Here is a 226,125-nt window from a genome sequence, read left to right as displayed (position 1 = left end):
CCATCAGGATGAGCCCCAGTATTGGATCCCGTGTCGGTGCAGGGCTTTGGCACTAGGAAATGGCACCCATGCTAACAGGCTTTCTGCCTCTACGTCACGGGTAGGTGTTTACGTTGTCCCCTATTCCCAACGGCAGTGTCAGCAGCAAGTGCCTTCCTTCGGAGCTGCTGAGGTCTCTCTGGCCTGAGTTGCCTCTGGTGCTGTGGCAGGACAGTGGCCTTGCTTGGACATGGACATAGACTCATAGACTCATAGAATCTTCATAGTTGGAAAGGACCTTTGAGATCATCGAGTCCAACCATACACACACAAAAACCCCTACAATCTCTGCCACTAGAGCATGCCCTCAAGTGCCACATCTAGATGTTTCTTAAACACCTCCAGGGATGGTGACTCAACCCCCTCCCTGGGCAGGCTGTTCCAGTGCCTGACCACTCTTTCAGTAAAGTCATTCTTCCTCATATCTAATCTCAACCTCCCCTGCCACAACTTCAGCCCATTTCCTCTGGTCCTGTCATTATTCCCCTGGGAGAAGAGCCCAACCCCCACCTCTCTCCACCCTCCTTCCAGGTAGCTGTAGAGGGCAATGGGGTCTCCCCTCAGCCTCCTCTTCTCCAAGCTAAACGTGCCCAGCTCCCTCAGCCTCTCCTCACATGCCCTGGTCTCCAGACCCCTCACCAGCCTGGTCGCTCTCCTCTGGACACGTTCCAGCACCTCAATGTCCCTCTTGTACAGCGGGGCCCAGAACTGGACACAGCACTCGAGGTGGGGCCTCACCAGTGCCCAGTCCAGAGGCACCATCCCTTCCCTGCTCCTGCTGGCCACGCTGTTCCTGATACAAGCCAGGATGCTGTTGGCCTTCTTGGCCACCTGGGCACACCGCTGGCTCATGTTAAGCTGGCTCCACCAGCACCCCCAGGTCCTTTTCTGCCGGGCAGCTTTCCAGCCCCTCTGCCCCGAGCCTGTGGCGTTGCTGGGGGTTGTTGTGACCGAAATGCAGGACCCGGCACTTGGCCTTATTAAACCTCACGCAGTTGGCCTTGGCCCATGGATCCAGCCTGTCCAGGGCCCTCTGGAGAGCCTTCCTACCCTCCAGCAGATCAACTCTCCCACCCGGTTTGGTGTCATCTGCGAACTTACTGAGGGTGCACTCAATCCCCTCATCCAGATCATTGATAAAGATATTAAACAAAACCGGCCCCAAAACTGAGCCCTGAGGGACACCACTGGTGACATGCTTGGACGGAGATGCTTCCAGTGCACTGGCTGCAGTCTCAGCTGTACGGACCGCGGCGTATGTTTCCTTATCCATCAGTGCCACCAGCACTGCAGCTCTCCATCCCTCCATCCTTGCCCATCCCTGCGCAGGGACAGGAAGGCTGCCTGAGGCTGCCAGGACACTTTTCTGCTTTTAGCCCTTCCTGGAGCCCTCAAGTGCCCGAGCTGGATGGCAGGAGATGTGCGGAAAGGGGCACATGGGATCCCTGCTGAGGGACCCTCGGCACCCCCCTGGGGCATTGGCTGCCCCATGGCTGCAGGGTGCTGAACCCGGACCCTTGAGGACATCGGGGGGCCCCATCCCTGGAGGGGTTCAAGGCCAGGCTGGACGGGGCTTGGAGCAACCTGGGCTGGTGGGAGGTGTCCCTGCCCAGGGCAGGGGGGTGGAACGAGATGATCTTAAAGGTCCCCTCCAACCCAAACCATTCCATGATTCCATGATTCTATGATCCTGCCTTGGGCTGGTGCTCTGGGTCTGGGCGTTTTCCCGTTGTGTGTCCGGGTGACCTGTTCAATGCCTGGAACCGGCATGTCCTTATGTTCACGCACCTCTGGTGCCAGCAGCTTCGACGCTCTGCAAAACAGTCATGGGATTCTCCAGCATGAGCTGCCTCTTCCGTGACACTCCTGGCTTGTGCCTTGCCAGGTCCTTGTGGGCAACCAGCCCCCAGCTCCCCTGGGGCAGCACCTGGGGACCCTAACGAGTGTTCTTGGAGCAGACAGAGGACGAGGCTCATGCTTTGCCAGCAGCCCTCTACGCCAGCCGCTGGTAGAGGATACTGCTGGAGCCACCCCAGCCGGTGAGCGTGGGACTGTCAGCGCTGGAGGTCGAGCAGTCCGAGCCCCCCGGGCTCCACACAGACTCATCCGTGTGTCAGCATCCTGCCACTTTGGGGTTTGCTCCGGGAGGCCAGAAGCTGGGGATGAAGCAAAGCAGGAATGCTGCCAGCCCCCCTTGGTGAGCCATGCTTCATCGCGCGACGAGACCAACCTCTCCAGACCCTGTTTGGGGGAAGCTTCTGAGTCACACCAACGTCTGAGTCATCCCGGCCCCAGCCGGGAGCGGGGAGGCTGGAGCTGCAGCCCCGAGCCTCCCAAACAACACTTCCAGCCAGCCCGTGGGCAGTTCTGGGCTTTGCTCACTGGGATTTTCGGAGCTGTGGTTTCACCTCAGTCTGCCACCGCTGTCACTGCGGAGGGGAGCTGGTGGGGGGGACAGCGGGGCACGCTGACCCTGTCACTTGCCCTGGGGACGGCTCCTGGCCACGCAGCTGCCTGGACTGGGGCCTTCCCTCTCATCCCTGGGGACAGCAGGGTCACCTCCTGGCCACCTCTCGGGCTTTGTCTCCCTGCCACCTCCCTCAGTTTGAGGGGGGGGCTCCTGCGCTTCCAGCCTGGGCTGTGCTGGGCAGGGTCACCACGGGGGGACTTGTTTTAGGAGAAGAGCAGCCCAGGGCAGACACCGGCAGGTCGCGTGTACGCCTGGGCATGGCACGAAGCAGCTCCCAGGGGGGTCTCACCCAGCTCCCGGGGACATGGCTGAGACCCAGCACGGCACCTCTCCCTTTCTGCTGCCCGCAGGAGGTGACGCTGAGGTGGGATCCGTGTGGCGAGGTCACCTCCAGTCACAGACACACAGTCAACATCAAACTCCGCGTCGGACCGGCCTTGAGCAGCATCCAGGAAGTAATAAATTGTCCAGTTTTGAATGGTGGATACAGATCAAAGGGAATTAAACCAGCTTTTTAATCAGTCTACAATATTGTTTCCCTATATGGCTACTTTAAAAAAAAAAAAAATTAAAAAAATCCCATTGTCTGTGCCATACTAATGTTTAACATTTATTAGGGCAGTAATGAGCCCTCCGTGGTTTTATGGAGCTGTTTGATCGTGTGTTGGAAGGGCAGCTCCCGCAGCGCTCCGGCAGGGATTGCAGGCTCCGGGTGGGCTGCCCGCGCCGAGAGCCCCTCCACCCCCCGGCCGCTCCGCCTGCGCTCAGCTCCTGCCCCTGCCTTGCAGGATGCGATCACGGGGGGACCCTGTGATAAAACAGCACCGGGGAAGAGATTTATCTCTGCTTTATCACGCCAGCCTGAATGAGATCTGAATGAGCAGCATCTCTCAGCCTTGGGAAATCACACGCTGCATCGGATATCAGGCCGGTTCCTCTCCTCGCCTTGTGTACTCCTCGCATATCCTTCGGAGTTTGATGGGGACAAGGTGTTTGGCGCTCAGGCCAGCTTTAGTTTACAAATGAATATATCAACATTGTTCCTCATCAGGCAGGAATGTGCTTCCCTCCCTTCTCCTCCACCTTATCCCCATCCCCTTCCGAGCAAACTTCCTTCCTCCTGTAATCTGGAGCGGAAACCTCGCCGCATATTTGACCGGCTCAGAGAAATCAGCTCGGTTTTCCCTGGCGTGACTTTGTGCCTTGAACTAGGGCTGGTCGGTCCCTGAGGCAGCCGGCAAGGCAGGGGAGGAGGAGGAGGGCGAGGGCTGTACCACTGCCTGTCCTCGATGCGAGCCGCTCCTCCAGCCGGATGCTCCGATCGAGCTCCCAGTTGCTCGGCTGCCGTTTTCAAACAAACTGGCGTGTTTCTGGGCACGGACCCAGGGCTGACAAGCCTGAGGCTGGCGGCAAGCTCCGGCCCTTTTGCTGCCCCACACCGTGGAAACGCTGCTCCCACGGGCCGGGGGTCACCGCTGCTGGCCCCTCGCCGGGGGAAGGCGAGGAGAGAGGTGTCGGTGCCACGTGAGGAGGGCGATTTGCATCGGGAGGATGTTTGCTCCCTGGGAAATAGCCTGGGACCAGACCCTTCTCATGAGCCTGCCAATATGTGGGCATGACTTTCAGGCAAATGAGCTTCCAGCCGCTTGCCAGGCGTGCCTCGCCGTGTGTCCCACGGGGGTTATGGCTGCGTCACCCCCCCCAGCCTGCCTTGATCCCACGGACATCCCCATGGAGCGGTCGTCGGGTCCCCAGGCCAGTCCCAATGGGCTGTATCGTGTCTCCCGGGGGAACCATGCGGTGGGAGCAGTGGGGTGACGCACCCCCGTCCCCGCAGCCGCCGCAAAGAAGTGACCACGCGGCGCAGTCAACCAGCAGCCCCAGGGACCGCGTGTCTCGGGAGACATGGGCTCGAGCCAAGGCAAGTTGGTACGCGTGTGCTCGGCTGTGGCAGGGACACCAGCCAAGGTGATGCCACGGGGTGGCCCGGGCACCGGCACAGCTGGGGAGCCCTGCCTGTGGCCCTGGGCAGGACAGGAGCAGCTCTCCACCTCCAAGGCTGTCCCAGTTGGTGGCCTTTTGCCTGAACAGCGTTTTCCCGCTGTCAGATATGGAGGCTGCAGGCTACAGGCAGGGTTTGAACATCGGAAGAGCAGCAGAAATTCCAGCAGGGTAAAGTTTGATAAGGGCCACTGGAATGATTAAAAGGCCAAGCCACGGCGTGACCACCCAACCCACACGGCCCAGCACCACGTCACCATGGTGCCTACGGGGAGTCGGGGTCCTCCAGCCCTGGGGCCAGGGATGCCCCCACCTGCGTCTCCCCAAAGACACCGACCACGCATAGGGTTGTGACCACGCTTGAGTCTCGCCCAGGGTTTAAATCCTGTTTGTCCCAGGCTGGGAGGGAGGGAACATGCAGAGCAGCATCCATGGTGGCATCCGCGGGAAGTGGCAGTCCCACCCCGCGTTCCCGCGGTGGCCCCCACGGTGCAGGTGTCCCAGGAGGATGGAGCCTCCCCTTGTCCCCACAGCTTCCCCGAACCACCCAAGAGATCTTTGCTCGTGGTGCCTTGCTCCCTGCAGGGGACACGGGGCACTCACACACGTGTCCCCGCTGCACGACCACGAGGTTTCTCTTGCAAACCTCAGGAGCTTTCTGCCTGGCAGGGACCCGGCCCCCCCCAGGGCACTGCCTGGGTGTTGCTGAAGGTTCACGGTTGGGATGCTCCCACGTTACCTGCATGGGGAGAGTATGAAGCCTGTCGCACGGCCGTGCCCCTGCTTGCCCCCGCTGCAAGCTCTCAGGCAGCGCAGAGGAAGGTTTTGCTGCGTTTTCCCCGAGACGCCCCCCCGCCACAGCCCCTTCCCTGCTGCTCCCTTGCCAAAAGCAGCCCCGTGGGTCAGGGGTCCATTCTCCTCCCTCCCGAAGGTGGATCTCCCCAAGGGAGACCATTTCCACCCAGCAGCCGCAGCCCCTCAGCCCCGCATCCCCGCGGCCAGGCAGGCAGCGTTGGCCAAGCCTGGCATTTCCCCACCGGGGCTCCGGCAAACCGCTTTGCCAAAAAGCCGGGAGGCAAAGCACCGGTGGGGCCGGCGGCGGAGGAAACCTTCGCGCTTCCTCCCGGCTCGCGGGGAGCCGAGCAGGCGGGTGGCTCTCCCTTGCGCGCCTTTCGCTGGGGCTCTGCGCTGGGAAGAAAAGCTCTCGTCTTTCCCACGCTCTCCGACACATTTTAATGAATTAAGTGGGGGCACGCCCCCTCGCCGCCTGCCCCGGATCCGTCCCCCCGGCTCTCCGGCTCCCTTCAAGGAGGCCTCCGGGGGTGGCTGGACTCTCGCTGGCTCGTCCGCCTGGTCCAGAGGACGGGCACTGCCCGCTTGGCTTTTTTAGAAGAGGGCTGCGACGTGCCCAGCCCAATGTGCCGGGGCGGCTCTGAGCCCCTCCGGCAGCGCCGGCGGCAGCCGTCCCTTCTCCTCTCGCCTCTCACGAGCCGGGGGGAAATTTGGTCATCGTGTCTCTTGAGGAGGGGAAATTTGGTCCGCGCCTCTCAGCGTGACCGTTTGCTAAAGCCATCGCAGCGCCGGGTCCCTCTCCCCGCCTCCCGCCGGGTCTGCACCGCCGGCACTCGCCGCGGCTTCCCCTCTTCTCAGAAGAGAGCAGATAAATCACTGGGTGGGACTACTGGTTTTGCGGGGCCCCACCAAGCGAGCGCCGGGTGGGAGGACAGGGGCCTTGCAGCGCCCACCGCCGGCCCCCTCCCGGCCCCTCGCCGGCCAGCGGGCAGCCCCAGCCGTGCGGGGAGGCCGAACCACCGCACCCGGCTCCTCTCCGGTTACAGAGCTGGGGCGCAAAATCGAAGCTGAAATGCAGGCTTGCAAAATTGCCTTTTTATTTTCCTTCTTTTTTTGTTGTTGTTGTTGGGGTTTTTTTGCTGTTTTCCCTCCCTCTCTGGCGCCGTTCCCAGGCCGAGTCCTGCCCCCACCTGCCAGCCCCGAACATTTGCATGGCTGGGTCCCTGCCCGGGCGCTTTATTTTTCTCACCAGTGTCACTGGCAAACGCAGATTTGCTTGCGAGGATGTAACCCTGGCCAAGCCCCAGACCGGGGAGGTGTGAGCAATTCCCACTCTCCCACGGCTCGCTAAGAGGGCTCCACACCTCGCAGGATACGGCCCGTAAATGCACAAAATCCGCTGGGCTGGGACATTTAGGAGGGGAAAGGAGAGGGTGAGCCGGCAGGAGCGGACCCTGACCCCCAGCCCACTGCAACCACCGTGCCGCCCAGCTCCGGCAGAACCGCCGCACGACCCGCTGCTTTCCCTTTGCCAGCGTTGCCGTGATGGGCTTGCCGGGTTTGGTGACGGGGAACGGTGACCGGCTGCCGTGGCCTCAGCGCGGCGTGGCTGCCTGCAGTGCCGGGCTGTGCCGGGCTGAGCCGTAACTCCCGTCAGTCACCGTGAGTCCCTGCACGGCCCACCACTCACCTCGGCGAGGCGACACAGGGAAGAGGAAGGCAGGGATTGCCACTGGAGCCCCCCATTGCCACCAAGGCTGGGGTGATGGGGGCCAGAGCCACCACCTCCTGCCCCGGACAGGGCCCTCAGGGGGATGGGAAAGGCAGAGGATGGCTCCTTGGGAAAACCTGGCTCCCGTGGCCGCACATGGATCCCAAGCCCACCTCCGTGCCCTGTGCCAGCGCTGTGGGGGCTCCACGCCTCCGTGGCACCGGGATGTCCTGGGAGAAGCTGCACAGACACGGGACACCAGAAAGGGAGCGCCTGCAGCCCGGCCGCAGCTGCAGCCATGGTGCTGTGCCGGCCACCAGCCCCCGACTGCGACCATGTCCCAATCCTCCCTTTTCCATGAGAACAACGCGCTTCGATGCGCTGGTGTTACAGCTGCGACTGGGAGAGCCCTGGCTCGGGAAAACCAAAGGGGGTGAGACATGGAGACCAGACAGGGATAGATGGGGATGGGATGGAGATAGGGATGGGATGGAGATGGAGATGGAGATGGGACAGGGGTTGGGACGGGATGGGCATGGGGCATGGGGAAGAGATGAGCATTGGGATGGAGATGGGTGGGGATGGGGATTGGATGGACGGGGATTGGATGGGGACAGAGATGGGGTGGCCGTGGGCTGAGGGTGGAGGTGGGGATGAGATTGAGATGGGGAGATGGGCATGGACATGGGGATGAGTGTAGAGACGGGAACGGGACAGGAACGGAAATGGGGACAAGGATGGGGATGAGGAAAACTAACTGCAGAAATGGCCTTAGAAAAGGAGAAGCAGGAGCTGCTTCGCCAGCTCCGTCCAGCCCTACCCAGGTTGGTTTCACCCCCTCCAACAAGGGACTGGTGAGGGCAGGAGCAGAGTCCCAGCGCTCCCCAGCTCCAGGGAAAAGCCCCGGGAAAACGCCACGGGGCGAGTCATGCCCTGAGCTCAGGGCCACTGTCCTCCAGCCATGTGATGGACGGCTCCGAGATGGTGGTGTTTCGTCCACTGGGGGAGAATTTTAGCAATTGGATCATTTTTCCCTTTCCATCCCCAAATGGACATGCCGGCATGGCCAGGTGACAGCAGCTTGCTGGCCAGCTGCCCTCGGCGCGGCTGCTGTCACCTCGTTTTACGACATGTTCTTCCTTTCTTCCTGCACCTCCCGCCCTGCTCCAGCCGACCAAATGCCCGGCAGATGCGGCGAGTGCCGGACGGGGGACGCCACTTCCCACCCAGCCTCCGCCGTTTGCTCCCCGCGGGCCAAACGGGCGCAGGGAGGGTCGCTCTGGCATGTTTTGGGGTTGATGCAGTATTTTTGGTGCCTTTTTGCCCATTTTCCTGCCTTCCCGCTGTGTCACACACACCTCCCAGCGCTCCCGCACCCGGAGTTGGTCATCGGCTGGGCAGCGGATCCAACCGCGGAGAAAGCCCCGTGACCGAACTGAGTCACTCCGGGGCTGGTGGTGCCTGGTGGGGGCTGTGTCTTCTTGCCCCCCCAAACTGAATCCCACCCGTGGATCCCTGAAACTTCGTGCGACTCCCACGGAGGGGCCGGTTCCAGTGGGGCTGAATCCCCCCCGTCCCTCTCCTCACGGGGAGACAAACCCGCGGCAAAACGGCGTCACCCCCAAATTTGCGGGTATTTGCAATACACACACCGCCCCCCCCCCCCCCGCAGCACCTCGGTGACCCCTCGGGGTTCAGGTCCAGCGGCTCCCAGCTGGGGGGGAAGCGGGCGGCGGGGGCGGCGGCGGCCGCCTGGCACGGCCCGGCTCAGCTCGGCCCGGCGCGGTACGGTACGGCCCGGCACGACCCGCTGCGGCACGGCGCGGCTCGGCACGGGCTGGGCGGTGGTGCCCCCTGCCTGCGGCCACGGCGCGTCGGGCCTGGGGAGAGCGGGGCGGGCCGCAGCGGGCTATGCCCGACCACACCAAGCCGAGCCGGGCCGTGCCGAGCCGAGCCGAACCGAGCCGGGCCATGCCAGACTTTACCGAGCCGGGCCGGGCCGGGCCCAGCGGAGCCGGGTCGGGCCATGCCGGGCCATACCGAGCCGGGCCATACCGAGCCGGGCCGGACTTCACCGAGCGGAGCCGAGCGGAGCCCCGGGCCGGGCCGGGCCGGGCGCGCCCCCCCGCCCCGCTCCCCCGCCTCCCTCCTTAGGGGGCGTGGCTTCCCGCAGCGTCCCCGCCCCTTTCCCCGCCCGCGCCTTCCAACGGGCGCGCGGCGGCGGTGCCCCGCCCCCTCCGCCGCGGCGTCACGGCCGTGCCATTGTTATGCAAATAAAAGGGCGGGTAAAAGGCGCGCGCGGGGCCGGCTGCGCTCCAGAGGGGCCCGGGCGCGGCGGCGGAGCGGCGGCGGCGGCGGGAGCGCGGGGGTCGCGGCGGCAGCAGCACCCGCCAGCAGCGCCGCATGCCCGGGCGGGCGGAGGCGGCGCCGTCCATGCGGGGCGGCGGGGCCTGAGGGGCGGCATGAGCCAGAGCGAGGTGTCGGCGGTGGCCGCGCCGCCGCCCAGCCAGCGCGTCTTCCAGGAGGCGGTGCGGCGCGGCAACACCAAGGAGCTGCAGTCGCTGCTGCAGAACATGACGAACTGCGAGTTCAACGTCAACTCCTTCGGGCCCGAGGGGCAGACGGCGCTGCACCAGTCCGTCATCGACGGCAACCTGGAGCTGGTCAAGCTCCTGGTCAAGTTCGGCGCCGACATCCGCCTGGCCAACCGGGACGGCTGGAGCGCCCTGCACATCGCCGCCTTCGGGGGCCACCAGGACATCGTCCTCTACCTGATCACCAAGGCCAAATACTCCGCCGGCGCCCGGTGATGCCGGCGCCGCGTCCCCCCCCTCCGCCATCCCTCCCCAGCTCCCCCGGCCGCCGAAGCTGCTCCCACCCCCGCGCCGGGGTCGTTTGGCGAAGATTTGGGGCCCCACGCAAAACACGCCACCGTTCGCCTGCTTTTAAATTTTATTTTTTAAATATTTTTTTTTCTCCTTCCAAGGGTTGTTTTCCTACTGTAATGTGGTTTGGTTTTGTTTTTTTTTGTTTTGTTTTTTTTTTTCCTCCATCTACCTCGGCTGCACTCACAGTATTCACGGTTTCAGTTTGACATCTGGTCAGATGCTTTAAGGGCTTCCCCGTCCCCCCCCCCCGCTAATATTTAATCCTCCCTCCCTGCTCCCCTCGCTCCCTCCGACTTAAAGTATTCTGGCTCAGAACCGAGTTCATTTCAACGTTCCCCCCGGTGCCCCCGGAGCGGGGCCGGCCCCGGGAGCGCTGCCCGGGCCGGGCCGGGGCTCCCGCCGCCCTTCCCCGGCGAGGAAGAGCAGGGAAGGCTTCCTCCCCTCCCCACCTTCTCCCAGTGTTTGCCCACCGCTGATTTATTTTTTTTCTTTCCGAGGCGACTCCATTGGAATATGACAGACCCGGTTTTCTCACCCCACCCCCCCCTTTTTTTTTTTTTTCGTGTGTGTTCTTTTGCGTTGGGTTTTCTGCTTTGGTGTTTTTTGGTTTGTTTTTTTTTTTTTTTGGGTGTCCGAAGAAAGTCTGCGTCCTCACCCGCTCCTCCGATCCGTTTAGCACACGTGAGATCCCAGGAAAAGACATTGAATCCTTCTGGTTTTGTGTGTAAAGGGGGATTAGCAAATCCTGGACTCTTTTTTTTTTTTTCTTTTTTTTTTTTTTTTTTTTGAAAAGTGAAATAAACTCTAGTGGCAGAGGATTTGCTTTTGCACAGAAAAGGAGCGCGAGCGCTCTCTGCTGCCTAGAGAGATGCCGGAAAACTACTGAAAATAGTTTGGGAACTTTTTTTTTTTTCTTTTGGTGAAACTTGGATAACACTTCTCAATGCAGAACGATTCATTTGACGTATGTAGATTCACCCGCCTTTTATATTATATATATATGCCTAAATATATATATTTATAAAAGAAAGGGAGGAAGAAGAGAAAGCCACCCGAAGTCGCATTTTGAAGTGACTGCACGTATAATCGCAAATGCTGCTTTTTATTGCTATGGCACAAGAACATCCATTTGGAAAATGCAGAAAATTTCAGAAGTCTCCTTTCTCCCGCTGATCTTTCAGCCCTCTTCTCTTCGTCTGCACTAAAACCATCCGTATCACTGCCGTCTCCCCGCTCTTTCCTCTCTTGCTCCCTGCATCCAAACCATTACGATTAAAAAAAAAAAAAGAAAATAGTTACCTGCTGGTTTATTTGGGTTGTGTCTTAACTATTTATCATGTATGTATATATTTGTGGGTGAAGACTGTGAGCTTGGTATTGTTTGAAGATGGTGGTGAGTGTTTCAAAAATATGGTTTGGGAAATATGCTTTTTTTGTTTGTTTGTTTTCCTAGTCTTAAAACTAAAAAAAAAAAAACTTGAGTCTGCCATGATTATTTCCCATTGCACTGAATATTCTGCTTTGTCTCTGATGGTTTCACCTGCAGTTTGGTTTTGGTTTTCTCTACTTCAACAATTCGAGGTGATTTTTTTTTTTTTTAAAAGCTCCAGATGTAAAGAAGAAAAAGAAGAAAAAAGAAAAAAAGCCCTGTCGAAAGCGTCTACTGTTCATGCTGTAATTTGCAAGGAACTGCTTGGCCGAAGTCTTTCTGTGAGCATGGAAGGGGGTGTCCAGCACTTCCACTGGTGCTTCTGTGCGATAGTTACGGGGTGGGAACAAGATCTTTTCTAGCGAGGTTTTATCGTCGTTACCAGATGGTTGCACATTTATTATTTTTTTTTGACTAAATGGATTTGCCACAATGAAATGTCATAACATTTATGACATGATATTAAAAAGTGTATTGTAAAGCCAAGTTCTAGATGGATTTTTAAAAAGAAATCTTGGTTATAAACCCAGTCTAAAGGGAGCTCTGTCCAGTGTTGTAAAGACAACATGATGTAACCCATATTTATATTTTTATAAAATACCTATTAAGACTGTGAATCTCCTGTGTGATTTGCTGGGTGAGTTGTTTAAGAAAAGTATTGTTCCTTTCCAGCCTCCTGGAGCTTTAGACACGCTGAGATTTTGGGAAACTGTACGTTGGGGAAGGGGGTTTGCTCTGAAATTGTGAGTTGATGTATTTTTACATCCCTTTGTATTTTACTGAAAAGCTGCTGCCCTTCCTAGTCCCTAGAGTTTCAATTTTCTATGCAACCCCCACACCCCGCGTCTCTCTTGATCCTGAGAAGTAAAAGGGATGCAGATTGATTCAAATTGAAATGAGGGTCCCCCCCACCCCCCTTGTTGGCTCATCGTGCTGCTGACCCTTCACGCCAAAACGGGGAGTACAAAAAAAAAAAAAAAAAGTAAAAAATAAAGAGGCAGGTGGGGGAGGCTCTTTCGTGCATGACTGGTCGCCTTCCGGCAGTCATCTTTTTAATTATTATTATTATTTTTGTAAGAAGAATATATTGATAATGTCAGTGAAATAAGCAGACATTGAAGCTGATGCACAGATTGCTCCAGAAAGGAGTTTTTCTGTAGATTTTTCTTTAGATGCAAATACCTTTTTTAATTATGTTAATTAATGTTAAGAATTTTTAGGCTTATATTGAAGCTGTATGTGGGTCACTATATGATCATTTCTAACTGGATAAAGTCTGTACAGTACAGCATATTCCTGAGTGTATGATATAGACGTGTAGTCCCAGAGTGCGAAATTTATAAATAAATTTTTCATTGATCTTTTTATAAAAAAAAAAAAAAAATTAAAATGGCTTTTTCGTTTGTTCTTTCTCACGTGGTTATGGGCGATGCTGGGTGGCTCCCGCGGTTGGGGGGTGGCTGGCCACATCCCCCCGGGTCCTTGTTTCAGTGTCTGAACCTGCAGCTCTTCTGGGGTTAAAGACACCCCCGCAGGGTGGTGGGTGGGGGGGATTTTGCGGGGGGGGGCTGCTGGAGTGTGCAGCCCCTGCCAGCCCCTTCCCTGGGGCTGGGGGAAGCTCCCTGGGGCGTTGGGGGTCCTGGTTTGCCCCATCCCAGCGTGTGGAGGCCGGTGGAGGGGGCATGGCTCAGACCAAGGCCTGGTGCTGGACCGGGCACGTGGGCTTTGGGCTATTCCTGCAGAAGCTACTTGCCCCAAGGGAGGGAGGTGGGATCTCTGTGGCCGGTCCTGGGATGGCTCCCATGAACCATGGCCATGGGGTGTGTGGTTTGGGTCTGCAGCCCCAGCTGAGCCACCCCATGGCTGCCTGCAACCCTTCCCAGGCTTCCTCAGCCTACGCCAGGCCCCAGCGAGGGTTTGAGGTGGCTTGGTCCCCGTCAAGCCCTTGGGCTGTGAGGATGGGGTCACCTCCAGCCAGGGGCTGCTGGCAGTCTGGGGGTGGCTTCAGCCGCCCCCTGGAAGGGGCATGGGGTGAGAGTCGGTGTGGGGTCCTCCATCCCCAAAGGCATCTCCATCCTCTTGCGTGACTCAGGGCAGGCCGCTGCCCAAAAGCAGGCTGAGCCCTGCACCTTAGAGGTTTTCCAGGCGGGATCCGTCCGCTTTGGGAAGTGGGAAGAGCAGAGGCATCCCCGTGTCTGCACCGGGGTCCTGCCCGCAGCTGGGGCTTTGAGGGAAGGGTGCAGGCAAGCCTCCCTCACTGGCAGCAGTGCGGGCTTTTGGCTGAGGCTTTTTCCACGTCGATAATTTTGCCAGCTCTGGAAGCACCCAAATCCTTGGGAAATCTGTGCCGTGCCCAGTTTGGCTCCGGGCCGTGGGTTCCCAGGGATGCCAGGGGGGGCTATCCCGCAAATGGCAGTGGGGAGGAGACCCGGAGCTGTGACCTTTCCAGGTTGGCCAACCTCAACCCCAACGTGCCAAGCCCGGTGCCACCCAGCGCTGGGGCGGGAGGGTGCCTGGGGCGGACACAGCCGGTGGCCCCCGGGTGCCCTGGGCATACGCTGCCTGCCCAGGCGGGTGAGATGGGCACCGACCATCCCGGCTGGTTTTTAGCAGGAAAAAAAAAGGCTGATGCCAAAACCATCAGTCGCAAATGCTGGCGGTCCTGTGGGTTCATCACCTGGGGGCTCGTGGCAGCCGCTGACTGCGGCCAAATCTGTGGGACGTGTATGTGGGGCGAGCACCGCTCCCCTCTCCTGGCGCGGTACGATTTTGCCCGACGTGGGAGCTGCGTGACACCGACCACCCCCCCGGCGAGTGCCACCAAACCGGTGCTCCCCGGGGCCGGGGCGCTGCGGGGTTACCCTGCGGGTGCAGCTCCCCCCTCCCCGGGCTCGGGCTGCTGCAAAACCCCGGCCAGGCGCCCGCTTTGGGTCAGCCCCGCTCACCTCAGCCCCACGGCTTCTCCCTCTTCACCTTGTCCCAGGGCTTCCCCAGCTGGGCCGGGCCGGCCACAACCTCAAGGAGGGTTTTTTTTCTGAGGAAACGCATCATTTCGGCACACAGCTCCTCTCTCCCTGGGGCAGACGGGGTGGGCTGGGGCCTGCGACAGCCCCATTGCAGGGGATTTGGGCTGGGTGGTGAATGCCCCCCCGCGCCCCCCCCAGCGCCGAGCCCAGTGCCCGCGGTGCCACCCTGCGTCCCTGGGCTCCCACGCGCGATGGCCCCCGCAGCGGGGACGCGCCGAGGGTGCAGCTGAACCCCGACCCCCCCAGGGCTGAGCCCTGCACGGCCCCCGGCCACCCTGCGCCGCAGCTCTCCGCTCTACAGAAACCCCGTCCAAGAAATCTAGGAACTCCAAAGACTTGCTTTTTTTTTTTTCCTTTTTTTTTTTTTCCTCCCCCTTTTCTATTTCTGTTCCAATAAAACAAAAATATTGGATCGTTTGGTGGCGTAAGCACATTCTTCTGGCATTTTTGCGTGTCCCTGGCTGCGCATTATTGTCCGCCGGCCGCATTACGTAGGTGCTGTTGTTCCAAGAGAAACCAAAGCAAGAATTTGAACTTTCAAGTGCTTCCTGCCATTGTCTTTTGCTTTTGTTTGTGCTACTGACTCCAAACCAGATGGATCGGGCTCCCCTCCGGCCGCGGGGGCGATGGGAAGTCAACACAGCCCGGCGAGGTTTGACAGCTTTGTCTTCTCTTCTATTGCCCTTCATCCGTCAAGCCCAGCCATCGGAGCTGAATCGACCAACGCATATGGATGGGGCAGGGGGGAGGAGGTGGGATTTTATTTGAATTTCAGGGAGCTTAACACAGTAAGTAATGAATGAGAAAGAAAGACGGCGAGCGGGCGAGCGAGAGGGGACGGGCTGTAATCAAAATTCAGTACATTTTAAATAGATGCTTTGTTGGGCGCTTGTATGACTATGATAATGCCGCAGCCTGCAGATCCGAATAGGAGTTACCTTTTTTTTTAAAAAAAAAAAAAAAAAAAGATCACAATCGACTACTGTTCAGTGCCGGGGAGGAGCCGGCGGCTCGGTCTGGCTGGCCAGGCTGCCCTCTTTTCCAGCCTTCCCTATTTTGCCCCTTCTCGATGCTTTCTGGGCTCCATCCCCGCCTTCAGGGTGAGCCCCTGGGCGCGGGGGAGGGGGTGGGAGGGGGTGGCCGGGCAGGCTGGGGGTGGCAGCACCGGAGGTCCGCAGTGCACGGTGCGGGACGGGACAGCTCAGGGTTTCGACCCGTTTCACCGCTGCCCCAGTGCTGCTGCCGTGTTTGGTGCTGGGACTTGGTGCAAAGGTCCCGGTCCCTCCCCGTGCTGGAGCCGGAGCCGGTTTGGGCTCTTCCTGCAGCGTGCACGACCCCCACGCCCTGCCGCAAGGTGGGTGCAGAGGATTCAGGGCCAAGCCCCCGTGGCCTAAAGTCACTGTCACTCTGCAGACCTCCATGCTCAGGGGGCTGTGTCCCCCCAGGGGTGCTCCCAGGCCTGGGATGCGCCAGCACAGGGACCACAGGTGGCTCCCGCTTCTCCTTGGTGGCAGCACACGTCCCAGTGCTCCATCGTGCGTGCAGAAGTGTCTTCTCAGAAGCTCTTCAGCTGCCATGTCCCAGTGTGACCACAGGCACCCGTCTCTCGGGGTGCCCAGCACGGGGCGCCCGGGGAGAGGTGACCCCTGGGTCTCACACCGGGTGGGACACAGACCTGTAGGTTTTGGCTTCCTCACGTTAGCAGGTTCCTCTTCCTGGCCCTAAGGAAACGGCCAACCAGGGCAACATCCTGGTTTGGCTTGTTTGGGGCAGGAAGGTGGAGGGGGCTTGGGTCTGGCGGGGTGGAAGGCTGCTCGGATGGGGAACGACTGGGGAGGGTTGGGGGGGGTCGCTGGGAACATGGAGGGACAGAGGAATGGAGGGATGGTGGGGGTGGCTGGGAAGGGATGGGGGAACAGAGGCATGGCTGGGGATGGACAGAGGGATGGGTAGAAGAACGGACAGAGGCAAAGCTGGACAGTTGACAGGCTGGAGGGTGTTTGGGGCAACTGTTTTAATTGGAAACTCCTTGTTCAGCCTGAATCCAACACCGTCCTGTGGCTGGGAGCGATCTCTGAGGAGAGCAGCACCTCCAGCCGCACCCTCGCGAGGTGGCAGACCGCGGTCCGGCTGAGCTGGAGATGTCCTCCTGCTGCTTCTTAGGAAGAGGCTCCCCAGAAGGCGCCTTTCCTTTTCCCTCATGGTCCGTCCAGTGGCCCTGGCAGCCCAGAGTAGCCAGAAGGGCCACAGAAACCCAGCCGTGAGCATCAGCTCTTGGCTTCAGCCCCTCCGGCAGGGCAGTGCACGTCGGGCTGTCCTTGGCCGCGGCCAGCACTCGCTCACTGACAAATCCATCCTACTCACGGCCAACCCAGCTCAGCATCAACCCGCTTCACATTTAGCCCGGGCAGGATGGCCATGCTGGCAGCGTGGCTGGCTCTGCTGACCGCCCCCCCCCGCCGTGGTGCCAACCCTGCCCAAACATGGAGGAACCCCGGGGAGCCCGGCGCAGGGGCGCCGGCAGATGCTGCTGTGTGGCATGGAGCAGAGGCAGGGCTGGCCCACGCGCAGCCACGGCCGGAGGGGACATCAGCCGAGCAGCCGTGCCCACCCCGCTCAGCCTCTGCGATGTGTCGGTGGGGCAGCGCGAGGCTGAGCAGCACCCGGGGCTGGTGGTTTGTGCCCTGAAAGGCGAGGGCACGACGAGCACGCTCCTGGCTCCCAACGGATTATAAAAACCAGGAGAATTCTGCCTGGAAACGGTACATCTGCAGCCTCCTCTCACCCCTGGCAATGCACTGACACCTCTTTCCTTGTTTTCTCCAGCTGAAAAAACACTTCTCACATATGCCCAGTCAACGGCAACGTTATTACGCACGACGCCGTTGCACACGTGGACTCCGAATGTGCCCAGCTCTCTCTCAGGTTTTCTGCCCAGGACCAGCCCTCTGCCCGCACACCCCTGCTTGCTCGGGAGCTCTCGCTGGCGTGTCTCAGCACGGTTGTCCCTCCGCCAGCAGTGTGGCAGCTCCCTGGACACCTGATTTCCTTTAGCTCTGTGTAAAAGAGTCATCCTGTGGCTGGAGGGCTCTGCCGGGGAGTGGGTGGAGGAGCCGGAGGCACTGGCTGCGTGCATTTGGTTGCTGCCCCATCCCTGCCTCACGGAGAGGGGTCGGGTCCTGCAGCTGCCCAACACCTTTGAGAACTACCAGTTGCTGCGACACTTACTGGAATCTCTCCCTGGATGTTTCAGTTTGGAGGTCACGGCTGGGGGACCCCCCCATCCCGGCCACAGGGGCCGGGGCAGCCCGAGTCCCTGCAGGAAGAGGGGCGCAGGGCGGCCCTGGGCAGCAGGGCTGGGGGGACAGGAGGGTGCCGGCCCAGCACCCGCTGCCCTGCGTGTCCCTGCGACCCGGGGGGCACGAGGCAGCGCTGGCCTCGCTCCGCACTGCCAGGATCAGGCCCCTGTCCCCTGGCGCAGTGCCCGGCCAGGGCAACCATCCCCGGCGGGTCCTCGAATTTCACCCCACTCACATTCACAGCTACGGTGACAACTCCGAGCCGCCCCCCGTCCCCTTTTCCACTCACGACTCCCCCTCATTCAAAGCCTGTGTCCTTTTAAGCTATTTTTTTCCCCTCCTATTCATTTCCCGGACGCCTCTATCCTTTTCTCTTGCCTAGCCCCTCTCCCGGAGCAGCTGCTATGCTAATAAGCATGAGGCAAAAAAGGGAGCGAGCCTTTGCAGTGGCTGGGGAGGAGAGAAAGACCCCAGAGCCCTCCAAATGCTAAATAAATCCAAGGCTGGAGCAGCACCCCTGAACAAAGAGGCCTGGCCTCCCCCCCTCTCTTCCCCTCTTCCCAATTCCACCACCTTTTCACATTCAAATCCATTAAACAGTGAGCAGAAAGACCCCGAGTATTCATAGCATTGCATTAAAGAGAAAGTCCCGTGGTCCCTCTCCATCCCGGGCTCTCCATCCCCGTCAGGCTTCCCCGGGGGCTGTGTCTGCCGCGGGCTGGGAAACGCCAGGCTTCATCCCCTCGGCACGGCGGAAGAAGGACAAAAGCTCCCCCCGGCCACTGCACAGGGAGCTGAGTTGCCTTTCACCTGTGCTTCAGCTTTTTTCCCCACCTGGGACCCTTGGGCTCCTCCGTCGGGATGGAGCTCCTGGTTTCTACAGGCAACGTGGGCTGGTTGGGAAGCACACGGGATGGGAGAGTCTGGGGGAGCAACAAGGTGGGGACACCCCCGCCATGTCTCCTGCCCGTTGACGGCGCTGGGGAGTGTTACAGCAGTGATGGGGCGATGAGAACACCCAAATCTTAGGGTGGTGAAAATCTCCCACAGAGATCTTCCCAAAGGCAGAGCTCCTGGTCTTGGTGAAGGGTGAGAAGGGAGAGGGCTCCCGCGGGGCCAGGCACAGCCGAGGGCCACTGGGAGGTGCCCACCAGCCCCTGAGCGAGGACCAGCCACCTCTGCCTCACCACGGCTGGTGCTCACCCAGTGGGGCAGCTACCTCATGCTGAAAAAGGAGGTCCCTTAATGCCAAAATTGATGATTTCCTACCCATTTCGCTTATTTTGCCCTAGAGTCAGGGCAGCTTTCTGGTGCAAAACCCTCAGACCTTTTCCCTGAGTGAGAGGATGCAGTGGTGGAGGTGGCCATGGAGGTGGGCTCCGTGTCAGCTGTTGAGGCTGGTGGCAGGTGGTGGGATGCTTGAAGGGATGTGACTCTTCTCTGGAGGAGGAATAGGTGGGCATTTTCCTCTGCCTTCTGGGATGGAAATGGAGACACACCCCCAGGAAGGGTTTCATGCTCTTTTCTGGTACCAAGTTTCTGCTGGAGTCACAGCACTCCAGGAGATGGGACTTTCAGTACCAAATACTGAAAAACGTTTTAAAATCCTGGATTCTAACATGTGAGGGTTGAAGCTGACTGAGCCATGACAGCTGGAGCATGGAGACTGTGACGGTCACATGCGGTGCTCAGAAGGCAGCGAGAACTGGGACCCTGCCTGCACAGCTTGGTCAGCGGGGTGGGACTCAGCTCTGACCCCGGGATGTCCATCCAAGGTGGTGTCTGAGCTCCTTCTTTGGCTGTGAAAGGCAGGGAGGGATGGCAGCACTTACACCTAAGCTCCTTCTGCTGCTTGAGGTGTCCTTGCCTGGCCTCTGCCCTAGGGTCTGGAGGCCATCCCATCTTCTGGACTTGCACACATGTCCTGGGTACCCTGGGGCATCTCAGCTGGCACAAGGTGGCTGGCTTTTGGTGCCTGAGTCCTGTTCTGTATCAATACAATCAAGAGTCTGGAAGGTGATCGAGGCTACCCTGGCAAGCCACCTCCATGCACTCGGCCCTATCCCACCCTGGGCTCCTGCAGGTCACCAGGGCTCCGTCCTGACCACTGCAGGTGCTGCATCTCTTTGGGATGTGTGAGGGACCAGGCCAGCAAGAGATCTAGATCAGAAGATGGGGAGAGGTGGGACAACCCTCAGGAAACCCAAAATGACATTAACCACTACATGGGACATGGGAGCTCCGACCGCAGCGCAGGGCCCCAAAAGTTGTGTGTGTAGTGCCCTGAGGAGTGTCTTTGCGTGGGAACCTGGGCTCCCTGGGATGCTCCTGGCAGCATGGGATCCCAGGGGTGCCTTCACAGCTGATTCTTTGGGGCTGAAGGACTGCAGACCTTCCCCACTGCAGACCTTCCCCACTGCAGACCACCAGCTTCTCAGCCTGGAAACCTCTTGCTCACTGCGGGGCCTTGTTGGGCTCCACCAGAAAACAGAGCTCTCTGGGGTGAGTGTCAGCAGGGACCTGGAGAAGTTTCCGAGAACAACCTCCCTCTGTCCTGTGAAGGAAACCAGCTCAAGCCAGCAGTCTCAGCCTCGTATTCCCAGTTCACACAGAAGGGGGGTGTTTCCATCCCAACCACGGGGAACTCGTGTGTGCGAGCAGTAAGGATTGACCCAGCACGCTAATAGCACAGAGGGGGCTATGCTGTCCCAGCTTTGGTGGACTGGCCTTGCCTTGGCAAGGGGGTGTCCTTGGGCAGAGAGAGCGGGCACCGATCCTGGACTGCCCTGAGCAGGGGACTTACTCCTACCTGCTCCTCACCTGAGACAAGACCTCACCTGAGACCCTTCATGGTCGACCTGGCACGGAGGGTGCAAGAGGCATGGAAAGACCCAGATGCTGCTGGTACCACAGTCCTGCTCCCAGGCGACTCCCCATGGTTTGGTCAGTCATAGGTGGCCATTGCCCACCATTGCCTTTGGAGGCCCTCATTCCTAGTGCAACCCCAAGACCGTGCTCCCACCACCCTGCTCTGCTCCAGCCTCTCCCAAGGAGCAGCTCCAGCAGCAAAGTCCACCCTATCTCCGACCTGCCTTTGGAGAAGCCCAAAGCCCAGAGTGTGGCAAGTCCTTTGTCACGCGCACGCTGTGGAATGGGGTAAATGCGCTCAGTGGGAGGGATGAATGCAAGCCACCGTGCCCCATCTGCACCCCAAACTGCATGGCTACAGGAGGGGCTGAGAAGGGCAACGAACACCCATGGATTTTTTGAGGGGTCTTCTATGGCTGAGAGAACATGGTTGACAAGCAGTGGGGCACCACCATCTCTGACACCAAGGCTGTGGCTGGAAGTGCCCCAGCCCTTCTCCAGGAGGACAAGCACAGGCCCAGCCCTGCTGCAGGCTCCAGCCTTCCTCTGAGCACCAAAGCGGGGGTGACTGCCTTAAACTCCAATCCTGCAGGATGGAGCCCATAGGTCTGCCGTGGCAAGGGCTGCGGAGACCTGAATTGCCCCACTTGGCTCCCAGGCTGGTCCAAGGGACGCCCCAGCTGCCTCTTCATCCTCACGGGGCTGACCCAAGGGACCTGCAAGCACCCTAGTGCTGCTGTCTCCCAGTGTGGCTGCATCCCAAGGGAATGCAGCGCGGTGGGACCGTCCCGGGAAGGTCTACCTGCAGTGGCAGGTGGGACAGGGGTCCGGGGCGTCCCTCTGATGGGCTGGCCAGGGAGAAAGGTCCCTGCTTAGCAATGCAGGAATGCAGGTCGGGCTGAATGCAGCGGAGGCGGGTCTGATCTGGTGCCCCACTAAGCCCCCATTCTTTCCCAGCCGGTGCATCTTGTATTCAGGCTGCCTGCTCCTAAGCAGAGCGTCTTTAATCCTTCCCTTGTCTCCTCCATTCCCTTTCAGGCCTTTGGCCAATGGGAAGGGGATGAGCAGCTCTCTCCAGGAAGGAAATTAAAAGCGGGGAGGAGGGTAGGGAGGAGGAGAGCGCGGGGAGGGGGACTTGGAAGGGGAGACAATCCTGGAGTGGAGATGCCAGTCATCGGGGTCTCAATAGCCCCATTCACCCTGCCCAGCCACACAGAAAATCAGGGTCACCAGGATCCATGCCCTGCCTGGAGACAACTGTTGCTTTATTCTTTTTAATTGCTGGAAAACGCAGAAAAGTTCACTTGTGTGTGTGGCTGGCTCTGGTGGGGGCTGCGCTGGGGGGCGCGGGCGGCGGAGGGGCGGGAGGGACGGGGTGAGGCCGACGCGCAGCGAGAAGGGACACAAAAAGCAGCCGCACGTGAGGGTGGAGGCTGCGACCCGGCGCGGCGGAGAAGCCATCTGTACGGCTGGGCAGCCGGAGCAGCAGGCGGCTCGGGGATGGGGAGCTGGGAGGTGATGGGGACACAGGGGCTTCGTCCCCCGGGCACCCATGGAAAGGGTCTCCTGGGGTTTTGGGGTGGACAGGCCAGCCCCAGGGCCAGCGGCCAGGCGGAGGAAGGACCTGTGCGGACAGACACGGTGTGGGTGGATGGGCAAGTGTCCCCACATCTCTGGGGATGGAGGTGCCTGGGCTGATGCTGCTGGCTGGAGACACAGTGACCGGGCAGCTCGAGGCACAGACACCACATAGAGACACCCTGTGGCACAGCCCACCCCCACCTGAGGATGCTGCCACACCTCCCAGACAGACACACGGCCGTGCCACCTCCACCCTGAGACCCTGCTCCAAGTGCCACCCCATCAGGTGAATGGTTCCACCCCAGGTGGTGCTTCTGTCCTTCTGCACCCATGCAGCCAGCTCCAGGGATGTCCCAAAGGGCAGACGTACAGCCTCGGGGCTCTAGAGGCGCAGCTATCCCAGCAGCCTTCTTGCTCTGCCATCCCTCCCTCTTGCTGTCCCATGTACCCAGATGTAGCTGAGCATAAACCTTGGGACACAGGCCACCATGGGTCACGTGCCACCGATCAGCAGCCCAGCAGGTCTGCACCGGCAGGTCCACAGCTGCCATCCAGCTTTGATGGGTGGCGAGTGCCCAGGGACACTCCAGGAGCAGGACACGAGTGCCTGGGCCACAGATGAAGCCAGTCCCAGCCCACCTCCATCAGGGACAACGCTGCCCTCTGTGAGCCTGGGTGATTTGTGCCTGTCACTGTCCCCAGATCTGGGTTGCACTTCCCTCCCCAGCCCAGCCTTTGCCCCCCTTTGCTCTGCCCTTTGCTGAACACTCAACTGTTCTTTCTGAAGAGCATCAGAGATGTGCTGGCCATGCTGGAGGTCCTGCCTGCTCTCGTCCTACAGCTCGTCCTCATCCCACAACATGCTCCCAGGCACTCCGTGACCTATAGGACACAAGGGAGCATTACCTGAGGTCTCCATGATACCCGTGCCCCCTTGCAAGTCCTCACCTCACCCACCCTGTACCACCATCCCTGCCTACCGTCTTGGCTGGCATGGGTCTGGCAAGCCCAGCGCAAGGAGAGGCAGGCAGCACCTGGCACACCAGCCAGCCTCTGAAGCAGGGGAGATGCCTGTTGAGCAGGGCCCAAGCCTCCAGCAGGTCTCCTGACGAGCCCCACAAGTGCTGTGGGGTGTTCACCCTCACTACAAGGCCCAGAGGCTCCCCTCTGCCACAGCTGGGATGAGGGATCACAAAAACCTCAGGGCAGGAGCAGAGCCCTCAAGGTAAAGAGCGCCCAGCAGACAGGGAGGAGAAGGAGGAGGAGGTGAAGAAGGAGGAGAGGCAGGTTTGTGGAGCACAGAAAGGAAACCCACTGCAGAGCACAAGCATCCCATGCTGTTCCCGGGCAGAGGGGCTGTGGGACACACCACCCCCTGAAACCCAGCCCGTGTGCCTGCAGCCTCAGCTCCCTTCCTGGCAGCTCTTTGTTTAAAGCCATAACTGCTGCTATTTTAAAACCATAACTTGACCAGCCCCGATCAAATGCAAACAGAGACCTTCCCCAGGCCACAGCCTGGGCAGACAGACGGGAGCGTAACCACAGCTGGGGGACGAAAAGGCATTTGGGACACAAACCAGGCTCTGGATGTTCAGAGCATTTGAAGGACACGAAGCGAAAGCGGAGGGTGCTGAGCCCTGAGGCTGCCAGACGGCTGGCCCAGGAGCAAGGGCAGAACTGGAAAAGCTTTCACACAGGTGCCAGGAGCACAAGGGGAAATGGGAAGCATGGCAGCATGCGATGGCACCGTACACCAGGACAAAGAGACCTGGGGGAAGGAGGGTAACCACCAAGGTGTGGTGATGCCCCAGCTACCAGCTTCATAGGCCTGACAGAGGAGGGGTATGGTTACGAAGGGGTTATATACAGTGAAACAGTACAGGAAAAAGTGCCTGAAGAAATCTTTGCAGGTGAAAATCCCAGGCTCTAATAATAAAAATGTAAAATTCAGATTGCGCACAAGGAGAATAGTAAGTCATCTGGAAATATTAAGTGGGACCAGGGAACGTGTAAGCTCAGGCAGCGGAGGTGGGAGGTCACTTCCCCCACGTACAGACCGGCTTCGTCAAGACGAGATGCGGAGATAGGATTTGTGGGTGCAGTAAACGAAGCCTCTTGGAGCAACGAGGCTCCAAGACCCTCATCGCAAAGATCTTGTTCTGGGTGGATCTTGAGTGCTTGGGAGCGGGTGGAAGAGGCACCGGGGGAACTGCTCCATACTAAAAAGCACAGCACTGCCAGGTGTAACAGTGCAGCGGGACAGAGAGGGCCAGGTATAGCCCATAATAAGTTCGGGAAAAGGAAGTATGTAGAAATGGGGCATACTATCAACAAATACCCCAACCCCGAGATCCTAAACATAACCTGGAGGTGATGTTAAATAGGCCCTGAGAAGCTTGGGTAAAGTGTGCACCACAATTCAAAAAGAAGATGAGGTGGTTGAACAGCCCGGCTCCCGGTTTGACGGGAGAGTTAACTGGAGGTACCGTGGAAAACACTGGTGTTTCGGAAATGGAAAGCTTGTCTAGGAGAGAACAGGGAAGCCCACAAAACATGGCAGTTCTGGAAACAGGAAGGTAAAAAGCTAAAAACGGGTATGCGGAGCCCCCTGAAAAAGATGCTACAGCTGTTCGAAGAACATGCCCTTAAACCACCAAAAGGCAGAAAGCCAACTAAGGGCTGAGGGGATGCTCAGGGTCTAATGGGACCTCCAGGATGGTGAGGCCCCACGCCGCAGCTCAGCGTTTTCCCATGTTGGCCAGCAGCAGTGGGGAGAGCCCAGGCCTGGCGCACGTGCTCAGCAGGTCGCTCAGAGGAGCCAGATCAATTTGAAGTAAATCTAGAGGAAGTCCCAGACTGATGGGACAAGCTGGCTATGAGCACGTCCCCAGGACAGATGGTGTTTACTCGTGTCTGGGGACAACTTATATGATAAACCACAGAGGCTGCCGTGTGGGACCTCTCCTTCCAGCTGGGCAGCAGGCTGGTGGACAGTGGAACTTTCACCTCTGCAAAAGGGAGCTAAAACATGGAGATTCTCTTTGCCGTAGCACCAGTGAGAGCGCAGAGCCTGCGCAGAAGGATGGGATTGTGGAGCATGTGGCTGAACGTGGAGCTGGGCAGAAGCTGGCAGACCTCCTGCAAGGGGGGACCCTGTCTCAAACGCAGAGGATCCAGAGGGTCTGTCTGGATTGTCAGAAAGCTTCTGACAAGGCGCCACGTCACAGGTTATTAAAGAAACAAACCTGCTGTGGGAACAGAAGAAAGGCTCTTCCGTGAACTGAAAGGTGGCTGAAGGATCAGAAACAACATACAGGGCTGAACAGTCACTCATCAGGATGGAGGACAGTCAGCAGTGGGGTGCCCCGGGGACCAGCCCTGGGACCAGTCTTATATTCGACACCTTCATACATCCCCGGGAGAAGGGAGTGAAGAGGGAAATCTTCAGGTTCACAGATGACACTGAGCTCTTCTGGATGGCCAAAGGCTGTGTTGATGGCAAGTTTCAGAAGGATCTCACAAAACTGAGGGACGCAGAGGCAGGAGGAGAGCTTTGGTGGGGAGGAATGAAGGTGATGTTCCAAGGGAGAAGCAACCAGAGCGGGGCACTGGCATGGAGCTCAGGACAAGTGGTTAAACTCGGGAGGAGAGCTGGGAGCCATCACTGACCTGGGGATTTCAGAGAACTGTTAATTGGCAGCAGCAGCAGCCAAAAAAAGTCATCAAAATGTGTGATGAAGAAGAGTGTTGGCAACAAGATGGAAAAGTGGTTTGTAGAAACTGTAGAAAACCTTGATGCGCCCTCGCCTTGGGTGCCGTGCGCTTGAGCTCTGGTTTTCACCGCTCAAGAAGGAGATAGAGGAGTTGACTTTCTTTGAACCTGCTCTGTGATAACCAACGAGATGAAGCGCCTGTCGTGCGAGAGGGGACTGGAAAGGCTGAGAGTCCCCTGTTTGGAAAGGGGAAGACCAAGGGAGGATATGAGCGAGGCTTGCAAAATCTTGGTGGACAAGATGAGCATGAATCTGCAGTTCTCCAGCAATCCTTGGAGGAAGGAGTGCCAGCAAGTGAGGGGTTTAAAACAGAGAAGCTAAAACTTCTTTACATAGTGGGGTTTGAACATCTAGAGCTTGCTACCAGGGGGGAAAAGGAGCCAGGCAACACTGGTTCAGAAAGGGAGTGGACAAGCTTGTGGACAGCAGGTCCATAAAGGGACACTGAAGGGACTAGGCAGGAATGTCTCCTCTAGCCTGTAACACAGCCAGCGGGGAGTGGGAGAGGAGGGGGGCCAGGCCCCTGGGAATAAATCACATCTTCTTTTCCGCTGTCGGACACTCAATCCCGGTGGCCCTCACTTCTGCAGGGCCCTGCCCCGTGTGTCCCCAGCCACCCGCTCAGGGCACGGGGCCCTGGGGCTCCGCTCATGGTGCCTGGTGCTCCCTCGGGTTCTGCTGTGCCTCCTGCCCCCGTGCCCGCCCCACTGTGCCCCCGCACTGGGGGGGTTCTGGGGGCTGGGGCCTCTCTGTGCCAGTGGGGATGGGGGAATTTGGTCTGCGGGAATTTTCTGCTGGTTTCTCCCTACGTTTGGTTTCTGCCCAAACTGGTTTGAAACCAAAGTGTTTTCTAAACTTCCTGCGAATTGGCAGCTGCTCGCGCCCCACAGCTCCCGCAGGACCGCTGCTGCCCTGTCTCCCGGCCAGAGCAATCCGCAGGAACGTCCCTCCCTGGGCAGCCGCAGCCGCCTGTTCTGGCGGATGCTCCCTGGGGCTGCCTTGCCCGGGACCCCAGCAGCCCCCTCCCTGGAGAGCCGTGCCCCGCAGAGGCTCCATCGCAGCCCTGTGCTCTGGCAGTCTGGGGGGGTTTCTCCATCCCCGTCCCAGCCAAAGCAGCCATTAAGTGATCCCGGCACAAATGCTGCCACAGCCTCGGGGATGGGGATGGGGACAGTGAGTGCGTTTTCAGAAGTGAAGAAGGGGATGGGGGCCCGCACCACCTCCCCGGCCTTTCTCAACACAGGACACGTGCACGAGCTGAGGTTTGCAGCCAGTACAGCTGCTCCCCAGCTTTCCCAGCAAGGATGGTGCCCGTGGGCCTGTGTTTGCAGCCTCGTGCTATGCTCACGTGCACAGAAGAGGAGACGATGGGGCTGGATGTGCCCCAGGCCTGCAGCTTCTCCAGCTTCCTCCTTTGGAAGGGAGCAGCTCCCTCCGCTCCCCCCCAGCACCAGCAGTGGGAGGAGAGGAGTCGAGCAGCAGCCGCAGGAAGGACAACTGATGCCAGGGTCACACATCCTCCTCCCTCCCCAGCCAGGTCCCAGCATGGGGCACGTGTGCTTCCAGTAAAGCAGACTGGTCCCCAAAGAGGATATTTAGGAGCGTATCCTGCGTTGTTCACACTTGGGACTGCCGCTGTTTGAGCGCATTTGCCCCCACAGGGCATTTCTGTGCACCAGTGATATGGGAAGGCCCATTCCCGCATGGGCAGTGCACGGGCAGCCGGTCCTGCCTCCCTGGACGTTGCCTATTGCCTGCCCCGCGACAGCACAGGGCTCCGTCCCCGCTGCCAGCACTCAACAGCCCGTCCTGCTTTGCAAAGCTCCCAGGGCCAGTCCCCACTGCCCATCACCAGTCCCCACTGCCCATCACCAGTCCCCACTGCCCATTGCTGCCAGTCCCCTCTACCATCAGTACCAGTCCCCACTGCCCATCATTGCCAGCCCCCACTGCCTGTTGCTGCCGGCCCCCATTGCCCATCAGTGCCAGTCCCCTCTACCATCGCTGATGGTCGCCACCGCCCATTGCTGCGAGTCCCCACTGCCCATCGTCACCAGCCCCCACTGCCCGTCACCACCGGCCCCCACTGCCCATCGTCGCCAGCCCCCACTGCCCGTCACCACCGGCCCCCACTGCCCATCGTCGCCAGCCCCCACTGCCCGTCGCTGCCGGTCCCCGCCGTCCCCGCTGCCCGGGGCCCTGTCCCGGCCCCGGCGCCGGAGGAAGGGCCGCCCCGGGGGGGCACAGCGATGTCCCCCCACCCGCCGAGGCTGCAGCGCGGCGGGGACCGGAGCGGAGTCGGGGACCGGAGCGGGGCCGGGCTGTCATTCCTTACCGCCGGCTGCCACCTAGCGCCGGCGGGGCCGGGGGCAGCGGGACCCCTGCGCGGGGAGGGACCCCCGGGACAGCCCCGGCGTCCCGCAGCCCCCGCTCGGGGGGCTGGAGCCCAGCGCTGCTTCTGGGCCGGGGCGGGGGGGGGATGCTCCTCCAGACAGAGAGAAGCACAGGGCGGGTTAATGAGGCGGGTTCATTAAAGGGGTCTCTGCCCCATGTCCAGAGGTTCCCCCTTGCTCCTGAGGATGCCCCAGATGTGACGCGAAGACGTGTGCCATGAGAAGCCCGGACCACGGCCTCCCCCGCAGCTCGTGCTGGCCGGGCAGCGCATCCATGGGTCCTGCGCAAAGGGTCCCTTGGTGGCCTGCGCTGGAGAGGAAGGGTGAAAGTCCAGCCGCCTCCTGCAAGCGTGCCTCCGGCTCCGGCCCTTCTCTGCAAATATTGGGCTGGGGGCTGACCCGCAGAGGGGCTCCTGCCCTTTGCTCTGTTTGCCATTTCTCCCGGGGCTGTTTGGTTTCAGTTAATCATCCTGCAAAGGCAAACAGTGGAGGGACGGCATGCCCAGCACCACCCACGCCTGCCGGGCCTGGGGATCCTCGGCTATAGGATGGGTGACACCCAGGCATTGGCCGCCGGCTTGGGACCCCCGGGGAAGGGGGTCCAAAAGGGGAGCAGGCAGCGTGGACTCTGCTCCCTGCGGACACTGGTCAGGGTCAGGCGGCCTGGGGTGAGCGCTGGGGACCCCTCAGTCCTCTCCTCTCCGCAGGGCTGGGCTGGGCTGTCAGGGCTGGGGCTCGGCAGGCTCTTTGCAGGATGCCAGAGTAGGAATATGGATCCCAAGGTAGAATAAAGGAGACGGGCAGGTCCTGGCCCCACGTCTGGGCCAAGCAGTTCTGTAGGAACCGGGGAGGGTGAGGAGCTCAGTCTGGCGCAGCAGGAGGGTGCTCGTCTCCCCTCCTGCACCCCATGTCAGCTCTCTGCAAATGCCCACTGCTGCCGAGGCCCACGTGGCCAGGGCCGTGCAGGGCCACCAGCTGCCCCACTCCCCCCTGGCAGCCCCCCCGAGCCCAGCTGGCCGGCCCCGCTGGCCGCAGTCTGAAGGTCACGCTGCTGCGCACTGGGGACAGCACAGAGTCCGGGATCCCGCGGGCGCGCTGGGGCTCAGGAGCACTCTGAAGCCACCGGTCACAATGTTTTGGGGTCTCCTTTCCCTCCTCCTCTTTGCCGTGGTCAGCGGGACCCCCGTCGGGGACCAGGATGAGGATATCCAAGTGCAGGAGAATTTTGAGGCTGAGCGGGTAATGGCGGCTTGCGGTCCCTTAATTCTGGGGCAGAAGGGATAGGGGAAAGCTTTATTTCCTTCTCCTCCAGAAAGGAGGGAGATATTTATCCATGCCCGTGTCAGGCTGTGTGGGGCAGGCATTGGCAGCGTGTCCTTCCCGGGGTGCCACCCCACCAGCTCTGGCCGTTGGGATGGCCTCAGCTCGGCAAACACCTCAGCCAGGCGGCCAGAGCCCGAGCGGCTGGGGCTGGTGAATCCCATGAGATGCCTGTTGATCCGCCCAGCCTAAGAGGTGCTGGCAGGGCCCGTGGGCAGCCCCAGCGCGCAGGATTCGTGCAGGATGCAGCGTGCCGGGGAGATGTCCCGCAGGCAGCCCTGTCCCCTGCCGGGCTCTGAGCAGCCCCACATGTGTGCCTGGGTCTGGGGTCCCCCGGGACACACAGGGAGATGCCAGCCTGATGCCTCCAGCTCTGCCTGGTGGTCAGGGAACCCAGGAAAATCCTGCTTCGTGCTGATCCGCTTCCTAAATCCTGCAGCAGCTCTGGCCTTGGCACCCTGCACCATCATCCCCCCAGTTGCTCTCTGGGCCAGGAATATTTCAGCTCTGCAGGAAACCAGGAGGTGCCCTACCTCGGTGGAAAGGGCTGGCGGTGATGTCCCTTTTTTCTCCCCGCAGATGTACGGGAAGTGGTACGACATCGCCATCGGCACGACCTGCACGTGGATGAAGAACTACAAGGAGAAGTTCAGCATGGGCACGCTGGTGCTGGGCCCTGGCCCCAGCAACGACCAGATCAGCACCGCCAGCACCCGGCTGCGGTAGGGGCACTGCCGTGGGTGCTCGAGCCTCCCCCAGAGCCACCCCACGATCTCCCAGGGGCTGGGACAGGACACGGGAGTTGCTTGCCCTGGCTGGCATTAGAGCCCTGAGGAGGGTCTGGGTTGAGCTCAAACACCCAGGGGGATTTCAGGGGTCCTGCGCCATGGCCTTGGTGCCCAAGACATGATTTTTGTGCAATAACCAGAAAAACGATCACTCCAAGCAGCTGCTTGTTTTCCTCCTCCCTCCAGGCAAGGTGACTGCACGCGTATCTCAGGAGAGTACCTGAAAACCAGCACTCCCGGCAAATACACCTACTATAACCCCAGTAAGTTGGGCTCGCTGCTGACCCGCTCATCCGCAAGAGCTGTGCCATGGCTGGGTGATGGGAACCAGTGCCAGGGTTTGGGAGAGTGGGGCTCCGAAACCACTCCACAGTTTGGGTCATTTCCAGCCAAAGTATGGAGTGAAGTTTGAGGAAAGGGGCTCAGGGGCAGGGGCTCTCACCACTGTCCCTGCATAGGCACAGGATTATGAGACGTTCCAGCAGATCCCTCCTGTCCCCAAGGGCCCAAGCTGCTGCAGGATCCCACCAGCCACATCTCAGGAGCGTTGGTGGTGCCTCAGTTGTCCACAACCCTCGGTTTCCAATCCCCTCGACTAAGAAGAGGCTGGTGAGCCTAAAGGGACTCAGGGTTGTATCAGAGTCCGCTTCCCAAAAATCAGCTGTTTTCTTGAATTAGCTGCCTGATTTCAGCCCCCAGCTCTGGGATTGTCCTACACTGCCCCGTTTCTCCCCAAGGGACAGGAATGATGTTCCCTGTGTCTCTGTCTCACCAGAATGGGATGTGTCTATCCGGTCCTATGTGCTCCGCACCAATTATGAAGAATATGCTGTCATTCTGATGAAGAAGAAAAGTAGTTTTGGCCCAACCACCACCCTGAAGCTGTACGGTATGTCTGGCTATGGTACTTGAGGACCAATACAGCTCAGGAACACCACCCAATGGTCCCTTGAGGCACCTGACCATGGCTTTGGAAGTGGTGCTTTGGACCAGTTCATCTTCAGCACTGCAGAGGCTGAGTCTTGTGGCTCAGCTTAAAGCCACATCACACAGTGACCATCCAAACCAGCCCATTGTTTGGGATGAAGGTGGCAACATCTGCTTGGAAGAAACCCTGCAGTGGCAGGAGATGCTGTCTTTTGTGATTGAAAAACATTAGAATCACTTTGTCCGAGCCCTTGCTCAAGGCTGGTCAAGAGCAACAGAGGAGGGGTTGGGTAGGATCAGGAGGCTGGTACTGGGCTTGCCTGTAGCTGCCTGAGCTCTGCAGGTCGGTGGGTGGTTGGGGGACTGCATGCAGACCCCCTCCCACCCCAACCCTGTTCACAGCCTGTTCCCTTGCCCAGGGAGGAACCCGGAGCTGCGGGAGGACCTCATCGAGTCTTTCCAGCAGCTGGCTTTAGAGATGGGCATCCCCGCGGACTCCATCTTCATCCTGGCCAACAGAGGTAACCCACCACGAGGCACTTCTTCCGTTGCCTGTCCCCCCAGAATGCCAGAGCACTGGGGCTGCTCCTTCTTGGTGCGCAAGGCTGGGGAGAAAGGGGGACAGTCAGGATGGAGGGAGGAGAGACAAGGGCTTTAGTAGGGTGGGATGGGAATAAGAGAAGCCATGTATCAGTTAGGCTTCCACCAGCTTCCAGTTAGTGGGGTCCTTGCTGGGCTGTCAGGTCAACGCACCCCACAACGTTGTACTGGAACGAGGGCGCAGGACACCCAGGGTCACTCAAGACCCCATGACTGGGTGCTCCCAGGACCCGAGGAGCTTCTTGCTCAGCCTGGGGTTCAGAAGGTGCTAGCATGACGGAGGTGGGTGTGGGGATTTCAGGGTGATGCTGCTGTAAGTGGGAGGTGGAAAGCAGCAAGAAGGGAAGAATGTTGGGCTGAAACTGGGGGGCATCCCCTTCCCCGGGGTCCTGTGTGTGCACAGTGCAGGACCACAGTGAGATGAGTGCGTCAGGGTGCCTCCCCTCTCATGCTGCTGATCTTCTCTCCTGTCATCTGGGCCAGGTGAATGCGTTCCTCAGGAGACTGCAGCTGCCTCCCAGGTGAGTGGTGCAGCCCGGGACCTCCTGAGATGGCTGGGGACATCCCCTCCAAGCCAAACCTACTGGAGACCCGGTGTCCAGGGACCAGGGTCTGTGGGCAGGACACATTGTTTGGGCAGCAGCTCTGCTGACTGCCCTGGGAGATGCTCTTTCATCTCTGCTGATGGGCTTTGCCTGCGAGGACGGGGGCACAGGCAGGCACGGGCCGCAGGGTGAGGGTCCTGGGGCCAGGTGGGCACTAGGGCTCAATTCCAAGTGGAAGGCAACGGTCCTTTCCTACTCTGATTTTTGTTCACGGGGTGAAAGTTGCTGCATGTGGAGCCTGGTGTCTCCTTGCCTGGCTGGGTGCCCCAGCCATGATGTGGACCCCCCCTCCAGGGATGGGGAGGCAGCTCAGTGCCCCACTGATCCTTCAGCTACAGTCACGCAACGGGGTTGAGTTTAGAAGGATTTTCAAGAGCCCCCCCGCTCTTGGACTTTCATAGGAGAAACAACGCAGTTGATTCGAGAGCAGGCAACACACCACCTTACACCAGCGAGAGCGGAGACATGTCCCCAGCACAGGGCATGACTGGGGCACTTTGGGTGTCTTTATTCAAAATATATGATTCTGGTGCCCACCCATGATGAGCACAGGGCTGGGAAGACCATGATGTGGGGAGGGATCACAGCCTGTTGACCCGAGATCAATGACTGGAGATGTGCTGGCAGCACCGAGGAGGGTTGGAGCCTGGACGGGCTGCAGCACCCAGCAGAGCTGCCCCCACCATTCCCCATCCCGGGGGCAGCAGGGGTCCAGGGGTGACGGGGTGGGCAGCAGGTCCCACGGGCAGGGGCTGACAGCAGCTCTGTGCTTCCTTCCCCATGCAGAGGGCGCGGAGAGCAGTCCTGCCCCCCGAGGAGGGCTCGGCCGCGGGACCCCTGCCCCCTTACATCGGCAATAAGGAAGGTATGTCCCAGGGGAGGGGGGCTGCAAGGGGTGTCCCCCTGCCCTGCATCCCTGTTTGCCTGTGACAGCCCATGCTGCGCTCATCCCCAGACTCGTGCCGCCTGAGCCGGGACCCCGGGCCCTGCAGCGGGATGCTCTCCCGCTTCTTCTACAACTCCTCCTCCATGGCCTGTGAATCCTTCCTCTACGGTGGCTGTCTGGGCAACGGCAACAACTTCTACTCGGAGAAGGAGTGCCTGCAGGCGTGCCGGACCGAGGGTGAGCGGGACCACCAGGAGACATCCCGGTGGGGTGTGGGCATGGGAGGTGCCTTTGCTGAGGCATCAGAGGAGATCTGAGAGAGACCCCATGTGTCCAGCATCCATGTGGGAGGTGTGGGGGCCCTGAACCCCGGCCCTCAGAGCAGCCCCTTGTCCCCACAGCTGCCTGCAGACTGCCCATCGTCCAGGGTCCCTGCCAGAAGCCGGTGACACGCTGGGCCTTCGACGCCACTCAGGGCAAGTGCATCACGTTCAGCTACGGAGGCTGCAAGGGTAACGGGAACCAGTTCTACTCGGAGAAGGAGTGCAAGGAGTACTGCGGGGCTCCTTCTCTGGCAGGTACCCCCACCCGGCCCGCACCCTGCCTGCACCCTGCCTGCACCACACCGCGCTGTGCTGGGGGACCCAGGGCAGCAGCCTGCACCATCTCCTGTCCTGCTCCGGGCTGCATCTGGGTGTGCTGGGTCTGCCTGGGCTTGGGATGGGGCTGTCCTGGATCTGGGTGGGTCCAGGATGGAGCTGTCCTGGATCTGGGTGGGCCCAGGATGGGGCTGTCCTGGGTCAGGGACTCTGACGAACTGAGGAACATGGTCATTAATCCACAGACAGTATCACACAGGGGGACTGTGTAGACTGCAGATATACTGAGGCCACGACTAAACTTCAAAATGGTCTTGGTAAAAGGGGAAATGGCCCAAGCAGGCTGGGGTGCCGTGGGGAGCAGCAGAGGCAACAGCCCCCAGGAGAGGATGCCACTGAGGGAAGAGTGGCTGAAAGATTTGGGGGGGCTGTAGGGACCCTGACACCGAATAAGGACCAAAACAGGGTCCCCGCCGGGGGTGTACCCTCCATGCAATGCCTGACAGACCCTCCAGCTCTAGTCATCACGGGGGTTTCCATATTGAACCTCCTAGGGAGACACAATGGGCACTGCTCAGCCCGTGGGATGGATGGACCAGCAGGTTTTTGGGAGTGTGACGGGGAAAATCTTCCCACAAAGAAGGGCAAGCTCAAGGGTCTTCAACCACAGCCAGCCCTGGGCGAGTCCTGTGGGGCAGGAGCTGGACACTCACCATGCCCCATGGATGGGAAATGGGGCCAGAGTAGCGTGTCTTAGCGCAGAGCCCATCTTTTATTATCCCTGTCACCAATATAAAGTTCATTAATGCCACCATTGCGGGTGACAGGACGTGAAGTGACATCCCAGGACAGCATGGGGGTGCATGGAGGGTCTGGACCACTTCTCCCCATCACTGACAGCAGGGACAAAGTGGGAAGCATCAGCCATCGCCATCTGTCTGTGGGGCTAGGAGGGGCTCTGTGGGTCCGTCCATCACTCCATGTGTCTCTCCACTTGCAGAGGACGAGGAATTTCTGCATCTGTCAAACTGACGCGGGTGGAGGACGAGCTGCCGGCACCCAGCACTGGGGCCCAGCAGGAGGGTGCCAGGAGCTGCTGGCAGCGGCACAGGAGATGTCTCCAACAGTAAATGTCGCTGATGTGACCAATGAGCCCAGTGTCCATCCTCAAGCTGGTGGGGAGCAGGGTGGGGTGTCCAGGAGGGGCAGAGGACACCGTGGGGTCCTCGCTGGCCTCCCCAGTGGCGTGTCCCCCCGCTTTGTGGGGCTGCTGGGGGGTCCCCACTGAGTCTCTCTCCCTGCCTCAGCTGCTCTCTGCCCACGCTGTGCTGTGCTGGCCAACGGGGCATTGGGGGGCTCAGGGCGTCCCGCTGGCTGGGGTTCAGCCCCCCATCTCCTGGGGGCCGGTGGTGGGCAGCTGGGAAGGGGGCAGCAGGACCAATAATTGCTGCTGCATGGAGGTCATAGCAGGAAGGGCATCGTGGGACCAGGGGGACAGTCACGGGCTGGGGTAGGGCTCATGGAGAGGGATGGGGATCACGGCGGGGGGGGAGGTCACAGCAAGGGCATCAGAGGGGAACCTGAGGGGTCACAGAAGGGGTTTAGGGTCCCCAGGGCTCTGTGGTGGGTCACAGCAGGGAATTACAGATGTTACAGTGGGTCACAGGGGGATTATTGGGGATCACAGGAGGGAATTACGGGGTTGTGAGTGTCACAGGGAGAAAATGGGGGTGTCACAGGAGGGGATTACAGCGGTTGTGGGGATCGCAGGGGGCCATAGAGGTCCCAGAAGAGGACTACAGGGAATTTGGGGCCTACAGGGGTCCCAGGAGGGGATTACAAGGGTCGTGGGGTTCACAGGTGGGGGTCCCGGCAGGGAATTAGAAGTGTTTCGGGGGGGCTCCGGGGTGCTGGGGGCAGGGGTGGGTGGCAGGAGAGGATTATGTGGGTTATGGGGGTCGCGGGGCAGCTATGGCGGTCCCAGGAGGGGGTTACTGGGTTCCCCGGGGTCCCAGGCAGAGGAGCCATGAAGCTCACAGGAGGGGTCTGCAAAGGTCTCGGGGAGCCATGAGGGGCCCAGGAGGGGGTGACGGGGGTTATGGGGGTACACATGGGGGCCCGGGAAGGGTTACGAGGGGCCGTGGGGGATCACAGGGGTCCTGGGGGCGCGCCCAGGGCGGGCCGAAGGCAGGCGCGGGCCCCGCCGCCGGCCGCGCTCCGCGCCCTGCTGGCCCCTGGCGGCCGCCGTACCCGGCGCCGCGCGCGCCCCGTCCCCCGGCGGCGAGGCGGAAGAGGCAAGATGGCGACGGCGGCGGGAGCCCCGTGCCGCCTCCGCTCCCCGCGCCCGGCCTCCAGCGGCGGCGCCCGGCGGGGCTGAGCCGCCGCCTCGGCCCCACCGCCGCCGGCAGGAGCCCCCCTGTCTCCCCGCACCGCCCCGGTCCCGGGCCATGCCCGGTTAGCGCCCCGCACCCCGGCACACGGCGGGGCCCCGGCTGAGCCCTCTCCCCGCCGCTGCGGGCCGGGCCGGGCCGAGCCCGCACACCTCCGCCCTGCCGAGCCCGGGAGGCCCCTCATGGCCGGCCCAGCCCTGCCCCAGCCCTGATTTTCCCGCGCCGCTGTGAGTCCCCCCGATGCCCCCTGCCCCGGGGCCGCCCTGCCCCTGAGCCCCGGCGCAGCGGCCCTTTTCCCGCAAGTGGTGGCGCAGGTGTGGGACCAGAAAGATGTTCTCGGCCCTGAAGAAGCTGGTGGGCTCGGACCAGACTCCGGTCAGAGACAAGAATATCCCTGCGGGGCTGCAGTCCATGAACCAGGCTCTGCAGAGGAGGTTTGCCAAGGGAGTCCAGTATAACAGTGAGTCGGAGCCCAGGTTCGGGGGGTCTGGCGGGGGCCACGGCTGGCCCCGGGTGGGAGGCGAGACGCGTCGGTGTGGCCCATCTGATGCCCCATAGCGTGGTGGGACTGTGACATGCATATGCTTTCGTTGTGTGTGGTGGTGCTTTTGCCGGTATTTGCCCAAAGCCAAGTTTGCAATGAAATATTAGAGCTTGCGGAAGCGTGGGAGGCAGGAGGGATGGGAAACTTTTCTCTTTCTGTGCGGGACTCGGGAACCTGTAGTGCAGCAGTGTCCTCAGTCAGCAGATGTCCTGAACGGCTGCCTGCTTTCCGCTGATTGTGGCACAAGAGAGAATTCCTTGTAAATCAATTTTTGTCAGTTAAACCATCAAGAGAGTAACTCCCCTGAGTGTGTGGGTGACCTTCCCTGCAGCCCAGGATAATGGTATTTATAATTAAGCTCTAGTGGTTATATGATAAGGGTCTATTGAAAAGCTCTGCCCTGCCAGGCTTTAATACAAGGGGAGTGATGTATGCCTTTATGTGCCCTTGGTACATAATTTCATTCTGATTATCTGTTTCTGCAACTGATACGTTTGCTCTTTTCTCAGGGAACGTCTTCAGAATTTTTTTTCCTTTCAGTGTTGAGGCTCAGGGTTGCGTTTTCCCCCTGATGCTCAGTAAAGGTTATTTCTAATGTTTCAGGAGAGCACTGCAAGTATGTGAAATACATCCCAAAATAACAATTGTGAGACAGGGACGGTAGTTATGTCATCCTTGCTGAAAATAGAGATGGTACGAGAGAGCGCTGCGAGTATCAGCTCGTCTGTGTGGATCCAGGCGGGCAGGGAAGTCAGACTGCAGAAGGCCGAGAGACTGGCGGTTTAGAAGGAAACTGATTTGTAAACGTGGCACTGAGTACATTCTGCAAAGGCACACGTGTTGGAGGAATGGAGCTTAGGTTGGATCTTAATCTGAAAGAGAACATGAAGGGAGGGGTTTGCACTTTGGGGTTTGGGGATAGGTTTTTTTGCCTTTTTTTAGTATTATCACTGTTGACTGGGCTTTTGAATGGATATATTTTGAAGCTCTGTCCTATACTAGGGAGAGCATTTGGTGCCTTTGTCCATCGCGCATCTGTTAGATATGCCAGTAGTGCTTAATTTAGAAAATTAGTGTCTTAGCAAGCAGTCAGGAATGTGAACAGAAGCACAGTGTTGTTAAGAGACTTTATTTCCAGTGAAAGACAGGAGGTGAGGATGAAACTATTATGCCTCGGAATACAGCACTGCGTGGTTAAACACGTACCTGGAGATCTGTTGGTTAAAGACCATTGATCTGTGCAGAGCCTTCGTGCATCCCACAGACCAGAACACATCCACGTGCGTCACCGGTACACATTGAGATCAGGTAGCTCATACCAGCTTGTGAATTATGTAGGAGAACGGAGTTGACTTTTCAGGGAGTGAGCGTTTGTGCTGCGGGTAGTATGGATCAGCTGCATCCTGCTGGCACAGCCGTCGACGAGGACGTGTTGACTAACTGTGCTGTCAGTGAACCTGCATGGGTATGTACCTACTTGTCGTTAATGCAGCAAGGCCAAAAATGCCAGCAGTTGAGCTACCAGCTGTAGCTTGGTTGCTTTTTGTCTCCTTACTGAAAGCCTTGGGAAAGCTTTTTGGTTCGTGCCCTGTTTTATCAGGATTTGTGTTCCAGTTACTGCTTTCATATCTGGACTAAAACTGCAGCTTTCAGTCACTGCCATAAGGGAAGCTTTCCAATCTCCATAGTAACTCTTCCTGGATCGCTGTTACATAATATTTATAGGAGATACAGGCAGGATTACAAAAGGGCTTCGGAGTACCCTACACAGGCATGGCACTGGAGAGAGGGGCAGGTTCCAGCACGGTGAGGTTATGGTCTGAGGTGAAGGTGGGCTGTGCAGGAATGTCATTACAAGGGCTGTTGCCCAGGAAGGGCAGAGCTGCAAATCCTATGCGCTGCCAGGGCTCCTTTCTTCCCAAATGTGTGACATTCAGCAGAGGAGTGCAAAAGGTGTTTTGTAGCCACCATTAACACCTATGGATCTTTGAAACTCCTCTGTTCTCCTGCAGTTGGCTGAACCTAAACCAAAGGGTGCTGTGGTTACCTGTTTTAAAGAAATGTTTCCTTGCTTTCGTAGACCATTACTGGCTGTGAACTGAAGCCCATTTCCTTCCCAGAAGTGTATTTAGTGTGCTGAGAATGCCTTGAGTTGCTCGCTGATAAAGCGGGCAGTAAATGGCCTTATCACCTGGCTCTCGGTGCCTCGCTGCAGGGCTCAGAACAGGCCATGCTGTGCCAGCCTTCACGGCTGGCAAGTACATTTTGTAACCAGACAGCCCCCTGGTTTGAGGTGACACTGAAGATGGTGTGGTGTTCTAAAGATTACAAGCTGAGGATTAAAAGCACTGGGTGGTATGCACCTCTGAGTTGAACCAAAATGATTGATTTTGACAGTCTCTCTCCCACTCAGCTAAGTTTTCAAAAGGAAGAGTGTTGCAGGGTGAGCAGCTTTAGATTTCTAATGAAACGATGAGAGCAAAGGCCAGTGTTAGCCCTCGGCAGCAGTCACGTCCTCTGCATGGGACATCCTATTTCAAAACAAAAACACTTTCATATTGCATTCCCAGCACACACACTCCTTGTTTGCTCTCTTTATCATCTGCACGGAGCTCCTGTGTTTTACTTACCGTGGCCCAAATAACACCAGAGTTCCCCGAGCGCTATGGAAGGTACAGAGATGAAAATGATGTGGGTCTCCACCATGTATGTAATGGCTTGGATGTTTATGGGAGATCATGGTTCCAAGTATGGGAACCAATCTTTGTGAAAACTTGGGTCAGTTCCGCTGATCTGATCACCATTCGGGTAGCTGTGCTAGCCCAGAGAGGGTAGCACAGGCCAGAGCAAGCGGGCTTGGTGCAGAGCAAGGGAGGTGGATCTCATTCCTTTGTCAGCGGTGCTTGTTTAAACAAATTACAACACAAATTACAGAAGGAAGTACCAGCACGAGGTTACTCAAACGTGGAAGTTCATGTAAGGCAATGATGGGCAAACAAGGGTGAAAGGAAGGGTTCTGGCTGGGTTGCACTGGCAAGAGGATTCCCTGGGAGTTATCCATTGGTGATCAGTGACAGGAGCAAACGATGTGGAAGTGCTAAAGGTTCGGATCCATCCGTCCTGTTGCCCAGAACACGGCACGCCGCCTGCTTTGGACTTTATTCTTGACGCTGCACCCAGTGCGCCCACCACGCAACAAACCCCACCGCTGCGTGTGCCTGGAGCACGGGCTGCTCTCCTGCCTGCTCTCTGCGGCCTGCCCGTGACAGTCGCCAGTGCAGAAATACCCAAGTCAGTAGCTCCAAGATTTCCCTCAGTCCCTCCCCTTATTACTTTTCTGCCTAAAACGTGCTTTAAAAGACAAAATGAATACCGTGTATCCTTTTGGTAATCATTATAGTCCTTACTTCTTTTGTGGTGTTTGAGGGTAGTAGTTCCCAGACTCTGTAGTTTTAAGTGTTTTCATTCAGCGCTACTCCGAAAAGAAAGGCTTCCCCTCGTCCTGCTGCTTCCCACCTTCTTGCGTTTTCTGCTACTGCTGATGCAGGTGTTTGTGCACCTCGTGGCAAACCTGCTTCGACTGTTGTCTGGCCTCTTCCCCCTGGGGAAGCGTGGTTGGGGGTGTCTGCAGATCAGGTGTGCTGCTTTTGGCAGCAGAACCAGTTTAAAGGATTTGAATTGCAGCCTTGTAGTCACAGTCCCAAAGACCTTAATGAGGGCAAGGTTATGACCCTCCGTATGGGGATTATTAGCAGAGAAGTTTGGGGATCTTTGCTGCGGGGTCTGAGATCCTTAGTTGCTGCGGTGTCCTGGAGCAATATGGGCAGAGCTGGGAGTTGCTCATTTCTAGTTCTGAGTTGGTCTGAGACCTGCCCTCTGGGCCCGTATCGTCACTGCTCTGCTTCCATTTCTTCATCTGGAGAGTGGAAATCCCTCTATTTGTCCTGATGCAGTGACAATATGAATAAAGCGATATGTGATTCTATGATTCTGTGATTCCTCTCATCTTGATCTATTCCCCATCCCTACCCTTCTTCCCACAGATAATTTTCCTGTCTTTGCCACAAACCTATGGCTGTTGCAGTAAGTGCTGATTTAACTTAAAATCAAAATAAGGCAGCGATTGTTACTGTCCCGTAGGTAATGGTACTAACCTCACCCATAATTACTGGTTCTTTTTCTGCATTCAGACACAGCCCAGGCCTGTCACGTACCTGCCTGGCTGCACCCTGAAGCTCACTCAGCTCTTCCTGTCTTGAAGGTGCCTGTCATTGAGTACACCTGCCCCAGCCACGTCCCAAATACAGATTTTGTTTTGCTAGAAATTATTTACATCACCTGCCTTCCTCCTGTTCTGTTTTTAAAGACTTTTTCTTTCTTCAGGAAAAAAGTCAGTGAAAACTCATGCACTGTGTAGGAGGTAAGAGATCCTGATATGGGGAGTGCTGAAGCTGCGAAGGGCCATTGGACCTGTTCAAACCGAGCGTGTGGTGCCACGAGCACCTTGCGTTGATCTGAACGTGAGCTGCTCAGGGGTGGGGTGCTCTCCTTGCCATTCCAGCCGTGCCTCCTGTGTGCTGCTCCTACCGCTCCTGCAGCTGGGCACTTGAGCTAGAGAAGAAAACTGAAAAGGAATAATTTTGGGGTTAGCTTTCAGCCGGCTCAGTTCCTTGATCCGACTCAATGTGTAGCTGCGTAAATAATGCTCTTGGCACTAGGAAGGTCCCGGGGGAGGCAGGATCACCCCTTCTGGGGAGAGCTCACAGTGAAGTCGTCTGGCAGTGATCCTGAGAGTGCACCTTGAGAGCGGCCTAAGTATTTAAGGGAGGGTCCATTTGTCCCTTAAAACGCACTGTTTCAGTATCTCATGCTGCACTTCGTGGGGGAATATGAATTTTAAAATGGTGCTCTAAGGTAGGCAGCGAGAGCATTTAGAAAGCCCTGGGTTTTAACGGGGGCAAATGGAATCTCATTCTGCCTATGCCATGGACTTGCATTAATTCAGAAAAATCAAAGGAACCCAACATTGATTGTTTCACTGTAAGTAGGAAACAGAATCACACACAGAGTGACAGGAAATGCAGGAAATGGTTTGTTGTCTCTGCAGAGATGTGCTGAGACCTGTAAATGAAGTCAGCCTATAAATACTATGTTCATTTTTGCCTTTGTTATCCTTTTGCTATTTTAATAAGTAACTTTGTAAAAGAATAAACAACAGCACGTCTCAGCGTACAGCAGCAAAAGCACAGGGAAACTGCAGCACAAAATTTCACCAGACTAAACTATTCCACGGGCTTTGTGGTGCTGTCTGTTTTACCTTGCCGTGGCTTAACACCAGCTGGCAACCAAACACCACGCAGCCGCTCGCTCGCTCACCCCCTGCGGGATGGGGGAGAGAATCAGAAGGGTAAAACTGAAGAAACTGATGGGTTGAGATAAAGACAGTTTAGTTTAATAGGTAAAGCAAAGGCTGTGCACGAGGAAAGCAAAACAAGACATTCACTCACTGCTCCCCATCGCAGGCAGGTGTTCAGCCATCTCCAGGAAAGCCGGGCTCCATCACGCCTAACGGTGACTTGGGTAGACAAATGCCATCCCTCCGAACGACCCCCCCTTCCTTCTCCTTCCCCCAGCTTTCCATGCCGAGCACGATGCTCCACGGCGTGGGACAGCCTTTGGGCAGCTGGGGGCAGCTGTCCCGGCCGTGTCCCCTCCCAGCTTTCTGTGCACCCCCAGCCCTCGCCGGTGAGAGGCAGAAAAGGCCTTGGTGCTGTGCCAGCACTGCTCAGCAATAACTAAAACGTCCCTGTGTTATCAACGCTGTTTCCAGCACAAATCCAAACCAGCCCCATACTGGCTACTATGAAGAAAATGACCTCTGTCCCAGCCAAAACCAGCACATACCTTAAAGTTTACCTCTTAAACTTTTCTCTGAAATGCCTGCAATAGCTCCTGAGTTACAACAGAAGGCAGCCTTCAGTCTGAGATTTCCTTGCCCAAATGATGATGCACAACCTAATGCTAATCACCTGAATCTGCCATTAGATGCCTCTGAGTGGCCCATTTTCTAGGGGATAATAGCTCCTATTCAAAACGCAAGCATAAAAATTCTGTTCAAGTCAGCTTGTGTTTCCTAATAGCCTTGTGGTTGCCACTTAAAACAAGGAGGGTATTTAAAAAAACCCCATCCTTTAATGTAACAGAAAATTTAGAAAACAACGCGTACTGTTTTCAGAAAGAAAATGGTAGCATTGGGTAGGCTCTGGAAAGTTCATGTTGTTAATTGCTGCAGAAGTTACTTTGCCAGGTTGTGTACAGTTGATGCATTGGACACTTCTTCGGGAGGGTCTGAACGGGTTTCTCCATTGACAGACTTTCCTCGCAGCGGGTACAAGCACGTGCAGAAGCAGAGGCGCGTGGTGGTAGATGAGCTGGTGCGAGGCCGGTCGGTGGAAATGGGGCTGTTGTGCCTTTACCTGAGGCTGCAGATTCTGAGAATGCCGAGTGCCGTCAGTACACCTGCACCTAAAACCAGCTGAGGGCTGGCTCCTGTGGTAGAGACTGTCCCTCTGACACACAGAGGACCTTCAGAGATGCAGTTTCTCTTGGTTTTATTTCACTGTTATTTAAGCGAGTGTATGTCCCCAAAGGGGCATGCTTGTTTTGGTTCAGTTTAGCTTGTTTCTAAGGACGTAACATAGACTGCTTTTGATTTAATTGGAATCGAACTGTGGCTATCAACAGAGGCAGTTTGGCGAATTTATCGGGGGCAGTTTAAGATAGACTCCTGTGAACATTCACTGCTTTGCCCCTCGTCCCTGCCAAGGATTGTCTCCTCACCGCAGACTGTCTGGGCTGTGAGCTGGAGCACCAATACACAGTCCTGTTCTGCTTCCCCTGGGAAAGGGGCCGCTGCCCCAGTGCGAGAAAGCTGGGGACAGCTGAGAGCAACGGCAGCTTAAGTCTGCGGTGATGTTCACCAGAAGCTGCCTCTCAGCTCTCCAAACCCATCCCAGAATGGTTTCACCGCTGCTGGGGTTCAGAGTCGCACCCCCGGGGGATGTAGGGAGCAGCACCTCTGAACGCAGGACTCGGCCTCATTGGCTCTGCCGAGAACCGGTCCTTGAGTTTTCAGGGACATGGGGCAAGTGGATCTAGGAAGTGAGTATTTTCTCAAGGAATGAAAGTGTTTAAGGAGAAATGGGAACGATAGAGGAGGTAACTGAAGGAGAAGCCTGGCACAGAAGGCTGGCAAAGGAGCAGGGTATGACAGAATGGGAGTACGGGCTAGGCAGAGGTAGAGAAGGCAGGAGGAGGGAAGGAATGGACGCTCAGCTGGCTGAAGTTGTGCAGAGTCTGGAGATTCAGTCTTGATGTTGGTTCTTTCTGCTGAGCTAGTGTGAGCAGCTGAATAAACGCTAATTTTAATGACTGAGGCTCATGTTTTTTAACAAACCCCATCTATGCCTGTGTAATATAGGAGAACTAATTACGTCTGAATAATGCTTGCAAAAAGTTAACATGCTTTTCACAGCATTCTTTGATTTGTTTTTAATCAACTTTATTTGTCTGCTTGCTTTTTTCCCCAGTGAAAATTGTCATCCGAGGGGACAGGAACACTGGGAAAACCACACTCTGGCACCGACTGCAGGGAAAGAAATTCATTGAGGAATATATTCCAACTCAGGAGATCCAAGTCACCAGCATCCACTGGAATTATAAAAGTAAGATGGAAGGGCATGGAGGAAATGACAGTCATGGGACAGTGCCTTGGGGGTGGAAATTCTGCTGCAGCCTTGTTTGCTTCTTTCTTCTATGTCTGCTTGGGAGATAAAATGATCTCTCATCACTCTTGTTATTTTAATTTATTATTCACAGTTTCTCAGTTGTGTTTTTAAAAGCTTTACTCAGAAACTATATGTTATAAGTGCTAAAGGATAGGTCTTTGGAAGCCGCAATTCAAGGAAAGCGTTTAATAGGTGATCCAAAAGATTTGAAATATTTGTGATACGCTTGACTTGTTAATGCAAACAGGCTTATTACGGAAATATGTCTCTGAGGCTAACCCTGCTTTTGGTGTTACTGTTGCGTAGAAGTGAATAGGGTGGTGCAAACTAGTTTTTTACTGATTAAAATATAAAGAGCATCCTGTAACTGGTGAAGGTGATGTTTAAAAAATGACTGTAGTACTAATAACTCCAGGGTGACTTACTGAACCACAGATGGATCTTATCGGTAGCTTTTTTTGAGTGCTTGTTTGGGTCTGAGAGGTGAGATGTAAGGGTTTTTTGTTTTCCCCATCTGCTCTGACGGTATAAAGGGGCTATGACAGCCCTGGGTCTCGCCTGGAGAAGACACGGCAGGCATTGAAATTGCATTAGGCTATGATTCAACGGTGCTTTAAGTCCAGCTTTCAGGTTCCGGATCAAAAATGCTGCAGCCTTGTGGGGTGAACTACTGATTCAAGATGAACTTGCTCTATAAGACTGATTTGGCTTTAAAAAAAGAGGTCAGCAGTTGGTTTGTCATTATCAGACGTTGTCCGTCTGCACCGCCCTGACCTTTTGTTGAATCAGGTACTCTCTGTCTCCTCACAGCTGGGAAAAAAACCCGTGCAGTTTGGGTAGACACCAAATTGGGTGCTTCGTCTAATTCACCAATTAAAATTTGCTTTGCTGGATGATACCATGATGCCCAAGTCTTGTGATAATGATCACAGAGCCACAGGGTGTGTTCACCAGCAGCCAGCCTTGGGACAGTGCTCTCTCAGTCTCTGTTGGCTTCATAGGCTTCCTCGCAAGGAGGGCGAGCAGATACTGCTGTTGTATGTTCACAGGGAGCTGGTAACCAAAGTTCTGGAGACTCTCGTGCCCTTATGGAGACAGGCTTCCACGTGAGTCAGCTCTCTCTTGACAAAGGTTGAAAAGGTTTATAAGGATGGATGGTTGTAATTTGCCTCGGATGTGGGAGAGAAACAGGTCATACTTGCTCAGGTTTTCTCTCGTTCAGGATCTGATGTTGAGCTAAGCCTGATCACAGCTTTTCAGATTCTTTCACAGGGACTCTCCATGTGACGGTAGTGCAAAGGTGTGCCTGTTGGCTTCTACGTTTCTTCTTAAAGGATCTGTATTTTGGGTACCATCTTCCTGATGTTCTGCTTATCAATTGGCCCAGGGCGTTGACAGATGTGTGGTGCTCATGCAGCGGTGTTCGCCATCTGCAGCGAAACCTCTGGCATGATGTATTTCAGCTGTGGCATCCTTACCCCACACTCCTCTTTCTCAGGATATCAGCACGTTGGTTACTGATGGGTGAACGTAGAGCTTACAAGTCATTTGGATGATGGAAACTATCTCCAAAATCAAACTTGAGTGCTTCAGCCTAAACAGACTTAGATCAGAGTAAGAAATCACAGAATGGTGGGGGTTGGAAGGGACCTCTGGAGATCACCCAGTCCAACCCCCGGCCAGAGCAGGGTCACCCAGAGCAGGTGGCACAGGAACGCGTCCAGGCGGGGTTGGAATGTCTCCAGAGACGGAGACTCCCCCACCTCTCTGGGCAGCCTGTGCCAGGGCTCTGCCACCCTCACAGCAAAGAAGTTCCTCCTCATGTTGAGGTGGAACTTCCCATGGTCAAGTTTGTGCCCATTGCCCCTTGTCCTGTCCCCGGGCACCACTGAAAAGAGCCTGGCCCCATCCTCCTGACACCCCCCCTTTCAGTATTTATCAGCGTTGATAAGATCCCCCCTCAGCCGTCTTTTTTCCAGACTGAAGAGACCCAAATCCCTCAGCCTTTCTTCATCAGAGAGGTGTTCCAGTCCCCTCAGCATCTTGGTAGCCCTTTGCTGTCCCCTCTCCAGCCGTTCCCTGTCCCTCTTGGCCCGGGGAGCCCAGAACTGGACCCAGTGCTCCAGGTGCGGCCTCCCCAGGGCAGAGCAGAGGGGGAGGATGACCTCCCTCCGCCTGCTGGCCACACTCTTCTTGATGCCCCCCAGGATGCCGTTGGCCTTCTTGGCCACAAGGGCCCATTGCTGGCTCATGGTCATCCCGTTGTCCCCCAGGACTCCCAGGTCTCTTTCTACAGAGCTGCTCTCCAGCAGGTCACCCCCAACCTGTCCTGGTGCAGGGGGTTATTCCTCTTCAGGTGCAGCACCCTGCACTTGCCCTTGTTGAATTTCATAAGGTTTCTCTTCCCCCCAGCTCTCTCTGTATGGTGGCACAGCCTTCTGGTGTGTCAGCCACCCCTCCCAGCTTTGTATCATCAACAAACTTGCTGAGGGTGCTCTCTGTCCCTCCGTCCAGGTCATTGATGAATATATTGAACAAGACTGGGCCCAGTACTGACCCTTGGGGAACACCACTCCTCACTGACCTCCAACTAGACTCTGTGCCCCTAATCACGACCCTCTGAGCTCTGTCTTTCAACCAGTTTTCAATCCACCCCACTGTCCATTCATCTGACCCACATTTCCCTATGAGGATGCTGTGGGAGACTGTGTCGAAAGCCTTGCTGAAGTCAAGGTAGACAACACCCAACACCCACTGCCCTCCCCTCATCTGTCCATCCAGTCATGCCATCGTAGAAGGCTATCGGATTAGTCAGACATCATTTTCCCTTGGTGAATCATGTTGGCTACTTCCAATAGCTTTCTTTTTCTCCACATGCCTTGGGATGATGCTCAGAACGAGCTGTTCCATCATCTTTCCAGGGATGGAGGTGAGGCTGACCGGCCCATAGTTTCCTCGGTCTTCATTCTTGTCCTTTTTGAAGACTGGAGTGACATTGGCTTTCCTCCAGTCCTCAAGCACCTTGCCTGTTCTCCAGGACCTTTCAAAGATGATGGAGAGCAGCCCAGCAATGACTTCCGCCAGCTCCCTCAGACTCTCGGGTGCATCCCATCAGGACCCATGGACTTGTGGATATCCAGTTTACTTAATTGATCTCTCACGTGATCCTCCTCAACCAAAGGGAAGTCTTCCTTCATCCAGGCTTTTCCCTGTTAACCTCCAAAGCCTGGAACTCCTGAGGGCTGGCCTGAGCAGTAAAGACCGAAGGAAAGGCGGCATTCAGTACCTCTGCCTTCTCTGCATCCTCCATCACCATGGCTCCTGTCTCACTCAACAGCGAGCCCACATTTTCTCTAGTTTTCCTTTTGTCTCCAATATACTTGAAGAAATTTAATTCCAAGGAGGCCTTGGCTATCCTAGTTTTATCCCTGCACGCTCTGGCGGCATTCTTGTAATCTTCCCAAGTGGTCAATCCCTTCTTCCACGTGCTGTAAACTTCCTTCTTCCACTTGAGCTTTTTCAGAAGCTCCCAGCTCAGCCATGCAGGTCTCCTGCTTCCCTTGGCCGATTTCTTGCTCTTAGGGGTGCACCGATCGTGAGCTTGGAGAAAGTGGTATTTGAATATCAACCAGCTCTCTTAAGCCCCCCTGCCTTCCAGAGCCCTAGCCCATGGGATCTCTCCAAGCAGTTTCTTGAAGAGGTCAAAGTTAGCCCTCCTGAGGTCCAAGGTTGCAATCCTACTTGTTGTTTTGTGCATACTACCCATGATCCTGAACTCTGTCTTCCCGTGATGATGAAATGAAATACCTCTTAGATAGCCAAGTCTAAAGAGTGCACTGAATATTAACTGTGGTTTTCTGCAATATCATCAGTAAAAGCTTCCGAGTTCAGTTTCCTCGCTAATCAGCGTAGGTAACAGAAGTACTGTTTGTAAATACAGCCAGGGAGTCTGGCGTTTGATTTCTAAGGGGCTTATTCATACCTAATTGTTTTTGTATACACAAGCAGGCACACCAAATGCATGCGTACAGGTTTCTGTATACACGCAGAAAGGTGTTTGGAGACTGTTCATGTGTAGAGACATCTAGTCGTCTTGCACGTCTCTGCGTATTTTAGGGACCGTGTGTTCTTTTACTGAGCTGAGACTCGGGCACTGGCTTTTTCAACGTGGATGCAGTCCTGGGGCAGAAGACGGCTGCGCATGAGGCTGGCTTTTCTGTGTGTTGATAACTGCAGGTGTATTTGTTATTTCTAGTGCTTATGTGGTACGTTTCTGCAGAGCTTGCTGGTTAGTGTACATAGTTTTCAAGGTGAAGTGTTGCTGAGTTAGTCGAAGTATCTGTAAGGCTGTACATGAAATTGTGCCTTTCATTTCTGTTTCTTTTACATTGTAAAACACTGTATTGTTTTCTCAGTAATAATTTCCAGCAGTATAGGAAATTTTCCGTTAACGTTTTTAAAACTTGTTTTAAAAAATAGCCCTCTTTTTAAAAAACCTGGTAAGGTATGTTTCCTGCTGTGAAAACTTTCCACCCGAGAAGGGTGATGTGGGCACTCTGAGAAATTGGCTCAGATCTAATTACCGCCCTGTTGGCTGAGTTAATCTGTACAGGAAAAATAAAGTTTGTTTTTCCTGTGGTCATGCTCTCGAGCTACCCTGAATAAACACTGTGAGGTAGCTGGCAGCAAATATTTATGGATGTTAATTACATGGCTGTCAAATATTGAAGGATTCTTAGGTTGTCTGGTATTAGAAGATTTAAATTTTACATGTGGAGTGTAACACCTTGTCATATCTCCAGAAATTTTATACTGGAGGAATTAATAAAGGTAGAGGGATTTGAGTTGTTTCTTCCTACTTAGAATGAACAAAATTACTTTTCTGTTCCAATTGTCTCTACAATGGATATTTGTCATTTTTGTGTCCGAGTAAGGAGTTACCATTCCTGACCCTAATGAATGTTTGTTTAGATTCTGCTAGTCACTAATCTTATTCTCCGTTTGGCAGTCTCAGAAGGGGAGCCTGGAATAAAAATTGGCAAATACTTCTGTTCAGATGCTCTGAATGGTTTATAGATGGGTGTGAGGAATGGCAGAGCTGCTCTGCCCTGTAGAATTTGTGGTCTAAAGCGTATTAATTGAATCGTATAATTGCAGGAGAGTAGATATGTCCGAGGGCCTGTGAATTCCTGGTGAGGAACCCACCCATGAAGCAACGATTATTATTTTTAAATGAGCTTTCTTGCAAGTGGAGTCTTCTCACATCTCTCCACTGTTTTTTGAGACAGCAAAGTCCCTGGCTACAGAGTACTGAGCCAAATCGCAACGGAGTACAGATCTTTTGAGTGGTTTGATCCATGGTTTCTGCTAATCCAAGTTAAAGGCTTAAAAGGATGAATTGGCACTTTCTTTTTGCTGCAACGTGCCTTCCAAAGCCATTAAGGTGAAATGCTGCTGTGTGTGAGTCATACCAAAGCCAACACAGCAGCACTAAAGTAATTATCCTCTTGTGTGTTCAGGATAATCAGGAATGGAGCTGGTGATGAAAAGGAAGAACTTAATGGCTACGAGGAAGAAAAAAATCCATGTGGAAAATGGTTTCCTTGGATCTCGTGCAGTCAGGTTCTTCTTGAAATTCTGTGCTCCCCCTCAGATAAAAGGGTGTAGAACAGATTTTTCTGGGTCCAAGGGTTCAGCCCCTCAGTCGTCTGAGGGTTCTACTGTCGGTTACTGCAGAAATCGTTCGGCAGCAAGAACAGATCTTAACCGAGGGTGCATTTGGTGTTAGGGTAAGGAGGTGGAGATTTCGGGAGTTCAGGAGCAAAGTCCCAGTGCTAGGTACCAGGTCACCCCTTGCACGTCATCCCAAGGGTTGGGATGGGGTTCCAGCTTCTCTGTGGAAGCCTCTTGATAGCGTTTAGGTTCTGCTTCACGTGGCGCTGCTGGAAAGAACAAGCAGCCCTCTGGGCTCTGCCTGTGCCCCTGCGAAGTTTGCCATCTGAGAAAGGAAAACATCTCCTGCCCTTGGCTGTTGCCGAGATGGATTGCTGGTCTGACCATCCCCTTGTCCTTCAGGGCCAGCAGCAGCACTGCCAGTCCCGGCTGCAGGGTATGAATTTGGGGGCAGAACTCCACCAGCCGATCTGTGTCCCAGCACCTGCGGGGTCACGGCGCACCCCAAGTGGACCGTGGACTCCAGCAGCGCCCGTCGCAGGGGTGCCGGTGCCTGGGCGTGAGTAGCCAGCCCAGTACAGCTGGGTGCCAGGAGAGTGAGTGGCAGGTGGGGAGTGGCTGGACTTCAGCCGTAGCTGGCCTGATGGCCTGTAGAAATACTCAGGGGCAGAAGTAATTTGGGGAGTGTAATGGTTGGAGCGGAGGTTTTAGGACTGCAGGCTGCTGTTGTGTTTGCAGGCCCCTCTGAGCCTGAGGCACTGGCCGGGCTGAGCCTGGGCAAGTCTCCGGTTCCGCCCGTGCCCCGCTGGCGAAGCGGAAGATACGCGGGAGTCGCTGTGAGGAAAAACAGAGGCTGATTTTGCTTCATGCATAAATGTAACATAGGATCTTTCTCCAGAAGCAGAGGATCAAAGTTTTCCTTTATTCATAATCTGTCTTTACAATATTTTGAAACATTTAAGTTTAGCCAACAGTGAATTCTCTAGAGGAAACGTTTCCTGGCTTGACAATGAGGTTTAGCTGAATTCTCATGCCATCCTAGGAGATTATTTTCTACTCTGAGACATGATCCGCCTATTCCATTGCTTTATGTTCAGAGCCGCTCCAAGTGCAAGCTTTTGCCTTGTAGCCTACACCTTTTCCAAAAAGCAATTGTTTCTTGGAATAACTTCTTGAAGACCAGACTGCTTATTTGGATTCGGCAGAAACATCTAAGCAAAGCTGCCCGTCCCTCCTGCCATCTGAATGTTTCGCTGCCCGCTGTCAGTACCGGCAGGAGTCTCTCTGTAGTTAGAGTTTTGGTTGTCTTGCTTCAGATTTTGGAAACTCAAATATATGTTGCTGTTTATAATTTACTGATACTGCAGCTTGTTAAGAGGCAAAATTGCTAGTAATGTCTTATTTTTCACAAAAGGCAACATGAAATTTGCAGAGAGGGTGGATTTCTGTAGCCGCGGGACTGTCTGCGCTGTTTGTCACATTCCCATGACGATGTGACAGTAGTAGTAAGGCTGATCTGCCTTAAATGCGTATTTTCCTTTCTTTCAGTTGTACGCCTTGCTTGCAGACCAGGCTTTATTCTTCAAATTAAATTTATATCTTTTTTAAAAGAATATGAAAAGAATCCACACAAAATATTTATAACATGCTTCAAATCTGACATAAAACATCAAGGAAATCTAGCTATCGCTTATGTGACTAAGGGTCTTTGAGAAGTTTTTTAGATAGCACGGTTTTGGTGTACAACGGCGGGCCTTCTTGTGATGTTTGGGTTTTCTTTTAACTGACTCGAGAATTGCTTTTCCTTTGACGCTGATCTCCTCCTTTGACAGCGTTGGCTTTGGGTGAGGCTTTGGGGGGGCGTTGGCTGTTGGTCATTTTACTGAAACCCCCTTCTAACACTTTGTGTTCTTGTGCTTTTAGCCACCGACGACATTGTTAAAGTTGAAGTCTGGGATGTAGTTGACAAAGGTAAGAATTGTAACTTCCTTTCTAATGGAGATTCATTGTTCTTTCTCAAATTTCGTTAGACACTTACCTGGAATTCAGAAATACTTACTTCTACTTTAGAAAAACATCTGTAGTTACTTTTTTTCAAGTGCATGGATGCTACTTCCTGAAAAAATATGGAAAGGAGAGAGGAGTCTCCTGTGCTAGAGCCCATTATTCGCAATCTGAACTTCAGATCAAACCCGCTGTTGGGAAGCAGTTGTTTCACGTGCTCCGGGACAGATGAAACAGCCTGCTGCTCGTGTATTCAGATTCTCTCAACTTTACTATAAACTTCATCTTCTCTCCTTTATAGTTTTATATATGTTTAGACAGCTACTGAGTTCTTTGTTCTGTTTATAAAAGTTGTTGCCGAGCTGTTTTTATAAAGGAATGCTATTGTTAAATTGATAAAATGTTATCTGCAATGAATAACGTACGTAGGAGGGAAGGATAAAAGAGAAGCCAATTACTTAAATTCACTTAGGACAGAAAATGCAATATATTTAATCCAAAATAATTTCTAAATGCTTAGCCAAGCAAAGTGTTACGTTGTATAAATACGTTTTTCATTAATTTTCAATTTTAGTCAGAGTATAAAATTCTATTTTATAAAAAAAAAATAAAAACAAATCCCCAAAACATATGTGACGAGGCAGTCTGGGTGCAGTGGAATCTGTTGCTCGAAGGGGGTGGGGATTAGATGTAAATGTTAACAGCCCATTCCGTAGCCCCGAATGCAAATATTGTTTGGCTCTTATGAGGCGTTTTGTACCGGCCAGGCTCCCGCTTTAGAGCGAGTATGCTCAGGAACGCAGCTCTACGAGCGAGCGGCTCTTGCTCTGTGGGTTGCGTTCCATGTTTGCGTGTGTCTGTCAGTCAGATCCGTTGACCGCAGTCATTGAAACTTAAACTTTTATGGTTTGGCTGCTGATCCCTTTCCCGCAGCCTTCGCTAGAACCGGTGCTGACACACGTCCCTCAGCAGACCTGCATCCCAGGGGCATTACCCCCCCTGTACCATCTCTGCAACTTACACACGCGGTAACGCCGAAAAATAAGAAGTTAAGTATAAGAGGGAGTGGGAAAGAGAGAAAATTAATTTTTCGTGTTGGCTAAATTGTATTTAAAATAGTACAAAAGCACAGATAATTAAAGATAGCAGCTCTAGTTCACATGCATAATGGAGCCTTTAGGTTAAACTTGAGCCAGTCACTTGAAATGAAAATCCCGGGCGCTTTATCTTTTTATTCTCTTAAACGCCAGCTTTCACAGTGTAGACAAAACCTTTCTTGGGCCAGAGTTACTGCTGAAGTCAGTCTGATTGCAGTTTGGCTTTCAGATCCTGGGATAAGATGTGCCGGGCTGGAATCTGAGCAAAACATCTGTTTTCTCGCCGCCTTGCAACTTTGGTATGAATAGATAGACAGTTAATTTGGGACTCATGTGGTTCCAGCATTTATTTCTGTGAATAGCTTCTCTGAGCAGAGTCATCTTCTCAACTGGAGACTTGCCATTTTTTTTGGCAAAACGGATCAGATTTGATACGTGCAGATGTTGATAACAGCTCTTCTGATACCGCTTTCATTTCTGACAGCGGAGCATGTGTCAGAAATCTCAAGGGACTCTCTTCTCTCTGCTTTATATTCTTCTGAAATAAAGCTCATTGTGTTAAGATCGGTACTTATGGACCACAGATATGTATTTGTATGTAATCAAATGTACTTAACCAATGCAGAGTCAAAATTCAGATCATTGCCATAGCGGTGCGGGTTCTTGAGAAGGACAACTTTAGGAAAATGTGCAAATTAACTGTTAAGAGCTTGCTCATATCTAACTTTCATCTTAATGTTATTTCATGACATTTTTGTTCTTCCTTCTGTGCGCTCAGGACAAAAAATCCTCCTGCGTGATGCTTTTGGTGAGAGCGACACTGATCTAGACTGTAGACTTCTAGTAGTGGAGTATCCAGTGCTGCTGCAGCAAGCGCTGACAAGACCTGATCCTCCTTTTTTTCCCTTGCCTACCAGATCCTGGCTAATGTGCATATTTAGAGTCGTGCAGAATGCTGCCTTTATCAGGCTGGATTTGAAACTGCCAAAAAATGCATTTCGACAGACGTTGTTTTCCAGGCTAAATTTTTTTGCCAGTGTTTTCCCGTTTTTGGAAGAATTGTTCCTTGTTAGAGAAAATTAAGAGACCTCTGTTTAAATTAAGACGTTTGAAAGTGTATTGAAAGCCTGATGTGGGGATGTAACTAGACTGTCTAAAAAGATATATCCGTAAACTGCAGTTTCCAACTTCAGTCTTGTAAAGCAGCTTCAGCCTCTTCTCTGCTATGCATTGCTGCCCTTCGTCGTGTCTCGGGGTGAACGTGCACTGGAGGTTTTGGGGAAACTTAGTAAGTTGCACCCTGAAAAACTTCACGTACTGAAGCTAAATGTGGTTTTACTGAGTGGCCTTTCTCCTCGTGCTCGCCAGCAGCGCGCCTCCCCAGCCTTGGCAGTTCAGCAGCGTGCTCTGATGGTTCCTTCCAGCCCGTTCCAGGAGGGCAGGAGGCAGCTCGTTTGGCCCCGCCTGGCTGGTGGCTGCTGCCTTGGTGGCGTTCGTTTAGCGGAGAGATGTTAATTTGGAAGTGTGGGGAGATTTATTGTGAAAGCTTAAAACCTGTGAGGCTGGTTGGTGCGCTGAAGCAGGGGGAAATGGCGACCACTGTCCTGTACTGCTCCTCTTACCTTTTCCTTGACTCTCTGGGGTTTCTTATTTTGCAATGCGCAGACTCACTGGAGCCTGCTGGGTTCTCCTTGGGCCCGCTCCGAGAGAGGGACTCATTTCTGTAATGACGCCATTTGTTAAAATCTTAACGAGTAGAGCTTGCCCACAGCTACGGATTGTATTGAATTTTGTGCGGTGTGCAGAGTAAATACCATCTCCTTTGCTGCCCTTGGGATTAACAGAACACAGGCAAGGTATCTCTCAGCACAAGTCACAGCCCTGACTCATCCTTCTGGCTGTGCAGCAAGTTGTGTAACTACTGCGGGTCATAAAGCTGTAACAGATCTGAATGCAAAGAAGCTGCTTGGATGCAGGTGATTCAGGAGCAGTTCTGGCCTCCTGTCTTGTAACTCCTGCTGGTTTGGTTGCTGCATCCTTTCCCACACATTAACCGAAGGGATGAAACCGTATTTTTTTTTTCTATGGCCCCTAAAATAGCATGAATTCTTTCCCCCATATTGGAGACTCCTTTCCTTTCCCTGCCTCTTCACCCCTCTCCCTCCCAGAGGTGTGCTGCAAGAAGGAGGAAAGAACAGAATTAACATTTCTGTTATTTTCAGGTGTCATAAGATAGATAACACCGGGGGTGCAAATATTCTAGATATGTATTTTTGAATGGTGAAGAGAAGCGTCTCCCTCGCACCGTGGACAAGGTTTATTGGCAAGCTGTGCCGAATCCTTGCTGTCCTGCAACAAAACTGATGGTTCCCAGAGGTGCAGAGGCTCTCAGGTGCTGGCCATGAACCAAGGCTTCTGGCGTTCAGAAAGGATTGTTGTGTAGCCTTTGGGCCACTGCTGGAAGGTTATTTGGTTTCAGTCTTGCTATTGTGCCTGGAAATAAGGAGCAGTCATCGTTCTAGGTAGAGAGGAATCGCAACGCGAAGACCCTTGCTTTCTAATCGAGGCTCCTAGATCGCACAGCAGTGCGACCTTGAAGACAGGACCTCGGTCATATAACAACACAATCTTCATTGTGCACTTGCCGTTACAGGCTGTATTGCATCTTTTCACTACATACATCTTGTCTTCATCTGGCTCATCCTGCAGTTTTGGTTCCAAAAATAGACACTGTGCATGAATATGTACACACATGCGCTTTTCAGCTCTGTTACTCCTTTGTAGATGACCTCCTTTACAGCAGTGATGAGCACCACCTAAGAATATAAGAATATTACTCATTCCTCTTGCTACACACATAAAGCCCTAAGCAGGGAGAGGCGTGCGAGTCTAAATTCAGTCTCAAAGCATTGGCCGTACACGTGTCCAGGTTACCTTGACGGCTCAGGACAAGAGGACCTGTCAAGAGCATTTGTGGTTGCTTGGGCTTCTGTTTTAACACCTAGAAATTCAGGTCATGCCAAGCAGAATTTAGCAGTAACTGCAGAAATAGGGACGTTTCGACATTCAGAGAAACCACACAAATGCTACGGACTTGAAATGAACGTAATTGAAGTAGGAAAAGGCACACAAGTCCTAGACATCCCACACCTTCAGTCGTGCTGGGAAAAATCAGAGCCCATGCTTGGATCCTCCAGGGAAAAACGGTGCATAAATGGGGAAGGATCAGGATTAATATGTCTGCTACTTTCAGATGCCACCAGCAAGATGACACAAGGGTAGCAAACACTTCGCAGTGCTGCAGTGAAGCACCCACCAGGCGCTGTCAGGGTGTAGGGACTGGAATCTCCTGCTGTATCCTGCAGCATTAAAAGTTTCATGAGTAACTCAGTATTTCATAACTATTTATCCTTCTGTGCAAAAGGAAGTGAAACATGCTGGTTTTCACACGCAGCATCTGGCAGAACCACAAATTTTACAAGTAGTTGCTCCGTGTTTGAATAGTTGTCGGAAGCTGGTTTGGTCCCCGGTGTTGCAGTCTATGGAAGGAGTCAAGGGGAGGGTTTTTTGCGGGTGCATCTGAGCTGCCGACACGTTCTGTTGTCGGTGACACAGGGAATTTCTAGAAATTATGAGAAGGAACTCTAAGACTCTGCCATTATAATTTAGTTAACTTGTCATTATTTAGACTAAGAAAGTATGGAACCAAGTTAATTCAGAAATACCGTTCTTAATTGCTGTCAGTAAGATCTGGAAGATATTTGATGTCTGTAAAACATAACTCGATCTTGCAGGGTTGTGCGTTGTGCAGTGCTCATCGTTTGATAAAACTCGGGAAACTGCTGTACACAGACAGAGTTTAAACTCTCTACCTGGGGGCAAGGGCAGATTTTTCATGGCATTTCAGCACAAGGCGAAAGACGTCCTCCTCTGGCGTACAGTCTCCCAGCAATTAGTGCTGAGTGGCTACAACAGAAAATCGCGTTAGCTGATGGCCCCTCTGCTAATCCTGGGTGCAGGTACGTGGTGTCGTCTTCTCTGGCTGCTGTGCCTGCAGGCATTAAGATTTGGAAGCAGGATTGCAGCATAAGTGATGTAAAGCAAAATTTTCAGGGAGCCCGAGGTTTAAAAACACCCGCTCCTTTTCTGGGGGCGCCGAGTCAAATGCCAGTGGTACTGTAAAATGTCGGTTTGTGGATTTATCCAGTGCTTATTGAAGCTGTAAGAAAAGGGAGAAGTCGCAGGGGGTCTGCTCTTTAAGCTTAAGGGCTGTATTTTAGCGCATGCCTTAGAAGCAGCGGATGATTTGGAGGGAAACCCGTGGTTTCCTCCAGGCGGGATTGTGGCTGTGTCACTGCAGGGCAAGTCTCCGTAGTGGCTTTCTTGTGTCTTTTCCAAGTGTTTAGCCTGCTGCCTCTTGCACTTCCCTGTGATCTGTCCTCTAGCTTGTCTCTGCGCACGTGTCGCTGGAGCGTGTGGCGGTGGATGGTGCATCTGCAGGATTTCCTTTCTGCACCGTTGCTGGTGATGACCAGACCTGACCCTCTGGCTCTGGCCTTTCACGCGCGGGCAGGCTGTCTCTCCCCCCGGCTTCTCCACCTCCCCCTCCATACAGTTTGTTTGCTTTTGCTTAGATTTCCCCTCGTATAATTCCGGTCTGTCTTTTGGCTGTTAAATTCTCATCGTCTCCTGCCACCCCTTTTTTTTGGGTCACAAGTCAGCCCAAAGTGCCCGCTGGGCTCTGAGGTGACGTTTATTGCCAAGACTGCTCGCCTCAGGTCAGTGACACAGCACAGCAACGCCGTAGCATCTCAGGAAGGCTGCGTGCGTAGCGGTGCCGGTCAGTCATGACAATCTTCTGGTTTCTTCAACAATAATGCAACAAAAAATGTAACAGATCAGCTTCCCATTGTGGTCAGGGAGGGCACCAGACCCTGTATTATTCAGTCATTGTGACTTTGTGCTGTGAAGCGCGTGGTTTTAGCTGCTCCAGGCTTTCTTCCCGTTCATCTTTGAGTTATTCAAGCTGGTATTCTTGAACAGGGTAGCTGGCAGTTTTCAGCAAGGCATGTCCGTCCCACCCCTCCTCGTTCCCTATGCTTCTAGTAGAAGTTGGATCTGCTTTAAGGTCATATTCAAAATGCTGGGCTTCTGCCCATCCTGGACTTCTCTGCCCGGTGTAATGCCTTTTTTTTTTTTTTTTTACAATTCTTTTTAAGGAAAATGCAAAAAACGAGGAGATGGTTTGAAACTGGAAAATGACCCTCAGGAGGTGAGTCACCTTTAACGCGGATGTCTGCCTCTTAGCGGGAGGCCTCTAGTCCACCTCTGGTCCATGGAGAGTAAGTTCTGTATTTGTTTCTGCTTTCAGGCTGGCCCGGCAGGCAGTTGAGGGGCAATCTGATCCCTGATGCTCTTCGCTCTTTTGCCGGTGCATTTTATCCTTGTTCGTGCCCTCACCGCAACTTCCCTGCTGTTTTCCCTTCTGTCTTTTGGGAGTGACTGTGCCCCAGATGTTTACTCGGTAGCTTTGTACCTGTCTGCACACCCTCAGTGGCAGCAAGTCCTTTTGTAATGGACTTCTGGAGAGACCTGAAGAGGTCACTTGATGCCAGTGCTCTCTGGCTGCTCCTTGAGACTGGGCTAACAATTACCTTTTAACACCCTTTGAAATGCAGAGGAGGAAGGGGCAATAGAAGTGCTACCTAGTGTGTAAAAATAATCAGAGCGGCTTCCTCAAGGCTCTTGCACGAATGTGTGTCCTTTTGTCCTACAGCAGAAGGTCCAAGTGCCCCATGGGAGACCATACTGCCACTTCCCCAAACTGTATTTGGGCTGCCAGTGCACTTCACGGCACCTCTTTCACAATATGTACAATTTTATCCTCAGGAAGAAATCAGTTTAAAGGCACGTGATCCCATGATCTCTGCTGCAGCTCTTAAAGAGCTTTATTGCTCCTGTTTCTGAGTCAGTGCCCTTTGGGGCTCAGCGCACAGACCGTGTCCTGGGACTGGCTCAGGAACGGCTTTGTTGAGGTTGATGGGAAGGGCAGCAGCACTGATGTGGGGAGGGCTGAGCGCGCGGTTCTGGGGGGAGTCAGGGCTGTGAAGAGTTGCCTCTTTCACCGGGGTGCCAGTCCTGCTCAACCTGTGTGGTCAGATGTGGGGAATTTTCTTTCAAAATTTTCTCCTGGCAGGGGGGAAGAACCCTCTATGAGAACAGATATCACAGCTGCTCCTTCCTTCACAAATCTCCGTGCGTTTTCCACTCCTGGGAAACGAGTGAGAATTATTCCGTAGGCCCCAAATTGCGGCAGGAGCCTTGGAGGTTGAGTACAGTACAGTGCCAGTACTGTACTTTGCAGCATGCAGAGTCCAAATGATGGAAAGCAGATCAGGGACTAGTAAATACTTTCAGCCCTGCCGGGGAGAAACTCAGTAGACAAATCCTGGCTTTATACACCGGAGGCAACAGAAGTACAGTCAATATTTGGGTCGGCAAAGAGATGAAATGGGAGCTGTGACCTCTGTCCTGCGTCCTGTCGCTTATATGGAGTTATCTTGTCAGCACTGGATTTGGGGGCACAGGGGAAAGAGGAGCGGGTGGGTTTTAGCATTTGCTGTCAGACGTGGTTTTTTCGGGGACTGTCAGGTGCTTCACACCCCGCTCCTGTGGGCAGTGGGGACTGTGAACCACCAGGTGTCTTGCGTAAATGATGGTGATGTGAAATCCGCGGATGCTTCTTACCGTTTCTGTCATTTCAGAAAGTTTGCCTGTTCAGCCCTGCGTCAGCTGCGTTCTGTACAAGGCTGAAGTTGAATCAAGTTATTTACTGTGTCTTTTGCCTTTTATTTCCTCAGGCAGAGTCAGAAATGGCTCTGGATGCAGAGTTCCTGGATGTCTATAAAAACTGCAATGGCGTCGTGATGATGTTTGACATTACCAAACAGTGGTAAGACACCTTCAGCAGCATGCACCCCGTGATTCTCGCTTGTTTGGTAAAAACAAACGACTTTTAGGCTTCTTGATTCCCAGATGGACTCTGGAGCTGATAACCAGGCTACTGAGTTGAAGCAAGCTTGTATCCTTGAAAATAATAGCTTTATCTTCTGACGCGTCTTCAATATACTCCTCTGCTGGGCTTGTTTCACGCAAGCAGTCTCCCTGGGGGCTTGTGCGCCGCAGTTTCTGATATGGGGCTGTCTGAGGCTTGGTAATTAGTGCTGTCACAGGTGCCAAACATGCTGGGCATGTTACAAACCCCTGCTCTCCAGAACACAAGGGAAAGGGAAACGCTCCTGAGAAATTCCCAGGAAGACGGGGATTAGTGAGGATTATTCAGAGGCCCTAGGCTGCAGTAGCGTACGGAAATAATGAACTGTTCATTTTGCACATCTGCTGAGGAGGGGGAGAGACATACGGAAGGCGGAATGGAAGGAGGAGGTGGTAAGAGTTCCTGCTTCATATTTAAGCTTGTGTTTTACAGGTTTGGTGTGGGTCAGTGAGCCTGTGACAGCTGGAGGGAGGGAATCCTTTCTTTCTGCTGACCCCACACAGTTTTGTAGGACTGAGGGCAATATTGCGGTAGGAGATGTGAGGTTGCTGGTGGAAGTGGATTGTTGAACCTTTTTTTTTTTTTTAATGAAGAATGATACAAACATGTTTACAGTTCCTGTATGTATTTGAGGGGGGCAAAGAAGCCACAGTCTTAGAAAGATTTTGGAAAAAAATTCTTCCTTAGTTTTTGTTTTTCTTTTCCCTGTGTTGTGTGCATGAAACTGCTCACAGAATGATGTTCCCACTCATCTGCCTTTATCTCTCTCTCCTATGGTGAAGGACGTTTAACTATATTCTGAGGGAGCTTCCCAAAGTGCCGACCCACGTTCCAGTGTGCGTGCTTGGGAATTACCGAGACATGGGGGAGCACCGGGTCATTCTGCCTGGCGATGTGCGGGACCTCATCGACAATCTGAACAGGTAGGATGGCACCACAGTCACCAGGCGGGGGAGCAGACCTCGGCTACTCTCTCATCACCTGTAGATAACCGTATTGCTGCCGTGTTTGAGATGCACGCCACCGTCGTCCTCTGACCCTGTGCCTAACTTTCGGGCTTTCAGATCTCCAAGTGTCTCGTGCAGCACCTGCAGTTTGCACGACGGGCTCTTTGATCTAGGAGCCTGTACCAGGCAGGCTGTTAGCTATATTCCTGGAAACAGTGAGCACCTGGTGGCATGTGCCTTTCAGAACTACTCTTCCCAAGAAGTCGTCTTCTTTCTGGGTAGTCCTTCTCTTGTGAAAGAATCCTCTCCCTGCAGCGCGAGCGTACCCTCCTCCAAATAATTCTGGTAGAAGAGAGGCAGCTAGTGCAGCTGGCTACCTTGCTCTTCCTCTGAGAGCATTCCCACGCAGCACTTGCTGGGCACAGCCACGTCATACGCCTCCCTTGCCAGCCGGGCAAGGTTTTCCCTTATGCAGAGATCTGAGGCTTTCCGTTATTTAGTATAAAATAGTCTTTGTTGTTCAGGATTCAGTAGATTGTACCGTTTTGTGTTTTTAAGGCATTTTTTCATTTTCCCAATCTCTTAGTTGTTAGTGCCTCTGTCAGGCACACAGAAATGATGTCAGTTTTAAGGCTTGATTCTGTAATGTAATAATTTCTTTACAAGTTCATCTCTGTATGTGACTTAGCTGAGTTTCGTGCCCACTGCTGATGCTTGTGACTTAATGTTAGGTCTGTTTGTGGTTTTAAACCAAAACCTTCACTGAACCCCTCATTTAGTAAACCAATGGCCCGGTGTCCTGACATAGTATTCCTTAGTCTGGCAGCCTCATGACACTGCAACACAACAGCAGCCGCGTTGTGCCACCCTTCCGGAGGAGCAAAGTGTGAATTTGGTCTGTAAACAAAATAAGGAGTCCCTAGCAGAATGACCTGCTAGCCTACATTTGGGGATTGAGGGCTTGGCTTGTAAATGAGGGTTGTTCGTGGTATGTAGTTCAGCAAGTGCCTCTTCTGTGTGTACACAGTCTATGGTCTTTGTACAGTTTTCTTCTCTCTCTGTCTGGTTGAGACAGGCCTCCCGGCTCCTCGTATTTTCGCTATGCTGAGTCTTCCATGAAGAACAGCTTTGGCCTCAAGTACCTGCACAAGTTCTTCAACATCCCCTTCTTGCAGCTGCAGGTAAGAGAGAGGGTGTTTCCCTGATGTGCTGGGCGGGTGGGACAGAGTCCTTGTCTCTAAGGTGGGAATTTGGTATTTGGGGTTGCTTTTGTTGTTAAAGGATCCTGAGTAGATCTTTGGTTTTGTAAGAGCTGTTAACAAAATTATGTCAGTACATTAGTGCCTATGACTTCAACATGTCTCTGCTTGCGAGAGGGCTCTTCTCTGCTGTGTTCACAAATGCTTACCTCTGGAGAAAGGATCCGAGGTGATGAATAACACCGGCAAGAAAATTGCATCCAGTGGTGTAGGTACCAAGTCAAAAATGTTACGTGCACGCATTTGTTCAACTTCTTGTTCAAACATTCTTGTTTAAGTTCTGTTCAATTAAAACTCAGGTGAGGAGAGGTTTGGTCATGAACTGAACAGTTCAGGGACAACTGTCTTTGCCCAACTGGTAACTGATCTGCTTGGATCCTGTGCCCATAGATCTAAGTCTCATGTCTCCTTCATAATGGAGGTTTCTTGGGTGAGCTGGGTGGAAAGCAAAGGCCGAATGGGCACGGAAGGGTGGAATTCTCAGCTGTGGTCCTTTAGAAGAGGACCTTTTGGGGTGATCACACAGGAGTCCTTTGGGATCAGCGTCATATGCTTTTGGGGGGTACGTATGATGTTGTATCATTGTTCTCTTTTGGATGGAAAAAACCAGGCAGTTGGTCTTGATCAACTTTCACATTACTTTCACCGGTAACTGAAATGTCTGTGTGTATTTTTATACAAATAATCCCCACTGAAATGCTAGTTCAGAAGAAGGGCGGATGTATTAGTGGATATCACCATGGCCTCAGGCTGCAGAGCAGAAAGAACCGGGTTAAGAAAATCGAATGTATAAAAACCCAGTAAAACAAGTCAAACAATAGATTTTTTTTTTGAGGAGGAAGTTGTAGGAATCTGAGATATAAACCCAACTTGCTGCTTAGTGGAGAAGATTGAAATCTACCAGCGTGGTGTTGGTTAAATGTTTGGTTTTGTAACCTTGGCTCCTAATGGGGAAGTGACGTCTTGTGGAAATCATGCAGAATAATTAGTTCCCAGGTTACTTTTGTCGGTGTTGTAGATCTCTCCTTTTTTTTCTCAAATACATGTTGATAAGAGACAAAGCACAGCCTTCCTGCCAGATTTGTTTCTGGAAGCTACTTGTAACGATACTGTTAATAATCAGTATATACAGTAATTTCCCTAGCTGTAGTTATAAGCAGGAAATGCCGAAGCATTTGTAGTATCGGGTTTGCTTGGGAGCAGCTTTAGGATGGGAGCCTTAGGGGACCTTTCATTTAAATGTGCTGCGTGTAAGTAAACATCATCCATTAATCTGAGACTGAAGGCAATTAGGACACTTAGATAAGGTAATTGTCCCCAAAGCCAGAGAACTTCTCGGACATACCTTGGTCTTCAGGAAAATAATAAAAATAAATCTCATACAACCTTTAGTTGTTCGGAGATTCCAGTGACGGTTGCTTGGGAGAGGTGAGGGAAGTGGGGTGACCAGCCCACATTCATTCTGCTGCTCGGGGTGCCACGGGGAGTAGCCTAAAAGGTGCAGGTGCCACATAATAAGACCCCCAAAATCCTGTGTTTTTCATAGAATCACAGAATGGTTTGAGTTGGAAGGGACCTTAAAAATCATCTTGTTCCTCCCCCCTGCCCTGGGCAGGGACACCTCCCACCAGCCCAGGTTGCTCCAAGCCCCGTCCAACCTGGCCTTGAACCCCTCCAGGGATGGGGCAGCCCCAGCTTCTCTGGGCACCCTGTGTAATGTAACTGCAACCTCGTGTAATGTAATTAAATACTTCAGCACTGCAGAAACAAGCCTAAAAAGACTTCTCATTGCAGTTTAGTTCCCAAAACGTGCAGGGGGAGGTTTGGAAGGGCACACGTGAACTATGCTTGTAAATAAGTCTGCTCCGTTCTTTGTACCTCGACGCAGAAGGTGGCAGTGGAGGAGGTTGTCCTGTGTCTGTCATTCAAGGAGAGAGTGGCCAGATCACAGCTGCCTGCATTTTCCTTTAAAACAGCAAGGCCATAACTAATTCCTGCAGCTCAGTGCTCGTACAGGGACTGGAGGCAGGTGCTTTTCTGTGCATTGTGATAGAAGTCACAGCATAGGATCCAATGTGGAGAAGGCTTCTTTCATTTCTCTCCGGCGTGCAGGAGATCCCTGGCCTTGCCAGTCTGTGCTGAGGCAGGTGACACTGCAAATTTGGAGGCTTTTGGGTGCCCCAAGTAAAGCTTGGGGCTTTACTTGATGTGGATCTTCAGCCGAGATGTGCTGCACTTAGTTTTTCCAATGCCACTTGCATTTATGCCGCAGGTTTATTAGAAGAGCCTCGCGCTGCTCCGCGGTAGCTGCTGCTGGGTGGCTCTGGGCGTTCTGCTGCTCCCGGAGACCCGCTGGGGGCTGTGCCTTTGAGGGACGGGGAGCCAGGGCTGGTCCCGCTGGGCCTGATTAACCACCTTGCAGCACGATGGTAACATTTGTAGGAAAATCACAGCTAGACTTAATTCCTAAAGATTCTGCTTATACCTTCAGAGAGAAGGTATAAGGTATACTTGCCAGTAACAGACTCCAGAAAGGAATGGTTTCCCTGGGACTTTGGTGCAAAGCAGGGTTAAAGGAGAGGAATGCTCCCAGGTATTTAATACACGTAGGATTTAATCGGTCTCAGTGGACCTCTGGGGTTTCTCTGTGTTCCTCAGCCTGCCCTCCCGCAGCTCCCCAGGGGAAGGGGAGTTGTCCAGCCGTATGCGAGATTCCACGCTGTCCTTCAGCGGAGTTGGTGTTCGGAGCGGTGGTTTTAAGTTGCACCCTTCTGTGTTCAGCTTCCCTTCATGCATCTTTCATAAAAAAGCGGTGCCTGAAATTCATACCCCCGGTATAGAGCACGTCCCCTCCAGCAGCCCGCGCTCGTCAATTATTTATCAGTTCCTTTCCAGGGGAAGGACTGTCAAACCTGAGAGGGCGGTTTGGCTGTAGGTAGTGCTGGTGGCCCACAGAATGTGCAAATGGGATCAGGTCAACCCGGCCTTCGGATGCTGCGCTGGAAGGAGACAGAATTCTGCAGACGGCTGAAATTGCCTTTTCCCAGGAAGCACTTGAAAGTGGCAGTCAGCCAAAGCGCTGGTCTGTAGCACATGACTTATTCCCTTCCTTTGGGTCGTTGCTAAAAATAAGCTGTTTCTTTAATATTTTAATACCAGCATGGTAAAATAGAATTTATTTTTTAAGTATTTGGAAGTCCACTGTTAGTGATGAATTTTTACAGAACTAAACGCAGCTCTCTCTTAATTATATTGAAGTTCTTAATTTACTGTAATCTGTGAAAATTTAAATAAATACAACTCTGGTATATGTCTTGCTGCCAAAGGATGAGGAATGACAAAGCATTTGTTTAACAAAAGCCATTATCTCGGTGCCTAAGGTGAGCATTGGAGAGCAGCGGCCCTTCTGTCTCTGTTTACTCAGCTAATTTGGTCAGCATTTATTTCACTCCTGTTACGAACCCGAGGATGAGGAAGCAAAAAAAAAAAAAAAAGCTCTCTTTTGTCTCACTTTTGCTTACACTGTATGAATAACATAAAAGGATGAAATCTATTACTTCTAAAATTTTGAATTTCTTGAATTCTGAAGTCTAGAATTTGAATTCTAAAAGCTGGAATTACTTCTAAAGTCTTGATTAGTGTTTCTGTTTAGTGTAGCAAGGTTAAGTATGTATAGCGTGTTTTGCTGAAATTTTGTTGTCTGTATGCCACAATAAAGGGAATGCAAGTTAACTAATGACTTCATAATTCTTTGTACACACGTTAATTGAAGTCATGCTTCCATCTGCATAGAGCTTGTGAATATGATGAATAAAAATTACCTAGCAAGGGACGTATGGATCAGTCCTAGCTCTTAATAACAAAGGTAAAAATGAAGACTCTAAATGCCTCGGAAGCAGTAAATTAGATGAAATGATCATTGAAGCTCTTAAATTTCAAGAAGGACTGTATCTTCCAGTAAATTAGCATGCTGAAAGGTTATCAGCTATTATGAATCACCCAATCTTATAAATATACGAAACAAAAATTACTTAAACCTCGTTTGCCGATTTAAGTCATGGTAGAATTTGATATAAACGAGGCTGCTCCGTGGAGGACTCGGTCTGTGCCCTGACTGCTCCCTGGGCAGAGGAGAGCGGTGTGTTTTATGGAAGGCAGATGAGATAGTTGTTCTTTAAATTTGTGCCTTTTCTTGATAGCTCCAAAGTTGTCGTGTCTACAGAACTGCACTGTCAACAGTACGAGTGCATGGATACTGAATGCCTTTGCTTTATCCCAATCATGGAATCTCAGTTGGGTTGGAAGGGACCTTAAAGCCCACCCGGTGCCACCCCCTGCCCTGGGCAGGGACACCTCCCACCAGCCCAGGTTGCTCCAAGCCCCGTCCAACCTGGCCTTGAACCCCTCCAGGGATGGGGCAGCCACAGCTTCTCTGGGCAACCTGGGCCAGGGGCTCACCACCCTCACAGCCAAGAATTTCTTCCTCAGATCTCATCTCAGTCTCCCCTCTTCCAGTTTAAAACCGTTCCCCTTCGTCCCATGGCTCCCCTCCCTGATCCAGAGTCCCTCTCCACCTTTCCTGGAGCCCCTTTAGGGACTGGCAGGGGCTGGAAGGTCTCCCCGGAGCCTTCTCTTCTCCAGGCTGAACCCCCCCAGCTCTCTCAGCCTGTCCCCACAGCAGAGGGGCTCCAGCCCTCCCAGCATCTCCGGGGCCTCCTCTGGCCCCGCTCCATGTTTGTCTTCCCATGAGGATTTTATTCTGTAAATTGTGTGGTAGATTATGGAATTTTTTTGCAGCAAGCACGTGTGTTTTCAAACATAGAATTAAAAATTCATTGCAGTTACTGATGCTAAACTTCAAAAAACAGTTATCAAAGTAGAAAACCTGAGTGAACGTTGAGCATAAGGCAGTGGTAAAAGCAAAAACTTTTTCAGCTTGGAGGAGACCTGGGGTTTCTGTCCCGTCCCCTCCTGTCTGGGCGGAGGTGCAGCCTGGCCACCCAAGGTGTGGTGGCGCCGCTGTGCAGCAGCGAGCGCCATCGGATGCATCCCAGCACAAGTTGTCATAGAATCATAGGGTTGGCAGGGCCCTCTGGAGATCACCCAGTCCCACCCCCGGCCAGAGCAGGGTCACCCAGAGCAGGTGGCACAGGAACGCGTCCAGGCGGGGTTGGAATGTCTCCAGAGACGGAGACTCCCCCACCTCTCTGGGCAGCCTGTGCCAGGGCTCTGCCACCCTCACAGCAAAGAAGTTCCTCCTCATGTTGAGGTGGAACTTCCCATGCTCAAGTTTGTGCCCGTTACCCCTTGTCCTGTCCCCGGGCACCACTGAGAAGAGCCTGGCCCCATCCTCCTGACACCCCCCCTTTCAGTATTTATCAGCGTTGGTAAGATCCCCCCTCAGCCATCTTTTTTCCAGACTGAAGAGACCCAAACCCCGCAGCCTTTCTTCATCAGAGAGGTGTTCCAGTCCCCTCAGCATCTTGGTAGCCCTTTGCTGTCCCCTCTCCAGCAGTTCCCTGTCCCTCTTGGCCCGGGGAGCCCAGAACTGGACCCAGTGCTCCAGGTGCAGCCTCCCCAGGGCAGAGCAGAGGGGGAGGATGACCTCCCTCCACCTGCTGGCCACGCTCTTCTTAATGCCCCCCAGGATGCCGTTGGCCTTCTTGGCCACAAGGGCCCATTGCTGGCTCATGGTCATCCTGTTGTCCCCCAGGACTCCCAGGTCTCTTTCCGCAGAGCTGCTGTCCCTGCTTCCCGTGCCACCAGGCATGCAGGCGGTGGGAGAGGGAGGGTTGACACTTGCAGGTGCTGAGCGTCCTGACTTTTGACTCTAGGATTCGGTGTGTGAAGTGCCCGGCGTGCCCCGTGCTGTGAGCCTCCCCGGGAGGCCGGGCAGTGCCCAGCTGTGCGGCTGCGGCCGAGCAGGGGGGTTGAAGCCGTGGAGGGGGACTGTGGCCACAGGCAGCTCTAGTCTTGCCCAGGGGATCCCGAAGCCTGTTCCTGCTGCGGTGGACGCTGTGTTAGCCCTGTGGCTCGGGGCCGGCGCAGAGCCAGGGCCACTGGGCAGAGGGGCGAGGAGGCCGGTGCTGCGTGAGCCCTGCCCGCGCAGGCTCAGCGTAATGCTGTGGTTATTGAGCTCTTCTGGTTGCCATCCGGGCTATCCGGAGGAGTGTCCCATGACCATTTGCAATTGATTTGGGGCCTTTTAAGCCAGCAGTTCCCCTCAGCTGAGGTTTTTGCTTGGATTCTGTTGGAAATGTGGAAAGGGAAGGACTGAATTTAGCTACCCCGCGGTACATTAGTGAAGCCAACTCGCTCACTGCACACTTCAGCTGGCCTGGAGGGTCTGTCCCCCATCTGTGGGGCAGCACCTGAAGGCAGAGGGGCAGTGACTTCGAAAATTCCCCTGAGTTGACAGGTTGTGCTCACTCACCTCCCTGGACAGTAAAAAGAGAATTATTGTGAGGTTTTGCATCAGCTGCGTCCTACTCACAGAGGGACCTCGTTAGCACAGGGATGAATAAAAGATGAGAATGAGTGGATTGCACCTCTGTTCTCCGCAGGGGTTGGTACTGTTCTCCAAATGCAGCTGGCGGTGCTGGCTCTGAAAATCACACGTTATTGATTTATGGCTGAGTACTGCTCGCAGAACAAATTACTTTCTTACACACAGACTTTCTGGATTACCGTACTTTTGCTACTGCTTCAGCTTCCCTTTGTGCTTCTGTATTTAAACTGAACACCGTGAGAGGGACCGAAGCTCCTGTTTAATTGATTGCAGCGGGGAGAGCGGTGTCACAAGATCTCGCTGCACCCCGTGAGCACAGAGATCTCTTGCAATGACCCTTCCTGCTCAGACCCAGCTTGTTTTCCTTTCTTCAGAGGGAGACGTTGCTACGGCAGCTGGAGACGAATCAGCTGGATATTGATGCAACTTTGGAGGAGCTGTCAGTGCAGCAAGAGACAGAAGATCAAAACTACGAACTGTATGTCATTGAGCCATCTTTTCTAACTGTTTTGTTGCAGTCTTAAGTGTCACACAAATGTTGGGCAGCCCCAGCTATGGCACGTGGCCAGACTCGAGGGGTCCACTGACTGACATTTAGGGTTCCTTTGGATCTTGTAAAATACCACTTTTAAGTGGCATCAGCCGAAGTTAAGCATGCCCTTGGGGGTCCCTGTGAAAGGGTCTGGTTCCTCCAGGCACGTGGTCTTCGGGAGGGCAGTGGAGGTGGAGCTGAGCAGCGCGCCTGGAGGTAGCACGTGCTGACGGGACTCTCGATAAGTATGTTGCAGCCGCTGATGATGAAAGAGGGTGTTTTCCATCTCTCTACTGCTCAGCACACAAGTTGGTTCCCCTTCTTTTGGCTATTGCATTCCTGTGTGTTGTGTGCCTTGTGACAGGCGCAAAGTAATAGCAACAACACTTTTGTTCCCTTTGAATACTTCTGGACTCCTCAGTGCATTTCTGGTTTGAGGTAGTGGCTAGTTCCTGCTGCCTTGTGTTTGTTGGGTGTCCTGTCTGTTTGCTTGCTGCTTGAAATGAGCATTTGCCAGATTTAGCCCTACAAAGCCAGTGTATCCGTAGCACAGGGAACAGGAATCTCTTCAGATTTGTGTGTTGTTGACAGATGTGTTCTGTGAATTCCCATTGCAAGGTCTTTATTGCAGCAGTGTGCAAGCCAGAAAAGTCAACCACAGAATGAAATTGGGAAAAGATTCTTTACAGGCAGCTTTATTTGGAAGTTGGAATCAATGATTATGAAATATGCATGCACGGCCATTTTAACAAGCATTTTTCAGACCAGGCTTCAGGTTCTATAACCTTGGGCAGTGTGTTTTCCCTTGCGAGAACGCTGAGGTACCCCCCGTACACACCAAGCGGTACTTGGCAGAGCGTTCACCTCATTCCTTCCCTTAGGGACTGGTTAGTCACCTCATTCCTCTCCTTAGGGACTGGTTAGTCTCCTCATTCCTCTCCTTAGGGACTGGTTAGTCTCCTCATTCCTCTCCTTAGGGACTGGTTAGTCTCCTCATTCCTCTCCTTAGGGACTGGTTAGTCACCTCATTCCTCTCCTTAGGGACTGGTTAGTCTCCTCATTCCTCTCCTTAGGGACTGGTTAGTCTCCTCATTCCTCTCCTTAGGGACTGGTTAGTCACCTCATTCCTTCCCTTAGGGACTGGTTAGTCTCCTCATTCCTCTCCTTAGGGACTGGTTAGTCTCCTCATTCCTTCCCTTAGGGACTGGTTAGTCTCCTCATTCCTCTCCTTAGGGACTGGTTAGTCTCCTCTTTCCTCTCCTTAGGGACTGGTTAGTCTCCTCATTCCTTTCCTTAGGGACTGGTTAGTCTCCTCTTTCCTCTCCTTAGGGACTGGTTAGTCACCTCATTCCTTTCCTTAGGGACTGGTTAGTCTCCTCATTCCTCTCCTTAGGGACTGGTTAGTCACCTCATTCCTTCCCTTAGGGACTGGTTAGTCTCCTCATTCCTCTCCTTAGGGATTGGTTAGTCTCCTCATTCCTCTCCTTAGGGACTGGTTAGTCACCTCATGCCTTCAGCGATTCTCTTGATGTCCCTACTCAAAGGGCTGGGCTGTGGGGGCCGTGCTCTCAGATTGTTTTCCAGTACTTTTGTTTATTACTTCCCATCAGTAATGGGAAGATACTAAAAAAGAATGAAGAGTTGGCAGAGCTGTTCCAAACTCAGACCAGAAGATCTTGATGTTTTGTCACCTCTCACGCTTACACCACCTTTAGCATTTGCTGGACCCTTGCATGTGCCGCTTCAGCTCGCAAATCCAGCAGAGAACTGCCTTCTGCCGTCTCTGCTTCTGGGTTAATCTGGGTTGGGCTGGCTCTGAGAAGCATCTGCTTACCACCAGAACTTAAAGCGAGCAGCAGCGGTGTGGTGCTGGCAGAGCTGGGATGGCAAGGAGCCCTAGTTCCAGCGGTGGGTATTGGGCTGGATCATCCCATCCAGTGTGACCACACCAGTGTAGGCCGTTTGATAACCCTGGTGTGCTTCCACTGCCACAGAGTGCCCTTTCTGGGTGCACGCTCCTGCAGAAGTACTGTGATTACTGAAGAGTATCATCTGCAGTGCGGTAGCATCCAGAATCCTGGGGCCAGGCAGGTCACGTTGCTCCAAGCACTGTGCACTACCAAATCCGAAGGCATGTTCTTGCCTTTGGGCCAGTTGATGGGTCGCAAGCATCACCTCAACAGAAGCCCTTTAGTCACCTGCAGAAACTCCAAACCCAAATGAACACTGGGCCCACGCGTCAGCGGGCTGTCGTTTTCCAGACCAGCTCGTGAGCGCAGGCGGAGCAGGATGGGGTGCGCGCACCCAAAGATGCCCATTGCCCGCCCGGGCGAGCGGCTGCCCTTCTCCTGCTGCGGGAAAGGGCTGCCCAGCTGCTGGGGAGGGCTGGCACTGCAGGGGGTTAATGGCGCGATTAGGCTGCATAATTGGCTTAACGTGGCATAAAAAATACCTTAGTACCTGCCAGAAGAGGAGTCACTAAAATGTTCAAAGCAAGACTTTCCCCAAGGATTCTGGTTTAGTAAATAAACTGACGTTTTTATGCAGCTGGCCAGCTTCTGCTTTCCCTTCAGCAGCTGCACATTTACGTCTCCGTACTGAGACCAATGCTTTTTGCTTTCAGAAAATAACGCTTCTTTATAGAAAGGTGTTTAAAATGTCCCCGGATGCTTCCTGAATTGAGCCACTGATCCCCGAAGAAAAGCATCGGGCCGTGTCATGTCTAAGTACTTTGACCACGCTGACTAAAATAGAGCGCTATTTTAGGATTTTTGAGGCTTTATTCCGAACCCCATGTTTGTTTCAGTGGCACCTCTCTGAAGCAGATAAACTGCAGAGGGGTTACTTCAGCCCCTGAACTGAAAAGTATACTCTTCGTAAACGCACTTTTTATCCCTGCAGGAGCTTTTCAGGCTTGAGTCCTTTAGCCAAAGTCCCGATTTATAGAAATAACCACATCCACGTGGCAGGGAACTCTGGTTTGGGTAAAGTTCTGATTCTTAGTAAAAGCATAGGCTGGTGAACAGAGTATCTGTGCACACAGTGACTGTGCGTGGTGGGAATTAGAGCTTGCAGTTGTGAGGCAGGTCTGCAGTGCTCGTCGTTAGGGCTTGGGAAGGTCCTTGCATCCATACCAGTCGGATGTCCGTCATTTCGGGATTATCACATTCGACATGCTGCCGTTGTGGATGTCAAAATGAGCACCTGGTGTGGTTGTCCTCCGACGCTTACCTTGTTGTATACAGCATCTGCGTTGGTGCGGTGTGACTTGGTGACCCCGGCAGACGTGCAGCCGTTGCCTTGGTGGCTTCGATTGAGACACTGTTGGATTTCTGCTGTCACTCAGCACGAATTGCGCGGCAAGGAGAGGTGTCCGCAGGCTGTGGTGTGGCTGCTGCCGCACCTCCTTCGAGGCGATTCCTGCTCTCCTGCCATAAAATCAGGCCGTGGAGCAAGGCGAGGTGACAGCGCTGGGACATCTCGGTTATTTCGTTCGCCCCCGTGCGCATCCAGGAGCTGCTCTGTCACAATGACCGAGGCTAAATTTGGATGGGTGAGAACAGAAAGAGCACGAGATCTCTTGCTCCTGCTGCAGCTGGGTACCCGAGGACGAGCCGTCATTGCTCCCAAATGTGGCTCCCGGAGAAGACACGAGGTGGCACACAACGCTGCTCCTCCGCTGCCGGGGCTCTGCCGCTCTCCGGCACAGAGGGACTTCCAGCCGTTTCCCTGGGCTGGCTCCTCTCCGCCTGCCACATCTCTTGCTCTCCTGCTTTCCCGGTGATTTCTCAGATTTTACATTTTCCATGCTGGCAAATTTCATCCCTTTTGGAGTTCCTGAATTCTAATTTAAACAAACAGCAATGACTTTTTTTTTTTTTTCTTTCACTCTGTTTTGAATTTGTGCTTACTTTGCTCCATTTTTCCATCTTTAATTGTACGCAGCTTATCTTCTGTCACAAGGAAAACTTTTCCTGCTCAGTGTGCCTGTTCCCTCACTGAACGGCGCACTCAGAGAAATAGTTTTTGGGAAATTGTGGAAGCTCTTCCCGCATATTAATTTTTTTCAGGAATACACTGCTGGGGGAGACATTTGCGAAAGTTAGTAAGAAGCAGATTTAATGCATGGTTTTCATGAGCTTTTACATTTGGCTGCATTTTTTCTAGTGTTACTCTTTTTTTCATGTCAAAAGGCAAAATTTAATTTCAGGGGTTAAGTAATCAGCTCTCTTTGAATTAACTTTTTTTTTTTTTTCCCCTAGGGATTAATGTGAGTTAGTCAAAAGGAATACTTAAGTTATTCTTAGTGAGATACTCCATCTTCTTTCACACTCGGTTTTGAGAAGCTTCAGGAAATTGTCATCTGTAAACCACTGTGTGATTGTTCGATTCATAAGCATGTGAAGTCCAACTTCTTCACAGGAATTGTTCATGAGAAATGAATTTTCAGATCATTTACTCCTTGTGTTTAAGAGCTCTTGTGCAAACTGTTAGTCAGTTTGTAAAAATATATTCAAAGCGGTTGAACTTTGGGTTTTCTGAGGCGCTGTACGATCCAAGCTGCGACTTCTGCAGCGGCAGGACCTGTCCCAGGTTTGCCTGGTGATGGAGGTCCTTCTGGGTCCTTTCCCAGCGGTGCCATACGGCTGTCGTCTGCCTTCTCAGGGGACCCTGGACAGCCAGGTGCTTCTGTCCGGGTGGGGAAGACGAGGGACCGGTGACTGCAGAAAGGCGTTTGCTCTCTCCTGATGAGGGCTCTTCTTTTGGGAGACACACTGCCTGCGTTAGACAGCTTTATTTGCTACGAAGACATTGATTGCGTTCGGGGGGTTTATTTACTGGTTTGGTTTTTCCACATTAGAGCTTGTAATTTTGCGAATACCGTGGTGCTGAGTGACACCGGCGCTGTCTGGCAGCAGGACCTGCCGCTCGAGCTGTCCTCCTGTATCTTCAGCTACATTGAAGTGCAGAATCACACTGCCTAAAGGCTGAATTACCGGTTAGGAAAGTAAAACCGCTTTTGCTTTCCCTTCCCCTTGCCCCGCCTTTATCGTTCCCGCTTGCTGTGAATCCCTGTTGCCATCAGACAGATCAGGAGCCAGTGCAATGGGACTCTCGGGCAAGTGTTTTGTGTGGGGCTGCGTTGGGAATTAGTTGCAGCTAACCCTACCGCCATCGACCGTGCTAGAGAAGTGGAGAGCACGGAGCGTGTCCAGTATGTTGTGGAGGGGGGGTTAACTGCATCCATTTTGTGTCAAGTGGAAGACCTGAGGAGCTCTCAGGAGGGGCCGTGCTCTCCGAGGCCCGGGCAGCAGGATGCCACTGCGCTTGGCAATGGAGTCAGGGCCCTGGCCTTAGGGGGGAATCGGGTTCAGTACCTTTAACCAGCCCAAAACAAACACGTGGAAATCTAACCCTCAGTGACCCCAGTTAAATCGATGTCACACGGCCTACTAATCTTCATTTTCACAATTAATAAAATAACCCAAAGCATTTCTTGCCACATGAAATAAGTTTGAAAAATTGATCACAGCACGTTAGAACCAGAAGCCAAAAAGCTTCAGGCTGCTCCCATCTTCAGTAGTAAATGAACATGAGCGCTGACAATTTTAGGAACTGTGAGGCTAACAAGCCCTTTTGTGCTTTTTTTTTGCTTGCTCTGGGAGCAGAGCAACGGGAACCTCAGGCCCTGATGAATTTTTGTTCCCACTGAGCGTGTTCATCTTTGAATTGCATAGAAGTCTCCTCCTGCGAGCGGGTCCAACTGGCAGTGAGTTCTTCAGGGATTTTGAGGATGTGGACTTGTGGCTCGGTCTGAAGTGGAAGGATTTAAGTGGAAGGATCAGTTGCTTAACCAACCCGATCTCCTTCTATGACCATGTCACCCGCCTTCTGGACGCAGGGAAGGCTGTGGACGTCGTCTGTCTGTACTTTGGTAAGGCCTTTGACACCGTCCCCCACAGCATTCTCCTGGAGAAGCTGGCGAATCATGGCATAGACAAGTGTACTCTTCACTGGGTTAAAAACTGGCTGGATGGCTGTGCCCAGAGAGTTGTGATCAATGGGGTGAAATCCTCTTGGCGGCCGGTCACCAGTGGTGTCCCTCAGGGCTCAGTTTTGGGGCCGGTTTTGTTTAATATCTTTATCAATGATCTGGATGAGGGGATTGAGTGCACCCTCAGTAAGTTTGCAGATGACACCAAACTGGGTGGGAGAGTTGATCTGCTGGAGGGTAGGAAGGCTCTCCAGAGGGCCCTGGACAGGCTGGATCCATGGGCCAAGGCCAACTGTGTGAGGTTTAATAAGGCCAAGTGCCGGGTCCTGCATTTTGGTCACAACAACCCCAAGCAACGCCACAGGCTCGGGGCAGAGGGGCTGGAAAGCTGCCCGGCAGAAAAGGACCTGGGGTGCTGGTGGAGCCAGCTTAACATGAGCCAGCAGTGTGCCCAGGTGGCCGAGAAGGCCAACAGCATCCTGGCTTGTATCAGGAACAGCGTGGCCAGCAGGGGCAGGGAAGGGATGGTGCCTCTGGACTGGGCACTGGTGAGGCCTCACCTCGAGTGCTGTGTCCAGTTCTGGGCCCCGCTGTACAAGAGGGACATTGAGGTGCCGGAGCGTGTCCAGAGGAGAGCGACCAGGCTGGTGAGGGGTCTGGAGACCAGGGCATGTGAGGAGAGGCTGAGGGAGCTGGGCATGTTTAGCTTGGAGAAGAGGAGGCTGAGGGGAGACCCCATTGCCCTCTACAGCTACCTGAAAGGAGGGTGCAGAGAGGTGGGGGTTGGCCTCTTCTCCCAGGGGAATAATGACAGGACCAGAGGAAATGGGCTGAAGCTGCGGCAGGGGAGGTTGAGATTAGATATCAGGAAGAATGACTTTACTGAAAGAGTGGTCAGGCACTGGAACAGCCTGCCCAGGGAGGGGGTTGAGTCACCATCCCTAGAGGTGTTTAAGAAACGTGTAGATTTGTCACTTCAGGGCATGCTCTAGTGACAGAGATTGTAGGGTTTTTTGTGTGTGTTTGGTTGGACTCGATGATCTCAAAGGTCCTTTCCAACCATGAAGATTCTATGATTGAAAAGCAAACGAGGAGCCCACGTGGGTGAGGACAGATAACCCATCAGGACTGGCGTGGCACGTTTGCTGACTCCCAATCCTGGCCAGAACAAGTGCACTCAGGTCTCAGCATGACTTCAGCTTGTGCCTCGATGGGACCTGCTCTGCTGCACCTAGCGAAGCTGCTTGTTGCACGGTAAGATTTTGAGTGAGTCCTTTTGCAAAGGAGTGGCAAAATGATAGAACAAGGAACACAGCGGCCAGATTGTATAGAATATGAGAAAAACCAGACACGTGGCAGGTTTGGCCTGGTGCGTTCCCAAAACAGCCCTGCTTGTGCCTCTGCAGAGTGTGCGTAAAGCCAGAGAAAGCATTCATGCATTATGTAGTATTTTCGAAGCGTGGAGGATGCTGAGACACCTCCACCCTGGAAATTACTGAGAGCTTGCTGGCAGCGTTTTCATGTGTGCTGTTTTTCCGCCCACCTCTTTCACGGAAGAAGATATGAATATGAAAGCTCAGCAGAGCTGGTTTATGCAGCCCGTGTAAAACGGGTATCCGACCATCCTTATTTCCCTGGTGTCATGGCACGCAGCACAGAGCTTGGCCCACGTGTCTGGTTGGGGATGAGGAAGGTGACACGAAGCACACACGCCACGGCTCTCCTCGGTGCTGTGCTGGGCTAAGAGCCTGTGTCGTGCTGTCCCCAAATAACCATTGTGTCTTTCTCCTAAAAATAACTTGTTCTTATGCCCTTCACATAATGTAGGTGAGCAAGGCATAGGAGCAGGTGCAGAAGAAGCCTGCATGTGTGTTACTCTCCAGACTAGGTGAGCTGGAGGGAAGGACGATACTCTTTATACTTCAGTTATGTAGCATTTTTTCCCTCCAGCTCTTAAAATTCATGTGTTTCTGCAGGAGAAACAGGTGGCAGTCGCAGCCCTCCCTCCCTCCGGAGCTGGCTGCTTGCCCAGAACAAAGCAGGTTGTTTCCAAAACAGGCAGCTTTGGTCCTACGAAGTACAGTAAATCTTCAAATACCCTGATATCGTAAAGAGCGTCCTGCGCTTTGTTGGGTCCAGCTTTAAGGACTCTTGGAGCTTCATATTCTGCATCCTAAAATGAATATATATGTACTTTGCGTGTACTTCAAACAGGATCATCGATCCTTTGTCTTCAGTGTACAGTCACCTTACCCTACCTGAGTCACCCAGTTGCTTTGATGGTGGGACCCAGTGTCCTGATCAGAGACTCGGAGGTTGTTCAGTTCTGTTTTCCTGTAGCGTTGGTGATTTCGCTGCTCCCATAAGCAGTCGGAGAGCTCAGCTCCTCCAGGAGGGCGAGCAGCGCTGGCATCAGTGTCTGGGGTGCTGGATGCGGCAGTGCCTGAGCTTGCAGACCTTCCAGCCAGGATCGCTGTTGCTATAAACAGGAACAGAGGAGCATGTAGATCAGCTGGGATTAATCTCTCTTCACAGTTGGGAGGCAGGAGTCATTAACCCTGAGTAGGGCTTGGGAGGAGGGGGGATGAGTACCACAAAGCAGAGCTATTCAGCCATCCTGCCTTCGGCTCACCAGGAGCCCTGAATCAGAGCTCGGGGGGGAGGGATGACAGAATTTAGCACTCAGTGCTTCTGGTGTGGATCTGCGGAGCCGCGCATCCCGTGCCGGCAAGTCTCGTGGACGGCTTTTCAGGCCATAGCAATTCACATGGCTTTGTGGATTCGGAGCATTTGCTTTGTTGGACAAGAGCTGAATTGCAGGTGCCCTTGGTTTATCTTTCCGTCACCAGAGATGCCATGCGTAGTGTGCCTCCAGGGATGCTCAGTGGCATGGATGGTGACCCCCTCTTCAAGAAAGCAGTGATGGGCGACTGCTCGGCCCTGCAGCACAGTGACAACGATGCATTAAAAATACACTGTGATATTTTTGCGGTGTGTGTGATGCTTTGTGCGCCTTCCAGACAAACCTGATGCAGTCTCCGCAGAGCTCAGTGCAAGAGTTAAGCTCCTTTATGTTTTCTCTTTGGTGCATGACAAATCATGCATCATTTTCGGTGGAATGCGTTGTCGCACAGCTCACCCCAGCTACTAGTCCCCTGGGAGGGAGGATGCTGGAATGGATGCTCCGATCTCAGCTCTGCCAGGGGCTTGTTTTGTTGCAGCCAGGCTGCTGGGTGGATAAGCACATAAGCCTTGCCCCAGATCCCGGTGGAAGCATCAGTGAGGCTACCACAGCATGGCACTGATTTGGGTGCCCTGACAGCGGTCCCGGGGGACGGGCAGTGGACGCCGTGTGACAGCCAGGCTCCTTTTCTGCTCCTGACAGGCAGCGTTGCGGTTGCAGCCTTTAGTCCGCCCTTCTGGAATGAGTGAGGCGAGTCTTGCCTACCCATTCGCTTGTGGTGAACTTGGAGCAAGAGCACTTGTTTCCTAGCCCTTGAGCAGAGCAGGGGACTATTTCCTTTCTACTGCAGAATTTCTTCCCGTTTCTGTTACTCAGGATCATCCAGTTCTTTCTATATCTTGTCCCTGTCCTCTCTGTTGATGCTGCCTCCCAACTTGCAACCCCGTGAGCATTTCCCTAATCTCTGTGCCGCTTCGTTGAGATACTGAACTCAAGGCTAATCCTGGGGGAACTCTGTACTGCTAATACTGCTTTTTAGTGCCACCCTTTATCTCCACTTTATCCAGTTCCTTAGTTAGGAAGGACCCCTGGTTTTCCAATTCGAGTAACAGCTTCCTGGGAGTGTTGTTCCCCAGGGCTCCAGATACTGCTAAGTATATTAGTTTGTTCCTTAAAAGTATATCAGGTTGTTCCTTAAAATAGAAAATGATATCTCAAAGGGGTTTAGAGTCTTTTAGCCCCTGCTGTTTGCTTTCTGCTTAGCAGTCGTTCCAGCGGAGGGGTCTGGCTGGCTCAAGTCCCTGAAGGACGAGGTCGTGCTCTGCGGGGGAGAGGAGTCCCTGTTTGGACACACTCATTGCCTGGAGCACAACCGAGTCCATCTTGCAGAAGCAGATGAACCCAAAGCCTCTGTGCTGTGGATTCATTAGGCTTAATGAAACAAGAGGCAAGACCATGACGTGCTAGATTTTATACATGATACTTCACTGTGGGTGGCCTTTTTTATATCTCCCAGCCGCGCGACATGTAGCAGATCTTATTTTGAGACCATTTCATAGCGAAAGCCTGGCTTTCTGTCAGTGTTTCTTTGCGTACAGCTTGTGAAGATGCTGCTAACCAAACAGGCTGCAGAAGGAGGCTGCAGCAGCATCAGGCTTGCTTTCCTTTTTGCAAAGGCTAGAGCATTTCACCCTCTGTAGCGGTACAGGCTTTATTTCTAGTCAGGAATCCAGCCAGGACCACAACTTGCTTCAGAGCTTCTGCTGCTTGGCTCCGCTGCCTCCCGCGCAGAGGGGGAGTGTGTGCAGGGGGGGCTGCCTGTGTATCTGCGCATGGCGAGGAGGATAATTGCAGTCAGTCCTCTGTGAGCCCTCTGGATAGCTCTTTTCTTTTGACGCTCAAGGATTCTCCTCGCAAATCCATTCTTGGCTGAAAGGAGAGGTTTTTATAGCATTTGAGTTTTCTCGAACACTCTGATCTCTTCTATAGAGTCTAAAAATGTGCCGTTCCTGTAGCACTTACTCCCTTAGAGACATATGTCCAAGAACTGACTGAAGGTTGTGTTTCAAGCCCTGGCATGTTGTTATAGCCTGTCTATCCAGGGAGTTCCCAGCAGCACTGCAAATGTAGGTGTCACCCTGCGGTGCACAGCAGGTTGGGATTCTCCACACCTCGATGCAGATCGGGTGAGTTTAGCTCACGTAGGTGAACCAGATTTATTGTGGCCGAGGGAGTCACAGCATCGCTGAGAGCAGACCTCTACCCTCCCAGCTCAGCTCAGAGCCAGAGCAGCCCAGCATCGTGCTCAGTGCTCTGTGGAGCGTGTTTTCTCCATTCCTTATATTTGCGATTTATCTTCCCTGCAGCTTCCTTGAAATGATGGAAGCCCGAAGTCGAGGACACACATCGCCACTAACAACTAATGGGCAAAGCCCTTCCTCTGGCTCCCAGTCACCCATCGTACCTCCGAGCTCCACATCGACGGGCAGCTCCAGCCCCGGCACCCCACAGCCACCGCAGCCGCTTTCCACAAGCTCCACCATCTCTCCTGAACCCCCCGCATCCTTCTCACCAGTGCCTGCACCCGAGGCCCAGCAGCCGCACGCGCCTCCGCCAGCCACCGCCTCCCCAGCACCTCCGCCTGCAGTCCCACCGCCCAAGCGCAGCATTATTTCCCGTCTGTTTGGGACGTCTCCTGCGTCAGAGCCCTCTCCTCCCCAGCCAGGTAGGTGCTGGAGTGCAGCGTCTGGGCAGGATCTCACCTGCAGGTGCTTCTCGGTTTTCCTTCCATTTTTTGCCCTGCGAGAGGCTGAGCAGACAGGTGTCTGAAGAACACGGGCCCTGTGTGTGTGTGGTGCGTGGCCAAGGAGAGCTGCGCTGTCACACTCTATTTTTCTCCCGAGCGGTGCTTTGGTTTGTCTCTGTGCTGAGCTTGGATGGGGGCAGTGTCCAGCCAGCTGGGTGGTGGCTGTGGCATGCTTCAGGAGGAAAGTACTGAACACGCAGGGCACGCTGATAAAATAACTGTCACCTTCTTACCAGGAGCCCATATGCCTCTTGAATAGCAAGAGAAATTGTTAGAGGAGCTATCTGAAGCTCTGCCTCCACAAGAGTCTGGCAGCTCAAAGGGGCTCCTGTGTGCTAACGAGAATAGCGGAGCGCTGGTTTTAAAGGTTATTCAGCCAGAAATGATCGCGTAAGTCCAGGCTTTGCAGCAGATTCCCCTCCGGGGAAATATGCTCCTTCAGAGATGGGCTGAGGAGGAGGGCAGCCCGCCTCGACTTCTTCCTCAGCGCTCGTACACACCGGAGCAGAGCAGCACAGCGCTGGGTCCAGACCCCTCCCTGACCAAGTTGCAGGGCAGAGGCATCGAGGGTTTTGTTGCATGCACTTTTGCTGATCTGGACCTTAATTTGCCTGTCACATTCGCTTTGTTTGCGAAGCTAACTGGAGCTGCAGAGCTGGCGCTGCCTAAAAATCATTAGCATGACACGGTTTGAATCACCCTTTGGAAATACCTTCCCTCTCAAGCTGTCAATCCCTAGAGCTCACAGCACTCTCGAGACACCCACAGAAAGAAAGGAGGAGGTGCTGGGAACACAGTTTGCAGTTTCAGATGTTGAAATCTTTCGGGTCTAGATCTGCACACGGTGTTCTGCATCCTGAATCTGTTACCAGGTATGACACAATGCACCCATTTCGGTTTGTTGGTGACTCTTCCTGCCCAGAAACAAGCAAACAAAGAGGAGCGAATGTTAGAAATCCCTTGTCAATAAAAACCCCTTTGTCATATGGATATGTAGAAAAAAGATGTGTGGTCTGCTACCAGTGTTACAATCTTTGGGGTTTCTATTTTTTCTTGTTCTTTTTGTTGTTTTTTTTTTTAAATCTGTCCCTTAGCTTGAGAACTGTTTCAGGCTTATGGCCTGCAGTCCTGGTATCTCAAGGGAGCTTTTTAGGAAGTTTGCAAAAAGTAGCTAGGAAAAGCTGGTCTGTCAGCGTTACTGAGTTCATGTAGCGTGCCAAGGGTCCGCACCTCCGCGGGAACATACCTCGGGACTCGCTAACTGGAAAGCGGTTGAAAAATCACTGTCGCAAAGTAATCCTCGTTTTTTAAGGGAGCTGCTATTTAAGCTTTCCCTTGAAGTCTTGCAGTAGTAATTCTTTCTGGCTGTGTTTTTTCGTACACCAACGCTACTCTATGGCATTAGTAATAGTGTTATTTGTATGCAAAAGGGATCTGAAAGCTGCGCTAGTAGCGTAAAATCTAGAGAAAAATATAGAGATCTTGTTCACCCAAAAGAAAAGAGCCTAGAGGTGAGGTGCAGTCCAGGCAGAGGAAAAAGGTTGAATATTGCAAATTCTGAAAAGGTTAATTGCGTTAGGCTTCTTGGTTATGCTATTTTCATGAGATTTCATTCTGGTACCTTGAAGATGGGTACCGGTGGCTCTACAAATAAGCTGTATGAAAGCAGGTCTCTCTTTGCAGTAGCTCTTGAGCTTTTGGTTACACAGGGCACCTAAAAGCACAGCGTGAAAAAATCCTGCCTTTGACAGTTAGAGTTGAAAAGGCAAGAGGAGGTGAGGGGGTGAGCTGAGCTGTCTGGAAAAGGTAAGGGAGTCATGAAGGGACCCCACACAGGAGCGGTGCGCACAGCGTAGGTACAACATCTGGCGGTGGTATCGTCAGTCGTAGCAGTCACTGTAGAACAGGGCCAGCGAGTTTTTCAGGCTATTTGAGGGCCTGGGTCAGGTGCATTGTAAACCGCAGCGGCTGTGCGTGGTCTGTGAATGCCTTCATGCAAGACTCCGCACAGGTTTGAGTACCCTGTTCATACCCTTCCTCTTCCCTCGCTGTGCAGCCAAGGTCCTGCGTCGTGGCTGCTGCCGCCCTGGGCAGGGGAGATCTGTGAAAAGCAAATTTCTGTCTTGCTTGTGGTGAACCCTGTCTTTTACAACTACCGCTGCTAATGCAGATCCCGCTGCCGCCACTCCTCCTGCCCACCCTGAAGCCCCTGCAAAAGTACAGAGCGTGGAGGACTTTGTTCCTGACGACAGCCTGGACCACAGCTTTCTAGAAGACCCAGCCCCACAGAAGGACAAAGGGAAACCACAGACTAAACACCGTGTCGATAGTGAAAGGTAAGTCAAGGAGGATGGAGGGAGGGTGAGACAGGGACATCCCTGGATGCACGGTCCGGATGATGAGTCAGGCCTGGCTAACCTGTTGCAACTGTTCCGAAAGTGATTGCGGAGCAATTAGCTGCCCCTAGGCCTTTCTGTCTGTGGTGTAGTCGGTCATAGTGTTCACTGTCTCCCATTGAACGGTACACACGGCTCCCTGGGAATGAGGAACAGCGATAAAAGCTAGTCACCACCTTCATGGTTTTGCCATCTTGCTTTCACGCTCAGCGTTAATCCACTGGGTTGCTTTGGGTCAGGAAGGGATTTCCTTTCTGGCCGAATGTGCTGAAACATTTGAGATATTTTCTTTCTGGAACACAGCGCACCTGCTGCAGAGGCCCAAAGCATGGCCACGTTCCTTCGTGGCCTGGTACTGCCATCCCTAAGGCGTTATAAAGGGGTTTGTGTTTGTTGCAGGATGTTTGGGGGCACTCTGTGGCTTGATGGGATTCTGGAAGGAAGGATGTAGACAGTCGTTCTCCCTTGGGAGTGTCATTGAATGCTTGCCTGCAGATTCCATTTTCTGTCTTAGGTGCATTTCTTTTTCTCTGTCCATTTCAAATGTTCATTCCCAGGATTTTCTCTCTAAGTCAGAGAGATATGGATTTGATGGGTGGACTGTTCGCTGGATAAGGAATTGGCTGGATGGTCACATCCAGAGAGTAGCAGTCAACGGCTCAATGTCCAGATGGAGATCAGTGACAAGTGGTGTCCCTCAGGGGTCTGTTTTGGGACCGGTACTTTTTAATATCTTCATCAATGACATAGTGCGATCGAGTGCACCCTCACCACATTGGCAGTTGACACCAAGGTGAGTGGTGCGGTTGACATGCCTGAGGGACACGCTGCCATCCAGAGGGACCTGGGCAGGCTTGAGAGGTGGGGCTGTGTGAACCTCATGAGGTTCAACAAGACCAAGTGCAGGGTCCTGCACCCAGGACGGGGCAGCCCCCAGTCCCAGCACAGGCTGGGGATGGAGGGGTGGAGAGCAGCCCTCCAGAGAAAGGCTCTGGGGTGCTGGGGGGGGGGTGGGCGAAAAGCTGGCCATGAGCTGGCAACGTGCGCTGGCAGCCCAGAAACGCCCCGCAGCCTGGGCTCATCCCCAGCAGCGTGGGCAGGGGGGCGAGGGGGGGATTCTGCCCCTCTGCTCCGCTCGGGGAGACCCCCCTGCAGTGCTGCCTCCAGCGCTGGGGCACCGACAGCAGAAGGACACGGAGCTGTTGGAGTGGGGCCAGAGGAGGCCCCGGAGATGCTGGGAGGGCTGGAGCCCCTCTGCTGTGGGGACAGGCTGAGAGAGCTGGGGGGGTTCAGCCTGGAGAAGAGAAGGCTCCGGGGAGACCTTATTGCAGCCTTTCAGTCCCTAAAGGGGGCTTGTGAGAAAGATGGGGACAGACTTTTTAGCAGTGCCTGATGCGAGAGGACAAGGAGTAATGGTTTTAAACTAAAAGACAGTGCATTTAGAGTAGATATAAGGAAGAAATGTTTTACACTGAGGGTGCTGAGCCCCTGGCCCAGGTTGCCCAGAGAGGTGGTGGCTGCCCCATCCCTGGAAACGTTCATGGTCAGGTTGGATGAGGCTCTGAGCAACCATCTAGTTGAAGATGCCCCTGCCCACGGCAGGGTCTTGGACTAGGTGGCCTTTAAATGGTCCCTTCCAGCCCTAACTATTCTGTGATTCTATAATTCCGTCCTCCAAATGGCAGAGAGATGTGCTTGTGCTGTAGGCTGGATTTGCTTTTTTTTTTTTCCTTTTTTTTTTTTTTTTTTTCTTTTCCTGGCGTTGGTGTTTTTTAACCAAAAGGAGGGAAAAGGGATTATGTGTACTGGGCTGCTCAGACAAGGGGATGTGCAGCAAACTGTCTGAAAGCAGACTGTCACTTAAGACGTGACCTAAGCGTACTCACAGGCTCTGCATCCCTCCGCTTAGAATACTCCTTGCCTGCTGCCTCTTGTCATCAGCGCTGGATTAACCAGGAGAGTAATTAAACGCTGATACAGCTCATCTGGCAGTGTGGTGGATTCTGCATCTTTGGACATCTTTGTCATCGTTCAGTGTTCTCTAGCTCAACCACAACAACTTGAAATCAATGCTGTGTGTGAGGCTCGATGCCTGTCTGATGCAGGTCAGCCTGAATCATCATCCCTTGTGATGGCAGAACACGTGGATGTTCTATTAAAAAAAAAAGAAAAAGAAAGAAAGAAAGAAAAAAAGTAGTGATTGCTAGAAGCATGCTGGCCTACAAAGTGCCTTGCTTGTGGCTGTGGCTGAGCTGGGATATTTTTCTGTGTTTAACAAGTGAATGTCAGGAGAAACAAGCCTGACCTTCCTGGGGTTTGCTGAAGGGCTGGGTCCTGGGGTGCCCTTTGCGCTCTTTAGCTGCGGTTCTTGCCGTGGGTAGGAGGTTGGGTGTTTAACAAAGGCGCCTCTTCTCCAGGACGTCGGTCACTGGAAGCAAATAGGTGTTAAGCCATACAAAAAGCCAAACATCTCCAACAGTGGTGCAAAAGCCCTGCTCCTTGGTTGTAGAGTCGTCGTGTTCTTGGCTGCTATGATTCCCTTCTGCGCTCCGTCCCCAGGCTTGGTAGCCTTCCAGTGTGTATGAGCTGGTGGGGGCTTTCACAGAGAGGACGCTTATTCACAGCTTCATCCATTGATGACAGTGGTAACCATCTGCAGTTAGAACAGCTCGGTTTCCCTAGGAGAAGACCTTGCAGCGCATCCCTTCAAATTCAGATGCTCATTATTTCCCTGCAGCTTGGCGTCCATGTCTTGCTCTGGTTTCTTTTGTGGTTCACAGAGTTTTCTCAGCAGTCCGGCAATTTTACCTTCTGTTTCTTGCCAAGAAAGGCCTACCACAATAAGCCTGATGTGCCGAAATCCAGAGGTGTAGATGTGGTTCTGACCATCACCTGCAATAATTGATTTCCTTCAGGATGCCGGTCACAACCCCATGATGCCCAGGAGCAACATAAGAGCTCTGTAAGCACCGTCCCTAATCAGCTTCCACTGCAGTCAGTAGGTTGTTGTAGTTGCAACAAAAGCTACCGCTGCAGAAATTTTATCTCTGAAATAAAGAACACAAAAGTGAAACAACTCAAACCTGATGGAGATTTTATTGGTTTTAAAAAATGAAATGCTGGAAGCTGTTTTCCTCTGGCGTCTGAACAAAGCCTGAGAACATACTGGAGAGATGCGTTCAGGTCTCCTGAACGTTTTATCTGAGTGCTGAGCTTACGCAGCTTGCCGGCATCTCTTCTGGGTGTGCTGTAACCAAGTGTAAGGTACGAAACTGAAGAGCCATTGAAGATGTGGCAGAAGAGCGGGCTGTGTGTTGAGAATTTGTGACGTCACTTCTCTTACCCAAACAAGAGGGATTGCCTGGCTCTCCGTAAGCAAGAGTCTTGCACTTGGCTCATGTGAGGAACGCCTTAGTGCACAGTGTGTTTCCCGTGTGAAGCAGAGATAGCTACATTCACAGAATCATAGAGTGGCTGAGGCTGGAAGACACCTCTGGAGGTCCAACCTCCCTGCTCAGCCAGCACCACCTGGAGCCGGTTGCCCAGGACCATGTCCGGGTGGCTTTTGAATATCTCCATGAATTGAGACTCCTCAACCTTTCTGACCTATGCCGGTGCTCAGTCACCCCCACAGTGGAAAAAGCGTTTCCTGATGTTCATAGGGAACCTCCTGTGTTTCAGTTTGTGCCTGTTGCCTCTTGTCCTGTTGTTGGGCAGCACTGAAAAGAGCCTGGCTCCATCTTCTTTGCGCCCTCCTTCAGGTATTTACATACATTGCTAGGGTCCCCCCAAGCCTTCTCTTCTCAAGTGTATTGGGTTTGCGTGGCAAGGTTTTGGTAGCTGGAGGGCTACAGGGGCTTCTGTGAGAAGCTGCTAGAAGTTTCCCCTGTGTCAACAGAGTCAATGCCAGCCGGCTCCAAGATGGACCTGCCGCTGGCCAAAGCTGAGCCCATCAGCAACGGTGATAGTGCCTCTGGGATAATATATTTAAGAAGGGGAAAAAAAACCTGCAAACCTGTCCAACAGAAGGGAGGAGTAAAAATATGGGAGAGGAACGACTCTGCAGACCCCCAGGTCAGTGAAGAAGGAGAGGAGGAGGTGCTCCAGGCACTGGAACAAAGATTCTCCTGCAGCCTCTGGTGAAGACCATGGTGAGGCAGGTTGTCCCCCTGCAGCCCATGGAGGTCCATGGTGGAGCAGATATCCACCTGCACCCCATGGAGGACCCCACACCGGAGTAAGGGGATGCATGAAGGAGGAGGCTGTGACCCCCTGGGAAGCCCACGCTGGCACAGGCTGCTGGCAGGACCCGTGGACCCATGGAGGGAGGAGGCCACACTGGAGCAGGTTTGCTGGCAGGGCTTGTGATCCCACGGGGGACCCACGCTGGAGCAGGCTGCTCCTGTAAGCACTGCACCCTGCGGAAGGCACCCACGCTGGAGCAGTTTGTGAAGAACTGCAGCCCGTGGGAAGGACTCACGTTGGAGAAGTTTGTGGAGGAGTGTCTCCCGTGGGAGGAACCCCATGCTGGAGCAGGGGAAGAGCATGAGGAGTCTTCCTCCTGAGGAGGAAGAGGCGGCAGAAACAACATGTGATGAACTGACCACAACCCCCGTTCCCCATCCCCCTGTGCCGCTGTGGGGGAGAAGGTAGAGAATTCGGGAGTAAAGTTGAGCCCGGGAGGAAGGGAGGGGTGGGGCGAAGGTGTTTGAAGATTTAGTTTTTATTTTCACATTATCCGACTGATTTGATTGGTGATAAACTAAATTAATTTTCCCAAAATCAAGTCTGTTTTGCCCATGATGGTAATCGGAGAATGATCTCTCGCTGTCCTTATCTCGACCCACGAGTCTTTTGTTATATTTTGTCTCCCCTGTCTAGCTGAGGAGGGGAGTGATAGAGCGTCTTTGGTGGGCATCTGGCATCTAGCCAGGGTCAACCCACCACATCTGGGCTAAGCAGTCCCAGCCCTCATGTGAGAGATGCTCCAGTCACTTCATAGAATCACAGAATGGTTCGGGTTGGAGGGGACCTTAAGATCATCTAGTCCCAACCCCCCTGCCATGGGCAGGGTCACCTCCCACTAGACCTGGTTGCTCAAAGGCCCGTCCAGCCTGGCCTTGTCATCTTCATTGCCCTTCGTGACCTCTCTCCAGTATACCCATGTCTCTCTTGTACTGGGGAGCGCCCAGACCTGGCCCCAGCACTCCAGGTGTGGCCTCACCAGTGCTGAGCAGAGGGGAAGGATCACCTCCCTCAGCCTGCTGGCAATACTTTGCCTAATGCAGCCCAGGATACCATTAGCCTTCTTTGCGGCAGAGGCACCTTGCTGGCCTATGTTCAACCAGGACCCCCAGACCCTCTTCTGCCAAACTGCTGTCCAGCTGGGTGGCCTCCAGCGTATGTTGGTGCTTGGGGTTGTTCCTCCCCAGCGGCAGGACTTGGCACTTCCCCTTGTTGAGCTTGTGGGGTTCCTGTCAGCCCATTTCTCCAGCCTGACGAGGTCCCTCTGGGTGGCAGCACAACCCTCTGGTGCGTCAGTCACACCTCCCAGTTTGGTGTCATCTGCAGCCTTGTTGAGGGTACACCCTGCCCCACCATCCGGATCATTAACGAAGATGATGAGCATGACTGGGCCCCGTGTTGATCCCTGGAGTGCACCAGCAGTTACTGGCATCCAACTAGACTTCATGCTACTGATCACCACCCTCTGGCCCCGTCCATTCAGCCAGTTTTCAGTCCGCCTCACTGTCTGCTCATCCAGCCTGTACATCAACAGCTTCCCTACGAGGATTTTATTGGAGACAGTGTCAAAGACCTTACTGAAGTCCAGGCACCGCTGCCCTTCCCTCATCTACCAGGCCAGCTATTGCATCATAGACTTTTATCAAGTTGATCGAGCATGACGTGCCCTTGGTAAATCTATGCAGGCTGCTCCTGATGATTTTCATGTCATTCATGTGCCTGGAAATAGTTTGCAGGACTAGCTGCTCCATCACCTTCTCAGGGATCAAGGCGAGGCTGACCGGGCTATAGTTCTCTGGGTCCTTCTTCTTGCCCTTCTTGAGTGGCATTTGCTTTCCTCTTCAGGTACTTCTCCCAGTCGCAGTGATTGATCAAAGTTTATCAAGAGTGGCCTTGCAATAACATCTGCCAGCTCCCTCAGCACTCGTGGGTGCATTCCATCGGGGCCCATGGACTTACGTATGTCCAGTTTTGCTTTGTCCAGGATCCCTGATCTGATCCTCTTCCACCAAAGGTGCATTTTCCTTCCTCCACATTATCCCCCTGGTCTCTGGGACCTGGGATTCCTGAAGACCGGTCTTGCTAGTGAAGACTGAGCCAAAGGCGGCATTCAGTACTTCAGGCTTTTCCATGGCCTGTGTAACCAGGTCCCCCTTCTCATTGAGCATCGTGCCTGCGTTTTCCCTAGTCTTCCTTTTGTCACCTGTGTACTTTCAGAAGCCCTTCTTCATGTCCTTGACATCCCTGGCCAGATTCAATTCCCTTTGGGCTTTTGCTTTCCGGATTTCATCCCTGGATGCTCAGATGATGTCTCTGTATTCCTCCCAGGTCACCCATCCTTGCGTCCATCCCCTGTATGCTTCCTTTTTGTGTTTGTCCAGGAGCTCCTTGTTCATTCATGCAGGCCTCCCAGCATTTTTGCCTGACTCCTTATGCGTTGGGATGGACCACTGTTGAGCTTGGAGGAGGCAGTCGTTGAATATTAACCAGCTTTCTTGGGCCCTTCTTCCCTCCAGGGCCTTATCTCACAGGACTCTTCCAGCCAAATCTTTGAAGAGGCTCTCCTGAAGTCCACCTTGCTTCTTACCCTCCTCCCTGCCCTCAGGATCCTGAACTCCACCAAGGCTGCCTTTGGCCTTCTTCCCAGTGTGGGGCTTCCTCATTTTTTGTGGGTATGAGGTCCAGCAAGCACCTCTCCTCGTTGACTCCTCTACCGCTCGGAGGAGGAGGTTATCACTAATGCACTCCAGGAACATCCTGGATTGCTTACGTCCTGCTGTCTTGTCCCTCCAGCAGACATGGGGGTGGTCGAAGTCCATGAGGACCAGGGCCTGCAAACATGAGGCTGCTCCTATCTTTTTAGAGAGGGCCTGATCCACTTGTTCTTCCTGGTCAGGCAGCCCATAGCGGGCACCCACCATAGTGTCACCTTTGCCTGTTATCTCTTGGGTCCTCACAGCAGGCTCCGCATCCCCGCCCAGGCAGAGCTCCACATGCTCCGGCCGCTCTCACGTAGAGGGCTGCTCCTCGGGACGCGGGGAAGGTTGTGCTCTGTTGGAAGCAGGATGTTACGCGGTGTGACTGAACGGCCTCCTGCGCTCAGGGCTCTGTTTGCTTCCCTTTGTAGGAACTTGTTTGCTTTTCTGAGCTTCAGAAAGAGTTGGTGAAGTCTGGTATTTCTTGTCCGTTTTGTTGATGTAGGGAATTCGTGTGGACTTCTCTCATTCCCTACTCCGTAACATCTCTAAACAACAGGGCGAGAGTTGACATGGAGCAGTAATGTTAGGAAAAAACACTTTTTTTTCTTAAGTGCGCTCGCTGTGAGGCCTGAGCTCATGCCTGTGGAACAAGGCTGCTCTTGCCCAAAGATCAGACGGCTGCTGAGACTTCCAGCACTTCCTGACGTCTCGTGGTGTTGCTGTAGCTAAATCCCAGCGCAGATCTACAGAGATTAATGGTGTCCTGGGTTTTATTTAATGGCGTGTTACAGTTCTCTAGCTTGCAATAAAGAGAACTCCCAAAATCAGTTTCTTTACCAGTTAATTAGGAAGGCAGTTCAAGCTCCCAATTTGCTCTTTCAGAACTTAATTTGCTGCTCTTTAGCCTCATACCCTGAGCCAGTGTGTGTGTGACTGCACCGGAGGAGCTCATCTGGCTCCAAATGGGCTCCCCTCTTCCCTCCTGCTGGGTCAGGCTGGCCTAGGTCCATGGGTGGGCTGTACCTAACGGTATTCCCGATCTGTCTTCTCAGCATCACTAGATGTTTATCTTAAACATTGATTAGATTTCCTTGTTCCTTACATCTGAAGGGCTTTGAACTGGTTCTTTGCTTCTCTAGCATCTCTTATTTATATAGCGGTACCCAGCTGCGCGAGACCAAGTGAGGGAAGCTGAGGACACTGTTTGGGTCACACCAGAAGACCCTCATCTCTAGAATATAGTCACGCAGGCTCCTCCTGCGGCACGCGATTCCCTCAGCTTACCTGCTTGGTTAGAGTTTGGGTTTTTCCTCTTTCTCTAGCCCCGAAAGCTGATGTGGCAAGAGGATTCTGCTGGCTGCCCGCGGGGCTGTCTCCACTGGCCACACAGCAGGGCTGGCGGAACATGGTCAGTCGGGGTTGGAGACCGTGTGCTCAAGTTGCAGCAGGGTTTCTTTCATCACCAGCAGCTGTTCTGCGTACGTACGCGACGGAGGGCTCGCTGAGGAAACCCCGGCATGCTCTTTGATCAGTAGCTCAGACGCAGACCTCGGCGAACGTAGTCGTTTTTGGTGGGTACCTGCACCTGTGAACACGTTGGCTCAACACTAACACAGGCTTGGCAGCACCCCTCGAGTGTCGGAGAGTGGTGCAACGTGCTTGGTTTTGCATGCTCTGAATTCCTTCCAGCTGGAACCTCAGGACCACAAGCTGATACTAATTTTGCATTGTCAGACTTTGTTTATACTGCAGCAGTGATTTTCCTGACGTGTATTCACTCCATCGCTTTGCTCTTAAGCTGTCGCTCAAGGATTTGTGTGGAAGTTATAGATGGAGGCAGTTTATTCACTGCAAAGGGAGATGACCCACTTTGTGCGGGTGTGTGTACGCACGTGGATGGTCTGTTCAGACTGGGAATGCTTTAAAGGCTCCAAGTCTTGTGTGGTGTGTGGTAGAAGGACGGTGGCAGCAATCTCTGAAGAGTCACTGCTTAATAGAGCAGTGATGTGTTAAAGAAATGCAGTGTCACTACTTCGGAATAATATCCTGCCATTTTTAGGACGCAACTCCATTTTCCTTTCAGCGCGTTTCAAGAGGAAACCCTGCCAGTGCTTCACAGAGCTCAGAAATCGCTCACTTGTAATTCCTCCAGCCTTGGCGGCTGTTTTGGGCACCAGTTTTCTTCTCCTTTATGCGGGACAGGCTGTGTGCCTCCTTTCTGGCTCGGTCTGAGAGCAGCAGTGTTAATGATGAAGGGGCTCTTCAACAGCCTGCCTCTGCCCAGCCGGGAGCTGCGCTGGGAGCCCTGACAGCAGAGGGATCCAGAGCAGAAGCAGCAGGAGGGGCTGGGTGTTGGCCCTGGTTTTAGCGCTCTGACCCAGACAAGCGTTGGTGGTAGTCGCTCTCGGTGTGCTGCACCGGTTGTGGTAAGCGCGGTGATGTCCTGCATGTCACAAATAACTCCGTTATCTGTTGGCAGATGCGTTAATTCTTTAAAACTAACTTTTAAACCAGTAGCTAGGCGTGAGAAGGGCCAGAGTGAGTAGTGCAATCAGCCGGACTGTGTTAGCACCTTGGCATTTCCCATCCCATCAGCACACCGTGCTCCACTGTCTCTTCCAGTGCTGGCCGCGTGCTAGGGACTGGGGAACACCAGTTTCTTCCAGATCAAAGATTTTAGGGTTTTGTGATTCCTTTTGTGCCTCTAAAATCTAATCTGCTTCAAGCCATAATAATTTTTTTTTTTTGTCTCTGCGTAAAAATGAAGGCTGTGTTTGTACAGTCCGTATCGAGTCATTAATTTACGGTCACTCTTGTGCATGGTAGGTCACCAGGAAGGAACTGGGTATCTGTTGCAGATAAAGCAAACGGAGTGAGGAAAGGTAATGCGAAGGCTCGTCAGCTGAGACTGGGCAAAATATATATATTCCTGACATGAGCAAATCCTTCAGAAAGTATTAAAATCGTTGAGTCCTGGGGACATTCAGACAAGAATCCTCAGCCGGTAATTTCAGCTGCGAAGCTCTCGATCAGGTGCCTCTGAACACATAACTGTGTTAGGTCCAGGGAGGCTGACAGACTCCTAGCTCTAGAAGCGCATCCTTAGGTTAATTTAATTTGAGGAATGTTAAAGCATGGCTACGGTGTCTGGGTAGCTGCCTGCTTCAGGGAGCACCAGAGAAACAAAAATAATTCCGGGAAGCTAATAGCTGCAAGTGAATTCCCATAGCAGTGGCACTATAAGATCAGGTTTAATTACAGGATGTGGGGATTAAGGCAGGCAGTTCCCACGGTTTAATTGGCTGAGCCTTGCGCGTTGGACCAGAGATGTTCTGATAGAGCTGAAGCAACAGGCAGCTCTGTAGCACTGAGGCTCACCTTTTCCAGCCACTTATTTTCAGCTTGAGCGGCAGCAGCCACTGTGTGACACATCTTTTGGTGGCCCGTTTTATCGAGGGCTTGTGCCAGCCCCGCAGGGCCAGCCTGGCTGGGGGGGCGGCAGCTGGGTAGGGTGGAGGGGGAGGGCTGGCGGGGCAGCTGCAGGGGTGAGGGATGTTGACCCTGAAGCTGGCTGGAAAAGCCAGGCGAGAAGCAGTCGGCTTTCAAGGGGAGGCACGTCCGTCCTAGCACATCCCGGGGGTGCTGGGTCTGATCACTGTCTATTTTGCAGCGACGGAGAGGCACCCGGCGGGAACCCCATGGTGGCAGGTTTCCAAGATGACCTGGATCTGGATGACAAAATCCCCAGCAGACCTACGCTGGCAGCAGAGCGAGTGCCCAGCAAGAACGTCACCCTCTCCAGTGAGGAGGAAGAGGAAGAGGTGAAGGACTCTAAGGTCCTACTCACACCTGGTGACGGCATCGACACGGAGCAGGAAAAAAAAAGGTACGAAGCACAGCCTGAAGTGTGGGGTCGTGCTGGCAAACTTGGGCCTCTTCTCGGTCCTGCCGCTGACTTCTGCGCGGCCTCTCGGTAATTCTGGTGTCTCTGTCAGGAGGTTCCTTGAGCTGTGAGCTGGCGCTCGAGTCACACCTTGAGGTGTGACTGCTTTTTGCAGTGTTTTCTGCTCCACATCTGGGCAGCATGCCTTTGAGCACCGTGCTCCTGTGGTCGCTGGTACGTTTCTGTTTGGGAACGGCCCAGCCTTTTTCTCAAGTTTGAACAAGAAACCGTAACTGAGTGCCTGAACGTCTGCTCATAGCCATGTGAGGACCGAGGAGCCGAGTCTTGTGGTGAAGGGCGTGGAAGTCGTTCACCACACCCTGTGCTGGAGAATGATGAACTGGATCACGTTCTCCCCGTACCACATCCTGTGTGTGATAGTCAGGCGTTGCCCGCCGGCACAGGCACCTGTGCATCAGCATCCGCAGGGACACCAGGGTCATCTTCAGCCTCAGAGCAGTGTGTGTTTGAACACACGTTCCCCTAGGCTGAACTGCCTCTCCCGTTGAGGTGCTCGTTGCAGCCCTTGAGGCAGGCACAGCTATTAATTGGTGTTTGGGCTTTGCTCCACAGAGTGGGAGCGTGGACAGGCTCTGACAATTTGTTTCTTTCTTCTCAGGTCTTCCAGAAATTCTCTGAAACCCCAGAGTGAAGCAATTTTGACCAAAGCAACTGACCCGAAGCCTCCTGACAGTTTACCTCCGCGTTCTGGGTCCGAAAGAAACAGCAGCAGCAAGCTCAACGCGAGCCTGCCAGCTGCTGCTGCCGCCACCCCAGCGGCAGCCCAGGCCCCAAAGACCACTTCCCAAAGCAAAGGACACGCTCTCAAGCAGAAAGTGGTCAAAGAGGAGAAGCCTGAGGAGTCTGACAGTGATCAAGAGGGACCAATAGCTACTCAGATGCTCTCATTTGTTATGGATGACCCAGACTTCGAAAGTGAGGATTCTGACAGCCAGAAGAAGAAAATGGTAAATAACACGCAGGAATCGCTGTGCGCTGCTGCGAAGCTGAGCTTGAAGTGTTGAGGCATCTCACTAAGCAGAGCTTTCATCTGCTCTCCCATCTCGCGGCGGCAGTCGCAGCAAGTCAGGTGCTAAGCAACCTGAAGGGATTGATAGAAGCACAAACCCACCAGTGCTCTGGCTGTTGAAGCCACACAGCAAGAAGGCTTGTGTTTATGGGTTCTAATGTGCTGTTTATTCTCAGTAAGTCCAAAGCGTGGTCAGTCCAGCAGTGTGGAAGGTATAAAATACAAAGCTAACGGTTTTTCACCCAAAGTTTAACATGTCAAAGTGTGTGCATGCCGGAGAGAGAGAACAAGGGAGCTTCCTGCGGTCAATACAGCAGTCAAAAGGCCATAACAAAATTTGCTTGGCAAACTCGTTACTGAAGTAGGGAAATCTGCCGGAGAAAGCCTTTCCGGTACGGCCTGGTCAGCCGGGATGTCTCTGTGACACGGAACACCGGGGCAGTTGCGCAGTGCTGTCTGCAGGTGTCTGCTCGGAGACACGGCGCAGCGGGATCCCCTCTGCACCCATCCTGTGTTCAACGTGCAGACAACACAAGCGTCTTCTCTGGGCTGGTAGGAGCTTGCTGCTGTGGCTTGAGATATCCCTGATTTCGGTGATCCGTGCTCGCAGCGAGCAGAGCGATCTCTAGAAACTGCTCTCCGTGGTTTGGGATGGGCAGTTGTTGTTCAGGGGGACTCCTGGTGTCTTGGTTAGCTGGCGTTCAGGAGTGTTTCATTGTTTGCATCATTCCAGAATCCTGCAGAAAGGACGGTTGTCCCAGTTTTTTTGACCTTGCCTGTGTGTCGTGCTGTTTATTAAGGAATTTTCCATTCGTTTGGCAGTTTCAGTACCTGCCTTTCCTGGCGGTTTAATATGAAAGCAAAAGTATTTGCAGCAAGTTTGCTTCTCTTTAGCACGCGATGATGAGAAACGGGATTTGTGAGGGAGCAGGCCATTGCGACAGCGTCAGGGAGATGCCCCACAACTTGTACATGCTTTTCAAGTCCAAGGTTTGTGGGTTTTTCCAAGGTTTGTGGGTTTTTCCAAGGCAGAGCAGGAAAAACACCACCATTAGCGAGGAGGAGGGGGCATTGCCTGGGTCAGCAGCAGAGCAAGGCCGTGTTTGGTCGGCACGGAGGATAGAAAGAAGGAGTGGCTAACGAATTCTGAAGAGGATCAGTTGGCAGGTGTCAGAAGATCATTAAACTTCATTTCCCTTCCCATCATGCAGAGAAAAAGGATTTTGGGGTGATATCCAGTCTCTGCAGCGTCCTGGTTTTTAGCCCACATTGAAGGGGCAAATTTGCCCTGGGAGCACATTCCCTTTTGACTTGACAAAGGGAATTATTCTGCGAACACAGGCCGCTTCCTCGGCCCTGCTGCACCTTGCCTCCGGTCTGCGAGACCCCACGGAGCTGCACAGGGGAAAGGTTTTGTCAGTCAGGTCTGGAGGTGAGTTTTCAGCCTACTGGATTTGATTTTCCCCAAACGAGAGGTGCCTCTCTAGGGCGGTTAGAGGCTGATGCTGTCGAGCTAACACAGTGGAAGGTCTCATTTAATCCCTTCATATCAGAAATTTGATTTTGGTAGCACAGATTTTATGTTATGAGAGCACACTTTCCAGTACCAGTGCTACCGAGACATTTTACCGAGGCAAGAAATAGATAGAGCTTATAAGATCAAGGGCATTGATTTCCAGGCAATAACGGCTCGGTTCAGCTGTGACTGCCTTCCCTCCTCCCCCGGCGCTGACATCTGACGTCTGTGTATGCAAAACGCGCCTAGAGATTTTGGTTGAAAGATTGGTCTGTGTTGTCTGTTCTTGTCTCCAGGATGAATTCCCGGTCCGGGAAGATCTTTCTGAAATATCTGATGACGATACCTCGTTGGCAAAGCCACCCCAGCCTGTGAAATCAACAGTCCACTCCTTTAAAGTGAAAAATGACGCAGATCTCTTTGGTTTGGGTTTGGAAGAAACTGCTCCCAAGGAGAGCAGTGAGGAAGGTAAAGGTCACACCTTGTTTCCACTCTTGCTGATTTTGTTTGTCAGGCATCTGTTCTTTCCAAAATGGTCCCAGGGTGTTAGCAAACCAGTTTGCACTAAATAAAATACCCCGTAACTTCGTGCAGTGCCCTGTGTGAGTCTTTAACATAGCACAAATAACTTTCTTCAAGTTTTTCCCCGTGGGGAGGGGGGAAACTGGGCTCGTCTGGGGCTTCAGCCGTGTATTATTTCTGTCGCTGCTGGAAGCAGGAGCGCGTCTTTCACAAGCTGCTTCTGTATAAGGCTTCCTGCTTAGCCTTGCCTGCCTGGGAAGTGGTGCTCAGCCTTGCGGTGTCCACCCCCTCAAGAATTTGGATCAGTTTGAGCAAAATGCTCTGACATACCCTGCCAATTTGCTCTTCTATTTTGGGGAAAGGTGGGGTTGGGTTCTGATCCCAACCTAAGCATTCCTCAGGCTTTTTTTTTTGTTTTTTTTTTTTTTATTCCCATCCCTTGAGGGAACAAATCTTACTCGCGCAAATAATTTCTGCTGCCTTGGCATTACTGCAAAGCAACTTCCTATAGATCTGCCCCTGATGTCACCACGAAAGATGAGAAGTAAAAGACTTAAGGAGAGAAAAAGCTGTAAGCAGCACCAGAGGGAGATCTCTTTGAATAGCTATTCCGAAAGCGTAAGCAAGGTGTCACAGCCTGCAATGGCTTCATCAGCTTGTCGCTTTGAGCTGCTGAACAGCACAGCTTGAAATAGCTAGAAGTGCATCTGCAGAGGCCCAGGTCAATACTTTAACTTCAGTTTAGCATCTTTAATAATTCAATGTGGGTTTCTCCTATCTCCTCTTTCTGGGATAAATATAAAAATGTGTTTTGATAGTCAGTCAGTTGGAGCTTGACCAGCAATTAGACTTCTCCTTGGCTGGAGAAGTATTGACAGATCAACCGAGGAAAAGAATGCGTAGGTAAGGCTGGCAATCAAATACCACAGGTGGAACGTGGTGCAGTTACAAACCCTCCTGTGAAACAGCCGAGTAGATATTCTTCTGTTCAAGGAGTTCTTGCGCAAGGCAGTGGACGTTCAGCACAGTCTAATTAGCAGCCAAGTCATCAACCGCAATAACCTGGGACAAATGGTTTGACGGTGATGGACTCTGGGACTCACTCGATACTGTGAAAGTAGCCACCTGTGGCTACAGGAGCAGGGCGACAGCACTGACGCTTTGGCCTCATGGGGATATAATTTCTGTGCACAGTGTGAAGAGCGGTGAGCGTTGGCCTGCTAGGGTGCTCCCATCTGCCGGCACCGGCTCCGGAATGGGCCTTCCGTTACCGGCTCGACTCACAGAAGCGCAGACGGTGCCTGCTGGGAGTTCTGTCTGCCTTCAAGTATTTAGTCAGAGGGAAGTTGTTCCCAGAAGCTCATTCTAGTTCTGGAAATAATAATCTGGTGCCCAGTTTGGCCTTTGGACCAGTTTGTAGAGCTGGTCTGTGTACTTAGCAGCTGTGACGCAGTGAACAACCAGGTCAGCGTTTGTAACACAGAATAACGTACATAATACAATGCTTGTAATTGAACTAGGTGTATCTGGTTAAATTAGGGTGTGACTGCAGGGGCTTATGTTGGTTTCTGAAGGGGCGCAGCTTGTCCTGAGGACTCGGGATTGCCTTTGCACATGGCTCCAGGATGGAGCATTTTGTTCTCAGGAATCAGGGCAGGGCAGAATTGCATCTCTTACAGTTTAAATTGATTAAAAACAATGTTCGGGTTTTTTCTTTTTTGTTTGAACAGATAAACAAGCTTCTAAGGAGAAAAAGAAGAAGAAAAAGAAAAGCAAAGAGGTACTATTTAATTCCTCAGAGCTGACTTGCCGTATTACCTGCCAGCCAGGGAGAGGGGTGGTCTTCTACAGCATGCTCTGTGTACCTGGTGGGCTCCCCCCCGTTCTCCCATCCTACAGCCGGGGCTCTGCCACCCAGGCTCTGCAGACCCTTCCCCTCCGGCAGCTTAAAAGCCAGCTTTCAGAACAGCCGAACTGCGAAAAGGCAGTGTGTGAGTTTGTGAAATACAGGATTAAATAGAGCGGTGCATCTCTGCTGGGCCGAGTCTGTTGATGGCACCGTGACTTCGTCCGGGCAGAGGGGTGTCCCTGGCAGAGCTGATCTCAGAGGCAGCGAGGGAAGTCTGCAGGAGGCTCTGTCTTTGACATTTCTGCCTGTCCAATACTGGGCTATTGTCGGGCACAAACTGCCTGACAGACCACTGCTACGTATAAACCAGATGGTCTTGCTTCTCTTCTGTCCAAACGCGCAGAAGGGTCTTCTGGAATGAACTCCGAGCCAGCCTTGGTAGTGGATGCTTCAGCCTTAGTCAGGTTCCCGTCAGAGCCAAGTTTCGAGGTGATATATGCTGGGTTATTGGCTTGCTCAGAGGATTTACTAATCCACATTTTCTCATTTTGCAGGAAGAGGAGAAGTCTGTGAAAAAGAAGAGCAAACACAAGAAGAGCAAAGAGAAGGAGGAGAGCAAAGAGGAGAAAAAGAAAAAGAAAAAGAAGAGCAAGGAGAAAAACAGTGAGATAGATGAACTTGAGGCTTTTCTTGGAGGAGGAGGAGCCAGCACGAGCAAGCCGCGAGGAGGTGGGGACTATGAGGAGCTGTAGGCTGGCTGCATGTACGCGCAGTGGACTCTTCTGTCGTGGCTGTCTCCATCTTTTCTTACGAGTCACACCAGACCAGGTGCAGATGTGTAAAGCTTTGGCCATTTGCCGTATATTCTCTCAAAACAGAGCCGGCAAAACAAAAAGCTTTACATCTGCGTGTGCTGTTCTGGTGCGTTCGTTACGCAAAGAAAATCCAGCTGAGATGTACTTGAGTGTAAGGGGAAGGTTCAGGGCGCGGTTCCCAGGCCCCCTTCCAGGCTGGTGGTTTTTCTCCTTCCAGAGATGCCCCGTCGGTCGCCGGCAGGGTGTGGGAGGCGAAGGGGACCTGCCTCCTGCTCCGCCCCTGCCATATTCCACTCCTGCACACCTGAAATTCCTGTCTTGTTAAGAGGAGTGCAACAAAACATGCCGCATGAACGCATCGTGCTCGCCTGTCTCAAGTCTTTAACTTTTTATCCTTCCTATATTTTTAACGAGAAAGGTGGTATTGGCCATTGCTCCACCCAGCAGTTGATGAGCTTTAAATGAAGCAGATCATGCTATGGTACAGCTCTCTGTAACAGCAGCCGCAGGGCCAGGAGAGAGAGTGCGTGTGATTTTGGAGTCCTTTGAACAGGACCTTTCTGCACAGCAGCTTAATTAGCACTCACTGGTGCTGCTGTTGGAATTCATAAAGCCCCATTGATTTCCGTGGCCCCAGTGTCTCAGACACTACACGTAAGCTGCTATGCAGTTTGGGAAAACAATGCAAAGTGCAAAGCTAACCTGAAAAAGAGAGAAAAATCCGTGCTTTTCTGCATTTCCCACCCTTGAATTTGCATATACTAGAATCCCCTCCCTTCGGTACCTCTCAGGGACATGACTCTCATGTGGAAATGAAGATATCCAGAGCTTCAGAACTGTCTCCAGGGAAGTGTTAGCATGGCAAGGCATTTGCTTCTCAGGCATTTTACAGTCACGCTGTAAAACATGGGCTGCCTCTCTGCGCTGAGGGGGACGACCACTGTAGCTCAGACAGCGTCCTTCCTGCTCCAGCTTCTGTCCGTACCGCAGCTGCGTGTCCTGGGCTGAGCCTCCCAGCAGCCAACGGGCTGCCCTTCCCTGCCCAAGTGGAGAGCCTCCTCCTGCCCCATGAGTTTGAGAAGCCTTTTAATTTTCGCTTTGAACGTGGACCCACGGATTGGTGCCTGCTCAGCAGCTTTGGTTGCCATCGGATGGGCGCTACAGGCCAGGCCTTTGCACTGGCTGCGTCTGAGTGAGCAGCCCCTGTGTTTGGTGGAGCTTGTTAGTTCTCCATACCCCCTTCTGGTTTGGTTCTGGTGTCCCTTTGGCAGCTCAGACGGTGAAGCTCCCTCAAGGATCTGTGCATTACATTCCCCTGTTGCTTGCAGGTTGATTTGAGGTTTGGTTTTGTTCTCCCTCTCCCCTTTTTGTTGTAAAATGTCAACCATGAAATCCAAACTGGGGTTTCCCTCTACAACCCTACAAAGCAAGGTGTTCTTTTGAGCCGTTATTCACTCCAGAGTTGTCTAGAACCGCAGGCAGTTCCCTGCTCCGTTTTTCTTTTTCTTTCCCCCGGACCCCAAAATACACTTGTAACTGTTGCCCTATAAAACAAACTGGTTTTTTTGCTGCATGAGCAGTATGTTGTTCGGGTCTGTTTGCCATTAGCATTTGCCTACTTCTCTGAGCATTTACTACATTTCATGTGACACTGGAGGGAAATTGCATGGGAGAGTTCAAACTTTGCACGTCTGAGGAGGCGAAAGTGGCTTGGGACGCGACCGGTGTGAGGCTTCTCTCGCGAGAAGGCGGGCAGGTGTTGGAGCTTCGGCTGGCTGCCTTCCTGAAAGCGCTTCTGTTCTGTGAAGATCTTGGGTCATGTTCCATTTTTTGCATCGAAAAAACCTGGTACAATTCATTCTGACTATAAAGCTCTGTTGTACAACTGCCTCTGCACATCTTCTTCTCCACCGCAAGCGTGTCCGCCTGGGCTGTTCCGCAGGAGGGCATCGTCCCGCTTGCCCCTTCCTCGTGCTGCTGCGTTCTTACGCTTCGTGGATCGGGGCGCTAAATTAAAAATCGTTCACCTAAAAAAAGAAAAGAAAAAAAAAAAAAAAAAGTTGAACGTAAAAACCATGAGTTCTTTCCCCAGAACGGAGGTCTGTCCTGAGAGAGCTGTTCCACGCAGCGTAAGGGAGGCAGCGTTTTCGTTCAGCTCTGCTTCCTCGCGAGCGCAGCCCGTGGCTAGCAGAAGGCCGTACGGGCGGCGGGTCCCCTGGAAACACTGATGTTGGCATTGGTTTGTCTTTCACCTGGGCCAGATTTGACCGCCGTGGGAGCCTTTACGCTCCCTGCGGCTCGTGTTCCTTGTCAGTGCAAGGAGCTGAGACAAAAAACAAGCCAAGATGAGTCATTGTGTTCCAAAATACTCCTTTAAAAGAGAAAAGCAGATGCGGGAGCTCGCTTTACTTACCCTGGAGCCCCGGGAGGGTGTGTGGCGTGTTTTGGCTTTGGCAGCAGGGCCAGAGAAATCCCACCCGGTGGGTGAAGTGGGAGCATGGAAGGGAAGAGCAGGAAAAAGGCGCTTTTTAGAGCTAGACTTCTCCATTTTTCAGGGAGTACTGAACTGGTCGGGGCCGCAGCACGAGGTGTAATCCAGCGCTGGCAAGGGTGAGCGAGGGGGGAAAGAAATAGACCTTGTCTGAGCCGGGCTCTCCCGTGCCCAGTCTTTCAAATAGGCTAAATATAAAAAGCGTGTGTACGTGCCTGTCATTATGGGGAAGCTTCTGCAGGATCACATCGATATAAATAGTTCCCGTGAGCATCTCTGGAGGTACCAGTGTATTTGCTTTTGGGTGTATCAGTCAGCCATAAAAAAAAAAAAAAATCAAGAGCCTGAGGCTGAGGAGCTGCAATTTCTTGCAGTTAAGGGCGGCCAGAGCTGCACGCTCTGCAAGGTCTCGCGGTCGGTTTAGAGCAGCAGGAAGGAGAAGTGCAAATTTGTCGCTGCGTTTGTACCTGCCAGCTTGGGCCCGCATCCCGAGCGCGGCCAAGGGAGCCCTGTCCTCAGGGGCTGCTGCTGGAGGCACATGCTCCCCTGCCTTGGGATCTGCAGGGCCCACAGCCACGGTGCGGTTGCGTCTTGGCTCCCGCTGGGCCAGCTTGAAGCCGGAGCGTATATGATAAGTCATGAGAGGTAACGCCGAGGTCCCCTGTTCCCGCCTGCTGCGTCTTCCCGCCGGGATCGCTCGGCTGCTGGCCAGCCTCCGCGGGGTGCGGGGCGAGAGCTGCCTGAGGAGCAGCCTCCGCTCGCTGGGGCATCAGCCTGGTCTGGCAGCCCCCCCGGAGAGGGGACGAGGCATTTATCCCTCATCTGCAGCAGTCGCGTGTCTGCTTTGTGGGCAGCGGGTGTAGCATCCCGGCTAGGACCAGCAGGGCCGTGCTGCTGACCCGAGACGTGTGCCCGCTCTTTGTTGGGAGGGTGTTCCTTGCTGTACCCGTGCCTGGAGTGGGACGATCCAGCGTGACGGTTACCAGCTCCTGTCACTCTTGGCAACTCCTGGCATGTGACTTGGTGCAGCTGCTGCTGTGCCAAGAAGTGGGTGAAGTCGTACTCGGAGAGCAGACTGACGTTTTGATCTCTGCAGGCTTCCCAGTCGCCTTCTGTGCTGGCATCCCTGTGGCTCCCCAGCCAGGAGCCAGTTTCAGCGGGACCTTCCAGCTCACCTGCACCCGCCTGGCCTGGAGCTGCCTCTGCTGTGCTTGCACGTCCTCTCCTCGTGGATTCCTCCTGTGGAAAGGCAGCGTGTTCACAGCACCTTTCTCCTGGTGGCCCAAGTCTCCTTAGCACAGGTGGCCATCGCTGCTTGCTAAAGCTCTCGCTGATGTTAATCTGTGTTCATGGCTGTCACAAAACTCATCCCTGCAAGAGAATCAAGCCGCTTAGCGCTGCTGCTGAGCCGTATACCGCAGCCCGGCATGGCACAGCCTGTGCCAAAGGGACACGTCTCTCGATACCCAGCCGATGGCTCCCTCCACCCCATTGTCAAAATACCAGGCAGAAAAATAGCGCAAGGACAGACTGACTGGATTTTGCAGCTCCCACCACCCCAAACCAGCTCAGTTTCTGGCTTCCCTGCGGGAAGCTGTCCATTGGTCTTCTGCCTCGGGAGCGGTCTGGTCGTTGCCATCCAGATTTATTCCTGGCCGGTTTATGCTTATTTGTTCCTTTGCCAGCACTGTTGTTTAAATACCACTCCCCGCTCCCAGCCCTGTGCGGCCGGGGCTCGTATCCCTGCTCTGCCTTTGTTGTGCTGGACAGGCTGTCCCCCGGCTGGGCTAGCAGCCCTCCTTGGCACCGGCCCCCTTCCAGTTCATCTTTCGGTGGCCGTGCCAGTCCAGATGAGGTCATGCCAGGCTGGTACTTAATGATTCCCGTACAATACGTCTCCTGCTGCACCCTGAGGTGGGGCTGGCCTTTCCCACAGCTCTGTCCCGCTGAGGACTTGTAGCCAGAGGCTGGCTCACCGGTGCACCGGGTCTTTGTCATTCCCCATCGTTTATGGCAAGGGCCGCGCACAAGGAGTGCAGCAGTCCTGCCCCGTGAGGGATTGAGCTTCACCCTATTCCTGTTGCTCCTGTAAGGTCATAACAAGTTTTTCCCTGGCTTGCCAAGGCACGGGGTGGGAATTTGCTTCCTTCCCCCCCAGCAGTGAACATGAAAAGGTCGTATGAAAACTCGGGTTTTAGCAGGACACAAAATGAGTGTGGGAACTTGCGGGTGCTCTTGGAGGAGCCCCTGAGAGCAGCCGCAGGCTCCGGGAGGTGCTGCGGGGCCGGACAAACACCGGGGCAGCGACGGGCGCTGGGCAGAGCTGAAGGGAGGGCAGCGAGGCGGGGGGCAGGGATGGGTGTGCTGCTGCCCGTGGCTTCCCCGCTGCAGGGTCCTGCTTCTGGGAGAGACGGCGATGCTTGCCTGTCCTCCTGGGATGCCCTGGAGCTCGCAAACGAGCGATTCTGGGGAAATCCTGCAGTAGGATGGGCTTAGGGACGGGTTGCTGTAACCTAGCAACAGTCTCAATCATGGCATAATATAATTAATCCAGCGTTGGCTCAGACTGCTGCTTACAGATACCAGGGCAAGTGGTTGCGCCTTTTTAACTTGTGGGTTTGCCTCCCAAACAAGCCTTCAGCATCTCAGGCATGTCCCAGGTGTTCCTGGCCCCAGGGCGGCTCACGGTGAGTATCCAGTCTTCACCTTTCAGCCCCATCGCAGGGAGGTTGCCGAGCAAAGGGGAATAAATAATCCCCTGGCTCCTTCAGCGAGCCGTCACGGCGGAACCCGGCGCGTCCCCGAGGCTCAGGCAGACCTTGGTCAGGTGAGACGCGGTGCGGTGGGCTAACGCTGCAGGTCCAGGCACAGAGCAGCCTGTGGGAAACCAGGGCACCGTTTCGGGTTGAAGCAGGTGTTACCTGTGGCCACGTGTGCTCTGCCTGGAGCCGGCTCTGCCGTGGGGCAGCCAGCCAGCCTGCGAACCTGTGAAACTCCTGGTTAGCTCCAAATTTTGTTGGCAAGCTCTGCCTTACGGCGGCAGCAAGGAGGGGAAGCAGTGGTGGGGCTTTCTGTCACGGCAGAGGTGAGATGAGGGGAGGAGGAGGAGGAGGAGGAGGAGGAGGAGGAGGGTGCTGTGTCTCCCAGTGGCAGGGGACACCTGAGAGATGCCGGCGTCTCCTCTCCCGCGTGCCTCTCCTGCTCCAGGATGGTGTCAGCACGGAGTAGCTCTGCCTGCACCTGAGGTTTGGCCTGGGTGGCAGCTGCAGATGGAGACCGTGCTGGCGTCTGCAGACTGGCTGCGGGAAGGAGCCAGCAGGCTGGGAAAAGAGCAGGCTTTTCCCCGGAGCTGGTAGGAGAAACACCCCGTTCTTGTGCCATTGGCAGCGAACGGCTCCGTGGAAGGGCACAGGGTGGTGGGCTCCCCGCCTGGCCCCGCGCCTGGGGCACTGCCTGGTGTCGGGGTCACCAGCCCAGCACCGAGGAGGTCAGTTCGTGCGTCGCTGCAGGGGGCTGATGGCTTCGGGGGTTCATGAGCGAGTGGCGCTGGCGTGTGGCACTGGTCGGGCAGGCTGGAGCGGTGCCTGGTAGCCCTTCCCAGCGCTGGTGCTGGCCGCTCTGCCCGGGCTTCTGGGGCACAGGTCCCACCGCACGGCGGGGCTGCATCCCGCCGGCAGGGCATCGCTGAGCCCCCTCCCCATGGGCACCGTGGGGGGAGAGGGCACCTCAGACAGGCGGCGTCTTGCCTCCGGCGCCGCTGAGGGTCAGCAGATGGATGCCCGTGATCAGGCTCAAGACTCGTTGCCTGCCGGCCTTTGGGGACCAACCCGTCGTTCCCAAGGAGGCAGACGGGAACGTGGGGTTTACGACCCTCTTTACAGACAGGGACCCTCAACCAGCAGCTGTTTTACAGGCTTCACGCTCACCCTCTTCTGCCACCGAAGCCGTCGGGGGCAGCGGGGCAGGCTCCGGCTCCCTCCCCAGCCCCTGAAGCGGGTGGCGGGGCCTGGCTCTCCCTTGTTCCCGAGCTGGGGGAAGGGAGGCGATGCGAGAGAAAGAGGAGGAGAGAAGGGGGCAGGAGGGGAGAGCCCCCCTGCACCCAGCCGGGCGTCACGCTGACGCCAGCCAGCTCGGCTGCTCCTCGCTTGGGGAAATGCGAGCGTCGCCCCCAGCTGCGGGGTGGCCGGCGGGCAGCAGCGAGGGGCAAGCGAGCGGGGCGGGCAGAGCAGCAGCGAGCATCCTGCCTGCTCCCAGCTGTGGGATCCCCACGTTGCCTTGGAAACGGGGGATTTCGCCGCAGCTTGCAGTGGTGCTGCCTGCACTGGGGTGGCGAGGGGAGAGGTCTCCCCCGTGCCCATCCACTGTCCTGCCCCCCCGACCTGCCTGTGCCGTCCCCATCTCCTCCCTTTCCCGTGGGCAGGGGAGAGGGTGCGAAGGCTGCCAGCCCCCGGCTCCGGCCACCCCGAAGCCGCTCTGGTAGCCCCGCACCGGACGTTCTGTTCCCCAACGCAGCCCACCGCCCACCGGCTGCCCACGCGGTGAGGACGGCAACTGGGGAATGATGAGCCCGGGGCGAAGGGAAGGTATCAAATATTAATCCCTTCTGTAAATTCAGCAGCCTGGGAGGGAGTGGGGCGTCACGCAGCATCCCTGACGCCTTCACGGTGCCATCCGTGTCACACGCAGGTCCCCAGATGGGCTCTCCCCCCTGGGGGCGTGGCGAGGCACTGGGTGCCCATCACCCCCATTTCCCGTAGGGTGGCCGTAAGTGGGTGCCACAGCCCCTCCACCCCCGTTTTGGGATGCTTCGTGCCGTTCCCACGGCGCTGGAGCCCTCACCGTGGTAAACTCTGCTTTGGTGACTGCAGCAGCCGTGGGGAGTCACGCACTGAGCCCGGGGGCTGGCAGCCCCCTGCCCGCCTGGCAAAGGGTGGCACGGTACAGATCCTCAGTACGGAAACCCGTCCCGCTCCTGCAGCTGCACAGCGGGGTCGTGCCGATGTCTCTGCTGCGTCCGGGAAGCCGAGCGAGACCCAGAAGCCATCTCCTCGCCTGCCCCCACCAGAGCTGCTCACGCTCGACTCGAGTCGTACCCCAGCCCCGTTTCTCGCCGAGCCGTCACCCCGCGGGTGCAATCGCCCTGACGCCGGGCTCCGTCTCACGGGTGGCCCCGAGGACAGGCTGCCGACGGCCTGCACCGCGCTGTCGCTTCCCATCGCGTCCCCGTGCTGAGCTGCCCAGCCCGCACCGGGGCTGCTCGCCTCCCTCGACTCGCTGCCGTGCCATCGGGGCCGCCCAGCCCTTCGCCAACAAAACCAACATGGGAATCTCCGTGCCGTGCGGCAGCAGGTCCTGAGCTGGCAGTGGGGATCCGTCCCGTCACATGTGCGCCGTCCCAGAGTACCCCCAGGGCAGGACTAGCCTGCCCCGTCCCCTGGGCTTGCCGGGGCATCCCGTGGTGGGGTGGCTTGGCCCCCGTCTCCCCATGCTGGGCATTTTCGGGACCTGCCAGCTGCTTGGCATCTGCCAGCCTGTTGTCTCTTGCTGAGCAGGTCCTGGAGCGTGACTGTCACCGGCCGGGCCGCCCAATCCATCGGGATGAGCAAACGGGTTTGCAGCTTCAGCGCGAGGCGCATCCGCCTGCGGGAGGCTGTGCCACCTCGCCCTGGCTCAGTGATGAGCCCGGCGCGCGCGGCAGGGGTGGGCAGCGTTGCTTTGTGTTTAACATCCTTCAAATTGGTTTTCCCCGGTTGCTTTCTGAGCTCCTCCGAGGAATCGGCCGTTTGCTCCCTGGCAGTGGGCTGTGCTGGGGTTCCCCGGTCCCGCTGCCCATCTGGGGCCGGGGGAATCTTGGGAACCGCCTTATTGGAGTCTTCCCTCGCTGCCTGCCTCCTCCTGCCCGTACCTGCTTCCCCGGCGAGGCTCTGCCTCTCCTGGCCTTTGCCAAATGCCCAGAAAGGTCTTTCTAGCTTCGAAACTGGCCCGTACTGGCACAGCCAGAGCTGTCATCCTCCACCCATGTCTGCGTGGTCCCCACCGGCCTCCCCTGTCCCTTGCCACGCTGCTCTGGCTCAGGGAGTCCCCGCTCCCAGAGTGACAGCGGAGCCGGGGCCGGGAGAGCCCTTGGCCCAGCAGGTTTTGGGGGGGGGTGTCAGTGTCCCGGGGCACATGTGGGGGGACCCTGCTTTGGGTGGCCCCTTCCTGCTGCACCAGGGGGCCCAGGGGCCGGTGCTCGGGAGGGGCGATACCCTGGGCCAGGCGGGTGTTGAATCTCACCAGTGGGGCGCGAGCGGGGCTCAGGACCGGGCAGGGGCTGGTGAAACCATCCAGCCCCAAATCCTTCGGGATTTTTTCCCTTTTCCTGCCGGGCGGTGCTGGGCTGGCTCTGCCGCCTCACCCCACAGCCGCCCCCCGGCACCCATGGGGACACGCTGGTGGGAGGGAAGCACCGGTGAGGACGTGCGGGAGAGCTGGGGACAGCGCGCGGCTCTTGGTCACCCCAGCACCGCCGGCAGAACGGCGGCAAAGAGGCACCCAGCTCCGTGGTGGCCACGGTGGGATGGGGGGGTGGTGGCCTTCGAGGACAGGGGTGGCCAGTGGCCCAGGCGCTGCCTGTCTGCATCGTCCTCCGGCCCTGCGTTCCCCGCTCTCTGCGTAGCCCCAGCGCGGCCAGCCCAGCCCAGCCCTGCGGGTCACCCCAGCGCAGCGGGACGTCCCAGCCGCTCTCTCCTCAAGGGGACATCTCGATGACCGCATGGCCCTGCGCAGGGGGGGAGGTACGGGCCTCACGGGGCAGTGGGGGGGGTCTGAGCACCCCGTGTACGGCGGTGCAGGAGGGGGGGAACAGGGGGACTGGCCCCTGGGTCCTGCCCAGCTGGACCAGCCCTTGGAGGGCAAGATGCCCCCCGCCCCCAGCCTCGCGGGCTGTGTGGGACAGATGTGACCCCCTGCGTCCCCCCGAGCTGAGGTCTGTCCTGCTTTGGGGCTGGCCGAGAGTCCAGTGTCACCATGGCCCCCCGGTGTGACCTGTGGGCACGGTGTTCCTCTGTGCCTCGGTTTCTCCCTTGGCTGGGGCACAGCAGGGCTGAGTCTGTCGCACGCAGACGCCGTGACCGGGGACACACTGTGTGCGGTGACGGGGAGATGCACAAACCAAGCCCTCAGCCACAGCCTGTGCTGCCCACCCCTGTCCCCCCCCAGGCAGAGCTAGGGCACGCCGCAGCACCGCGCACGCCGTCAGGCGGTGAGTGATTAGCGCGAACGGCTGTGGCTACCTACAGCCACTTGTGTGGCACGGGGGGGGCTCTCCCCAGCCGCCATCGGCAGGGAGCGGGGCAGGAGTGTGCTGCTGGTGGGGAAACTGAGTCACGGGGCTGCAGCTCACAGCTCGGCTCCGCTCCCTGTTGGGCTTGGGGGGGACCCAGCACCGAGGAGGCAGAAGCCCCGGCAGAGGAGGGGGTTTGCCCCACACCGGCTCGTGCCTGCCCCTGGCGAGCCACAGCAGGGCAGCCAGGCCGTGGGGGGAGGACGTGGGGACGGGACCTGCTCCTGCTGGGGACAGGCGCCGGGCTGGTGTCTTCCTTGCAGGGCTGCGGGAATGAGCTCCGGCTCGTGTCACCCCACTGGCCACTCACGTGTCCCCCGCCGGCAGGACAGGGCCCCTGGCAGCTGGGCTGGGGACAAGCCCAGACCCGCATGGCCATGGCAGGGACCCAACACCACCGTCCTCTGCGCAGGGGTAGGGGACGGTCCCATCCCTCCCCGCTGCCGGCACTGGTCAAGGGCGCCCCTCCATCCGAGGGGCTGCCACCCCTGTGGGGAGCGGGCGCAAAGCCAGGGTGCAGCCCCCCCACCCCGTCCAAGGGCCACCCCAGGGCTCATCCGTGCCCGTGGGGCCGGGCTCCCTGGGTGTCCCAGACCGGGTGCCTGGGGGTGCCACTGCCCAGCCAACAGCCGGTTGGTGCTCGGGGAAAGGTGTCGGCGGCTGCCAGAGCCCCTGCGCCTGGCTCCCAGCGAGCGCTGACGGGCCAGCACAGACACAGCCTCCGGCTCCCTCCTCCTCCCGAAGGATCTTCCCCTTCTCCTCTCCCCCAGGCTGTCCCTGGCTCGGGGAGGAAGAGGAGGAGGAGGAGCAGGAGGAGGAGGTGTCCTGCCCACAGCCCCAGCGTCCAGAGCCCCAGCACGTGCCATGGCGCTGCCATCTCCGGTGGCGCGGAGACGTGCCCGTGGTCCAGTTGGATCCCTCAGCACTTCCCAGCCTAAAATAGCAGCCGCACGGGGGGAGCAGATGGTCCCCCCACCCCTCGCCGCGGGGCTCAGGGGACACAGTCCAACCCACTTGGCCCCTGCTCTCAGGCAACCAAGCCCTCGTGGCCACCCCAAAGCGCGGAGCTCTGGGTGGGTGACCTCGGTCTATACAGCTGCCACCCAGGGCCACGGCTGCGTGGGCAGAGGGTGGCACCGAGGGGGAAGCCCTCGGGGAGGGCATCTCTGTGCCCACCTGGCAGCAGCACCCCCCACTCCGGGACGCCGCGCATTCCCTGGGCTGCTGCGTCCCATGGGTGACTGCACCCACGGAGGACGCTGGGCCCTGACACCCCTCTGGGCAGCGAGCTGGCGCTCCCGCATGCATCAGCCAATATGTCACGAGTCTTGTCAGTGCTCAGCTCTGGCACGCTGCTGGCTGGCCCGGGGCCGGCAGCAGGCAGGGAGCAGATGGAGCAGTGCGGTGGTGGCCACGGGGGCCGCGGGGGCCGCAGGGGCAGGAAGCCGGGGGCAGCGGGAGCGGCCAAACTGGCAGCCCAAGCACTACGTCCTGCAGGGAGGAAAATAGAAGCCCCGTGGGGACGGCGGGCCCGGCTGAGCGGGGCCCCAGGGCCTGGGGGGGGGACACTTGGCCCTGTCTGTGCAGCAGGGACACGCCAACCCTGCTCCCTGTCTCCCCCCGCCACAGCCATCACATCCTGCTCATCTGTGCAATGAGTTCCTGGGGCTCAGCCCAGTCCCAGCAGGTGCTTCTGGCCCCAGTGGGCTCAGCGGTGCCCAAAGCATCCCTGGGAGCACAGGGGGCATTTGGGGGCAAAATGCGTCAGCTCGGGCTGCGTTCCTGCAGGAGTCGTGGCAACACCAGCGAGCTGCAGCCCCCCAGCCCCCCCCGGAGCTCCTCTGCCCGGTGCAGACACGGGAGACTGCGGAAGGACGCTCCCGGTGCCACAGCGGAGGGAGGGCAGGGTCTTGGCTATGGAGGGTTTTGAAACCAAGCAAATCCCGGTACACGCCTGCCGTGCAGACACGCGGAGGGCAGCAGATCTCAGCTCTGGGCTCGGAGCCGCGGGAGCTCCTGGTGGGTCCCCGGCACCCAAGACCCCTTGGTGGGGTGCCGGGACCCTTGGCCCTGGTGGTGCCTTTTGGTGCTCTGGGCAGCAGAGACTGGCTGGAGGAGGTGGGAGATGGGGAAACTGAGGCAGAGCTCCGGTGTTGGCGTCATGTGCCAAGAGCCATCAGACGCCGCCTTTGCCCGTCTCGGCACGTTGCCCGTTGCGTCGCTGAGCATCCCCCCGCGGGGCTCCGGCCGCCGCAGGCAGAGACGGCCCCGGCGCTTCTGGGAAAACCAGGCCACTCCGCGGAGGAGCTTATCGGGGGATTTCGCTGCCCAGTTGGCCACGGGCGGGCAGGGCCGCCATGTGCCAAGGTCAGGCGGGACGTGGTGCCGGTGGGGACGGGCCCGGGGGGTTCCTTGCACTGGGGGGCTGCCGGGACGAGGGCAGGGACCCGCGATGGCACGGCTCGGCGTGGGGGAGCCCCCCGAGGGGTGGCACCGGGAGAGGGGCACGGGGCGCCGGGGGGTCCCCCGGACCCTGCCCGGGGGGGTCCCGCAGTGGGGCGGGGGATGCTGCGGGGGCGGGATGGGGGCCGGGGCCGAGCGCAGCCGGGCCGGGGACCGGGGCCCGGTGATGGGGACCGGGGCCGGGGGCGGCGCCGGTGGGAGGCTCCCGGTCCCGGCCCCGGCGGTAACTCCGCCTGCCGTATTTATGGGAAAACAAGCGGCGGCGGAGCCGGGCGGCCGCGGTGGAGCGTCGGGCCGAGCCGAGCCGAGCCGAGCCGAGCCGAGCCGAGCCGAGCCGAGCCGAGCCGAGCCGAACCAGGTCGGGCCGGGCCGGGCCGGGCCGGGCCATGGCCACTGCAGCCCGAGCTTAGCGCGGCGGCGGCGGCGGCGGCGGGATGCGGCGGGGGGGCCGCCGGGGCGGCGGGCGCGGAGCAGGTAAGGGGGGCCCGGGCAGGGGGCTGGGGCCTGTCGTACTGCCGGGGCACCCAGGCCGGGCCACCCCCCCGCGGCCCCCCCGGCCCATCGCATCGCATCGCATCGCATCCCCCCATCCCCCCCCCGGCCCGAGCCCCCATCTCATCCCCCCGCGTTCCACATCCCCATCCCATCCCCCCGAGACCCTCCCGGGCCATCCCATCCCCCCGTGCTCCCCCCATTCCACCCCCCCGTACCCCATACCCCCGTCCCCATCCCATCCCCCTGTGCCACCCCATCCCATCCTTCCAGGCCCCCCGGGGCCATTCCCATCCCGTGCCCCCGGGCCAAGTCATCCCAAGCCACCGCACCCCATCCCCCGCCGTGTCCCCCATCCCCATCGCGCCGTGTCCCCCATCCCTCTCCCGTGTCCCCCATCCCTCTCCCGTGTCCCCATCCCTCCCGTGTGCCCATCGCCCCGTGTCCCCCATCCCATCTCTCCTCCATCCCATCCCGCCGCAGTGCCCGGGCCGGGCCATCTTCCCCCGCTTCCCGGCGATGCCGGCCCCGGGGCGGGCTCAGCGCCCTCCGCGGCCCAGCGGGCCCGGTGCCGCCCGGTGCCGGTGCGCACCGGGGGGGGGGGGAGGGGGGGGGCGGTGCCCGGGGCCGCCGCCCCGGGGTCTGCGGGCCGCGGTGGCGGCGGCAGCGCCCGGGACAGCCCTGCTCCCCCCGGCCGCCTCCCCCGGGGCCGCCCCACGCACCCCCCACCCGGCCCGGGCCACGCAAACCCACCCGCGGTGCCCCCAGCCCCCGGCCCGGCCTGTCTGGGGGTGCCCCCCGCGGGGGGGTGCCGGGGGGCGCTGGGCATCGGGGCGTCCAGTGCTGCCCCTGGGGGGGCTGCTCCTCCTCACCCGGGCGCCAGCACTTGGGGGTACCCTCCTGGGCTGGGGCTGGGGGAGGCTGCTCCCCCCGGCAGCATGAGCCCCTCCAGGGGTGAAGGCAGGGCAAGGGGCGCTGGGGCACCCGGGGGGGGGCTGTGGCCGAGCAGCCGTGTGTGCAGGAAGCCTGGGGGGCTCAGGGCAGGGGCTGGGGGGATGTGGGGGATGCCGGGGGGGCACAGGCTGGGAGGCACGGGCAGGGGCACAGGGCTGGGGGGGGACAGGGGGTGTGTGGAGGGGCAGTGCGATGTGCATGGTGGGGCGATGCCATGGAGCCACAGGGCACTGTGTGGCACAGAGAGGGAGGTGTCTATTTGCCACATACACGGGGCAGGGGCCGGGGGGGCGGTGGGTTCCCTCCCTGCGGGCAGTGCCGGGTACCAGCTCCCTGTACGGGCAGTGCGCGGGCAGCGTGAGCCCTCCCGGCGCGCACAGGGAACACGCAGGCCTGCGCAGGGCCGTGGGCTGGCAGTGCCCATGGTGCAGCGTGTGTGGGCACTGCACCCGTGGCAGTGCGCTGGAGCTGCCTCCGACGTCATCTGCACGAGCACGGTGGTCACGGGGCATGCAAGACGCTGCCCTGGCCGTGTTTCCAGATGTGGGCGCCGCCAGCGTGCTCAGGGCAATGCGGGTGCTGGCAGCGCGCTGGCAGTGTCCGCGGGGTCGCGCGCCGGCAGTGAGCTCAGTGCAGCGCAGCGTGCGCTGGCAGCGTGCTCGGGCCGCCCGCGGCGTGGTGCAGCGGCAGCGTGCTCAGCGCACTGCATGGGTAGGCAGCGCGCTGGCAGCGTGCCCCATGCAGTGCGGGCAGGCAGCGTGCAGGCAGGGTGCGCAGCAAAGCCCAGGCAGCGCGGGGGCAGCGTGCACGGGGCAGCGCACTGGCAGCGTGCGCAGGGCCGTGTGTGCAGGCAGCGCCCTTGCTGTGTGCGCGGGGCAGGCAGCAAGCTGGCGGTGCCCTGGCAGTGCTCAGCGCAGTGTGGGCAGGCTGTGGGGCAGGGCACTGGCAGGGCGGTGGGTGCAGGCAGCGTGGGGCAATGACAGGCAGCGTGGGGACAGCGAGCTGCCAGCACGTCAGGCAGCGCCCTGGCAGCGTGCTCAGTGCATAGGGCAGCGTGTGGGGCGGCTCCGCGGCAGTGCTGAGCGCAGTGCGTGCAGTGTGTGGGCAGTGCGCCCGGTGCGGTGCGTGCAGGCACCGTGGGGGCAGGCTGCGGGCAGTGCCCTGGCAGGGCGGTGGGTGCAGAACAGGCAGGCAGCACCCTCGCCGTGGGCATGGGGCAGGCAGCAGGGGGTGGGGGGGGAGCGGCGCGCAGGCAGGGTGCTGCGGGCAGCGTGGTGTGCACTGGCAGGGCACTGCACAGCCCCACTGCACAGCCCGCACGTGGCGCGTGCAGGCAGCGACCCAGTTCCTGGCAGCCTCCCGTGGGCCCCTCCGGCAGCCCGGGGTCGCTCCCGGCCCCCAGCACCCTCGTGCTGCTCCCACGGGCTGCCGGAGCTGCCGGAGGCCGGGTGCTCACACACGGCGCGGCGGGAGCAGCGTGGCGGGTGGCGCGGGGTGCTGGGCTGGGGGGTGAGGGCAGTCCCCGGCTGCGGGCAGGGTCCCATGGGCATCGGCGGGTGCAGGGCTGGGTGCTGAGTGGGGTGGAGGTGTGTGGGTGGCACCAGGCTCTGCAGCGGTGCCGGGTCAAGTCTGTGGGATGGCACGGAGTGGGGGGGGGTCCCACTGGGTGCCCCTCAGCGACGCCGTGGGTGTGCTGGCGAGGAGCTGCTGTGCCAGGGACAGGCTGGGCAGAGGTGTCCGTGTGTGGTGCCCAGCAGCGGGGGCACGGGGGGCTCTGTGACAAACTAACTGGGTCCTCCTGGGGGTGGGGATGTGGGCATGGGACTGGCTCTGTCCCCAGGGGCCATGTGCCCCCGGGGGTGGCTCCTGTGCAGGGAGCTCGGTGGGCATCGGCGGCCCTGGAAGCGCTGCCAGCCGGTGTCAGCATCCTCAGGGTGACACAGCACAGAGACCCTGGGCAGGGAGACGGTCCCCACCGAGAGCGGGCAGGGCTGGGGGTGAAGCGGGGCACCCAGTGCCCACCAGCCGGGGGTAGGAGAATGGAGGGGGTGCCAGATCCTCTCCCTGGGGAGGGGACTCAGTGTCGGGGGCACATGGGCTGCGGGAGCGTGGTGGCACCAGGCACTGGCAGCGTTAGCGGGGCCATCCCGGCTCTGCCCCCCCAACGGGCAGAGGGTGCTGGTGGCTTTGCGGGTGCTCTGCTCTCCCTGCGGTGCCGCAAAGCCCCGGCTCCCCCCGGCCCCCTGCAGCGCTGCCGCCCCGGCAGCCTCCCCACGCACCCACGCTGTCCTCGCAGAGGAGGAATAATTTGGAGAAACCATGGCAACCCCAGGCGGCGCTGGGGATGCCGGCATCGTGCTGTCCCCATGTCCCCCCACCGCCACGGCCTTGTGTGGCTCTGCGGGCGGCGGGGTGCTGCCGGGGTGGGTGGGGGACATGCTGGTGCCGGTGGGATGCAGTGCCCAGGTCCCCAGGGCACGGGGAAGCACACGGTGGCCTCGCTGGGCTACGGTTCGGTTTGGCTCAGCAGGGCCGAGGCTGTAGGGGCTCCTGGGGTGGCTGATGCCTCCCCAAGGCACCTCGTGGCCCTGGCACCACCCCCCCCCGCCATGGCTGGGGGTTTCCCAGGACCCTCACATGCCTTTTTTATTTTGCAGCGCTGGGATGGAGCCGTGGCGGGGCCCTCGGCCAGCTCAGCCCACCCACCCCCTCCCTGCTGCCGCCGGACCAGGTAGGACCCTGGGCCACGGTTCCCTGCCCACCAGCCGCCCTGACACCACAGGGATGGGCTCCCTAACGCCGCTGTCGGCATCGCTGTGGCGTGGGGTGCTGCCCTCCCGGATCTGGCCCAGCTCCCAAGCGCTGTAACGCAGCAGGGACGATGCTGAGCCGCCGCTATGGGTGCAAACCCCCCCCGCCCCTGCCCTGGAGGCACTGGGACCCCCATCTCCTCCTGCCATCAAGCTCTCCCTGGCCACTGCGCCCCCCAGCCCCGCCAGGGACCCCAACCTTCCGGCTTCACCTCAGCTCCAGCATCCATCCCCCCCAGCTTCGGGGAGACAGGGCTTTATCCGGGTAATGAGGGGGGACCCGAGCCCCCCCATCTCTGTGTAGTCGATCCTGCTTCTTGCCTAATAAAGTCTGTTCCTTTTCTCCCAGCAACACATTCCCTGTGGTCCTCTGCTGCTGTTTAAAGCCAAATGCCTTTTGCTGGCCTTTACCGTGCACCTTTACTGTTCCATGGAGCAGTTGGCACCCACCTGCGCTCCCGGGCCCCTTGGCCAGGTGGCCAAAAACCCAAAACCCTCATAGGACGTGAAGAGCATTAAAGCCGGGCGGGTGTCCTTGCCGTGGGCAGAGCCGGTTGTACGTCCGCGTGGTGCCCACAGCAGCCTGCAGCCGGCTCTCGCTGGGCTGTCGGCGAAGATCAGTGCCACAACCCACCACATCCTGCGGGCAAACCACCTCGTCTGCTCCTCCGGTCACTCCGGGGGCTTGTGCCGATGTCCCCCCCCTTGTCACACAGCTGGGGGACTCTGCCCACCCCGGGCCCCCGTGCAGCAGCATCCCAGAGCAGGTGGGGTGCGTGGCGCTGGGTGCACAGTGGGTGCCAGACCCCGTGTCCCGTGGGTGCCATCCCGCTCACTCTCCAGCCCCGGAGATGTGTCCCGGCCACAGGACGCGGGAGAGGACAAAGCCAGCGAGCGCTGAGCCAGCACAGCCCCTCCAGCACGGGGCTATTGCGGAGGGACCCTGCTCTGTCCCGCTCGGAGCCGTGGGAAGCGATGGAGCAGCTGCTGCTGGCAGGCGGGGTTGGGGCACCCACCACAGCACCCCTCTGCCAGCCCCCGCTGCCGCCTGTGCCAGTCTGGAGGAGCCCCAGGGAGCGATGTGGCCGCAAGCCACAGGGACTACTGGCACCCCGCCCCGGGCGTTTGTGGGCCATGGTGTGTGCAGCTGCCACAGGGAGGGGGTACGGCTCCTGCCCCCCCGCCCAGAGCTGTGCGGGCTTCCTGGCCGCCACGATGGGTGCTCATGGTACCCACCCATGCGTCATGCTCCTGCCTGCGCTGCCTACAATGCTGGTGCTGGGATGTGGGCACGCGTGGTCCCAGGAGACCCCACAGCCGCTGGGATGCTCACAGCGGGGGGGCCGGGCACGCGTTCCCCATCCACCACGGAAACCCCCGGGGCTGAGTCCCCGCAGCCCTGTTCAGAGCTGCCATTTCCCGTGATGCCGCAAGAGGGTCCCCGTGGCCGGCACCCCAGGAACAGGGGCACAGCGGTCGGTGGCCTCCTCTCCCTGTAGTGAGCTGGCACCCCTCCCCGGCTGCCCCGCTGTGCCCGCTGCACCCACGGGTGCCCTTCCATCCATTCCGTTATTTGCACCCTGGATTCCGAACCTTTTTCCAGCTTCTTCCCCCAGTTAGGATCTGACTATTAGCAGCAGCGGAGGCTGGGACGCCCCCGAACCCCCATTTCTGAAAAGGTGGCCCAACCCTGCCCTGCGCTGGGAGGATTTATCCCGTGCCGTTGCGGCTCCCTGCGGTCCCCGCCGGGATTTAGGCGCCTCATCTGTTCTCTTGCAGGGCCGGCTGCCTTCCTCTGAGGCTGTCTGAAGGGGAGCTGGCAGGAGAAGAGTCGCTTTTAAGATGACACGAACGGACCCACCTGACATCCTGGTGTCTACGGTGTACCAAGACATAAAGGTGGCCACCGCAGCCCCCGGGGATTTGATCGTCTGCCAGCCCCTGGCACAATGTGACGCCTCCATGTCCTCGTCCCTGTCCCGCGAGACGCAGCCCTTCAACAAGCGCCATTGCAGGAGCTTTGACTTCCTCGAGTCGCTGGACGAGCAGCTGGGCACCCCCCCGGCCATGGAGCGCCCCTGCCCGCCCCCTGGCACCCCCGAGCCCACGCCGGGGCCGCCGGGCAGGCGGGCACCGCCGAAGCCGGACCCTTACGCCGGCAGAGCCCCCCAGCCGAGGAGCGAGGCGAAGCGGCGCGCTCGCTCGAAGAGCGCGCCACGGGTGAAGTCCACCTTCACCCCGGTGCCCATCGCCGTCTCGGCGTCGCCGCCGCCGGCCCGGCGCGGGCGGGAGGCGCTGCGGGTGGCGCGGGAGCCCTCCCGCCCTGAGCCTTCGCCTCGCCGCGAAAGCCAGGTCCCCCTGCGGGCGCTGGCTAACGAGGTGCACCCCATCAAGCTGCAGCCGCAGCGCAGCAGCGTCAGCCGCATCTCCCCGCTCTGCCTGGGCAGCAACTGCTTCGAGGAGGCGGGGCCGGGCGCCAAGGTGGTGGGTGCCAGCCCCCACGTCAAGTGCCGGGTGGACATCAAGCCGGACGAGGCGGTGCTGGTGCACGCGGCGCGCAGCCTGCGGGCAGCCCAGACCCGGCAGGAGCCGCCGCGCTGGCCTCGCGCCCCCGGGGCTGCCCGCAGCCTGGCGGTGCCCGGGAGCAGGCAGGTGTCCACGTCCCGCACGCCCACCCCCAGCGACTCCTACAGCGGGGACCCCCCGCTCCTGCCCTACCCCAGCGAGTACTACGAGGCGGACCCCCGGGTGCTGGCGTACCAGACGGTGCCGGTGCCGGCCTCGCGGGAGTTCAGGGAGTACCCCGAGAGGGGCTGCATGACCTTCTCGGCACCCGGCGTCCCCGCCAAGTTCTTCTACGCAGAGGAGCCGGCACGGTGCCCCAGCCCCGCCATGCCCCTCCGCAGCTCTGGCTACGCCAGCTACCCCTACCCCGCCCGCCACAGCATCCCCCAGCACTTTTACGGCGAGGACCCGGCCAAAGCCGCCGTCCACACGGTGCCACCCCGGACGTTGTACGTGGAGGAGGCGCGGGGCTATCCGGTGCAGGAGGCGCCCGCCCGCGCCTTCTACGGGGACGAGCCCCGCTTCTACGCCCCCCGCGGCACCCCCGTCAAAACCGTCTACGCCGAGGACACCCGGACGTACCCGGCCCTCGGCTCCTCTGCCAGGGTATTCTACGCCGAGGACTACGGGAAGTACCGGGAGCGGGAGGTGCTGTCGCGGACGTGCCCCCCGCCCCGCAGTGCCCAGCCCTTGCACTTCAGCGACTGGTACAGCCCCGAGCGGGGCGCGCTGCCCTACCAGACCTTGCAGGTGTCGCGCTTCACCCCGCAGCCAGCCGGGCGCGAGGCCATGCTCTCCTCCTGGCACGCCAGCTACGGCGTAACCCCCCCGCGGCTGGGCCGGGAGAGCCAGCACTACTCCAAATCCTGGGATAACATCCTGGCGCCGGCGGCGCGCAGGGAGGAGGTCCTGCAGCGTGGGCGCAGCTACGAGAACCTGCTCGCCCAGGAGCAGCACCGTGCCTTATCCCCCGAGGAGCGCCGGCAGCCGGTGGTGATCAACCTCTCGAGCTCGCCCAAGCGCTACGCCGCCCTGTCCCTCTCGGAGAGCTCCATCCTCGAGAGGATGCACGCCGACGGCGGCCGCGGTCCCCCCGGCCGCTCCTGGTACGTCACACCGGAGATCACCATCACCGACAATGACATCCGTGCCGACGGGCTGGGCAGGAGCGAGAGGCGCTCGGCCAGCTGGGACATGCTGGACGCGGGGCGGGAGCACGGTCCCTACGCCGTGCCCTGCGCCCCGCAGCCCGTCCCCAGGGAGAGCGGCTCGGGACGCCAGCGCAGCCTGGAGCAGCTGGATGAGCTCATTACCGACCTCGTCATCGATTACAAGCCAGCACCGGGCCATCGCGCTGGAGACAGGGACAGCCTCGCTGAGCAGCTCAAACAGCTCCTGAGCAGCAGCGCCCCGGGGCCCCCCCGGCGGGGCGAGGGCAGGAGGGTCCCCCCCAGCGTGCCTGAGGGACCCCGACCCACGAAGGAGCAGCCGGGTCCCAGCTCCCGTGCCAGTGCCCCGCGCCCCCCGCCCGCCCCGCTGTCCGTCGGCCCCTTCGAGAAGTCGCCGGAGAACTGCTCGCCTGACCTGAGCGCGGAAGAGGACGACATGATGATGTGCTCCAACGCCAAGTGCCGGCGCACGGAGACCATGTTCAACGCCTGCCTCTACTTCAAGTCGTGCCACAGCTGCTACACCTACTACTGCTCCCGGCACTGCCGCCGCGAGGACTGGGACACGCACAAGGAGAGCTGCGTCTACGGGCGCGTGGGCAGCGTCTGCCGCCACGTCCTGCAGTTCTGCCGGGAGAACGCCGAGGTACACAAGGCCTTCTCGCGCATCGCCAAGGTGGGCTACCTCTCCCGCGGCCGTGGCGTCCTCTTCCTGGGCTTCCCCAATGCCGGCTCGGCTGAGAACTTCCTCCAGTTCGGGCTGGAGAGCCTGCTGATGTCCCCCACCTACCTGTCCCTGCGGGAGCTGGAGAGCTACTCGGACAACCTGGGGGAGTACGCCCGGGAGCTGCGGGAGACGGGCAACCAGTACGACCCCGACGAATGTTTCCTCCTGAATGTAACCGTGGCCGTCACCCAAAAAGTGCCAGAGAGGCCGTCGCCAAAGATGCAGGTGCCGACGGTCAGGAAATACGCCAAGGTGGCCTTAGCCTCCTCCAGCCCCGAGAAAAAGATCCTGAAGAAGGAGCGGGACATGGAGACATTGATCCTGACACCGCCGCCTGGCACGGCGGACATCGACAAGGAGGGGGAGGAGGGCCGCAAAGCGCGGGAGGTCTGCTTCATCAACATCCAGCGGGAGCTGCGCATCCGTGGCGTCTTCCTGCGGCACGAGTTCCCCGCCGTCTATGAGCAGCTCTGCGACTTCGTGGAGAGCAACAAGCGCTTCACACCCACCACCATCTACCCCATCGACAAGAGGACGGGCAAACAGTTCATGTGCATGATCATGGCAGCCTCCGAGCCCCGCACCCTTGACTGGGTGGCCAGCCCCAACCTCCTGGATGACATCATGTGAACGGGGGGTGGGGACACCCCCCCCCGGCACCCCCGGGTCACCCCCCTTTGTAGATAGGTGTTGCCCCATCATCGCGGAGGGACGGGAACCCCCCTCTTGGATGCGGCACTGAGGGCCGGGGGGCTGCCATGGGCTGCGGGGGTCTGGCATCGGCTAGGCGGGCAGCAGCCGGAGCGGCGGGGGGGGGGTGAGCTGGGGGAGGCCGTGGGGTGAGGGGAGCGGGGGCCGAGGTGTGCCGTGGGGCACAGGGCCCAGCCGGCGCCCCGGCAGGACCCCACAGAGCCCTCGGGGGGTGAGCGGTGCCTGGCCAGGGCTGGGGCACCCCAGGCACCCCCCCGGCCTTGGCCCACCCAGCTGCCTGCGGGGGGGCCCTCCTCCCCGCCGCCCCCCCAAGCGCCCGGGGTGCCACGGGTGCTGCTGGTGGCCCCAGTGCCTGCAGCAGTGGCCCCACGGGCTTGGCGTGTGGGACCCGGGCTGCGCAGGGTCTCTGTTGCTGCAGTGTCTGTGTCCAGAGCGTGTCACTGTACGGTCCTCGGGCGCGGGGGGACCCTGCGAGGGCGCCTTAAGGCCCCCCCAGGTACCCCCGGGACCCCGTAAGGGGCGGGGCGGGGGGGGGGGGGGGAGGTCCCTGGGTGCTGACACGGGCGCGGAGCCAGGCCTGGCCCGGGGGGGAGAGGCCTCAGGGTGAGGGGCCTGCCCGGGGCTAGCACGGCGGGGGGGGGGTCTAACGGCGGCAGAGGGGCAGCGGCGGGGGCGAGCGACGGCGGCGGGGCCGGGGCTCCGGGGCTGACCAAGGGGTGTCAGGGAAGGTGGGAGGGGGACAGAACCGGGGGGCAGCGGCACCACCGGCCCCGGCCCCGCTCTCCGCCGCCCCGGCACCACCTCTCGGCCCCGCCCCGCCCGGCCCCGCTCCCGCGCCGGGCGCCGCCACCGCCCCCCCCCGGCACTCCCAGCTCCGGGCCGGGCTCCGCCCCCCCGCTGTGGGCGGGGCCCTGGGGCGGGGCCGGGCGCTGATTGGCCGCCGCGGCGGCGGAAGGGGCGGGGCGCGCGGCGGGGCGGGCGCGATGGCGGCGGCGGCGGCGCTCTCGCGGGTGCCGGAGGTGGAGATCGACGGCGGCGGCGTCTTCAAGTACGTGCTGGTGCGCGTGCGCGCGGCCGGCGGGCCCGGGAAGGACGTCGTGCGCGGCCACGGCTGGGCCGAGTACCACGGTGAGGGGCGCGGGGTGCCGGGCGGGCGGCATCCCCGGGGCGGCACCGGGGGGAGCGGCCGGGCCCCGGGAGCCGGCGAGGGGCCCGCCCCGTGGCGGGGGGCCCGTCCGTGGGCGGCGGCGGCTCCGGCGGCGGGTCCTCGTCCTGCCCCCGGGGGATCCCCGCCCCACGGCTCCCTCCCCCCGCAGCCGACCTGTTCGAGCGGACGGCGGAGGAGCTGGCGCAGCAGGGCCTGGTCTGCGAGTGCCTGGGGGGCGGCCGCCTCTCCCACCGCCCCGAGGAGAGGAAGATCCACGTCTACGGGTACTCGGTGGTAAGCCGGGGGCGGCGGGGCGGGGGGGGACCCCCGCCGGGGGCGCGGCTCCTCCCTCCCTCCCTCCCGGCGGCGGCACAAGCCCCCGCAGCGCTCCCGCCGCGCGTGGCCCAACCGGCGCCGCGCCCCTCGGCAGCCGGAGGCACCGGCGCTGGGAGTGGCCGTGTCCCCTCGGCGTCCCTCTGCCTGCGCCCCGACACCGGCTTTCCCAGCGTCGGGGTGGCACCGTGCCCCTGCCCGGGTGCCGTTGGCCTCTGGCAGCCGGAGCAGGCCGAGCTGCCCGCGACTGAGCCGCTGCCGTGGAGGGGCTGGAGCCGAGTGGTCTCTCACAGACACGGGCTCAGCGGCGTCTGCCGGAGCCTCGGGTTGTGCTGAGCCTCCCCAGGGGTTCACCCAGCTCTCCCCCGGGTCGTAATCGCACCAGCTCTCCTCCGGACCCTCTCTCTTCTGCCAGGGCTTTGGGCGAGCGGACCACGCCGTGACTACGGAGAAGCTGAAAGCCGAGTATCCAGACTACGAGATCACCTGGGCGAATGAAGGCTACTGACTCGCCCTGGCTGGGCAACGGCATTGGCACCAGCCTGGAGCTGGTGCGGCTGGATCCAGCGTCGGGGCGGTGGCAGCAGGCTCCCCGTGCTCGGCAGCACTCCGGGCTCTCCTGGTTTTCCTTTGTGTTGAACTCGCCTGTTCTCCGCTGTCGCCGGACTTCCCGTGCACCGTGGGTGCTCCCCACCTCCCTGGCACAGCGCGGCAAAGCCTTGGTGAAGCCAGTGGGTGCTCTGCCTTGGCCTCCCCGGTGGCGAGGGGGTTTGTCCCACATGTGTATGTGAGAATTAAACACGATGGGGAGCACAGCTGCTTGTGTGGTCACACCTCCATGGCTCCCCCGGGTCTGGGTTGCACCCCCTTACAGCAGGAATGACCCCCCCCCAGGTTTCCAGTCCTTCGTGGAGGACCTGACCCCGGAGCTGGCAGGGTCTGGGGTGGGGACAGCAGAAGGTGCGTCAGGATTTGCCTTGGGAAGGGCTGAGGCAGATGGGGAGAAAGCGATGAGTCCCCACACCTGGTGGCGGGAAGGGCAGGGTGGTCCTGAGGGAAGGACCACCCTCATCTCCTGCTGGGGGGCAGCCGAGCTGCCCGGGAGCGTGGTGTGGAAGAATGTGACCGTTCCCACGCCAGCAGGTGGTCACACCTTGAGGGAGAGCATCCTCCTTGATTTCAGCCCTCCAGATGGCCAGGGCTGGCTCCTGCCCCTCAGTATTTCCCAGGGAGACTCTTCGTTTGTATTTCCAGTGAGGAGCAGGGTGGGGAGACTGGGAAAAGCTGCTGGAGCCTTCAGTGGCAGGAGAGCTTGGGGGAGATGCGCAGGTCGCGTTGGCCGGGTGGATCGCTCGATGGCTGTCCCATACAAGGTTGGGGCTGGAGGAACCTCACCTCCCCTGGTCCCAGCCCCGTTTCATTTGTCACGCTGCGATCCTGTGTGCTCTCGGCTCCTGCCTGGCTGCTTTGCCGGCTGCTGCCCCCCTGTTTTCGCCTCTTGCCGTTGGGGATGTGGGCTACCTGGGGAGGAGACGGTTCCTCTGTACCTGGAGCTGTGCAGGGGTAGCACGACCTGCTAAAGCTCGGCCCCTGTGCCCAGTGTCCTGCCCCGAACTCAAAAGGCAGGTGATGGATGGGGATGAGCTTCGTGGGCCGGGCTGGGGGTGCAGGGCCCACTGCCTGGCTGGTGGCCCCGGGGCTGGAGCTGTGTCCCCTGCGGAGGACAGTGCCCAAAGCCATCGCCAGCCCTGCAAGGGGGAAGAAAGCTGGGGGCTAAGCCCAGGTACCCTGAAGACACATGAGGTCGCACTGCGCCTCTAGAAAAACAGCTCTGCTGTGCCTAGACCTTACCTCCTGCGGGGTGTTGACCATCTCCCCCGTGCTGGGGTGAATGTCACCCAGCGGTTGTGCGTGCACTGAACACTGGTGGCTGTTAGGTGACAAACCCGGGGTGGGGGGGGGGCTGATTGCCTTGCATTGGTCGCACGGAGCAGCACAGCTGCCCTTTGAGTCACGGAATCGCAGAGCTTGGAGGCACCTTGGAGATGTCCTGTCCATCCCCCCGCCCCGGCAGAGCCAGCTCCAGCAGGTTGCTCAGGGCTGTGGCCGGGTGGGTTTTGGGTACCTTCACAGATCGAGACCCCACAGCAGCCTGGGCAGCCCGCTCTGGTTTTGACAACCCTCACGGGGAAAAAAAAGTTGTTTTTCTTAAGATGAAGTGGCGTTTAATGGTGTCACTTTGTTCTTGTCTCTCGTCCTTCACGGGGCACCGGCTGCTCAGAAGAGGCTGGGTCCTTCCCTGTGCTCCCTCCCGTCAGGTCTTTATACACATGGGTGACAACCCCCTGGGAAGTCCAGTCCCTTCACCATTGTCACGGCGCCAGCTGGATCTGCTCCAGCATGCCCACATCTCTCGCACTGGGGGCCCGGCATCCCCCTGTGCCTCCCCCGTGCAGAGGGGAGGGCTCAGAGCTGCTGGAGGTGCTCTGCCTGCGGTGCCCAGGAGACCGGTGGCTGCTTTGCCAGAGGCTGCGGCGCTGGCTCCTGGTCAGCTTGGTGCCTGCCAGGTTTCCGGGGAAGGGCAGGGTCCTGCCTGCAGGCGCTGCCGGCCCTGGGTGCCCAGGCTGGGAGGGCGCAGGGTTGCCAGCCTCCGCCTGCCCCGGCTCGCGCCGGGGGAAGGAGCTGAACCCTGCGTTTTACTGCGCCTGATGCAATCGTGCTGCAATCTGCTGTCCAAGGCCACCGGCTAGGAGGGGACAAACCTCCACGCCCAGCCCTCAGCAACGGGGGCCCGTCTCTGTGTACGGGGGCTGCCGGCAGGAGAGCTCCCCTGGGGCAGTCCCGGCCCCACGGGTCCTGGCAGCAGCTTCCCCTGTCCAGGTGGGGAAACTGAGGCTGGGCAGTGGCTGCCATCACCAGGCAGCCCCGGTGGTGCCCTGTGGCGGCTCTGGCTGCCGAGCCACGCTCCTTCCGGACTGAACAGCCCATACTGGGGCTCTGCCGGGGTTGATTTCCCCCGGGAGTGACCTGGTTGTGGCCCTAGAGCTGTGCCCCTTTGCCCCGCAGCGGCCACGAGCTGGGTGCTGAGACGCTCCTGCCAGAAGGAGCGGTGCAGGCGGGGGTGAGGGCTGGCCCCGCAGATGGCACCTCTGTGTCCCCAGGGCCAGGAGCTGCCTGCTGAGGCGGGGGGAGAGGCAGCCGGAGGCTGGGGAAGGAGGGCTGCAGGCAGCCTGCCAGGCTCTGCGCCAGCCTGGGCACCCTCCCAAAGCGGCTGCTGCACAGACCGCGTGGAGCAGCGGGAACACGGGGCTGCCTGGCTGCTCTGCCCGCGCTGGGCAGGATGAGATCCCCCCTGTCCTGCCTGCCCCCGGGGGGTCCCTGGGGACTGCCCTGGTGGGTCCCTAGGCTCGGCTGGAGCCCAAGCTTTCGGCAAAGCCAGCTCAGCTGGGTGCTGGGACAGGCTGCTCCTTCTGTATGTCCTCCTTGTCCCTGCCTCCTCTCCCAGCCTGTCCCAAGTCTCCAGACAGCTGGAGTTTTGTTCTGAATTTGAAGCTCCAACATTTTTATGTCTAAACACCCCCAGTCCTAAGGATCCTGCTTGCTGCGGCTCTCCATTGCCCGAGTGCATCACAACCCCTTCCCGGCTCCGGGTCACTCCTGGCACCCCATTCCCACTTCGCCCAGCACAGCTGCCTTCCCTGGCCGGGCTGCACCCGGCTGCCAGCCCGTGCCCTGTGCCCCAAGGCTCTCCCGCTGCTCCTTACGCTCAGGGACTGTTTCTCCCTGTGGTCAGGCATGACACAGCCCAGGCAGCTGGCACGGCATGGCCCCCACGCCCCGGCAGAGGTGCCAGCTTCTCCTCTCGGACTGGCAGCATGGCTGGCTCAGCAGGAAGAAGTGGCCTTTTTCCTCGCCGAGCTGGTTTGTGCCACCAGACCATGCAAGCTGGCCCCATCCCGGGCAGAGCAGCACCCGGCATCTCAGCCCGGTTGGAAAAGAGGGGCTGGAGAAGAGGGGTTCGGTGGGGAAAAGCAGTCGAAGGTCTCCTGGGGACGCACAGCTGCCAGCTCGCGTGATGCTGGCAGCGGTGCCGGGCGGCAGGACCACGGGTGACCCGTCCCAGCCCGGCAAACCGCCTCGCCATAAACCCACTGTTGGGGCTGGGAGGCCGATAACGGCGGGGCTGAAGTCCAACACGGGGCAGATTCCAGCCCTGGGCTCGCTGTGTGACCTCCCCACCGGCCCTGTGCCTCTCTGGGCTCCGTTTTACCCTCGCCGTGGCCCGGAGGCCCAGATGGCCGGGCAAGCGGTGTTCGCCCTCCTGCTGCTGCTGCTGGGTGAGCTCTGCCGACACGGGGTCGCGCTGCGGGGAGGGAAGGGGCCGTGGCGCTGGCTGCTCTGCTCTGTCCTTCCCCAGAGCGGGCTCCCATGGGGATCGCCGCTTTCCCCAGCTCCAGGGGGGGCTGCGCTGTCCTGGGGGGGTCTGCGGCAGATGCAGCCCAGCAAAACCCTGCTTTGGGCTCCGCTGGCGAAGCTCAGCCCTACATTGCCCGGGAGGAGCCGCCAGCACTGGGCTGGGTATTACCAATGGCTTTGCTCAGCGTGGGGAGGAATATGACCAAATTTTCCTGTTTCCCCCCAAAATGGGTGCCAAGATTCAGAGCAGGGGTGTGATAGAGCGGACTGGAGGGTTGGTGCGCCAGCCCCAGCAGGCTCTGGCACCATGAGGGTGCGCGGGAGCAGGGCTGGTGGTGGGACATGGCAAAGGTGGAGATAGGGGTGGTGTGGGGTGCGGGGGTCCCGTCCCAGGGCTGCTGCTGCTGCTGAGAGCTCAGTGTCCCCCCGGCAGAGTCCCAAACCAGGGAGCCCAGACAAATGTCACCCGTAAGTCATGTGTGCCCTCTGTCACCTGCTGCGGGCACTGTGCCCGGATCCTCGCCGGGTTTTCAGCCGCGTTGTCTCTCCCGTAGCCGGGACCATCCTCCCCAGTTGGTCCACGGTCGTCAACAGCTGCAGCAGCGCGGCCGAGCGGCTCTGCGACTTCGTCTGCGACTGCAGCGACTGCTCCGATGAGAACCAGTGCGGTGAGTGCCTGGGCCCCCCCACCCCCCCCGGCCCCACTCCCAGACCCTGCTCCTGGGGCAAGAGCTTGCGGTGGAGACGGGGGCACCATGGGTGCAGGACCCCAGGGAGGGTGCAGGTCCTCCAGGTGGGCGCAGGTCCCCAGGGTGGGTGCAGATCCTTAGGGTAGGTACAGGTCCCTGGGGTGGGTACAGGTCCCTGGGGTGGGCATAGGTGCCTGGGCTGGTGGCAGGTCCCTCGGGGTGGGTGGGCCAGGTCCCCAGGCTGGACGCAGGTCACCTGGGTACGTGCAAGTCCCCCAGGTGGGTGCAGTACCCCAGGGTGGGAGCAGGTCCCTGGGATGGACACAAGCCTCCTGGGGAGGTGCAGCTACCCAGGATGGGTACAGGACCCCAGGGTGGGTGCAGGTCCCTGGGGTGGGTGCAGGTCCCCACGGTGGGCGCAGGGCGGACCCAGCCCTGCCCTGACCCCCCGTCTACCCACCCTCAGGGTACCTGCGGGGCTCAGCAGTGCTGGGCACCCCTTTCACCTGCGATTTCGAGGAAGGCGGTTGCGGCTGGCAGGACGTGAGCACCTCGACTTACAGATGGGTGCGGGGCAGGGCCAGCCTGGCTGCATGGGACGTGGGGCCCCACTCAGACCACACCGTGGGCACCGACCTGGGTAAGTGGGAGCCGCTTGGCTGGTGAGTGGGCTCCGGGCACCCATGGGTGCCCTGAAGCCAGGGTGCTGGGACACCCATCCTTGTAGGAGCAGACCCATGGTGGGGCAGGAGCTCTGCTGGCCATGGCTCTGGTGCCATCCCATGGGCCTGCAGCCCCTGCTCTGCTCTCTGCCCTCACCAGGGTGGTTCATGGTGACGGTGTCCCCTCCGGCAAAGACCGCGGCCACAGCCTGGCTCAGGTCACCGGTGATGCGAGAAGCGGCCGCCACGTGTGAGATCAGGGCCTGGTACCACCTCTCGGGAAGCGGTGAGGGTGCCCACGGCGGGCACAGCTGGCTCTCGGGGAACTGGGCACAGGGAGGTGACAATGGGGGGCAGTGGGGAGGGACGGGACCACCTGCCCCCATGGCAGGGACAGAGCCACCGGCACGTCAAGATGGATCCTTGCCATCCCGCTCACCTCTCCATGCTCTGCACACAGAGCTGGCAGGACCCGGGGGTCCCGGCTCTGGTCCCCAGAGGGGGCAGGGCTCAGTCCCCATGGGTACCCCGGGGTGCCCGCTGCCGAGGGCCATGTTTTGGGGCTCCCCACAGGGCTCAACCAGACGGAGCAGCCGGTGCTGCGCCTGGCCATGGCGTACAGGGATGAGGTGGTGGGACTGTGGCAGAGCCCCGGGCGCGGAGGCGAGGGCTGGCACCAGCTGGTCGCCTACCCGGGCCGGATCGCGGGGCAGTTCCAGGTGAGACAGGGCCATGTCGGTACCCGGGCACTGCCCCCATGTCCCTCACCAGGAGCTAAGGATGTCTGGGGAGCTTGGGCAGGTGCTCAGCTCGTGCCATCCCTGGCATCTTGTCGGCAGCTCATCTTCTCCCTGACACAACCGCCGGGATGCGGGGCACAGCTGGCTCTCGACGACGTCATCTTCAGGAACTGCGGCTTGGAGGGTGAGTCCCGCGTTCACAGGGGTGAGACACCAGCCGGGATCCCCAGGGAAACTGGTCTGGGCGTTGCACCTGGGGGGGCTCTCCTGCTGCCCGCTGGCTCTTGGGTGCATCTGCCTGGCCGGGGCATGGGGCAGGTAGCAAACCCTGTCCCTCGAGCAACCCAGGGAAGGATGTGGGGGGAGCCCAGCGTGTGCTGGCGTCCCCATGGGGCTGGCCGGGTGCTGACGGTGTGTCCCACCGCCCCAGAGCCAGGGCAGCAGGTCTGCGGGGCGGAGGAGAAACGCTGCAACCGGGGGTCCTGCCTGGCACAGCACCGCTTCTGCGACAACACTGACGACTGCGGAGACGGCTCGGATGAGGAGCCCATGCAGTGCCGTGAGCATCCCTGGCCCCGGGACCGGCCCCCTGTCCGCACGTCAGGGCTGAGGGTCTGCGTCGGTGGGGCAAAGCCGGGCTGTGGGGCTGGCAGGGGTCACCTCAGCTCTGCCCCGTGGCTGTGCGGCCAAAGGGACAAAATCACCCGGATGGTTTTATGGAGGGGTCAGCCCATCACAGGGACCTCCCTGGGTCACTCTGCTCTGCCTCCCTCCCTGCAGAGAACTTTTCCCACTGCTCCTTTGAGGACGGTCTTTGCAGCTGGAAGGCAGAGGACGGGCAGACAAAGTGGGAGAGGAACACGAGCCTGAGCCTGGGGACTGGGTACAGCGTCCCCCCCCGGGACCACAGCAGGAACAGCAGGGCAGGTACGTGGCCAGGCACTGGCACCCCAGGGTCCCTGGGGTAGACATGGCCTCCAGCCCCTGGGCTAACGTGTGCCTGGGCTTGGCTTAAGGCCGTTGCCGGGAAAACAGCACCTTGTACCCGCACACCCGGCCCAGCACCGCTCAGCTTCTGCCCGGTGTCTGCCACAGGTTTTTTCCTCCACGTGAGCGACACCTCGGCCGCGGGGGCCAGCGGCACAGCGCAGCTCAGCAGTCCCATTTTCCAGGCCACCAACTCCTGCTCCGTGAGTCACAGCCGGGATTCCGCATCTCGCAGCCTGTGTGGGCACAGCGGTGGCAGGCGACAGGGTCCTCAGCCGTGGGGACCCCCGCACGGGGCTGGGGCTGCGGTTGGCCCTTTGCTGGGGGTGGGCAGAGGGTTTTTGGGGGTGGTTTGGTGGCTTCTCCGGTGCCTGATGGGAGCCCTGAGCGCCTTCGGCCCCACCTTCATCAGCATTCGGTGGGGTGGCAGCCGCTCCGTGGGATGCAGGGGGGGGTGCGTACCCCTGCCCAGGGCTTCGGGGCTCACTCACCCCCTCCCCATCCCCAGCTCGTGCTGTACTGCTACCTCCACGGCTCAGCCACCAGCAGCCTCAGCATCTCCTATGTGACCAACTCCACCACCAAGCACCTGGTGAGGGAGAGGATGGGAGACCTGGGCAGCTCCTGGGTCCGGGAGAGAGTGGACTTCAAAGTGACCGAGAGCTTCAAGGTGGGCTGGCGCCATGCTGGGGCGAGCTGGGCTTGCCTGCAGGGCAAGGGACACAGAGGGCACAGGGTCACCCCCAGTGTGCACCCGTGGGCCCGGGAGTAAAGGTTGACCCTCCTAGTCCTGGCATAGGCCACCCTCGTGTCCCTGTGCCCGCACCTACAAATCCCCCTACCAGCCCCCCCCCCCAGCCAGGGACTGCCCCACTGGAAGGGGGTGGGGGGTGTCTTCATCCATCCCATGTCCCCCCATGCCTTCCCACCGTCCTGTCTGCTATGCCCCGTGGCCACCCCCACCCCCAGACCCCCTCCCAGCTGGCTCTGGAGGGCACCCCAATGGCACCCTGAGGGCACCCAACAGCACCCCTGGGCAGCCGCAGCCACGGCTGTGTGCAGGGGCAGCACCGTCACCCCAAGGCTACCCCACGCACCCCTTCCAGCCGCGGCATCGCCCCTGCTGCCACCGAGCCCCTTCCCGGGGGAAGCTGTGTCGGCCGATCAGAGGAGCTGGGTTCCCCCTGTCCCGTGGCTCCCCAGTGCCCCCCCCGTGCCCAGCGCCACTGCCTGTCCCCTCTGTACTTGTGCAGACCCCATGTTGATGTTGCTGGCACGGTGCTTCCCCGCAGGTGCTGATTGAGGGGGTGGCCAGCAGCGCGGGGACTGTGGCCATCGATGACCTGATCCTCTCTCCGGGCTGCAAGCCGATGCAGGGTGAGCTGGAGGGTGGCTGTCCCCCACCCCTGCTCCAGCGTGGGCAGTGGTCCCCAGGTGTCTTGTGCCCATGGCACCATCCTTAAAGGACCGACTGCAGGGTCTGCCTGTCCCTCCGCTCCTCATGGTGACCATCCTGGGCACAGCACGGCAGGCACTTGCCCTGGGGCTTGCAGCCCAGGTTGCCTGGTGTCCTCGTCCTGCAGCTGTTACGCTCCATCCCCTGTGCCAAAACCTGCTGCCCAAGCCGTGTCACACAAGCAGCTACCCCCTCCGTCCCCTCCGTCTGGTGGCAGCAGGCAGGGCAGGGCAGGGATGGGGCTGGGGGAAAGGGAGAGCAGGGAGATGGTTGGGGACAGGGACACGGGACCACGGCTTGAAGGGGTGACACCGGTGACGCTGCCGGTCCCTCTCACCACCACTCTCCAGCCCAGGGTGGTTCACCATCAGACAACACCTCGACCACGCTGCCGAGCCAGACGCGTGCCGCCCCCTGCACGGCCGAGGAGGTGGCCTGTGACAGCGGGGACTGCATCAGCGCGGAGCTGGCCTGCGACTTCGCTGAGACGTGTGCCGACGGCTCCGACGAGAAGCGCTGTGGTGAGAGCCACAGGCGACCCCCAGCTCCCCGGTAGCCAGGCAGCACAGGGGACCAGGGCAGGGCGACCTGGGCACTCCTTGGCACGGCGGGGGGACATGGGTGCCCACGCGGCCCCCGGGAAACATGGTGGCCCGATGGGGCTGAGCCTGGGTTTTTGCAGGAGCCACCACCTTCGAGGCGGGGGCCGGGGGCTGGCACGACGTCAGCGTGGGGCGGCTGCGCTGGGGCGTGCAGGAGGCCACTGAGGCTGCCAACACCGTCCTCACAGGTGAGGCTGTTCCCACCACCGAGACAACGCGCTTTGGTCCCCAGCACCGCGGGGGCTCCCAGGGCGCAGGGACCCCACGCTCCTGCCCCGCTGGGGTAGACGGGTGCCGTGGTGGGAGGCGGGGGGTGATGCCCAGGCAGGGTGCTGGGCTGGGGGTGCTGACAGGGACGCAGGACCCCTGCCCTGACCTCTCATGTCGCTTCCGTGCCCAGGCGCTTTCCTGGCCCTCCAGGCAGGAGAAGGACAAGCGATGGCTGCTGCCAAGGCACGCACGCCTCTGCTGGGCCCCTCTGGCCCTGCCTGCGCCATGGAGATGAGCTACCGCATCCACCACAGCCCCCAAGGTAACCCCCGCGCCCAGCCCCGGGGTCCCCTGCCCGCTCCCTGTCCCACCCTGGCAAAGGGCAGAGCCCCCCACACCTCCCTGCCTTTGCTGGCTCTCCCAGCCCTGCTCTGCCCCATCACACTGTCCTGGAGCCAGGGTGTCCCTATCCCCACCCCTGTCCCCTGTGGCCATGGGCTGGGCAGGTGCTGAGGCACTGGGGGGGCTCCAGGGGGTGGCTGGGGGCTGCTGGTCCTCGTGGCTTCCACACCACCTCTCCTGCCCAGGCTTCCTCGCCGTCAGCATCACGGATCACACCACCGGCACCACCCACCTGGCCTGGCACACGAGGGGACATGCTGGCACAGCTGAGGGACGTGTTCGTGTCCTGCTGGGGGAGAGGACACGGCCTTTCCAGGTGCGCCCAGGGGCACAGGGACCAGCCTGGTCGGCTACTGGCAGGGCAGTGCCAGCCCTGACAGGCACCCTGCGTCTCACCGCCGCCACGCCGCCCCCAGGTCGAGCTGCTGGGGCTGGTGGATCTGCAGGACTCGGAGAGCGCCGCCATCGACAATGTGACATTCGTGCAGTGCCACCCCGACGCGGTGCCATCAGAGGCCGCGGGTACAGCCAGGGGCACATGGGCAGGGAGGGCGGACGCGAGCAGGGGGGACCCCGGCCCCCCACCCGCAGAGATGGGTGCTGCTCCCACAGGGGCTGCCTGGTGACTGTCACTCTGTCCCCAGCCCAGGGGACAGGACCGAGGTGCAGAAGTCCTGAGCACCCGCCCTGCCCCAGGGCGCTCGCACGGGGCGAAGTCGGGGAGTGGGGCCAGGGAGCAGAGGGAAAGGGATGTTTCGGGGGCCTGTTTGCTTTTGGGGTGCCTTATCGCCACTCCCTCTCCCTCCACGGTCACCTCTCTCCTGCCAGAGCTGTCCTGCAACTTCGAGAGGGGCACGTGCGGCTGGTACCAGGATCAGTCCAGCGACTTCAAATGGGTCCATGGCACGGGGCAGGGGCAGGGCTCTGACCACACCACTGGCTCGGGTAAGGGGCTGGCTCCTCTCCCGGGGACCCCGGGCGGCCCAGGGGACCCCTCAACCTCCCCTCCCCAGGGCTGGCACGTGCCCTGCGCACCCCAAGCAGCCCCACGCCTGTGAGGCGAGCTCGGCTGGGGCAGCCCGGAGGCCCCCGCATCTGGGACCGGGGTGCGGGTGTTGCAGCTCAGGGCACCCATGTTCCGTGTCCCCTCCACCTTGGCTGTCCCCAACACTCAGGCTACTTCTTGGCTGCGGACCCCTCTGCGCCGTGGAGCCGCGGGCAGCGGGCGCAGCTCGTCACCTACCGCCAGCAGCCCGCCGCCGCCCCGCGCTGCCTCTCCTTCTGGTACCGCCTGGCCGGCCCGCAGATCGGTACGCAGCCCCATGGCATCCTCCCGGGGATGCCCCAGCCAGGCTCCGCTCCCCTGGGGACCGCGGCATCCCCGAGGGGTGCAGGACGGCTGCCTGACGCTCCCCTCTGCCCAGGCACCCTGAACCTCAAGCTGCGGCTGGACGGAGCGGAGGAGACGGTGCTGTGGACCCGGCGGGGGACCCAGGGCAGCGTCTGGCACCGGGGACAGGCCACGCTGCCTGCCACGGGCCAGCGGCAGTACAGGGTGAGAGCTGCGTCCCTCGCACGCCCCTGGGTGACGGCAGGGCGCGGGGCCATCTGACACTGCCATCTGGGTGGCAGGTGGCCTTCGAGGCCCTGCGGGACGGGTTCCTGGGGGATGTGGCGCTGGATGACCTGGCGCTGACGGCGGGGCCCTGTGGGGCCGAGCTCTCCTGCTCCTTCGAGGCGGATGCCTGCGGGCTGGCAGCCAGCGAGGCGCGTTCCTGGCTGCGGCAGAGCAACGGCACTGGCACCGCCGCCGGCCCCGCGGCCGACCACACCACCGGCACCGCCACAGGTACCAGGGTCACAGCTTGCCGGGGCTCTGATGGAGCCCTCCTGCCTGCCCTGGGTGTCCTGCCTGCCCTCCTGCCTGCCCTGAGCACCCTGCCTGCCCTCCTGCCTGCCCTGCCCAGGACGTACAGAGGGCACTACTGTATGGGACTCCCCAAACCTGGAGTTTCCCAGCCCCAGGGCTCCCCAGCCTGGGGGAGATTCCTGACCTGGAGGGGGGACTCCAGCCCCAGCAGTCCCCTGGTGCCGCCCCAGGGACGGGGTTGATGGCGCGGGGGCTTCTCTCCCCACAGGCCATTACATGGTGGTGAGCACAGGCAGGGGCTCCCTGCCTGCGGGGCGCGTGGCCGCCCTCACCTCCCGGCCCTACCAGCCCTCTGCACCCACCCAGTGCCTGGCCTTCTGGTACCAGCTGAGTGCCGGGACCCCAGGTGAGTGCCATGACCTCCCGTGAGGCCCCCGGGGGCATCTCTGGACGAGTGGGGGTCCCACATGGCCTACAGCCTGGAACCGCCCCCCCTCCATGGCGGGTGCCCTGGGCAGGATCTCTCGACGTCTTCGTGGAGCAGAGCGGGGTGAAGAGGAAGGTGATGAGCGTGAGCACCATGGAGGGGGATGCCTGGCACCGCGGCCACGTCACCGTCCAGCCGGATGGGGACTGGCAGGTGAGACGGGGCAGGGTGCCGGGGACCTCACGGCGGGGAGCAGGACAGGCAGCGGTGACAAGGGGAGCGTGGCGGGTGCCAGCCTCAGCGTCCCACCCTGCCCACCCCTCCGGCAGGCCACGTTCGAGGCAGTGGGAGCTGGGGGCAACCACGGGTACATCGCGCTGGATGACCTGCACGTGTCAGACGGAGCCTGCCCCGAGCCAGGTGAGAGCCCACACCACGGGAGCACCATGGACCGGCCCGGGGTGGGGTGGGGGGGATGGGGCACCCCATGGGGGCACACGGCTGTGGAGATGGGGACAGCCTGTCCCATCCATCATGGCTCTGCGGTGGCCACCAGGCGCCCTGCTCCTGCCCTGAGCTTGGCCTGGCCCAAAGCTGGGGGCAGTGGGGAGGGGGCTGGGGGCTGCCCCCCTCCGCCCCAGATGCCCTGTCTCCCACCAGATAGTGCAGGGCAGTGGGTGCCCGCGGTGCTGGGTGCATCACAGCCCCCCCTTTTCTCCCAGCGTCCTGTGACTTCGAGCGGGACCTGTGCGGCTGGAGCAGCCCCTCGGACCCCCGCCTGCACGGCTTCGCCTGGGGCTGGAAGAGCGGGGTGCCCCTTGTCAAGTACCCCGGCCCCGAGCAGGATCACACCCTGGGCACAAGGGATGGTAGGAGACACCCGTCCCTCCCAGGGCACCATGGCACGGCTCGGGGGGAGGAAGAGGAGCTGGGGATGGATGGGGTCACCCATGAATGTCGTGTCCCCCCCCACCCAGTGCATCCTAGGGGGGGCCTTGCTCCACAGCATCCCTGCCCCCTCCTTGCCTGAGAGAGATGGATCAGTCCCGAAGGGAGCGGGGCTGGGGGGGGGCTGGAGCGATCCTCCAGGCATCGCTCTGGGCATTTTGCAGGGGAGCAGGACATGTGGGAAGGGGGCTGCAGGACAAAGGGACACCCTGTGCTCTGTTCCTACCTGTCCAGGTCACTACGTGCACTTTGACACCAGTGTGCTGGGCTCTGGGGGCACCACTGCCCGGCTGGAGAGCCAGCACCTGCCTGCTGCTGCCGACTCCTGCCTGCGGTTCTGGTACCACATGGACATCCCGGAGCACCTCTGTAAGCACCGCAGGGGCAGGGAGGGGGGGGCTGTCCCTGGGGAGGGTGTCAGGAGCCCATGATGGGGCTTGGTCAGGGGCTGCAAACCCCCTCCCCACCCACGCTACCATGGATGCTGAGGTTCAGCTCCGGTGGGGCGGTGGGGATGCCCATTCTTGCTGGGTACCGCCATCCCAGGGGAGGATGGCACAGCCGGGAGGGCCCGGTGGCTCTTGAGGGGCTGTGGGGATGCCAGGGTGCCTGTCCCCCTCCACGTTGCAGCCTGCGGGGAGCTGCGGGTGAGGCTGCACAGTGCGGCGGGGCAGCGCACGGTGTGGAGCGTGGCGGGGCACCGGAGCCGGGGCTGGCGGGGCGGCGTGGTGCCTGTGCAGAGCCACAGCGAGTTCCAGGTGAGTGGGGTGGCCCTGGGGTGCAGGGTGCCCTCCGGGGCTGTGGGGTGCCTTCCCCAGACATCACCCCCCCCCATATCCCATCTCCCCCCACAGATCATCTTTGAGATCACAACGCAGAGGTGGCCGATGGAGGGGACGGTGGCACTGGACGACATTGTGTACAGCTCGGGGAGGGGCTGCCATTCCAGCCCCGAGGTGCCAGGGGAAGGTGCGGGGCCGGTTCTGGCTGTGAGAGTTCAACCCGTCACCACTCGGAGTGCTGGCGCTGAGGGGTGCAAGACCCAGCTCTCCTGGTGAGCTGAGCCTGGCAGCATCTCTTCTCCCTGCAGAGAAATCCTCCAGCAGCTTTGTGACACAGGTGGTGCTCAGTCTCCTCCTGGCCATCATCGTCCTGGCGCTGGTGGCTGTCGGAGGCTGGTACTGGCTGAAGCGGCGAGGGCCAGCAAGCGGGACGCCAGCAGAGAGCAACGCTCCCCAGGGCTTCGACAACATCACTTTTCGAGATGTAAGGACAGGGGTGAAGGGCTCTCCTGCTTGCCCCCAGCTGCGCCAAAACAGCATTTTCCTAAAAGCTCAGCAAATCCCGGCAGGCTCCCCCTGAGCCCGCACTCTGCCAACATGTCAGGGAGGTGCAAAGGGCTCTGCCTCTTATCTGGCTGCCTGCTAACAAGTGACCCCAAGCTGTAGGACTGACCCAGAAATGCTGCTGCTGCCATCAGGCAGTTGCTCCAGAAAGAGCTGAGGCTGCGATCCTCCTCCCCAGAGCCCTGCAGGGAGCAGGTCATGCAAACATTGCTCATCCTCTTCAAGCCAGCAACTTAAAACCGTGAGAAGCAGCTTAAGCCACAGTTTCCCTTGACGAGTTTGGTGCCACGTAATCCCCAGCAGAGCCACTGACCCCAGGACTGACCCCCAAAGAGGGCACGGAGCCCCTCGGGCACGCTGGGCGGTTTGGTTCCTCTGCTGGTTGGTCAGCACACGGGTTCTCCCCTCTGCAGCCTGGAAGAGGTCCTTGTATTTCAAATTAGACACAGCCTACGCTTACTGTAACCGATTCCCGTTCACCTTTCTTTACAGGACAAGGTCATTATATCTCCAGAGCCAAAAGAGGGGAATGAGGTTTGAAATAACAAGCCAGCAGCAGTAATTGCCTACTCACGCCTGCGAGGCGTACGCAGGGCAGAGCATCCCCCCGGCAAGACCCCACACTCCAGCAGCCGCCTCCGGCTCTCAGCATCCAACAGCGGGGAGCTGCAGCGGGCGCTCACCCCGGGGTGCCAGCCCCGCCGAGGGACGTGCCACTGCCTCCACTACCTCCATTGCTCGGGAAATTACATTGTTTTTCGTAACATGAATTTTCTGCACCAAGACGTAGTGACATGCCCATGCTTTGCCAGGCGCCGTCAGCAGGAGTTCCTTGCAGTGGCCAACCACGTCCGAGCACGGTCCTGGCCATGGAAGGGGTGAAGCGCGTTGTCCTGGCCCCCCCCCAGGGCTGGGCAGATCAGCAGGTGCTGCACAGGGCATGAGCTCCTTCCCACGCCCGGGATTAGGCACAAGAGCTCCCAGGGCACACAGCTGCCACGGGGAGGAAGGCCAGGGCCTCTGCTGGGTTTGGGGAGGCGGGGGGCAGGGAGCAGAGCGGGGGCACCACACAGCACACGCGGCAGAGCAGCCCTGGCCCCACCACATGGGCGCCCACCTACCACCACACCGCCCACGTGCCTTTCAAAGGTCATTGGGAAAAAGAAAGATGTTCCTGAGGCCCTGGCTGGGCTCAGGGCCAGGGCGCCCCCACCTGCACCTGGGCCACCCTAAGCCCAGGACCCCTCTCTTCCCCCTCCCCAGCTTTCAAAACTTAATTTAATCCTGTGCAGCCCTAAGGAGCCCCCGGCCAAACCCGCCACCCAAGAACAGCAGCAGCCAGACCGGTTCGCATCCCCATTAGGGCATTAGCTCAACCCCCCGAGCTCATCTGGAGGGGATCGGGGTGTCCTGCTTTCCTGGTTTGCCACCGAAACCTGTTTTTCTTCTTGCCCTGCCACAGACAACTCTCCCTTCAGCTCTGTCCCACTTAGGTTACGCCACGCAGTCACCAAGCGCTGTCCCTACAGCTCCACCACGGCACTGGCCCACAGGAACGAGCCCCCACCTCGTTGTGCTCGTGGGAGCCGGGGAAGGGCAGAGGCGAGACACAAGGAGGGCTCTGGCTTCATGGAAATGCCCAACCAAGCGTGTCCACATCCACCTCGCTCTGTAGAACCCCACAGGCTCCGCTCACCTCCGCACACGACAAAACCACAGGACTGATTTCATCTCTGGGCCGCCAGCCAAAGCTGCAGTCCTCACCGCCGGGGAAAGGGGCAGAGCAGCCAGGAAAGCTGCAACAGCACCCGCCCATGCCCCAGACACTCCAGGTAGTCCCACTAATTACGCTTCCCAAAGGAAGAGGGTGCTGCAGCTCCGCTCACACCCCAGAACAAAAATTTACTGCCAGCTGGTAAACACGCAGCAAGTACCCTGTGCAACTGAAGGGTATCAAACTTTATTATAGATCTCTTTAAAACAGGCTGGAAGGAACAAACAAAAATGTCATTGTGATGCAGTGACTGAGTCATCATTTCAAATGCAGACACTGATCAACCCCCAACTCTCCCAAATTATTTATATATAATATATCCCACCCGTCCCACAAATTTTTCCAATTATATGATCGCATTTCAGACCACCCCAAGTGTCTTAACCTTAGCTGCTTCTAAACACCAAGACGCACATGTTTTTTCAGATGCGGTATTTTTTTGGGTTTAGTTCCTCAATCTCTGGAAAGGAGGAAGGAAAAACAAAATCAGGAAAATCGCTTCTTTAAGGTTGCCTTTTTACAGCAGGTACAGATTCGGCAGATTTCCCCCCCAAAGCAAGTCTGAAACCCTCTTGTTCAGCTTGGCAATACGAAGAGAGATTCTGGTGGTTAAGGAGAACCAGCCAGACGAGATCAGTCTGGACAAACTGATTTCGAGGCTTTGGTGTCATTTCCCTTTGGGGCCAGTTTCCAGCGGTTTTCCAATATCCTTCCCACGCAGTTTAAGGCCTGGAAGAAGACAAAGGAGACGACCACCATCAGCGGCCATCAGCACTCCATCACCCACCTGGTAATTTTATTTCCGCGTATTTTTGCTATAAGGAAGAAAACATCCAAAAAAGAGGGCAGGGGAACCAGAGTTAGGGAGAACTCTGCTTTAGTTTCTAGGAGCACCAGACTATTTTCAGACAAAGCTCCGACTCTTGCTTGTGCACCGTCTTCCCAGAGAACAGTGTCTGAACTGGCCTAGGAGAGTAACATCAACAAGATGCCTTCCCAAGGATAATCAGGCCTTCACGGGTCTCAGTATTTCATTGATTTTGGGGGGAGCATACAGGGGTGGTCCCCAGGGCACGGCTCCACACATGAAGATGAAGAACAAAGGAAAAAAGAGCTCTCAGTTCTGGTTTCAGTCAGCAGATCCAAGTGTTATCAGAACACAGCTTACTGACACCACACCCACAATAACCTACAGCCAAGCAACTTCCTGACATGGAAAATATAAGTAAAGTAAACCAAAACATTCCTCCTAGGCACCGAAAACATTGCCATTATTTTTGAAGTCATCTTTCTTAACTTACCAATGGCTCTTTCGATCTTGCCCATAACCTGGTTATTGGGGATTGCTCTTCCTGATTCGTAGTCAGCAATAACTTGTGGTTTTTCATTTATTTTCTAGGAAGAGAGGATGTGTCTTAAACACTGGCTCCATACACAGCAAACACTCAGCACCAACCCCCCACAACTCACACAGATAAGTAACAGCCTCTAATGATGCCAGGATCGGAAGACAGAGTGCTACTTCCAGGCTTACTCCATCACCACTATCACCTCCCTACACTATTTGAGTGTCACAGCGACACTGACACCAATCATGGACAGCCTCCTACCTCCCTCCGCCTCCCAGGAGGAGCAGTAGCACTACATATTGCTATTCCTTAAGAGAGCAGCGAGCTCCTGAACGCTGCATCAGGCCCAGATGGTACACAAAAGCCTCACGGCAGTGGTGAGTTGACAGGAGGAGAGGGGAAAAAAAAGCCTCCTACCAGCTCACCAGCCGCAGCAACGCCCCGTCTCCAAGCAGGTGTTCAAGGCCTGCACAGATAAACCCCTAAAACATCTCCCAGATGACTAATGTTGCCTGGAGATCAGACATCAGAGATGTTGTGTTCACCAAACTTTCTGCTCATGATACCATCCCACTGCAGCTGCCCATCAGGGGACAGGAAAAGTGTCCACCTTTGCCTCGAGGTACCTAAACCTGCCTCAGGAGAGCGGGAGCAGAGGCTGGTGGGCCCCGGGCCGTACTCACTGTGGCCAAGTCCTTCTGCGTCATGCCCTTGCTCTGTCGGCCCTGCTGGATCACTTTGCCCACCTCCAGCGGAACTCTGTCATGGTGCAGCTCTTCTGTTTCTCGGTCGAGCTTGGCCGTGTTCTTTGTAATAAAGTGTTGTTTGTTTTGGCCTGCTGCCCCTATCATTCAAAGCAAGAACAAAAAAAAAAAAAAAAAACAAACCAAGGACAAACAAAACAAGGCTCAGAGCTGCGCCAAAAAGTATCAAAACGCTTTTTGTAAGCACTCAGCTGCCCAGGATCCCAGGGAGCTTTCAAGATTTCAACATGCCAACATCTGCACTAATCTCAACCAGATCCTGTCCACCAGAGAACATGTTACCTTAATCCCGTTAAAGTCGATGTCTAAACACAGCCATGCAGAGCCCTCCCCTTTCGCTACTTCACATCTGAACTTCACTCCAGATAGGCAAGATCTTGCTACTGCTTGTGGATTTAATATTCAAACTATTCCGGACACACACATGTTTGTGCTACGGCATGTGTGGAGGTTAATATTTGAACTTGTATCTTGTTTGCTCAGGTACAAGGCAGTGTGAATAAGTGGCTTTTAATCAATTTTCTGATGCCTTTTATATGTAAACTTTAACCCTACTTAGCTTTGCTGAAAGCCCAAGGTTCAAAAACACGCTATTTGTTTTGTCTCATTAGTTACAGTATTTAAGTCATAGTTTGGATCCTTTCTCTCACATTAGTCTCTGACGTTCAGTCTCTTGATCAAGCTGACTAAAATCTCGTGCAAAGATCACAGTTTTCTTTATTTCCAACCATCATAATCTCATCCCTACGGTGAGAGAACCTGATAATTTACCTTGGACAGGAAACAGGGAATTTTTAAAGACGGAAGATACGCAGTCACTGAAATCCTTAAGCATACATTGTCAACAAGAGAAATAAGCTGCAAAAATGGGGAGTTTTGCGATCACAAAAGCTCTTCCAAGACCTTTGCAGACACCAGCCAGCGCTCAGCTCTGGGCAACCAGAAACTCACAGCTGGCTACAAGAGAGCGCTCCCCCTTTTCCCCAGGGCGCTGCCCCCCCTTCCCAGTGATTCTCAGCTCTACGCAGCCCCAATTAGAACAACTTTTAGCTTAGCTGGAAGAAGGGGGTGTGCTGCCTTCTATCCCCCCCCCTACCCCCCAGGCTGAGGGGGAGCCAGGCCACTGGATACCCACACTTCTTGGAGGTCTCCACATCCTCTCCGCGCCGCTGGGCCGCCAAGATGGCCTGGGGAGGGGAAAAGGGGCCGAGGTGAGGGCTTCGCTACCCGGAGTCGCCCCCTCAGCATGGGCCGCAGGCTCGCCCGGGCCTCGGCCGCAGGCCAAGCCTGCGGCCGAGGCCCGGGCGAACCTGCGGCCTAAGGTCTAGGCCGCTCCCCGCCGCCAGTCCCCCGCTGACCTGCTTGGACTTGGCCTGGGCCGCGCTGGGGCCCTTCTTGCGCAGCACCGTGACCGTATCCCAGTCGCTCTCCGCCATGGCACCGGCACCAACCCCGCCCGCCGCCGCGCCCGCCGCTCAGGAGGCTGTGGGGAGGGGGGGCCCGCAGCCCAACGCCCGCCCCCCGCCGGCCGCCGCGCTCGCCGATAGGGCGGCGCCCACGCCACTCAGGAATGGAGGGCGCTCACTAGCGGGCGAGCCGGGCGTGACGTTCTTGCTCGTAATAGGTAGAGAAACCTAGCAATCAGCCTCCTCGCTATTCGATTGGTGAGTGTGCACGCCAGGCTGGAGGCGGGCGGGGCATGCGGCCGTGCCCTCTGAGAGGCTGCTGCTGCTGCCAATAAACCGCTGCCGAGAAGGGATTGGCTAAAGCTGCGGCGCTGTCAGAATTCTTGACCAATAGCTGCGCCCGGCTGGGCGGAGCCGAATATGCGCTGAGTCGGTGCTTCGCGGCGGGTAGGGACGCCATGGCGGCTGCTGTCCGTCCGGCCCGCTCGCCGCTGCTGCGGTTCTCGGACGGCCCCGGGCGCCGAGGACCCGCCCGGGCGGCAGCTGGCGGGGGAAGGCGCCGTGGGACCTTCCCGCCCGCCCGTACTTCCGCGCAGGGGGGGCCTGGGGCGGGGGCATTTCCACTGCCCGCCGGTGGATGAGGCGGGTATCGCGGGAAGGCCCATCCTTCCCGGGGACCGGGGTTCCCCTCGGGCAAGGCGGAGCAGGCGCAGTCCCGCTCCCCGGGCAGCACTGGCCCTCGGGTTGGGGCGGCCCCTTGGCGGCAAAATTCACCAGTTTGCGCCCGTTTGGCAGGAAGCCGGCGTGAGGCCGTGGGTGAGGGGGCGGGGGGGGGGGGGGAGGGACGGAGAGACCCCGCCGAGAGGGACTCGGGGGTGTTGCGGGGTGAAAAGCCGGCCGTAAGCCGGCAACGTGCGCTGGCAGCCCAGAAACCCCCCGCAGCCTGGGCTCATCCCCAGCAGCGTGGGCAGCAGGGCGAGGGGGGGATTCTGCCCCTCTGCTCCGCTCGGGGAGACCCCCCTGCAGTGCTGCCTCCAGCCCCGGGGCACCGACAGCAGAAGGACACGGAGCTGTTGGAGCGGGGCCAGAGGAGGCCCCGGAGATGCTGGGAGGGCTGGAGCCCCTCTGCTGTGGGGACAGGCTGAGAGAGCTGGGGGGGTTCAGCCTGGAGAAGAGAAGGCTCCGGGGAGACCTTCCAGCCCCTTCCAGTCCCTAAAGGGGCTCCAGGAAAGCTGGGGAAGGACTCTGGATCACGGAGGGGAGCCATGGGATGAGGGGGAAGAGTTTCAAAGCAAGAGAGAATGGATTTAGATTGGATCTCGGGCAGAAATTCTTGGCTGTGAGGGCGGTGAGCCCCTGGCCCAGGTTGCCCAGAGAAGCTGTGGCTGCCCCATCCCTGGAGGGGTTCAAGGCCAGGTTGGACGGGGCTTGGAGCAACCTGGGCTGGTGGGAGGTGTCCCTGCCCAGGGCAGGGGGTGGCACTGGGTGGGTTTTAAGGTCCCTTCCAACCCAAACCATTCTACGGAAGCTCTGCCTCTGAAAGACAGCAGCGTCCTTGCCCTTTCAGCTGGGAGACAATAAAATCCCTCAACTCTGCATCTGAATCACACAAAAAGTTCCGCACTAAAGGCGGGAAAACCCGAGCCGCTCGCTCTCGTCATTTCTGAAACGAGGGGCATGGGAGAGGGGCCGGGAGTTAACTCCCCTGGGCGGTGGTTTTGCAGGTCCTCATAGCGAAACGCGGGAGGAGCGGCCGGGTGATGCGGGCGTTGCTCAGAAATGGGGTGCCAGGGGCACGGGGGGGGGGTTCCCCTCTGCCCTGTGGGTCTGCGGTGTCTGTCCCCACCACGCGCCCAGCTCCGGCCACCCTGGAGACGGGAAGGAGCGGCTTTGGGATGTGGCGGTGGGAGGTTGGTGAGGCGCTGGGAAGCTGGGGTGTGTTGGGAGCAACCCCAGGCGGTTCCCGTGTCGCTGATGGCTCTTCCTCTTTGGGCAGAGCGTGTCCTGCCCGGCAGGGCCCCGGGATCACCAGTGCTGCCGGAGCGGGACGGGGGCTTGTCTTCCCTGAGTCACGCCAGCCAGCCCAGAGCTTTTGCAGCGCGGAGGTTTTCACGCTCGCTTTCCCAGAGCGCTGTGCCGGGAAAAAGGGATGTTGCAGCACAGCGAGCGAAGCGTTGTCCGTCCCAGTGCCACCACGTGTGCGGGGATGCACCATGTCCCTTGTCCCCACGGCTGTCCCCCCGGTCACTCGTACCAGCCCTGCGGGGAGCATCTCAGCAGCCCGCGGCCCTGTGCGAGGGGCTCGGTGCCTCCCTGGGCTCGCCCACGGTGGGCCGCTGTGAGCCACCCCGACTGGCCTCCCTGCTCCGCTCTCGCAGCGGGGGCTACCGGGAGGGACACCACGGCCGTTCCTCCGGGGGTCGCGCCCAGCCGGTGGCGCCTGGCTCTGAGCGGGGAGGATTTCCCCAGCGCCGGGTGAATTCCCCACGCGGTGAGAACTAGAGCAGCACCGTGCAGGAGGCCGTGAAGCCCCCGAGCTGCGGTGCTGCCTCATCGCGGGCTGGGGGGGCTCCGGCAGCCCCTGGCATGCCAGCCAGGCTGGGGGACACGCAGGCTGGGGCCCCCGAGTGACAAACCCTGCCGCTGTGACATTTGTCCGTCAAGTTCCCCAGCGAAAAGCCCCTGGCGCTGACCTCACCGCCGCAGCTGCGTTTCCCTCGACGTCACCTTTATTTTTTTTTGGTGACAAAACCGCAGCCCGCCCGCTGTCACCCGTCCGTCCCTGCGGCCCCAGTCCCTGGTCCCCACCGAGCGGGTGCTGCGGGGCCGCCATGGCGCTCTGCACGCAGGTAAGCGGGTGCCCAGCGCCACCCGAAATGGCCAAATGTGCCTTAAAATAGGGTGGGACCCCGGGGTGGGGGTCAGGGTGCCCCCAGGTCAGCGCCGCTGTCCCTCTGTGTCCCCCACCGGCAGGCGGGGGGTGGGCAAAGGGGTCCCAGGGGACTGAGACAGAGCTATGGTAGGGGGCAAGGAGGACCGGGGGGGTGGGACAGTGGCAGGGAAAGGTGACAGAGGGTGGGGATGACGGGGGGTGACTGTGAGGGGGTGACAGGGGAGTGGAGACACCGTGGGTGAGGGTGACAGGGGGGTGCTGAGGGGAGGTGACACTGGGTGGAGGGTGTCTGAGGGTGTGAGTGATGGAGAGGTGATGGGGGGTAACTGGTGGTGACGGGTAGGTGACACCGTGGGTGTGTCCAGGGATGACAGGGGTAGGTGACACTGGGGGTGAGTAGGGGTGACGGGGGTGGGTGACACTGGGGGAATGACTGGAGGTGGCAGGGATAGGTGACACTGGGGGTTGACACGGGTAGGTGACACTGGGGGGTGTCCAAGGGTGACAGGGATAGGTCACAGTGTGGGGGTGACACCGGTAGGTGACCCCGGGGGAGTGACTGGGGGTGACTGGGATAGCTGACACTGGGGGTGGAAGAGGAGTGCTGAGGGGAGGTGACAGGGGTAGGTGACAGTGTGGGGGTGACAGGGACAGGTGACACTGGAGGGTGGGGGTGACAGTGGTAGGTGACACTGGGAGTGAGTGTGGGTGACAGGGGTGGGTGACACTGGGGGAATGACTGGAGGTGACAGGGATAGGTGACATTGGGGGTGACCGGGATAGGTGACACCGTTGGGGTGACAGCAGTAGGTGACACTGGGGGTGGAAGGGGGGTGCTGAGGGGAGGTGACAGTGGGGTGACTGCGGGGTGACAGGGGTGGGTGACCCTGAGGGGTGTGTCGGGGGGTGACAGGGATGGGTGACACTATGGGGGGGGTGTGGGTGGGGGTGTGACACTGCCGGGAGGGGGCGGTGACACCGGGTGCCCCGCCCCTCCCGTCTCCGGGCGAGGCCGTTGCTAGGCGGGGCCGTTGCTAGGCGCCGGGAGGGGGCGTGGCTTCCTACACGTGTCCGGTGGGCGGGGCCTGAAGGGCGCTTCCGGTGCGGGGCGCGGACGGAGGCGGCCGGTGAGTCCCGGACCGGGCCCGGGACGGGCCCGGGGGGGGTGTGGGGGTGGCGGCGGTGGCGGAGGCGGGCGAGCCCGCCCGCCTCCGCCACCGCCGCCACCCCCACACCCCCCCGGGCCCGTCCCGGGCCGCGGCTCCTCCTCACGGCGGGGCAGGCCGGGCCTTACCGCGGGGCGCGGGGGGGGCGGCAGCGGGCCAGGCTCGGCGGGGGTTGCGCTGGTGCGGGGAAGCTCCGCCAGCGGCCGGCAGCTCGGGAGACGTTCCTCCCCGTACGGGCGGTGGGGGGCTGTCAGAACCCTGGGAGCGGCTTGGTTTGGGGCAGAATTCCGGTCCTTTTGGGCAAGTGACGTGGGAAAAACAAGCGGTGGGAGGCTGTGGTTGCCGCGCTCGGCGCCTGCGGGTGGGCTGAGGCGATTTATTTATGTTCCTGCTCGACTTTATGAGGGGTTTTTACCTTGTTTTGGGCCAGGAACCTTGATTTCAGGCTGCGTTTCAAATGAACTTGGCGGGGGGGGGGGGGGTAGTGAGATCTATCTGCTCTTTATTCTGGGTTTAATTCTAAAATTAACTGTAAAGTTCCTTTCCCTGGTTTTAACTACCTGAAGGCAGGCTTGTCGTTTACATTGGTGTGTTGGGGGCCGGTGTAATATGCTGCGAGTAAATACAGTTTGTGTGAAAAATTACCATAATCCAATTACAATAATCAACCAGGGAAAATATGTTTGTTTTCAGGCTCTGGAGATACAGCCAGAATTTTTCGTTCACATGGCAGCAGCAAACTCTACTCCACCTGGCTCTTTGGATCTAAACCAGCCTGGATTTGCAAAGGAGATCCTGGGAACTAAGCTGGAGGTCAAATACCTCTGTTCCGATTGCAAGAATATATTGAGGAGGCCGTTTCAAGCTCAGTGTGGACATCGCTACTGTTCCTATTGTCTGAAGAAAATTATAAGGTAACTTTTGTGCCTTCAGTCTGAAGACAAAAAGCTTGAAAAGGCATTTTCAAGCAAAAAAAAAAAAAAGGAGAGAAAAGCCTCATTTTCAGGGCCTTCTCGGCGAGGGAGCTGTGTTTAATCCTTGAGGTTCAGCATCAGGCCTTCCTTAAGGGAATGTGTAACCTCTGACTTGGTTTTATTGTTCCGGGAGCTGCGTCCAAGTTCCCTTTTCCAGAATCTCCCAGCTTGTTTTTGCTGTTCAGGTGGCAATCCAGGTGGGTCACCCATCTCTTTCAGTCTTCAGCCCAGCTCCTGAAGGAGCTGCCTCCTAAAAGTCATGACGTGGTGGTTGTGCCAAAATGTGAGAAATTTAAGCACACCCTGGCTTGCAGAAAACGTTCCTTGTGTCCTGTCTCGCTCTTGCCTTTAAGTGAGGGAAGTTGAATGGAGCGGTTAATTGGGAGAAGAAAAAAAATTAATCCGAAATGGCTGTCAAAAATATACCTGAGCAAAGGCTCAATCCGTTGTTTTAAAAATGAGAAGGTGCTATCATTTTAACAAGGTACCAGAAATCCTTTCATCTTTAGGTCATAAATCAGTCTCTTTCTTGTGTTTGATGATTATTTTTCTGTTTGCTAGCGCTGGGCCTCAGAAGTGTGCCAGCTGTATTCAGGAAGGAATATACGAAGAAGGAATTTCTATTTTGGAAACAAGCTCGGTAAGTAAAAATGCATTTTAAAAAATAAAGCAGCTGACTGATGCCATTAATACCATTTCCAGTTTTTGTTTAAAGCTCAAGTTCTGAGAATCCCTTATTCCTAGGAAACGTTGTCTTCAGTAGTAAGAGTTATGATTAATGTGGTGGACTCCCCAGCTTCTAAAATCCAGGTCATGTCAATGTAGTGGTAGCCTACTTAAATGCTGTAATAACGATTTGTTTGCCATTAACACATCTCTGAGGATGTGATGTGGCAACTGGCCTGGGAGGAGCCTTAATAAAGTCATAATAAAGAACTAAGAGACTGGACTAAAACTGCAGCCCCTCAGTAATTTTTGTGGTTTGCTTGTTTGTTCCATTTTAGGCTTTCCCAGACAACGCAGCTCGCCGGGAGGTGGAAAGTCTGCCTGCTGTCTGTATTAACAGTGGCTGCACTTGGAAGGGGACTATTAAAGAATACGAGGTAAAGATGAAAGCAAGGCTTTCGATGTCTGCGTCCTTTTTCTTTCCTCTGTGTTCGGGGCAGGCTCAGGTGGTTTCCCTTGTCCGCTGACACTGGCAGTGGTGGTGGGAGCTTTCAACTCCCTGGACTTCACTGGGAGCTGGAGAGGTTTCTTGGCTGAGCCAGGTTTGCCTGCCCTGCTGAGGGCACAGGCTGAACTGAAACAATTTCAGATTCGCTTATGACTGCGGGCACCAAGCACGTCCCTTCCATGGTGGTAGCCACCCGCGCGCTCTCCAACTCCTTTCTGCTATAAAAGACAAGTGAACTGTCAAGAAACTGTGCTGTGCCATGAACTTGTTGTGAAGTTCTCTGCGATATGTGAACCTAAAACCTACTTCAGACCCATAAGCTTGGGGAAAGCGGCCTGGCCACGATCCTATTTCCAGCCAGCTGCCCCCATGGTTACCAGGGCAGTGGGGCTGGGCGTTGGTCACGGGCTGGCCACCCGTCTCTCCAAGCTGTTCTGGGCCACGAGCTGCTGGACAGGATGATTTTTCCAACCCTGCTCTTCCTGAGAAGCTTATCAACTCTTTAATCTAGGTCATCTTTTCGCGGCCCTGGGCGTTTGGTCTTTAGCGTGCATACACCTAACGTGCCTCCTGAGAAGTGTCGTCTTGCTGAGGATAGCAATGGGCCACATCCTTCCCTGGGCTTTCCAACCAGTCAGCTCTGCTGTGGCAATTTGCATCGTTAAAATGCACTGGCAGTTAGTAGTGAATGTTTATTGACCTGTGAAGCTTTGGTGCTCCTGAAAGACGGCTTTGTCATACCTCTTGGAATGGAAGAATCACCACGTGGAGGGGCCTGAGATAAGAGGAATAAATTTTTATTTCCCTCTAACACTCGCCAAAGGTAAAGATTGTAGCCCTGTCATTCATGGAGCTGTGGTGGCGACTGAGATGTGTGTCAGGAAAGGGTTTAACCTCGCTCTGTCTTAGATTCTCTTTGCAATGCCACTGCAAGGTGGCAGGAAGAAACGGCAGCTGTGGATCACACCTGAGTGTTCTGCCTAGCTCGTCGAGCCTGTTACAGAGAGATGCTTCTGTGCCTCTGCTCCTTGTCCTGCTGTCTAGAACCTTCCGCTTCTTTATGCTGAAAGTTCAGCTCAAAAGATGAGGGGATGTAGGGTGCTAAATGGTTCTGCTGCGGTGAAACGCTCATTCGTAGATGAAGTGGCTCATGGTGTGGATGTATGACTGGGTAAGTGTCAAGTTAAAAGCTTCACCCTGATGCAGCAGAGTTCGGGAGTTGTATTTCAGGGTGCAGTGTGTTTTATGGAGGTTCCAGGTTCAGGCTGTGCTGTTGGTGCCTGCAGATTGTCTGACCCACGCTTTAATTTCTGCTGATGACCAGTGACTGGAGGTCTGATGCCTACCGCAGTGTTCAAAATGGGGATTGTAGTAAGTGAGCTCATCTCTGTTAGACTAAATAAAATTATATTTGTCAGCAGCTTCCAATGCTATTGATCGTGCTGTGACTGATGAGCTCTTCTGAACTTTTCCTCCCCTGTTTAAAAACAAAAAAAAAAATAAAACATTTAAAGAGTTCCTGCAGGACTCTGCAAAAGTCATCAGCTGCCAGAGGTCCTGCCTGCGTGGTCTTACAACTGTTTGAACACGGGCTTGAGTCCAGCCAGGACTCGCACTAGAAGTTCAAAAGGGCAATGAGCTGTCCTGGGCTAAGTCTGCCTCGCGTGCGTGTGTGATGCTCTGGGATCTTACACACAACTGCGTAAGAGCATCTGAACTGATAAGGTTGTGCCTCATTTTTTTACTCTCCACCTAATCCTCAAAAGGTTCTGTTTAGGTGTTTTGCTAAAACAGAGTATGTTTCGTAGAGGTGCGGCTCCGGAGTGCTCGGGTCTGCGGCACTGGTCGTGGCTGTCGGGGTGGTGGTTCTGCGCGATGAACGGGAGCGGGGATTTCGAGCAGCGCGAGTTGGTTCGTCCTGGGGTTGAGCTTGTCTCTCTGCCTGCCACGGGTGCATTCAGTCCAGCGGGGGTAAGGGTATTTTGTGCCCTCTTGGGAAAAGCCGATCCTTTCCTGGGAACTGGTGGGAGGAGGCAGGGTCTGGCTTGTGTTATCTCTCCTCCCAGCTGCCTGCCAAAGAGCTGGGGCATTTAATCAGGCCTGGCTGTCCTCCTGCGGTCGGAGCTTAGGAGATGGTATGTGTGGCTGAGGAGGGCTGGTGAAAGGAGGTGTCAAAGGACCGCGTTAGCCCAGAGTGTCTCTTGGTACCGCGGACTAATGCTGAACCCTGCCTTACGGGTGGGCTTGTTGGCTTAGTGCCACAAGGTAGAGGTTGCCTCCTGCGGTACGCTTGCATCTGTAGCCAGCAATGTCTGTAACGTCCCGCAGCAGCTCAGTGCTCCCACTATGGAAAGTCCCTTGCTGTGCTATTTCCGACAGGACATGGAAAGTCCCTAAGAGCGAATTCATTGTTTGCTAATTTAAAAATCCTGTGCTCGTACTGAGAGAGACTTACTCAGCTGCTATCCACTTACATATCAAGAGATACTGTCACTTCTGGTTTGCTAATCTTATCAGGGCACGTACAAGGAAAAAAATGTTCTGCATCTGAAAAGCTCCAGTTCTTAAAAAAAAAAAAATAAATTAATAAAACTGATTTCAGTTTTGCTTTCTGTTCAGGCAGACCAAAGTTCAGGTCTCAAAGGGACATCCAAAACTGAAAGAGTGCAATCTGCCTGGACGTGACTTGCACTTCTGCTTAAAGCTGTGTGAAGTGTATGAAATGTTTAAGTGCTTAGAACATGTCTGGGTTTATAAATGCATTTTTCTGACTTTGTAAATATTGTAAATATTTAGTGGCATTCAGATAATGCGGTTTGTGGTGGGGCTGCAGGGTTTTTCCTTTTAATCAGTAACCTCTTCTCCTGATGAGTCTGCCTGAATGTACATACAGGAAAGCAGGCTATGGGCAGGAGCCTTTAGATTCAGGTGGAAAGTCTGAGGAGGGTCACAGAAACTAAAACTAGCCTGTTAGAGCAAAAGGAAGGACCGAGAAAACATGCTCTGTGATAGCCAGGTAGAGGGAGTTTGTGATTTCTCAGCCCTGGAGCCTTTCTTTTCTTGCCTTGCAGTACCTCCAGTTACCTACGTCTCCCTTCTGTTTTATCAACACATCTTCAGTTCTCATATACTTTTTATTTATGCTTTTCATACTGCCAACTCCTTTCTTTGTCCCCCACCAGGACTGGGATGGGAGGAGGGGGCTGCAGAGGGGTGTTCACGTGGGCAGCCTTAGTATTTCCATTTCTTACCCAGACTGGGGTTTTAACTATGCCCCGGTCATCTCAGCAGGTAGAGAATTATTTGAACATAAGGAAATGGCTTTGCCTAACTTTTGGAAGGAGAACTAAGTTTTAAGCTTAATCCTGACAGCAGTATTTAAACTAAGTTGGGAGGGAGGGTTTCTAGGAAAGCAGATGAGCTCAGCCGATGAGGGTGGGTGACTGTCATCTGTGGTGATAACCTATCCTAACCCAAACTGGAAGGGATGCGATTTCCTTGTAGTCAGTTGTCACCATGGTTTTGAAGAGTTCACTTCAATTGAAGCCTGGAAGGCTGTGGAAGATGCCAAACTCAGAACTTAAATGCTATTACTCCAAAGCCCGTGGTGTTGGAGAGTATGTCTGCATCTCCTGAGCTACACAGCTTCCTGGGGCCCGGAGCACAAGGTGACTGGGCAGTCCCTTCTTGCCCAGCGTTCCTGCTGGGAGGTGCTGGAGAAGCCCTGCTACACCTCGTGCAGAGAAAACTGCTGGGGGCCCTGAGCCAGGGGGTCCTCCTGCTTCACGGTGCTTCACTGTTTCATGCCTCCCCTTTCCATCCGTGTCCCAGGAATACCCCGATAGTTTTTGGTGGTGGTTTTCAGCTTCAGGCTTTTGCACGTTGCTTAGAACACCAGCTCCTCTTGCCTCCGAAATGTACTTCTGAGTGGTTTATAGCAGTGTCGTCTGCATGGCGTATGGCATTTTAAGCGCTGTGACAAGCACGCTTGATGACGCTGTAGCAGGGCGACCAACCTTCCTTTTAAAATCAGGTACAGCGTTTATTGTCTTTTTCTGAAGGTTTTGGCTCCAAGTTACGGCGTGGTGTTGAAGCGCAGTTTGCAGCCAGTCTCCAGTCTGATCAGCAGTTTGCCCCAGGACTAGAGCACTTTCTTGTGGGAGGATCCCTGACTTGCACGTGCAGGTGACCAAAAAGGACCTCCTGCTTTTTGGGAAGAGGGATCTGACACACCTTTACTTTCCAGAGTCCCCCCACAAAACCCAGCCTCCCTTACAGTGCCTGCAGTAGAGTCTCTGTATCTCGCTGCCCAGACACGAGGCGGTTTCCCGTCCAAGCCCGTGGTGGGAGGTAAGCCACGGGGAGTGCCGGAGAGCGCGCGTGGGAGGGGGTTGGAAAGCCCCGGCTGTAGAGGGTCTGCTCTGAGCTTCTAAAAACAGCTCAGCCTTCTTGCGGCCCACCTCATTGACAGTTTTGGCATCTGCCCCTTGGAAAATGGAAAGCTGTAAGTCGTGAGCTTTGAAGCTGAGGTGAGTGCTGTCTGTCCCGTCTAAGCCATGGTGAAACCCCTCAGCATGAGTGCAGCTTTGGGGGTTGTGGGGCAGCACTTCACACCCAGGGAGATGCTCCTTGAGCTCTGGGTATCCAGCAGGAGCCAAAGCCGTGGTCGTGCACCCTTGGTAAAGAGGCGCTTCCAACTCTCTGCCAACCTAGAGAGGTCAGGTTTGAAATCAAGCCACTTACCACACGCTTGACTTCTCCAGCGTGTGAAAGACACCGGTCCCAGTTCTGATTTTTGTTTCATCTCCCCTTTTCTGGGTGCCAGTGGTGTTCTCTGCCTCGTGCTGTCACAGCCCTTCTGTTCACAGCCCACACCTCCACGCTGCCTGCGAGGCAAAGAAGTCGACATCCCCCTGCCCACCACCTGCAGCCCGCAGAGCCTGACCGCTGTCAACATCGCCCTTTCTGATATGAAGGTCAGGCAGACACTGAGAGGCTGCCCTTCTGCTCTGAACGGTTAAGGTGAAGCTTTGCCTGCTGGTGAAACTACTGCTGGGCGGGAGGGAGATCTCTTTAGGATGGAGAGACCTGGTTAGCACAGACAGTGCTTTTCAGTGTGCCTGGAGCACAGCTGTCAGCACCGCGGCATCTCCTGCAGCTAACGACAGCGGTCGGCTGTCAGAAATGACTACCGGAGGTGAATCCAGATCAGTGCCAGCGCCTGGCATCGTTAGTGTGACGGTATGATTGGTATTCGCTCCCCGGTGACAGGTTGTTCTCAAGCAGTGACCTCATTAGGTACGAACAGCACGTCTTGGGTATTTTTCACACGACTGTGACCGTAGCTGTTAATTGTAGCCTAGAAGGCCTATGGGGTTATCTCTGATCTGATGTTCCCGATTGCTTTGAACCTCCCTTACGCTTCAACCAGCTGTAGTCCCAACACCATAATTTTTAATTTCCTTAGCAAGCAAATTTACTGTTTTTGTTTTGCAATGCAGCTAGCCACATCTGAGGTGAGGGACAGTGGTGCAGGGGTTCAGCTAGCCGTGGGGCCGTGTCAGGTTCAGACTCAGCCTTATCTAAAATGCTCTGTGGCTCCGTTTCAGGGTGGAGTCTCCCTAGGAAAATCGTTCTTCTGGGATGATGGAGGGATTTGGAAAAAGCAGTATGGAGCATCCCACTGCCTCATGCTCCTGTAGTTCAAAGCATCCAGGGAAAGGCAGAGTCTTTTAGGAAATGGTAGCAAACCTGCTGCTGCTTTCAAACGTTTCTGGTACCTTCGGCCTTCTTCAAAACCTGCTCTTGCTTTCACATCTGTCTGCAATGCAAGAAACGCTGCCTTGATGTCCCGCTACCAATAAACCCCAAATCAAACGTCTGTCTAGTCAGCCCTAAAAGCTGATGAACAGAGCCGTAGAAAGCTGAAAGCGGAGGTTGTTCTGCTGTTTCTGCAAAGAGCCGTGAGCGAGGCCCCTGGGAACCCCTGACATCTCTTCTGCCAGTTTTTGGCCTTAACTCATATGGACGCTGTGGCATTGGACAGCAGAGTAACGGCTGGTTTCCCATGCCATCGCTGCCATACGCGTGTCCCGCAAGCAGTTACCGATGGCAACTTAATCTCTGGTTTTGACGCTTTCTTTGAGGTTTAATTATTTGTGATTAACGCCAAGTGAACTTCCTTGGATCCCCGTCACCAGCATGTCCCAGCAAAGGGAGCAGTTTGTGGCTGGCACCGGGTGATCGTGTCTCGGAAATCTCACGTTCCCAGTTGGCACTGTGAATTACGAACTGGGTTGCTGCTTTCCAGCCCCGTGTTGCTGGGCTCCATGCGACAGCACAAGGACCGCGTGTGTGGTAGCCCGGCCCAGCTGTGTGGGGAAAGCTTGGAGCAGGCCTGGCTTAACACCAGCCTTAGGACTCCCCTGACGAGGAGGAGACGCAGCAGGGAGGGGCGTGTTGACTTCAGAGGAGTGGGACACCCCAAAGTACCTGCGTTGTGCGCCGCGTTCCCATCTTGGGGGCTCCGGAGCCCCTGGGGACCTGGCAGAGGTGCACAAAGCAACTCATGCTCCTTGGTGCAAGGGATTCAGTTTCCCTTGAAAGCTAGGCAGGCTTCTCTTACACCGGAGACCCATTTTCAGTGGTTTTTCTACAATTCCGTGGGCCTACCCTTTTTCTTGTAGCCAGGCTCAGATGCCAAAGGAGCCATGTGCTGGACACGGCAGTGCCGGGGGCTGGGGACTGCCAAGGCCCTGACAGCGCTGCGGTGTGCCCTGTGCCGCTTCAGCTGGCTGTCCTCTGCCGTCCTCTTCGTTGTTCTTTTCGTTGCTCCCTTCCTGCTGCCAAGCCTTTCAGCCTCGTCTGTGCTTAACGGTTGCTGTTGCCGTGCTCAGAGGGCACCAACAGACTGACTTTCAAAGGTCGACCTGCTGGAGAGCGGCTGCGCTGCGGTGTGCACCATGCCTCTTGTGCTGCGCCTCATCCCTCTGCCCGCCCTGCCCTTGGCGATGCCCCCCCTGCGGGGCCCGGGCAGCAGCTCTTCCAAAGGTGGTGTTTCTCAGCCCGCCTTGCCTCTGAGCGTGCGAGGAGTGTTGTGTCACGCTTACGGATTTCCCAAGGCGGCTGCAGGACCTCCATAAAAACGGACGTGGGCTGATACGGCAGGGCGTAAGCAGGGCGGCTGGGGAGCGGGTACACCTCCTGCTCTGCCACCGCGGTGCAGGGATAACAATTTTCAGCGGTAGCCTCTTCCGTAGTTCAAGGCAAATTTAGCGAAACCCTGAGAGGTGAAACAGCGATCAGATGAAACTGCAGTTTTCCCTTTTGTCTTACTTATACAGGCGCAGCAGAGCAGCTCATCCCGGCATTCCTTAAGAAACGATTGTTGTGTCTTCCAGGGATCAGCTGCGGTTATTAAATCCCGCTTTTTCCCTCTGTGTGCCTGTGCTTTTCTGCACGGCCACGCTGAACTGTGCTGCCCTTGCTGTTGCAGAGCTGCCATGAAAGACCAGCCCCTTCCTGCTGACCGAGTGCTAGGGGTGTAAGGGGTGATCCCCGAGAGAAACCTCAACTGCAGATACTCCAAATCGCTTTTCTGCTTCCCTGATGCTGAGGTAGGAGAGTTACGGTGTGGGCACAGGCAGCTCTGTTTGCCAGCAGGCCTGCGGGCAAGGGGAGGAGGGCTCAGCCCCTCGGCGCTGCTGCGGAGAGGAACGCGAGGAGGGGCTGAGCGGCCACAGGGGTACCCACGAGTGCTCGTAGGCTGCCCTGGTCCTTCCGAAGGCGGCGGTGGTGTCTGGTTTTCCAGTCTCCCGAGTGGGCTCCCAGAGAGTCGCCTGTTCTGACGGCGGCATGTGATGTACAGGCTGCTGCTGGGTTGTCTTGCTGTTTATTTTTAGGGAGCGCAATTGATGTGCGGATCAATTGGCAGGTTTGGTTTTAATTGAACGGGAAGAGCGAGGTGTTGCTGTGCAGGCTGTTAACTCTGCCCAGTTTGATTCTTCCTGCTCCTGCTGTTGGGTGCTGCAGGGCGGTCCGTGCCTCAGTTTACGGCTGCTGGGTGAGAAGCCGGTTCTGGGGTAATGAGAGAGTGGCCCTGAAAGTCTGAGCCAGACCATTGCATTCCAGCTCCACTTTAATTCTTCTCTTGCCATCCCCCCTCCCCGACCCCCGTCGGACTTGATTTCCAGCACAGGTTCACTCTGGCGGGGTGACCCTGCTCTCGCCCAGCCCTCCTCGCAGGGATGGCCATCCAAAGCTGCCTAATTCACAGTGAGTGCTTGAACGTCAGAGATGCTCATCCCTGCTGCAGAAGCTCATGGATGTGGGTTTTGGGAAAGGTGTAAACAGGAGGATTGCCCCATTCCTGGGGGAGTGTGGCAGATGGGGCTGGAATGCCAACCCCTGCTCTCCGGCTCCTGGGTGGGGTGGATTTCTTCCAGCGGCAACACCATCCGTCTCTGTTTAGACACCCGCGTAGAGAGGGAAGGAACAGGGGATTCCAGCAGAGCCTGAAACTGTTTATACAAAACCGCTCGTCTGGAGGTTTGGAGCTGTGCTGGTTAAAGCCGATGCTTCTGGGCGTCTCAATTTACATAGGGCCCAGTTGCACTTTCAGTAGCTGGTTTCCCTCCTCGTCTGCAGGCTGGGCACGCTTCGCAGGGCTGCCCGCGCGGGGGGCGGTACATCGCCGTGCAGCGTGGAGTCGGGATGGAAGATGAGTGCTGGGAGGTGGGGAGCGCGGAGCCCGGGGGGGGGGTGGTTTCACGCCTAGCACGTTGGCACGGGAGAACGTGAGTTTTAAATACTCCCTTTTTAAATAGTTGTCTCTACAGTGACGTTTCCTTCCTTCAGCCAGACCATCTGTTCTTATGCCAGCGTTTTGTGGGTCGTGGGGAAGACGCTATCAGGTGTTTCTAGAACATGAGAGCAGTAGGTGGGTAGAGGAAAGGGTTCAGCCCCTCCGAGTAGGATGGAGGAGGGTGCTCAGCCGCCGCCTCTGCAGCAGCAGTGCCCGGCCCGGGCTGCCCCGTCACCTTTGCAGGGACAACGCAGGGCGGCTTTGAGTCTGATTACGCATTTAAAGTATAAAAAGGAGAGAGTAACTAAAGCCAAAGCTGAGCCACTAATGGGTTTCACTTTCCAGTTTCTGGTGTGGTGACGGTATTTAAATTTGTGCATGTTCCCCCCCTCAGAGAGTAACTCATTTTAATAAAGAATAAATGCTTCTGCTTTTTTTCCCGTTACTACCATGGCAGGATACTTCAGTGCTCTTATCTTTTAATCTGAAATTTGAACTGCATATTCATGGGATTTAAGATGCCGTGTTCCAACTGGTCGATGTGTCAAAGAGAAGGTTTAAGGAGTGTGGAGATGACACAGAACGCGGAGGCACGCTCTCGCGTTCCCAGTTTAGTCGGTATCCCTGGCCCCAGTGTCTGCTGAGGACAGAGCTATCACATTGCCCTGATCATTCGTTCAGCTCCTCCGGCCGCCGCGCGTGCCGCGGGGGTGGGTGCTTGTGTGTGCCGGGGCTATTAAGTGAAACAGTTTTAAAATATTTTTGCCTTCTGTTTGAAAAATGGTTTTCTGATTTGAATGTGAAGATCCTATCAGGCAGCTCAGCCCAGCGTGTGATGAGTAGGCTATGGGTTCGTACTTGAGCTGGCTGCTAACCATTACAGTGGAAAAATTATACAAATTGTCTTGCTGAGATAGTGGCTTACTTCACTCCACCTGCCCGAACATGTGTTTTCCTGGCAGAGCCATAAATGGAGTTTCCTGTTTGATTATCTTCTCCATCAAAGCAGTAATTTTTTATTAATTTTTTTTTTTTTAAATTATTATAGCAGCGTTTAAATTGAGGCTGAGGCTACGTAGGCACCCAAAATTCTGTAGGCCTGGAGATCGCACAAATGAGTCAGCATGCAAAATTGTCAGCATGACCAGGACTTGAGCATAGGTTGGTAGAATACAGCGCTCTTCTGTAATAAAGTATAAAACGACCCCCATTGAATTGCACTCAGCATATAACCTCGTTGGAGCTTTCATTTAGAGCACCAACTATTCTCCTGTCAATTCCTTTACAGGCTCATGACGAAGTCTGCCCTGAATTTCCGCTGACTTGCGAAGGCTGTGGGAAGAAGATTCCCAGGGAGAAGGTGACTGTCGGTGAACCGCGTGCCACGGTGGCAGCTGGGGTCTCGGTGGGCTGACACCAGCACTCTCAGAGCGGGGAGGAAAACGAAAGACCATTAGAGAGTGGAGTGGGGAAAACAATTAAGTGGCAGCCGTTAGTACAGATGTGACCTTTCCATACGGCTCAAAACACTGGTAGGGTGTGAGTGAACGTGACTCATTGGCACTTGTAGCTTTGTGTTCGTGCTGCTGCCGCCACCTCCCTTCCAGCGGCGTTGGCCACGTTTGGGTGCAGAGCCTCCATGGGAAAAGCACACCCGCGGGTCTGAAGGGTGCTTATGTCCTGTGTAAACAACCGTGTCGACCACTGCCGCAATTATGGAAAGGGAGCCCCTCTCCAGCTGAATTAATGTATTTCTAATTCATCATGTAATGGAATTTATAGGGCCTCCATGCTGCCGGCTCAAAAGTCTGAACGTCAAAGTTTTGTGAAATGTCTTCGAAAAACACGTTCGTCTGAAACCATCCTGCCTGCTACGAGCAAATATTTTTAGTAGCGCTGTTGCAAAAGGCCCTTTAGCAGCAGGACAAGAGGGACAAAAGCATCAAAAAGATGAGCAGAGAGTTCTTCACGATGGGCAGCGTAACGAAGGGCTTCGTGCCGGGACCGTGGGATACAGATCCGCTGGTCTGCAGGCTGGAGCTGGAGCCCAGCAGAGACTAGGCTCGTAGCGTTCCCGTAGGTGATCTGTGCTTTGTTTAAATGTTAACTCCCGCTTTTATCTCTCTCCAAACTTTTGTTGATTAGCTGCAGCCATTGTAACTCAGAGTAACCTGACTCATTAAGCCAGCCAGATGGATCTAGGCAGCTTTTTAAAAAAAGTGGTTTAAAAACAGTTTTAATTGACATCTGTCGTAGCAGATGTAGGTGTTAAATGTGGAATATGGTGGTTGCTCAGAACAGACCACGGATATCTGATGATAAGAGGTATATCAAAAACAAGAGGGTAATGTGCCAGCGCTCGTTAGCGTTAATCATGCACTGTGTGGGAACCCAAACGAGTCAGCTTGTCAACTGGGGCGTTCGTGGCACTTCTCTGTAGGAATATCCATCGTTGGCCTTGGTTCTTTGTGGCAGCTGCCACGAGAGGTGGCCGAGGTGCGGTGTCCCTCGGCACCGCAGCGAGGGGATGCCGGGCCCCGCGGAGCACCTTCCCTTGCGCAGGTAGACCTGCAAGAATCGCTATAAATACTTAGGCGGGACCACTGGGAATACTTTTGTTCTCAGATTTATAATGCTTAGCGGGAAGTAAAAATACCCGGCTGTGGCACGTCCTGAGCAGGGTTACGTGCTGTTCCTCATGCCTCCCCTTCCTCTGCCCTCCGTGAAGCTTCTTCCTCAGCATCCATAAGGCGTACCTGTGCTGTTTGCTGCTTCTTTCTTGCATATGCAGGTGAGAAGAGACACCTCTCAGCCGACAAGAGAAAGAGAAATAACACTTCCTTCCAGGTGTCGGCGCTGTATTTATATTACAGTGAAAGGCACACCTGTGGTAGGCGGTGCCCAGGTTTAACCACACGCTTTGGCAGCCAGTGCTTAGCGACGGCGTGGGCATTCTCGAGATCGTCTTCTGTTTCCTAGAGGTCAGCGAGATGGAAAGGGAGCTACTGGGAACACCTAAGATCTAACGCTGCCTGCCTTCCTTTCTAGTTTCGGGACCATGTGAAGACTTGCGGCAGATCTAAAGTGCCTTGCAGATTTGAGGTTGTCGGATGTGCTGAGGTGGTAAGGGCTTGTCTCTTGATGTTTATCTTGGGACTTGTTTTCGGTTCCAATGTTGGAGTTAACCTGCAAACTGCTGTCGCCCAAGCTGTTACCCGTGTTTGCGTTCAGATATCTGAACAAAGTGCTGTTTCACACCCTTTGCAAATGGACCTTAACATCACCTGCTCTCCAGAGTCTGGGTATCCAGAGAATGAACTTAATGTGGAAGGAAACCTCCTCCTCCTTGAGGAACACCCGGAGTGCTTTGAGACTCTGGTGATTACGCTGCTGTAAGCGCAGCTCCTGCTGGAGCTTGGGCCAGGCCGTATTTCTCCATGTGGCTTAGTTTTCCCAGCTCCTACTGGTGATGTTCATGTAAATCCCTCCTCAGGGGGACGATGTGAGGCTTTGTCCCTTGGTGCTGTTAAGTGCATCTGACAGAGCCCTTTTGGGAAGCAATGGAGGAAGACAGAGCAGAATAGTGTGTACTGCTGGGGAAACGTGAAGCGTCTGCCATTGAATGTGATTTGCTGCGTTTCTAAAACAAACACCACCACCCCACCCACCCCCAAAACAGTTTGGGTTTTTTTTTAACTATTTTTCTTTGATTTTTCCCCTTTATAATTTAACTTTGTGACTTCGAGAGGAGGAGTTTGTTCTGTGGATGGTGACAGCGTAGATTGAGCTTGCTGAAAGGGGGATATATTTCTCTTCATGTAGGTGGAAAATGAAAAGCTACCAGAACACGAAAGCAAGTGTTTGGCGGAGCATCTCTACATGCTACTGAGCTTTGTGCTCAGCCTCAAGGCTGGGTCTGGAGACCTGAAGCCCCTTCCTACCCTTTCCTCGTCACAAAACAACTCCCCACTACTGGCAGCAAACTCTCTGTGCTCGGAGTCAGAGCTCTCCAGGTCCCTGGAGCTCTTGGGAAGGTGTGAGGCCCTTGAGAGGAAAACAGTGACCTTTGAGAACATTGTCTGCGTGCTCAATCGGGAGGTGGAAAGAGTGTCTCTAACAGCCGAAGCCTACAGTCGGCAACATCGACTAGACCAGGAGAAAATCGAAACACTGAGTAACAAGGTGTGTAACCACTGGCTTGGGCTTTCCAGCGCTCTGAGCAGAGACTTTTTTCGGTTTCCTTTCCATGTTACTGGCTAGCAAAGCTTCACCGCCTGGCCCTGAAACTCCGCAGATCTACAACATTGTTTCTGCCTGTGCCCAGCCCTCAAAAGTCTCCTGGAAAAGATGGGGATTAAATTGACATGCATAAGGCGTTGAGATCTCTATTAGTAATCCAGTTATGCAGACACCGAGACGTTGTTCCTAGGTGAAGTTTTCCAATGAGAGACAGAGCACCCGGCCTTTCCCTGGATCTCTCTGAATCCGTGGGGCTGCTCACCTTCCAGACCTTCAAAAGGAGTGTCGCCATTGATGCGGCGCTACAGCTCTGTGCCGAGCACAGTCTGGAGGCGTGAAGCAGCTGCCCCCACCAGTATGCTCCAGCGTGGTCCCTGCTGAGCGCCGCAGCTGGGGGTGCCTGTGCTCCCCCTGCAAGGGGCCTGCCCAAACTGGTGTGACCCTCTGCTAGCTAGCAGCGATTCACTCTCTGGAGACCTGTTGGCCGGGTGTAGGCTCTTCTCTTTCTCCATCTAGTTTTGTCACAATGCTGGGTTGGTTTTTTTCCCCGCCATCCTCCCTTCTCGTGCGGCTAACGTCACAGAGCTGCTCGTTGGGAGGATTTGTCTGTTCGCTGTTGGGAGAGTTTCCAGCTCAAGCACTGAGTTGTGTCCATGCATAACGGCAGGGTTCAAAAGGACCCTTCAGTGAATTGGCTTACAATGCTAAATTTCACTCTCCCGTGATCCCTGTCAGTTCCGGAGAAGGTCTCGCGCTAAAGAGTCATCCCGAAGGGGATGCTGGTGTCTGCTGGCTTTCTCGGGTCTCACAGCAGTACGTGTTTTAACCAGGCTGCACCGTGTGTCCCACTGAGCAGGTCCGGCAGCTGGAAAGGAGCATCGGGCTCAAAGATCTGGCCATGGCTGAGATGGAGGAAAAGATCCGCAACATGGAAGCTTCCACCTACGACGGTGTTTTCATCTGGAAGATAACAGAATTTGCCAGGAAGCGTCAGGAGGCAATCACGGGCCGCTCTCCTGCGATCTTCTCTCCAGGTTATTGCCCGCAAAATTGCAAAAGCCTTTTGTGTCTCGGCTGGGTGTGGGTTTTGTAGCGCTGCCCTTAGCAGGGGAGATGGTGGCTGTTCTGTCTTCTGTCACAACTTCTGTCCCCCTTTCTCCTCTGGAGCCTGAACCGCTGCTTTTTTTTTTTTTTTTTTTTTAACATTGGGCTAAATGAAACTGCTGCTGAAAGAGGTGTGTTTTTGATTGCAGAAGACCTTTTTAATTTCTCATAATGGAGAATGTAACCTCTTAGCTCTGGAATAGCCCTGAATAACCCTTTAGTTAGAATTAAAATACTCAGAGATCGTAAAAACAGCAATAAAATGGTTAAGGAAGGGAGGAAATATATACTAGAGCCCCCAAAATATATTTTAGTACCTAAACCATGACGGTGCAAGAGACTATGTCTAAATAAAGCCCAAACCATACCTAGAAAAGTGCTTGAATACGTTAGATAGAGCTGCCCCAGCCCAGCACTGTTCTTCCTGTTCTTCAAAAAGGAGATCTCGGGCAGTGAGCTGTAGGTCATGATTTGCCTTGTTTGTTTAGGAAAGCGCTTCCCAGGCTTGCCGCTGTAAGGTGAAACCATCTCTCCGCACGATGTCGTTGCTCAGTGGGGATCTCACCTCGCAACAGAATGCTTGAGGAGGGGAGTTTGTGGTTTGCCTGAGCGGGAATCGCTTGGATCTGAGCCACGGAGAGCCTCTCCGGCACGGAGAGCTTTTTCATAACGCCCAGAGCTGCATGCAAACCTTGAGCGCGTACCTTCCTCCTGGTGCTGCGAAAAAGCAGACTGTGCCTGGGCCACAAGATAAAAGCAATTGGATTTTCAAAACTACTTTAAAATCTGTTTTCTGGGTGAAGGCTGTCCTTTTTCTCTTGAAAAACTGAAAGAAAAAAAAGGATTCTCCTTCTTGAGGGGGAACTAAACTGCTACTGAAACTGCGCATTAGCATTTCCTTTTCAAAGTCGGCAGCAGCCGTGGAAAACCCCTGCGCTGCGTCCCCTTCGGGACAGGCAGCACTTCCTTCCTTTTCCCAAGGCTGATAAATCTGCTTCAGATCTATTTTGTTTGGCTTAGAGAGAGGAGCTTGAATCTCGCATCCTCTCCATCTCCTGCACCGTGCTCGAGAGCTGCTTGACCTGCACGTCCCCAGGGGCTGCAGTTTGGAGGGAGCCGAGTCTTGTCCTCTGGCCATGGGTGTCCCAGCTCCCTGTGCCCCAGCTCGGGGGCTCCTCAGGCCCCTCCATGGGCTGGTGCCGCCGGGGGTCCCCATGATGGGGTGGGATTTGTTTTTCTAGGTTGGAGAATCAAGTGAGCTGGTGGAGGGATAAGTATCAGAGTCAGCCCGAGGGAGGGAGAGGGGTGAAACCTCTCTGAATGCAAGAGGCTTTGTACGCCCAGGCGTTGGACCGTTCTCTGAAGGCACAGTTCCTACCGGAGCTGCAGCTCGTGGTTGCTGGTGCCTCCTCCATGCTGCGTGCCGGCCGGTCTCCGTGCCCCGCAGGGCAGCAAAGGCAGGGCTCAGGGCTTTTATCAACTCGTCCGTCAAAGGAAAAACTACTTTGCAGGCCACAGACCGTGTTTGTGTTGCTGGTTGATCTCTGCAGTCTGCTCACGATGATCTTGTCTGTGGCTGGAGGGACTGGAAGGTGTGGGCGCCTCTGCCCAGGGCTGGGACTGCCTCTGGAAAAGGCAGGACTCTCTATCTTACAAGTGCAAAGTACAAGGCCTTGTTTCCTACGGTAGTCAATTGTGTCATTTAGACGAGGCGTCCTCGTTCCTGATGCTGCTTTGGCTGAGAAAATTAGATTGAGAAACAAACGTTTCTTGTGGAGGTGGGTTTTTTTTAATCTTAGAAAGTGAAGCAGATAGACTAGTGCTGCTCGGTCTGGGAAGGGGAGAGCTGAGAGGAGAGAGGTCCAGGTTGTGAATGGGATGAAAGTTCAAAAAGGGAACTGAGTATAATTCTTTGGTTTGCATTCAGACATAAGGACAAGGAAATACCAAATGACATCAGTGTTAAAGAGAAGGAAGCAGAGTTAGCACTCGCTTGCGTTGTGAGGACGTGACTGCCACAGGATTTTGCAAAGGGCAAAATTGGAGTTCCAAAAGGCAAATCCACGTGAGAAATGTTCATCAGGGGCATGAGCTGGGACAGTCCGAAGTGAAGCTCCTGCTGGAAAGCCACCTGCTGCTGGCTGTCAGACACCAGGGGTGGCTTTCTGGGGCTTTTGCTTCCCTTCTGACGCACTTTGCCTTTGCTCAGGCCGGTGGGAAGCAGCGTGCCCCGATCTCTGCTTCGAGCTGGTGGTGTGGGGCACAAGGCTTTTAGCTCTCCGGCTGCCTGGTGCCTTCTCCTGGGTACTCCCACCGCGCTGGGGCCGTCCTTCCTCCAGTTGCCCACCTGGGTTTGCGTTCACGGCATTACAAGGAGTGCTGAGAAGCCCCGGGCGGGCGGTGAGGATGTGCTGCTTGGACTAGCAGAGGGTGGCATTTGCCCTGAAAGTCTTTCGGTGGAGAAGAAGGACTGGAGGAAGCCGGTCAGGGAGTGCCAGGAGGGAAGCGGGTGACAAAGCCCTGATCTCTTGCTCCTTGCCCTGTGGAAGAGCCGCAGTATCTCGCTAGTGCCCGTCTGCCTGTTTATAGCAGTGCACTGAGTCCTGCAGTGCCTGCGGTGGCTGGGGGGGAGCCCGAGGGGCCGGCTGGTGCCCGGCTCTGTGCCACAGCGCTCTGTGTCTCGGCTAGACCAGGGCCTTGTGGCTGCCTGACCTCCGGCTGTCCCCAGACCAGTCTAAGATGGCATCTGACTGTTGTTTGTACGTGGTGGCTTCCCAGACCACCTCTGTGGTGCAGGTATTTTAAGACACAGACCTGGCTTCTTCCAGGATCCAAACTTTAGAGTCCTCAGAGTTCAAAGGAACCTGCTGGTGCCAGGCTTTGCTGGCTTGGACACTGACTGTGTCTCTCTTGCAACTCCGATAGCTTTCTACACGAGCAAGTACGGCTACAAGATGTGTCTGCGTGTTTACCTGAACGGGGACGGCACCGGGCGTGGGACCCATCTGTCCCTGTTCTTCGTGGTGATGAAAGGACCCAACGATGCGCTTCTGCGGTGGCCCTTCAACCAGAAGGTAGGTTTGGGACAAAGCCCGCTATGTCCAGCAACGCGCCTCTCTGGTTTTCCACCGACTTGAGCTGGGCATCGTTGGTCTGGCCTACTTAGCAAGCAGAAGCTGTTGTTCTTGCTTTGCAAAGGAAGGACTTTGATATGTCGGCTGCCCTGGGGATTCCCCAGTCGTGCTGAAAGCACCGAGCGTGCTACAGGGCAGGGGCGTGAGACGGCAGAGGCTGCAGCTGGGGAGCAGCAGCGGGGTTGGGAAGCGAGCAGAGCCTCTGCACGAATTCGGGGCCAAGGAGGGTTGTTGTAGCCTTGGTGCTTGGGGTGCAGCTGATGCTCACTCGGCATCGGGAGCTCCGATGGCTGTTCCCAGACGCGGCAGGTTTGCGAGACACTTCAAGGCAGAACGGGTGAAGTCCTGATGCAGAGAGAAGGGGACGCCTTTTTTTCGCAGGGGGACGGCAGCCGTGGGACTTAATGAAATACCTGCGCGGGGAATTGGTGTTGGGAGCAAACGCCGCCCTGGCCGGTTGTAGGTTTTCAGAGTCAGTCTGACAGTCCTGCGCTGCCACACAGCAGTTTCCAGTGACAGGGCAGGATGTGGGAAGGTTTCTACAAAATGTCACCGAGATGAAGTTCTGGGCTGACCCTGCTTACAGGCATTTCTCAGACTTGTAGGCACGTGATGCGGCTGTGCTTGCGTTGGTACTTGCACGTTTCACAGGCTTCCAGTGAGCAGTCCCAGGGCTGGGTTTCCACGTGCTTTTTATTCAGCCACTCTTGTATATTTTCGTGTTTCCCCGCAGGTAACCCTGATGCTCCTGGATCAGAACAACCGGGAGCACATCATCGACGCCTTCCGACCCGACGTGACGTCCTCCTCCTTTCAGCGACCCATCACGGAAATGAACATTGCCAGCGGCTGCCCGCTGTTCTGCCCCGTCTCCGTGATGGAAGCCAAGAACTCCTACGTGCGTGATGACGCCATCTTTATTAAAGCCATCGTTGATCTCACGGGCCTCTAACCCTCCTCACCTCCAGGAGCAGTGAACGCAGAGCCAGCCCCCGAGTGGGGCATCCCCCTCTGGCGCTGCACTTCTGGCAGCGCTCGGAGCGAGGAGGGGGCAAAAGCGGAAGGCAAAAGCCCTTCCCAAAATGGGACCTTCGCTCTGAGTGGAAACGAGGTGTCTGATGGGAACCCTCTTCCCTGGTGTCAGAGAGACCTTCCCTGAGAAGAGGTTTGGGTGGACGTTCACAGTCTGTGGGGTACAAGAAGATCTTCTGCAGGGACTCGGGTGTCTGAACTGCTGCTGTCTGGGCTCCCAGTGGAAACCAGTGCAGCTCTTGCTCTACCAGTTTAGTGCACATCCTCAGTGCTGTGTAGTAAAACAAGGGTTTGGCCTGCCCGAGCACCACCTCAAGTGGATGTTTGGCTCAGCTGTCTAGGATTTTCTTCAGAGATCTCTGTGTTCCTGGAAGTGTTGTGTGCGCAGCGGCACCGTTGCTCTGCGCTGCTGGCAGCTCTGTGCCTCGGTGGACGGGAAGGGCGCGTGGCAGACTCAGAGCAAGGCGGGCGAGAGAGGTGCGAGACGTTTTGCCGCTGTTTTGACGCCATCGGTGCCTGGGGAGCGGGGTGCTGAGCCCCGCCGTGCGGCAGGCGGGGGAGTGGTACCCCGCGCCTGGCCCTCGCTGCGTGGCTGATGGGTGGTTTGTGCTCTGAGCAGCGCGGGACGGGGCAGGCAGTGCCCGCTGTCGAAGATGGAGCGTGGGGCAGTACCAGGGATGCCCATAGTGAGAGAGGAGTGAATTTTCCCCGGAGGCTGCCCGTCCTGCCCTGGGAGACGAGGGTGATGCAGGGCTCAGTGCAGGACTTCAGGCCCCTGAACCCTGGGAGCCCCAGGTGCGTTTTTAGCCAGACCCTGCCATTCTCTGCCTGCCTGCACCTGAGCAGCGCTGGGCAGGGTGGTGGCAGCGCTGGAACCTGGCTTTCCTGGCACACGGATGCTCCTGTCCTGGCTTTCAGCTGCAGCAGCGCAGGCACACCCGCCTTCCCAGGGCCCCCTCCAGCCGCTGAGCACGGACACGGCTCCGCTGCTGTCGGTACCTGCGCTGCCACCATCCATCCCCACGGGCACTGTCACCTCCCTGGCTGTGGCACTGACAGATGTGGCATGTCTCTGGTCCGCCTGCGCCGTGGGCAGCTGCTGGCCAGCCCCTGCCCTCCCCGGGGCCCACCTTGCCCACCAGCCACAGCTTTCCCCCTCGTCCTTCCCTCGGCTGCCTGCCAGTTCCTGGTCATTGCACAGGGCAGTGCTCTCTCTGCTTGGCCCCTCACGGAGCCTGCAGCCGCCGGGGTAGGACTTGGTGGGGCTGAGGAAGTCCCCAGGTGAAGCTTGCTGTCCCCTCTTTGTCCCTGGGCTCTTGGCACTCCTCCCTTCTGGGCAGCAAGTGTTCAGCACTCGTGAGAAAGTCTCTGTATTTGTGGAGAAGAAGCTGCTGCCACATCCCTGCGTTGTGGCCGGCTGGTCCCTCTGGAGTTGGTTGGTTGTGGCCATGAGTAGCTCTGGGCAGGCAGTGGGCTGTGCTGGGCTCTGAGGCTTTGCTGCCTTCTCCGCCTGCACTCCCCTCACCCGTGTCAGCATCCCAACGCGCCCCAGGAGGGGTCTTGTTGGTCCTAGGAGCCGGCTGCTGAGCCCGCCTTGCAATAACAGACCGGGATCCCGGCCAGCACCCGGCCAGGAGGGCGGGCAGCAATGCTGAAGCACGGTCACCATCTTCATGCTCATGGTCGCCATGGATCATGGTGGCGGAAGGCCCGAAGTCCCTCTCTGCCAGCAGTGCCCAGCCTGATGGGTGCAGAGCCCTCCGTGCTCGTGTTCTGCTTCCCCCTCTGCTCTGGCCCGGCAACCCCCGTGACGAGCTGTCACCCAGCCGGGGCCCGGGGAGCCCCCCACTCCCTGCGTGGTGGCACTGTCCTGATCGCTCCTGGGGAGCTCCGGGCATCCGCCACGTCCTTCTCCAGGCTGTCACGTAGCTGAACCTCCTGCACCCAAGGGTGCTGCGGTGGCCGGGGGCTCTCCCTGGCTGTGGCTGGGTGCTGTGATGCCCTTTGAGCCCCTCTATAAAGTCTCGGTGTGGATCTGATCGTAGCTGTTGTGTGCAGAGGCCGTGGCTGGGGGCAGACGCTGCTGTTTGAGGAGGGGGACAGGAGCCTGTGGCAGCCGGGGGAGGGGGCAGGTTGCCTGGGAGCCCTCCTGGCCTGGCTGCTGGGATGCAGGGGCTGGGGACGGGCAGGGACCTGTCCCTTTCTTCCCAGGGGCAGCCGGTGCGTGTCCACCTGCAGCGGCGTGGGGCCAACAGCTGCCTGCGCCCGGCCTTGCCGCAGCCCTGGCTCTTCTCGGAGGTGGGAGAGGGGAGGCAGGACCCTTCCTTCGTGCCTGGCCTGAGGGAGGGCATGGCCCCTGTGTTGCCTTAGGAGGAAACAAAAAGCCTGAGCCCCGCTCCTACCCCTGACAGCGCTCTCCGGCCAGGCCCCAGGGAGCTCCCAGCCCCACAGAGGCCGGGAAAGGTCTGGAAAGGGGGAGGAAAATCAGTTCTGCTCATTAGCCACTGGGAATTAAGTGTTATATGGCGGGAGGAAGCTTCGTCTGAGTTGTCTTTGCTCTTGGGGTGCTGGACCCCCCCCTACTGCCTGCGGCGGGGCCGGGTGGCTCTGGCCAAGGGGGCGACTGTGGGGGCGCTGGCTCAGCTGGGGGGAGTCTGGGCTATTGTGGGAGGGGGTGCTGGGCCTGCTGCCCAGCAGGCGGCTGGAAGGTGGGTGGGAGCCGGTGCTGCGAGCGGAGATCAGGCCGACCCCATCCAGCCTGCAGCGGGGACGGGGGGCTGCACTGCTCTCGCAGGGGGACGTGGCACGGCAGGGATACGGCACAGCACCGCGCACGCCTGCGACAGATGCTTTTACTAGCTGCGGCGCTCCCCTTCCCTCACGCCCGGCTGGGCAGGGCCAGAGCTGATGCTGACGACGCTTTCTGGTCCTTTTCCCTGTTTTAGCGGCTCTGGAGCGTGCAGCGGCAGTTGTCGCGCGTGTCCCTTGCAGCAGCCCGTGCGCTGCAGCAGGGGTACGGTCCCTTCCTGGGCAGGGCTCTGCCAGCCCGCCTGGCACACAGTGCTCAGTGTAAGCCACCGCTGGATATTTTTTTTGTGCATTTTTTTTTCCCCTTTTGACCACAGCTATTGGAGAACACCCATCTCGGCCTAGTACTGTGAAGTAACTCTTTTTTTTTTTTTTTTTTCCCTTGAGGATGTAATATGGTCAAAAAAACCCCCACTAATAAAAGCAGTTGGAAGAGCATCCTCGTATAACCCAGGGGAGTCTGGGGCTGGAGGAGGAGCAGGAGCCCCTCGGGGTGGGGGTTTATTTCTGGGAGTTTTATTTCTGGGGGTTTATTACTGCTGGGAGTTTCCCCCAGCTCCTGCCCTCCCTGCGGGAACGCTGCAGCCTGGGGGGCGGGGGGGGGTTGCCCAGCACCAGGCAGGGAAGGAGCTCCTGGGGGGCAGGGGGTGATGCAGCCCCAGCCTGGCTGCCGGAGCTTCACCGGTGGGAGCAGGCACGGGGCAGCTTCACCGGCAGAGCCTTCCCCCGGGCTGCCAGGAGCTGCCGCTCCCCGTGCACGGGGCTGTCCTGTCCTCCCCAAGGGCAATGAAGATTGGGGCAATTCTCTGCCTCTCTCCTCCTGTTTTAGAGCTCGCTGCTGGCACAGCCCAGGGCAGATACTCCGAGGGAGTCGCCTACCTCTGGAGCCCCCCAGGGACGCAGGCGCAGCAGTTCGACACGTCTGGCTTCAGTAGAAGAACAGCACTCAGAAAAACAAACGCGCATTGCAGAGATGCTTTAGCAGAATATTTATTCAATGCCATAGTGAAGAGCAAAACTCGGTACAAACATAAACCCTCAGTGCCTTGCTCACTACTACACCGAGCCAAGGAGAACAGATTTCACAATCTTGGGGGGGGAGGGAAGAAGGTAGAGGCTGTTCCTTTGCTGTGTGACTGGACAGAGCTGGATGGGGATCCCGTGTGCGCACACAGCCCTGAAGGGCTCCCGTGTTTCTGGAAGTCCTACGCTGACAGAAAACCTGAGTACAGGGGTTTTGGATAAAGCCACAGGCACCTGCTGGGGCAGAGCAGACCCGGGGTACAAACCTGCTGCCAAGGGCCAGAGGAGCTGTTAAAGCCATCAGTGCGTATCGAGACAGTATCTGCTGCCTCCGTTAAGTCTCGTATTTGCAACCCGAGGCCCTGAGTGGCACAGACAACTGCCCCGGTGCTCCCAGGGGAGCCCGAACCGCCTCCCCCAGCCCCTGCCTGGGACCCGGCTCCTTTCCAGACACAGCCCAGAGCCCCCCCTCCCAGGAACAACTGCAGCTCCTGGGGCCAGCGCCAGCCCCGGCCATCTGGGCCAGGTCAAGGTTAGGAGCTTAATTTTAGACTCTTACGGTTGGGTAGCTGCTAGGGGGAGAAAAGCGTCAGGGACAGATACAGAGTAAACACCACCACGTTCGTCGTCGCTTCAAAGTGAGCCAGCTCCATCCTTGGAGGGGTCCCCGGAGAAGCCGGCCACCGAACCCCCAGCAAGTCATTCCAGGTGGAAGGAAGCTTATTCAACTGTCACTTCAGGCAGAGGAGGGCTGCGTCCCCCCCGGCACCTCTGGGTGAATACCTGCAGCCACCCTTGGGTGCCTGCACCTATTCACAGAGAACGTACCAAGAGAGCCTAAAGTGCCACAACTTGAGTAGCGTGGGAGGGAGGTGACCACGAGACCCACCAGCCACCCTCACGGCCACCCCCTCGGGAGGGGACAGCACAGCCCCTAGAATAAATAGGTTACCGATGCCATAGCTTATTTAAGTGCTGCTTCGGAGAGGAAGACGGAGGAAAAGCCAGCACCGCGTTACCACCAGCCCTTCCCGCTCTCAAGTTTGGAAACCTTGGTCAGCACGTAGTTCTAACAGAAGGCATCGACAGGGCACTGGCTGCGTCCCCGGGGGCCACATGAGATGCCAGCGAGGCCCCCAGCCCTGCCTCCCCTGCTGCCCCCCCCGCTGCCCTCCCATCCCCGCTGCCCCCCGGGGCCAAGGTGCCGTGTGGGAGGAGGCACTCGGCGTTACCCAGCAGCCAGACGAGTTGCCTGTGGAGGTTTGGGACAAACAAACATTAATAAAACTACTATATTAAAAGAGTCCTGCAGTAAGGCAGCACAGCACTGTACCGCCGCTTCTGCCAAGTGCTCTGCAGCCGGCAGCTCCCAGCGAGGTCGGCCACGGCCCAGGCTCACCCAGTACAAACGCTGGAGACGCGTCTCAGTCTGTTCTCAGAGACCAACGCTCACCCAGAGAGCTGTGACCAAGGTGCAGCGTTCGTGAGAAGCTGTGGGGCGCCTACCCTGCAGTGACCAGCTCGGGCTGCTGCCCACCAGGCCCAGGAACGGGCCCTCGGCTCTTACACTCTGTCTTTGAAGCGGATGCTCCAAGGAGGAAGCAGTTCCCGCTGCCGGGGTCTCTCCTGACTCAGCAGATGGGATTCGTGTGCCCAGAGCTCGTCTCTGTTGTGCAGGGCACAAAGCTCTGCAAGCTCCAGAGGAGGTGGCTGCAGTGAGAAGCTGCAGGAGCGGGTGTACCTGGGTTCAGCTTTTCTGGTTCATGAGCCAGGAGAAGAGCAGTTTCCTGGGCCGGGGTTTCCTGGCCTGCTGGATGCGCACGGCGCGAGGGGAGCGCCACACCTTGATGGTGGTGTCATCGCTGGCTGTCAGGAGCAGCTCCTGCTCCACCGGGCTGAACGCCACCGAGTTGACCACGTTGTCATGCTGCAGTTTGGCCAGGCAGATGTTATAGTGCCGGTCCCAGATGTAGCCATGGCGATCCTCTGCCCCACTGCGGCAGACAAGACAGCGGTCAGGACGTCACCCCAGCAGCCTCGACAACCTGCTGCTCCCAACCCCCTTCCTTCTGCGCAGGCGCAGAGTGCCCCAGGCTCCATCTGCAGCCCCGTCACCCAGGAGCTTCAGCCTGGGCAGGCCGGCTCCCTCGGGGCTGTCTGAAGAGCCCCTTCAGCTCACTCCGTGGCACCTGCTGCCCGCAGTCCCTCGAGAAGGGCATCTGCCACCCCAAACGCGCCACAGCCCCAAATTTCCCCTTTCCTCGCTGATTTCACAACAGGAGCAGGGTGCACGGCCTTTAGCAGACGCCTCTGATTCAGTCCCTCTGCTCTTTCCAAACCTCCCGTTTCCTGCTCTGCTCACAACACACGGGAGTTCCCAGCAGCCGGACCAGCCCTGCTTGCACAAGCCACCCCGCAGCGCCGGCCCCAGGGGCCTCCTGGGCACGGGGTCAGGACCCTGTCCCCCCTCTCCCCCGCCATCGCCCCACACCTCGCCACGAAGTCCCTGCTGACATCCAGGAAGATGAAGAAGCACTCCTCGTTGGGCGTGTAGGCCCGATGAGCCCGGAGGGCTCTTTTCACCTCCTTCATTGTCTTCAGGTCGAAGACGTGGAGATCGATCTCCTCGGCGATGGGGGGCGGCTGCATGGGGTCGGAGATGACGCAGTCCCGAGGCCAGGCACGGCTGTTCACGTACAGGTACCTTGGGGCGGGGAGCAGAGAGTTACGCTGCACCTCGCCACGTGCGACAAAGCTCACAGAGCCCCAGCTGTGACTGCGCCGCGCAGCCGGGCAGGGCAGGGACCGAGCCGTTCCTCTGCTCCTTAACATCCTGCAGCTCTGCTCACTGAAACCCAGGCTGAAGCACAGGGACACGCTGCTGAACCACTTCTTCCCCTGTTTGGAAAGGAATGGGCCACCACAGCTGGGACAGCGGGCCCTAGGGGTGAGGTAAAGCCTCTCTAATCCCGTTAAAACCAACTTTAAGGACAGTGGCCTATCCATCTGCCTCAGGGACAAGACAGATTAAGGTGAGCAGCTCCACCAGGAGCTCTTACAACGGTCCTTGCCTGATCCTGTCCTGAACCAGGCTCAGGAGCACAGCAGGAGGAAAGCATTCCTGCCGAGACGGAATCATAGAATGGTGACAGAGTTGGAAGGGACCTTAAAGATCAGCTATTCCAACCCCCCTGCCCCGGGAAGGGACAAAGCAGGTGTGGGAAAGTGCTCAGGTGGTGACACGTGGCATCAGCACTAGGGCATAAAGGGGATGTGAACAAGCCGAGCGGCCTATGCAGACAGCCTGCTCCATCCACCGCAGTCATTTCTTCTCCGGTTCTCCCCCAAAGCCCCTAAGCAGCAGCCGCCGCCCACCCCCCGCGGTGTCCGAGGCCAGCACTGCCGCCCCGCCACGCTCACCTGTGGTCAGGGGAGAGGCCCATCCCGATGATGTGCCCATGGATGTCGATGACGTGATCCAGTGAGTCAAAGAACTCATCCGAGCGCCTCTCCTCCCCCAGCACCGGCCCGGCAGTCGTCATCTGATGGGGCAGGATCCTTTTAATCCCTTGGGGACAGAAAGCAGAATCAGGCGGTTCTGCAGGCTGCTGCCAGCAGACAGCGGGGCTGGTGGAAGTCCCCAGGCTTCAAGAAGGGGCTTCCCTTTGTGCTGCTGAGAAAGAAGAACTGGCTCCGCTGGCTGAGGACCACGACAGGGCTGCTGTCCCTGACGGGCTCCTTCCAGCTCTCGCAAGCGGTGCTTTTGGCCAGGACGCTGCCCGTAAGGGACACGCTGGCACGTTCTCCCCCAGCCAGGGAGATGCCCAGCTGCCAACCCGGCTGCTGCAGCCGCACCTCGCCCCGAGCCCAGCCCGCAGCCTGCGCCGGAGCACAAGGAAGCTGCGCTGGCCCCTGAGGCACTGCGGTTGCAGAAAGGTTTTTCTCCGGGATGAATCCTTGGGCTGGGCCCATTTCCTGCAATACCCAGCCTGGAGAAGGCCCAGCAGACGCACTGGCTGTGGCAGGGCTTTCCCTTGCCACCATCAAGCATGGGGGGGGGGGGGTCAGCCCCAGAAAGCTCCAAGAACAGGGGTTTAAACCCAAACTGGGCTCTACAGCTTTACAGCTTTCGAACTTCCCGACCCACATGCTGTGGGTGAAGCCCTCTCCCCTTAGAGCTCTAGACAGGAGTCCCAAACACAAACCATCAACAGCAGTTCCTGGAGGACTCCTGTGAGCCTCAGCAGCTCTTGGGCACACATGGGCTTAATCCTCAGCAGGTCCAAGAGGAGCTGGAAGATGGCCCATCCCATCGCCTCTCCGAGAGAATCGCTGCTGAACACCCTTCTCTTTCCTGCACGCCAACAAGGTCGGGGCGGCACCACACTGCACCTCAAGTCCAAGGCCCTTCACGACATCACTGCCTCTGAACCTGGGCAGCTCAGGACCTTCAGGCCAGGGCCTTCATTCTTCCACCCAACTGGCATTGCTTGCCAGCACCTTCATCCTCATTTCCACAGCTACATTCCCAGTTCCAAACTCAGCTACGTGGCCTCCCCGCACACAAAGCAGTAGAACAGGCAGCTCTGCCCGTGCCTCCAGCCTGCCACCCGCACAAGGGAGACAGGAGCGCAAAGGAAACTCCTGCAGAAGTGCAGCAGATCAGGCAGGATGGCACCCATGCCCAGCAGCCGGGAGCGCGGCTCCCACCAGCAGCTCCAGCCCAGCAGCCTGGCGAGAGACGAGCACAACGGCGAGCTCTTTCAAGTACCTGTTCCTCAGGGGCAGACAGCAGATGCACAAAGGCCGGTTTGACACACAAACCGATGGGCAAACATAACATTTTGCAGTGACTCATGGCTGGGAGAGGGGCTGAGCCAGGGCTCGTCCCTCCGAACAGCCAGCCTGTGCCGCGGGCGCTGGCTGCCGGCCAGGGAGTCACTGGAGTTCAAAGGCACCAAAACCCACGGCCCTGGGAGGCTGCGCTGCGAGTCGGCGGAGTCCAAAGGCAGACGCCGCCTCTGCGCCACGCTTTGCCTTCGCGCGCTGCAGGTTCCAGCCTGCGAGGCAGCGTTTGCTCAGGCCGGCGGGTCAGGATGCAGCGCTGCTGAGGGGGCTGAGGCAGGGCAGACCACCCGCCGCGCGTCCCCAGGCAGGAGCAGAGCTACTCTCAGTCCAGGTCACATTCCTAACTTGGGTGGACAAAGACCAAGTGACTCTTCTCTAAGTTGCCTACAGCTTTGGAAGCTGCCTTTCCCTGCCTTACTGGGCTGTACTGGTGCAGGACCAAGGAACAGGAAGGTTAGAAGGGCAGGAAAGCAAGGCTGCAATTGTGCGAGCAGCAAAAGGAACTGAAACCATCCGGCTTTACAGAAGAGTCTTCATGTCTAGAAGCAGCCCTCCTTCCCTCCCCACGTTTCTACTGATCTGTCTAGTCCTTTCCACTGAAATTCTCTGCTAACTTTAGGGGCTTTTGGAGAAGCACCCAGACGACCTGCTTCTGCTCATCACTGCGCTTTTATTTCCTATAAATTCAGACTCTGCTAGTCCCAGTGCCTCGACAAGAGAGCCCCAGATGAGCAAGGGAAGTCCTAACCCAGAAAAAGGTCACCGGCGGCGCCATTGCCTGGCTTGTGCTGCAACTACAGCCCCTTGCGCCCCACTGGGGAAGGAGGCTGAGCGCCAGCAAGCCGCCTGGGATCAGCTTGCCATGGACCTGCTGAGGCAGCGAAGAACCCACTGTGAAAGCTCTCCAATACCAAAAGTGCCCAAGTGTCTCGCTACGGCTGAAAGGCCAAGCGATGCAGGGGGGTCACACACCGGGGGAGGCAGGCGAGGCACTGGGGCAGGCAGGGCTCCGTCTCCCAGCGCTGAGGAGCACTGCGCGAGCAACACGCGCGTGAATCCCAAGGTGCTCAAACCAGCCTTGCCCCGATGCCCTCTTGACCCCCGCAAGACAATAGGGCCGGGGCCCTTCCACACGCGCCCATCAGGGCAACCACTGCCCTTCACATCCACCCACTTGTGTGCAACTTGTGGCTGATGTCCTTAAGTCAGGAGTTCCTTCTTGATCTTCTGCTCAGCCCTCGCCATGGCTTTCTTGTTTGGCCACGTGTCAAACCCGGTAGCAACAAAACCCTCAGGCAAGCGCTTGTGGGGTGGAACCCCCTTCAGTGACCGGGGCATCTCAAAAGCCTCCCGTATCGAGAATCCATCGGCCTGAGCAAAACTGGTACTCACTCACCACAAACAGGCAGCAAATAAACCAGGTCTTTTCCAGATTCAAATTTAAAGCGTAGCCGCAGCCCACACCCCAGGGAAGCTGCCATGCCCTGGGCTCAGACCACAGCCTTACCTATCTGGTGCGGGGAGTAGGTGAGGCATCCTGTGGTGAAGATTAAGTATTTTGTCTTGCTGTTGCTGTCCGTGGAGAGCAGGTTCAGCTCAGGCGGTTTAGTTCTGCTGCGTACAAACAGCTCAGCCACCTTTGTCTCCAACTCTGTCTCGGTCATGGCAGGCCTCACTCGGCCCTCCATGATATCATCAAAGAACTGCTGCAGCCCGTCCTCTGCTGTCACACCCCCTTCATCCGGCAATTCCTGTACTGCTGGCTCCGGAGTCTGCTTGGGCTTGGCCTCCTCTTCCTCGCTGTCACTGCCAAGATCAAAGACCGGGCAGGTGGAGGTGGAGGAAGCAGCTAGCTGCTCCTCGTAGTCCAGGAGCAGGTCTGGGGAATCGTACCGGCTGCAGTCAGCCACCATCACGGTCCGGATAGTGCTGGCATTCAGGTTCTGGATTTTGAAGAGTCTCTTCACTACATTCACATTCTCGGACTCTATGCCCTGCAAGCAGAAGGGAGAAGTGAGCAGGAACCACCTCACTGGAGGGTCACTCCTACAGCTCAAACCAAGAGCCACCTGCCCAGACCTCGAGCCCCCGCAGTGGACACGCAGCCCCCCACACCCCGACCTCTCTTCGCACTGCTGCGTGGAACACTGACCACGACAACTGGCCCAAGAGGCTGGCCAGCTTTGTTGCACTCCTTCCCATCTCGGAGGTGGGCACACCGAGACAAAAAGCTCCTGCAGGCAGACAACAGCGGAGTGGGAAACACAGAGGCCTGGCAGCCTTGCTGCTGCTTCCCCGCCCGAGGTCATTATCTGTCACTGCTCGGTGCCCTACAAGAATTTCAGGAACAGGCCTCTGCGATAAACATAGGTGCAGCGTGAAGTGCCACCCCGTTGTCATACAAGCAGCGGAGGACCTTTGTGCTCCTAAAGTCTGCCTGTACCCCTCAGCGGGACCAGCCTGGTTATCTGCTCCCAAACACAAGCAGGTCTCTTCCTGCCTAACTGCTCTGGCAGCCTGCAGCCGGACTTCAACTTCCTCACCTCCTGGAGACGGCAGGGTTAACGCTGTAGTGTCAGCACAGCGCAGAGAAATGGTTAGGGGAAGGGTCTCTGCTACCAGAGGATTTCACCTGGGGTCAGCATCGATCATGTTAAAAACCACAAAACACCAGGATGTGCAGCTGTGACATCGAGACAGAGGCAAAACACAGAAGAGGACGACGTCCGAGCAGCACAAGTGCCAGGGAATGAAACAGCAGCAAACAAGCAGCCTAAGGCCAGCACACACTGATCTCCAGGTCTCGTCACAGCGTAAGAGACAGCACCTGGCCCACAGAAACATCAGCAAGGACAGGGAGGGCTGAGCTCAGCCTCTGAGCTGCCTCTGGCTCCCGGGAACAATGCACTGAGCTGCCAAGTGGGAGAACGGCCGTCGCTCAGACACATGCCAGACTACAGCTGTCCCAGGCCCAGCTTCATACTACCAAGGACCTCAGCAACCCTGCTGTGGTTCAACCACTCTCCTGTTGAGCAACGCACGCTCTAGGGCACTGCAGTCAAGTCCTCATCCCAATTAATGGGGCAAGAGTTAATGGAATCTGGGGGTAGAATTAGAATATTGCAACATAACATGGAGCACGGAGAAACCTCAGGCAAGCGTTGCCTCAAGCTCAAGATCCTGAGGGCAAGTCAGAGGAGACAAACAGGGAGGGCAGGAGGACTGGGCCATTCTTCCCCGCTCACACCTCCTCCGCAGCTTTTCCTCCCCCAGGAGCCAGCAGGAAGCTGCACTGCCTGTGGAGCCGGAACAAAGGCACCTCACCTGGAAAGCGTTGTTCAGCCACAGCACGGAGCAGGAGGTTATACGCCCAATCCGATGCAGATTGCCAGATATCAGGTTGGTTTCATTCAGCCAGCAGCCAAACACATCATAGGGTTTATTCCTCACCCTGGAAAGCAGCGTGAAGTTCTCTGGAAGGGAGGGGAAACACAAGAGTGAGGCGATGGCTCCCGGCAAGGGCTCTGGAGAAACCGTGGCAGAAGACACGAGAAGCGGATTCAAGCCTCCGCGGGAGAGGCACCGATGCAGCATCTCCACCGCAAGCTGAGCGGACGCTGCCCAACCACCGCCCAATTCCAGTTGCTACTACGGAGACAGATTGTTTCTCTCTTCTACAGAGATGTGTGGAGAGAGCACGCACATGGGAAACAAACAAAAAAAAGGGCAGCCAGGCAAAGCCAGACCAGAGCGCAAGCTAACCTCACAGTCTTTCTCCGAGCGCGGCCCAAAGCAGAAACCCCAAGGACAAGAAGAAGCCAAACACGTACAGAACTTCTTCACTCCCCTCCCTGGGGCTCAGGGCCTTTCTGAGCAAGACAGCTGTGCAATTAGCAGCACTCCTCGATTTTTGGTACAATGGGACTGTTGCACAGAGACGGCAAGAGACAACAGTGTTGGGATCAGCAAGTTTCACGGAACTGCAGCAGAAGAGGTGAAGCAGACCCAGATGAACGCGCTTCAGAAAGCCACGTCAGACCTCAGGGTGGGACTAGCACCACTTGAGTCAGAAACGGTGCCTTCAAGACAACGGGTAACGCAGATAACTGTTGCCTTGCCCAGACTGTCGCTTAGAGCAGAAGTTAAGTGAGAATAAATACATGCCACGCTGCCTTTAGGTGATGACATGCCGACCTGAGCAGAGCTAAGGCTATCCGGAAGGTTTACCCTATGAAACTACGATTGGGACCCCTTTGCACAGGTGGTGGAAGGCAGGACAAGCACAGGGCAAGGCCACCGCACACCTGAAGAGGAAGGGAAGCCAGCACCCACCATTTCACACCTCCCAGGACGCCCCAGTAAAGACGAGGGTGGTATTTACCCATGCTGATTACGGCAATCTCTCCCGACGAGGAGTTGTGAGGCCCCACAAAGACACCTGACACCAGGAGGAGGGAGTCATCGGAGTTGAACTGGGAGAACTGCGTGTAGCTCCAGTTGTACGGCCTCATGTTGGAGCTGTGCTGCAGGGATATGTCCAACTCATTGCTCCAGATCTACAGACAGACAGACAAACAGTCAGAAAGCTGTGGAGAAGCCTGAGAGCGGTTCCACTTTACCTGTTCTGCCAGCACTCACTAGGACAGGAAAAAAAAGTAATATCAAAGACCCTATTTAACTGCGCCCCAGTCCCAATTTCCCTGTCAATTCCCCTGCCAGAAAATGGCCAACAGCTTTGGAGAGCAGCTGAATGCAGGACTGCTTTCCCATCAGCCAGTGGAGAAGGTGTTCACAGCAAATGGCACTGTCACAGGCGGATTTGTCAGCACGTTCAGAGAGACTTCTCCCAAGACAACCCCTCACGCCAGAACTTCTGCAGTGGATCGTCATCTCTGCGCTCTTTGTTAGACCCACGGCACAACAGGGGACTGATTCCCACCTAGAAAGCAGCCAGAGCCAGGCAGGCACCTCGGCCACCTTCACGCGGGCTGGAGCTGGAAGCCACAGCCCTCGAGGCTACGTTTGCAAGAGTCATTAGTTCTGTGGCTTTGAGAACAACTCGGCATCTGCAGGAACCGGCCTAAGTCCGGGGACACCTGGTCAAACCTCTCCTCTCCACAGACTTCCTGAAGGCTGCTGTCGTGGCGAAGCCCCGCTAAATCAAAGCCAGAAGGGTTGTGCAGAGTGTGTTCTGCCACTTTACCTTGACAGTACAGTCTTTGGAGCACGATGCAAACAAACAGCCAGAGTGGGAGAAGCTGAGGTGCAAAACCTGGTCATTGTGCTCCTTCAGGGCCTGCACTTCCACGCAAGGGATGGTGTCGTAGAGCCTCTGGAACTCATCATACCAGGAGACGGCAGCTGTAACACACGAGCAGGGACACGGGACAGGAACGTCAGTGGAGGGAAGCAACAGCCCTGAGCTAAACACAGAAGCCGCAGAATCAGTCTTTAACAAAGCGTGGTCGTGCCTGCTGCTGGCAATGCCAGGAGCTCTGCTGGGGCCAAGGTCCTCACAGCTTCAGCCACGTTAGCAGGGCTTAATATTTTTCTCAGTAGCTTCCCCGCTCCCACGCACAGAAAATGTTTTCTTCCAGTAAACACACAACTCCACACCGTACCACTACTTTGTAAACCAGTACAGCCACTGCAAGAAACATCCAGGGCATAGCTGTCAGCTATCTAACAAAAGCCTTGCTCAGGACAAAACAGCCGTCGGAACGGCAGACGTGCTCCAGCACAACGCAAACAAATCTATCATGTGATGAGGGGGAAGCAGCTCCTCAGGGTACCGGGCTCTGCTCTGATTATCTTTATCTTGTCTAACACAGAGTTAAGAAGGTTCCAGAAAGGGTACAAGACCAGGAAAAACCGCCTCTGTGAGATAAGAGAGTAGAGAAAACAAGAGAGAAGAAGGGGAGCTGGACGCAGCAGTGCCAGGACAGAAGAGGAGCCGGCAGTAGAAGAGCCTTGAGCACCCTCACAGAAGTCACACTGACACCTAATAAAGAGACAAATAAGGAGGATTTTTAACAAAGTGCCCGGTAAGGCAGCCTACAGACTTCTTGCAACAGCAAATCCCGAGGAAGCAAAGAGGATTATACATGTATATGGATAAGGGCCAATTTCCCTAGTTACACTGAACAGAAGTGAAGGGTTTTTTGGAACTCGCTGCAGCCCAGGAGGCATCTGCTCCTGCAGGCAGGGAGCAGCTTGCTGCCAGGACATCCCGCCATTGCTCTCCAGGCAAAGGGCTACATCCCTCTCTGAAGCTCTCGGTCCCAGCCCATCCGGCTGGGAAGCGGTCTGGACAGATCCCATCTGGCCAAGGAACGCCAACATTTTCTCTTACAAGACCCACTGGATGCCATTCCCCAAACAACACAGCTGCCCAGGGCAGGCAGGTTGGCAGAGGATTTCCCCAAACTCCCGCTTCAGCCCCTTCCTGGCCCTGCCAGCCATCCCCTGCTCCTGCTGCCTCGTGGAGGATTTTCACAGCTCCAGAAGTGCAGCCTGGGAGGTGCCCAAATACGTTACTGAGTTACACCGACTGCTCAATCCCGATTAGTGCTAAAGAACAGGGCTAGTAGCTTACTAACTAACTCCAGGAGGCTGGAAGCGAACAAGCCTGGTCAAAGAGCCTCAGATAAAACCTAAAGATAAACGTCCTCAACCCCATGGAGCTCCAGGGTCTGCGCAAGTGAAGTCACGCAGCCCGAGTTGTCCCATCCACACCTCATCTCTTCTCAGGACCCTTTTGCACTAGTGGGTGCACCCACTGCAGGGAGACAGACTCCCTACTGCTTGATCCTCGGCATTTCTTCTGTGGCAACTGCAACCTGAGCGGAAAAAGCCAATTCCCTCTGCCGTGGCCACTGCTGGGAGCACCGTGCACATCCGTGGGGTGGAGGATGGAGCACAGCCCTCCCAGACCTCTGCAGCACGCTGGGAACGGGCTTTTCCGCCTTCAAGGAAGACCCACCTTGGCAGCAAGGACTCCTGTCGGCAGGTCCCCAAGGCCTGTCTCAGCTGGTGCGACAGCGTTGGGTTACCCTTCCAGATTGCACCAAACCGCTTCCAGCGCCTGATACTCAGCAGGGAGCAGAGAACCGCTGCCACCGAGACTGCCGACAGCTCTACCCAGGGAAGGCCCTGCCAGGCTCAGTTGATGCTGACTGTTACTGGGCCATTTTCCCACTGCACGTTGAGGCCAAGATCCAGTCCGACCTGCCCTTGCAAAGTGGGTCACCATTTGCCCAGTGTACAATTAAAAGGCCACACGCCCACCTCCCTCTCCGGGCACCAGGCACACGCGTTCTCCCTCCACAGCCAGGCTGCAGCTGCTGCCTACATCTTATGGAAATGGTCTGATCAGCTAATGTGCACTTGCAGCTCTTCCTAGTCCAGATGAAAAAGGGACAGAGCCTGAAGCAGAGGCTTGCTGTGAGGTCCTGATCAGGAAAAGCCAGCAGTGATTATCATGGAATCCAACTAGGCTGTGAGGTGGCAGCGCAGTGACTCACTGCGTCTCCTTGGGATCTCCCTCAGCAGCAGTGCCCGGACAAGCTGTGCAGTGGCTACCAGAGAACACCTGCCCAGGGAGAGCTAAGACCACCTTTCCGTGAGAAAGAGAAAATCGAAGCATTTTCAACTACCTGATGGTACCCTTCAGGTGCACACCACCACCCAAGCACGTAGAACTGCTAACGTGATACGGTTTAGTGGCTTTGTCAGCCGTGACACCAGAGGACAGAGCAGCAGACGGGGGCAGGATCTTCCCCTCTGGGCTCAGGGCAGGGAGGGTTCGGGGCCGTCATTCAGGGAGCAGCCGCCGGGCCGGCCCCGCCGCCCTGCCCGCTCGGCCGGGAGCCCTGCAGCAGCCCCGCCAGCCCCTTTCCCCCCCGCCAGCGCACCTGGGTGCCGGGGCACCTCCCGGGAGACGCGGTAGTAGCGGTAGAAGAGCTCCTTCCAGAGGAACTCGTCGCGGGCCACGGCGTGCCACTGCTGGCACACCAGCCCCACCGAGAGCACGTCTACGTGGTCCAGGTAGAGGAAGATCTCGTAGAGGACGCTGTCGGGAAGGAGGGGGCCGCCGCCCGCGTCCATCGTGTCATTCTGCCGCCGCGCCTGGAAGCAAACGGGGGGTGAGGCCCGGCCCGGCGGCCCGCAGCCCCGCACCGGGGGGCCCGCACCCGCCCCGAGGGCCAGTGGCACCACCGGCACCCTCGCCCCGGGTCGCCCCCGCCCCTCACGGCACCTCGGCGGCTCCGGCGCCCCGCTGCCCCCGCCTCCTCCCGCCGCGCTTCCGGCCTCCCCGCCCCGCGCTTCCGCTGCGGCCGGCACCCGCCGCTCTGGCCGCCCCTCTCGGTGGTGCTCCCCCCCCGCCAATCACCGCGCCGCTTTCCGCCGCAGGCCTGAGAGATCGAGCCCAGAGCTCCCCACCGCGCCCTAGGCGCAGCTAGCCGAGCGCGGCACGCTCGCTCACCTACGGCGACCGCTCCGCCCCTCCTCGCCCCGCCCGGCCCGGTCAGGCCACGCCTCCCCCAGGCTCCGCCCCGTCTGTCAGGCCACGCCCCCTTCCACACAGGCCCCGCCCCTCTCGAACAGGCCCCGCCTCCCCACCGTGGGGTCGGGGCCGCCCGGGACCCCCGGGGCTCTGGGGGGACCCCCGGGATCGCGACCCCCGGGATCGGGACCCACCCGGCCCGGCCCGGCCCGGCCCATGGGGACCCCCGGCTCCAGCGTTGACCCCGGCCTTGACCCCGGCCTGCAGCTGCCCAAGGCCCTCGCCTGGCTTGGCTCCAGCCCGGCCACCCTGCCCGCCTGACCCCGCCGCTTCCCGGCAGAGCGGTCCCCGCCGGCCTGGCACCATGGCAGCCCTGGGCACCCTGCTGCTCCTCGGCCTGCTCCTCACGGCCCCGCCGGCGCTGGGGCAGAGCCCGGGCCGGCAGCGGCGGCCGCCCCCTGCCCAGAGCCCGCTGGAGAAGGTGGCGGCTCAGGAGGAGCTCAGCCTCCCCCAGGTGAGGGGCCGGGGGCACCCGGCCGTCCCCCCCTCCCGGCGGGCCTGGGGCGCAGGGAGGTGGGGGGGGCTGCAGCCCGTCCCCCTGCGTGTCCCCCTCCGGGCCTGACCCCAGGGCATCCCCCTTCAGACCCGCCCCGCCAGCCGCTCCCCCAGCCCAGCCCCCCGGCGCACCCCCGGTCCCAGCTCAGCCCCCCAGCGCTGCCCGCAGAGCCGCCCCACAGGGCAGGCGGGGGGCCGAAGCCTCGGCAGGGACCCCCGTCCTGGCCGGCTGCTGTCTAGCCGGACCCCGGCTCCCGCAGCCCCCTCCATCCTCGCCCCGGGGCCGGTGCAGCCGTTCTGGGGTTGGGGTTGGGCACTCGCGTCCCCCCCGGCGGCGCTGGGCACGGCCTCCGCCGGGCACAGGTTGAGCTGGGGCTGCAGGGTGCGGACACGGGAGCGGGGTGCTCGCCCACCACACACCCAGGGCTGCCCCGGGGTGCTCGCGGTGTGCGGGGATGCCTCGGACGCCCCCTCCCCGCAGTCCCCCTGCTCCAGCCTGTCCCCATGCCAGGCTCCTGTCTGTCCTGCTCTGTGCCATCCGCCGGCTCCTCGTGCCCCGTGGGCAGGCCAAGGGGCCGGGCTGCGGCAGAGGTGCCAAGCGAGTGGAGACAGCACAGAAGAAGGGTGCTCGGGGTGGTGGGTGCTCGGGGCAGCGGGGTGGTGGCGCTTTGAGGCAGTGGCCCAGCAGACAGTGCCACCCCTGTGCCATGCAGCTTGCAGGGAGGTGGTTCCTGGTCGGCGTGGCCTCCCGCTGCAGCTACCTGGCAGAGCACAGCCACCAGCTGGAGGCCACCACGGTGACGGTGACCATCCTGGAGGGGCAGAGCCTGGCCATCAGCACCTTCAGGAAGCTGTGAGTGGTGCCAGCCAGTGGGGCCGCAGGCAGGGACAGGGACACTGCAGGCAGATTGGAGCAGGGCTGGTGCCCTGGGATGGGGACAGGGACGCTGGGTGGGGTGGGGACGCTGCAGGCAGGTCGGAGCAGGGCCAGCACCCAGGGATGGGGACGCTGGATGGGATGGGGACGCTGGATGGGACAGGGACGCTGGATGGGACAGGGACGCTGCAGGTGGGTCGGAGCAGGGCCAGCACCCAGGAATGGGGACGCTGGATGGGACGGGGACACTGGATGGGACAGGGACGCTGGATGGGACAGGGACGCTGCAGGCAGGTCGGAGCAGAGCCAGCGTTCTGGGATGGGGACGCTGGATGGGACAAGGACGCTGCAGGTGGGTTGGAGCAGGGCCAGTGCCCTGGGGTGGGGATGCTGGATGGGACAGGGACGCTGCAGGCAGGTCCGAGCAGGGCCAGTGCCCTGGCCACAGGCCCCAAGGAGGAAAGAGCTGCCTGGGAGCAAAGTGTGGGTGGGATCTCCCCTGGGATGCTTTGTGGGAAAAGCCCTGGCCACAGCAGGCTGGCACCCTGCCACCCACACGGCCACCAGCCTTGGGCTGCCCAGGCTGGGCAAGGTGGAGGGAAACCAGGCTGGGGAAACTGAGGCACTGATCTGGCACATGGTTGCCCCATGGGCACCCAGCCAGGGACAGGCTTTTGGGGGCCAGCCCAGCGGCAGCACAGCTGAGGAGGGGGATCTTCAGCACACCCATGGGTGCTGCTTGCCAGCCTGGGGGGGGCGGAGTGCGTCTGAGGGGCTGAGCCAGGCTCAGAGCTGCAGGGAGGGGGCAGGGACCCCTCGGGCTCAGCGAGTTTTTGGTCCCTGTGGCTCTCGCTGTGTCTCCATGGGGCCCTGAGACATCTCTTTGCAGCATCTCCCCAGGGATGCCCCGAGAAAAAAGATACCGCGTGTGCCCAGGCAAGCGGGGCGGGAGGGGGCCCGGGCTGGATCCTCCCCAGCCTGCGCCCGCAGCCTCCTCCTCTCCCCGTACAGGGACGGGATGTGCTGGGAAATCCGTCAGCGCTACCTCCCCACCCAGGCCCGCGGACGCTTCCTCCTGAAGGGTAAGGGAGGCCGGGCTGGGGTGGCGCGGGGGCTGCGGGGACCGTGGAGCTGGAGCCCCCCACTCCAGCTCTCGGCGGGGCTTTGGTACCAGTGCCCTCCCAGTATCCCACCTCTGGGATCTCAAAGTGCCCCGGTGCCAAATGCCATCATGGTGGTGGGGAATGGCACCCCATGGGGCTGCACCTGCTCTGGCCCTGATTTTCACCCCTTGTACACCCCGCTCATGGTGAAACGAGGCCCCTGGACAGTACTGGGGCTAACCAGGGTTAACTGGGACTAACTGGGGCTGTCCTCGGTCTGTCCCAGGCCGTGGCTATGGCAGCAAAGTGGACGTGGTGGTGGGTGAGACAGACTACAGCACCTACGCCATCCTCTATTACCAGAAGGGCCGGAGCATCTCTGTCAAGCTCTACGGTGGGTCGGTGCTGGGGGACGCGTGGCAGATGAGGGACAGGGGTGGCAGAGGGGTGGGAAACCCGTGCTGGGCTCGGGGGAGAGCATCTCTCAGATGGAGAGTTTTGTCCCCAAACGCTGCAGGGGGGTGAGGGGGGACCTGGTAATCAGCTTCTCTGAGCTGAAAGACCCCTTGGCCCCAAGCCTTGCCGTGGGGGGCACGAGGGGGCTTTGGGGCAGAGCTCGCGGCCGGTGACAGCGTCTCCCTCCCCACGCAGGACGGACCAGCCGGGTCAGTGACACTGTCGCGGAGAAGTTCGAGCAGCGTGTCAGGGCTGTGGGCCTGAACGAAGACGTGACCTACTACTTCCCCCAATACGGTGGGTGGCACGCAGTCCCCTGGGGGCAGGGTCCCCCCCGCGGCGAGGGCTGTGTCCGGGAGGGGCCTGGCAGCAGGGCCTGGGGTCCAGCCCCTCCGGCGTGGGGAGGGGGAGGCACATCCACACCGGTTTGAGCAGCTTGCGGCCCCATGTCACCCACGGTAGGGCCACGTGTGGGGTCTGTCCCCGTGCTGTGGCCACCCCAGGGATAAGGATGCAAGGTGCAAGGACTGGGCTGTGCCCCACAGTGTCCCTGGGGTGCAGGGCAGGGGGGTCCCAGGTGCCCAGGCAGGGTGACTGCCCCGGGCTCTCTCTCTTGCAGGATTTTGCGACTCCGCAGATGAGTTTCACATCCTCGATGGTGAGTTGTGGGTCCCGGGCAATGCGCTGGGACCCCCATGTGCCAAGCTTGGCCCCACCTTGGGCACCACCCCGCCATGGCTGTGGGCTGGGCACGCCACGCCGGACCCACGCCACACCGCGGCCATGTGGTCCTGCCCCACGGGGGCTGCTCTGGCACGGGGAGCCCGTGCCGGACCATCCCCCAGGGCAGCATCCATCCATGCCCTTGTGCGGGGCGAGGAGGTGGCAGACCATCGCCCAGAATGGGCATCAGATGCCCCCTGGCAAAGGAAAGCCCCTGTTTGCCCCCCACATGGGTCAGGCTGGGCTTAGTGGGGTCTGTATTGGTGTTTCCTGGGGTGGGGGCTGGGCTGGGCTGGGCTGTCCTGGGACAGGGACACCCCGGGGTGAGGACCGGACACCCCAGTGACAGCCCCACCGCTTGTCAGTGGTGCCTGGGGAGGCAGAGGTGGGTCCCCAGCCCTGGTGCTGGGCTCGGACACCTCCCCAGCCCCTCGGCACTTCTCTTCCCCTTCCAGAAACAAAGCCGTAAGTGCAGGAGGTCCCCAGAGCTCAGCCCTCGCCTCATCCAGCCGCCCATGGCCACGCAGGACCAAGCTGGGGTTTGGGAAGACCCTGCTGCTGCTCCACAGCCCTGGAGCCAGCCCTGGGGCTCCCCGGCTCCTCCAGCTGTGCTGTCCTTGTCCTGTCCCCCCACGGCTTTGTGTCACCCCTCTGCTCTGCGCCCCCGTGCCCTGCGGCAGCCAGCGACACCCCAATAAATGCCTCAGAGGAGAGTCTGTGTCCAGGCACGTCACCCCTTGATCTGCCCCAGGAGAAGGCCAGCACTGCCCGCGCCCCGAGACTGCTGGTGTCCTGGCCCTGTGCTCCTGGCCAGGGAGTGCCAGGGCGTGCTGGGGGGCCAGCCAGCCCCCTCCCTCAGCTCCATCATCCTCTGCCTGCGCCTCACCCCAGCCATGGGGTTGTGGCAGTTCCTGATTTACTCTGGGGTGACATAGTGCACGTGAGTCCGGCTGGTGAGCGAGAGAAAGCCCTGAGCACCCAGCGCAGCGTGGGGGGACGGCACGCTGTTGGGTGCCGTGGGGCTGCATGGGCTTGGGGGGGGCTGGGGACCGGCGCAGGATCAGCCCTTCCCTGGGACAAGCCAGGAGAATCCCAGAGGAGGAAACCTCGGCCCCGCGGTGGTCCTGCTTCTCACCCCAGGGCCTCCGGGGCAGCGAAACACCCCGTTCCCCTGCCCCAGCCCTGCCGACGGCATTGTCCAAGGGGCTGCTGCCGGGGCCGGACCCCCGCCTGCGTCCCAAAGCCCGCACCCGGCTGGAGAGCCAGGCAGGGTACGTCCCTCACGTGCCCTGAGCGCGCTGCGGGGGCCGGCGGGGGCTTGGCCCAGGGGTGCAACCAGGGGAGAGGGGCTGCGGCCCCTTGCGGGAGCCCTCTGCCCCGCGTGCCCAGCCTGGCTGAGGCCGTGCTGCCCCCCGCGCTTGGGTGTTTTGGGCGAGCGGTGCCAACTCCCCGGTGCCGGCCGGGCGGTGGCGGGGGGGGACGGACGGGGAGCAGCCCCCGCGGGCACCCCGCAGCCCCTGGGGCAAGGAGCAGCCCTCTGCCCCCAGCGCCGGCGTTTTGCAATCGTAGCGGAAACTGGTAACACATGTTGTTTATCAGGGACTTATGTAAGGAACCGCCACGTGACGCGCCCCAAGCCAGCCCTGTCCCCGCTGCCCACGTGTGGGGCAGTGGTGGTGTCCGGCCGCGCTCGCGGACCCCCCAGCCCGGGCCACCCGCAAGAGCCCGGTGGGGGCAGCAGGGTGTTAACGGATCCGGCTCGCTTTCTGCCCTGCACCCACCCGCACCCCGCAAGTGGCCGCGCTGTGGTGGAGCGGTGGCAGGGCGATGGGGGGCGATGGGCAGCCCTGCCCTCCCGCCCGGGGGAGCTGGGCCGGTCCCCAGGGTGCCCCCTGCGCCCCGCTCAGCCCAGCCCGCGTTTAGCTGGCCTGAACCCATTTCTGGGGCGCAAACGCCCAGGTTGTGCCTAAGGGTCTGTGGCTGGGCACCGCGGCGATCCACAGCCCGGGTACCTCCATCCTGCCCCACGCCGCCGCCGGTGCCCCCGTGTACCCCCACATGCCCCCATGCTCCTGAGCTTGCGCCCAGCTTTGCCACCCATCTCCTTGGGCTGCTCCCCTGCTTTGTCACCCCCCGCAACGCCTGGGCATCCCCTCCTGCCGCCCGGGCAGAGCAGGGAGACGGGATACCCAGGCCGGGGGGGGGGGCGGGGGGGGGGCTTTGTGTCCCTGCCCCAGCGCAGAACCGCAGTGACACCCGTGGGTGCTCCGTGTGTCTAATGTGCGACGGAGAGGGCTCCGCCTGGCACCCTGCACCCCACGGGTGGGCTCGGACAGAGGCAGAGCCCCCAGCCCAGTGCGCGGGGTGGGGGGGAGGGGGGAGGGAGCCCAGCCGGGCTCTCGTGATGCTCAGTCCTGCCTGGCTCAGCTTTTTGTTTTGTTTTAATAAATCCGCGGAGCTGGGGCCGCCCCGGCGCGTGGGGTGCAGGGGCAGGCCGGGCTCACAGCTGGGTGCGGGGAAGGGAATGTGCCGGGAGGGGGGTAGGGGGGGCTGCCAGGGGAAAAAAACCAGCTGTTGTGAAAACAGGCTCCTTACGTAAAGCGCCTTGGCAGGGCCGCGCTGCGGGGAGAGCCGCGGGGCTGATGTTCTGCCCGCCACGGCCAGCCCTGCCCAAACCCTGCCAGAGCCACGGCCGCGGCGGCTGACGCCCAGCACTCCCCTCTGGCCCTCACCCTGCGGGTGCTCGGGGTCTCCCCAAATTACGGGGGGGGGGGAGAGGGGCAGCTCAGTGCCTGCTGATGACCCCAAACCAAGGGGGAGGACGTCTCCCAGCCCCTCTTGGCAAAGGGTGCAGGGTGGCGGGGGGTGGGGGGGGTATCCGTCTGGCTGTGTGCTGGTCCCCAGGGAGCTGGGTATCAGGGTTGCCCAAGGCAAGGGTCTGGCTGCCCCCCAACACCCCCAGCCCCCCAGCTCGCCGTCGGAGTGCACTGGAGCCGCATCTGGATGGGAGTCAGCCCCGCGGGTGGCAGGGCCAGCTGAGATGCTCCCTCGGGTGATGGAGGGACTTGGGTCAGGGCCGGGGCTGGGGGGGGGGTCCCGCAGGAGCACCCGCAGGTGCCCGTGAGTCCCATGGGTTGGATCGGGACCTGGCAGGCACTTGACATTCCCTCCACCTCGCTTGGGCCCCTCTCTGGGTCTGAGTGACGCCGTCCTGCAAGGAGGGGGCAGCCAGCAAGCCCTGGCCCCCGATCCTGGCCCTGGTCCCATGCCTGGGGGCCACCCTGGCTGCCCGCACCGGCCCCCGGCTCGGCGGCGCTGGGGGCAGGGACAGCCGCCGCGCTGGCTGCAAGCTGTATTTTTGCTGTGGAGCAGTTTGGCGCTCCGAAGCAAACATGTCATATCAACAAGAGGGAAACGCTTGCAGGTTCCCCCGCCTGCCCTTTGGCTTGGGCGCTCGCCCCTGCTCTCGCTTGCATAACGGCACGGGGGGAGGCAGGGCTGGCCCCCCGGGGGGCCACCGTGCAGCCTGCCCATAAATAGGGGCCTGCCGGGCTCTCTCCGGCACCGCAGCACTCCGCCTGCTCCTCTGGCTCGGCTCGGCTCGGCTCGGCTCGGCTCGGCTCGGCTCGGCACGGAGGGAGACATGCACACCACGCTGCTCAGCATCCTGGGGCTGGCCCTGCTCGGGGCACTGCACGCGCAGGACGGCGTCCCCGTGCAAACCGACTTCCAGCAGGACAAGGTGACGCAGCCCGGCCGGCATCACATGCGTGGGGGTTCGGGGCATTTTGGGGGATCCTCGACCTGAAAATGTGCGGAGATGGTGTTGCAGGTGGATTTGAGGCCAGGCTGGCCCCAGCACTGGGAGGGGCAGGGCAGCCGGTGCACCCGTAGCCCCCCGTCCCTGGGGACCCCCCGGCGCCTGGGTTTGGTGGCTCCGGAGGGGATGCAGGATCCAGGCTCCAGCCTGTGGGGCAGGACCGAGCAGGTGTGGGGCCGGGCTGCCTGCTGTGCCGTGGGGTGGCTGTAGATGCGCAGGGATTTTGTAGGGGAGACTGAGAAAAGCAAGCTCAGCTTGACAGGCAGCGTGGAGATGGGTCACGGACGCCTCTCCCCATCCCAGACCCCATCCCCCCCCCAACACAGGGTCCCAAAAAATCAAGGGCTGCTGTGCTGGGGGGTCCCGCACACCCCTCTGCCCTCCCAGCCCGCGGGTGCTGGCATGCCCAGGGTGCTCACACTCCCCTTCCTCGCCCCATGATGGGCAGGACCCAGACAGGACAGCCCCAGCCCGCCCGTGCGCCGGCATCCCAGCCCCACAGCCCTGGGGTCCCACCGGGCCAGGGCGGGGGCCACGCTGCCTGCTCCCCCAGGGAACCCCCGGAGGGGTCCGGGGTGACAGAGCCACCCCAGGGAGGTGATGGGGATGGAGGCACGTCCTGCAGGGATGGGGTCTGGCATGTCCTGCAAGGGTGTCCCAGCACAGCCGTCCCTGAGGCTGTCAGCTCCCCTCCGGGTGGCCCTGGGGACCAGGCTGGGATGAGCCATGCTGGTCCCAGGGTCCTGACCCCTCCTCGTGCCCCTAGATGGATGCAAATGGCATCTGAGAGCCAGGCGGTCCTGTCACCCCCTCCCTGGGCTTGGGGCAAAGAGGAAGGAAACCCCCTGGGTACTGGGAGTGAAGGGCATGTCGTAAACCAGGGCTCTCCTGGCTGCTGGGTTTTGTGAACACCGAGAGCTGTAGCAGCTCCCTGGGGGACGAGGACCCCAGGATGCCATCCTGCCGTGGGGCGCAGGCTGACCGGAGGGGGGGAACAGTGGCCTGGGCGGGGGCTGGCGGGTGGCCGAGGGGCGAGACGGGGGTCTCTGTGTGGCCGGGGACTGAGTGGAGGTTGTGTGCAGTTGACAGGGAGATGGTACAGCATCGGCCTGGCCTCCAACTCCAACTGGTTCAAGGAGAAGAAGCACCTGATGAAGATGTGCACCACGGTCATCTCTGCCACCGCAGACGGGAACCTGGAAGTCACCTCCACCTACCCCAAGTATGGGCGTGGGAAGCGGGTGGGCAAGCAGGGGGTGCTCCCCCATGGTGCCATGCCTGGGGCTGGAGCGTCCCCCCTGGCCCCCTCTGATGTCCTCGTGCTGTGCTCCCCAGGGGTGACCAGTGCGAGAAGAGGAACAGCCTCTACACCAAGACAGAGGAGCCGGGACGGTTCAGCTACACCAGCCCACGTGAGTGCCCGGCTCCCAGCCCGGCCGCCCGCGGGGCAGCCCCTGATGTGCCCCCAGCTCCCAGCCCGGCCCCTCTGTCACCTGTCCCTGCTCCTGCTCCCACCGGAGCACCTCGGGGCTGGCTCGGTGTCCGGGCCTGAGCCGTGCCCTCCCTGTCTCCTGCAGGCTGGGGCAGCAAGCATGACATCCGCGTGGTGGAGACCAACTATGAGGAGTACGCCTTGGTGGCCACCCAGATCTCCAAGAGCACCGGCTCCTCCACCATGGTGCTGCTCTACAGTACGTCCGCCCTGGGACCCCCACGTCGCCCACCCCCTCACCCCCCAGGACCCCCAGGGATGCCCTCGGTGGGGGGGTCTCTCCCATGGGAGAAGGGCAGCAGCATCTCCCAAGCTGGGGTGACCCATGGGGTGGCTGGGTCAGGACCCCCTCCCTGGGGAGCCTGTCCCTTGCTGGGCTGCCCGCACCCCGGGGCAGTGTGACCCCTCACGGGGGTGCGGGGGCGCTGCCTCTCACCCTGCTCTCGGCTGCAGGTCGGACAAAGGAGCTCAGTCCCGAGCGCCTGGAGAGATTCACCCAGTTCTCCAGGGAGCAGGGTCTGACGGACGAAGAGATCCTCATCCTGCCCCGGACGGGTGAGAGCCGGAGGGGCAGGGGGATGGCGGGGGGCAGGCAGTCAGCCGGGGGGGTTAAGAGGGAGGAGACCCTCCTGCCTTCTGCCTGCCTCCCTGCGGGGCCGGCACGGGGCCAGCTCTGGGGTGCCGCTGGGCAGAGCCCCATGCGGGGTCCCTTGGGGGGGTCAGCAGCCCCCCCCAGCCCCTGGATGAGCTGACCTCCGCTTTTCTTCCTCCTGCAGACAAATGCATGGCAGACGCTGCCTAGGTGAGTCCTGCCTTTGCTGAGGCTCACACCAGCCCTACGGGGGGGGGGACGACACGGGGGTGCTCAGAGCCGCTGCACCCTGCAGAGCCCCCATCCCCTTCCCGGCCCCCCCAGGCTGCTCCTCTGGCTGGGGTCCCCCTTACCCCTGCTGGGGATCCCCCACCCCGGCCCTATGGGGGCTCTTTTCTTGCCCCAGGACCTTGCCAGGACCTGCCCACCCACTCAGCGAGGGGCTGGCAGGGCCCGTGTCCCCCTGTGTGTCCCCCCGTGTGTCCCCCTGAGTGTCCCTGTGTCTCCCCCAGCTCAGCTACGCTCGCGCCCCCCCTGTCTCTTCCAGGCAGACCCGCCGGCTGCTGCCCGCCGGAGCCCGAGAGCACCGCGAGTCCCGTCCCGTCCTGTCCCCAGCACGTCCCCCAGCACCGCAGCAGCCTTCGCTCCCCGCCTTCACACCCCACGCCTGCACCCCCGTCCCCATTAAAGCCCATATAAAACCAGCCCCCCCGTCCTTGTCTGCTGGGCGTTTATGGGGAGCTGCGATGGGGAGGGGGGAGCAGGGCCGGTGGCGGTGGGCTGGGCTGGGGCTGGCCTCAGGGGTCAGGGCCGATCGCTGCTTCTGGCCGTGGGGCCACCGGGGTGGGACCCTGTGTGCACTCGCAGCCCCGCGCCATGGTGCTGCCTGGCCACCAAACCTGCCTTGTCCAGGGAGGAGGCGTCCCCGGGGCTGGGACCCGCCGGGAGATCCGCTCCCGTCTGCCCCCTCAGGCACCCTGGGCCGCCCCCGCCGCCCTGCCTCAGTTTCCCCTCCAAGGAGCAGGCTGGCAGCGTGGGGATGGGGCAATGGGCAGGTGCGGGGGGGGGTGTCTCCAAAAATGTGGGGTCGGGATGGACATGAACCGGAGCAACGGCTGTGAACGTTGGATGCGGCTCAGCCCTGGCTGCCCTCCTGCTCTCCGTGCCATGAGCCCGGACCCTCGCTGCGAGCGGGGTCTGTGCCCGCTGCCAGCAGCCTGGGAAGCCACAACCCCTTCTGGGGGGCACTGGGCTGCGGCTCAACCCCGGGCTGAAACACGGGCTCAATCATCCTCTTCCTCGAGGCAGGATGCGTCCCAGCACTGCTGGACCCTGGGGCCAGCAGGCAACAGCCCAGAGTGGGGCACTGGGGACACCCTCAGCCCCCTCCCCGGACACGGCACCGGGCACGGGGCATCGCCACGTCCCTGACGTGCTCCGGGCTGGGGCTCACACAAGGCTGCATTCATTCGGGACAGGGCAATTAGAGGGGGAACGGGCCAACGCTGTCACCTAACACGGGTACAAGTTATCCCTGCTCTTGTGTAACCCGTTGCATAAAGTGGGGGCGGGCAGGGGGTGCTGCCAGCGGCGGGGGCTATAAAGGTGGGTGCGGGAAGAGGCAGGTCCATGCAGCCTTTCCCGCCCGCATCCAGCCCCCGGAGCAAGGATGATGATGGTGGTGCTGCCCAGCCTGGCGCTGGCCCTGCTCTGCCTGCTGCCGGCGGGGGCTGATGTCCCCGTGCAGCCAGACTTCGACACCGAGAAGGTAATGGCACGGGGAGCCCCCCCGGCTGGTCCTCCTGGGGCAGGTGCCCGTGCTGTGTCCCTGGGGGCACCCCCAGGCACCCCCCGGTCCCGGCCCTGAGCAAAGTTGGGTTAGTCCCAGCCAGCTCCTGCGTGCTGTGGCCAGACCCAGTGGTGGCCCTGCTACAGGGACGCGAACACCCGGGGGCCGTGATGCCCCGGACTGTGTGGCGCTTCCCCAGGGAACACGGGCCAGACGCTGCCCCCCCATCCTGGCATGGGGCAGGGCAGGGTGTTCCGCACACTGGTGGGTCGGCAGGTCCCCGTGGCTTTCCCAAACCCTGCCGGTGATGCCCTGCTGCAGTTTGCAGGGATGTGGCATGTCGCAGCCATTGCTTCCAACTGCTCCGTGTTCCTGAAGATGAAGGATGGGATGAAGTCATCCATCACCATCGTCAGCTTCATGCCGGAGGGGGACCTGGCTCTGAAGCTCATCTGGCCCCTGTGAGTGCCCATCGTCCTGCTCATTGCTCCCCACTTCGGGCAGGGGACTCCCCTCCCCACCAAGGCGGCTGGGTGAGGAGCATCGTCCCACAGACCCCAGTCCTTCCTGCACCCCAGCGTGTCCCCCAGGCAGGGGGAGTCCCCCCTTGTCCCCCACCCCGCTGCCCTCCCACGTGGCGTCCAGCCATTTTTACTGTTTCCATTTTCCTTTTCCAGGGCGGACAAATGCCAAAAGTTTGAGCTGCTCTTCCAGCGAAGTGCGCAGGCAGGGCACTACGTGGGTAAGTGCGGGCTTGGGGGGGGGTCGGAGCTACGGGCACCCTGAAGTGGGTCCATCGCTGGTCCCCCGTGCCCCGGGGGGCAGTGGGAGGCGGGTTTGGCCCCTCCACCTCCATCGCTCGGCGAGAAGCCGTGCTGCGGGCGGGTGCCCGGCTCCACTGGATCGTGCAGGGGTTCCCTTCACAGACCCCCACCCTCGGGCAAACCCGGGGCTCAGGCCCTGAGCTGTGAGCCCCGGCGGGGGCCGCGGAGGTGCCTGGGCGTTGCCGGACCGGGCACCGTGTGGGCTCCTTTAGCAGCACAAGAGATGAGGGACCTGCGCGTGATGGAGACGGACTACAGCGGCTACGCCATCGTGCAGGAGTTCAAGCGGAGGGGGGAGGAGCCCCACAGCGCGCTGCAGCTCCTCAGTGGGTGTCGGGCGCGGGGACGGGCACCCACGGCTCCCCGGGGAGGGGGGGGGACAGGCACTGGGGGAGGCAGGGGCCGGGGTCTCCGCCACCGCTGCGGGCCACCACATTGGGACCCAACATGCCGGCACCCAGGCGCCCCCAGGGAATGCATTTTGGGGTGAATGAAATCTTGCACTAAAAACGCCCTCAATTGATTGTGGTTTGAACTGAAGCCCACCCCCCCCCGCAGTGTGCCAGTCTGGCTGCGGACCCCCAGCCCCCCCATGCCACCCCAGGCAGGTGGGTCACCCGTCCCAAGGGCTTTGTGCCCCTTTGCTGCCAGCCCAGGGCAGCTGTGGGGTGCCCTGTGCCCACCCTGCACCTCCATGGCTTCGCCCTTGCCCTTCCCGGGGGTCCCATCGCTGCCCCATGGGAGCCAGACCCCCAGCGCGGGGCTCGCTGCCGGGTGCCCCCCCACTCACCAGCCCCCACGTTGGGTGTCTGGCTGCAGCGAGGGAGCAGGACGCCAGCCCCCAGCTCCTGCAGAAGTTCAAGGAGCTCGTGCCCACCGTGGGCCTGACCCAGGACATGGTGGCCATCCTGCCCAAGTCAGGTGAGTGCCAGGAGGGCGCGGGGTGGCACGCGCGGCCCCCCCTGTGTGGGGATGCTGGGGGGGGGCTCGGGGCAGTGCCCGTGGCACGCTCACCCCTCTCTTTGCTTTTCGACAGATCAATGCACCAAGGATATCAGGTGAGCGTGGCCGGTGGAAGCTGGGTCTCCTTCCCGGCATGGCCTGGGCTGAGCAGGGACTCGCAGCCCCCCAGGGAGCCCCCCCTGCCTCGGGGCTCTGCATCACATCAGCTTTCCCCTGCTCTAACGGCCATCCGTCTGTCCTGCCTCCCTGCAGCTGAAGGAGCCAACGCCAGGGCCGTGTGTCCCCCAGCCCTGGTGGGACCCGGGCTCTGCTCCCCCCTCCATGGCGCCCCTTCCCGTCCACCCCGGCCGGGCTCTGCTCAGACCCGCTGCCCCATGCCAGGATCACACCTCGCCCTCCTAAATAAATAGGTGCAGAATCTGCGCCAGAACTTGGTGCTTTTGTTGGCAGGAGCAGGGGTGCTGCCAGGGTCCCCAGCCACCCTGCGCCCAGCGGTCCCGGATCCAACCCTTCGTCCCAGCACCCCGGGGCGATGGGGGGCTCCTCTGCTGCATTGCTGGCTGCACCCGGCGTGGGGAGCAGAGGATGGGGAAGGTGCAGGGGGGGCAGCCGCCGGGGATGCGGGCAGGGGAGAATCCAGCTGGGATAAAGAGGGGCTGGCACAGCTCGGCTGGGGGGGCGCAGGGCGAGCGGTCAGGCTGCCCAGCCCTGCCGGCACAGGCTCTGCCTCCCAGCACCAGCTCGTCCCCAGGACACCCCATTCCCTGCTCAGTTCCCCCCAGGACCACCCGGACAGGAGTGGGGGCTGTGCTGGGGCTGCCCAAGGTAAACGCATGGCAGGACTGGGAACCCCACGCCTGTCCCCGGACCCCTTGGTGTCCCCATCTGCCCACTCACCAGGGTAGGACCAGGCTGCAATGAGCCCCAAGGGCAGCCAGCACTCCTGTCCATCCCCCTCCGCCTCCTGCGCAACGGAGGCAGCCCCTGGTCCCCCCCACTGTCCCCCTGCCCCGGAGCGGGGGTCCCTCCATGCCCAGCCAGACGGAGAGGGAGCAGCACGAACTTTTCCGGACTGTGACCCCAGGAGCTCGCCGGAGCCAGGGCGCAGGGGACATCACACCCTGGAAAGGAGGGGACGCTTCCACAGTGACGTGAACCCCTTCTTCTGCCTGCCCTGCTCCGGGTGCGTCCCACTCCGTGGAGCCCGAGTACACGGAGCCGGGGGGCGAGTCTGCGCCGGCGCCATGGGGTCTGGCCAAGCTGGTGGCACGCGGGCGCCCGGGCTCGGGCACGATCCCAGCGTCAGCCTCGGGGCAGATGCCAGCCTGGCCGGAGTACAGGTCACTGAGCCCCTTCGTGATGGGTCACTGGGTGACGGCGCTGCAGTGGCCCGTGCCAGGAAGGACCTCCCTGCTCCTCCTGCCAGCCCTCCATCAGTGAGCCAGGAAACAAAAGCTCTCTTTGTTCTTCCACAAGCGACTAAAGAAACCGGGAAAGTCCGAAATTTCAGCGCTGGTGCAACAGCTCCTGCAACCCTCCGGGGCTTGCAGGCACTTTCCTTCTTCCGTGAGACCGGACGCTGTTTACCCCGGGGTGACTTCAGCCCTTCGAAACCACCACCTCGCCCAAGCCAATTCCGGCAGCGTTACCCGTGCAGCTCGGCACGCAGCACGGCCGGGGCGGGCGGAGAGGGGGAGAGCACGGTGTTATAAAGCCGGCAGCCCCGGCACCGCTCACCATCCCGTTGGCGAAGCCGGAGGAAGCTGCGGCGAGATGAGGACCGTGGGGCTGAGCCTGGGGCTGGCCCTGCTCTGCTTGCTGTGCGCGGAGGCTGAGGACCCTGGGGCCGCGGGGCTGGACAAGAGCCAGGTGATCCGCAGCATCCCAGGGAAGGGAGGGTGGGAGTGTGCCCTCCAGTCACCAGGGCGGGGGCTGGAGAGGTGTTTGGGTACTGGGGGTGGCTGGGGACACCGCAGCCACCGCTGGCTCCGCCGTCACACCCAGGTGAGGGCAGTCGCCCAGCTCCAGCATAGGTGCCCCAGCAGGGATTTCGGTAGCCAGAGGGGATGGGGGTTTCCTATGGCCTGAGGGTGTCCTGGCACAGTCCCCGAGACGGGGACAGCCCCTGTCTGCTCCTCTGGACTCACAGCTCCCCCTCACTGCCAGATTGAGGGGAAATGGTACATCATCGCTCTGGCCTCTGACTCCGAGAGCTACCTCCGAAAGAAGGACGAGCTGAAGATGGCGACGGCCACCATCGCGGTCCTGGGGGAGGGTGACCTGAAGGTCTCCTTTGCAATTCCCACGTAAGTGCCAAGTGCTTTTCTCCATGGGCTTCATTGACCAACCTCCTCCCTGGACCTTCACTGATGGGTCTCCACCTGGGTGCCTCCAAAGCACCCACCAAAGCCCTGGGCCGGGGGGGGGGGTTGCAGTGCCACCAGCCCCACAGTTTGAGACAGGGGTTCAGGAGAGCTGTGTTGTAGGGACCCCCTTCTTCAGGGCAGGCCGGGAAGACACAGGGCAGCACCAGCCAGGGGTGGTCCCACCATGGGGGCTCAGGCACCCCACTGATCCCAGCAGGGATGATAAGGGACCCTGCGATTAAAGCTTTCCCAGCAGGACCAGCCTCATCCCACCAGCTCAGAGCACGTCACCCCGGGGGGCGGCCCTTGGGTGCCAGCACTGTGCCCTGCCAACCCAGGCACCCATCGCCCCAGGGGTGGCATGCCCTGGCCACACCGTCTCATCCCTGAACGGCAAGTCCCACATTTGGGGTCGCGACACTGGAGCCAGCGTCCCCAGGGCAGGGGAAGGGGGGGTCACTTCACCCCAGCTGGTGATTCCTTCACTGTTTTGCAGCCCGCAGGGGTGTAAGAAATCAGAGGCGATCTACAAGCAAACAGGCGTCCCGGGTGAATACCACAGCCCCGGTGAGTGAGGGGAGCCCGGGCCCCAGGACGGGGTGGGGGCACTGCCCCTCAGGCCTGTCTGAAGCAGCTGGTTTTCCCTGGGGACGTGGTCCTCGGGGGTGTCCGTCCGCCTCTCCCGAGGTCCTGGGGTGAGACGTCCCTCTGCGGCTGGTCACTGGCTGCAGGACAAGGCTGGTCCATGCCAGAGTTGGTGACCCTCTAACGTGGTGGACTCCCCGCTCCTCCCCCCCGGGTAGCCATTCTGGGGTAAGACAGACACATTCAGACCGAGCTTAAACCCTGGGGAAAAGCAGGTTCATTCTGCAACGGGGCTGCGGCTGGATGCTCCCAAGGGATGAAGGAAGAGCGGTTTCGCACCATCCCCAGTCCAAGACACTGGCCCGGGCTACTCAGCTGCCCGCAGTGACCATCCCCAGAGCCTCCTGTGTTGGCGTTCCCATCCCCCCGCCCGGCCGTGACCTGTGGGCTCCCCCAGGCTTCCAGAGGAGCCGTAGCAAGAGGAAAAACCAGGAGGGGGAGAGAGAGAAGACAGACATGCTGGCTGGACCTGGCCCCGGCACCCCGATTCGCGCTCTTACAGCCCTTTTGCAGCGTGGGAGCTCTCGGGCGGTGGGGGGGTAATTAATTTTTCGCTTTCCTCCGCGTCTTTTTGCAGAGCGAGGCAACAAAACGGCGCAGGTGGTGGATACCGACGGCAAGACGTATGCAGTTATCTTCGCCTCCAGAGCGAAGGATGGGAAGACCTTGCACATGCTGAGGCTCTACAGTGCGTATCAGTGACGGTCTGACGGGGGCGAACAGCTCGGAGGTGTCGGGGTGCTTTGCCGTGTCCCGAGAGACCCCTCCTCACCACTGCCCTCCCACCAGCACCTCTTGCCCGGCGCAGGAGCGGGGCAGGGGCAGGGGCAGCGACTGGGGGCTGGCAGGGGAGGCTGGGCTCAGGCTCCTGCCCTGTGCTGGGAGTCCACGGCCACGGTCTCTGGGTGAAATGGGCGAAGAGTGGGGGTCCTGCTGCGAGGGAAGGGGGGTGGGAACCAAGAGAGGAGACGCCGTGCTGGTGCCAGGATCTCCGCTTCATTCTGTCCCCCGGGAGGGCTGTCTCCTGTGCCTGCCCACCGCCACTCTCCAGCATCTCCACCGCTGCCTCCAGCCTTTTCCCAGCGACCGCCATCCATCCCATCCTCGCCTGGGCGCGCTCACCAGCTGCCCAGGAGATGCGGGGACAGGTCACAGCCTGGAGCTAACTCGTGCCTTTGCCTTTAGGCAGAACCCAGGAGGCGAGCCCCAAAATCACAGCGCAGTTTAAGAAGCTTGCGAGGGAGAAGAGCTTTACCGATGAGATGATCAAGATGCTGCCCAGGCAAGGTGAGCACGGCCCAGCACTGTCAGGCTGGCTTGGTCAATACGGGGAGCCAGGACGTGCCGGCAGGGACCAGCTCGGCCCGTCACTGCCACCACTTTGTGGTCTGAGATGGCAGGAGAAAGCACTCCGGTTTGGCACGTTGTGGCTTTCACCTTGCTCAAGTTCATTCCTGGGTTGTCTATTTTGGGTGCTAAATGCGGCCAGCCAGACCAAGCCCCGGGCTCAGCCTTTCTCTTGTTTCCACAGAGGAATGCAGCCTCGATGACGTGTAGGTGAGTTGCTGCGGTGCAACACGGTGTTTGCAATGTCCTCAGCTGGAAATTGTGCCCCGTGGTGCCCCAGCAAGGGCCACCACGAACTCCCGGAATTACCCTGAGGTCCGAGTTGTTCGGACCTGTGCTGGAGCTCGCACCCAGGTAGGACTGTTCCCTTCGGAGCTGCTCTGCAGTGGGGACCCCCAAGGTGCAGCTGCCAGCAGTGAGCAGGGGCACTTGCACCAAAACCACTGGTTCCGTGGAGAAACAGCTGCCGAGCTCACCCAGCAGAAAAAGCCGGGACACCGGCTCTTGCCAGAGGGACCTCAGGGTTGTGGACTGGCAAAACTGGCCAGAGGTTGGGTTGGTGTCTCACCACACAAAATGTGGTTGTTGTTGGCCGACCCTGGCACGTGATTCCCCACCATACCAGTGCACGTTTAGTTGTAGGGCGTAGCTAGAAATCCATTGCTGGAGATGGCTTACCCTACAGAGCTGGAGATAACTGGAAAAGAAAGCACTGATCCTGGTGGAAAGCCCTGCTCGGCCCTCTGTGTTGCCCTTCTCACCCCAAATACTCAGCCCCCCTCTCCCGGCTGTTTTCTAGGAGGTGCAGGCTGGCTGGTGGACGCTCCTGCTGACCAATGCAAGACCCATTCTCTGAAGCTTCAGGCTGCTGCTCCGCCATCCCTCTTCCAAGCTTGGTGGTCAAGGCCCTGACACACCTCCTGCTCCTCCGGCGCACAGTCCCTGTTTTTTGCCAAATAAACAGAAACTCACCCTGCAGCTTCGTGTCGCTGTCTGGGGAGAACCTGGGGTGCTCGGGCATGTGGTCCCTTCTGTTGTCCTCCCGGGGTCTGTGGCTGGTGAGCAGCCAGGGGTGCTCCTGGACTGAGCTCACCCAAGCGAGGGCATTTTCAGAACCCGCCAGGATTTTGCCTCCTGGGTGCCTCCTGTGGAGCAGGACCACGGCCGGGCAGAGGTGAGGCGAGGGGTGCAGTGAGGCTGGAAATCCTGTGGCCATGAGGAGAACAGTGGAGAAAGGCCATGGGACTTGGCCACAGAGATTAAATTGGAGTTTGGAGGGCTGCAGCTACCGCCACCATCCAACCCACCTTCCCTGCACTCGCCCTGCTGCCATTGCAGCCTCCTGCTCCACTGGAGCCGCGCTCGTCCACCCGCTCGGGCTGGGCCAAGGCAGGGGCAAGACTCAGCTTTGGGACCCCTCCATGCCCTGGTGGGAGGTGGGTGTCTGACTCCTCCAGAGCCAAACCCAGAGCGCAGGTGCGGGGCTGCGCGTGGTCTCTGCCCTTGGGCACCGTGCAGAGAAAGCCCACCCCGGAGTCAGATTATGGCGGTGGCGGACATCTGCCTCCAGAGACTGCCTTGCTTTGAATTTATATTTCTGAAATCCCACCCCATCCTTCCCTTCCTGCTCTGTCCAGCCCCCCAGATCCACCCAGGAGAAACCACAACCCACCCAGGCCAAACCTCGTCTCCAGCAGAGCCCCGGCACCTCACACATGCTCGTCTCCAAGGGCTCGTCCAGTGCTTTCAGGCACTGAGGTCTGGCAGGGCATGAGGCAGCTTGTGCCTCTCCTGGAAAAGGAATTTCCTCCAAAATCCTCTCTGACGGCCTTTCCACCTTGCCCGTCCCTGGCCAGCCTGGCCAGTCACCCAGGCAACCAGTTCAGCTCGGGATCTGCTCCGTTGCTGCGTGACAGTAGCAGGTACCCCAGGAAGGTGTTGTCCCAGCATCTGAGCACTTGGGATGTTCCCAGGTACTTCTTTCTCTTCCCAAGGACTGGGAAAATACAGTTGGGAAACTGTCCCTTCCTGGCCTTGGTGCTGAGCGGGGAAGAGAGCTGGGCACTTCCCGGCAGCAGCAGGGCAAGGGTCCGCACTGGAAAGTCCCAACCCAGCCCCATCTCCACCCTCTTTGGAAGGAAGCCAGCATTTCCAGCAGGAATTCTCGCCGGCAGCTTGGACTGGAACAGTTCAGCATTTGCGACACTCCCAGGAGCAGCAGGCCCACACTCAGCTTTGCCTCGAGGCTTGTTTTCGGTGCGTGGATCGATGCAGATAAAAACATCCTGCTGCCAGCAACGCCCTTCGCAAAGGGCTTTGTGCGACGGGGAGTCCCGGCGTCTCCACATCGTGTTCCAGCCGAATATTTCCTTCCTGCCGTGTGCAGCCATCACCCTGCCAGACAGCGGTGAGATCATTTCTCTCTGCCACCGGCATTTTCCACTCCTCCTGTTGTCCATCTGTTTTCTCCCCGTGCCCTGGAGCAGGATGCACCCAGGCTGCAATTTCAGATCTTTTCTGGGTGTGAGTCCCTTCCATGCAGAGCAGGAGGGGGATCCCCACCGCAGCCCTCCCATCAAGCCTGTCCCTGTCCCCCTGCCTTCGACTACAGGCAGTTCCGGGGCAAGGAGAAGCACGCAGGGACAGGGTGAGAAGAGGCTTGTACCTGTCCCCCCTCATCGCCCTAGCAAACCTGGCCAGATGTCTTCATAAACGTAATGACGTGGACTTTTCTTCCCTGAATGTTTAAGGGCTTCCTGGGGTGAGGCACCCTCTCGGCACCGGTGGCATCCCGCAGCCAGGAGCTTCACCGCCCATCTCTGCGCCCCCTTTCGCTGGTCGCAGGGGTGTCTCCTGCAGCTCCTTCGCCGGGTGCTGTGGGAGCCCGCTGGTGAGACCGGGTGGATGCAGCGGAGATAAGCCCAGGCACCCGGGTCCCAACCGGCTACTGGAGAGACCAGAGGGGTGTTGGGGCAAGGGAGGCGCCGGACCAGCCCTTGGTGTATGAGGAGCAATTTGAAGACTCACAGCCGATGGCTGCGGTGCTTGCTGGTGATGTGAGACTATCTTCTCTATTCATCCACCTCGCGCTGTTCCAGATCTTCAATCTTTAACAAGTCTCCTCGCTCTCCAGCTGTGCCTCTCATCCAGCTGTGCCTCTCATCCTTCTCTCTCCCTTCCCTGCTTCGCCGTGTCCCTGCTGGGGCTGGGTGACGAGACCTGGACCTCTACCCATCCGGGAAGGTGTGGGTACAGCTTAGATTTACATGGTGCCTTGTCCTGTTCCCCAGTCGTCTCTTCTCATGCTGCACCTGCCACCTTTGGCATCTGCTGCATGCGGACGAGATGTTTTACAAGATGCCTGTTGGCACAATGAGCACCCGGGGTGATCTTCCTCCTTTTCTCTCTCAGCCACTCTTTTATCCAAGTGAGGATCTTCCTCCCTAGCCTACGGCAGCTTGTCCTCTGCAAGCTTTGATGAAGACCCTTCTCAGCCGACCAGGGGATGTCCAACACCCACATCTTGTTGATTCCTCCAGAAGGAGTATTTCTGAGGTGCAGTTTTCCTGTGCGAAAGTTGGATTCAGTCTCCGTTGTGACATAATTTGTCTGTACATCAGCCAGGTCAGACATTTTTTGCAACTTCTCTACCAGCCCACACTGCATAGTGGATCTACTGGTCTGTAGTCTCTTTAGGTCTGACAACCTCTTTAAAAGCCAGCATATTTGCTTCTTCCAGTCTTCCGGTGAAAACTAGAGGTAGCACAGGTGAGTCTAAGCAGCGGATGACGAGCTGCAGTGAAAAGTTTGAGTTTCACACCTGATTTACTTCGACTGGAAATGTCTTCTCCTGTCTCACTTGCACTTTTACTTCTGCGTTGGTAGGACGGACTTTTTCAAGTGTTTGCAAAAGAGATCCTCTGGCCTGGGGGTCCACCAAAGCTCCTCCTCAGCCAAGGTGGATGCAGAGTTTCTTCACTTTTCTATTTTTACTATTTCTTTTTTTTTTTTGAATGATCACTCTGAATTTGACTGGATACAGGCCAAACATTTCCTGCTCCTGCTGCTTTTGAAGAAAGGAATATACGTAAGTGCAGGTGCCATTCCTCGGAGCAGAGGAGCAAGGGGACAAATTCTGGTGTCTTCTCTGTTTATCTTACTTTTTGCCAGTTGACTTACCCGAGGTCATTTTACTGTCCTCATGTGGGTGCAGCTTCAGCAAGTTTGAGAACATTTATCTGATTTCTTATCAGCTCCTTCAAATTGATTTAATCACGCTGGCTTCCATTTAGGCTTTCCCCTTGTAACGTTGTTTAGGGTTTGTATTTGCTAATATCAGCTTAAGCGCTCAGAGTGAAGCTAAGCTGGTCTTTTCTGACAATCTCTGTGCCATATGTGATATTTAATCCTCTTGACTTTCCATTTTTTCCCCTTTTAAATGCAACTGTATTGGATGGTTTCCAGTTCTAAGTGTCACAAGAATGGCGTTTTGATTTCAGCCCATGAGCCAGGTCCTGCTTGCTGCTCAGGATGGCTCTTGGCCATCCAAAAATCCTAAGCCCATGGGTGCCCATCCAATCTGCCTGGAGCAACCATGTATGAGAGCCTCGTGGATGTCCCTTTGTGTGTGACGGGCGCTGGCACCACCATCACCAGCTGCCGGTACCGTCACCGCAGCGGGCGTCACTCCAACGACATGCGGTCATCAGGGCTTGGCCGTCCGTCTTGGATGGTGTCGAGTGAGACCATGGGGTTCCCCAAGAGCCACTGGACATGGGGCCTGGGGGTGCCAACCCAGCTGAACTGTACTCACCCTCCAGGCTCGGGGCAGCCCCTCCCCGGGATCTGGGCGATGGGCATTGGCTCTCCATAGCACAGGCATAAACGATTTGAATTCCCACGGGTGGGATCGAGCCACCTCCAAATTGCCAATTACTGCTCGTAGAGACCGCTGCACCGGTCTGAGCCCCACTGGTTTTGCTCCCTGTTTTGGGAAGGGGCAAACATAGCTTCTGTCCCCAGGCACTGCTGTGGCGCAACAAGCCCCCTGGAGCCTTTTCAGAAGTTCAGATTGCAGAAGTTCAGAAACTTTTAATGACACCAACTGAGACTCATTAAAAGTGAAGAAAAACACTCAGCGACGCTGGGGCAGCATGGTGCTCTCTGGGACACAGCCTCGCGAGGCACTGGCACCCGAAACGCAAATGGCTTTGGATGTTACTGCTTCCCCGGGTGTTGAAAGTTGTTGAGACCATGTGCCTGTTTTCAGCCTGGATCATCTCAGGACGTGGTCTTCTACCCTGGCTCCATGACTGGCTGACCCAGCGTGGCTGATGGGAAGCGTCTGGTGGCCCAAAGGTGGGAAGCAATGCGGCTGGGGACTTCCCAAGCTGCCAGGGTCAGCATCTCCTGAAATGTGTGAAGATGCGCCAGTCCCAGCAATGCCCAGTACCTCCCTGATATACCTCCTGGGGACAACACAGCTCTGGGAAGAGGTTGTTATGCTGGAGCTGCCATTCAGAGAGGCCTCAGCAGCCCCGGAATGGGTTAGCACAGACCTCCTGGTGTTCAGCCCAGGCAAAGGCAGGGTCCTGCGCTGGGCTGGGCTAACCCTGTGCAGCCGGGCAGACTGAGCAGCGTGCAGGGAATGCCCTGCAACTCCAGCGGGCAACAAGCTGAACATCAGCCAGCAGAGCGCCTTTGCAGCCACATCCATCCTGGTGTGGGTTAGCGAAGGGCAGCCATCAGCTCAAGGCAGCGCTTGTGGGACCGCGCTGGGAGAGCTGGGCCCAGTTGAGGGGTCCCCAGTACAAGAAAGGCCCTGACAAACCCCGGAGAGGCCAGTGGAGGACACAAAGCTGGTCAGGGCCCGGAGCACAGCACGTACAAGGAGAGGCTGAAGGAGGTGGGCTGGTCCAGCCTTCGGAGAGATGGCGAAGGAGACATCGGGCTGCCGTCTCCCCCTGCCTCAGGGAGGATCTGGAGAAGACACAGCCAGACTCTTCCCGGAGTGCTCAGTGGTAGGATGAAGGGCAACGGGCAGCAGCTGCAATACAGCAAGCTCCATCAAGACAAAAGGAGAAAGTTCTTCATCATGAAGGTGGTCCTGCACTAGAACATGTGTCCAGAAACATAGAATCATAGACTCATAGAATCTTCATGATTGGAAAGGACCTTTGAGATCATCGAGTCCAACCAAACAACCTACAATCTCTGCCACTAGAGCATGCCCCGAAGTGTCACATCTAGACATTTCTTAAACACCTCTAGGAATGGTGACTCAGCCACCTCCCTGGGCAGGCTGTTCCAGTGCCTGACCACTCTTTCAGTAAAGTCATTCTTCCTCATATCTAATCTCAACCTCCCCTGCCGCAGCTTCAGACCATTTCCTCTGGTCCTGTCCTTATTCACCTGGGAGAAGAGCCCAACACCCACCTCTCTGCACCCTCCTTCCAGGTAGCTGTAGAGGGCAATGAGGTCTCCCCTCAGCCTCCTCTTCTCCAAGCTAAACATGCCCAGCTCCCTCAGCCTCTCCTCACATGCCCTGGTCTCCAAGACATGGTGGGATCCCCATTCTTGGAGGTACCTAAATGGAGGTGGACAAGTCCCCAAGCAACCTGACCTGCTTTAAAGCTGGCCCTGCTCTGAGCAGGGGCAGGACCAGAGACCCCTGGGGTACCTTCCAACTGAGATCCTCCTGTGGGTCCCTGGGCCATGGAGATACGCAAACAGGACCGACAACGAGGAACCCAGCAAAACACAGCCAGCTGAGCACCGCCTGCTCATAGACATTATTTATTCATTATAAATCACAGAATCACAGGACGGCGGGGGTTGGCAGGGCCCTCTGGAGATCACCCAGTCCCACCCCCGGCCAGAGCAGGGTCACCCAGAGCAGGTGGCACAGGAACGCGTCCAGGCGGGGTTGGAATGTCTCCAGAGACGGAGACTCCCCCACCTCTCTGGGCAGCCTGTGCCAGGGCTCTGCCACCCTCACAGCAAAGAAGTTCCTCCTCATGTTTAGGTGGAACTTCCCATGCTCAAGTTTGTGCCCGTTGTCCCTTGTCCTGTCCCCGGGCACCACGGAACAGAGCCTGGCCCCATCCTCCTGACATCCCCCCTTTCAGTATTTATCAGCGTTGATAAGATCCCCCCTCAGTCATCTTTTTTCCAGACTGAAGAGACCCAAGTCCCTCAGCCTTTCTTCATCAGAGAGGTGTTCCTGTCCCCTGGTCACCTTGGTAGCCCTAAATTAATTATAATTGTGGCCAACACCAGGGAAGACGCCTGCTCCTACCACACGTGCTCTTGGTGTGCCCTCAGCCCTCCCTCCTCTGCCCCGTGCCCTCCTCTGCGCTGCCGCCGGAGCCCCGCGGGCAGAGCGGGGAAAGGCCGGGGATGCTGTGGTGAGATAGACGGAGGGAGGCTTTAGGCTCCAAAACGCACTTGTGTGGGCTGAGAGTGGGAAGAGGGGTCGAGCCAGGGGGGCAGGGAGAAGTGCTGCACCGGGGAGATCTTTCTGGCCAGCGTCCCCATCGCTCTCCCCTCCCCAAAGCCGTGGGTGCTCTCAGGCCCCACGCTGACCTTTGCAGATTGGGGCATCTGCAGGGAAACATCCCTTCCAGATTCCCAAACTTCTCAGAGGCGGAAGGTGTCCAAGCAGTTGTTCAGAGAAACAAGACACCTTACTCTTGCTAGGGGCCCTTAAGTCACTCTTAAATCCAAATGAGCTCATCTGGAAGTAAACAAGGTTATCCAGCAAATCCAGGAGGTACATTCTCGGTTGCAAAAGTGGGGAAAAGAAGCTAGAAAAGGAAAGCACAGGCCGAAGAGCCAAACTCTGACATATTCCTGGCCTCAGGCTCTTGCTTCAGGGTGTCTCTGAGCCACTTTGGCTGCAGAGCCCGCTGTGCTGCTCCAGCTCTGCCGCAGGACCACTGCTCCGGCTCTCTCTAGCTGCTGAGAAGTTCAAAAACAACTCCAGACCTGCCCTCCAGTCCCGGCCCTCGGAGGTTTGGGGCCCTCTGTGTGGGGGTGCTGCTGCGGCACCCCTCAGGGGGTGTCCACGCTCGGGCCCTGAGCACAGCGCTCGCGCACCCTATTCCCTCGCAATGTGCTTCCCTGCTCCCACGGCATCCGTGCCCCGGGGGCTGTGCTTTGGGAGCAATTACGGACCCTGCTGTACCAGGGGATCTTTTCCCAGGTGCCTCCCAGGAGTGTATTGAAATCACCCCGGTGTCCCACACAGCTGGTGCTGCCAGACACACCTGGTGTGAAAAGAGAAAGCATCTTCTCAAGGTAAGCCATGCAGGCGCTGGGTCACCGGAGTCCCCGACGTCTGCGCAGGGTGAGTGCTCGATGGCAGGACAGCTGTAGGATCGAGGAGGGAAGGAGTCAGCCCTACGCCAGGGGCCGCGAGGCCGGCTCTGCCCTGCTCTGTGCCCCTCTCCCGCCACCAGCAGACGTGGTGTCCTTGCAGCCCTTCTCAAGGCAGCCAGATGAGCGCCCGGGTGCCTGGTACGTGTCTCAAAGTTCACAGCCGGCAGCTCACCCACCTGCAGCACGCAGGAGCCCTGCCCCTACTGCAAACACGGCTCTGCCCGGCTGCAGGCGCGTCCCTTGTTTGCCTGTGCCGCAGCCCGCTTCCCGACAGCGCTCCCGCTCCGCTTGGGATGCCGCTCTACGAACCCAGCAAGACCATGGCCATGGCCCGTGCTTCGCACAGAGCAGCGCCCATCAGCCGCTCCCGGGTCTACCTCGAGCTCACTTGTCTCGTTATCAGATTTTATTGCAAATCAAATGCAATTTAATTAGCAGAAAGGCAAACAGACCCTTCCAATGACTGGCTGATCATTCAGCTAGTGACTATCAGATGAGCAGATTTAATTGCAACCCTCTACAGTTATTGGAAAATGAAATGAAGATGCCGCTTGCGTCCCGGTCACACACCACCTTTGACACCTCCTCCCCTGGCTCACAGGCTGGAGGGCGCTGCTGGGGACACATATGGTCTGGTGCGCCTCGTCCCGCCTGCCCCCTCCACATCCCAGGGAGGAAACGGGTGCCGGAGATGACAAGCTGGTTTTCTGCTAGTTTAGGCTGTGGCGATGCCCTGGGGAGAGTGGATCCTGGGTTTGGCCCTGGTTCTGGTGAGGCCATGGGGCACAGGGAGGGAGCTGGGGGCAGGTGCCCTCCCCAGGACATCTGTGTGCCATCTTCCAGGTGAACCAGGGATGTAGTTTTCCACCTCTGCTTCATTAAACCAATACAAAGGCTCAGAGGACACCTACTTATACTTCGAACAGGTTAATTTTAGGTAAAGAGAAAAGTTTTCAGTGGTGACAAAGAGATTTAGGAACCAAAACCCCTCCTGCCTTTGCCCCATGATGTGAGCACTTTGGGCCCGAAACCTCTTGAGAAGGCAGGACGCGAGACCTTGGCTCCTTGCCCAAACCCTGGTGCACTAGTTCTAAGGAGATGATTCCTGGCTCAAAGTCATTTTTGAAATTGGGTTTAAGCTGCTAGTTCTTACAGGCTTGCCTGTGCTGGGGTTACTCACCGCAGCGTGCTCAAGCTCCCTGATGCCGCAGTCATCTCCCTGCTTGGCTTTGCTTCTCTGGGCTGACCACCTCGCGCCGTGTCCTCTCTGATGGACTCTCCCCTCTCCAGGGATCCTGGCAGCCCAGCTCGTCTTCCTCCTCCTCGAGTGGGCTCCCTGCGTACCACCCGGCAAGGTCTGACTGACCTACCACGGCGTCGGTATTTTCCCACATGGACTGGAAACCTTTCCGTTGTCCCCATGGCCAGTTTGGCATCTCATGACTCAGGAATCCCCTGGGCTGACCAGGCCACTGGCTCTCCATCCGAGGACCCTACAGGCAGGCAGACTGCTCCAGAGTCCCGGTGCTCCTGTGCCCACGAGTTTTCTTTCGTTTTCTTTCCCCTAAAGCCTTGCAAATGATGCCTGGTGTTGGGTTCCTCTTCTCCCATTGGGTTTAGCCTCCATCACGGAGACGCTTTGCACCCTCGCTGCAGGAGAAGCGGCATTCACTCTTCCTTCCATGCTCCCTTCCCGCATCCCTGCTGACGTGCAGCAAACCTCTGAAGACTCTCCTCCCTCCTCGACGCCGTCGTCCCCGTGCCCTCATGTTGTCACCAGTCACCCTGCATTTGCCATAAATTGTCATTGTCCTCCTGGAAAACTGGGAGTGGGCAACGTCTGACTTCCAGGGCACTGAACTGAGCAGCACTGCGGGGCTGCCCGTCCTTCAACTACGTGGCCGAAGGGCATCTATTAAACTCATAACGCGACAAGCAATTTCCACAGTCTCCCTGCACTCCTCCATTTTTCAGCGCAGACTTTGCTTACTGCTTTTCAGGCTCTTTTCTTCCCTTGCAGGTTTTCCACTCTTTCCAAATATCCTCCTTGGTGTATATGCGTTACTCATTTTCTAGAGGAGAAGCCCTGCTCCGCCAGCCTCTCCCTTGTGCTCGAATGGGAGTTTTTAGCTGGATTTTGCACCTTTTCTTTCACGAAGCCCCAGCTCTTTTCTACATTTGCATGCTCGGCTTCCTAAACGTGCCCAGCTGCAGTAACCAGCTCCCCTCACTTGTCCTGATTTGTGCTTGTTCACAGCCACAGCCACCAATCTGCTCCTATTGATCTTCCCATTTACGCAAAACGGCATTGACTCATGCCTACTCTAGCTGAAGTTATTTTCTCAAATAGCTCTTCTAAAAACAGCCTATTTTTCAGGAACAGGTACAAAAAAAAAACCCCATCAGCTCGCTTCATGCTGTGACCTGGTGAAGAGACATGCGAGATGTCATATCCAAGGATATCTGGAATGACCGTTAGAGACAAGGCTGTGATTTATAACACCACCACTACTCCAAAGAGTTACTCTTCCTGGAAGAACTTCTCTCCTGGGGCTTTGTCTTCACCCCAGCCTGGCTGGGGGATCTGCGACAGGCTCCCAGCACCCTCCGGGCAGACCTTCCTTTCCCTCCTTCCCAAGGCAATTTAGATCCAGGAAGATCTTTTGATGGTGCCTCTCAAAGTCTTGTGCTGTGCTGCCCTTCCTCCTCGCCTCCCTTTCTTACCCTCTCCCGCGTTCTCCGTTGCCTCTGCTCTGGTCACACCAGCTATTTCTCTGACTTCTGGGAATCTTATTAATTTTTAGTAATTGCAGTCCCTCCCTACCAGCTTTGCATGAGGCCACAATCATTTGTGTTATTTCCTAGGGACCATCTGCTCTTCCTGAGCCAGAGGGGACGCCAGCTTTTTGCTGCCCGTACTGCTCTCCCAGATGCTCTTATCCCTACAGGTGCTTCCCTTCCCTCTGTGGTTCTGCCCTTGTTGACCAGCTCCTACTCTTCCAGCACGTGCCTCTGCTTCGACCTCCATTCCCGTCGAGGCTCGAAGCCTGGCATCAAATCCCTGAAGGCTTCTCCCCTCCTTGGCCTGGCTGCTCCTCCCTCCCTCCCTGCTCACACACCCACCCCGGCTGCTGGGCACCAGCACAAACCCACCGCCCGTCCCTGAATCTCCGCCTTGTGGAGCACATCCCCAGCGTGGTGGAGTTGTCCTTGTTCCCTCTTGGAGGGAGCTTGCAACGCCTTTTGAGGGTGCTCAAGTCTTCTCAGCCTGGCACCACCTCCTCTTCACGCCCGGCAGATGCTCCCACGCTTCTCCCTGCAAGGACCTGGTGACAGCTCTGTCAACGCTAACATCTTCTTTCAGGCTGGCGCGAATCTCTGAGCGTCTCCTTACTGCTCTTCCCGGGGATTCAGTAGCTTTAGGTTCACACTCAAAACCTTCTGTGTCTCATCTTATTTTATCCCTGAGCTTCAGTTTCTCGTTAGATGCAGAGTCTTTCCCTTTTCCTGAAGGCTGCTGGCTCTGCTTTGCCTTGACACCCTCAAGCCTGCAGGAATTACAGCAGCACCTTCAGATGCCTTTCTGCTCCTCCCAAGGTCTCTCAGAGGACCCTCCCTTACATTGCTTCCAGGTGTGCGCACGAGGCTAACATCTACAGTGCGGTATTTGCAAGCAGACACCTTTGTCCGCAACTTTTAACAATTCCTTTTTTGTCATTTTGGAGAGGGATAAGGTCTGCTCCTGCAATCCGTGATGGAGAGGGGAAGCAGGAGATCTTTCTGTATCTTCACTAACGGTGTAAACACAGTTTGGTCCCGTGAAGGGCAGTAACCCAGCATCGAGGCAGGGTCCAACCCATCACATTGGATGTTTTGTGGGATCTTTAGACCATGCTCCGGTTGCAGCACAGGAAACTTGGAGGGGGGGAGAGGAGCTGCTCTTGTCCGCCCTCATTTAGCAGTCCCTGGGATCCTTCCTGACTGCAGTGGTGAGGTCCCACCTCTCTCTGGTGTCCTTCAGGTGACACAGAGTCAGGGGATCAAACGCCGTGGGTTGAGACCCGCCATCTGCCCCCACAGGCATATCCCCTGCTCCCCCCGAGCCCCTGGAGCGAGGTGTGAGGGGTGCCGGGGCAGAGTCATGGCTTCAGCCCACCGCGCAGCAGAGCTGGTGATGCCCCACGGCAGGGGTGAGCGCTCGCCCCGCTTCTACCTGTCCTTATCTCCTCCTGCTCTCCCTGTAGATGAACCCTGAGTCCCTGCAGCGGGGAAATCTCAGCAGCCCCTCCATGTTCCTTCTCTTGGGGTTTTCCAATGCCTACAGAGCACAGGTGACCCTCTGCCTGTGCTTCTCACTCGTTTACCTGGTGACGGTGCTTGGGAACCTGCTCATCATGACCCTCGTCTGGCTGGACGCCCACCTACACTCCCCCATGTATTTCTTTTTGGGCCACCTCTCCTTCCTGGACATCTGCTACTCCTCTGTCACCCTCCCCAAGATCCTTGGAGACTCCTTCTCACCGCAGAGGACAATCTCCTTTGTGGGCTGCATCACACAGATCTACTTCTTCCTTTGCTTTGGGGGCTCCGAGTGCATGCTCCTGGCTGCCATGGCCTATGATCGGTTCCTGGCCATCTGCCACCCCCTCCACTACCCAACGCTCATGAGCAAGAAGATGTGCCACTGCTTAGTGGCCGTTTCGTGGCTCAGCGGCTCCTTCTCGTCTCTGATCCAGGCCTTCCTCACAGCCCGCTTGCCCTTCTGTGGGTCCAACATGATTGACCACTTGTTCTGCGAGGTGCCGTTCTTGCTGAAGGTGTCCTGCAGCCCGAACGCTCCCCTCAACAAGGCCACCTTGTACACTTTCGCTGGGACTATAGCGGTGGGCTCTTTCCTCCTTACTCTCGTGTCGTACGTTCACATCATCGGGGCTGTCCTCCAGAAGGGAGCAGGGACACAGAGGGCCTTTGCCACCTGCACCTCCCACCTGACCGTGGTGTCCCTGTTCTTTGGCGCTGGGGCCATTGTGTACCTGGTGCCTCACTCCAGCAGCTCCAAGGAGATGGACGAGGTGCTCGCCCTGCTGTATGCCGTTGTGACCCCCATGCTCAACCCCATCATCTACAGCTTGAGAAACAGTGAGGTCAAAGGAGCCATAAGGAAAACCCTCAACAGGGGGGTGTTACAGGTGTCCATGGCAGGGATGTGTCTCTCGGTGACACAACACACGAGGGGTCTGGGCCTCATGGTCAGGCAGTGCTGTGTGGTGCTGGTGGGGGCGCAGCCAGCAGTTCCTTGCTCTCCCTGACCAGCGCATCCAATGCTCAGAACCATTATTGCCTGGTGGGGACCCGAGGACTTGGTACCACCATCACAGCACCGGAAGCCCCACACACAACTGGCTTGAACTGGCACTGCCAGCCTCAGGAAGCCCATCTCAGGCAGAGATGATCCTGGCAGGTGAGCGCTCTCTCACAGAATCAATCATAGAAACATAGAATGGTTCGGGTTGGAAGGGACCTTAAAGATCATCTAGTTCCAACCCTCCTGCTCTGGGCAGGGACCCATGCGAACCTCATGAAGTTCAACCAGGCCAAGTGCAAGGTCCTACACGTGGGTCGGTGCAATCCCAGGCACAAACACAGGTGGAGAATGGCTTGAGAGCAGCCCTGAGGAGAAGGACTTGGGGGTGCTGGTTGATGAGAAGCTCAACATGAGCTGGCAATGCATGTTTGGAGCCCAGAAAGCCAACCGTATCCTGGGCTGCATCAAAAGAAGCGTGGGCAGGAGGGCGGGGGGGGGGGATTCTGCCCCTCTGCTCCGCTCGGGGGAGACCCCACCTGGAGTGTTGTGTCCAGCTCTGGAGCCCTCAGCACAAGAAGGACATGGAGCTGTTGGAGCGGGGCCAGAGGAGGCCACGAAGATGCTGGGAGGGCTGGAGCCCCTCTGCTGTGAGGACAGGCTGAGAGAGCTGGGGGGGTTCAGCCTGGAGAAGAGAAGGCTCCGGGGAGACCTTAGAGCCCCTTCCAGTCCCTAAAGGGGCTCCAGGAAAGGTGGGGAGGGGCTCTGGATCAGGGAGGGGAGCCATGGGACGAGGGGGAACAGCTTTAAACTGCAAGAGGGGAGATTTAGATTGGATCTCAGGCAGAAATTCTTGGCTGTGAGGGTGGTGAGCCCCTAGCCCAGGTTGCCCAGAGAAGCTGTGGCTGCCCCATCCCTGGAGGGGTTCAAGGCCAGGTTGGACGGGGCTCAGAGCAGCAGGAGCCGGGCAGCGTCCTCCCAGTGTGGAGCACGGTGGCGATCTTCACCCTCTCGGGCCAGTGGCAGGAGGATGGCACACAGCATCCTCTGGAGACCCAAATAGACTAGGAGGGGATTTTGTGAAATTGCTGGCTGCTCGGCCACAGGAATTCTCCCAATAAGTAATTCTGGGAACTTTTCTCCTAAAAAATAGGCACTGCCCAGGTAGAGAAGCTGTACTGGCTTTGCTGTGATGGTGCCCTTGGTGAGCCTTATTTTCTTTAATCATTTATCTACACCTGGGCTTTGTCAGGCTTTCTGGGAAGAGCTTTTATTCCTCAGCAGAGCCTTTTCGGAGGTGAAACACCGCGCAAAGCACAGCAGTAATGCTCGGCTGTTTGCATCTCCTTTTAAGTGGTGGATAATCTTGTCTGGGCTGGACTTGCAGACACTGCAGAGCCGGATGTCTTTCCCTTAATGCAATAAAATATGTATAAGTAGGAAAACTATTGTCAGGGGATTGATCTTTGTAGTTTCAGGAGTCAAAGCTAATCCTGGGGACGGTGAGCTGCTTCCACGTGCAACATGGTGGCGATGAAGCAGGAGCGTGGGTGGTACCCGAGCACGTCCGGGAGAGCAGATCAATCTGGCTCCTGATGTGCCTTCAGCAAGGGGTCAGGGGCTCTCGGCAGCACACGGACCCAGGAAGGTGTTACCTGGTGATCGCAAATAAAGAGATGCGAAAGGATGCTGTGACCGCTGCCCAACATGTGCAAGAAGATATGCCTACAGGCACCGCGAAACGCATCCATCTCGGACCTCGGCCGAAGGCTGCGTTGGGATTTCTTTACAAATAAGGCTCTGTAAGACTCCTAGTTAGCAGAAATGATGGGAACTGGTTTTCTGCGATTGGAAACACCCCTGTCCCTGAGGGAGCCAAGGATTTCCCAGTAGGAACCCAACGTGATTTATCCCACTCAGGTGAGGAAGAAACACGTCCTGACAGAGCACACGGACAAGGCAAGGCCAACTGGGGAACCCAGTTTTTAGGACACCTGCAAAATCGGCAGCTCCTTTGGAAATAAAACAGGAATTTCACACCCCTTCCCACCCGCGGTACCCAGGGCAGGGTGAGCCGGAGCCGTCCTCCACCCCTCTGCTCTCTCTGCCGACAGGGAAACCTGTGAGCTCCTGACTGCTCCTGCCAGTCGTAGTCGTGTCAGTCTTCGGCCGGGTGGGCACCTCTGGGGGTGGCAGGCAGGGAAAGAGTTCGGGGAGCCCCTGTGGCAGGGAAGGGTCGGGGCACCGCATGTCCTGAGTGTGCTCCGTGCTCGGCCTTCATCAGCTCGCGACACCGACGGGTGACACCACACCACCTCATGGACCAACGGAGCTCGCCGTGAAGACCAGGAGCATCACTAGGGATAAAAGAAACATATATAGCTTTTATCAGGTCTATGTGTCAGGGAAGATCAGTGCTTTCTCCAGAGCAGCGGTCTCCAAGCAGGGGGCACACACCCCAGGGGGTGCGCAAAACAATCTATTGGGGTGCAGCAAGAAAGTATTTTTAATTATAATTAACTTATACCATTAATAAACCATTATACTATTAATGAATAAAGTGAAATAAATTGATATTTTAAAACTAGAATTCATTTAATCTTTATCTCATCCTTTTAAAATTTCTATTATTGTGAACACGGATCTAATTTATGGATAAATATACCTATGTTGGGGGTGCACACTCCAGTGTTTTTCACTGATGAGGTTGTGCAATCAGAAAATTTTGGAGCGCGCTGCTCTACACCACCACGCCTGGGAAAGAACGAGCCTCAGGGAGTGAAGCTTCACCCACAGCAAAGGAAGATTTAGGGATGAAACGGGGATCACTTACGCAGACGGGACATATCCAGTCCCTGGCACCAGGTGGGACGCACCCCAGGGTGCCAAGGGGCTCGTCTGGGGCTCTCCGTCGCTCTGGAGCCTCTTGCTTTGACCCCACAGAAACCGCCGGTGGGGCTGGAGCTGGCAGGGAATGTCTCGCCCCCTTCTCCCTCTCTGGCCCGCGGGGATCGCCCGCGGGGGTCTCAGACCGCGGCAGGAGCGCGCCGTTCGGCTGCAGGGAGAACCCAGGTAACCACGCCACCTCGGCACCAGCCGTCCCGCAGGCGGGGAAAGAGGAGGGTTTGCTCTGCTGCCCCCGAGGATCCAGGCGCGGGGACAAATGCTGGGAGGTGACTGCGAAGCTCGTCTTTCTTAGGTGTGCTGGAGGTGAAGGTCATTTTCTTGCTCCTGAAGTTGGCGCTTCCATTGGTGCCTCAGGCCTGGGCAAAAATCCTTCTGCGAGAACGTTTTGATGGAGAGCTGGTAATGCTGCTGGAGGGCGTTCCCGTGGTGGAGGATGGGGAAGATGCCTTGCTTGGACACGATCTCCCTGAGGGACCAGAGGTCAGACGAAACCCACCTGCCTGTTTTTGCAAGGAGCTCAGTTCCTGCTGAAGTCAGAGTCCCTGAGGCCTCCCGGCATTGGATGGCACGACATTTGGGTGCATGAACACTTTAGTGGCGGAGAAAGCAGGTCAGTGAGGGTCACAGACCTGGGTTTGGCCAAGTGGATCCTGCATCTGGTTAGCTCTGTCTTGCAGACGGCTGCTCTGCCTGGCAGAAGAGATGCTTGTCCACCCGTCAGCAGCATGGGCAGGGGAGCGAGCGGGGGTTCCTGCTCCTTGCTCTCCGCATTAACCAGTGCGGAGCCATTCTCTCTAGCTCACTGGGAAGTGGTGTACCATCACCACAGCTCCCCGCTCCAGCTGTATCAAAGACCTCAAGAAAAATGGGAAGATGTCTCCAAGAACTATATTTCACTGTGATGGTGAAATAATCATCAGAACTTTAATTCCTGGGTAACTGTCAGTGCAAATCTAATTTGGTTCGGCTTCTACCGAGGGTTCCTCTCCTTCTCGCTCTTCGCCTCGGTTAGTTCTTGAGTTCTTCATAAAACAGAGAAAGGAAGAACTACGCAGGTCCTTGGGGGTGGCTGCTTCCCGACCTGGTAACACCGATGTGTTGATTGTGCGCACGGAGCAGAGCTGTCAAGAGCTGGTCTCTCACTTCCAACCTGGAATGGTGATCAACCCGCTGTAGAAACATAGGGTGGACATGGGAACACCTTCCATGTGGCTGGAGACTTCAGGAGGGGAGACCAGAGGGGCCTCTGGGCCAGAGCTCTGCGCCCAGGCAGGAGGTGTCCAACGGCTGCTCCTGCTGCCGACGGGGACTTGAGGTACAGCCCAGTTTGGCAAAAATGGAGCAAAGGACTGTGCCAGGAACCCCCTGGCCCGTGGGGGAGGTTTGCTCCTTCGGGTTCCAGGTGGAGTCAGAGAATTAATTCATCCCTGGGTGTTTGTACGGCACCTTCAAGTGGGCAGTGTCAGGGATTGGAGAAGCATCACCAAATCCCAGAATTAGACTCCTTTGTATTTAATCTACATTTACCTGTGCAGGACTCTCCTCAATCCCCATTCTAAGCACGTCTGAGAAGAGAGGCCAAAATCAACCGCGCTTCTTCTTAGTGGAGACGGCTGACGTGGTTTCACATCCTTTGAAGACCTGATGAGAAAATGAGCTGCTTTTGTCTAGCACTGGCCAGAGGATCCTCCCCCATCACCTATGCATTCTGCCCAATTAATTGGGTCATGACCCTGTTCCTCCAAGAAAGGGGTCCAGTCTTGGTTAGATGATGATGAGGGATGGAAATCTTAGCATTCCCTTGACACTTTGCTCCCAGCCACCCCTGCCATTGCTAATTATACCTTGTTTCTAATTGGAATTGCCTGAGCTCAAGCCCCAGATCCAGCTTCATGCCTCCCCCAGAAGCTGCTTGGGCAGGAGCAACCAAATGACCTCTTGAGCTGCTTTTTGAGGGGGCTCGCTGGGAAAGCTGAGAGCTTTGCATGCCATCAACTGGAGTCCAGTGGTCTTCATTTGCTCTCCGGACCTGCAGGATGTGGGCAGAGGATGACGGTCTTGAAAAAACCTGATCAACCCAGTCAATACACAAACTCCCATAAGTATCAGGGGAGGGCGAGGACACAGATGGGACCTGAGCCAGCAGCAGGGCTTCTCCCCCGCCCCCAGAACCATGGCACGAACGTTGATGAAAGCTATTCCCCACTGTGTAGGTGGCAGTTTCAGGTGCTACCACAAACAGAATCATGGGAAGCTAGTGATTTCCATGCCGTGTTCCAACATGATCTCAACGTGAGCCGGCAATGTGCCCTTGCAGCCCAGAAAGCCAACCGTATCCTGGGCTGCATCAAAAGAAGCGTGGGCAGGAGGGCAAGGGGGGGGATTCTGCCCCTCTGCTCCGCTCGGGGGAGACCCCACCTGGAGTACTGCGTCCAGCTCTGGAGCCCTCAGCACAAGAAGGACATGGACCTGTTGGAGCGGGGCCAGAGGAGGCCCCAGAGATGCTGGGAGGGCTGGAGCCCCTCTGCTGTGAGGACAGGCTGAGAGAGCTGGGGGGGTTCAGCCTGGAGAAGAGAAGGCTCCGGGGAGACCTTAGAGCCCTTTCCAGTCCCTAAAGGGGGCCTACAGGAAGGATGGGGAGGGACTCTGGATCAGGGAGGGGAGCCATGGGACGAGGGGGAAGAGATTTAAACTGAAAGAGGGGAGATTGAGATGAGATCTCGGGCAGAAATTCTTGGCTGTGAGGGCGGTGAGCTCCTGGCCCAGGTTGCCCAGAGAAGCTGTGGCTGCCCCATCCCTGGAGGGGTTCAAGGCCAGGTTGGACGGGGCTTGGAGCAACCTGGGCTGGTGGGAGGTGTCCCTGCCCAGGGCAGGGGGTGGAACTAGATGATTTTTAAGGTCCCTTCCAACCCGAACCATTCTATGATTCTATGATTCCCTGGGATCCCCAGACCAGACCCTTCAGATAACTACTGCCCTGTGAACGTCTCCACCCAGGCCCAGGGAGCCCTGCCCAGGTCCCAGCCCAGCCCCACGCACCCTCCTGGCTCTCCGGTTCTCTCTGTGGAGCATGCTGGAGTCAGGATTTGTGGGTGATTCCATCTGGGGCAGAAAGGCGCCTTTGCTGGGAGGCGCGACGGGGACACGTCACAGTGTGTCCCAGGAGAGGCAGCGCGGGGGCTGTGAGCACCCTGGGCTACCTGTGTGCCCCGTCATCGGTGAGGGCCCGTGCTGGGTTATTTGAAGGAGAGGTTGTCCAGGAGCATCCTCAGAGAGCCCCAACCTCCAGCATGTGAGACGCGCTGCTGGGGGATCCCGGCCTCTCTCTTGGTGCAGTTTAGTCCCAGCAAGTCCCCCATGGAGGGAGGGACCTAAAACTTGCAGATTTGGGCTGTTAAAAACATACTTTGTTCCCAGGACTAAATAAATGACTTCCTTCAGGCTCTTCAGGGCTTAGGAGCCCTGATATGGTCTGGAGGAAAAAAGTGATGCTTCTCAGAAGCATGGTAAGAACCCATGGCTTTTAGGGGGCCGCAGCCCCGGGTGGTCCCAGGTCCACAGGATCCCCCTGAGAGGGAGGCATCCAGGCTGGGGGGGCTGGAAGTGACAGTGTCCCATGGCCAGGGGAGAGGCAGGGGCAGTCCCGGGGACAAGGCTGGCATGTGAGGAGGTCCCACGTTACACGAAGGTGGAGGCGGTGGGGACGGGTAGGGAGCAGAGGGGCAGAGAGAGGGACTTCAGGGACTCGGTCAGGGGTGCAGAGAGGCACTCGGCGGGTGTAGGGTGTACGGGGGGTGATGGAGGGGGGTAAGAGATGTGCAAGAGGCGCAGTGGAGGGGTGCTGGGTATGTGGGGTGCGGAGGAGGGCTGCGGGGGATGCTGGGTGCGAGGGGTGTTAAGGAGGGGGGCAGGGGGTGTAGGGTGGAGGGGTTGGATGTCGGGGGGCAGAGGAGGGGGGCAGGGTGGGGAGGGTGGAGGGGTTGGATGTCGGGGGGCAGAGGAGGGGGGCAGGGTGAAGCCCCCCAGGCGGGCAAGATGTGAGAAAGTACATGACAGCCCAGTGGTGCCTGAGGCTCCGGGAGCTTCCGGAGCACCAGGAACCCCAAGCACGAGGAGGCTCAGCCTGCATCCCAGAGGGAGGTGATGCCCTGAGCTCATCCCCTCACCAAACCCCATCTAAAACATCCCACCGCTTTCTCCTGCAGGGAGAGGTTCCACCAGCTGTGGCCTGGTCGATACAGACGACTCCGGTCACACCATCGTCCGGCAGTGCCCGGGGCTGAGCATCTCAGTGCTGTTCCTCTGCAGGAAATGTCAGAGGAAGCACAAAAAGGCACAGAGATGTCTGGGGAGGTGAGGGACGCTGGGGGCAGGCTCTCCAACGAGCCCAGCGGGACAGGAGCCGCTGTTTGTCCCACCGTTCCGGGGGTGTTGGGGGGCTGGGTGCTCTGGCAGGACCCCCAAAGTGCTCCCGGTGCCACCCCCATGGGAGGAGGAGGTTTGGGGACATTTGGCCAGGCTGCAGCCACAGCTCCGTCCCTGCAGGCAGAGACACTGAAGTGAAACCCAGCGCGAGAGAGAAATTCAGAGACAGCATGAGCCAGATGGGGCTTCCCAAGGAGCAGACGATTGTGCTGCCCAAAGCCAGCGCGAGCAACCAGCAGCCCCTGTCCCCGCGCCCTCCTTGCTCCGGGGTGCCTGCCCTCGGCTCTCACACGGAGCACAGATGTGGCCAGAGGCAAAGGGCGATTTTTGGCACCTTCCCGTGGTGCTGCACTGAGGACCACGGGGAGCACGGCCCAACAGCCAGGGTGGAGGTGCCCTGCGACACCCTGAGCAGGCTCAGCCCTTGCAGGCAGTGCCCGGGGTGTGAGGCAGAAAAGTTGCTGCCAGCTGGGCTCCACGGGGGGTTTTAGCCTGCGCATCCCTCCGGGTGGGTGCCATGAAGCTTTCCTCAGTGCCGCGATACTCCTCGGGCTCCTCTCTGGAGCAGGAGACGAGCCCCATCCCTCCTTGTCTTTGCAGAGGAGTGCACCTCGTCATTGGAACGGGTGAGCCAGAATTCCGCCTCTCCCATCCTGGGGCTGGGACAAGCCCCCAGCGTCTTCCCACCCTTCCAGCTGGAGCCACGGGCACAGGGACTCCCGGCACAACTGCCAAAAACAGCCCAAAAGTGACACCCTGCCTGAAACACCATTCTGGGCAGGGGCTGAGCCCAGAAAAGCCACTTTTTTTCAGTTGCTGGTCCCAGAGGTGCATCTTAAAATTGAGAAGCAATTAATGAGTGCAGAGCTCCAGCAAATTAGAGAGCAAAGGAAATGCAGGGCCTTTCCGTTTGAAGTAAAATCCCAGGTTTGCCCCGACAGCTGGCAGGAGGGAAAGGCCAAGGAAATTAAGGAAGAAAGAAAATTTCAAGAGACATCTATTCTGCTGGAGGCAGATGACAAGGCTGCAAAGAGCGTTGTCCCCACGGCTGGCCCCATGCCGTGCTGTCACCCATCTCTGCCTGCACCTTCCTACACGGCCTCGGTGGCAGCGAGAGCCACAGGCAGGCGGCAGCCCCTGCCAAAGCCCAGCCCGCCGTCCCCGGCATGCCGCACCCCCGGCCACCCGCGCTCGGCAAACCTTGGAAAGCCACGGAGCAAGCTGACAGCCTGCCAGGGCACCGCTGACGCTCTAATGGGGCTCCCGCCGCGAGCGCCGCCGGTTGGGGCTGAGCCCAGCCACGTGGCGGGGCGCCGGCCGTGGGAATCCCTCCACCCGGAATTGGGGACTGAAATGGCAGCACATGGCGGCCAGCGGGAGCCCAGACAGCGGGTCCCGTCGAGCATCGTGTCGTCTCTTGCTTGTTTGCCAAGGGCTCGGGTCTATGCCCGGAGCACGGGGCTGGACGTCGGATGCCTGGAGTCTGCAAAGCTGCCTGTCTCAGCATCCCCTGCCCCCGCGGGGGAAACCCTCGGGCAGCCCCGAGCAGCTCTGCAGCGCACGGGGACACCGGGGACGGTAACCTGGCATCCCTGCCAGACACGACGGTTGGCATGACTGGAGTGTCCGTGGGGCGTTCCCAGGGCGGGCGGCTGTGGAGGCACATCTTCACCAAGACTCAACCCGCTGTCCTGCAGCCGGCTGGGAGTTTCGCGCTTCGAGGAGGGTTGGAAAACAAACCCTACAGATGTGAGACTGATCCAGCGTACGTGAAGAGGGTTCGGAAGGGAGCTCACACCGTGGGGACACAGGCATGTGGCTGTGACCGGGAAAGGAGGGGGTGTTTCGGCCATGCACGGCTCTATCCAAGGCCGGTGGCTGCAGCTGAGGTCTGACAAACTCAGCGCTCGCAGTCAGGTGCCGCAGCTGCCCGGCAGGCAGGGACATGACACCTCCTGCCATCATTCCAGGCATTGCACCAGCATGATCGGACCCGCGTGGGGGATTCCACAGAATCACAGAATTGTCTAGGTTGGAAGGGACCTTTCGGATCATCGAGTCCAACCGTCAAACCCGGGTCACAAGATTGGGAATCTTGCGTGACACCGCTACACCAGCGGCGCATTTCCCAGCCCCGCGTCCCCGGTTCATGCCACTCCTGAGGGACCGGAGCACCCACCGCCTCCCCCCGGACCTCCGTTCCCGCAGTTGAGCGGAAACACCATCTCCGCTGCCGTGCCGGTTGCGTTTCTGCCGACGGCATTTCCCGGGAGCTGGTGGGGGGCGGGGAGCGGGATCCCCCTCGGTACAAAAAAAAAAAAAAACAAAAACAA

General features: G+C 57.9%; 14 protein-coding genes across 22 annotated transcripts; 12 read left to right on the top strand and 2 right to left on the bottom strand.

The window, feature by feature from the left end:
* The first annotated feature begins 9,322 nt into the window (after positions 1–9,322).
* Positions 9,323–12,673, top strand: NRARP (NOTCH regulated ankyrin repeat protein). The gene has a single exon (XM_063353383.1). It carries the CDS (start codon positions 9,476–9,478, stop codon positions 9,821–9,823), a length of 348 nt encoding a protein of 115 aa, XP_063209453.1. The 5' UTR covers positions 9,323–9,475; the 3' UTR covers positions 9,824–12,673.
* Positions 12,674–29,312: 16,639 nt separating this feature from the next.
* Positions 29,313–35,140, top strand: AMBP (alpha-1-microglobulin/bikunin precursor). The gene is made up of 10 exons (XM_063353142.1): positions 29,313–29,509; positions 30,170–30,312; positions 30,565–30,641; positions 31,154–31,267; positions 31,725–31,826; positions 32,389–32,426; positions 33,297–33,375; positions 33,466–33,633; positions 33,798–33,974; positions 34,996–35,140. Exons 1-10 carry the CDS (start codon positions 29,402–29,404, stop codon positions 35,025–35,027), a joined length of 1,038 nt encoding a protein of 345 aa, XP_063209212.1. The 5' UTR covers positions 29,313–29,401; the 3' UTR covers positions 35,028–35,140.
* A 1,109-nt stretch (positions 35,141–36,249) lies between these two features.
* On the top strand, positions 36,250–101,862 carry RABL6 (RAB, member RAS oncogene family like 6). The gene is made up of 15 exons (XM_063352731.1): positions 36,250–36,845; positions 44,519–44,653; positions 52,313–52,360; positions 58,710–58,762; positions 60,351–60,442; positions 61,327–61,467; positions 62,567–62,672; positions 69,633–69,736; positions 80,835–81,193; positions 83,445–83,610; positions 94,285–94,500; positions 95,177–95,525; positions 97,400–97,571; positions 99,356–99,405; positions 100,029–101,862. The coding sequence occupies exons 1-15, from the start codon at positions 36,716–36,718 to the stop codon at positions 100,224–100,226; spliced, it is 2,319 nt and encodes a 772-aa protein (XP_063208801.1). The 5' UTR covers positions 36,250–36,715; the 3' UTR covers positions 100,227–101,862.
* Positions 101,863–105,318: 3,456 nt separating this feature from the next.
* Positions 105,319–122,775, top strand: AJM1 (apical junction component 1 homolog). Of its 4 annotated transcripts, none has more exons than XM_063352753.1 (3): positions 105,319–105,467; positions 116,671–116,744; positions 118,603–122,775. In XM_063352753.1, the coding sequence occupies exon 3, from the start codon at positions 118,666–118,668 to the stop codon at positions 121,912–121,914; it is 3,249 nt and encodes a 1,082-aa protein (XP_063208823.1). In that variant the 5' UTR covers positions 105,319–105,467; positions 116,671–116,744; positions 118,603–118,665; the 3' UTR covers positions 121,915–122,775. The 4 variants fall into 4 exon arrangements, with proteins under 4 accessions (XP_063208823.1, XP_063208825.1, XP_063208824.1 ...); XM_063352755.1 differs by lacking the exon at positions 105,319–105,467 and adding an exon at positions 106,247–106,267; XM_063352754.1 differs by lacking the exon at positions 105,319–105,467 and adding an exon at positions 112,139–112,471.
* Positions 122,776–122,831: 56 nt separating this feature from the next.
* On the top strand, positions 122,832–124,290 carry PHPT1 (phosphohistidine phosphatase 1). 2 transcript variants are annotated; one of them, XM_063352758.1, is made up of 3 exons: positions 122,832–123,043; positions 123,312–123,436; positions 123,891–124,290. In XM_063352758.1, the coding sequence occupies exons 1-3, from the start codon at positions 122,979–122,981 to the stop codon at positions 123,971–123,973; spliced, it is 273 nt and encodes a 90-aa protein (XP_063208828.1). In that variant the 5' UTR covers positions 122,832–122,978; the 3' UTR covers positions 123,974–124,290. The 2 variants fall into 2 exon arrangements, with proteins under 2 accessions (XP_063208828.1, XP_063208827.1); XM_063352757.1 differs by having other exon boundaries at positions 122,908–123,123.
* A 148-nt stretch (positions 124,291–124,438) lies between these two features.
* Positions 124,439–139,081, top strand: MAMDC4 (MAM domain containing 4). The gene is made up of 29 exons (XM_063352751.1): positions 124,439–127,812; positions 128,446–128,559; positions 129,047–129,220; positions 129,403–129,528; positions 129,816–129,961; positions 130,082–130,166; positions 130,413–130,541; positions 130,763–130,909; positions 131,078–131,172; positions 131,478–131,639; positions 132,262–132,346; positions 132,776–132,946; positions 133,108–133,215; positions 133,428–133,559; positions 133,825–133,955; positions 134,056–134,161; positions 134,468–134,584; positions 134,815–134,949; positions 135,064–135,194; positions 135,272–135,488; positions 135,778–135,915; positions 136,028–136,149; positions 136,266–136,356; positions 136,659–136,805; positions 137,119–137,253; positions 137,515–137,642; positions 137,739–137,853; positions 137,975–138,150; positions 138,723–139,081. Exons 1-29 carry the CDS (start codon positions 127,299–127,301, stop codon positions 138,768–138,770), a joined length of 4,125 nt encoding a protein of 1,374 aa, XP_063208821.1. The 5' UTR covers positions 124,439–127,298; the 3' UTR covers positions 138,771–139,081.
* Positions 139,082–140,174: 1,093 nt separating this feature from the next.
* Positions 140,175–143,632, bottom strand: EDF1 (endothelial differentiation related factor 1). Its single transcript, XM_063352756.1, has 5 exons — positions 143,476–143,632; positions 143,253–143,304; positions 142,037–142,197; positions 141,306–141,399; positions 140,175–140,733 (listed from the first exon to the last, which is right to left on the bottom strand). The coding sequence occupies exons 1-5, from the start codon at positions 143,551–143,553 to the stop codon at positions 140,672–140,674; spliced, it is 447 nt and encodes a 148-aa protein (XP_063208826.1). The 5' UTR covers positions 143,554–143,632; the 3' UTR covers positions 140,175–140,671.
* A 2,613-nt stretch (positions 143,633–146,245) lies between these two features.
* Positions 146,246–168,382, top strand: TRAF2 (TNF receptor associated factor 2). Of its 4 annotated transcripts, none has more exons than XM_063352759.1 (10): positions 146,246–146,372; positions 148,276–148,496; positions 149,118–149,196; positions 149,561–149,659; positions 159,822–159,893; positions 161,582–161,656; positions 162,356–162,715; positions 163,629–163,806; positions 166,802–166,950; positions 167,744–168,382. In XM_063352759.1, exons 1-10 carry the CDS (start codon positions 146,355–146,357, stop codon positions 167,960–167,962), a joined length of 1,470 nt encoding a protein of 489 aa, XP_063208829.1. In that variant the 5' UTR covers positions 146,246–146,354; the 3' UTR covers positions 167,963–168,382. The 4 variants fall into 4 exon arrangements, with proteins under 4 accessions (XP_063208829.1, XP_063208830.1, XP_063208831.1 ...); XM_063352760.1 differs by lacking the exon at positions 146,246–146,372 and adding an exon at positions 147,496–147,543; XM_063352761.1 differs by lacking the exon at positions 146,246–146,372 and adding an exon at positions 147,680–147,882.
* Positions 168,383–171,824: 3,442 nt separating this feature from the next.
* On the bottom strand, positions 171,825–185,107 carry FBXW5 (F-box and WD repeat domain containing 5). The gene is made up of 9 exons (XM_063352911.1): positions 184,979–185,107; positions 184,635–184,848; positions 181,925–182,082; positions 181,103–181,277; positions 180,046–180,194; positions 178,229–178,715; positions 175,294–175,441; positions 174,365–174,577; positions 171,825–173,867 (listed from the first exon to the last, which is right to left on the bottom strand). Exons 2-9 carry the CDS (start codon positions 184,825–184,827, stop codon positions 173,621–173,623), a joined length of 1,770 nt encoding a protein of 589 aa, XP_063208981.1. The 5' UTR covers positions 184,828–184,848; positions 184,979–185,107; the 3' UTR covers positions 171,825–173,620.
* A 188-nt stretch (positions 185,108–185,295) lies between these two features.
* C8G (complement C8 gamma chain) lies at positions 185,296–189,654 on the top strand. Its single transcript, XM_063352912.1, has 7 exons — positions 185,296–185,741; positions 186,496–186,635; positions 187,671–187,741; positions 188,049–188,156; positions 188,414–188,515; positions 188,838–188,876; positions 189,397–189,654. Exons 1-7 carry the CDS (start codon positions 185,592–185,594, stop codon positions 189,408–189,410), a joined length of 624 nt encoding a protein of 207 aa, XP_063208982.1. The 5' UTR covers positions 185,296–185,591; the 3' UTR covers positions 189,411–189,654.
* A 2,852-nt stretch (positions 189,655–192,506) lies between these two features.
* On the top strand, positions 192,507–195,549 carry LOC134523836 (lipocalin-like). The gene is made up of 7 exons (XM_063353253.1): positions 192,507–192,683; positions 193,844–193,983; positions 194,097–194,173; positions 194,339–194,452; positions 194,707–194,808; positions 195,030–195,055; positions 195,393–195,549. Exons 1-6 carry the CDS (start codon positions 192,585–192,587, stop codon positions 195,053–195,055), a joined length of 558 nt encoding a protein of 185 aa, XP_063209323.1. The 5' UTR covers positions 192,507–192,584; the 3' UTR covers positions 195,393–195,549.
* Positions 195,550–195,685: 136 nt separating this feature from the next.
* Positions 195,686–199,846, top strand: LOC134523838 (lipocalin-15-like). 2 transcript variants are annotated; one of them, XM_063353255.1, is made up of 7 exons: positions 195,686–196,613; positions 196,956–197,095; positions 197,312–197,376; positions 197,671–197,784; positions 198,278–198,379; positions 198,495–198,516; positions 198,674–199,846. In XM_063353255.1, exons 1-7 carry the CDS (start codon positions 196,515–196,517, stop codon positions 198,675–198,677), a joined length of 546 nt encoding a protein of 181 aa, XP_063209325.1. In that variant the 5' UTR covers positions 195,686–196,514; the 3' UTR covers positions 198,678–199,846. The 2 variants fall into 2 exon arrangements, with proteins under 2 accessions (XP_063209325.1, XP_063209326.1); XM_063353256.1 differs by having other exon boundaries at positions 197,674–197,784; positions 198,495–199,846.
* Positions 199,847–200,060: 214 nt separating this feature from the next.
* LOC134523837 (extracellular fatty acid-binding protein-like) lies at positions 200,061–203,757 on the top strand. Its single transcript, XM_063353254.1, has 7 exons — positions 200,061–200,290; positions 200,588–200,727; positions 201,284–201,354; positions 202,010–202,120; positions 202,618–202,719; positions 202,964–202,989; positions 203,579–203,757. Exons 1-6 carry the CDS (start codon positions 200,195–200,197, stop codon positions 202,987–202,989), a joined length of 546 nt encoding a protein of 181 aa, XP_063209324.1. The 5' UTR covers positions 200,061–200,194; the 3' UTR covers positions 203,579–203,757.
* Positions 203,758–215,384: 11,627 nt separating this feature from the next.
* Positions 215,385–216,467, top strand: LOC134523907 (olfactory receptor 1361-like). The gene has a single exon (XM_063353420.1). The coding sequence runs from the start codon at positions 215,403–215,405 to the stop codon at positions 216,465–216,467; it is 1,065 nt and encodes a 354-aa protein (XP_063209490.1). The 5' UTR covers positions 215,385–215,402.
* The last annotated feature ends 9,658 nt before the right edge of the window (positions 216,468–226,125 follow it).

The sequence above is a fragment of the Chroicocephalus ridibundus genome, chromosome 15 (assembly GCF_963924245.1).
Source record: "Chroicocephalus ridibundus chromosome 15, bChrRid1.1, whole genome shotgun sequence".
NCBI classification, from domain to species: Eukaryota; Metazoa; Chordata; class Aves; order Charadriiformes; family Laridae; genus Chroicocephalus; species Chroicocephalus ridibundus.
This window is presented reverse-complemented; position numbering and strand designations above follow the sequence as displayed.

What these genes read in the sequence shown, in the direction of transcription:
- RABL6 (XM_063352731.1), top strand. Translation starts at nt 36,716, where the DNA reads ATGTTCTCGGCCCTGAAGAAGCTGGTGGGCTCGGACCAGACTCCGGTC. An exon ending in TCCCCTTCTTGCAGCTGCAG is followed by an intron (nt 62,673 to 69,632) that starts GTAAGAGAGAGG and finishes TCCTTTCTTCAG; the next exon opens with AGGGAGACGTTGCTACGGCA. An exon ending in ACAGCCAGAAGAAGAAAATG is followed by an intron (nt 95,526 to 97,399) that starts GTAAATAACACG and finishes TCTTGTCTCCAG; the next exon opens with GATGAATTCCCGGTCCGGGA.
- EDF1 (XM_063352756.1), bottom strand. Translation starts at nt 143,553, where the DNA reads ATGGCGGAGAGCGACTGGGATACGGTCACGGTGCTGCGCAAGAAGGGC. An exon ending in CCCAGGCCAAGTCCAAGCAG is followed by an intron (nt 143,305 to 143,475) that starts GTCAGCGGGGGA and finishes TCCCCTCCCCAG; the next exon opens with GCCATCTTGGCGGCCCAGCG. An exon ending in CGCAGAAGGACTTGGCCACA is followed by an intron (nt 141,400 to 142,036) that starts GTGAGTACGGCC and finishes CTCTCTTCCTAG; the next exon opens with AAAATAAATGAAAAACCACA.
- NRARP (XM_063353383.1), top strand. Translation starts at nt 9,476, where the DNA reads ATGAGCCAGAGCGAGGTGTCGGCGGTGGCCGCGCCGCCGCCCAGCCAG.
- TRAF2 (XM_063352759.1), top strand. An exon ending in AGAAGATTCCCAGGGAGAAG is followed by an intron (nt 159,894 to 161,581) that starts GTGACTGTCGGT and finishes CTTCCTTTCTAG; the next exon opens with TTTCGGGACCATGTGAAGAC. An exon ending in TCGAAACACTGAGTAACAAG is followed by an intron (nt 162,716 to 163,628) that starts GTGTGTAACCAC and finishes CCCACTGAGCAG; the next exon opens with GTCCGGCAGCTGGAAAGGAG.
- PHPT1 (XM_063352757.1), top strand. Translation starts at nt 122,979, where the DNA reads ATGGCGGCGGCGGCGGCGCTCTCGCGGGTGCCGGAGGTGGAGATCGAC. An exon ending in CGGCTGGGCCGAGTACCACG is followed by an intron (nt 123,124 to 123,311) that starts GTGAGGGGCGCG and finishes CTCCCCCCGCAG; the next exon opens with CCGACCTGTTCGAGCGGACG. An exon ending in ACGTCTACGGGTACTCGGTG is followed by an intron (nt 123,437 to 123,890) that starts GTAAGCCGGGGG and finishes CTCTTCTGCCAG; the next exon opens with GGCTTTGGGCGAGCGGACCA.
- LOC134523838 (XM_063353255.1), top strand. Translation starts at nt 196,515, where the DNA reads ATGATGATGGTGGTGCTGCCCAGCCTGGCGCTGGCCCTGCTCTGCCTG. An exon ending in GCAGGCAGGGCACTACGTGG is followed by an intron (nt 197,377 to 197,670) that starts GTAAGTGCGGGC and finishes GGGCTCCTTTAG; the next exon opens with CAGCACAAGAGATGAGGGAC. An exon ending in GGCCATCCTGCCCAAGTCAG is followed by an intron (nt 198,380 to 198,494) that starts GTGAGTGCCAGG and finishes GCTTTTCGACAG; the next exon opens with ATCAATGCACCAAGGATATC.
- C8G (XM_063352912.1), top strand. Translation starts at nt 185,592, where the DNA reads ATGGCAGCCCTGGGCACCCTGCTGCTCCTCGGCCTGCTCCTCACGGCC. An exon ending in AGGAGCTCAGCCTCCCCCAG is followed by an intron (nt 185,742 to 186,495) that starts GTGAGGGGCCGG and finishes TGTGCCATGCAG; the next exon opens with CTTGCAGGGAGGTGGTTCCT. An exon ending in CTACTACTTCCCCCAATACG is followed by an intron (nt 188,516 to 188,837) that starts GTGGGTGGCACG and finishes TCTCTCTTGCAG; the next exon opens with GATTTTGCGACTCCGCAGAT.
- LOC134523907 (XM_063353420.1), top strand. Translation starts at nt 215,403, where the DNA reads ATGAACCCTGAGTCCCTGCAGCGGGGAAATCTCAGCAGCCCCTCCATG.
- MAMDC4 (XM_063352751.1), top strand. Translation starts at nt 127,299, where the DNA reads ATGGCCCCCACGCCCCGGCAGAGGTGCCAGCTTCTCCTCTCGGACTGG. An exon ending in CCTGGCCGGCCCGCAGATCG is followed by an intron (nt 134,950 to 135,063) that starts GTACGCAGCCCC and finishes CCCTCTGCCCAG; the next exon opens with GCACCCTGAACCTCAAGCTG. An exon ending in GGACATCCCGGAGCACCTCT is followed by an intron (nt 137,254 to 137,514) that starts GTAAGCACCGCA and finishes TCCACGTTGCAG; the next exon opens with CCTGCGGGGAGCTGCGGGTG.
- AMBP (XM_063353142.1), top strand. Translation starts at nt 29,402, where the DNA reads ATGTTTTGGGGTCTCCTTTCCCTCCTCCTCTTTGCCGTGGTCAGCGGG. An exon ending in AGAATTTTGAGGCTGAGCGG is followed by an intron (nt 29,510 to 30,169) that starts GTAATGGCGGCT and finishes TTCTCCCCGCAG; the next exon opens with ATGTACGGGAAGTGGTACGA. An exon ending in CACCACCCTGAAGCTGTACG is followed by an intron (nt 31,268 to 31,724) that starts GTATGTCTGGCT and finishes TCCCTTGCCCAG; the next exon opens with GGAGGAACCCGGAGCTGCGG.
- LOC134523837 (XM_063353254.1), top strand. Translation starts at nt 200,195, where the DNA reads ATGAGGACCGTGGGGCTGAGCCTGGGGCTGGCCCTGCTCTGCTTGCTG. An exon ending in GCACATGCTGAGGCTCTACA is followed by an intron (nt 202,121 to 202,617) that starts GTGCGTATCAGT and finishes CTTTGCCTTTAG; the next exon opens with GCAGAACCCAGGAGGCGAGC. An exon ending in CAAGATGCTGCCCAGGCAAG is followed by an intron (nt 202,720 to 202,963) that starts GTGAGCACGGCC and finishes TTGTTTCCACAG; the next exon opens with AGGAATGCAGCCTCGATGAC.
- AJM1 (XM_063352753.1), top strand. Translation starts at nt 118,666, where the DNA reads ATGACACGAACGGACCCACCTGACATCCTGGTGTCTACGGTGTACCAA.
- LOC134523836 (XM_063353253.1), top strand. Translation starts at nt 192,585, where the DNA reads ATGCACACCACGCTGCTCAGCATCCTGGGGCTGGCCCTGCTCGGGGCA. An exon ending in GTTCAGCTACACCAGCCCAC is followed by an intron (nt 194,174 to 194,338) that starts GTGAGTGCCCGG and finishes TGTCTCCTGCAG; the next exon opens with GCTGGGGCAGCAAGCATGAC. An exon ending in CACCATGGTGCTGCTCTACA is followed by an intron (nt 194,453 to 194,706) that starts GTACGTCCGCCC and finishes TCTCGGCTGCAG; the next exon opens with GTCGGACAAAGGAGCTCAGT.
- FBXW5 (XM_063352911.1), bottom strand. Translation starts at nt 184,827, where the DNA reads ATGGACGCGGGCGGCGGCCCCCTCCTTCCCGACAGCGTCCTCTACGAG. An exon ending in CCAAAGACTGTACTGTCAAG is followed by an intron (nt 181,278 to 181,924) that starts GTAAAGTGGCAG and finishes GTCTGTCTGTAG; the next exon opens with ATCTGGAGCAATGAGTTGGA. An exon ending in GGCTGAACAACGCTTTCCAG is followed by an intron (nt 178,716 to 180,045) that starts GTGAGGTGCCTT and finishes TTCTGCTTGCAG; the next exon opens with GGCATAGAGTCCGAGAATGT.